Genomic DNA, 288,358 nt, shown 5'->3' with positions numbered 1-288,358 from the left:
GAGCATGCCACAGTGACCAACTAATTTTTCAAATTTTTTTGTAGGCACAGAGTCTTGGTTTGTTGCCCAGGCTGGTCTTGAACCCCTGGCTTCAAGCAATCCTTCCTCCTCATACTCCCAAAGTGCTGAGATTACAGGTGTGAGCCATGGCACCCAACCCCAATTAGTTGTCTTAAATATATATCAGAACATGCTTCTCCTCTACTTAAAAGTAGTAAAATAGGCCAGACACAGAAAGAAATATACTGCATAATCTTACTTACATGTGAAATATTTTTAAAAAGTTTGCATATATAAAAACAGAATAGAAAAGTGGTCACCAGGGGTGAGGAAGGGAGGAGAGATGCAGGTCAAAGGGTAGAAAGATGCATTTACGGAGGATGAATAAATCTAGACAACTAATGGATAGCATAAGAACTGTGGTTAGTAATAGAGTACAATATTGTGTACTAAAAATTTGCTGAGAAGGCTGGGTGTGGTGGCTCATGCCTGTAATCCCAGCACTTTGGGATGCCAAGGAGGTCAGATCACCTGAGGTCAGGAGTTTGAGACTAGCCTGGCCAACATGATGAAACCCTGTCTCTACTAAAATACAAAAATCAGGCGGGCGTGGTTGCGCATGCATCTAATCCCAGATACTCCGGAGGCTGAGGCAGGAGAATTGCTTGAACTCAGGAGGCGGAGGTTGCAGTGAGCTGAGATCACACCAGTGCACTCCAGCCTGAACGACAGCCAGCCAGACTCCATCTAAAAAAAAAAAAAAAAAATTGCTGAGAGTAGATTTTAGATACTCTTGACATTAAAAAAAAAAAAAGAAAAAGGTAACTGAGTGAAGTGATAGGCATGCTAATTTTGTTGACTGTAGTAACCATGTGTATGTATCAACACAATCTGTTGTGTACCTTAAATACATGCAATATACAAAAATCTTCAGTAATTTTGCCCTAGGAGAACATTGTTGCCTGCGTGAGATCCTGCCTGTCTCTGCGATCTCATTTCCTACGACTTTGTCTTGTGCTCACTCCATTTTTCTGTAGTTTCTGGCATGTGCCAAGCCCTTTGTCTGTCTCTAGGTTCTCACACACCTATTCCCACTCTCATGGGTACTTTCTGCCTCACAGAAGATTATCTTCTCAGCAGTTCAGTTTTAGCTTAAAAGTCAGGTAGACACAGAGAAGAAATTGTATGCTATAGATTACAACCATTAGTGAGCAGTGAAATCAACTTTAGTTGGTCCTAAAAGAGAACAGTTCTTAACTCAGAATAGAGAGGTGGTGATCACCAGGCATGGTTGTCAGGAGCCAGGTATTTCCAGTTCTCTTCAGGCCACATGACTGACGTGACCTCCTGACCACTTTAGGGTTGGGTAGAAGCACGTGACTAAAACTGGCTGAGGGATGAATAAAGAAATAATGTGATTAGTTTCCAGGCCAGAACATTCACATGCCAATATGACTTGGGAGAGGTTTCTCACATTCTACTATAACAACTGTCAATATGCTGGCTAAAGAATCCAGAATGATCCTGAAGCTTCTAGAAGGAGGACAATGCTAAGCAAAGCCCCAGCCACCTGTGGCAGACATCAGCACAAACAAGGAATAAACTTGTTGTTTACCTGATTGAGACACTAGGAGTGTTTATTAATACAGCATCATTTGGCTTATCTTGGTAATATAAGAATAGCATAAAATAAGGTGGGGGACAGTAGAATGGAAAAACAAAGCAGAAACCAATAAACTAGAGGAGTGAAGCCCTACGTAATAACTGTTAGCATGTTTCTGTATAACTTAATTTTATTCTAATATTAATTGAGTGTTAACTGATGGGCAATATAAAATACACTTCTTACTGTGTGTCAAACCTATTTGATAAATTGTATTGTAAAGGTCTTTCTGGAACACTGATCACATTATTTAAATGCAAATCTACTTTATACATTATGCAACATTTCTAGAGCAAACTTATGATGTGTCAGAGAACTTTCAAATATTGTAATATCTCTTCATGTAACCCTAGAGAAAGTGTAAAGATTGGTATGTTTGCCTCCACTTACACATAGAATATTAGAGCCAGTTTATGTGAATTTCCCAATACCACACAGCTGAGTTATTATAGTCCTGAATTTCCTGACTTCTAACCCCTGGATTATTTCCACTGCACCTGAGGACAAGGTTTCTCTGAGAGTCCATTTCCCTTGGCTTTGGGCTAACAGGCTGGAGTTCTGTAGAACTGTACATTTTCTTTTCTGATTTATGAGCCCACAGGCTATTGCTCTCATTTATTTTTGCCTTTTTATTATTGTTTTACCTTATATAGATTTGCGTCATTCTGGCTCCAAGATGAAAACTGTATCCATCAATGCCATGAGTATGGCTAATACATACAACTATTGTCATATAAAAGATTAAAGTGTGATAATGTGGCTTGGGTAAGTTGCCCCATTGAACTCTGGATTTCTGTAAAGTAAGATGTGTCTTGGATACACCCAATGGACCCTAGACTAGAGAGACATCAAACCTCACCCCACCCATTTCTTAATTGAGTGCAGGGCTGCAGGGATTCCAAGGGTCATTAACATGAATAAACTCACTCTGAGATTGGGGTGGATTTAAAAGACCGCCAAATATAGGCATTTGATTATATTTGCCCTTAATGAAATGTTCCTGATTTAGGAAAAATGGGAGTCTGGCAGGGTAGTGGGGTTGTAATAGTCAGGATTAGAGAGCTGAGGAGTTTGCAAGTGGTAGAGACCCAACTCAGGAAAGCTGAAGCGACAAGGACACTGAGCATTTTGGATAATTAAAAATGTCTAAAACAGTGCCAGCTTCAGGAACAGCTGGAGCCTGGAGCTCAAGTGTGGTCAGGGACATGTCATGCTTCCTCTCTCAAACCTCCTCTCCTTGGCTTGGCCTCCTTTCAGTCTGGATTGTCATAAATTAGGATATAATTTTCTTAACGAGTGTCTCCTGCTTTTCCTCCAGCATGTTTATTCCTCAACCTCCTCTGCTCAGAGGCAGACAATGGCCAAAGTGTCAGCTGGACCAGATGCCTTCCATCCAGTTTTCAGCAGCAGGCAGGCAGGATGATCGGTTTCCTAACTTGCCTTCCTCTGCCTTCAGCACAAGGAAACAGCCAGTGATGGAGTAACTGAGCTTGCGGCAGCTCGTGCTGGCAATGCACCTGCTAAGTATTAAAGTAGAAGCTGTTGTTTCCCCTACAGACATTTCTGTTTGGGTTTCTATAAATCACGTGCTACATACAGAAATCATGTTTAATTGAACACAATGAGCTGACTCAAAGCATATCAAAAAATTGTGGTGCACCATTTCCCATCCTTACCTGCCTTCCTGCTGGAACTTCCCAGGGAGGTACTGGCCAGGGCAAATCTTGCTCACCCTGCCCAAATATGCTGATAGATTTTTAGAATCCACAGGCTTTGTTTTTTCAGGATTGTTTTTTCTCTCTCACTCATCTATTCTTTCATAATTGAATCAAAAGTAAAACCTGCAAAAGGGATTCTAACACATGTCTTCAACCAGCAGCCTCATTAGATGGGAGGTCATTGCCTGGCCAAGACTTTTCAGCAATGATGCTCATTCCAGGATGAACATCAGGATAAAGCATCTACCCCAGAGGTCTGAAGAGCTGTTGACGGCACCTGGGCTCCTCAGGCCAGCAACACGGGCAGTGGAAACAGCAGAGTCTGGTGCCACAGAGGCAGGTCCAAAATATGTTTCTGCTACTTGTAACCTTGAAAAGTCATATATATTTGGATTCATATTTTATTTTTGTCTTAAGTGACATATCCTCCTATTATAATGTCTCATATTATCTTCTTTTTATTTCTTGATATTTTAGTTCTCGAAATGTAATGTATGTACATGCGAAAAAAATAAAAGCACTAACAATTATCCAATAAAAAATAGGCTCACATTGGTGATATCCTAGTTCTTAAGCTAGGTTGTAAGAAAACGGGCATTTATTTTGCTCTCATTTCTTTATGTATGTACATCCTTATATATGTTTGTATGCGGGTATGTAGGTATATATGCATGCATGTGTGTATGTATGAAAGTCTCATTATTACTCTTGAAGCCAGTATTATATTATTTATATAATAAATTTATATAATAGTTTAACTCCCCATTTGTTTACAGATAAGAGATTCACACATAAAATTGCACATGTATTAATATATCCTATTTTTTACATAAATACTTTTAAACTTTATAGCGTTCTACACTTACTTTTTATACTTAAACTTTCTTGGAAAATATCAGCACAAAAAATATGTATATATTGAAATTTTTAAATGATTCTTTGGTCCTCTGTTTTAGAACCAGTTCCTCCATATTTTACCCAGGCAACTCCAACTGGTGAACATTTACATTGTTTGCACTCTGTTCCTGCTACAAACAGTGAGGTAACGTGCATCCTTGAACAAAGGCTTGGGTGCACCATTTCCTATAGTATCTGCGGAATTAATGTAAACAGAGACATGCTGAGTCAAAGGATGTGACATTTAAAGCTTAATAGTCATTGTTGAGCTGGTGGAAGAAGCTTTTCCTTCAGCAAGTCTCAGGTGGCTCATCTGTAGAAAGCAGGCCATACCAGGTAACTCACAGGAGAAGGTACTTATGTGCCTCTCTCCAACAGGAAATCCCCATTGAGGACATGTTATCTTCTCCCTTTCTCTCCCCTTGAGCCAATAATCCTCTCTCTGTCCCTAAGACAAGTCAAGGTTATTTATGCCCTGGGACATTTGCCATTGCTTGCAGATGTCTTGGAGCAGCCCCCACCTCACACCCTACCCAGATGCACTCATAGCCAATCACTTTTCCCAAGTCTCAACTCCTGGAGTGGCCTTCCTTGACGCTCAACTTACAATTGTGCCCCCTACTCTATCCTCAACCACTCTCTATCACATGACTCTTTGATTTTCTTCATAGCACACACTATTAACTACAATCACTCTGTTGCTTCTGCATCCACTTGTTGATTTTCTGTCTTTCTCCAGAGTGTTAGCTCCATGAGTGCCAAGCCCTTGTCTTCCTTACTCACCATGCCTAACATAATGCCCAGTGCATGGAGCAGAGGGAATCATTACCAGCTGAATAAATAATTACTGAATGCATGAATGAATGAATGGTATAAGAAACTCGCCCATACCTGTTTTCCCTTTCAAGAGAGTTCAAAACTGAGAGAAACAGAGGCACCTAGAAAAACGAATGGCTTTCATAACTTCTCAATACCCAACCACAATTATTTATTGCTAATTATGAGGCATGTCTCTTCCATGCAACCTGAAAGACAAATACCAGGAAGCGTGTCCTGAATGATGGAGTAAAACCTTCCAAAAATCCACTCAACCAAAAAAGTAGTGAGAACACTGCCCAAAGTGGCCAAAATCACCCTTTTCAGGACTCTAGAAATTAATCAAAGTCTTGCAACAATCTGAGAAGAGTTTATTCAAGATAAATTGTAGAATGTGGTAAAACCAGTGAGTTGTGGGGCATTTTAATATTCTCTATCCCCATCATTCTCTCCCCAGTTCCACCAAATCCTTTGAAATAAGTAGTCTCACAAATACGGTAGCTTTAGAAACCACACCAGAGCAGCCACTGGAGGGGTAAACTGGGTTTAGAGCTCCCCAAAGTCTCAAATCTCAGATAACTGTCATCACTGGAACTGTCAGCTCCCTGAAAAAACTCCACTATAGATCTTATGTTTATTTGAACTGACTGAGCACTTGCTCAGAGAGAAAAGTCCTGTCCTCAGCAGGGGTGTGGGTGGAGGGAGATCTGGTTTTCATGGTTCTCATATTATATTATTTTAAATGTACAATTTTCAACAAAGAATAAGATATTGAAAAAAAGGTAAAGTATGACCCATGCACAGAGGTAAAACAAAACAGTCAATAGAAAGTCTCCTTGAGGAAGCCTAGAGGCTGAAATAAGTAGACTAAGGTTTTAAATCAAGAACTAGAAAAAGGTGACCAGGCCCACCACTTCTATTTAACATTTTGCTGGCAGTTCTACCAGCACAATTAGGGAAAAATAATAATAATTGAAAAGGTATTCAGATTTTAAAGAAAAAAATAATAAAACAATGTCTATTTGTAGATGACATGATGTTATATGTAAAAATCTTAACAGATTCATGGATGAATTACTCAAATTGATGAATGAGTTCTGTAAAATTTCAGGATACGAGATTAATATAAAAAATTCAAATGTATTTCTACAGGTTAGCAATGCATATTCCAAAATGAAGTGAAGAAAGCAATTCTATTCATTATAGCATCAAAAATAGAAGTGAATTTAATAAAAGATGAATACAATTATTGCACTGAAAACTAGGAAACATGGAAAGTAGTGAAAGATGGTATAAATAAGTGAAAAAGTACATGTGAGTGGATAAGAAGACCTTAATATTGTTGAGATAGTAACCCTCAAATTGATTCTCAAATTGACCTACAGATCAATGTGATCTTTATTAAAATTCCAGTGGGTTTGGTTGGAGAGACCGATGTTATAAAATTCATACAGAAATGCAAGAGACCCATGGTATGCATAATAATCATTAGGTGACATATCCACCAGAATCTCCTTTATCCACAAAGGATTAAAAGGAGACAAGATCATTTTCCAGAAAGTGATGGGCATAGGGTTTCCATCTAAAGCATCTTTCCACTATGAGAGAATTCTCATCACTAAAGCAGAGTTTAGATCCAAAGGCAGAGAGCAGCAGCTTTCCTATGATCTCCCATCTTGCCTGCTCCTGATTCTCTGTGTTGAGCATGTAAACACCATCTCCCTGAAAACTGAAGGTGGAATCATAACCCTATCTTTTATTAAAGTTTTCCTTTTAAAAAATATCCCATGCTTTTGTTTTCTGTACAGTGGGGTAGACTTGGCAGTACAAACGAGGGAGAAATATGTACCAACCAGTGCTAGTTTGATAGGGCTGCCATAACAAAATACTACAGATGGGGTGCCTAGAGCAGTAGAAATTTTTCTTCTCACAGCTCTCGAGGGTGGAAGTTCAAATTCAAGATGTCAGCAGATTTGGTTTCTCCTGAGGGCTCTCTCCTTGGAGAGCAGATTGTGGCCTTCTTGCTGTGTTCTCACATGGCCTTTCCTCTGTGCACTCACCCTTGGTGGCTCTCTGTGTATCCTGATCTGTTCTTGAAAGGTAACCAGTAAGACTGGATTATGGATGGACGTGGTGGCTCATGCCTGTAATCCCAACACTTTGGGAGGTTGGCACAGGAGGATTGCTTGAGCCCAGGAGTTGGAGACCAGCCTGTGCCACACAGCGAGACTCCTGTCTCTACTAAAAAATAAAAATAAATAGCTGGGTGTGTTGGTGCATAACTGTAGTCTCACTCAGGAGACTGAAATCACTTGAGCCTGGGAGTTCAAGGCTGCAGTGCGCTGTGATTGCACCACTGCACTCCACTTCAGCCTGTTTTGAGACAGAGCAAGATTCTATCTAAAATAAAAAGAAAAAAAAAAGAAAAGATGGATTGTAGCCCACCTTAATGGCCCCATTTTATTTACCTCTGCAAAGATCCTGTCTAAACACAGTCACTTTCTGAGATACTGGGTATTAGGGCTTCAATATATGAATTTTGAGGAGACACAATTCAGTCCATAACACTCCTCCTCTTTCTGTCTTGTGTTCAGAGGAAAATGGCCTCCCCATGGCACTCTGGCACAAATGCATGCTAGTCTGGGCCAAGCCATGGCAATAGATAAATAGTCCTTTCCATGTACCAATCCACACTGGAAGATAGATGGTGTGTCCTTCATTTCCTTGACCTGTGCTTCATATATTGCCTGCTGCATTCAGTTAGAAGAATGACATGGTGAATGGGGCAATGAGGAAACTGCAACTTGCTATTAATGATGCAGAAGTGCCAAGTCAGAGCAGTCGCAGTGATGTCAGCATGACATAAGGACCACTGTCATGCCCTGGCCATGTGAGCCATTTAACAGGATGGTCAACAGGGACAGCAGAGAGAAACACTGCCAGTGATGTCATCTGGAGGACCACTGGAGCGGGGCCGGCCCACAGGTGTCCAGGTGGCCTCAGGTCTATCTTTTGAAGACAGGTGCCTCTAGAGAGAGCATAGATCAGAAAAGAGTTGTCGAACATGGCTATAAGTCTTTGACTCATTCAAAAATATTTATTTAATACCTCTCATGTGTAAAGTCTAGAGATATAACAGTATATAAGACAAGAAATGATAATAATAATAAATCAGGCCAGGAAATTTAAATGTGGCATTCAATAGTGCAGAATTCAAAGAAAAACATGGGGATTGTTGTCCATAGAATGTCAGTAGCAGTGACCGTTGCAGAGAAGACTGCACTTAGAGCGACAAAGCCTTAGCACCGAGTGAGTGGGGAGGAAATGGTGGCCGCTATGGAACATTTATGAAGATGGGGAAGTGTGGTCAGAAACACTGAGAATCAGTAGGCAGGTAGAAATCTCATGAAGCCAGTGGATATTTCTGCTTCCATAAGGAGAAGTATATTATGCTCAAAATCAAAGTGATGCCTGCAAAGACTTGGTAACAGACAGATGATTGTCTGTGCTCTATCCCTTCCCAGGATCAATCCAATCCCCCTTTCTGGTAAGAGCATCAATATTTTCCTGTGTGCCTTTCACAGGCTCAGACCGTAGGGTCTGCATGAAGCTAGTCTCACCCTACGCCAGTTCCATGGGTGAAAAACTCCAGTGGTCCTCCAAATGGCATCACTGGCCATGTTTCTCTCTGCTCTCCCTCCTGACCGTCTTGTTAAATGGCCCACATGGCCAAGGCATAACGGTGGTCCTTATGTCATGCTGACGTCACTACGACTGCTCTGACCTGGCACTTCTGCATCATTAATAGCAAGCTGCAGTTTCCTCATTGCCCCATTCACCATGTCATTCTTCTAAGTGAATGCAGCAGGCAATATACGAAGCACAGGTCAAGGAAATTAAGGACAAGTATTCACTCAACTCTGGTGAATTAATTCTATAAGCTCTGACTAAGATCACTAATTGCAGAGTAACTGGAGTGGTCACAGAACACTGTGGGCATAGTAGCCCTTATAGAAACAGAACTTTGTCGGCCAGGCATGGTGGCTCATGCCTGTAATCCCAGCTCTTTGGGAGGCTGAGACGGGCAGATAATCTAAGGTCAGGAGTTCAAGATCAGCCTGGCCAACATGGTGAAATCCTGTCTCTACTAAAAATCCAAAAATTAGCCAGGCATGGTGGCGTGCACCTGTAATCCCAGCTACTTGGGAGGCTGAGGCAGGAGAATCACTTGAACCTGGGAGGCCAAGGTTTCAGTGAGCCAAGATCATGCCACTGCACTCCAGCCTGGGTGGCAGAGTGAGATTCTCTCTCAAAAAAAAAAAAAAAAAAGAAAAAAAAAGAAAAGAAAAAGATAAAAGAAAAGAAAAGAAAGAAATAGAAGTTTGTGAAAGCAGCAGTCTTGCAGGTCTGCACGGTTGAAAAGGTCATCGAGGTCCAGTGTCAGGGAACTTGCAGCCTCGTGACCCATCCAGCCCATCTTGGGTTGTGAAATTCCTCACTGGCTGTCCCACCCCTAAATCCTAGCTAACCTGGGCAAGCTGTTTACAGTAAGGTAGCTCATACTTTGTCTTCACCAATGAGCATTGGCTCCAAAAAATCATCCCAGACATCTTTGAGTTTCAGAGTCAAGTTTGTGCCTGTATTTAAGCTCAGGCAGCTCAGATACACTGTCCAGCTTCCATATCACAGGCAGTTTAGGTAAGTGTGTTAGAATAATGGTCCTCCAAAGACATCCAGGTTCTAATCCCCAGAATCTATGAATATGTTACCTTACAAAGCAAAAGACAATTATGTTTTCAGATGGAATTCAGATTTCTAATTAGTTGATATTGAAATGGGAAGATGCCCCTGGGTTGTCTGGGTGGGCCCAACACACCACAAGAGTCCTTACAAGGAGAAAGGGAGGTTGGAAGGTGAGATCTTGACCTCTGACACTGCTGGCTTTGAAAATAGAGGGACAAGACCATGATCCCATGAGTGCAGGTGTCCTCTGGACACCAGGAGTGGTCCTCAGTTTAAAGTTTACAGCAAACAACAACAGCAAATAGGAACCCTGATCCTACAATCACAAGGAACTGAATTCCACCAACAACCAGGAAGGGCAAGGAAACAGATTCTTCCTTAGAGTTTCCAGAAGGACACACAACCCTGCCCATGCCTGGATTGTAGCATGACGAGGCCCATTTTCAGTTTTCAGAATCAGACCTACAGAACAGTAGGCTGATACTTTTTTTGTTGTTTTTGTTTCTGTTTTTGTTTTGAGATAGAGTCTTGCTCTGTTGCCCAGGTTGAAGTGCAGTGGCACAATCTTGGCTCACCACAACCTCTGCCTCCCAGGTTCAAGTGATTCTCCTACCTCATCCTCCCAAGTAGCTGAGATTACAGGCGTCTGCCACCACACCCGGCTAACTTATATATATATATATATATATATATATATATATATATATATATATATTTTTTTTTTTTTTTTTTTTTTTTTTTTTTTTTTTTTGTGGAGACAGGGTTTCACCATGTTGGCCAGGCTGGTCTCAAACTTGTCACATACATTGGGAGCTTCATCAGCGTGTGACTATGGGCCTGCCCTCAGGTAGTTTACAGTACAGAAGGACAGAATGAAAACACAAGTGAACAACAGGGACCAGGCAGCCCACATGGTTCCCTATTTGTTCTTCTGTACCTCTGTGCTTTGAAGAATCAGATTGATGTCACTGTTTTTAGGAAATGATCCATTTTAGCTTTACCATTCCATTACACTCTGTAGCAGTCTGCCATTGCCTTGTAACAAAGAAGTATGCAGAGACAGCAATGTTGGAGAATGCTATTCCCTCACTCCTTGGCAGGTCTGCGGGGTAACAGTGTCCCTGACACACAGCTGGCAGACAGAAAGCAGGGCTGTCTCTTCTTACCAGAATGGACTCACGTCCCTGCAGAAGCTGGCCTGGTTTCTCCATAGCTGCCTCTCAACTGAGAGTTCTGAACCACCCACAAGGGATACTCATAGGAAAAGTTTGCTGTGGTTGTAAAATCACAGAGTGGCTGCACGCATCTCCCAGGGGTTAGATGGTGTTCTGTTCCATTAGGTTTCCAGCTGCTGAGCAGCTCACTGTGCTAAGTCACTTCCTCTCTCTCCAAGATTCCCTCCCCTGGAAGGAGAACATGATTTCATAATTGCTGTCTATAAATGAGCTGCCTCAATGGCCAAAGGTAAATATTTTTCAAAGGAAGACATGTTTTTGGGAAAATAAAAAGATTGGCAGATTAGCCCTAAAGTCCACAGCAACGCTTGTTATTTTAATTTTTTTCTAAATATCCTTTATCCCTTTTCTGCACTCTGGAAAGAACCCAGTGCTTCTACACCTGATTCTAAATAAATGAAGGCACCCTCTCTCCCCTTAAGGGCATCCGTGTTTCAAGCTCAGCCTTTAATTATGAGATAATCCTTCATTTCTCATTAAAGAAATTTCTGCCAGAAAGTGGAAGTCTGTTATCGTATACGAAACACTTCCCAGGGCCATAATGAGCTCAGTGATGCCAACAACTGGGTATTAAACCTTCGTCTAGGCCCAGCTTCAATCCCAGTGCCTGTCACACAGGGCCATCAATCAATGCTTATTGAACAGATGATGGATGGAAACCTCTTATAATTATATAGCACCTTACTTTTTATAAATATGTTGAGATTTTCAATCCAATACAGTAGATTGAACCCATGATTGGATCTCCTTTTCTCCCCCTAGGATCATAGTAAATGGTGTGAAGGAATAAAAAGATGAAAGTCCCATTTACTATGTATTTGAAGGGACTTGGTGAAGAATCTTAGCAGGCAAAATATACTTTTAAAATAACTTGGGGCTGGGCGTGGTGGTTAGTGCTTGTAATACCAGCACTTTGGGAGGCCGATGGGGGCGGATCACTTGAGGTTAGGAGTTTGACACTAGCCTGGCTAACATGGTGAAACCCCATGGTGGCAGGTGTCTGTAATCCCAGCTACATCAGAGGCTGAGGCAGGAGAATCTCTTGCACCTGGGAGGCGGAGGTCGCAGTGACAGAGATCATGCCACTGAGCTCCAGCCTGGGCAATGGAGCAAGACTCCATCTCAAAAATAAAATAAAATAAAATAAAATAAAATAAAATAAAATAAAATAAAATAAAACAAAACAAATACTTTGGAAGATGACAAGGAGATGAAGCAATGGCCAATGACGAAACAGGCAGGATAATCTTCATATAGAACTAAAATGTAATGAACATGGGAATTGGAAATTCACTACACCATATAAATGGTATAAACTCTTTAAAGTAATGTGAATAAAAATAATTAGTAATGGAGGCAGGGGAGGAAGGGAGAGGGTGGTAGTTCCTTCATCTTCCAAGCACGAAACTCAGCCGACTAGCTTAAATGACCTTGAAACATGTAAAACAACAACAGTAACAGCATTTTTAATGATGGTGCTAAACACTGCATTAATTTTATCTTAAGCCTTTTCCCCCCCAGTCTTAACAGAATGCCTTAAATACTAATACCTCTCAAGTTAGCTAACATTTAAGTCCAGCAGTCTCATGTTGGATCCCTTGTCTCTGCTATACATAAACACACATACATTTAGTACATTCTGATCAAGAATATTGTGCAGAGTATACTTTTTAGTAGAAGATTATGTCTTTTCTGTGGATTCACATCTACTTCCTTGTTTAGAAATGTTCTTAAAGGACTGAAATAATAGTCCACTAATCTACTAATAGGGGTTTTAGGGTCCTATGATTTGGGGGATTTTTGCTGTCATCTTTATACACGGTTTGGACTTTTTTAAAATAATAAGCATTATTTTAATTAAAATGCTAATACTGCCAATTCAAAATACAGATGCCTGCCGGGCATGGTGGCTCACGCCTGTAAGCCAAGCACTTTGAGAGGCCAAGGTGAGCAGATCAATTGAGGTCAGGAGCTCGATACCAGCCTGGCCAACATAGTGAAACCCTGTTTCTTCAAAAATACAAAAATTAGCCGAGAGTGGTGGTGAGTGCCTGTAATCCCAGCTACTCAGGAGGCTGAGGCACGAGAATTGTTTGAATCTGGGAGGTGGAGGTTGCATTGAGTTGGGATCACACCACTGCACTCCAGAATGAGACTTTGTCTCAAAAATCAAAAAATAAACAAAACACACACACACACACATACACACAACATATGCCTCCATCTATCCACAAGGCTAGAAGTGAATTGTTGGCTGAAGGAGGCCCATACATTCGCTAAGGTCCTATGTAGTGTTCATGATACTAGATACTGGATACAGCTCCAGGAAAGAGCCCTCATTTCTTCATACTCACGAGGAAACTGTAGTCCTGGGGAACTTGGGTAAAAAAGAGTAAAGGTAAAGAGTGTGGCCCAGCAGGTAATTTGAGAGAAGGATGAGCCAGAAGTTCCCATGAACAATATTAGAAAACAGGAATGATAACAACTAAAATGTGGGTTATATCATATATCTGTCAGCAAATTATCCAGCAAAATAATAAGATCAATAAAAATATAAATATATGGACTTGGCACAGGGGCTCACGCCTGTAATCCTAGCACTTTGGGAGGCCGAGGCAGGCAGATCACTTGAGCTCGGGAGTTCAAGATCAGCCTGGCCAATGGAAACCTTATCTCTACTAAAAATACAAAAAAAATTAGCCAGGCATGTGGCCTGTGCCTGTAATCCCAGGTACTCGGGAGGCTGAGACAGGAGAATCGCCTGAACCTGGGAGGCAGAGGTTGCAGTGAGCCTAGATGGTATCACTGCACTCTAGCTTTGGCGACAGAGTGAGACTCCATCTCAAAAACAAAAACAAATAAACAAACAAAAACAACAATATTTATACAAGGATAAAGCACGCACAATTGCAACTGAAACTGTCATCTTAACAATTTGTAAAATTAAAACTATGCATAGACTACACTATGCATGAACTGTGCGTAGACTACACTGTGAGTGAACTGTGTGTAGACTACACTGTGCGTGAACTGTGCGTAGACTACACTGTGTGTGAACTGTTTGTAGATTACACTATGCATGAGAGTGTGTTGCAATCGTCCCTCCCTCTCTCCCAGCAAGGCAGAGGCACAGCCAGAGCCATGGTCATAACTGTGCCATGAGCTTCCAGTTGGTGCCCATTCTAACTGGGAGGAGCTCTGACACCTTTGCTGAGAAATATTTTGACATTTACCCCTCTTTTATAAGCACACAGAATTAATGATGAAAGTAATTTCTAACTTTTATCAAATTCTTACTACATTATGATAAAAGCTAGCTATGCTTGTATTTCCATGTTTAATTCTCAATGTGCATGAATGAGGTGTTGCGGTAGGAATCATTTGACCTGTTTTGGAAACCAAGACTCCAAAATAGATGTAGCTTTCCTAAGGTCACAGAGCTAGCAAATGAGGGGTAAGAATTGAATCTAGGTAGTTGAACACACTCTATCAGGAATGAGCGAACTATTTCTGCAAAGGCCAGGGATTAAATATTTTAGACTTGTGACCCTACAGACTCTGTCTCAGCTACTCAACTCTGCTGTTGTAGGGCACAAGTCTCCACAGACAACACACAAATGTACAGCCATGGCTATGCTCCAGTAAAATGTCATTTACAAAAACAAGCCTTTAATGGCTATGCCACCAATAGCGGTTTTGTTTAAAACATATTATAAACATTAATGATATTGATTATAATCCTTAAAAATGTGTCATGTCCCATTCCTGACACAGAAATACTCAGAATCTATTACTGGCTGACATCATCTAACAACCACCAATTTCTTCCCTGAACTTGTTTAGCATGAGAAAATATATGTCAGCAAAGGTCTGTCTGAATGCAGGCAGGTCAATATGACTTGCCATCTTCATGGTTTTTGCCTGTCTTCATGTCCACTTAGCTGCCTCCAGTTCATTCTCCAGCTACTATCTTTCTGTGTTTTTATATTCCAATATGTGCTAAGAAATGACAGAACATCTAAACCCTATTAGGTGAACATTGGCATAATAGATTAACACCATGAATATGATCATTAGGTCTCATAAACTGTAGTAAATACTTTGCTGTAGGTAGTTGAATTCCACTGGGGACATTAGAAGTGTAGCTTTCCACTCCTGAGCAACTGCAGAAAGGAACATTTAGAAAGTACACAGTGTTTAACCTGCTCCGGCAAAGATGGTTATTTCTGGTCATTTGCAGGGTGTACCAGTGGGCATATATTCCCCTTGACATTTTACAATTACTCCTTTCAGCTGTGAAACCATTTGTATATAACCGAGCTAAGAACTGCTTGCAGAACACTTTGGTCATCCTGGTTTGTTTATAAGAGAACATAAAAGTGCCATCTGCCTGAAGTTTATTCAGGAAATCCACCACCAAGGGCAGGCAGACCGTGTGGTTTTATGTGCCTTCGAACAAATCACAAACACACTTGCTTTGGGGGAAAGAAAAACACAGCCCGTGTCTAAATGGTCTTATGGAGTAGAGGCCAAACAAAAATAATTTTAAAAATATTTTAACTTGTATCTGAGGTTCAGGGGCCCATGTGTAGGTTTGTTATATAGGTAAACTCATGACTTGAGGGTTTGGTACACAGATAATTTCATCATGCTGGTACCAAGCATAGTATATGATAGTTGTTGTTGTTGTTGTTGTTTTTTCTTTCCTAAACCTCTCCCTCCTCCCACTCTCCATCCTCAGTTAGGCCCCAGTGTCTGTTGTTCCCTTCTTTGTGTCCATGACTTCTCATCATTTAGCTCCCACTTATAAGTGAGAGCATGCAGTATTTGGTCTTCTGTTCCTGTATTAGTTTGCTAAGGGTAACAGCCTCCGGCTCCATCCATGTTCCTTCAAAGGACATGATCGCCATGATCTCATTCTTTTTGATGGTTGTACAATATTCCATCATGTATATATACCACATTTTCTTTATCCAGTCTACCATTGATGGGCATTTAGGTTGATTCCACCTCTTTGCTATTGTGAATAGTGCTGCAATTAACATACAGGTGCATGCATCTTTATGGTAGAATGACTTATATTCCCTTGGGTATATATCTAGTAGTAGGATTGCTGGGTCAAATGGTAGTTCTGCTTTTAGTTCTTTGAGGAATCACCACACTGCTTTCCATAACGGTTTAACTAATTTACACTCCCACCAACAGTGTATGAACATTCTTTTTCTCCACAACCTCACCAGCATGTGTTATTTTTTGACTTTAGTAATAGCCATTCTGACTTGTGTGCATAGTGTCCCATTGTGGTTTTGATTTGCATTTCTCTAATTATTACTGCTATTCAGCTTTTTTTCAAATAAATTTTAAATTCATAAGAACCTACTTATTGTCTTAATAAATGGAATACAGTCACAGTACTAGGTAAAGATTTGTTGAGGCTGCTGACCACGGGCTGCAGGTCTGACAACCTTTGGAGTCATGATTCTAAATGTCAGCCTCACTGGACACAGGGAGAATGGGAGGGGCTGCACTGATCCCACCACACAATGCAGAAACAGGATGTAGAGCAGGTGCTTGTTGTCAATAGTGCCATTCGCTTTTCCCTGCAGCAGAGACCCACATAGCTTATCAATCCTAGAGCTTCTTCCCATTGAACCCAGACTCTGCCTTAGAATCTTTGTAAGCCGTGTACTTCTAAGTGCCACCGATTGGCAAATGTCCCATTCCTACCAGATAGAGCTTAACAAGACTGTACTGTAGCAGCAAACAATGGATGAATTCAGGATGGAAACAACCTAAATGATCATCAACTAAAGAAATTTAAATATTAGTTGATACATGTGAATATAAAATACTATGCAGTGGTTAAAAAAATGTGAGTGCTATTTACACCGATAAGAAAAATGCTTCAAAAACATCTCATTGTACACAAAGAATAGCTCACAGAAAGTAATGTTTTTTGTTTTAATAAGTGTGTCAGACTTCTTTTTTTTTTTGAGACCAAATTTTGCTCTTATTGCCTAGGCTGGAGTGCAATGGCACAGTACCGGCTTACTGCAACCTCTGTCTCCTGGGCTCAAGCAATTCTCCTGCCTCAGCTTCCCAAGTAGCTAGGATTATAGGCACACACCACCATGCCTGGCTAATTTTTTGTATTTTTAGTAAAGACAAGGTTTTACCATGTTGGCCAGGCTGGTCTCGAACTCCTGACCTCAAGTGATCCGCCTGTCTCAGTCTCTCAAAGTGCTGAGATTACAGGCGTGAGCTACCACACCCGGCCAGTATGTCAGACTTACAACCACCAAAGCCAGAAGATAATAAATATGCGTTGTTTTAGAATACCAAATTTGAGATTTCTTTTTACACCAAGAAAATAACACTAACACACCTCCTTTCACATTTTCAGCAATGTCTAGTATTAAATCAAGCTTGTGCAAAGCTGTGACTAACTTCAGGGGCCGTCATCACACCATCTCCATCGTTCTCAGAAGAAAAGATTCTTTATTAAGTTTTGCACTGGAGAGAGGCTGTGTGGATAGAGGCCATAATGGGAACCAACAGGGTCAGGGTCAGGGATCAGATGTGGGAATGAGGTACGTGGGGACAGGCGTGGGGCTTTCGTGAGATGGAAGTGGCCTAGTGCTCTTTCTGGGTTATCCTAATCAGCTTAGAAGACAAAGAGCCTCCCTTGCAATAACAGGAGATTCAATCATAAAATGATAGCACTCATCCAATAGCCCAGCAGCCCCAAGCCCCACATCAAGTTGGTAGGCTTGGAAATGATATGCCAATACATTGAATAAAACCAGATTGTATCACGTGGAGCTGGCCCCTGTGTAGAGGAGTTTAGTTCTGCCCCTGCCCCCACCCACCAGCAAGAAGCAATCCTGTAGGAAAAAAGGGCAAAGAAAATGAGCCATTTACTAACTTACTCGCAAATTCCAAGCCACACTCAAAATGTTTTGTCCTGGTCCCTCCCTCATATGCTCTATCCATGCTTTTCATAAACGGATGAGGGTGACGTGTCTACATCACACCCGTGTCATACTGGAAGGAGCCTATTACCCGCTTCCTTCTTTTTGGTTGGGGTGACAGCAGCTAAATCCTGGGGTGTCTCCCTGCTCCTTGTTTGGCCTCCGAGGCGTTTGATCCCATGCAGCTACTTTCCTGCATTTAAAAATGAATCGGCCAAGGCGGGCAGATCATTTGAGGTCAAGAGTTTGAGATCAGCCTGGCCAACACAGTGAAACCTTGCCTCTACCAAAAATATATTTTAAAAAAATTAGCCAGGTGTGTGTGACTGTAATCCCAGCTACTCAGGAGGCTGAGGCAGGAGAATAGTTTGAACCTGGGAGGTGGAGGTTGCAATGAGCGACACAGCGAGATTCCGTCTAAAAAAAAAAATGCTCTAAATGCAAAAGTTTTTTTTTTTCTCCTGGTTAGACGTTAGAACTTAATACAATAATCAGCTAGTGTTGTTACTGTTGCCTTGGGTATTGTTTTCCTTAGCTTTCATTTGGTGGGCAAGCATTTTAAGCCATTACTTTATTTAGAACTAGTCTAGAATTAATTTTCAGGGATCTCTCCAAGTCTTGCTCCATAATGAAAATGTATGTGGGAGCCACTTAAAGAGACCATTTCGATCTTCCTCTAAAACAGGGAGCAGGAATTGCCTTCAAAGACTACTCTTCAGCATGTTTATGGAATTTGGAGACAACCAACACAAATGATGTTTCAAAAATCTTACCAAGCCTGGCTATTCTGAAGTTTAATAAGTAGCCTTAGTCTTTTGGCATCATTCCAGAGGCAATTCTCATAGTGAACCAAGAGGTCAGCAATAGCACAGGTCACCACCCAATCTAGCAACCTCCAGGCACTGTAATTAATCTTTCTGCACCTCAATGCTGTCGCGTGACACCTTTGTAGGACCCATTAACCCAACAGGGAGACTCTGAAAACACACAGTGATGCGTCATCCTCCCTCCACCCAAGAGACTTGACATCACCACGAGAAAGGGGGAGATGTGCGGGCACGGATGTAAGGTGGCCAATGAGGACTTCATTTGGGCGCAAAACCAGCCAGGAGCTCCTCCAGGGCAGGCTCAGTCCTTACGCCTGCCAGCCCCGGCTCCCAGAGCTTGGCTGGTCACATGCCACTTAAGGAAATTGAGGAGTGAGGGCCAGAAGTGCTCCTGACTGTGCAAAATGCTGGCTACAACAGGTAGACACACAGATGATCACACTGATTGGCATCCTGACCTCGCTGCAAATGCCACTGTCTCCTCCCATTCTGGAACACAGTGCCTGGGCCGCTCCATCTCCTGGGGATTGCAGGAACTTCCCCTTTCCTCCTCTGTGCTCCTCCTCCTCCATGCAACTCAATTCTTAGGAACCACAAACCAATAAGCCCCCAGAACACTAAGAACTCTGAATGAGAGCCCACCTCTGTGAATTAGATCATGGGATAGCATTGCAAAAACATATCATGACTATCACAGGAGGGTTGAGTGTTTGTGACAGAGGTCTCTTCCACAAGGAGTTTCTCCTGGGTCAAGTCCCCAGATACTCAACGCTAACTGAATAATAGCTCCCTCTAACTCTGTCCCCCATATACTGGACATTCTCCTGGCAATTTTACCTGCGTAAACAGAGGACAAAACTGCATTTGTGGCCAAGGGACCAATATACAATACCTGCTAAAGTCCAAACGATGTGCCGGACCACAAGGAGAGCCCCTACTCTGGTTGAGGGTACAAAATGATATGAGTTAGAAATTAGTAGGAAAGCTTGGGAAGGGGATGGACTACAGAGAATTCCAGGTGCCCTGTGCATTCCAGGCCCCAGGGTGGAGGGAAAGGGAAGTTTGTCTTCTCTCTCCTCAGCTCAGGAAAAAAGAATTTCAGGAGGACTACCTGGAAACCCCAATATGTGTTCCCTGCAGTGGGAGACACACTGAACCAGGGCCTGACTCACTCCGGGGGGATCTGACGGGTGAGGAGTTCAGCTCCTCTGAGAGCTGAGAGATGATAGTTGCTGCTGCACATGGAGAGACTAGAACATCAAACAATAAGTCAGTGGAGCCTGGCTGATGTCACGTGAAAAATTCCCAGAAAGGTGACCTCAAACAGAGACGATATTGGAAGTAGACTTTGGGGTGCCCAGCAGCTAAACAGGGAAGATGATGTGGTCACACAGTTTTGGGGTCACATGAATGGAAGATCATCAGTCATGGAAGGGGAATTGAGGTTTGCCAAGGAACCCATGAAAGCATCCCTTAAAAAAAAAAAAAAATGCCAGCTCGGTGGCTCACGCCTGTAATTCCAGCACTTTGGGAGGCTGAGGCAGACAGATCACTGAGGTCAGGAGTTTGAGACCAGCCTGGCCAACATAGTGAAACCCCATCTCTTCTAAAAATACAAAAATCAGCTGGACGTAGTGGCAGGTGGCTGTAATTCCAGCCACTCAGGAAGCTGAGACAGGAGAATTGCTTGAACCTGGGAGGCGGAGGTTTCAGTGAGCCGAGACTGCACCACTGCACTCTAGCCTGGGCAACAAAGAGCGAAACTCTGTCTAAATAAATAAAAAATAAATAAATAAAATAAAATAAAATAAAAATAAAAATAAAAAAGAAAGTACCCCACCCAGTGCCTCCCAGGCCAGGGAGCACACAGATGCCAGCTGACACCTGGGTTTGTGACCTCATCTTTCCTGTCCCTCCCAACATCTCTTCCCCTTCCTCTGTGTCTGCTCTGCAAACTCAGAACCCTCAGTCTCCAAGCCAGGAGAGAAAACTTTGAGGCCAATGGTGAGGGGCAAAAAGAAAGACTTACCATGCCTACTTCTACCAAAAGAGTTTCAGCTGGGAGAAGAGAAGAATGCTGTCCTTTGATTGTAGCTCAGAATTGGGATTAGTGAATCATTTTTAAATTGAGGCTGTGTTTTGTCATAAAAATTCATGGATCTGCCTATTTTCATCTACAGGCAAGAAAATATTATCCCAATTGAGCAAATTAAAGGGAAAATAGAAATCTAAGTAAATCTCGCTTTTGTGACTCCACCCTTGGGGCCCCCTCTGAAGCCTCTAAGGAAAGGTCCTTCCTTGCCTTGTCCAGCTGCTGGGGCTTCCAGGTGTTCCTTGGCTCCTGGAATCGTCACTCCCATCTCTGCCTCCATTGTCACTTGGACTTCTTTTTTCTGTGTGTCTTTTTTTTTTTTTTTGACAGAGTTTCGCTCTTGTTGCCCAGGCTGTAGTGCAATGGTGCGGTCTCGGCTCACCACAACCTCCGCCTCCCGGGTTCAAGTGATTCTCCTACCTCAGCCTCCCAAGTAGCTGGGATTGCAGGCATGTGCTACCACGCCCAGCTAATTTTGTATTTTTGGTAGAGACATGGTTTCTCCATGTTGGTCAAGCTGGTCTCGAACTCCTGACCTCAGGTGATCCACCCACCTCAGCCTCCCAAAGTGCTGTGATTACAAGCATGAGCCACCATACCCGGCCTTTTCTGTATGTCTCTATATGTTCTCTCCTCTTCTTATTAGGGTGCCAGTCACTGAATTTAGGAATCACCCTAAAGCCAGGATAATTTCATCTCAAGACCCTGAACTAATTACATTAGCAAAGAAGCTATTTCCAAAGAAAGTCATATTTGTATTTCCAGATTGATTTGAATTGGGGGAAGTTACCATTAACATCCTATGAATGAGTAACACATACTCTTAATGATCCCATTAGGGTAATTTAGGTTTGTACCCCATTCTTTCGATTCAGCTTTGGAAGACAAACCAAGACAGAGGAAATCTGAACATTTTCTAGGTGTGACGAAAGGAATTTAAGCACGAGACATCCCAAGGGTTTATCATTCCTGTGACTGACCAGCACCTACATTTTAGATGCTGGGGCCTGATCCATCACTCTGTTCTCAGATGTAGCTCCTAAGCCTGGTCGTGAACGAAGCTTCAGCCAAGCTCAAGGGAAGAAATGTGGTCATTTTCAGGCCCATGAAGCAGAGACACACGTGGTTATATGGACTCTGGGGCCCTTTCGCCCTCTGCTGGTGGGTGCCCAACGAAGCTATTTAACTGTATTTGCATTTGCAGCATTTCCAGTCCTCAAGAGGTCAAGAGATTCTCAGAGACAAGCTGATTGCCCAGAAGCAGTTTGCTCGGTTTAGGAAGTTGCTGCATCTGCCATATGCCACGATATATTCCGATGAACCCATCTTTACTAACTAGAGAATTCAGTCTTGATGTACAGGCAAATTGAGGACATAGAAAACAAGGGGTCTAGGGGAACCAGTTCAGTAACCCCTACAAAGAAAGAAGGATTTAAATAGAAGAACTTAATAGTTTCCAGGGAGCTCTCATGATGCAATCAGTAAATTGAGCATTACCGAAGTGTATTTTTCCTGTTTAAACAACTTGCATTAGGCACATGGGAAAGGGCAAAGTATAAAAATGTAATGTTCTTTTTAATAGTAAAAAATGAAAAAAAAATTGTTGTGAAAATGAAAAAAATATTGTAACATCTGCTTTTTAAAGCAAACACCTCTTACCATTTTAAAAAGGACAGTGCCCGCAGGTTGTCTGCCTGATGAAAATGCTAGAAAACCAGCTCACTCCCCAGGTTCGTCACCTGCCAGGTAACTTCCTGAGCCCAAATGAAGCCACTGCTGCTGTCAAGTCATAAGTCAACCAGCACCATCTCGTGGAATGAGCCAATTGCTCTGTAGAACAATGTCAGGGGCCCCTAAGACTACCCCTATGTTCAGAGATTCACTGGAAGCATGTATGAGACCCAATATAGAGAGGTTCTCCCAGCTAAGAAATATTACAGAGATGCAGGAAGGACGCACAGTGAGATCATAAGGAAACAAGATGCAGTCTGTAGGCAGCCACGTGAAGGCTTCCTATGCTCCTTCTCCCACGAGGGTCACATAGAAACATTGTTTCCTAGAAACAAAAGTGCTGAAATATGCATGTAATGGTTCTGCCCGGGGAAGCCCATTAGAGACTCAGAACAAGCTCGCTGGTTGCATCGGATTCTGGTCACAGCATCTGCCTCGAATGTACCAAAATTCCAGACTCCTAGAAGGAAAGCAGGTTTTCAGCGTAAACAACACTGTGCAGACATTTAGGCACAGAAAACCCCTCATATCAGTTAGGGAACCCTCTTAAAATCCTAGTTTCCAGATGATAGCCAAAGGTTTACCTTGCACACAAGGCTTTCTGAAGGTAGTGGTCTTAGGCCTGTGATGTGAATGTGGTTCTTCAAGACACAAACACGAACATGTTAAAGAGGCAATTTAAAACCCAGCATGAAACAGCATGAAATGCATTTCCACATTGCTGCATTCTACCAAGGATAATTATCAACAAAGTGCAGGAGAATGTAACTAAATCCTACTTCATGGGTTTCTCCTTCAGGGTGAGCTATTTAGTTCATAGTTTTGTGGAAAATAGACTCTGCTCTATTAAATGAGGGATTTACACAACATTTCGTGTTGGAGTCACAATGCACAGCTCTCTTCCCTGTTTCTGAACACACATATATACTAACACGCAAGAACCACACATGCCCTTGTGCTACGTTACGGAGTGTTGCCATCCGTTGAGTTTTCAGGTGTATCTTGGAATGTCGTTATGCTCCTTCTAACTAGTACATGGCATGGATTAATGATTTGACAACCTGCATTTTAGAATTTGGGGATAACAGTGATAACCTCATACAATCTTTGGTAACACAATAGAAAACAGAGTAAGAGAAAGGACATTAGAAACTACAAGGAGCTCTGCACAGAAAGTATCATTATTGAATTTTTTTTAATTTCATTAGCCTGAAACGAGCTTGTCTATAATGTGCAAAACCATTAGTCAACTTGTCTCAACCTTTAATCTTTTCCAGCTTTGAGAAGGGAGTACAGTGCTTATGGAGGGGGTGAATGGAGAGCATACACAGTGAACACCTATAAGCAACACTTTCCATTATGGGAAAAAGTATATGAAAGCATACATTTCATTATGGGAAACTTCTTATCACAGACACGACTTGTAGATTGACGACTGACTTTGACATTGATGGGTGATGACAATGAAGAGAGACAGGTATCCCCCCCCAAAAAAAGCCATTCATCAGTAGATTTTGAAAAATCCAGCAAGAGAAGAAGTAGAGCATAACTTTTTTTGACACTGGCCATTGAATCCTGCTAAAGCCACACTGCGGGCTCTTCCTCCTCCTCTCTGACTTTTAAGCTAAACCAACTGTAGGAACTCTGCCAAAGCACAGCGTAGAAGGACAATCCAATTAAGCTGGAATTACTTTTATGTATTCTTAAAGTTATATTCCAGGAGCCAGAGAAAAGAGACCTTATAAATGTTGGCAGCTGGCATGCTTGCTAAAAGTCCATTTCTATATAATTGAGTTCATAAATATTAATTTTATCTGCTCCTGATCTATTTTTGATAAGTCTTTTGAATTCAAAAAAGTGCTGCATAATGCTTACAATCTAGGAACTACCAGTACCCTTTGATAAGTCTAGTATGTTATTTCAGCCATAGATCTATTTCCTCTGGAGTAGGGAAGAGTGTGTGTGTATGTGTGTACACATACATGTCTGTGTGTTTTGGGACAGCTGACACTTGCAGTCGAGTGTTGACACAGGTTAGCTCCCTGTTTCTGTCCTCAAACTAAAGGATAGAGCTTGTTTTCAAAAAAATGTTGCTTTCCCAAGGCCACTTCCATGAAAATCATATCTTTAGTAAACACTGTACCTCTTCCCATCCCCTGAGTCATGACAGCCTCAGTGGTGGGGGGGCCCTTCAGGAAACACTGGCTGCCCAGCCTGGCTGCTCAGATACAGCAGCAAGAAGGAAGGAGGGGTGGAGAGGGAGAGTGTGCCTGAACTCCAGTCTCCAGACCTGCCCAGACATTGCTCAGTACAGAATTCATGTTGACAATAACGATTGTCTTCCAGGAGGAAAGAGAGACAGAGAGAGAGAGAGAGAGCACTGAGAGAAGTATAGCCAAGCTTTGCCCATTTAGAGGAAGTGTGTTTTGGGAGAACATGGGAAAGAGAGGTCACCTCTGCATGCTGAACCTCTGATTTCCCTGTAAGAGTATTTTCTCTGGTTGTTAATTTATGAGTTCCTCAAAATAGAAAGAACTTGTGTCAAAGAAAAAGAGCACTGGACTGAAGTTGAAGAAGCCTGGCTCCTAGTCCTATCTCGTTTATTTGCTTCAGTACGCAAAGAAGACACCTAGCTTCAAGTGATTCAGTTTTCCTCATTTATGGTACACTATAACAGTGACTTTCCACTATTGTTAACCTGCAGAACTCTTTCTTCAAATGAAGTCTTACAAGAAATTCTTACAAGAAAATGTGTATATACTATATACACACTTACCCTGAACATCACATGCACGTCAGCACTGAACATCGTATAACGTTTGTGCTGAAAAGCATATACAGGTTTACTCTGAGCATCATATATATTTATACTGAACAAAAGAAGAGAGAAAGACGGGGAGGAAAAAGGGAAGGAGGAAGAAAAGCGAGAGGAGAGGAAGAAGGAAGAGGACATAAAGGTAATCTAAATAGTGTAGGAAATTCAACCACGATTCCAGGAAAATTGTCCGTGTCCTGGAATTAGTAGGAGATAAAGCTAAGGGTCTGTTATTTCCTTAATAGCAGGTTCTGTTTTCAAATGTTTCTCATAATGTGAGAGTCTCACTGCACTGCTGTGACTACTGTTTGAAGGGTGTGTGTGTGTGTGTGTGTGTGTGTGTGTGTGTGTGTGTGTGTGTGTGTGTTGGAATATGATGCCCAAGCTCAAGTCCAGTACTTGCATTAACTCAACAACTGACCCAAATCCAGAGGGAAAACTGGCTGCTTGACTTCTTGAAAGATGAGGTGTCTGTCTCCAACCTGTGTCTTTCTAAGGGTTTCATGGAACTTTTGACTGCTCCTGGGCCATCTTCAGAGGCGACTGATTACCCCACTCCCATTAAGCTATAGAACCACTGCAGAACAGATATGACTGGTTGCGGGGGAGGCTGGATCTCTGTCTACAGAGCCTTCCCTTCAATTGCAGCCGATACTCCCAAGGCACCTATGTGCATTCAACAGTATTTTAAAAGCACAGAATGACCACTGTCTAAGTTGAATTTTGAGAGTTTTTTTTCTTATTCTGGACATTAGTTCATTGTCAGATGTAAGCTTTGCAAATATTTTCTTCCATTCTAGAGATTGCCTTTTCATTGTCTTAACAATGTCTTTGGCAGAGCAGAAGTTTTTAATTCTTTAAAAGCCAAATTTATCAATTTTCCTTTTTATGGATCATGTTTTTCATACAATATCTAAGTATTATTATTTGTCTAATTTGAGGTCATAAGTAGTTTCTTCTATGTTTTCTTGTAATTTTTGTAGTTTGATGTTTGCCTTTAGGTCTGTAATTCAATTTGTGTTAACTTATGTAAAGACTGTGTGGGGCACATATCAAGTGTTATTTGTGGCATATTTTATATTCATAATTGTTCTAGCACCATTTGTTGCAAATATTATCCATTGTCCATGGAGTTAACTTCCACCTATGTTGAAAGCCAATTAACTGTATACCTGTGTGTCCATTGTGGAGTACTCTTCCTTTCAATCATTGATTTACTATGTGTCTATTCTTTCACTAATGTCAGACTGGCTTGATTACTGAAACTTTATGCCTTTATACTAAGGTGTAAATTTAGATAGTTTTAAGACTTGAGACCTCCAATTTTGTTGTTCTTAAAAATTATCCGGGCTGTTCAAGATCCTTTGCATTTCTACAAATGTTTTAGAGTCAGCTTGCCAATATCAGCAAAAATCTTCTGAGATTGAGATGAATATTGTATTAAAACTATAGATCTGTCTGGAGAGAAATCACATACTAAAAATGTTGAGTCTTTTAATACCTGAACATGAGTATCATTCTCTAACTTATTTTATTGCTGTTTTATAGTTTTCAGTATATAGGTCCTACATATATGTTACTAGACATAAACTTAAATGATTCATAGTTTTGGGTATTATTGTAATAGCACTTTTATGTTTCCATTTCAATTTGTTCATTGATACTATATAGAAATACAATTGCATTTTTGATATGTTGACATTTTACACTATATTCTTGATAAATCACTAATTACTTTTACGCTTTTTTTCAAAATGTATTTGATTTTCTGTAAGACAATTTTGTTCCTCATGAATAGAGGAGGGTTTCTTTCTCCCTTTCTAATCCACATGCCTTTTATTTCATTTCTTTTTCTTCTCCTATTCATGGGCTAGGAATTTTAGTACAACGTTGAATAAGATGGGTGAGATGAACATCGTTGCCTTGTTTCTGTTCTTTTCAGGGAAAACTTTAATTATTTCAGCCTTTAATATGTTGTTAAACAAACGATTTTTATGGATGCTATTTATTAAGGTAAAATAGTTACATTCCTAGTTTGCTAAGATTTTTTGCCATAAATTGACGTTAGCTTTTGTCAAATGCTTTTACAGCATCAATTGAAAGGATCAGATGGCTTTTCTTCTTTAATCTGCTGATATTTTGAATTACATTAATTGATTAATGGATGTTGAAGTAGCCTTATAGTCCTGGAATTAGCCCTGTTTGGTTTGGGCATGTTATTTTTTTGTTTGTTTTACTGCTGGATTTGATTTGCTAATAGTTTGTTGATAATTTTTATTTATCTTCATAAGCAATTAATTGGTCTATAGTTTTCTGGTTTTGTAATTTCTGCATTTGTCTGATGTTGGTATCAGGACAATCTGGTCTCATCAAATGAGCTCTGAAGTGTTCTCTTCTGTTATCTAAAGAGTTTACGTAGGATTATTATTTTTTTCTTAAATGTATGATAGAATTCACTAGTGGAGCTACCTGGGTCTGAGTTTTTCTTTGTTTGGAAGGTTTGAAACTCTAAATTAAATTAAAATAAGTAACACTATTTACTTATTTCTTCTGAATGAGCTTTCATAGTTTGTGCCTTTCAAGGAATTTGTCCATCTCATCTAAGTTATCAAATATATGGATACAAAGTTGCTCATTGTATCTCATTATTATTATATTAGCATCTGTAGCATGTTAGGGATGTTACCTAGTTTATTTCTCATACTGGTAATGTATGTCTTTTATTAGTGTTCACTTAAGCTACAGGTTTATCGATGTTATTGATCTTTTCAAAGCAGTAGCTATGGTTTTCATTCATGTTCTCTATTTGTTATCTATTATAAATATTATTGATGTTTTTGCTCTTATCTTCATTATAATTTATTTATGTATGTTATGAGTTTAAATTTCATTACCCTTTTTACTTCCTTTAATGGTACCATGGAACACAACCCTTTGTACACACACTGGTGACTTTGAGCACAGGTTCTCTCTTATTCTTTTGGTTACCTCTGTTTTCAGTGGAGTACTTGGAACATGGTAGACACCCAGTAGAAGTCTGATGACTGAAATGATGAAGGGAATGGACAGACGCACACAGAATGAATGAATGAATGAATGAATGACTCTCCTAAATACCATTGTGTCCCCACCCACACTATAGCACATGTGCTAATCTCTTCCCTACATCCTGAACAACTAGGCCAATGTATCACTTATTTATTGAAATGTTTAAAGACATAGACTTGAGGACACAACAAGCTGGATTAAGTTCAGCACCATACTGACTGTTTCACCCTAGGAAATTGACTTGACTTTCTGATCTCAGAGTCTTCGTTGGTAAAGTGGAGATAATGACAATGCTTTGTTCACAAGGTTGATGTGAGCACTAAGATAATATACATCAAAGATTAGAGCTTACCAATTGTTGGATACATAGTGGCAATTATGCTTATATTTAAAAAATTCTTGCAAACCATAACTGAACAGCCAAATACATCACTCTATAGAATAAAAGACAAAAAATAAAAAATGCAGATTACAAAATATAAAAAGATATTCATAACTCACAAAACACAAGAGAACAGTATCCAGAATAGATAAAGAGTTTTAACAAGCAATAAGTAAAATACAAACAACCTAACAGAAAAATCAGTGAACATTATAAATGGATATTTTAGAGAAGAATTTCAAATAGGCAAAAGACATATATAGGTGGTGGTTCATTTTCACTATCAATTCCATGGACGCACATTAAAGCAAATGAACTACTACCGAGCATCCAAAATATGGGCAGACAATTTAGACACCTGACAGTACTAACCATTATAGAGAAGATATAAGGAGACCAGAATGTTCATACATTGCTTGTGGGAATGTATCTTAGCGCGAGAACTTTGGAAAATCAATTCCACAATATCTAGTAAAATTAAAGATATATATGCAATATCAAGCGGCAATTCCATTCTCAGGTGTATATGTAATTTTTAAATATACAGATGTTTGTGTGTATGTATGTGTATATACATGTGTGTGATGTGTATATGCATATGTATATACACATAAAGTATTTTATATAATACATGTATATTATATATACACATAGGCATGTACGTGGGTGTGTCTGTATATGTGCACAAGGAGATAGATATAAGAATATTTAACAGCATCATCTGTAATCACAGAAATGTAAAAAAAAAAAACTAATTGTCTGCCAACCAGATAATGGATAAAACAGTGTAATATATCAATAAATAAAATACCAAATAACTACTTGAAAATGGAGTCACTAGAACTACATCTTTCAACACAAATAAATCTGAAACTATATGACTAAGAAAACAAAAGCAAGTTGCACTATTTACATGAAGCTTGAAAGCATGCAAACAATTGTGTGTGTGTGTATGTGTGTGTGTGTGTGTATGTGCATAGAATCCCATCTTTCAACCTCATTGTGGATTCATTTTTAAAATAGTGATGCAGGATTTTTTGCTCCTTAGCACAGCTAAAACCTGGGTTCTTTTCTCACAACCAGGAAAATTAGGCACGTGGACACACTGAAATGTGAGGAAGGCAAAATGTATTAAAAGAAAGCTCTCAGCAAAAAAAAGGGCGTCCCTGCCAACAAGCTCCCACCTCACAGATTGAACACCAGGCCACCACACATGAGCTGAAGAGGCCAAGCTCCTCCCACTGCATAAGGCGTGAATTTACAGGGGCTCGCCTCGCTTCTCCCAGTGGGCAGGTGGGCCCTTAGTCTGAGACACTCCACATTGCTTTATTCCCTTACTGTGCATAGGTTCAGGGATGAAATTTTTCACTGTGGGCATCTTTAGGCAAGCTCCCTGTGCACAATGACCTGGGCCACATTTGGCTGTCTCCCACCTCTATCGATACGATCTTTCTTATGACTGGTAGAAGTGACTTTATATTTTTACATAGCCAGCATATCTGGGAGTGAACAATAATAATGATTGAAAATGAACAGATGCTTTCAGCACCTGTACTTTCTCAGTTGCCAAATCTACAACAGTTCCTCACAAAAACAACTCTCCCTCGTGTGCCGCTTATTTGATTTCATCAACATTATTATGGCACAACCAGAGACACTAAACACTTGCCAAACATCTTTTTTTTAGTTTGTTTGTTTTTTGCCCTGTCTGTCTGAAAACATCCCAGGATTGTCTCCAGCATAGGACAGCACACACGTCTTCTTACACTGCTCCTTAAATACAATTTTTTTTTTTTTTGAGTTGGAGTCTCGCTCTGTTGCCCAGGCTGGAGTGCAGTGGCATGATCTCAGCTCACTGCAACCTCCGCCTCCTGGATTCAAGCAATTGTCCTGCCTCAGCCTCCCGAGTAGCTGGGACTACAGGCATCTGGCACCATGTCTGGCTAATTTTTGTATTTTTAGTAGAGACGGGGTTTCACCATGTTCCAGGATGATCTTGATCTCTTGACCTCATGATTGCACCCACCTTGGCCTCCCAAAGTGCTGGGATTACAGGCATGAGCCACCGCACCTAGCCAATACAACTTTTAAGGATAGTCCATCTCCATTTATTCTTATTACCCACCACCCTGGATGAAAACTCTTACCTAGAATCACATGGACACATCATAAATGCAGGTTATTTCTATTTAAGTCTCCCCATAAAAAAGATGAGCTCATTCTGGTTGACTTAAGAAATACTGCAGCCAGGCACTTTGGGATGCCAAGGCAGGCGGATCACAAGGTCAGGAGTTCAAGACTAGATTGGCCAATATGGTGAAACCCCATCTCTACTAAAAATACAAAAATAATTAGCTGGGCATGGTGGAACGTGCCTGAAATCCCAGCTACTTGGGAGGCTGGGGCAGGATAATTACTTGAGCCTGGGAGGCGGAGCTTGCAGTGAGCCGAGATCGCACCACTGCACTCCAGCCTGGGCAGCAGAGCAAGACTCCATCTCGGAAAAAAAAAAAAAAAAAGAAATACTGCAACAACCTCTGTCAATATACACAGTGAGCAGGCAGTCACATCTGGGAAACTATTATTTGGGGCTCTAGAGGTAAATGTTTATGCGTTTATCTGGGACTGGCGTTGGGATATTTTGATCGAGATGTTACTGTTTATTATTGATTTTCCTTAGAATATCCTATATATCTACAAGCAATTACATGGTTATGCGCCCTTTTTTGCACCATTTTTACATAAGTAATACATACTATACATGCCATTCTAAATTTAGATTATTTGGTTTTGGACTTGAAGGGAAAGAAGAGCTCTGGAAGTTTTGACACTGGGATTTAAATGCTCAAGTCCAGAAGAGGGATGGTTGGCTTTTGCTAGCAAACCATTGGCCAGACATAGTCACAAGGTCATCTTTGGAATTAATGAGGCCAGCAAGTGAAAGTCTATCATGCCTACCGCTAGAAGAGGCAACTGGGGAGTAGGGAGGTCACAGAGGTGTGAAGTGGAGGCATCAGGTTTCACCAGCTGCTCAGTGAGACACTGGATCCCAGGTGGGGCACAGTCTACGTAGAACCCAGTCATTTATTCACTGACTTTCCATTCATTCATTCGGTGTCCCCAGCCTCGTGCATGACATAGTTGCACATCCAATGGGAACATAAAAGAAGCAGAGTTATATAAGGACCCTCAAATTACTTTCAAAAACAGATTATCAGAATGTGAAACATTCCCCCCTCTTGTCTTTACAAGTTTGCTCCACATGAGCCTTTTTAACTGAAGAATTTTAACTTTCTAGAAGACAAACTGGCCTATCCAAGAGAGAGCAATCACTACTGAGGTCATGGCCATATATTCATGCATTGGGGTTGCTGGTTGGCTGGGCTCTCAGGGGTGGTCAAGAGGTTCCCTTTATTCTGAACCCCCTGTAGGGCGTGCTAGTCTTCAATGGAGAAGTTGCAGCTGGGATCAGAGACCCTCCTGGCAATTGCATGATTCACATCTCAGCAATAACATCTTGATGCATAAAGAAGAACACTGTACTTACAATCCCCGGAGGCAGAGGAGTAGACACACAATTACATGGCAGGGGCTTAGTTCATGATTAGGATGGCAAAGATCAGGCCCGGGATGGGCTGGCTGTATAATGCTAAATCAAAGAGGGCTCAGATTTATGAAACCAATAAATAAATGAGGCCCCAGACATCTGTCCGGAGTTGCTTGGGGAAATTCATTGATTTCAGAAAAAGGTATATATTAATAGTTTAAAAGCATAAGAATAAAAATCACAGAGTTCATATCTTCAGCCTGAATATTTCTTCCTACTTCAAGATTCCTTCATCCAACTACCAATACCTGTCTCCAGTTAGATATCTAATATGCATCTTTAAATTAATATGTCTGAAACTAAACTCCTGTGTGCCACCACCACAATCTGCATGAATGAACAGATGAATGAATGAATGAATGAATGAATGAATGACTTATCTATGACCATCAGAATCAAGGCACCTTAGTATAATATCTCTTTCCTTCCTTACAGCTGAAAATTTAGCTCTTGTCTTTGAAGATTCACTTCTGCCTCTCTCTAGCCCTGAATTGGTCTCTCTAGCAGCATGTGTCTCCCCTCTGAATTCCTGTATGGATTTCAGACTCATGGCAGCCAAACCAGTGCCTGCACCCTTCCAGATTGCTTCTTCTAATTTAGTCCTCTGCTGGTGGTCTCAACACTCTCCTTTGCATATTCATCTGCAGGTCATCTTCACACATTCTTATCAGCCTAGGAGTCTTCTGTGCAGTGGTCTCTTCCTGCCACATCTCCCCTCTCCCCAGGAGATTAGAATGGCAAAGCCACACTCTATGGGATCTCAAGAACCCAAGTGTGAGATTTGCTTTCAGTATTTAACAGAATTGGTGTTTCTGGGGTGGCAATCTCCTCCTGGAGATGTGTTAACCATTTACAGAATAGCCTGGACTAGTGTATGGGAAAGAGCCAGGCCCTGCCCTTAGAGCCAATGCCACATTTATTTTTATTTTGCGAGATCTGCACTGACATGAAAACCGAAAAGTCTATTGACGTTTCCTGTTCAACCTAAAAGCTAAATCCAGTTCATCACTGAAATCCCACAATGCCCTGAGACAAATAGTGCTTTAAAATATGTGGTGATTTTTAGGCCAGGTGCGGTGTAATCCCACACCTGTAATCCCAGCACTTTGGGAGGCCGAGGCGGGTGGATCACGAGGTCAGGAGGTTGAGATCAGCCTGACCAACATGGTGAAACCCCATCTCTACTAAAAATACAAAAATTAGCCAGCGCCTGTAATCCCAGCTACTCAGGAGGCTGAGGCAGAAGAATGGCACGAACCCGGGAGGCAGAGGTTGCAATGAGCCAAGGTAGCGCCACTGCATTCCAACCTGGGCAACAGAACGAGACTCCGTCTCTAAGAAAAAAAAAAAAAAAAAAAAAAAAAAGGTGATTTTTTAAAAAAGGAGTGGTTCATTCAGTTAAATGGGAAGAGTTGTAATGAGGGACTAAGTGGCTAAGTTGGCTGGACTTCCTGGGTCAATACGGACTTCCCTAAGGGGACTTTCCCCTAAGCCAAAATGAGTCATAGCTGAAAGCTAAGGGATGGAAACTTCAACCAATCAAAGGGGGCTTTCCCCTAAGTCAAAAATGACTCATAGCTGCAAGCTAAGTGGTTGAAACTTGAACCAATCATATAGGGAGTTTAAGCTCTAGCTTCAGCCTGATGTTTTTAACCAACTAGGCCCGCCAACCCACAAGCAGATAGAAAATAAGCTGATTCTATAGGACAGAAAAAGGAAGAGGGCAGGGGTCATAAGGGGATGTAAGCATAAGATACCCAAGCCAGAAACAGCAACCCTTCCGGGTCCCCTTCCCCCACGTGGAAGCTTTCCTTTCACTTTCGCTTTAATAAATCTTGCCGCAGCACACTCCCTAATCGAGCTGTAACACTCGCCGCTTCATTCCTTGAAGCCCGTGAGACCACGAACCCTTCGATTGAGAAGAACCTTCGGTCGGAAGAAGACTTCTCGTCTCAGTAACAATAACAAGAAAAACAGCCTAGACTAGACGCACATCAGGAAGACAGGTAGTAACAAAATATTTTGTTGTTTGTACTTTCAGTGTTGTCTCTAAGACAGCTTTGCCTAACCCAGGCAACAAAAATTTAATCCTGTACTTTCATCTAAGAGTATTACAATTTTAACTCTTTAATTGAGGTCTGTGGATCATTTGGAGTTAATTTTTGTGTGTGGTGTAAGGAAGGGATCCAAAACATACTTGTCAGCAGCAGTTGTGGAAAAGACTATTTTTCCTATTTTTTTCCTCATTCAACTGTCTGGAATTTTTGTTGAATATCAATTGACTATAAATGTAACGGTACGTTTTACGGCTCTCAAGTCTATTCCACTGGTCTGTGTGTCATTTTTTTATACCAATACCACACTCTTTAATTATTGTGCCCGGGTAATGTCTGACATTGGAAAGTGTGAGTCCTCAAAATGTGTTATTTTTCACAACTGTTTTGGATGTTCTAAATCCCCTGTGTTTCAATATGAATTTTATGATAGGCTTCTCAATTTATACAACAAATCCAGCCAGAATTTTGATAGGGACCACACTGAATCTATAGATCAATTTGAGGAGTACTGCCATCTGAACAATATTGTCTTCCAATCCACAAACATGAATTTTTTTCCATTTATTTAAATCTTCTTTAATTCTTTTCAACAATGTTTTCTAGTGCTACATGCATAGGTTTTGCACTTCCTTTTAAGAATTTATTCCTAAATATCATATTATTTCTGAGTGCTATTATAAATAGAATTACATATTTTCTTAAAATCATTTTTGGATTGCTCACTTTTAGCATATAGAATTTCAATTTATTTTTGTATATTGATCTTGTATCTTGAAACTTTGTCCAACTAATTATTAGTTATAATAGGTTTTAAGTGGATTTCTTAAGATGTTCCATACACAAGGTCATATCATGTTTGAATATAAATAGACTTACTTCTTTATTTCCAAACTGGATGCTATTTATTTATTTTTCTGGCCTAATTATCTTGGATAATTTCAGGAAAATTTTGAATAGAAGTTATAAGAGTAGACATTCATGTCTTATTCCTGATCTTAAGAGAAAATCACTCAGTCTTTTACTATTAACTATAATGACAGCTGTGGAGTTTTTTGTAGATGTCCTTTACCTTCTATTTCCAATTTATTGAGTGTTTTTTTTTTAAATGTATATGAAAAGGTGTTGGATTTTGTTAAATGCTTTTTCTGGGTATACTGAGATGATTATGTGATTTTCGTTATTTATTCTAATAATGTGGTATTTAGATGGGGGTCTTTAACTGCTGGCTGAAGACTCTCCAAAGCTTGTTTTCCTTCTTCCAGAGTGATCTATAGTATTCAATACAGTGGTTTTCATTTGTCCTGTGCATCTGATCATAATGAACAGAACCTCTCTACTGATCACTGAAGAACCTATAGCATGAGTAAGAAATAAACCTTATTGTTTCAAACCACTGAGGTTCTGAGGTTGTTTGTTAGGTAGGTGCCTTTAAAATATGTCCACAAATTTTTCTTTAACAAACCCTCCCTTATCATGTTAAGTCTATTTCCCCTCTCAGTGAGTGAGAGTCCAAATGAGTTACTCACAGAAGTAATTTACAAACAGAAGTAATAATATATGGTGATATGGTTTGGCTGTGTTCCCATCCAAATCTCATCTTGAATTCCCATGTGTTGTGGGAGAGATGCAGTGGGAGATAATTGAATCATGGGGGGAAATTTTTCCCATGCTGTTCTCCTGATAGTGAGTAAGTGTCACGAGATCTGACCGTTTTATAAAGAGGAGTTCCCCTGAACAAGCTCTCTTTCTCTTTGCCTGCTGCCATGCAGGTAAGACGTGACTTGCTCCTCCTTGCCTTCTGCCATGATTGTGAGGCTTCCCCAGCCATGTGGAAATGTAAGTCCAATTAAACTTCTCTCTTTTGTAAATTAGCTGGTCTCAGGTATGTCTTTATTAGCAGTATGAAAACAAACTACTACATATGGCTTTTAGGCTAAGTCATGAAAATAAAAGGCGTTGTTCTCTCTCATCACTTACTCTAGGAAAATCTAGCCGTATTTCAGCAAGACACTCAAACCCATGTAGCCAAAACAAAACAAACAACAACAACAACAACAACAACAAATACATACTCCTATCAAAAGCCAGTTAAGAACTGAACCCTCCTGCCAAATGCCATGTGCAAAATCAGCTAGGAAGTGAACTCATCATTGATACTATTGAATAAGCATCCCAGACATAGTAAGGTTGTTTTTGTCCTGGTAGAGATACAAATTACTTCTATTTGATGGAACAGATAACACCCCCCAAAATATGTCACATTGAATATTAGCCAGTTTTTGTATATAACTCATACATCATATATTAATGTTGCTTTTATATATTAGGCTTTAAAAATGTTCTTTAAACCAGTCCTACCATGTTACTGGTTCTCTAAGTAGTAATTAAAAGAAAATTTATACAGGTTTAATTTTATATATTTTTAGAGTCATAATTTTATGATTTAGAAAATTATACTTCATGAGCTACTTGCATAAATTAAACAAAATTAATCCCTATCACTTATTTAAATATAAGACTAGGAGCTATTTCCCCTGTCAAGATTGTGTTTTTAAAGTAGTACTGTTTTGAGTAATTTACTTGATGCCAACCCTGTCCCTTGACAGTGTTATTCACTTCAACACAGCTGCAACTCTCTAAAAGAGACATCAGTATTGCCCAAGTTCCTATGATAAACTGGGCTCTGAAATGTTCAGTAACTCGCCCAAGTTCTCACACTTCGTTAAGTAGCAGAACCAGGATTAACCACTAGCTGTAACACCAAAGTCCATGTACTTTTCATTAAGCCATGATGCCTCTGAAAAATAGCCAGATCTGAGTTTTTGCTTTCATGGAAGAATAGAGAATCAGCCTGGCGTGGTGGCTTACGCCTATAATCCCAGCACTTTGGGAGGCCGAGGCAGGTGAATCACTTGAGGTGAGGAGTTCGAAACCAGCCTGCCCAACATGGTGAAACCCAGTGTCTACTAAGAATACAAATATACAAATAAGCCTGGCGTGGTGGTGCACGCCTGTAATACCAGCTATTCAGGAGGCTGAGGCAGGAGAATCACTTGAACCTAGGAGGTGGAGGTTGCAGTGAGCTGAGATTGTGCCATTGCCCTCTGGCCTGGGTGATGAAGCAAGACTCTGTCTCAAAAAAAAAAAAAAAAAAAGACAAAAAACAAACAAACAAAAAAGAATAGAGAATCAGCAGAGACTGACTTGGGTGGGATTCCACCATTTGCATTTTCTCACTGCCCTGAAGTGGTGAGAATTAACAGAGAACACATGCATCTCGTGTATGACCGATATCACTAAGCAATCTGACAGATTTCCTGTTTGTTAAAACTGTTCTCAACATGAAACCACGACCAATCAAAAGTGGATGAAAACAATTTTCTTCCTCACTCTAGAGTCTCAAAATTATTGCTGTTTCCTCTTGGGAACAAAATGACATTTCAGGTCTCTATAATTCTCCAGCTTAGGCTAAACTCTGATTTTCAGATTCAGGTTAAAAAAGAATATTCAGATTTTGAAGATTGTTTTTCAGATTGAAGTAGCCCTAAAATAATCTGTAATATTTTGACTTTGACATTTTCCCCTAGACCATTAAACTCTAACTCAAAAAATCATGTCCATTTTATCTGCCATGTGATTCTGAGTCACAGTATAATTCTGACAGATATTTCCCAAATTCAGGGCAAAGTAACTTAGATTTTATATTTACAGGGAGATCAGGAGCTCCAGACATTCTGCTTCTATGCAAAATTATTATTAGTTATGGCTCCTTGATAATTAGGGAGAGAGGCCAGGCATGGTGGCTCACACATGTAATCCTAGCACTTTGGGAGGCTGAGGTGGGCAGATCACTTGAGGTCAGGAGTTCAAGATCAGCCTGGCCAACATGGTGAAACCCTGTCTCTACTAAAAATATAAAAATTAGCCAGGCGTGTTGGTGCACGCTTGTAAACCCAGCTACATGGTAGGCTGAGGCAGGAGAATGACTTGAACCCAGGAGGCAGAGGTTGCGGTGAGCAGAGATCATGCCATTGCACTCCAGCCTGGGAGACAAGGGCGAAACTCTGTCTCAACCACAACAACAAAAAACAAACAAACAAAATAAATAAATAAATAAAAGCAAAACTCCATCTCACAGAAAGAAAAAAACAAAAAGAAAAAATAAATATATAATTAGGGAGAGAAAAATCTCAAGTCTGAACACAAGAAGCGAAGTGACTTAATCCTACTCTGAATACATTTGCCTTTACTCATGTTCTTGAATCCAAAGCTCACACTGCTTGCTGTACAATAGTCAATAAGTTGAGAGACAAGGTGTTGGTGATGCAGAATTGTTCTTGGCCCCTTTGCTGGACTCACAGCAAGGGGCGCCCTGTCTACTCCGCCAGCCACACTCAGCCCCTGGCAGGAGGGAGCACGTGTGTGAGTGAGTGCAGGGCCTGATCAGCCCCTTTGAGGGCTGACACAGGAGCAAACTCTGTGCGGGGCCTGCGGCCAGACCAGGCATGTCACCGCAAGGGGAATGCTGCAGGGCCCAAGCAGGGGTGCCAATGACCCTGAAGCCCCAGACGGGGTGTTACAGTGTGCTAATTAACTCTTTTAGTTCCACCATCCACAGCCCAATGGGCAGTAGTGTGTTAGCAGCTCAGCCAGCCTCTTGCCCCACTCCGGCCCATGACTCTGGGACTGGTGTGGCTCTGGGGCTGGCTTGGCCCTGCCGCTGCTTCTATCATGTGGGGTGACTGCTCTCCACCAGTGCCAGCAAGGGAAGAGGGCCAGTGTTACATCCTTCCTGGGTACCTGCCTTTGATGGCTCCCAGGCTCTTGTCCTGTGTCCAAGAAGAATGAGGTCATGCTGACAACTGAAGGGTGATGAGAGCAGAGAATTTTATTGGGCAACAAAACAGCTCTCAGCAGAGAGAGGATGGGAAGGTGGGATCATCTCTTTCCTGAAGTCAGGTGGTCTCTCTCAGTGTGGCTGAGTCTGGGGCTTTAATAGGCACAGGATAAGGAAGTGCATGCTGATTGATTTGTGAATATGCAAAAAAGATTAAAACAAAGGTAGCACTCAAAGGTGGGCACAGTGTAAAAGCAATTAGGGAAGGGTAGGTATATGTAAAATAGGTGAAGGGTGGGAATTAAAGGAAAGTGTGTCAAACAGGAAGACAGGTTCTCAACCCGGTGAGTGGATTTGATTTGTAGCTTGGCCTTCAGGCTTTAAACTGTCTTTTGCTTGAAGGTGGGGTTTTACCAGGGACCCACCCTTGTCTGCCTAGGATTTCTCTGCCTCCTGCCTCTATCACTGGGGCTAGAAAAGCTCGTTTATTTCAGAAAGCCAGCAAACTGAGAAGCTGGCATACTAATGTCCTGAAGGACCATCTTAAAAGGCATGACTTCCAAGCTTCTTTTTATTTGGGTGAAGGGGAATCAAGGAGAGGCCTGAGATCAGAGGGTAACAGGTGACCGCAGACATCAAGGCATTGGCAGGAGCCTAAGGGGGTTGTGAAGCTTCTTTGTCCTTGGTCAGGTCACAATGCTCCTATAAACATTTAACATACCATGGTTATTTATGTGTATGGCCCTCTTTATCTCCTCAGGGATGAGTTTTTGAAAGTGGCTATTATCATCCTTACTTTAAACTATAAACTAATTTCCTCCCATCATTAGCTTGTTTTACATATAGTAATGATCAAAGGCAGTTAGCTAGTGAGGTTAGAAACAAGATTGATTCAGCTGTGTTAGATTTCTCTCACTGTTACAGTGATGTGGGATACAAGAAGTTAGGTCCCCAAGTAATGAGGAGATTCAAGTTTCCAACATCGGCACACTCACAAGTGGGTTGTAAAGCTAATGGTGGCATGACCCTCCCCAAGAATTTGGGTCCTGTGTTAGCTACACATTTCCCCAGTATCCATTGAGCCAGATGCTAAAGCTGATCTTTTTGCATCAGGGATGGACTCAGAGATTTCAGAACCACACCCTTGAGTCAAGAGTCAAGAATGCTCCCAGTCACCAAATGTAATCATATTTTGAACCTTCAGTTGTACCTTGTGAGTTCCTCTACCACAAGGTTAGCCTGGTATGATTTTTAAAACCATAATGACAAGTACACTTCATAGTCACTGCCTAATTGCAGCCATTTCTTTGCCAGGAAGTCATATATTGTCTTCCTAAGGCATACTGATAAGCCCATTCACACAGGATTAAATACTTCCATCCCAAAATGGCTATTATGCTTGACAGACTGATTAGCAAGTGTAGGGAGATGAAAACTACAATCTGAGTAAATTGGATGCTTTAAAATTCACTAGAAGGATGCTGTTAATTACACTAGCAAGTCTATAGTCTACATATATTTTTCCTCAGTAAAATAGATTGCACACATATCCAGTGCAATTTCTGACTAATAATGCTTAATAGGGGAATATCAAGCCCTCAACTTGTAATATTCTTATTTATATTAAATCATCACTTAAATGTTTTTCTAACTGTTTGCCCAGCTTTATGGCCAGGAAGCTTTTCTACACCACAAGGGAACTGCTGTCCCCGCACTAGTTGAAAATATACTTGCCCTGGCTGGGTACGGTGGCTCATGCCTGTAATCCTAGCACTTTGGGAGGCTGAGGCAGATTGATCGCTTGAGCCTAGGAGTTTAAGATGAGCCTGGGCAACATGGGAAGACCCCCATCTCTACAAAACAAAAATACAAAAGAATAAGAAAAGAAAATAACTCTTAAAAACTCAAAATCATGAGGGTGGAGGAACCAGGAAAAACAGACTTTCTGCTAAGGCCAGGATTCTGTTGTTTACTGACGAAGACTGCTTTCTTGACCACACTTTAGTTTGATTTCTTTGATCTTTGTCCTTGACTAAGCTTTGACCTTGAAGACCTTCATGTCTTCAGCCTGCTAAATCAGCGTATTGAGAACCACCCATCAATTTTATTTATCATAAAATGTTTCTTTTTCTGCCCTTGACATCCAAATCTTTGGTCTGCCCTTAGCAAGAATCTTTCTAGGTCAGTTTATCAAACACCCCTTTCCACTTGATGCCTATTTTTCCATCCACTGATCTCCTTATTCAGCTAGTTTGCTAAACATCCTCCCTTGTCCTTGTTGTATTCAGAGTTGAGTTCAGTCTCTCTCCCTTATTGCAATAACCTTGAATAAAATACGACTTCCCTTTATCAACAAGTGTCTAGTGAACAACTTTTCTCTTTAACTAGACTATGAAAGCAAGTTTCAAGTTTGCAAGCATATCTTCTCAACCACATTTTTAAAGTGCAAATGCATCCTTGAAATGTCCAGCATGATTAGGAAGTTTGCTTTCCAAGGCATTGTCTTCTTTTTGAATAAAGCTTTTCCAGATATAGTACTAACAGAGCCCTTTTTTGTTTAGATGCACTGCATTTAGCAGTTTCTGACATTTACTGTGTGTCCAGCATGGTTACAGGGCCCTCACCTATGGCTCTCTTCCTGAAGAATGCTCATTTATGAACAGTGTGTGGTGCACCTGCATTGACACTGGGGATGTTTGCTGTTTTGCTGACCTGGAGTCCTTTTTTTTCTACTCCTATCATAGCTGCACTCACAGTCCTTCCAGATTCCACCACATGCTCAGGAAGGACACATAATCCAGGCCTGAACAATCAGAACATTCCATTTTCTGTCCACAGTGACTGATTCAGGGATGGTGTGTTAGTCGGTTCTTGAATTGCTATTAAGAAATACTTGAGACTAGGTTATTTATAAAGAAGAGAGGTTTAGTTTGGCTCACATTTCTGCAGGCTCTATGAGAAGCCTGCTGCTAACATCTGCTCCTGGTGGGGTTTCAGGAAGCTTAGAATCATGATGTAAGGCAAAGAGGGTGCTGGCATATCAGATGGCAAGAGCAGGAGCAAGAGACAGAGAGGGGAGGCGCCACACTCTTTTAAATGACCAGCTCTCATGTGAACTCATTAGCACTCATTACCATGGGGAAGACACAGACCTATTCATGAGACGTCTGCTCCCATGACCTAAACACCTTCCACAAGGCAAGAGTCACATTTCAACATGAGACTTAGAGGGGAGAGTTATTCAAACCATATCAGATGGATGCAAGACTCTATCTGGGCAGGAAGTCGGGTCCAGGACTTTCACTGAAACTGCTGGCAAGAGTAGAGAAGGGACATCTTCTGCCTTCTGCGAGGACAAGAGCATGTGTCTGTCAGGGGTTACCAGTTGAAGAGAGTCTGCCTGAAAGAAAAGCCAGCACAAGTGAAAGCAGAGCAGGGAGACAGAGAAAGCAGGTCTTGAGAAAAATGCTTCAGCTACTGGTTCCAGCTACACCTGGAACTCGTGTATTCCTGGACTTATCAACAAATTAATAAATTCCTTTCTCACTCAAGCCAGTTTGAGTGGTGATCAGAAAAGGACTGATGGGCACTGGGACTAACACAGGATGTACGTGATTTAGATAGTGACTTCCTGTGTAACCCCGGGTAAGCCCAACACCCTCATGAAACATTTCGTCTTTGAATAAACAGGTACCCAGCATAACCCCATTGCAGAGCTGTTCCCTGGGACCTGGAGAGGAACACAGCAGGCTGCCATGCCCACTGCACCTGCAGGTGAGGCAAGGCAGTAAAACAGAGAGGCTGTGACTATCCAGGCAAACAGTTGAGAGTTTGAATTTCTGCTCTGCTGCTCATGGGCTGTGTAACCCTAAGACAATTATTTGACCTCTCTGAGCCTCAATTTTCTCACGAGTAAATTGAGAAAAATAGTACCATCTGGTAAACTCTCAAGGAATGTTGGATGAAAGAACAAAAACATGAGTGAATGAACAAATAATGGAATACATGTTAAAGGACCAACAGATGTGTATACCTGCTGCATAGTAACTTATCAATACACTGAGACAGCAGGGTTTGCAGCAGAGAAAGAGTTTAATAATTGCAGGGCACCAAGTGAGGAGATGGAAGGATACTCTTTTTTCCATCTCTGCAAGGGTTTCTGGGCTGGAGCTGTTCATGGAGGTTGAGGGGCTGGAAGATTGGGGTCATTGATTGGTTAGGATAGGAGGGATAAACCATCAGGACATGGAAACTGCATTCTTTGGTAAGTCAGTTTCTTGCAGGGTCCTTCAGACCAGCTGAGTTAGTAGTTTCACTGGTATACCAGATTGAAAGGGTATCTGATATGATTTGGCTGTGTCCCCACCCAAATCTTATCTTGAATTCCCATGTATTGTGGGAGGGACCTGGTAGGAGGTAATTGAATAATGGGGGCAGGACTTTTCCATACTGTTCTCATGATAGCAAATAAGTCTCATGAGATCTGACAGTTTTAAAAATGGGAGTTTTCCTGCACGAGCTCTCTCTTTGCCTGCTGCCATCCATGGAAGATATGACTTGCTCCTCCTTGCCTTCTGCCATGATTGTGAGGCCTCCCCAGCCACATGGAACTGTAAGTCCATTAAACCCTTTTTCCTGTATAAATTACTCAGTCTCGGGTATGTCTTTATCAGCAGCATGAAAATGGACTAGCACAGTATCCCAAGTGGACAATATTTTCCAATGTTCAAGTTGTTAATTACAGAGCAGTTACATGGAACTCTAATCTTGGAACAGGTTCTGTGTGATTCTGAGGCAATCAGCACCAAACAGCTATGAGGAAGCAGGTCAGAGCAGGCTTCCCTCATGGTGAATGCTAAGCGTGCTGCAAGCTGGGTTCAGTTCCCTTTCCCCGCCTTCCTTCTTCCCTGGTTCATTTTCTAAAGTTTACAGGGACAGTTTCACAGGTGAACGATCAGCATTCAAATTCCTGCTTTGCTACGTATAGACTGTGTGACCCTGGGGCAATGATTTAATCCTTTTGAGCCTCAATGTTCTCACCAGTAAGATCAAGAAAAAGTAGTAACTATCTGGTAAACTCTCAAAGAAGATTGGATAAAAGAATGGCAATATGAATGAAAAAATTAATGAAACAATAAATGCTGTATTCTGGCTTGTTCCTGATATAGAGAATAAGAAATAAAATTAAGAGATTAAGTAACTTAGACACTAAGTATTGATTAGGTTAATTGACAGCAATAATGCATGGGGCTCAGAAGCAGCTACTTAGGAGGTGAAGATTTTGTTTAGAAATCCAGCTCCACCTTTTATTGATTTGGTGACCTTGAGAAAGTTACTTTAACTCCCTAATGATCAGTTTCCAAATCTAACATATGGGGAAACTTTAAATGGTTAAAGTAGAACTCAAAGTTTCCAGATTCAGTACTTTGGGGATAAATTATGTAGAAAATTGAACAAATGAGCTGGACAGATGTGGCCACTGTGTGTTCTCTTCTATCACTTTCTGTTTTACTCATATATGTCTCATTGTCTACTCAGAAGGTAAGTCACTGTTACCATATCCCTATCATGTATATCTCAGGGGTTTAGTGAAGAACCAAATATTCGGTGCTATAATGATTCTGACATTTCTATATACAAGTAACAGAAATTGCTAAATAATGGCTCACACAGTCAAGGCACCTAAGTATCTCCTAGTAGAGAAAACTGTGAGTAGGTGATTCTAGATTGATGCATTGGTTTAACAATGAAACCAAAAACAGGGGCCCTTTGTACAATCCATGTCTGCCACCCTCCAATGTTGATTTTTCATTCTCCTGCTTAGCAAATCATGTTCACAAGATGGCTGCACAGCTTTCGCCATCACAGCCTTTTCATGGCAGAAAGAAGAGGGAAGCTTCCTATCATATTTTTCCTTTTGTTAAGGAGGCAAGAGTTTTCCCAGAAATCTCAAATGACTGTCTAAGACCTCATCGGCCAGCACTGGGTCACATGGCCACCTCTTGTTAGAAGGAAGTTTGGTAAAGTGAGTGCCTGGCTTTGCAGGTATTTTAGTGGGAGAGGACAAAGGAGAAGGTGGTGAAAATGGCTGTTGTGTTAATTGAAACAGTGTCGGCCACAGCTGCAGAATAAACACGTGGAGGTCATTGATCACCTTGACTGAAGCACTGCAGACAAGATAAAGACAGCCTGATGCAGAGGAAGATTGAGGACTAAGGGGCTTCATCCACAGGTGAGCTCACATCTGAAAGCCGTGCTTACATGAATGTGAAAATATCTCACCCATGGGGTTGCCCACCTCTTGCATTTAAGAATCAAGCTTCACCCTTTCTGTCTCCAAAGCTTCATGTTTATATGGTAAAAAGAAAAAAAAAATCAGTGTAACTCAGATGCCTCCCAAGTTTCATCCCACTCTTCTCCAAAGATAGTGTTCTTCCTTGAGTAGTCTTCTCTTTTGTCTACTGTGCAACAAGATGTATAACCATCACCTTCCCCACCAGACAACATGCTAGGATGCTTTCTGTTAGGATACGAAGGAGAGTGGTACTGACATGCTAGTGATAATACTCTTGGAGCTGGGAAACTTGCAGGGTAACCAGGCGTCTACTGACCCACCACATTTTTACCTTATGACCAAAGACAAGGCCCTGTCATAATAGACTGTCATCATAGGAGGTAGCATGCATCCATTCATCCAACAGATATTTACACAGTGGGTCCTAAGTGCAGATATTGAAATGATCAGGGTTATAAGACACTAACAATGCCAACAGAGTGGGTTGATATAGAAATTTATTCTAAGCGCTTTATGTGCCTTTTCTTCTTGTTCTGAATGAAAAACATGTGAGGTATTTTCTGTTATGACTTCACTGTAGAAGTAAAGAAACAGAGGCCAAATGGTTGAGTAACACAGCTGTCAATAGTTAACAGTTAGTAAGGGGCAGAGCTGGAATTTTCCCCCAGCCTCCAGAACCCATGACTTTAGCCACTATATGTACTGCCTCTGTGGTGAGAAATAAAATAGACATGATCTCTGTTTCCATGGCTAGGAGAGAAAGAAGGACATGAAACCAATTCACACATAAATATGATTTTAAATTGTCATAAGGTCTGCAGAAAAATATAAACAAGCTACCAAGACAGCAAACACAAAGCAAAGTCATTATTTATACTGAGAGTTAAAGAAGCCCTCTCTTCCCCTCTCTCACCCCAAAAATGTGACATTTAAGCTAAAACCTAATAAACAGAGCACATTATCTTGTTGAATAATTTGGGGAGGGGAAGTGAGACTGGTGGGGAGGAGCAAAGTCCCTGGGCAATGGGAATGCCTCAGCCTGAGATAGAAATGGGTTTGGCAAAGGAGGAGAGAAACAAACAACGGTGTAACTGTGCTATTGCTGCAACAATGCTGAGTAACAGACAACCCTAGTCTCAAGTATAGGTCTGTTCCAGGTGTTTCTTCATTTTTCATGCAAGCAGTTACTGGGTACTGCATGTTCTTTACATGGAGAATGGCAACAGCATAAGAGGAACAGACAGAAGCTTTTCAGTAACCCTTAAGAATTTTTCTTGCAATCAGTCACTTCTGCTCACATTTCATTGACCAAAATACAAGGCCCAGCCAAGCTTCCGTGGGAGGAATTGCAAACTCACTTCACACAGGGTATAGATTCTAATGTAGAGAAGAATAAAAATTTAGGAGCAATAATCCCACCTACCTGTGGCCCAAGGTGTTCTGAAAAGATGGCTATTTTTGTGGCTTTGGGATATGTTCTTTGGGCCAGGAGGAAGAAGGAAGGAGTTAATCAATGAAAGAATTAATCTGGAGAAGTGTGGGAAAGGCCTCATGCTATGTCTAGGGGTTGGGTTTTATGCTATCGGCCCTGGAAAAGTACTTATGAAGCCTTCCTGAAGGGCTTCCTTAAAGAGAATGTTTGTTTGTTTGTTTTGTTTTGTGTTGTTTTGTTTTGCTGTGCTCTGGAAAGCCAAATCTTGAGCCATGATCATCCCAGCCCGGCTAAGCATTCCAGGAAACACGGCTGATTGTCCATCCCTATAATCATTTAGTGGAAATATATTTCTAAGGATGTTAGAATGGTATTTTAAAGAGCATCATTCACTTGAATTCAAAATCTTTCTAGATCTCTAGAATTCAAGTAATTTTTCTTGCTGTCAAAAAAATTTTTCTCAAACTTTTTATCTTAAGACAGACATAAATGTAACATTCTTATGGATACCAGATCTTATCAGATAAATGTCCTTGTTTTAACATTGTTTATAAACATCTAAAATGTTTAGGCCTAATTGTAATGAGACTGTAAAGAAAGATACATAGTAATTCTGATGTTTCACCACACCCCTTTATCAAAATTTTCAAAATGTCTCATGAAATCATAAGCTAAGTCAAATTTTATTTGATCTCATGTAAACATTCAACATATTAAAAATATCTGTTATCAGCTGCCCTCTTTGCTGGGTAATTTAGAAGATGAAAATTTTCTGACTACTTGGAGCTTAGAGTCTGCTTAGGGTAGTGAGATTGGCATTGAGAAAATTAATACACATATTAATATTTAATAATATTAAAATTAATAGTTTAATTAAAAGACATGTTATGATGGAGATGATTCCTCTTTTCAGTCAATCAATCAACTCTAGAAAGAGATTTCTGTAGCATTCTCCTTTTCTTGTGCCATCTGAAATTTTTGCAACTTCGCTAAGTCATGAATGGCAGCTGATTTAGGCAAAAGGGAGCTACGACCACCAGTGGGTATCTTGGAATTCCAGTCCCCAGTTTGGATAATTGATTTCTACATAAGTTTCAAAGGAGAGCCTAGCAAAGAAGAGCAGAAGGAGACAAAATGTCCCCAAGGGCTTGGGAACAGCTGTGCCATAAGGTGCTAATGTTTGCATTTTTCAGCATGAGGTTTCCATGTCAGAGAAAGCATGGACATCCAACCCTTGCAGGCCCATTTGTCCCTCTAAGTCACGTTTTTATCCAGACCTCTCCAGCAGCTCCCCTCCACCCCCTGCCCCTTCCCCCTTACCAGCCTAGAAGGTGAAAAATGGCCACAAGCTTTTAATCAAAGATCAAATACTGGAAGACAGCGGGCTGCATTTTTTTTTTTTTTTCCCCAGCCTTATCTGTATCTTAAAGCAATGAATATTAGTTACCAACAGAAAACAAACCTAGATTTCACACAACATGAAAGCTTTTCCAATATTCTGAGATTACAGGAAGATCCAACTGCACTGAGCACACATTCCAACATGGCAAGGATTGCCTTGTGCTGAGGCCCTGATCCTCCCTCTGGATGGGGCAGAGGCCTTCAGTCCCTTCGGGCTCCCATCACTCATGCATGTCCCAGCCTATTGCCTGCAGGGACAGCTGCAACAACTACTTAGCCCCATGAGATAACCTGCATTGGATAAATAATGTATGGTACTAACTGCATGCCAGGCACTGTGCTGGGAATTATGAATGCAAAGAAGCAGATGCCTGACTCTCTCCATCTTTGTAGAACTCACAGAAAAGCTGGAGAAACAAGCTCATTATTGAAACAGAATGTGGCAAGTGCTATAAGTGACATGTCCATCAAGAACCTTGGGAGGACGTAAGAGCAAGCTGCTGTAAATAATGTCCCATCTGCTGCAGGCAGTCCTCCCCTGTCATGCTCCCTTTGCTTATGTGTGTCACAAAACAGATGGATTCATTTCCCCATTAGGCTGTGAGTATCTCAGGAAATGACCATATCTAATTCACAAGAGCCTAAGATGTAGTGAACGCTGAAAACATATGAGTTGAATGCAATGTAGAAAGCGTGGAATGATAAACAAATTGATTCTGATCAGTTAGTATTTCAAGATAGAAGGATAGAGATACAGATAGAGTATAGATATAAAAATCCACATACAGGTATCTCCAGATTCACTCATTGAAGCACTTTCCAATTCGTGAGTCAATACATCCCTTCCTAGGATAATCTGAAGCTCTGTTGTTTGCAATGGAAAATGTTATATGCTACATGCGATACATAGAATAATGGGTCCCTAAAGAGGTCCGTGTTCAAATCCACAGAACCTGTAAATATGTTGCCTTCCGTACCAAAAGTAACTTTACAGGCATGATTACATTAAGGATCTTGAGCTGGGGAGAAGATTCTGGATAATCTTGCAGGCTCCATATAATCATAAAGGTTCTTATAAGTGAAAGAGTGAGACAGGGGGATGAAAGTCAGAGGGAAATTGAGATGCCATGCTGCTGCCTTTGATGATGGAGAAAGGAGTCACAGAACAGAGCACATGGGCAGCTTCTGGAAACTGGATAAAGAAAGCATTCTTCCCTGAAGCGTCCATTAGGAATGCAACCAACACCTAGACTTCAGTTTATCAAAATCTAATGTAAGCCCCTGACCTCCAGAATTGTAAGATAATGCATTTCTAGTGTTTTAAGCCACTAAAATTTTGATAATTTGTTATAGCAGCAATTGGAAATTAATACTACCAAATGACAGCCCAGCATTCTTAATGAGGCAGAGTCTCCATGTTTCTCTGTACACCAGCCTTTTGATTTACCTTATAATTTCAACCTATATTTAACTGTATTTCAAGGAATAAGCAAAAGGTGCAGTAGAAAAGTGTAAATTACCTTCAAAATCGAGGTTAGTCTATTTTCCTGAAGTTTACTACTTATTTCCTGGAACACTTAATCCTTCTAGGAAGTTGACATCTCACAACGATTCCCTGAAATGGCTAAATTACTAACAACAAATCTCATTCTCTTCTACCCAGTTCTATGTGTTTGCCAAATCAAACCAACATAGTCTCAGGGTCCATTTTCCGACTATTTCTGCTTTAAAAATTGGAGCTAAAGGTTGGCCATTTGCTGCTGCTCAACCCAGTGAGAAATTTGTAGTAGAGAAGGTAATATAATTCAGGAGGATATGGGATGCCAGGTTCTGTTGCAACTTAAATAAATCTCAATGAATTAAACTCCCTTAACAACCTTTCAACAATATTGCACATTGAATGTTCATAGAAATTCCTCGAAGCAACTGTACTGAAGTATTAAATGAATAAAAGGCCTTTCTACTAAAAGACCCAGACCTATTCATGAACTGCCACTGAAGGAATTCTCATGTTCTTCCAGATCCAACATAATTTAAAATGTTCCAAAGCCTCAGTATATGTGATATTGTAGGAGTTGCTCTATCCATTCTCCCAATGGCTACTGCAGGGAGGTAGGGCCAAGTAGTGATGACCAAATCCAGGCTTTCCTTATTTGTGCCTACTGCCCACAGAATTAAATTCAAGCACTCAAGAAGGGTGAATCAATAGTGGCCCTAGCAGGAAATAAGATTCCTCTCAAATGGGTTTATGGGATAAAATTTCATAAAGAAAGTATTCGTGGGTTTGAAGGGAATATTTACAGGGTTAAGAAGAGTAAGAAGGGTATTGAGGAACCCAGAAACTGGTATCACCAGAAAGCTGTTATCATCCTTGGATCTGAAGGACCAAGAGGAGGATATAGTGTTGCTGGGGCCCTTCGAAAGCTACTTCCATGGCAGAGGGGCTATGTGAGAGGGGCTGTGGCTCTGAATGGATGCCGCCGTTGCCAGAACCATGTTGCCAAAGCAGAAAACAAGTGGAAAGAAACCCTCCGGTCTTTTTCTTTCTACCTTCCAAACCCCTGCTGGTGCCTCCCACTGACCAACACTGACCACAGTCCTTTATCACGGCTGGTGGAGGAGCTGGGTGATGAGGTCTGGAGGAGTCAGTTCCTGGGCACAAGGTGTGGTGAACAGGAGTTGCAAGTGGATGGGGTGGAAACAGAGAATAACCAGCACACCTGGTATTCATGGGTGTCTTTGGTTGCATTCTGTATTCCCTTTACACATTTGTCTCCTGCAACCCCTACCAAATTTCACAGGGGACTGAGAAAACAGGTCCTGTCCATCGGAGTAAAAACCTAAAAACAATATGGCAATATAGACATTCAACTTCTGCCCTGGCAGAAGGACCTTAAGGACCTATTGCAAAAATGCAAAATATGTGTGCAATGATGTTCACTGAAGCATTGTTTGCATTCAGAAATACTACCTGCAAACCCTAATATGCATCAACAAGAAACTGGTTGATAGGTTGTGGCACGGTTATACAATGCTACATTATATAGATTACAGAATCTATATAGAATTGATGTGGTAGAATGTTTGTGTCAACATGGAAAGATGTCTAAAAATATTTTGAAGTGAAAACAGCAAGCTCAAAACTGTATTGATAGTATAATCCCTTTCATCAATTATAATATATTGTACATAAGGTGGAACATTTTCCTAAATTAATCACTGAGCTTTTCATTCTTAAAATTTCCCTTTTACATGTATTAAAACTAGACCATGACATCCTCTGCTCAAGTCAAGAAGGATCCAGCCAAAATGCAGATGATCAAATATAAATTCTTGTATTTCAAAAACCCTCAAATCAGATTTTGGAAGCTCATAGCATAGATAACATTTGAGATAAAAAAAAAAATCAGAGTAACAAAAATCACTGTCCTGAAGAAGACATGTTACCAATTGACAGAGCCAGACTATTATTTTTTAAAAAAACAAACAAACTGTTTTCTCTGTAAAAAATTATGCTTGCTTATTGTAAAAACTCAAGCAATAAGAAAATATACAAAATAGAGGTTAAAATTTTTGTCCCCCAAAATCTCAGTAATAATCTCTCCCTTCTGTGATAATGCTCAATGTGTATGCACAGGCATAGACGGATTTCATGTTTGTGTGTGTGTGTTTGTGTGTGTGTGTGATCAGTCATCTATTGCTGCATATCCGATACCCAAAAACATAGTGGCTGTGATGGCCATTTTATTTGCTCTGAATCTGGAGTTACACTTTGAGCTGTGCTTGGCATACTGGTTCTTCTACCTGGATTAGCTTGGGTCACTCATATGGTTGTAGTCATCCGGTAGCTCTGTTGTGAAGTTGATGCTGGCCAAGTCTCACTCTCCATGTGGCTTCTCAACCTCTAGAGCGTAAATATAGGGTTTGCCCCGCCTCTTCCCCCACCTCCTCAGGGTTTAGACATTCTAACAGGGAACAAACCGAAGTGGCAAGGGTTCTTGAAGCCTAGGCCCAGAAGTGGTCCAATGACTCTTCTGCCATATTCCACTGGCCAAAGCACACCTTGAGGCCAGCTTACATCACAAGGATAGAAAATTACACTGCACTTCTTGATGATAATCTTTACACATCACTTGTTGTCCATGTTAGTCTTTTACACATGCACTAGGAAAAACAAAGCTTAACATCGTAATATACTAAATCATACGAAAAACTAAACAACCAAATAGGAAAAAAATGTGTAATGAATATAAAGAGACAATTTACTAAAGTCAAAATGTAAATGGAAAACAGAATGTTTGTAGAAGATGCCTCAACTTACCAGCGGCTAAAGGAATGCGATTTTAAACTATGTTTACTGGATGGAAAATATTTTCAACATGAACATAGCTATTGTTTTGGGAGTTTATAGAATATCAGACACTGTACCAAGTGAAAACACATGAGATAAATATGGTTGAAAATCCCATTTCACAGATGAAGAAATACAATCTGGGAGGCTGCCACTGGCTCCAGTAATTGAGAGATGGGACCTTGGGCCGTGTAAAGGCAGTTGGATCCAGGGAGTGGTTAGGAGCCTCTCAAGCTATGATCCATCAGTCACTTCTCTTCAATGATCTTCTTTGCATTCATTATACTTACAGACATAGAAAAGATCTGGGTGCGTGGCTCATGCCTGTAATACAAACATTTTGGGAGGCTGAGGCGGGAAGAATCACTTGAGACCAGGAGTTCAAGACCATCCTGGGTAACATAATGTGACCCCATCTCTACAAAAAAAAAAAAAAAATTGACTGGGCATGATGGTATGCACCTGTAATCCCATTTTCTTGTGAGGCTGAGATGTAAGGATCACTTGAACCCAGGAGTTTGAGGCTGCAGTGAGCTATGATCACACCACTGCACTCCTGCCTGAGAGACAAAGCGAGACCCACGCTCTTCAAAAAATAAAACAAAAACTAAAACAAAACAAGACAAAACCCTCCTTAATTTGTCAAATAAACACAGAAAGCTTTAGCATAGTATAGATTTGGGGTTTCATTCACTCCAACCAACTAATTTTTACACAATAAAACTAAGGTCTAAATGGGAAGAAAGTTGCCAAAATCACATGCGTAAAGCTACTTACATATAAGGACTCAGACCAAGGGCTCCTACTCTGTCCCTGTATCCTTTCTTCTATGTCTTCCTGCTTCCTAGTCACTGTTCCTTAACAGATAGGACACATACCCCACATGACTTATCTAGGCACTTTTGTCCTGTTTCAAGACCTCTATGAAATGAGAGGTCCCTATGACTGCTTAGATGGCGGTGAGGAGACACTGAAGAGGGACAGATCCATGGAGCGACAGAAAGCTTCATGCTTCATTTGTCTTTCTTTGGTTCCCTTCCACATCTGTAAGCACACTAATAAAAGCAGAAGAAAACTGCTTTTCTCTTAAAATGCAAAATGAATAAATGCCACTGCAATCCATCAATTGCTGGAATAGAGCATTATTCTTATAACCATCTCTACCTTTCTGTATTCAACTTGGTGGGTTTGAAGTCACCAAGAGAAAATAACTTAGTCATTTTTTTTCAGATGGCATTTTCCAGACAGGGTGGCTCTCTCTGTTAGCGGGCAGGACCTTCTGTTACTTGGATCCTTCTATAACAACATTTAGAAGCAGTGGAATAAAATTGCAAAATGAAACCAAGTCCATTTATTCAGTGGAATCGAATTGCAAGATGAAACCACGTCTGGGAAGCATATTTTTTTACAGAAGAATCTGCAGTTTAGTTTTGTTTATTGCAACACAGGTGCAAAGGGTCAACCTCACCTCATTTATCTTTCAGGGCATGTTATTATTATTGGTCTGTGAAAGAATCCTTTTTTGTTCACTCATTATGTTGAACTATGTAAAATTACCACTTTTGTAAGATAAAAAAGCAATCAAATATCAATGATTTCAAGTGACTCGCCTAGTAGTTATTCCTTATCAAACCCACATCCAGGCTGGGTGTGGTGGCTCACTCCTGTAATCCCAGCACTTTGGGAGGCTGAGGCGGGTGGATCACCTGAGGTCAGGAGTTCAAGATCAGCCTGACCAACATGGTGTAACCCCAACTCTACTAAAAAGACAAAAATTAGCTGGGCGTGGTGGTGTGTGCCTGTAATCCCAGCTACTTGGGAGGCTAAGGGAGGAGAATCGCTTGAACCTGGGAGGTGGAGGTTGCAGTGAGCCGAGATCTTGCCACTGCACTCCAGCCTGGGCAACAGGAGTGAAACTCTGTCTAAGCAAACAAACAAACAATAACCCCCACATTCTACTACCATTTTCATTTCTTTATCGCCAGCCGCTTACATAAAATTCACATGTATTTTGTTACGGTCATGGAGATATTTATGTGTTCTGTCACAATATATATTGCTATTTGGGGTAAATAATATACTCATTCTGCCTCTTTCTTAATTCAGGACAATACCTTTTTAAAAACACCTACCTCTGTTTCTATTTTTAAATCCACTCTTTTGTTCCTAACTATGGCACAATGCTGGACAGTTTGCCAATAACACTTTTTTACCACTCCACTCTCCCATTGGTGGGTACCCAGGTTGCATTGAAGCACACATCTCCCAGATACAACACTGCAGTAAGCATTCTCACACATATATGCTGAGGGGTTCATCTTCTTCTCATTGATTTGTACAAGCTCCCTGGATATTTCATCTGTCAGTCTTTTGAAAAGTTTAGACTCTGCAGATACCCCTGGGAAGACATTCTTCTATCTCAAAGTGCTTCAGAAAATCCAGTAGTGATCTCAACAAAATGCTGTGACAACACAATCTTCCTTATTATGATAACATAGTCTCTTCAGTTGCAAGGTGAAATCAATTCCTGGGGTTTCTCACATTCTCATTTTCATTAAAACTAATTCTCTCCAAAACATGTCAAAATGTTATTCTTTTTATGTGTCTGTATAGTCTCCTTTACTTATAAAACTGTTTTAATTTTCAAAATTAAAATAGATGCTACTCATTATTCACAATCGCAAAGAATCAAACCAAATGCCCATCAATGATAGACTGGATAAAGAAAACGTGGTATGACTACACCATAGAATACTATGCAGCCATAAAAAGGAAAGAGATCTTGTCCTTTGCAGGAACATTAGTGGAGCTGAAAGCCATTATCCTCAGCAAACTAATGCAGGAACATAAAACTAAGCACTGCATGTTCTCACTTATAAGTGGGAGCTGAACGATGAGAACACCTAGACACATCGAGGGGAACAACACACACTGGGGCCTGTCGCAGGGTGGCGGGGGAGAGAGAGGATCAGGAAGAATAGCTAATGGATTCTGGGCTTCATACCTCGGTGATGGGTTTATCTGTGTAGCAAACCACCATGGCGCACGTTTACCTATGTAACAAACATGCACATCCTGCACATGTACCCCAGAATGTAAAATAAAAGTTGAAGAAAAAACAACAAATGCTACTAATTCACTTTAAGGAAAAAAAAATATTAAAATGTTCAATGGTCTAATTTGTGATAAATATGAACAACTACCAGAATCAAGATGTGAAGCAATATAGATGCACAAAACTAATCAAAAGAAAATTCTAGAGTGGGAAATTAAGAAACAGGCATTATCTTTGCTCTGCAGGTAAATTCACTCTGATTGCCTTTCTGGTAACTGTATCTTCTTTCCCGCTGAAGAACCATCCCTCTCCGACTCTCAGTTCTGCCCGTGTGGAACCCAACCTCTGCTAACAGAGGAAACTTAGACGATAACAGCTAAGCCAAGCAGTGTGTTCCTGCCTCTCTCCACAGTGACTGGCTCAGGCTTGGGCGTGGAGAGCTAAGGGAGAGCCAGGGAGAGCTAAGGAGCACTGACTGGGGAGAGCTAAGGAGCGCTGGGGAGACTCCCTTGGGTCATCTACAGATGAGATTCTCACCCTTTTGCGTGGAAGCTGACATCCAGAGGTTTTGAAGTCTGGGCTGGTGCATCTGTCTTTCACTGATTCATCCATTATCTTTTTTTTTTTGAGACCGAGTCTCACTCTGTCACCAGGCTGGAGTACAGTGGCATGATCTCGGCTCACCACAACCTCCGCTTCCCGGGTTCAAGCAATTCTCCTGCCTCAGCCTCCTGAGTAGCTGGGACTGCAGGTGCCCACCACCATGCCTGGCTAATTTTTTATATATTTTTTTGTAGAGACGGGGTTTCACTGTGTTGGCGAGGCTGGTCTCAAACTCCTGACCTCAAGTGATCCGCCCGTCTCAGCCTCCCAAAGTGCTGGGATTACAGGTGTGAGCCACCATGCCTGGCCTCATTATCCTTTTTACATATAAAAGAAAGTCTCTCTGAGAAGCCAAGAATACTCGTGGAGCAAGTAAAATGAGAAAGTTACCTGAAAGAAACGTACTTCAGACAGAGGGAAGACCCAGGGCAGAGATCCTGCTGCAGACACAGCCTTGGAGTATGGGTAAATAGGAGAGTAGGGAGCTAGAGTGGGGTGAACAGAGTAAATGATGGTAGGAGGCAAAGGAAAAGCCTATTTTTGAATGTCAACAGCATGGCATAAAAAAGAAGAGAGAGCAGGGGGAAGTCAAAGGAGTTTGGTGTGTTCTTGATAGCAAATGAAGGCTGAAGGCAGGCCTACACCTCAGGGCTATGTTATGACTTTGGGTGCTTCAGAAGCTTTTGCTTTGTGGATTCCTACTCTATTAAAATATTGTTATAGTGATTTTTCTTCTAATTTTAAAATAAATTAAAATTAAAATATTTTCATGAACCCTTTAATAGTACAGTGGGCCTCAGGCATGGTGTCTATTGAGACTACTGGATAAATTGGCCATGCTACCCCTGGCTTATTATTTATAGAAAGCATTAAATTACTTTTTTACTTAAGCCAGCTTTGGTATCGTTTTCTATTATCTGTAGTCAAAAATTGTTAACCAACACAAAACGTTTTCTTTTCCTTAAGCAACATTTAATAATGCACGCATCCTTCCCGCGAGAAACCATTAGTGTAAGCAAAACAGACGTTAATTACCAAATTTAAAACAAGCAAACTTTGGTGTTCTATTTCTTGAGTATTATCAGAGGAGGATCAAGTGCAGAGCTAGACAATAACTTTAGAGAAGTAATCATGGCATGCAGCTGTGCTTCTATTTTAATAGATCTGCTTCTCCTACATAACCTGCCATCAGTGGGTGACAGGCTGGATATCATTCCCCAACAGTGGGGAGGGGTTAGGCAGTGTCTTCACCCCCACACCCCATCCTCAATTCATTTTATGGCATTTAGCTGTTGTCAAGTTATGCTATTATAGAACAAATTACATCAACTAGCCCACTGTGGGCCTGAGTCTGGCATCTTTATACCATTAATACCTGCTCAAACAAGCATGTGCAGGTGTAACACTAAAAATAGCACAATAAAAGTGTTTCCAGCTGGACAGGAGAAAGCCCAGACTCCCAACACAGTCACTGTTACTAACAGCTAAGCTGGACATTTTTCAGTACTTGATGCTTTTCAAAGCATTTCGATGTGCATTATCTCCTGTGATCCTCAGAGACCACCCCCGTGCCCTCCACAGAAGCTATAATTCTCAATTTATCAAACAGGAAAATAAAGCTCCAACATTCAAGGAACTTGTCCATGATGTCTATGTCACAGGGTGGGGTCTCCAATACTGATCTTGAGTTCCGATTCGAATGTCTCTGGGCCATCTCCATCCCCTTCGTAGCTTTGGGAGGAGTGAGAGGCTCTCCTGTGTTTAAATCTTGAGAATCAATGATATTCTCTTTGCCCAAGACCATCATGTGAGATCCCACATTTGAACCATAGAAATTTTGGAGATTCACACCCTAAAACCATGTTTCTCTATCCCAGTTAATCCCTTCATGTATTGACCCGGAAACATAATCTCATTTGCCTATAAGACAGAGAGAGAGAGAATAATAGAAATGCTGGAAGAACGAGCCTTGGGGCGGTATCGCCCAGATCTGAATCCACACAGCAGCTGCTTCGGTCCCTGTAACTCAAGGCTTCCTCTTAATCCTCTGTCCTCCATCAACACCTGGCTGAGCAGGTACTTCACAAACATTAAAAATAGTATAATTTCTAGGATCTATTTGTTAACTTTGATCTCATTGGTCTATTAAAGCATCACACTGAGTTTCATGTAAATCATCTGTAGTATCCAGAAAGATTAGAGAAGAAGCTTTTGAAACAACCTCCACTTAACCTGCTTGCCAGGGGATCCCACACCCTCCCTTCCCCTCCATGGCCAGCAGGGGGCGCTCGCTCTAGGTGCTGGCTCTCTCTCCAGCTGCCAGGGCATGTCTGCTCCCATCAGGGGTGCTTTAAGCTTAGTACCAGCCTCTGTTATGGCATTATTACACTACCCTCCTTTAATCTATATTATATAAATCCGTGAGCAGATTGAGCCGCTTCTATGAAAAGGAGCGTAAATGCTGTGGAAAGATTCTACAAAACTACATGACTAAACCCATTTCTGACAAATTAGGTGTGGACAACAGAACTCTAAAACACAACGGAAAATTAAGCTCTGGAAGGGTCCCTTCCTCCAATTGATTCTGAAGTGTCTTTAAGTCATTTCCCCACATTCGAGAAAACACAACTGGATATTGCAGATGGCCCGTTAGGAAGGTTATGGTTTATGACTGAAACAGATCACACCAGCCCTGCAGACTTCTGCAAATAAAAATCTTGGCTCCACACAGCAAAAGACTGGGAAAGGAATATTTATTTATTTATTTATTTATTTGGAGACAGAGTTTCACTCTTGTTGCCCAGGCTGGAGTGCAATGGCGCGATCTCGGCTCACCACAACCTCTGCCTCCTGGGTTCAAGCGGTTCTCCTGCCTCAGCCTCCCGAGTAGCTGGGATTACAGGCATGCGCCACCACACCCAGCTAATTTTGTATTTTTAGTAGAGACGGAGTTTCTCCATGTTGGTCAGGCTGGTCTCTAACTCCCGACCTCAGGTTATCTGCTCACCTCGGCCTCCCAAAGTGCTGGGATTACAGGCGTCAGCCACCGCTCCCAGCCCATACTTTTAAATAAAAGAGTAATTATATAGAGATCACTGTTTAAACAATTTCTTAATCTGTATCTTTTTTTATGGAGCCAACTCATAAAGTCACTTTTTTATGAAGCCTTGTCCTAGAGGGCTGCCTCTTCAGTGTTAGGTGGGTCTGCAGAGCTCAGCTTCCCTCTGCTGCAGATGAGTGTTGCATCCTTGGACAAATCATTTCTGCTCTGAACCTTCGTTTTGCCTTCTGCATATGAGGTGTTTGATGAAAACAATTTCTGAGGTTCCTTCATTTCTGATTTGCTAGGATTCCACCAGCAAACCAATCTATGGGTGTGCACCTGGAGAGAGTTCTGTAGAGACGAAAAAGTTTTACCCTATGACAGAAGGACAAAATTCAGTAAAGAGTAGGGCTCCCATAATATAAGAAACCACCGCCAGCCCATGAGAACATTTTAGAGGGGAATGTCAAAAACATATTACCATATAAAATGTTAATATATATTAATATGTGAAAGTAATTAACAAAATGAGGAAGAACTCTCTTTTAAACTTTCTGATTAATTTCAGAAGGAAGTCTCAACTGAGGGGACTATGTCTTTGACCCTTTTGAACACTTGTCCGTCTCCCCTTTAATCAGGAACAACTACGACCTAGGACCAGGGCCTTCAGGAATCTTCACCCCTAACTTGAACTTCATAACACTGGAGAGGTAATTTTGGCATGATTATTATTGTTATCCTTTATTTAAAGCCAGAAAGTTTAATTTTTTCATTTACAGAAGTGATATCAAGTTTCTGTTTTAGGTAAATTCATGTAAATAAGCATATGAGTTGATTTAAGGGAAGATATGATTGAACAATGTTTCTCATGATGTGTACATGTGGAAGAAACAGTGGAATCAGATGAGAGAGAGGTTTGCAGCTGCTCAGTCCCTGAGGGCAGGAGTCCCCCGGGTTGGACACATCTGTTCCATCTTCACCACTAACAACTCATGGGACTTCCAGGAATGGAAGCCACAAACAAAACAGGCTTTCAAACAGATTAAAGGAAAATGTAAGATGTGTAAAATGAAAACGCACACACTTATACTTTCTAATCTCTGCCTCACACACAGACACGTACACTCACACACCTTTTCAAAGTGGAAATATGTCTGTAGTAAGGCCATGGGTGGTTCATCACTGAAACACATTATCCTGTTTCATGAACAATGTTACCCCAGTGAATTTAATGTGATTTCTTGTCATAACCATCCAGCAACCTCACATTGACATGGCAATGTGTAGTTTTCGAAGTCTCCTTCATTGGCTGGATCTCTACGGATCTGATGGTCTGGTTCCTGTTTGACAGATAAGAACCTAGAGCTCTGTGAGGCAAAAGGACTTCGCAAAAGTCACACAGATTTAGGACCAGGTCTCTGCATGCCCAACCCCGATGTGGCTTCTCTTTCCACTGTCCCATCTATAAATTGTAAGAAGATGGTAAGACTGTCTCTTGTTCCTGTTCTTGTCCATTGCTGCATTATCATTTCTCCTGGGAACATCACTCTAAATAAAAACAGGTATAAGGGAACATTCTATACTATCTTTGCAACTTCTCTTTAAATTTAAAATTATTCAGAAATAAAAAAGCTTACTGAAAATTAGAATGCAGGATTTTAATTCTAAGGGAAAGGAAAATTCTCCATGTATCTAATCTAAAAAAAACATGGAAGTCAGCATGAGTTTGTTTCTGGGGGATGATATCAGATGAAAATGGGCCCTTAGGTAGTAGGAGGTGGCAGGCCTCGGTTCAGTGTTTACACATGGCTCCACGCAGAGCTACAGACTGAGTTCCTTAGCAGCTTCTGTAGGAGGTCCTTTGAAGAAGGGCTGCTCTGCATTTGATGTGTAGAAACTTGTGGAGAAGATGAGGAAACTGAGGAAAACCACCAATGCAATCCACAATCCAATCCCTTGACTCTCTGCAACCGCACAAAAAAAGGAAAAGCAAAGAAATAGTAATTAACGCAATGCATACAAACCGAGGTCTACCCATCACTTCCAAAACCTGTTTTCCCCAACAGTGAAAATCCGTGTACAGAGTATTCCCCAGTGACTTCTCTCAGGCAATGTAGAAAGGGAGAAGTCGGATTCAGCATCGACTAGTTGGTACTGTGGCTCAACAGGCTCCATCTCTGAAAGTGTTGATTCTTCCTTTTCTTAAAGGAAAGAAAAACAGGTATCAATATCGTTTGTTTGCAAACCTTATGCACAGTAAGCTGCCCATCACCCAAAACTATTTTTGACATCCCGCCTGTGGAATGTGGCATGCTGATACTTGAGAACTTCTTGCTTATTTCCATCATCCCTTTATGTTGCATCTACTTGGGAAACCTGTTAAGGAGACATTCAGATATCTCCATCATTTCCGTTAAAATGTGAATAATGCTGTGGGAGAACATTTACACTTCTATAATCTTCCATTCTATAAAAATTAAAAGTCATGCCTCATAGATGCTACTGAGGGTGCCTAAAGATTGAAACTCAAGCATATTAACTGCAGTATCACTTATAACATCAAACCAAATAAACAGCAAATATGCTGTAGCCATGTTCCTGAATTGGAATCTGATATTTATAAGCGGAACAATCCTGGGCAAGCTGCTTCGTCTTCTTGTGATTCAAGGTTTCTCACATAGGACACGGGATGATAATAGATTCAGCCTTGCTGGGTGATTGTAAGCATCATATGAACTCCTATGCTAAAGCACTTAGAAGAGTTACTGGCATGTTTAAATCATAAATATCCCCTTGCTATTGTCTTTATTAATAATTAGCATTAAATGGTAATTAATAAGGGACTGCATAAAGAAATCAGGATACACTTTTTAAAGTGTATATTTCTAATTCATCATCTAAGAACTTATTCTATGGAAATAATCAAACATTTTGGAAAGAGATATATGTGCCAAGATGTTCATGGTAACCATTATTTATGACAGCAAGAAGCCTTTGAAAGCAACCTGAATATCCATCATTAAAATGATTAAATAAATGTGGTTCAGACATGCTATAAATAGGATATTAAATCTCCATCAGAACCATGACTTGAAGATAATGTAATCTCACGGGAAGCATTTGCAATGTGTTATATGAAGCAGCATATATAAAATACTATTTAACCAAAACTAATAATTCCTTACACAAGTGTACACGTGTATATGTAAAATACATAAAGCATATATAATTATGTCACACATATTTGTCATTTTGAGGGGATCTTCAGCAACATTCCTAATAAAAAATGTGACCCTATAGACAGGACAGGATCCAGATAAAAATGCAAAGAGGAAGACATGCCTTAGGAGATCATTCTCAGAAGAATTATCCGCTGTAACTTATACTTGAAAAGGTAAAGCGATGCAGAAGCACCATTAATAAAGAATCTGGGAAAAATCCAATGTCACGTTTAGTTGGTTTATTTCCCCTTGTACAAGTGGCCAGTTACCTTTCTGGTGAATTCATTCATAAAGCGATGGAGGTTGAGAAGCGGGGCTCCTGCAAGTCCAGCACTCTGTGCAGTGTGATCCTTCCGTATCCGGAAGATACGCAGCTGAACACATGCAGATTAGAGATTTTCAGGTTTTATCTTCTCCCCAAATCCAGGAGGAACCCAAGGCAAGATTAAAATTCCGATTGCTTTCCAGATATGGAAAAAAGAACTTGAAGTAAAAGCAAAACTGAAATAGGCTTTCTTCCCATCACGGGTGGGGTTTCTCCTCTCCTTTATCGTTTAGGTAGATATTTTTATACCTTTTGATTTATAAAAAATTTAAGAATGCAGTTTCTTTTTTCTTTCAGTTTTGTGGCAAAATCCTCTGCTTTGTGTGAAATAGCTGCAGTAAAATGCTGTGTAAATTTTATCTGAAAGGTTCTATGGAAAGCCATACACATCAGTTGCTAGGGCCTCAGTTTGTCCAAGGGCCAGATTGCAACAAAATATATTTGAATTTAGAAATATATATTGAATTTTATAAAGCCACAAAAATATGTCTTGAGGAATACATGGTAGTTTGACAAGCCAACACCTCTCTCCTTAATCCAAAATTCAAAAGGTAGTATAATTCTTTCTTTCCCAGCAGCAGAGGAAGTGACTATTGCAACCCACATTCTGAGTGTGAAATGAGGCCTCATTCAGTTTCCTAATTTCCAAGATTCTTTTTCAGCACCCAGCTGAATAAAGTATGTCCTGGGAAGAGAGAAGAAGAAAGTCTTAATGAGGCCCAGCTCAACAGGGCATCTCATTACTGGCCTGGTTATGAGCTACAGAGAGAATCAAGCATAGAGGTTCAGAGAAAGACAGAGTGAATCTGTGAGGCTTGCCAGACAAGCGCTATGGGAGAAGCTTCCTCCAGCCCGGCGGTGCCAAGAGAAGCTGGCTCCAGAGAAGCCTCAAAGAGCTTCGGGAGAAAGCTAATGGCCCATTGGAAGGAAGCCACTCCCAGGGTCTTGGGAACCCTGGCAGGAGACTGTGGCCCACAGTGCTTCCATGGACTTAACTGCCTCATTTGTAGCTGTGCTTGAAACACATACATCATCCCTGGAAATGTGCCTCTGTCAGGATTGAGGAAGCCCTGAATGCAAACACTCCGGCAGTGTGACAGGGCCCCTGATACAACCCGCAGACCTGAAGGCCTGCCATATCCTCCCCACATCTCTATAAAGCTAATTACCTGCTGCATGGCCAACGGGGAAGAGGATTCATGGCATTTCCACAGCTGAGGCAGTTCCTGTAGCATAGACAGCCAACGACTCAAGCACAGAGAACCAAGCTCAGGTCTCCTTCCAATGGGCCAGCTGGCCAGACTTTCAAAAATCTCCAGCAAGATCAATGCCTCATTAAATACCGAAATGTAGCCATGCGGAGTCGCTGACAATACACAGTTACATACCCTCTTGGGTCCATGGTCTTGCCTGCCAAGAGCTTGAAGGAGCCTCGGTAAGTAAACTGATATTCATCCGGGGTGATGGTGTTGATGTCACTGCTTAGGGTGAAGGAAAGGGCCAAAGGTTCCTCATACTTTTCTAACCAGGCTTGTCTGAAATATCGGTTTCTGATTTTTTGACACACCTTCCTCCGTGCTGTCTTCATGGCTGTTACTGGCTCCTTGCTCAGCCTGGAAACCTCTCCACCAGGATGTGTGCAGAGATGTCAGCCCCTGGTCAGGCATCCTCAGCCATCTGGCACCCCCTCAAAGAGGCCCTCTGTCATCTGCCAATCTACAGTCGATACCACCATGACTTTCCCATAGAGGGAATTCCCAGAAAACAGTTCTTCTTGTTCTTGCTTCTAGTCCAATTTTCCCCAGAAAAAGTCACATTTCTGACAAGACTTGTTTCTGAAAAGCCCCTACGCGGCTGTCAACTGCCGGTTTGTCCTGGGCCCCAGACACCTTCCTCTGTTGTGTATGCCTCTGAAATACATTTCCCAGGCTCTCTCCCACCGGCTTTCAGCAGGTTCAGCCAATTTGGAGGCACTGGTGCGAGGTTGGAGGAGAAGAAGAAGGAAGAACTCGAATATGTGTCTTTCTTCCTGCTTCTTGCAGCATTTTCTGCTAATGGCTTTGTCTCCTATGTGGTTCCAACTCCTTGAGAGCTCCCCTTACCATCTTCTCATATCCTCCAGCAACATCATCCAGGACAGCTACGACTATGGTTCTAACTTCCACCAAACAGTCCCCGTACTTGCGCACTAGCAATATCACCTCTTCCCTCTGTCCCTCCAACCATAGGAGTGGTAACAGTTTCTTGCAACTCTTAAACTCTGCGTTCTTTTCTCAAGAAATATTAAGCTTTTTTTAAGCTTTTCTACACCTGGGTAAATAATCCCTGTATTAAATCCCTCTGTTAAAATACCTAGAGTGTTTTTTGTTTTCCTAGCTGGAATGTGTCTTAGAGATTCAGTCATTTCATCCTATTCTGTTTCCTTAAAAACATTTATTGCTACCTAAAAATGTCCTATGTATACTTTTTGTTACTCTTCTATCAATCATCAATCCCCCCAAAATGTCCAGCTTCCTGAGAGGAAACGTTTTGCTATTTAGCTCACTGTTGCATCCCAAGTGCCTAGAGGGAGGTCTTATATATTTGCCAAATGAATAAAAATCTGTGCATCAAGTAAGATGACCTCCAATTAAAACATGAAATAAGATGGATTAAAGGGTGGACAGTGGACCAGATGGATAGATACGTGATGAGCAAACATTATAAAATATTAACTGTTGAATCTAGGAGCTGGTATATGGATGTTCACTGAGCAATCCTAGTAGCTCTGTCACTACATGAATAGGAGGCAGCTGATGCCCTGAGAAGCTGAGACACCTGAGCTGGAGCCCCAGGCCTGCATGAGCCCACTGTAGGTACTGAGAGAAACCACATAAGTCCTCTGAGGTTCAATTTGTTTTCTCTGTGCTAAGTGGGATTTTATAGTCTATCCACCCACCAAAAACACACCATGAGACAATTTAAATGTGCCCTTAACCTTTGACTTCATTTTGATGGGACCATCCACAGAGTCCATTTGCTTTGGACTTCTCACTAATTGAGACTGATCTTCCTCTTCTTTGGCCATTATGTATATCAGTAAGGATTCTTTTAAAAGAATTCTATAAAACATGCAGTCACTAGGAGTAGACTGGCTTCAGGCTCAGATGGATTCAGGTGCAACCAATGGCACCAACATGCTTTTTCATTCATTTCTCAGTCCTGCTTTCCATGGTGTGGCTTTTTGCTTAAGCTCCACATGGTGACAAGAACACCATCTCCTAAACGTTGTTCAGTCCATCAAGAACTGGTTAGGGTTCCTTTTCCACAAGTCACAGTAGAAGAAGGAATAAGCCATGCTGCATGTCATTGTCTCTAGTGGGTCATGTGTCATCCCTAACCCTATCACTGTGGCCTAGGAGGAGAATATATTGAGTAGCCCAGCCTATGCCAGGAGGCCCACTACTGAGGCCTAAAAAAAGGTCAGTTTTTCTGAAGTACAAAGCTGGAAGGTAGGGGACAGGTGGTGTTTTTCCATAGCATTCTTAGATACTTTTAGGACAGGAAGGGCAAAGGAATGCTAAGCAGAAAAAAATTAACAATTGTTCATTCCAAAACCCAAACAAAATAGTAAAATAATAACATAATCTGACTTATTCAACTCAGTAATCTTGTTAAAAAAGAGAAACCAAGAGTGCCCTCAGAGTGTACCAGATATTTAAGCAATTATTCTGGAGAAAAAAGTTACTGTTGGAATTGACTCTTTTTTTTTTTTTAGCATTGTAAGATTAGACTGTCTGAACCCAGTGCCATGAATGATCTAATAGAAATACTTTATGACACTGGGTCCTCAGTAATAAGCTCAGTAGCAATGAAAAAATCAGACATAAGTTAACCCCCCACCAATGTGATCTTGGCAGTTTTACCAATTTCCTCCAAAAGCTTAGGCTAGAGATCCAAAATAGATCCCCTGCTAGATGACATTTTTCTTTTAATCTAACACAATTTTTAACATCTAATTAGTTGTCAATCTTTTAAAAATCCAGCTCTCTAGCTTTTCTTTGAAAATATAAAAAGATCTGGAAAGTGGGACATACGTTTTTCCTGGCACCAGTCAGATGGCCCTCAGTGGCTGCTGAGCCCTTTACATGGGGCCTCTGTCCTAAGGTTCACTGCAGTCCCCACCATTCCCTCCTGCCCATGCCCAGACTGCTTGCCTCATTTGTGTCCCCTGCCTGGCCTTCCTGTCACCCCTTCAGGGAACTGTGTGAGAACAAGGCCGACATTGGGGAAAGCAGCACTGGAGATGGAGACAGAATCCCCATGATACATTTGAATACCAGGACCCAGGGTGAGTTTACAGCCCTGATCTAGGCATTGACTCCTCATCAATATGGTAATTTAATTTGTTTGTTAAAAAGGTAAAATACAAGTCATCCAGGATAACTTGGGGAAGCCAGTTTCTTGTATGGACTGATTTACAAAAACTAGAGAGATAGAACAATCATGTTGCTTTTTTCTTCTGGGAAGACCTCTGCTATGGACTGAACTATGTCCCCCAAAATTCGTATGTTGAAGCCCTAACATCCAATCTGTCTGAGGTTGGAGTAAGGAAGTAATTAAGGTTAAAGTAGGTGGTAGTCTGATAGGATCCTTATAAGGAGAGATAGCAGAACGCTCGCTATTTCTCTCTGCCACGTGAAGACACTGTGAGAAGGTGGTTGTCTGCAAGCTGGGAAGAAAGCCCTGGAACTAATCAGCAGGCACTTTGCTCTTGGGCTTCCAGTCTCCAGAATAGTGAGAAAATAAAATTTAAGCCACCCAGCCTATGGTATTTTATGGCAGTGCCAGAAGATTAACGCAACTACCTTAAGGAAATTAAGACTGTTTAAAAATGGCCATAACACTTGTTGATGTATTAATGGGTGCTTCTTAAGAGTTGAAACAGTGTCAGCTCGGGAGCTTAACTGTCACTCCTGCCGTCTTTTTCATGGTATTATATTACTGTTATATTATGTTTAACTTATGGTACAGAAAAAAACAGATGTAAGTATCATTTCTATCAGAACTAATTATGTAAAGGCCGCTGTTACACGTATGACACAGCCAATACATATCCAAAGTGGAAGACACAGTATTATCCCGGGAAACAAATAATTTAGTTGGGAAGAGAAGACATATGCTCACAATAAATACTGATGCATAAATGAAAATGCATTATGCACTGCTAAAAGTGCTTTATACAGTTTTAACTATTGTCAGAGTTTAGAAAAAGAAGAGATAAATGAGTTTGGAATAATCACAAATAGGTAATTAAATTAATCTTAACCATTAACTGCTAACTATACATCAAGCATGAGTTAAGTACTTTGCATCTACTGAGTCATATGAGGTTAAGAAGTTTGCCCACTGGCACAAAACTAACAAGGGGTGAGTTAGGATTTGAACTCAGGCTCCAGAGGCTGTGCTCAGATGAACCATTTCCTTCCTGATCCTTCAACCAGCTGCAGGCTATTTGCAAGTTTCCCTTTGAACTGATGGCTGGTAAAAGTCACAGGCTCTGTCATGTCCTTCTCTTGTGTCCCCTAGTAGACAGTCCTGTTAAGTACCCAAAGCAGGCCTCATCGTTGTTTTAATTAGTAATGTTTCAGGAAATGTCTGTGGAATAAAACCTATAAAGAGGAACTCAAGAAAAAAAATAGAAGATTTATTATCCCACAAGCCTTAGAAATCTCCAACCCAAAGTCTCAATAAGAACAGTTTACACAAGGGCCTTGGAGGAAACTGGGAGAATCGCTTGAACCCAGGAGGTTGCGGTGAGCTGAAATCGCGCCATTGCACTCCAGCCTGGGAAACAAGAGTGAGACACCATCTCGAAAAACAAACAAACAACAAAAAAACTATATCCCTTATTCCCCAAACCTAATCAAGCACTACTTCCTCTGTGCCAGGTCTTAACTACTTGTTGAGGATGTGGAAATGTAGATGGCATGATTTCTGGTCAGCTCATGTGGTGGAGAAGACAGACCCACAAATCAAATGCTGTGTGTAATGCATTACAGTGTCTACATGTGTACTTTGCATATGGAAAGTCAGCCTGGGAGGGAAGAACGTCAATCCTTTCTCTGGAAAAGCACATGTCTGAGCTGGTTTTGAAGGATAAGAAATGACTGGGAGGTGTGTGAGTGTCTGTTGGAGGTGGATAGATAAACTCCACGTGCAAGAGTATGAGGGCAAAAAGATTAGTATCAAGCAAAAGCAAATTACTTTTCATGGAGAACAGAGTTACAACAGTACCCGTATCTGGCATCTGTGGTTCTTCCTGTCCAGCATCCACACTTCTCTCTGAAAAACATCCTGATTGTCCCTTAGGCCTCACCCCTTTCTTATTTTCAGTCTCTGTGGTCTGGGTGGGATGAACCCCACCCCAATCCTAGTTCCAAGACTGGTCATAATGCTGGCAGTCATGACCTCACAACATTCTATGCACCTGGAGCCTGGATACAGTGATGCCATCAGGTGTGGTATGTGATCACAGGCAACTCAGGAACAGCTCTCCAGCCCCAGGACTTCTGCTGGAACCGCTGGGAGTTGGAAGCTTTCTTCCCACTGAGGGGCAAACCTTCTAGGTATCTGAAGATGTTGAAGACCATTTCCTGGAACAGCAGAGGTAAATGCCCAGAGGATGAGAACACATAGCCATTAGGAGAGCCTGAAAGTTCAGTGTGACTGAAAGATGAAGTTCAAGAGAAGGGACAAACTGCAAAACACAAGCTGGAGAGTTTTAGGTAAGAGTCATATCACAAAAAGCCATTAAGCATTTTAAAATGCTTAGCCTTTATCCAAAGACTAATGGAAAGGCACTGACATGACCTAATCATGAATGAGAAGATTTGATTAAATATATCTCTCTACAATGATGGAGAATGGACCAAAAGCAGGCGGGGACAAGGACAGTAAACTCTGCTAGGGACTGCTAGAATGACCCTGAAAGAATAGCCCTGAAGATAGAAAGAAGTAGATAGTTGCCAAAGATACCTGTGGAATACAAAAGTACCAGTGCCCCCCAGATCAAACTACACATGGATCTGAATCTCAGAAAAGGGCTCCGAGCTAGGGAAAGAGATTTAGAAGCCTTCAGCAGAGAGATGATGTTTTAAGCCTTAGGAGTGAATGAAATTACCCAGAGAACATGCATGATGAGAAGAGAACCTGGAACAGCAGGGGCCAAGATTTAGGATCTGTCAGACAACGAGGAGCCCAAGACTGAGACCTGTTAATCCAAAATGCACCATTTTGTAAGCTCCCTGCCAATATGCAGACCTTGGTCAAAGTGAAACATTCCACGAGGGTTCGGGCCATGAGAACCTGCCTGCCCAACCGCCTGACTTTAACACATTCTGCTGAGAAAAAGTCCAAGGAACATCATTATTACATTCTGCGGGAACAAGGCCCCAACTGCCTCATTGTGGGAACGTCTTATCAACATCTTCCCTGGCAGCACGCCATACTGCCCAGACCCCTCCCCGCCATACCTACAAGTATCCCAGCCTGTAAGCAGTGGTGGGCACTGGCATTAAGCTGGTCCTCCACCTTGGCAGGTTTACCTGGACATAAATACCTGCATTTGCTGTTGAGCCGCCCTCTCGCTCTATGTGTGTCTTTAACCCTCACCTTCCCTTGGAAACCTAACAAGAAGCAGGAGCTAGGAAGGTGGGAGGAAGACAGAAGCCCATGGTGTTAAAAACAGCCACAGGAATTGTGTAGAAGAGTGATTCTCAAAGTGAGGTCCACAAACTCTCGGGCCTCCCATGACCCTTGCAGGAGGTCCACACGAGCCAAAATATCTCTATATGGATACTAAGGTGTTATTTGTTGATTTCGTTCTCATGAGCACATGAATGCAGAATGGAGGTTTCTGGAGGCTACTGGAAAGGTGATATTGCAACAAACCGGAGAAACAACATCATGAAATTTCTCCATTTTAATTTCTAATAAATATCAATGTTTATAAGCAAAATGGTTTTTTTGGTGGGGTGGTTTTCAACAATGTAAGGATAAACAGATCCTGTGATCAAAGTGTGAGAAGCACAGCCGTAGAGAGCTTAACAAAGGGCATCAGTATTAATGTCAAATGTTACTGAGGCCTCGAGGGAACTAACCAGTCAGAAGCAACCATCGAATTTAGCAATGGACTTCACTCACTTGGTGAAAGCTGTTGCGTGTCATGGTGGCAGAGACACAGCACAGTGGCTGAGAGTGAGCAGGAGCTGTGGAAGTTGAATAATGCCTGAAGGGACCATTCTTTCTGTGAGTATCCAAACCAACTCATGGTAGCATGAACCCATTTCGTCTTCTACTACCCTTGGTAAAAAACGAATGGCTATCACTGAGGGCATTAACTGGATTTTTCGTGCACCACTGGGCGCTGAGTGCCACAAGGTCTTTAGTTCTATTTAGCCACCCCTTTTCCAAAGCCCAATACCTGAAGCATCTCAGCGAAATGCCATTAAGATGTTTGCCACACAGGTAGTCATGGCAACGGTATGTTAGCCTGTGCTCTGTTTTCAGCCTTCTGTTGTTAACAGGTCAACAAGGAGGGCAGGGGGTCTCTTCTGCGCAATCTTAAATGGGATTTGTCGAGCCAAAGTCCAAAACACAAGGAAACAGCTTAGTGATCCTGATTTGCTTAACGAAATTAACATTCTCTATATCGCCCTTTGGACTTAATCTTTGACTAGGTCAAGGGTGGTTACGTGTGCAGAAAAGGATGTAGGAGGCCTGAGACTGCTGTCCTTAGAAAGATCTGCTTATAAGGTTGTCCTTTGACTGCTCTCTGGAAACTTGGATTTTGTGAGAGTTTCCAGCATTCACTAACTAAGAAGAGTGGCACACTGTAATAAAACTCTTTGCACAAAGAACAGTCTATGATGAACACTTGCTTTCTTCCTTAGAGTTTTGGATTTGGGTACATGATAGGCAGAAAGTACCTAGGCAACCAGACCTCAGCAAAGACCTCGGGTGCTGCTTTTCTAATGAGCTTCCCTGATCTACATTTCACAATGCTGTTACCATAGGATGCAAAAGCTGGCACCCACCCTTGGACGACTGCAGTGGGAGGGGATTCCTGGAAGCTTGTGCCAGCGATCTATAGACTTTGCTCTGTGAGCCTGTTCTCTTTGCTGATTTTGCTTTACATCTTTTGTTATGATAATTCACAGCTGCAGGTAAGCCTGTGTGCTGAATCCCTTGAGTTCTTATAGAGAATAAGTGAATCTGGGGGTAGTTTTGAGGACCCTGCAACACAGTTTATCACTGAGTATAGGACAATGCAAGAAAGAGTGGCCTTCAGAATGTGTGCAGGAGCTACCAGAAGACTATTTCTTACACTCAATGGATTATGTAAGGATATAAGAACTGGGGATGTCAAAGCCCTGATGCCACCATCAGTGAGGAACTCAGAGGTGCCAGGTGTCTTTTTCTGAAGCTGGGAGAGGAAAGCAGCACCATAGGAACCACTGTGAAAGGACATTCCTGTACCTAGACAGCTCCCATTACATGGGGCATGTGGAAAAACAGTCCATGGAGGCCTGTGAAGTCTCAAGTCTTAGGTTTTTAAAAAAGAAGCATCTACCTTAAGAGAGGGAAGGATAAACCATAGAAAGTCCAATCCTTATAAACAAGAGAAAAAGGGAAGAAGAAAAGTGATGAACACATTCTGATTTTATAAAAATTGACCAACTACAGACGAGATAATGAAGACATCTATCTTTCTGGAATTCTTTTGTAAAGACTGAAATATCTAGTCAATAACTTTCCAGTGACAAAAGAGGTTACACCAGTAGTCCTTCCATTCAGTTCATACTTTTCATATGGATGAACATAATTTATAACTTCTCCATAAATTAGAACTTCTCCAATTTTGCCGGATATCCGGAATCCACTCAGTAACACCACTCTGAATTCCTTCCTGTACCTCAAAGACAGAAATGAAAGAACCTGGCTCATTAATTTGAAAAAATAACGAAACCTGTTCCTTTTCCTAGCTGAGTTTTCCATGAAAATCCTCAATAGAATCTGTCCTACACACTCTCCTACCCCAAAGGCTAAGACAAAACTAATAAGAGCTGTCTCTTTCAAGGACTCGGACAATCCTTATTACATTATTCTACTTCCTTATTGCAGATGACTACAACAATTTTTATGGTAGAAAACAGTTAAGTTTCCTCAGCCACAAAAAGATTGCATCTTATGGGACCATGCAAAGGCTATAAGTAGCTACTATCTAATCAATATAAATTTGAATTGGGCCAGCCACTTGTCACTCCTATATATGCATGTACACACACACACACACACACATGCACACATACAAAGTCAATTTTCATTATTGACATTCCGTATTTGCAAATTTGGCTCCTCACTAACCCTTATTTTTAACCCCCAAATCAATACCTGTGGAACATCTGAAGTCATTTTTGTACATGGGCAGAGCAGCAAAAAAATGTGAATCATCCAACCTGAGGTCAAAAAAGGCAGTGCCCTCACTTCCTGTCCAGCTCTGTAAGCAAGGGTCCTTCTGTGGTCTGCTCAGTTCCATGCTTTCCCTATTTTTGTTCATTTTGAGACTAACTTTGCTGTTTGTGTTAGATAAACTGTTTATTTTTGTGTTAACTTTGCTGTCTGTGTTAGATAAATTTTGCTCAGGCATGAGCTATGTAGTGCTGTTGGCTGTGAATTCAATGTTAATGAATCAATAATCTATATTAAATAGAGTATCTTTATACAGAAGTACACATAAAATAAATTATATATTGATCAGTTGATGAAAACTTTGCAGACAAAGACTAAGAGAAACTTATCTCTGAAGTTTCCCTAGGAGCAATGCTTCAGTATGTGTTAATTCATTGGAATATAACTGCCAGGAGTAATAGAAATTGTATGTATTATATAAACATACACACACGTGTTTGTGTGTGTGTGTGTGTGTATGTTTGCATGTTTGTGTGCAGATAGATTGGCAAGGAGAATTAGAACCATAATTTTGAGAGAAAGAAATTAACAAAATTCAGAATGTTTTTTACTCTGACTTTTTTTTTTCACAGAGAGACTGTGGAATGGAATGACTCTCCAGAGCTGCAGATTGAAGGTGTATTTTCATCTGACTTTGGTGATTATGTTTCTAATCTCTCTTGGAATAAGGTGTGTTTGGGGTGAGGATGGGCAGAGGTAGAACTGGCTAAACTACCCAGTCATACAGAGTTGCATCTTACCTAAAACTCAGCCATTGCCATTCCCCTCAGGGAATCTCTGACTTCAGTTTGAGTGTTCAGTGAAGCCTCATATAAAAAGGGCTCAATCTCTAATGTCTACATGGAAGCAGAATGCACCTAGCATCAAATTATTCCTAAAAAGTCTCTTTAAACCAAAACCTCCCTTAAAGATGGTAAAGTTCTGTATTGCAATATATTTGGCACAGCTGGCTTTTCCTTCAGCATTGCAACAGATTGCTGCTGTTTCTGCTGAGCCCCAGTCGAAGATCTTGAGTTTAAAGTACCAAGTTGTAAAACAGTTAAACAACTACACACACACACACACACGCAGAGCATCTTGTCTCTAAGGACAAGAATGAAAAGAGTCTCAAAGAAAGGGATCAACAGAGGGGCTCTGAGACTCACATGGCCTCTTGCTGGGCAGGGACACATTGAGTGGACAGATGAATTGAGGCATCTGTGTTTTCCCCATTGTACACACTGGTGTCTCCCACTCTGGGATGGATGCATACACACTGACTGTGAAAGCTAAATGTGCACAGTCCTAAATCAAGATCAGTTATGTGGAGGTGAGGATGATTATAAACTTCTCTATTTGTTGGCTATAAATATTTGAAGAAAAATATTAGAATGCCCCACATTTTAAGTAACCTGATGTGTGAGATGTCTTCTGGCCCGTCGAAAGGAAAGTCCGTGATAACAATGACTGTGAAGGCAACATCAAGAAAGGACTCAACTTCCTGAGCATGTGCGGCATGACTGACGTGGACATATGTGCTTTCCATTTCACATAAATCTCATCACAATGCTGTCCTGTTATCTATTACTAGCCCCATTTTACAGACAAGAAAAATGAGACACAGAAACAAGAAGCCACCCATCCCACAGCACACGGTGAGGGAGTGGTGAAGGCAGAATTTACAGGTGGGCTTTCTGGCCCCTGGGCCCATGCTTTTAATAACTACACTAAAACGAACATCGTGATAATGACATCATTTGAAGGAAGCATATGCTGATAATAAAGACAACAAAGGGGGAGAGTAAATAGAGTAAGGAATAAAAATAAAATTGTCAGACCCTCAACTTTGCTAAGAAACCTATATAAATGGAAAGCTTTGGGAAGCCTGCTGCCACATTTATTGCAGCTTTTATGGCCTGGAGAATGCTGCCTACTGCATTATTTTCTATGTAAATGATGCTTAACAGTTTGAGAGCTTTTCACCGTTTTGAAAATATAATTAAAACTGTGGACCCCATCCAGAGGGAAAAAATGCACACAACCACAACTTTTCAGAAAAAAAAAAAAAAAAAAGAGAAAATTGACTCCATAATGCTTATCAGTGAAACTGCAGAAGTCTCAGCCCACAGGGTAATTATTTCTGTTCTAAAACTGTTCATAATATTTTTCTTTCAGATCTCAATGGCGGGAACACCTTCATGGCCCCTTTATAGCTGGTATGTTTTCTTCTCATGGACAATGAGAAACATGTAATAAACTGTGTTTCCTTCTCGCTAGGAAACCCTGAGTTAAAGCTTTACTTCCCTCTCAGGAACCATGAAAGAGCCATAATCTGTACACCCTGGTGCAACATTTCCCCTGGATTTGATCCCCTTTCAATTGTATTAGCCTTATTTTACATTTCTTAAATCTATTTCTCTATGTTGCCATGTGTATTATCAAATGCTATTTCAGATGCCAACCATGAGCTAAAGCATATGTTGGAATTATTAAGAGAAACAGAGGGATATACTTATGTAAAATAACACATATAAATGCAACGCTGATTTTTTTTCCTTAAGAAGTCTTTAACAATTGCTTCGGAGTTATCTGCTTTTCACTGAAGCTTCAATATTTTCAGATCCTTTAATACCAGGTGTCAGACTTATTCACTGGGATGAATTATAGAAAGTTGCACCACTTTCTTCTGCCTCATTTATTCTCATTGTAAATATGAGAATTTTAAAAAGTCTTCCTAATTCTTGCTTTCTGATGGATTCTATACAAACAATTGAGGTGCTGTTCACTAAACTACTGGAAACACAGGGAAGTGAGCTAAGGAGATAGGAACTATGAAATGACCTGTTTTGAGAAAATATTATATGGGAAAATCAGATCTATGTCTCTAAGTCAAATGTATAATATATACATATATACATACACATATGCATGTGTGTATATATGTGTTTGTGACTTTTCTCCTCACCTCTATTAATCACATTCATCCTAATTCACATTAAAGATGATCATTTCCTGTTCTCTCCACCATGGCCACCTGGTCCAAGCTACCATCTTCTTGCACCTGGATACCTGCCATAACCTCAGCTGACCTTTCCTGTGTCCATTCTTGTTCCTTTGGGCCCAGTCTCCTCGCTCATAGCAGTAGAATGAGTCTATTAAAAAGTGAAACAATTTCTGTCACTTCCTGGCTCAAAAGTCTCCAATAGTTTCCCCATGGATCAGAATAAAATGTAGGTTCTAACCATGGGGTACCATGTAAGTTTAGGTTCACCTGTAAGTCACAGGAAAAAAAAATTAAACATATATGTATATATCACACACACACACACGTTAAACAAAATACAAGTTAATTTTTCTCTTGTGTTCATAAAGTCCAGAAGCCATCAGCCAAGGCTGGGGGGGCAGTGTAGCTGCAGTGGATACCCAGGCTTCACTTCTCTTGCTATTCCACTGTGCAGTTTACATTTCCAAGGAACACCTCATGGTCTAAAATGGCTGCTAGAGCTCCTGTCATTACTAATGGTTCGTTTTCCAGCCATGACATAGGGACAAAGAAAGGTGACTTCCTCCACTGAAGTTCACTTCCTGAAATTTGCAGGTGCCACCCCCTTTTACATACTAAATCTTAGAACCTAGCCGGGCGTGGTGGTGCGTGCCTGTAATCCCAGCACTTTGGGAGGCCAAGGCGGGCGGATCACAAGGTCAGGAGATCGAAACCATCCTGGCTAACACGGTGAAACCCCGTCTCTACTAAAATGCAAAAAATTAGCCAGACGTGGTGGCAGGTGTCTGTAGTCCCAGCTACTTGGGAGGATAAGGCAGGAGAATGGCGTGAACCCGGGAGGCGGAGCTTGCAGTGAGGCGAGATAGCGCCACTAAACTCCAGCCTGAGCGACAGAGTGAGACTCCGTCTCAAAAAAAAAAAAAAAAAAAAAAAAAAATCTTAGGACCCAGTCACAGAGCCACACCCTGCTGCAGAAGAGGCTGCCAAAGGCAGTCCTTATTCTGGGTGATCAAGTGCCCAGGAAAACATCAGGAGTTTGCTCCTGAGGGAGAGAAAGGAGAGTGGATACTGGGGCCAGCTCCAATCTGAGACACACCTGGCCTGCCTGGACCACATGGTCAGCTTCAAGACTCTGCCCACCTCCCTGATGCATCCCTGACCCCTTTCGCACCCTCACTCAGTTCCAGCCACATGGCCGTCTCGCCATTGTTCTTCTTTCCAGGCACCCAGCTAATTCCAGCCTCCGGGCTTTTGCACACTAGTTGTTCCCTTGCCTGGACAGCTCCTCCCCAGGTATTCTCTGGCCTCTTCCCTCACTTCACTCAAGTATCTGCTCCCAAGTAAACCTCCTTGGGGAAGCTTCTCTGCCCACTCCACCACCAATAGCCCCTGTCACTGTCTCCTCACCTAGTTTTATTCCGCACCCTCATACTGGAGATCTGTTTTGCAATTGAAATAAAAGGAATAAAAGAGAAGATATCTGCTACCCCCACCCTCACCTCTGCCTAACTGGAAGCCTTGAAAGAAAATGGCAGTATTTAAAAAACATGTTTTATAAGTTCCATCTGGCTCCTGAAGGAACCTGCAGGCTCAAGGTGAGTGGATATCCCAGGAGTTCAGGCTGCACATGACTTTTGAAAAGCAAAAACTTTCTTTTATCACTGAAATTGGCAGTATGTCCTTCCTAGTGATTTTCCAGCTGAGCTGAAAGAGCTTTAGGCAGGAGGCAGCTGGAGAAAAAGTGCTTAGAAGATCTGTCTGTAAGCGGGCTAAGGTAGAGCTCTCTGCACTGAGAGCAGAGACCTAAGAAGACCCCGCACCTTAGGGTAAGTTTAACCAACAGGCGGTCTCGCTACTGCGCTCAGAGCCCAGCCCTGCGGACACAGCTCAGGCGCGCGCGGGAAACAGGCAAATGACATTCTCCTAGCGCTCCTGCTCTCAGGCGCCCTGGAACCCTGGACAGAGGCGCAGCCGCCTTCCCAGCCTTAGGTGAGACTTGGCACGCCATCCACGCAACCACGCGTGCCAGTAACCGCGCAGAAGGGCGCGCGGGTCGCTCTCCCCGGACCTGGAAGCCTCCCCCTCCGCTACTCATGTGGGTCGGCTTGATTCTACCTGGGCCCCACGTGGGCATGATGATAATGGCAGTGGTTAACAGCTGCTAAGCTTTTCGTATGCTTCAGGCGCTGTGCTATGTGCCTAATGTACCCACTAAATTCCCTCTGAGATGAAGTAATTCGCGCTGTAGAGATGGGGGAGTGGGGTGAAAGGCCTTCTGGAAAGCCCAGTTCTGTTCTACATTCTTGTACCGACTCGCCAGAGACCCCCCAGCCCCTCCTTGCAATCCTCAAACCACATCGGACCGGATCTCAGGTGTCTGTTGAGATAATCGCACATTTCTGCCAACCTGGGGCCCCCTGCGAGCTTCGCTGTGAACACCTGCTCCCTCGTGGGCACAGCCTGGCTCTCAGGACCACAGGCTAGAAGGGAAACAGGTGCAGGGGGACTGGCTCCTCCCTGGGACCCTCCCAATCTTAGTTTAACTGAACTGGAGTGAGGAGGCATGGAGCTCCATTGTTGGGGAAAAAGGAGTGCAAAGAACCGGGCTCCCCCATCCTCCTAGTCCTGTCAGGTCCTAGGGAGGGGAAAAGCAAGGGACACGACCCCTCCACCACATCCCCCCTGGCGCCAGATCTGCACGTGGTCCGCGTGAGGTCCAGGTAGGCGATACAGTCCGCGGAGCCCCACAGTGTCCGCCTATCCAGCGCCGCCGCGGGATCCAAACCCCACGTTTACTGCGTCCCCTCACTCCGCACCCAGAGAGGCCACCCCACAGATGCCCTCTCCGCCCAGCCTCACCTGTGCCGGGGAAGGCGCCAAGCACCCGCCCCAGCGCGCCGCACCTGCCGCGGCCGCGTCCTCCCAGCTCATCGAGTCCCTCGCGCCCGTGGCCCTTTGTGCCAGGCGGGCTGCGTCCCCTCGGGTCGTCTCCACCGCGGCTCCAGCTCCCGCCACTGCCCGCGCTGGAGACCTGACAACTTTTCTGAACCGCCGTCTCCATCTCGCACCCTTCCCGGGCTCCAGGACCGTCCCCTGTGCGCCCTCATCTGCACCGTCGCCGCCCGGATCCGGAGCCGGAGACCGGCCTGGGCGCAGGAGGAGAGAGAGTGCGGGCGGCGGGGAGGGGAAATCTCTCCGGGACTGCTGCTGGCGGAGCCGGGGACGGAGAGGAGACGGGGCCGCACTTACCCAGAGCTGGAACTGCCTGTCCGCGTGGACCCGCTCCTCTGGCGCGGAAACTCCGTGTCTGCAGACTCCCTCAGCCCTGGAGACTTCTGCCGGGAACCCGGGACACCGAGAGGGGCCCAGCCCTTCCCCACCTCTCTCCTGACCGTTGCTCCAGACAGGTAGGGTCTGCGCTCCTCTTCCTCTCTAAATTGCGGGTCACATTTGCGGATGCCAGGGGAGCTCGTGCCTTCGGAAATTAAAAATCCTATCCAGTTGATTCGGAACCATCTTCCGGATACACTGAGAGGAAAGAGCAGCGTGCACGACCGTGTGAACAAGGGATACACAAGTGTTTGTATAAATGGACGTGTACCTGTGTTTATAAATGTGTAGGGGAAAACACTCAAACATGCGGAAACACACCAGAAACTCATCACTGAAGAAAGGGTAATCGCTCAGTTTACCCTTATTGCCTCATTGAGTTTTTAACACGATAAGCCTGTGCTAACTGTTTAGGTGGAAGTGCCCCCTTTTCCCCGCAGAATTGTTCCCGCAACGGCAGGTTTTTAGTTGGTTTGGTTTGGGCTTTGCACCATGGGGCAGGAGAAATCCAAACTTTCCGTCTTCCCCCAGCCTTTCCCGCTGATTTGCACCCAGTGCGCTCTCTCTTCTTTCATGGAAGTTGCCTCTACCAGGGCCCAACCAGATGATTTCAGTTCTGGCCTGATCTGCAGGGGGTGGGAGTCAGAGCCTGACCGCTCTCCTGACCCTGCCTGCAGTGAATGAACAGCATTCAGACACCAGCCTCTTCCCTCCCCAAACCCCAGGGCAGCACCCTCTGCGTCTGCCCACCCTGGAGGCAGGGCCCAGTCCCCCCCCACACACACCTAGGGCTGGCTCGGTGCAACCTCAGAAAGGAAGCCTGCTTGCTCGCAAGGTGTCACAGTAGTCTCCTTCAGTGGAGCACCCCAGGGCGTCCTGAGCCAGGAAAGAATTTCAAAAGAAATAGAATAAGGAAAAACTCCTGTGATTAAATGACAATGAAAGAGATAGATGCTAGCAATGAAGAATCAATTTTTGTCTCCAAAATTGGGCACAGGAAGATAACCCTCAACAGGACTAGGAGAGGAGGGGTGGGCTTGGACAACCCACTCATCCTGGGAGTGTGCCCCTGATACAGCATATTGGAGAGTTCTAGTCCCAGGAGGAGCTTGACACCAGCTCACTGTTTTTTTTTTTTTTTTTTCCTTAAGAGCTATTTTTTTTATTATACTTTAAGTTTTAGGGTACATGTGCACAACGTGCAGGTTATATATGTATACATGTGCCATATTGGTGTGCTGCACCCATTAACTCGCCATTCTAAGTTCCATTTGCCTGCAGTGGGGAGAAGGCAGCTGTGGTAACATCTCAGCCAGGCCAAGGTGGGATAGGAATAGCACTGGGTAGTCACAGGGTGGAAAGACCCAAACAACAGCTGAAACAAGAACTATACAAAGAAACCCAGGATAACTGAAAACCCAAAATACGGAGCAAAAACAGCCAAAACCCCAGTCAGGGTGACAGGCCCATGACTCTTCCAGGCAAACCCAATTAAGGGAGAAAGGGGGCATTCATGGGGAGTCCCTGAAATCCCCTCTGTATTAGTCTGATCTCATACTGCTAATAAAGACATTCCTGAAGCTGGGAAATTTGTAAAGCAAAGATGTTTAATGAACTCAAAGTTCCACATGGCTGTGGGGGCCTCACAATCATGGCAAAAGGCAAGGAGGAGCAAAGGCATGTCTTACATGGTTGCAGGCAAGAGTGCACGTGCAGGGGAACTCCCGTTTATAAAACCATCAGATCTCATGAGACTTATTCACTACCATGAAAACAGTGTGGGGGAAACTACCTCCATGATTCAATTATGTCCACCTGGCCCCACCCTTGACATGTGGGGATAATTACAATTCAAGGTGAGATTTGGGTGGGACACAGCCAAACCATATAATTCTCTTTTTCTGGAGCACCTAATGATTGTTCTATCCCCTAATTAAAGAAACACCCATTAAATCGGAATGCTGGGTGGTCACAGGAGAAGAGGGAAAATATGAAGCAGCAATTTCACATAACTGCAGGAAAGGAGCTGTTAGAATTAGTGACAAGGACAAAGACAAGCCTGGGCTGATAAGACCCCAACAAACAAGGTGGGGGGCAAAGCTGGTTGAGACCAGCTGGATCTGATATGGTGATGGACTTGACTTATGCCCTACCCGACCTAACTGTACTCTCGTCACCATCCAAAATCACACACCCACCAGCACCAATGTATATTTAGTACAAAAATGGGTGGCATCCCAATTCTAAGATATCCCTACTTGTTTTCTCAGAAAATATCATGATTATTCCCCTAATTAGAAGAGCCTATAAAATTAGACACCCAAATTCTTCCGCGTTCTTCTCACTCTCCCAAGCACGCCTGCACTTCTCTCTTCTGTGTGTACTTTTGCTTGACAGTAAAAGCTTCTTGCCTTTTGCTTTATTCTGATTTGTTATCGAATTCTTTCTCTCCATGGTGTCAAGAACCTGGACACTGCTGGGGCTAGGGTCCCACTGGCATCCAGATACCCTCCTGAGCCCTCTGGCAACAAAAGGGTAACTGCAAAATGAGGGTTTCAACAGGTCTGCATAGAAAAAAAAAACACTGCTGAGAATTTCCCAAGACTCCTTTGCTTTGCGTAGCCTACACATGACCTTAGGAAGCAGCTGCAGTTACAAAGCAGATGGAGACTCTCTGGTCTTCCTAAAGCAGCAGAAATATGTTATTTTCTCTCTCTCCTTCCCTCCCTTTCTCTGACACACACACACAAACACATACACACACTTACCCACTTAAATGTTGCTCTCCTTCTCAGTACACTGAGAAATAAAACATAGCCCATTTTTTCCAACCGATGGACTGGGGCCTCATCCACCCTTCCTTTCTCCTAGAAAAGAATATGAACCACGAAGCTGTAAAGTTGTGCCCAGAGTTCCCCAGCTCTCCTTCCTCTGCATTTACTTGCTGATTATCACTTGATCTTAGCCAAAAGGCCAAGAAGCGATACATGCCGATTAGCTATCTCTTAGGTCCCCCTGCCCAGCCCCCATGTGAGTTCCCTGGAGTGTGACTAGATGGAGTGGTGCTTTCACAGTCTCTCCAGTGGGGCCGGGCACAGTGTGCATCAGAGGACCATTTGTTGCACGAATGACTCCTGTGAAGCCTCACAGTGTTAGCCTCATTTTAACAATGGAGGCACCGAAAGGCAGACATGTCAAATTAAAGTCACCTACCTTGCAGTATTAGTAGTATCTTTAGACCTGCAGATGCTCTTCTAGGCATAATACTTGAAGTAACTTATTTAATCCTTATGAAAACCCTAAAAGTACGTACTCTCGTAATACCAATTTTACACACGAGAAAACAAATGCTTAAAGCAAATGCTTAAAGAAGTCCAGTTAGGCCGGGCACGGTGGCTCACGCCTGTCATCCCTGCACTTTGGGAGGCTGAGGCAGGCGGATCACGAGGTCAGGAGATCGAGACCATCCTGGCTAACACAGTGAAAACCCATCTGTACTAAAAATCCAAAAAAAAATATTAGCCGGACTTGGTGGCGGGCGCCTGTAGCCCCAGCTACTCGGGAGGCTGAGGCAGGAGAATGGCATGAACCCAGGAGGCGGAGCTTGCAGTGAGCCGAGATGGCGCCACTGCACTCCAGCCTGGGCGACAGAGCGAGACTCCGTCTCAAAAAAAAAAAAAAAAAAAGAAGTCCAGTTACTTACTTGCTCAAGGCCATACAGCTGGTAGGTGATGGAGCTGAGACTTGAACTCAGATAGTCTAGTTTCAGAACTCACATTTACTAGATGATTGATTGATTGATTGATTTTACTTACTTATTTGAGATGAGGCCTCACTCTGTTGCCCCAGCTGGAGTGCAGTGGCAGATCATAGCTCACTGAAGCCCTGATCTGGGCTCAAGTGATCCTCCCACCCAACCCTCTCAAAGTAGCTGGAACTACAGGTGGGCACCGCCTTGCCTAGCTACTGTTTTATTTTTTATTTTTAGCAGAGATGAGTGTGGGAGAGAATGTTGTCCAGGCTGGACAATTTTTTTCCCCTCAGCTTTATTGAGGTAAAATTGAAAAATAAAAATTGTATATATTTATGGTATACAGCAGAATGTTTTGATAGAGGTATACATTGTGAAATGATTACCACAATCAAGCCAATTAACATATCCATCTCCTAGCCTAGTTACCATTGGAGAGGGCTTTGGTAACATTTAAGATCTACTGTCTTAGCAAATTTTACCTACACAGTCCACGATTGTTAACTATAGTCACCATGATGTCTAACAGAGCTCCAGAGCCTATGCATCCTAACTGAGACTTTCACCCTTTGACCCACATCCCCTGTGACTTCTGCCCCAATAGGCAGCTTGGAGCTCAGGTATTTCTGGAAGTTGGCTCCTACCTGGACTGCAGGACACGTCACTGGTCTCTGTCGACTCCCACTTGTTAGTACATTTCAGTCAAGTTTCACTTGCTTCAATTTTCTACTTAAACAAAGATAAATTAGTTTTTGTAACTTTTACTTAACAAGACAGAAAAGTCCCAGACCCCTGTGCTGTTCTGGGGTCAATGCTTTCCAGGAAACCAGCCTCTGTGGAAATTGATCTCCCATGAAGGGTAGCAGGAGCCAATGCAGATGCCTCTTACCTTGTGAGATCAACTTGAAGATTGATACCCAAATGCCCATTCTTACCACTTATCCTGGCTCCATCCTGGTCTCTTCATGAACCGTCATGCAATCATCATCAATATAATTTCTTAGCCCATTCTCTCAGTTTCAAGGTCAGCAAATTGTCCATTTAGATGCATTGTGGCTTAATATGGCTTAATAAGATTTGTATTAGATTACAAGTAGAATGAACTCAAATTATGTTACAAAGGGAATTCATTCACCACACTGCTAGTCCCTTTATTCAATTTGTATACCTAACCATAATAGCTAGCACGTATAAGTGCTTATAAACAATGGACACTGTTTCAAGTGGTTTTTACGTGTATTAACTCATTTATTATTATTATTTTTATTTATTTATTTATTTTTGAGATGGAGTCTCACTCTGTCACCCAGGCTGGAGTGCAGTGGCGCAATCTTGGCCTACTACAATGTCTGTCTCCTGGGTTCAAGCAATTTTCTGGCCTCAGCATCCCAGGTAGCTGGGATTACAGGCATGCACCACCACATCCAACTAATTTTTGTATTTTTAGTAGGGACAGGGTTTCACCATGTTGGCCAGGCTGGTCTCGAACTCCTGACCTCAAGTGATCCAGCCACCTTGGCCTCCCAAAGTACTGGGATTACAGGCGTGAGCCACTGTTCCTGGCCAGCTCATTTATTATTTGCAACAACCTTATAGCGTTACTATATTTTCTATTTTCTTTAAAGGTAAGGAAATTGAGGCATAGAGGATTAAACAAACTACCTACAAATAAGTCCCAAGACGTTGCCAAAATTGACCCTGTTGAAAACAACTAAGTTAGAATAATCTCTGTTAGAGAACATTGAAATTTAGAGGAAAATTTTCAATTAGTGTATTATTTTGATACTTGGAATGATGCAACGGTCATTCCTTCATTTTTATAAGAAAATATTCTGACGTATTTTCTTCTATAGATTATTTATTTCTTCTACGCCAAAGCTCAGCCTACATACAGTTGCTAGTGTCCCCTGGGAACACCGGCTGGTGTGTGTGGCTGGCAGGGAAAGAAAAAGGAAGAAAAAAAAAAATCAAATTTCCTTGTCTGGACCTTGAGTCCTAGGTTAAGGGAGTGAGCAGATTCTAAATCCTTGTGTGGCAGCAAATTGAGTATATGTTACACCCCTTCATGTCTTCAACAGGAGAGGCAGTATTTAGCCCCCAAGAGGCACTTGATGTCTGATTTATGAGTAAAGGTTGTGGCAGCCTCCAAGGGTGATCTGTGTTCAATAAAGAGTCCATAAATAGTGCTGTCATTTAAAGTAGCAGCCTTAATGGAGCCCAAGAATCTGACCTTTGATCTTTGTGTCATATATGGGTTAGCTGTTAGACTGAAGAGTCCAAGAGAGGGAAGCTCAGGCCAGCTGAAACTAGAACAGCATAGAGGCAAAAAGGAAAGAGATTCTTTTGCTCACCTTCCCTGTGTAATTTATGTTGACCGTAAATCATTAGGTTTGACATGATGTTTATTAAATGGTAATAAAACACTCCATGTGTCAGTCAGGGTTTAATCAGAGAAGCAGCACTTCTATTCGTATTATGAAATCAGCGATATATTTAGAATGAGGGCTTGTAATACTTGGGGGAGAAGGGCAAGTGTTGGAAGGCCCGAGGAAAACCACCACTCAGCCCTCCTCGAACACTAGAGCAAATTGAGGTTAGGTGGATGAGTGGGAGCTTTCAGGGTGTATGGCGAGTAGGCAGGTCCAGCTGCAGAGTGGGCTATGAAGGGCAGTGCAGGGAAAGTCTGTGGAATGCTGTCCTTTTGAGTTGCTGCTCCTTCTGCAGGTCTGCATTCAGACTTGTGGCAGTCGGCCTGGGCCCTTTGTTGGTCAGGAAATCTGGCAATTGACAAGAAGAGCAGGATAAAGAATAAAGAAAAGACTTGTAAATCCCACTGATACCTTGCTAGCTCTTAGCTGCCACCTGTACCCACAATGATCTTCAGTGGTCAGTGACTGTGGCTTCATTTTTACTATCCAAATCACGTCTAAATTTATTTTGTTGGCCAATCATCACCTGGAAACAAACAGGAAGAGATTTAGGGAAATATGATTCTAGCTTAACCAGTTTGACTGAGTGCAAAGCTCCTCATCCATTGACAAGGCAATGTTCAGAAATGGGACCATCCTCTTCTTGTGAAGCCCATTTAAAGGATATGTGGAGGATAGCATTCATCCTTTGATAGCATAAGGTAAGTGTGTCACATATTTTTGTAACAATAGAAATGATAGCTTTGCATGTAGCTATCTTTTTGCAGAATTCCCATAATGTTCTTGAAAAGTAAGACAGGACCTACCAAAGACTATTCAACTTCAACATAATGGAGAAACTAGGAAGTGAAAATGCTATTAAGTATTTTTTTTTAAAAAAAAGATAAAGGACATGCTCAGGTGCTGCAAGTCATCTGAGAACAACTGGTTTTGCTTACCTTCCTCTCCCCTGACACATACATATGCACAAACACTTTACCTGAGAACAGAACATCATTCCCACTTCCGTATGTCTCAGGCTATCCTTGTGAGAAAGCTGGCGTTTTGAGAAAGGGAGGCTCAGGGAATTGCAGGAGGCACTGGGAATTAATTCTGCTGCCTACTGCCACATGTTGAGACCTGGGGGAGAAAAAGTGATTGACATTACTTCTGTGTATTGACACTGGGCAGTGGGAAAACATAATAGCTTTTTAAGTGACTACCTCTATTTAGCTTGTAATGAGTGTATCAGTTGAGCTATCATGTAAAAACCATCAAGGATATTTGTAGTTATACTATTAAGACTCTTAAATATTCTAAGGAAAAAAGAATGCATTGGCTCATAAAACTGAGGTTTAGGGATGATGATAGCTTCAGGTATTGTTTCATCTAGGAGTCAAATCAAAGGATCTCTTCTCTATCTTGGTTGTTCTCTTCCCCCATCTACAAATTTTGTTTCTCTTTGCATATTGATTTATTTTCTTCTGTAAGTATTTAGTCCCTCTAATCCTTCCCTTTCTCGCCTTTAAAATGGAAATGTTAAAAATGCATACCTCACAAAATGATTGTGGGGATTCAGTAGATCATGTATGTACAATGCTTAGTAAAGTGGCTAGAATATAGTAAGTGGTCAAAAATATTAGCTATCATCATCAATATCATCATCATGATCATCATCATCACCATTACCATTATCATTACCTTCATCATCATCATCATCATCATCATGATCATCATCACCATTATCATCGGGAGCATCATCACCATCATTGTCACTATCATCATCATCACATCATCACCATCATCATTATCACCATACAATACCATCATCATCATCACCATTATCATCACCATCATTATCACCCAATAAAGGCAAGGCCAATAAGATAAAACATATTACTGTAACACCAAATTAAATATTTATTTTGAGTTTCTAAATGATCTGTTGAAGGCCAAGGAACCATCACAGTTAAAAAGGAAGGGAAAAATGTTAATTCAGATCAGAGCAAGAAGAGTGTCACTGGAATGAGCAGATGAGCATCTTCAAATACCTGGAGGGCAGTGATTAACCTTAATAGTAAGCTCTGTGTCTGTTGCTCTCAGGAGAAGAGCCCAGGGACGCTGATAAGATGTCTGGTTGCAGATCACAGAAATTAGTCAGTGATATGGTTTGGCTCTGCCTCCCCACCCCACCCAAATCTCAGGTTGAATTGTGAGCCCGAGTGTTGGAGGTGGGGCCTGGTGGAAGTTGATTGGATCATGGTGATTGTTTCTAACAGTTTATCACCATCCCCCTAGTGCTATCTTGTGATAGAGTTCTCATAAGATCTCATTGGAAAGTGTGTAGCACTTCTCTCTTTGCTCTCTTTCTCTCTCCTGCTGGCCATGTGAAGATGTGCTTACTTCCCCTTTGCCTTCTGCCATAATTGTAAGTTTCCTGAGGCCTCCCCAGAAGCAGAAGCCTGTACAACCCCCAGAACTATGATCTGATTAAACCTCTTTTCTTTATAAATTACCGAGTTTCAGGTATATCTTTATAGCAATGTGAGAATAGACTAAGACAGTCACTAAAAATAATCAGCACTAACAGTAGAAAAGAGAGAGATTAAAAAAAAAAAAAGAAAAAGAAGGCCAGGTGCAGTGGCTCACACCTGTAATCCCAGCACTTTAGGAGGCCAAGGTGGGTGGATCACGAGGTCAGGAGATCGAGACCAGCCTGGCCAATATAGTGAAACCCCATCTTTACTGAAAATACAAAAAATTAGCTGGGTATGGTCGTGGGCACCTGTAATCCCAGCTACTCGGAAGGCTGAGGCAGGAGAATCTCTTCAACCCAGGAGGCAGAGGTGACAGTGAGCCAAGATCGTGCCACTGCACTCCAGCCTTGGTAACAAGAGTGAAATTCTGTCTATAAAAAAAAAAAAAAAAAAAAAAAAAAAAAAAAAAAAGAACACACAATAGCTGAAAGTTTCATGGGTTTCAGATAAGGCTAACACTAGAGTCAGAAGTCAGGTCAACACAACATTCTCCCATTTATTCTATCAAGATGGGGACCAGAAACTACTCCATCTCTGTATTTTATGAGGGTTCTCTGTTCTTGGGGGATAAATGCCCAATTCAAAATCCTCTTTCCTTAAGAGAAAAATATTTAATGCCAACTGAACAAAAGGAATCCTCTCTCTCTCCATCTTGCTATCTGTTGTCTACTGATCTTAATGAGGGTGCTAGAAAATATTGCCTGTATTTTATTTTGTGAATTATAGATATAAAAATATTTATCCAATATTATGTACTGTCATCAGAATTTCATGTGACAGAGGATATTTTTTCTTATGAAAGATATGAACTACAAAATAGCAGAATAGAGAAAATTTCCAGGCAAGAAAGGACTCATAGCAACCTCAGTATACTCATCATCATACACATTTTTGTTATCTTCTTCAAAACCTATGGAAGTTTCCAGATGTCCATTGCAGATCAGTGAATAGAGAAAAACAGACAACTTGTATTAAGAAAAAGTGGGTTTTGGTCTAGGTACTGCCACTTTCTGACTTAACTTGTTTAACTTGTTTCTCAAATTTCCTTAGTTGCCCTTTATTGAAACTCTTCCTTACCCATCTTCTAGCGTGCGCGTGCACACACACACACACACACACACACACATATGCAAGAATGCACCCAAGGCTGCCAGCTCATTTCAGGGAGAGAGGCGGATACATACTCTATATCTATGCAGTTTGTCAAGTACAGAAGAGTTTGAACTCTACAATCTAACTTTGGCCATGGGTGAGATAGAAATTGGGGGAAGATAGTGGTGATTCATTGATTTCATCTGATTCTCTGAAATAGAAAAGGAAAAACTACCAGAATTGCCAACATGATTTTCAGGAAGAAGCACAGAAGTCAGAGTTGAGGAGATTTGTCCCCGAGATGCCAAAATAAAAACTAGAGTTAAAGTAACAAAAACATATTTATTGTCTTAGTACAGAAACAGGCAGGTTGATGGAAAAGAAATGAATTACCTCTATGAAGAAATTTATTATGATGTGTTGATGTTATTGTTGTTTTCACTAAATGGGTCCTGCGTTACTGACTAAATCATTCCGTAAATGATGGAGAGAATAGAACAGAAGACACCTGGCTTTGTGTGCAGAGCTTGGCATCAAGGAGGACCAGGCAATTGACGTGGCTTCTGATTTGTGGTTGCAAATGGGTTTCCTTTCCTCTGTTAGAGTTTGCACAAGTTGTTCCCTCTTCATATAGCAGAGAGGAGGTTTTCATTCTAAAGCCAGCCAGATCAGAGCAATGACTGCACTCCCAGTGGAGAACAGTGTTGGGTTCACACATGAGAGGATGTTTCTAGGATTTGCATCCATTTTCTCTCTGAAAGATTATGATCTAGCTTTCCAATCCTCTATAGAGTTTGCAAAATGTTCTAAAGAAACTTTCCTTCCTTCCTCCCTCCCCTCCCCTCCCCTCTCTTTTCTTCTTTCCTCCATCTCCCTGCAAAATGTTCACAGGGTCAAAAGTGCTCAATAATGGTTTACAGGGCAGACTTTTAAGAGAGAGACATCCATATTGGTTAAACTAACAGTACCAACTCTGTGCTGAGCACTGCTTTAAGAGTCGTACTTTCATCATCTTATTTAACTACAACAACCTCTCATTCTTATTTAACAACAACGACCTTCCTCATTCCCGTTTTAGAGATGAGGAAAGTGAAGCTTGGTGCTCAAGAACTTGTTCGATGTATACTTAGAGAGATAGTGGTGGGGCTGGGATCTAAATCAGACAGTTCCGGCTCCAGGTCCCAAGTGCCTGAGACACCATAGCATGAGACGCAGTGCTAAGATCACTTCAAGCGTGATGCAGGGAGGGATTGGAGGAAAGTGATGTGAGTTACATTTGCACCACAGATGACTGGCCTGTGGTGGATTACTGTGCCAGGGAGATTGTTTTCCTCTGTGCTGCCTCACTACCAGGTGGTTATTAGAGTTCCAAATGATAAAGAGAAAGAAATCATTCTAGCAGCCAATCACGCACATTCATATGGAAACATTCCCTGTGATTCAGTGGTGCATTAGTAATGCCTGTAAACCAGAGGAAATAAAACTCAAAAAGTCTCACATGGCATGGAGCATTAGGAGTTTCAATATCAAGAAGCATTATGGGGCCAGGCACGGTGACTCACGCCTGTAATCCCAGCACTTTGGGAGGCCAATGTGGGTGGATCATTTGAGGTCAGGAGTTCAAGACCCGCCTGGCCAACATGGTGAAACTCTGTCTCTACTAAAAATACAAAAATTAGCCAGGCAGTAGTGGCATGAATGTAATCCCAGCACTTTGGGAGGCCGAGACGGGGGGGGGGGCAGGGGTGGTCATTTGAGGTCAGGTGTTCGAGACCAGCCTGGCCAACATGGTGAAACCCTGTCTCTACTAAAAATACAAAAATTATCCAGGCAGTAGTGGCGTGACTGTAATCCCAGCTACTCGGGAGGCTGACGCAGGAGAATCACTTAAGCCTGGGAGGTGGAGGTTGTCGTGAGCTGAGATCGGACCGCTGCACTCCAGTCTGGGTGACAGAGTGAGACCGTGTCTACAAAAATAAAAAAAGTAAAAATAAGAAGTATCACAGTAGGGCAGTTTGAAAACAGGCTAATTTATAACAGCTCAAAAGTGTCAAATTGGTTCAGATTCTTTCTGTGCTTTTGCTTTGCTGTCTTCATCTTATTGACTAGTTCCTTAGGCTGGATCCCTTACAGTCAGCAGAATGGTTGCTCATGTTCTGGGGATTTTGTCAAAACTGGACAGGCGTTCTAAGTGTCTCCTTTTATCAGTAAGAGAACTTTTTTAAAGGAAATTCCCAACAGATGTTCCTTTGCATCTGATTGTCCAGAACCAGGTCTCATGCCCAACAATCACTGGCAAGGGTAGAATCTGGGTTCTACCTTTTCTGGGTTTACCCCTGGGCCAAGGATGGAGTCACCTTCCATGAAGGGTGAATGGACTTTGGTTAAGAAGCCAATTGTCCTGCCTTGTGAGTTAAATAACTTTCAAGCAAAGTGTAGAACTATTCGGGAGTTCACCTTCGGCTGTCTTTCCCTTGTCTCTGTGACATGGTCTGCGGTCCCTAAAACACACAGCTGAGGCACATTTTACACACCAGCAGAACCTGCCCAGTGAGCTGCTGCTAGCAGCCCAAGTGAGTTCTCAAAAGGCTGAATTATTTCTTTTACCCAGACCAGATCCACCTGGGACAGTGAAAAATTTACTTATCACTCAAGTTGCCACAGCTGTTTTTTAAAAAGACCTACTGGGAACACTTCAAAATCCTTTTCTGTTGGTGTCTATTGAGAAACCCGGTGATTACTCCTCAATTTCGGTAGTTCTGCCTGGATTTACACTACAGATAATTGGGAAGAACATGTTTTTATTGAGTGGAATTTTGGTGCCAATCTACTCTGTAGGCGCTCACCTGGGACCTCTCTGCTTGTGTGTGGTGCATGTTATGTCTCCGGCAGAACATCTTTGGGTTTTGGATTGTAATCAAGGAATGTCTAGGCACACGTGTTTTGTTCTTCTGTAAAAGTTTTTCATCTTTATTTCCTTTTTTGGTGGAGAAAAGGAGCTTGCTAGGTTGCTGAGACCACATGTGCTTTTTGTTTTTTTGTTGCTTATTTTTTTATTTTTATTTATTTATTTACTTTTGAGACGAAGTCTTACTCTGATGCCCAGGCTGGAGTGCAGTGGCATGCTCTTGATTCATTGCAACCTCTGTCTTCTGGGTTCAAGTGATTCTCCTGCCTCAGCCTCCCAAGTAGCTGGGATTACTGGCGTGCATGACCATGCCTGGCTAATTTTTGTATTTTTAGTAGACACAGGGTTTCACCATGTTGTCCAGGTCTCGAACTCCTGACCTCAGGTGATCTGGCTGCCTCGTGAGTGGAATTCTGGTGCCAATCTACTCCGTAGACGCTCACCTGGGACCTCTCTGCTTGTGTGTGGTACATGTTATGTCTCCGGCGGAACATCTTTGGGTTTTGGATTGTAATCAAGGAATGTCTAGGCACACGTGTTTTGTTCTTCTGTAAAAGTTTTTCATCTTTATTTCCTTTTTTGGTGGAGAAAAGGAGCTTGCTATGTTGCTGAGACCACATGTGCTTTTTCTTTTTTTGTTGTTTATTTTTTTATTTTTATTTATTTATTTTTGAGACAAAGTCTTACTCTGATGCCCAGGCTGGAGTGCAGTGGCATGATCTTGACTCAGGGCAACCTCTGGCTTCTGGGTTCAAGCAATTCTCCTGCCTCAGCCTCCCGATTAGCTGGGATTACTGGCGTACACACCTGGCTAATTTTTGTATTTTTAGTAGACACAGGGTTTCACCATGTTGTCCAGGTCTCGAACTCCTGACCTCAGGTGATCCACTGGCCTCGGCCACCGTGCCCAACCCACATGTGTTTTTTCTATCAACAACTTTTAAAAAGGGAGAGAAGGTTGTAACAGGATCGCTAAGTACTGGATCTGCTTGTGCCTTGTGACTACAGCCCTTCAGTGAAAAGGGCTGATGCATTTGATTATGGAATCATCAGGCGTTGTGCTGGAGAAACTAGTTTAAAAACCTAAACATGTGAGTTTTGCAAACGTAGCCCTTAGAATTTAAATCAGTACCATCTTTCCTACCTTTTCCCCAGGAAAATATACCGTGCATTCACAAAGTCCTCCAGGCCATGAGTCTGCCTGCTTTCCAATTGCATATTTACTGCCTATCAACAAATTGGTTGCCAGTGTCCAGCCGTAATTATCCTTGGATCTTGGTTATAATTTTAGCCTGAGGTGAGGTTCACTGCAATATCATGAATAACTCTTGGGCTCTCGGGTTCTTACGGAAGATTCTAAGTTAGAAAGCTTTTATTTGGGGAATTAAATACAGTGCTGGATATTCATGCTTTTTAAAAAAGATTTTTTTCTTTCTCTAAACGTCAGCTTTTCTAGTGCATGACTTCATATTTGTTTATAGGTCATGGGCTATACAATTTCAGCCTATATAGCTCATAAAAATTGGTCAAATCAATTTAAAATAGTGCGTTGGGTGAGCATAAGAATTTAAACTCAAATGTAAATTTTCTTTTACATTTGGAAGTAGAGAGGAAGGGTTTTTTTTTGGTATGACATATTAATGTATGCTAACAGAGTAAAAATGTTATAATGCTAGACAAAATGTGAGCTATATCTTGTGACTCAAATAATCTTTGACTTCTTTTTGAGAATAAGGTCAAGCATCAAAGAGAGGCCAGACAAGAGGTACCATTTCTTCGATTAGTCTGACCTCATGAGGAAAAACAGGTGTTGGTGAAGGGGTAGAGGAGTCCCCCACTAGGACAGAGTCGGAGAAAGAGCCCTAGGTTGCCACTTGACACATTTCTCAGCCCTCCATCCCTCCCTTCTCCCTTGCTTCCTTTCTGGCCTTCACCCTACATGGCTTTGTCCTCTGTCAGTATGTCCAATGTGCATCTAATCCCACACTCCTTACATAGATCATTGTTTAGAGGAAACTTCCAAAGTGAAAGCAGCCTTGAGCCAAGAAGCCAAGAGCTGTCTTTGTTATTTAAGTTAGTCTTTCATTTCCTCGACCATGGATAAGCCACCCGACCTCTGGGTGTCAGTTGGCCCAACCACTGAATAAAGTGATTGCTGCTGGCTCTAACATGCTGTGATCTATTTTTGTAAGTAAATGATTTAAATACCTCCTAAGATGAAGGGAATGCACGTTTGTGCCTCAGATAGAATTATAACCTTCAAATATAATTAGATTGATTATAGCAGTCTAATTTAACACTTGAATTCCTCAATCCTTCATATTCTACATTATTTTAAAGCTCCCACTTCCACCCTGGAAATCTTTTACCAACTGTGACTCGGGATGGTGCAGAGGGAATGAAACATAGTCGTCTCAAATATATATATTTGCATGTAAATTGGAGTTCTTTCCTTCACTTTCTGTGTTCAGTGTGCAAGATGCAGTGAGCGAGTTAGGCTTGCGTTATTTGGTTCATGCTGTGGCTTGGAGAGGACACCCAAACCATGTACCTAGAGTTGAGAAAGTTTAGAATCTAAAAAGCAAATCCAGAGATGTTATTTGAATGGAGGGGGTGGGGACAGGGATAAGGCCTGAGATGAGTAATGTCCCATTTCACTGTCTTCATTTCAATCCTGTCTTCCTTGCATGTAGCAGTGTCTAAGGGGCAAGGCAGGGAATGTGTCTGCTCATACCCCCATAAGGTTCTAATCATCACTGCCTGAATAGAACCTCACCAAATCTCTAGGCAAAATAGCTTTCTGGGCTCTGGGCTTCACCTGTGCCTAGGAACTCTAACCTGATTCAAGGGCTGGATAGAGAACAACCCCACATCATCCATTCTATCCTCTGGATACCTCCTCCTCAATTCACTCCCTTGCCAACAGTCCTTTCACCTCCTGTATTGAGCATTCATGCACAAAATTTGGCTTAGAAGTTTTATATCCTCAAGTTATGTTTCCCAGAGTCATTGCTGTTTTTTAAAAAAAGATGTTTAGAAACTGCCCAAATCAACAGAAAACCACATACCACACGTTCTCACTTATAAGTAGGAGTGAAGTGATGGGAACACATGGACACAGAGAGGGGAACAACACACACTGGGGCCTACTGGAGGGTGGATAATGGGAAGAGGGAGAATGTCAGGAAAAATAACTAGTGGGTCCTAACCTTAATACCTGGGTGATGAAATAATCTATACAACAAACCCCCATGACACAAGATTACCTATAAAACAAACCTTCACATGTACTCCTGAACTTGAAAGTTTTTTAAAAAGACTGTAGAAAGGAAAAGAAACTGTCCAAATTGGACAATTTGGAAAGCAGCTGGTCTTTGAGGTATTTCTGAGGAGCAACAGTAACACATAGGGTGGGGTCAATGGTCCCCCAACTTGAATTCACACCAAAGTTAAACAGAGTCACTTTGCCTTCCCAATTTCTGTTCTGAAAAAGTTCTTTACATCACTCAGGTCCTTTAAAATTAGAAGATGTGAGAGCATTTCATGGTTAAAATTCACTTTGACATAGATTTATTTTTCTTTTTATATCCAGGAATAGTCTAGGCCAGGTAGAATTTATTTTAGGTTGTTGAACAAAATACCACTTTGGGCTACCTGGTTCTATATATTCTATATTTATAGAAATTTACATTTACATTTGCTATAGTTGATAATTTGGCAATAAATGTTCAATGACAGATAGAATAATTATCATATGTCTACAGTGTGTCAATTTGCCTCCTAGTCTGCAAAAGGTACAGTCTTGTTCTACATCTAGAAGAGATGTAAGACAAAACACAAACACACAACACAAAACTATTTTGTTTTCTAACTGTTGAAATGATTTCTAGTCTTGGCATTGGCTGAGAAGAGTGTGTTTAGAATATTTTTACATAAAGTGATTTTTTTGTTGTTGTTATTATGTTTAGTTTCATAAAGAAACTGAAAATGTTGTTTTGCAGATTGTTTAATTAAAGTAAAGCATTATACACATGGCTTGTAAACATTTTAAAATTATGATATAAGAAAAGGAACTGGCCAGGTGCAGTGGCTCACGTCAGTAATCTCAGCAATTTGGGAGGCCAAAGTGGGCAGATCACTTGAGGTCAGGAGTTTGAGATCAGCCTGGCCAACATGGTGAAACCCTGTCTCTACCAAAAATATAAAAACATAAAAATTAGCCAGGTATGGTGGCACATGCCTGTAGTCCCAGCTACTTAGGAGACTAAGGTGCCAGTATCACTTGAACCTGGGAAGCAAAGGTTGCAGTGAGCTGAGATTGCACCACTGCACTCCAACCTGGGTGACAGAGTGAGACTCTGCCAAAAAAAAAAAAAAAAAAAAGAGAGAAGTGGAGCTAACATGTCCAGTGAAATTGAATATGGAGATATGAAAGAGTTTTATAATTTCCCATGCTCTATTGTGTCACCTGGAACAAACAACAAATTACGGTAGGAACTAATGAGTCTAACTATCTACAGTCATCTTTGGAAAGAATGAGGCTTCTTTCTGTCCAGCCACCTAGTAGCTGTGGCTGGGCCAGTGATGGGGCTTGGAGGGTTTGCAGAATAATGTTAACATAGCCAGAAACTGCTCTTCTTAGAAAGATCTGCTTGCTGGCCATTGGCTGGTGTCTGGGTACTTTGCATTTGAGCTATTCCCTAAGTGATAATAATGACTCACTGTTTTTAGAATGTTTGTGCCAATCATGTGGCTTTTGCTGAACATCTGGTTTCTTTCTGTGAATCTGAAATTTTGAAACGTGATTGGCAGACTGCCTATGTGAGCAGGTCCAGATAAAAATCTTGGGCTTCCCCGGGCAGAAACCTTCTGAACATTTTGCAGAAAAGCTCACTCTGTGTAACTCTCATATAGGAGGAAGAAAGCATGAGAAAGGCTGCCTATGAATTCCTCCAGACTCCCCCTGTGTCTTTGTCCCTTACAATCTGACTGTGTTGCCTCATTTTGCTGCTGTAATAAATCTTAGCCAGGAGTACAACTCTATGCTGAACCCCTTGAGTATTTCTAGTGACTCTCTGAACATAAGGGTGGTATCAGGGTCCCCAACACAGAGGGGACCAAACCAGAAAGTAAGCATGGTTACCTTTCAGAACCCCACATACATCAACTTCAGGGGATGGTAGGACATCAAGATCTGGGCAGAGGAGAAGAGTCTTTGGGAATCATATGCCTGTGATTTGCATCCTGTACTGGCAATGGAAAGATCGTAGAATTCAATGAGGCATGAAATGGAAATGCTATAGGAATAAAGTAATAGATGAATGTAAAATGGTGTGATTTTGATGGATAAGGTTATGGTTTTGATGGATTCTAATGGAAAACAGAGTAAAACATATATGAGAGGTCTGAGTATATATAAAATATTTCATTTGAACTTTTGTCTTCTGAGGAGAAAAACTGCTAAAATATGCAAAATATTCCTTTTTTAAAAAAAATATAAGTTTAGAAATGTGTAGAAATTTTAAAGGGAAAGTTGTTTGTTTGTTTGTTTTTGAGATGGAATCTCGCTCTGTTGCCAGGCTAGAGTGCAGTGGCGCAATCTCGGCTCACTGCAACCTCCACCTCCTAGATTCAAGTGATTCTCCTGCCTCAGCCTCCCAAGTAGCTGGAATTATAGGCATGTGCCACCACGCCCAGCTAATTTTTGTATTTTTAGTAGAGACGTGTTTCGCCCTGTTGACCAGTCTGGTCTCGAACTCCTGACTTCAGGTGATCCGCCCGCCTCAGCCTCCCAAAGTGCTGGGATTACAGGCATGAGCCACCGCTCCTGGCCTCTTTTTATCCCAAATTCCATTAATTATTAATACTTCTGAATATGGGATACATTATTGTCATGTTAGTTTTATTCCACTGCAAAAATATCCATATTGAAAATGTATAGTATTCGACTCCCCAGGCAGCTACCTGTCCATGTGGTACCTTTGTAAAGTTAGAAAAGGCACCCCTTCCTCAAAGAGTTTGACTGCCGTCTTTCTGACAATGGTTATAATAAATACTGTACCATATTTCATTGATGTAAGATGCTAGCATTGGTCAGACTTACTCTTATTTTATATACCACTAAGAAAAACAAACGCTGCCTACAAGATGAATTAGTTGTAAGATGCCCCCTCATTGCAGATAATTGATGAAATATAAATAAATGAAGCTACAATAGAGGATGTGAATTTTGTCTTGTTAAGACATACCCCTCTGCATGTGTGTGCCCTGCTAACTTCTCAGATCTTGTCTTCAATACCGTGTGCCTTTCAGAATCCTGACATTCCTTCATTTACCAAACACCTGAGCACAGGCTGTAGGTGCCAGCATCCCAAATCCTACTAAAACTCATAAGTATAACAAAACCCAGTTCACAGAGTCAAGCCTATGTTCTGTAGCAGTCAGTACCAGGAGTGAGAACATATTCTTTGACTTGGAAAGGGGCAGTCCTGGGTCTGGGTCTGCAACTCCTTAGTTGTGTAGCATTGGGCTGGTCATGCCACCTGCTGAGCTCAGCTTCTTTCCCCTGAGAAAGGAGATCATAACATACACAGCTCAGAGCTGATTGAGAACTTTCTGGGTTCATTAAGGAGCTATCTGTGCTTAGTAAATGCCTGTTCTATTTTACTTATTGAGAATTCTTTCTAAACCATCCAGAAGTGTGTTTTATTTGTTTGTCTCTAAGACATGCGGAAGAAGAAAAAAACATATATAAAATGTGACATTTTGAGGGTGGAACTGTTTATGCTGGCTTTAAGCTACGACCTCAGCTCCAGACCTGCCCTTTCACACCCTGATGTCAGGGCTGGAGCTCTGCAAACCACACCTCTGCTTTGCCGGCTGCTTTCTGTTGGGCTCTGTCATTAGGGACACTAGAGGGAGACCTTGGGGGTAGAAAGGGAAAAGGATCTTGCTCTTTATGTCTTTCCTGCCGTTCCCCTATGCCATCCAGTAAATGGCCCTGCATGCTGGCAGCAGTCATTGATTCTAGCTTCCAGCTTCTTCCTACTGTCTGAGGCCAGCTTCAGCACAAGCTCCAAAGACATCAGCATCTCCTGGGCATTTTCATCTTTTCAGAGTCTGGGTCTCAGCTCCCTGGGGACCTTCTTCCCAGCTCTCAGGCATCGCCAGCAACTGGGTGGTAGTCTTTCTTCTGAATGGTGGGTCTTTGCTTTGCACAGTCCTCCAAGCTTCTAGGTTCCAATATAACTACATGTGTGGTTTTTTCTTGAAAGTTAAATAAAATATTTCATTTAAAGAGGCCTCTGTGTGCAGCAAATGCCAGTTTCATTTCACTCATTCATGGCACTTTAAGGACAAGTTGCAAGTATTTTATTTGCTAGTGTTCCAGGCATATCAGAACATAAAACATTCTTATTTAATGTGGAATATTTGTAGGAAGATCTGAGTGATTTTTACAGTGGATTCATTGAAAGTGATATTTAAAAGGTTTTATAGAGGAAATACATTATTATGCCCATGCAGATACATCATAATCTAGATTGGAATGTAGCAGGAAACTGTTTGAAATATAAAATAGTGGTCCATTAGCTCTGAGAAACGTAAAAATCACATAACTAAAAGAAATATATTGGCTTAAGTAAATACTGGTTCAAAGCAGACAAAAAAATGCCAAGAAAAATACTGCTAAGTAGATTCTTATCCCTTATTTGTGGTCTATAAAAGCAAATGGCAGCACTGCAGTTCAGGAAATATTGGTGACTAAAAAGCAAGTCTCAACGTAAAATCGTATGAAATAAGAACAAATGCCTTTACTTGAAAGCAAAGGAAATCAAGCAACAACAACAACAAAAACCTATAAATTTGACTGAATTCCCACACAGGCTGTGTTGCATATTGACAAGCCAATATTTTTGTATAAATCAGTACAAAACCTGTAAAAAAAAATTGAAGGTACCCCAAGGTCATTCTCATGTATGTAGTAAAAGCCAGTATTTGCTTGGCTATGAGCACATGAACAAGCAGCAAAGGGGAAAATAATTCTGACAGAAACCAGCCTAAACCATGCCTTCAAGAGCTTCCCAGAAATTCCATTCCTATTTGAGCCATGGTTTATGGCAGTGATCAATTTAAATCTAGTCAGAAAATAGTCCATAATTTACCCCCTGATTATCTAGGTGGCTAATACCTTATTTCTCAAGTAAAGAAAAGCAGCCGGATGCGGTGGCTCACGCCTGTAATCCCAGCATTTTAGGAGGCTGAGGTGGGTGGATCACCTGAGATCAGGAGTTTGAGACCAGCTTGGCCAACATGGCGAAACCCTGTCTCCACTAAAAATACAAAAAATTAGCTGGGCCTGGTGGTGGGCGCCTGTAATCCCAGCTACTTGGAAGGCTGAGACAGGAGAATCGCTTGAGCCCGTGAGACTGAGGTTGCAGTGAGCCAATATCATGCCATTGCACTGCAGCCTGGGTGACAGAGTGAAACTCCACCTCAAAAGAAAAAAACAAAAAATGAAAAAGAAAAGCATGCAAGGATAGAAATCACCAATCTTTTCTGTGATGTTTGTGTTTCCGTTTTCTGCCACCAGGGGCTAATGATATTACCATGATCTATAAATCCACTATTCCTCTTTCCTTCCCTGTTGGGCTTTCAATAGGCTTAGTTCACTAGACATGGGGTAAATATATTGCTTTTGGTAAAGATGAGTTTTGCTTGCTGACAAATACAGTAGCTCCTTACAAAATGAGCAGTGATCAGAGACAGTGTAAGCTAGTAGAGCAATACATTGCTGTAAGCTACTCCAAATTTATTTGATTTAGCTTGGGTTAAAATACAAGCTAATGTATTTTAGGACTCAACATTTTGTTTTACGTTTGTTGGACAGAACATTTGAGAACAAATTTAAGAAGTTACCGACACAAGTGTTTTCAAGGATTTTCTTCACTGATATTTAGCCTTTGTTTACATAGGGAAGAGAGAAGATTACCAGATAGTTTACATTCTTATTATAATGACATATATGCCATACTTAACTGATCCATATCATGGCATTATAGCTTTTGAATTTTTCTCTGTTTAGATAGGAAAATAAATTTTTCATTATATTGAAAGTTCATTTTAACTGCTTCAAGAACTATTGGCTTTATTACTGAGACTATGAATGTTTATTACAGGAAACTTTATTCGGAAAACTTTGTTCACTGTAATTGGAAACCGAATTTGCCACCAAAGGCTGATTAAACCCAACAACTATTCCATTAAACTGCTGACTCTTCCTTTAGTTTACACAGCCAAGATAAAAGAGATTTAACAGAATCTTTTCCTTGACCTCGAGAAATGAATGACTTTCACAGGTGAAAAGGATGGACCATGTCTGACAATTTAAACAGTCAATTCACCTTCTCCATGAGCCTCAGTGAATTAACAATATTTTCAACCCCTTTATGACTCTTCAAGAAGAAATAGGGCGGTTAACCTGCATTTTACATAGGCTTTCTGCTGTTTATCTTTTCAGCCCTTTATATATGGCCTTCTATTGTTTCTCTTTTCTGCCACTGAGAAGCTTCCTCTGATACCTCTCACTGGAAGATTTGATTGTATTGGAAGAGGGAAGGAATCTCACAGGAGATCAGTATGGTTTTACCTTGTATCTGTGCTATCCATGCCTCATTTCCCTTTCTGTATTCTGTTGTGGGCAGAATCCAGGGACAAGTTGTCTTGGCATTGTCATCTTGCACAGAACAGCACCCTGAACATAGTAAGTAGTTGGAAATAGTAACTTGAGTGCATGGCTATCCTACTACAAATTATTTCTTAATGCCCATCTTTCACGGGTATCATGGAAAATCAGGATTATGCATCACCTATAATGGAACTCATCACATTCCCCGTGCTCATTTTCTGGGTCTCCTGAATCAATGGATGGCTCTGCCTTGTATTCAGTGCTAAAAAATGGAATTCTCCAGTGAGAGCTCTCTCATCTCATGACCAAGTCCAGCCATGGTCTGCTGCCTCTACCCCATAAATGTCCTTCAATTCCAGCCTTTTGCACAATTTCCAGTTCAAACTAACCAGTGTATCTCAATTCATCTTTTGTTCCCTACTGGGTTTCTCTTACAGCAACCAAATCTGATTATAGTATTTCCTTACTTAATGTCTTTCTGTGGCTCACAACTTACTTCTCTAAAACGATCTTGATTCTTCCAATAGCTGAAAAGATTTAATATGTCCCAGCCTCTGCTGACCTCTCTGGCCTCATCTCACCTTACCCTCATTCTTGAGAATCTTTGTTTTATTTTGTTTTTGCAGAGCGGCCATTGTGATTTATTTGTCAGTTCGTGAAAAGCACTGGACTTCTCATCCGGGGCATGTGTCATTCCTTCTTTCTGATTCCCTTTTTATAGAATGTTCTGATTACTCACTCATCCAGTTGATTTCACTTATTTAAAAAAATTTCAGAGCAAATGTCACTTCCTGAATGGATTTTCCTGATTACACAAATTTGTTTTGGCTCTCCTGTCATATGTTCATTCCCCTAGGTTTGATCTTGTATATATACTAAATCTGTGATTAAATAACTAATTTTTATTTAGTTGCCTATTATGTATTTTCATGGCTAGAATGTTATTCTTTGTCCTAGATCCTAAGAGTAGGATACATACCCTACTACGTAGATGGATAGGTAGGTAGGTAGATAGATAGATAGATAGATAGATAGATAGATAGATAGATAGATAGATATGTATGATACTATATATATATATAATCCTTTATATATAGTAGGACACACACACACATAAAAGAACAGCACACACATAAATATAAGAACAAATTATTTTTAATCCAGGTTCTTAATACCATAGATCATGATTTTTTATAATGCATATTCATTTTCTGCCACTCTCTGACCCCCAAAACATGTGGGAGATTGTTCTTGGCCATAGGTTTTGGGTGGTAAGGAGATAAATGTTGTCCTTAGCCTCAAGGGGCTCATAATTGTTCAACTAAATTTGCTTAAAATGAACCTTGTCTGTCAATATGTATAGATGAAGTATACCTAAAGCATGTTGTGGCTCATTAGGAATGGTCTTAGGAAGTGTTGGGTTGAGAGGCTGAAATAGTAGGTCAGCTAAAGTGCATTGAGAAGTGAGCCTACTGGATCCCAGTCTCTGCCACCCCAAAAAGAGACTGATCAGCCTGCATGTTATTGAAGGCAGAACCATTACAGAACCTCGAGGGGCAAGGTGCTGAGGTGGAATAGGGGACAGAGGAACTGGGTCTCCTCTTTCATTCTGCACAAAGCATCTGTGGGCATGTGGGTGAGTTAGGTCACACCCCTGGCCATTATAAGGTGTTTGGGATAAAAATGCAGTGGCATTTGTGAAGTGTCTAGCACACTGCCTTTGCTCTTAGTCAACAAATGAACGCTTGTTTCTTTCCCTGCCCTTTTTCCTCATCATCAGACCCATCATTCTAAAATACTTTTATATTCCCTTCCTGCTAACTAGGGAATCAAACTGATGCCTAGGTGTGTCCTTGTGTTCTCTGCTTGTACAGAATTTTTAAAAAACTCATATATAGTGATATAAGCTATATACATAGATTTATAATTTATCCCACATGAGCTTTGAGATTATTTTTATATGTCCTCCAGCTATAACAAATATTTCATAAATAAACAACCCCTTTTTATAGTTTTTTATGTTACCCCAAAATGCTGTGTTAGTGCTTTGTGGACAATAGTTTCTGGTCACCTGCCTATGGAAAGAGTAGGTGTCCATGAATGCTGAAATGGCCTCAAGAAAGAAGAAGGAGAACTCAAAGCCAAGGACCTGATGATCTACAGAATGTCTGGTACAAATGTTTTAAGCACAGGAGCGACCTGGCTGATGTAACTGCATGACGTTTGCTAAATGGCCTGTCAGTTTACAGATCCCATCATCATTTTCTAACTCCTTCACTTCCACTGACTCTTTCAGCAGAATGAAGGTATCTTCTGACATAATGTTGACTGGCACCAAAAAATTACACATGAAATTATGAAATCTTTTAATTAACTAGTTACTAGTTAACAACACGTATAAAGTATCTGCTATTTTATTCTATGCTAAGCATTCCAGATTCAGTGGTGAGCAAAAATGCATGGCCCCTCCGTCTATCCTGTTTATACAGAAAGGATCTTATTCCCTCTCCAGTGTCCCAGTTTACCCATACAATATGCTCTTGAAATATACATCACAGGATGCATTGTTGAATGTTACACAATGTTGAATGTTATACAACATAATGTAGTTAATTTCCACAGGAATAGTTTTATGAGTTCCTCAATGCCACAGTTATTATTATGCATTCCTAAATAACATCAAATCTTACAAAAACTGAAATAATTATTCCAGGAGTTAGCAGTTGACAGGAAGTTTTTTCTCGATAATGACTATAATCTGATTGTCCATATTTTCTCTTTAAGCACTATATTAGTCTGTTCTCATGCTGCCAATAAAGACATAACCTGAGACTGGGTGATTTACAAAGGAAAGAGAGTTAATTGACTCATAGTTCAGCAAGGCTGGGGAGGCCTCACAAACATGATGGAAGATGAAGGAGGAGCAAAGACATATCTTACATGGTGGCAGGCAGGGAAGTGTGTGCAGGGGAACTGTCCTTTATAAAACCGTCAGATCTTGTGAGACTTATTCATTATCATGAGAACAGCACAGGAAAAACCTGCCCCCATGATTCAATTCTCTCCCACCAGGTCCCTCCCATGACACATGGGGATTATGGGAGTTACAATTCTAGATGAGATTTGGGTGGGGACACAGCCAAACCATATCAAGCACTTTAGAGTAATCATTTAAGCCAACTCACAATGAAAACATAACATGATACATGATATTCATGTAATTCAAGCTGTAAGGCCACCTCTTTCCCTAAACAGAAACAAAGGAAACCCAATGAAATATTAACAATAACTAATCAGAAAGCAGCAAAGCACATGAGAGCCCTGCACACAGCAAGTGCTCCTGGCCCTGCCATGAGTCAGCCAACTTCCAGAGCCCTAAAAGGAAAACTTCTGTAACTTCAAGCCAACTGCACAGTGGCACAGAGCCCTTGTCTTGGAGCCTCAGCTGCTTCAGGGTTAGAAATGGATCCTGAGAATAGGTCTTGTGAGCAGAGAGTGGGGGAATTAAATGAATTCTTCTTGCTGAAACTGAATGTGCAAATCTGGTACTTAGACTGTATGTATGTGTGAAAAAGGAGGATGAGGTGTGATTAACAAAAGATAAGTCATCTGTCTATAAGCACTACATTTTCTGGTGATTTTTTAAAGATTGTTTTTCACCATATATCTATATCTATATCTATATCTATCTATATATATATATATGTAATCCCATCACTTTGGGAGGCCGAGGCGGGTAGATCACCTGAGGTCGGGAGTTTGAGACCAACCTGACCAATATGGAGAAACCCTGTCTCTACTAAAAATACGAGAAATTAGCCTGGCGTGGTGGTGTATGCCTGTAAACCCAGCTACTCGGGAGGCTGAGGCAGGAGAATCGCTTGAACCTGGGAGGCAGAGGTTGCCATGAGCTGAGATCGCTCTATTGCACCCCAGCCTGAGCAACAAGAGAGAAACTTCATCTCAAAAAAAAATAATAATTTTATAATAAAAAGTCATTTGAATTAATAGAAGAGGACACCACAAACTAAGTGAAAATTGAGCAATGAGCCAATGGGTTAGTGATTCTCAGGTCACCATCTTTGGCCTGAAAATGATTTTCACTCAAATCCCAAGCCAATATGACTGCTATAATCCCCAAGAACATGTAAGGATAAGGGAAAAAGGGAACAAACTGCATCACCACTTTTAAATGTGGTATGTCCTGGGGCTGTTGCTCTGATAAGGAAAAGCTGCAGCGTCTGGCATCAGGCATCCATCCTACCTCATTCCTTGCCATCTCTTGGGCCACATGTCCTAGTGATGCCCCCAGCCAGCCTTCCACATAAGGGGTCCTACCAGCTGCTACCTGGAATGGAACTGAGAGGACAGATTCATTTTCCAGGAGGAGGCCCCAGTGAGCTTAGACAACATTCACCGAAATGACGGTTCTCTCTGCCTGGAAAACAGCATCCCAGCTCGGGCTTATGTTATACCCCAGGGTTTGGTGTGTAATGACAGAGGCCATCCATCCATTCTGGGGACACTCTGGGATCATAGATCCCCTCTCCCACTTTTCCCTGGTGATAATCTTGCCCGTAAAGGGAAATAGATAGACCACGCTTTGAGGATTCTGTGGCAATTATAAAGCCTTGGAATCTTGCAGGCAGGAGACTAGACTTCTCAGTGTCCAGCACTAGAGAGAGGGCTGTGGGGAGAGAGGTGCTCCTTTCACAACCAAGGGTTCAGGGTCAGTGGAGGTCGGCAACCCTCTCCCCTCCCCGTGACCCCCTCCACACACTCTACCAGTGGTCTGACCTTGGGCAAGTTACCTACCCTCAGTTTTTCTCATCCATAAAATGGGATACTTAACATGACATACATCACAGGGGAGATGTGAGGATTAAATTAGCCAGTGTGTGGAGAATGACTGGGACAGTGGCTGTCATGCAGAAAGCACTCAGTAAATTCAGTTGGCAGCCAGTGTCGTCGCTGTCCCTCCTCACCTGTGTCCTATGTGTGCTCATATGTGGACAGTGCCCTGGTTGCTGTTGCAGTGAGAACTAGCAACGAAGGATTTAGCTTCTAAGAGTTCAAGTTCAGCATTTCCCAGGAAAATTAGAATTTTAAAGGAGCCTTCTCCTGTGGACTCAAAATGAATGGAATTTTAATTCTGCCAGATTTGTGTTAGACCTTGACTGTTACCAAGATATTTAACTTTCAAATGATTAAGTTTGCTAATCTACAAAATAAGAGTATTGATTGATATTAACCTGTGGGGTCTGTAAAGCTTCAAAAAAGGAAGGGTGAAAGTCTGACGGGGTTCAGAAGACAGTCTGTGCAGTTAGAGGCAAATGCATGCAAATTCCAGCTCAGCCAATGAGAACTTATCTCCTCTAGCTTCATGTTCCTTATCTATAAAACAAAGATAATAGTAGTCCCATAGTTTAAATAATTATGAGGATTAAATAACCTATGTAAAATGCTTAGTGTCTGCTAAGAATTTTAGATTTGGTTCTTATCATTACATGAAATTCTATTGTATTAATCAGGCAGGATCCATTCAGCTGCAAGTGACAGAACACTTACTTCAGCAAAATGAGCTAACTTACTGCCTCACGCCCAGGAATTGATCTGAGGGTTCAGTCAGGAAGGGATCCAGGAATTGAAACACTTCGGTCAGCAATTGTTTTCTTCTTTGTATCCTTGCTCTTTTGTTCTGTTCTTTCTTTATAATTTGCCTCAATCCCAAGAAGGTTTTGTCTTGGTGATATTGGACATATTCTATGAGTTTGGTTATCTCTGCAGGAGATACCGTTTCTTAATTCCAACATTTAAAACATGAAGTCTTCCATGCAGTGCTCACCAGTTCTTATTAACTTGGATGTCATTGCTGGCTCATTCCCAAAGCACTCATTGTTGACAGTAGGGTGGAAGGCTCTGATTGGCCATCCTGGATCATTAGCTCACCCCATAGCCAGGGTGGGAGTCAGCTCCACCTGATGGCATAGGCTGAATATGGTGTGGTGCTTCTCCAAAAGGAAAGGGAAAAAATGGTGCTGTATTAGTTTGTTAGTGCTGTCATAACAAAAGAACACAGACTGGGTGTCTAAAAAAATAGAAATTTATTTTCTCATAACATGGAAGCTTCCATAATATGGAAATCCAAGATCAGGATGCAGACAGGGTTGGTTTCTTTGGCGGCCTCTCCCTTTGGTTCCCAGATGGCTGTCTTCTCTCTGCATCTTCCCATGGTCTTTCCTCTGTGTGCACAGGTATTTCTGTCCAAATTTCCTCTTCTTACGAGGGATTATGACCCACCCTGAAGACTTCATTTTAATTTAATTATTTCTTTAAAGACTGTGTCTTCTGATAGGATTACCTTCTAGGCACTGCAGGCTGGAATTTCAATATATACATTTCAGCGAGGGAGGGGGACACAATTCCTCACATAATTGCTGCTATTAGAGGAGAGGTACTGTTCAGGAGTGGAAGGTCATGCTGGAATTGCCAACACTCCAAACTATCACTGGTTTATCTTATCACAGGTTGAGTTCTGTTTTGCAAAATAAGATGTGAGCTCAGCATCGGCAATTGGGGCTGGTTCCATTTTGTGGCTCCTCCCTCTTGACTGTGGCTTCTGCTTTTCTGCCACTGGGAAGAGAAGCTGGAAGTTCAGGAGTCGGCCTTTCCATGCTTGAGCCCAGCAGAGATCTCACTTCTGCTCAACCCACTAGCAAAAGGAGTCACAAAGCCCCACCTAACTTCAAGGAGGTTGGACAATCATGGAGAGAAGATGGATACTCAGTGTGCCATCTCCAAAGGAAAAATTGAGTCACTTCAGGAAACTGCAGCAATTATTTCATCTTTTCTTCCAAGTTTCCATGCTGATATTGGTTACTGCATCATCCTATCACTGTAGAGGCATGTGTTTTTCTTCCTTCCTGCCTCTGCAGTTCAGCAGGCTCTATACTCCATCAGCATCTATACTATACTCCATCAGTTATGTCTATCACATCCTTCTCTTCATGTTTAGTTTAGTGCCATTATCTTTGTTCAAGTCTCTATAGCAACATATATAGACTATTGCAAGAAGAAGATCTAGAATATAAAAAAGCTCAGAGTTGGAAACTCTAATGGGTACTGGAAAAGGAGGAATGATTCTTCTTCTTTACAGCATAAAATTCAGGACTAGAATGAGGCAAAAGACAGGAGATGAGGCTGGCTGGGCAGGTGAGCAGGAGACTAACCAATACCAGCCTTGATCAAGTCAGTCCAGAAAACTGAGAACTTGCATCCAGTGAGTGATTGGGAGCTATTGGGTAACTTTGAGAAGGGAAGGTGAAGGGTGAGGGGGACTGGGGAAATATGAAGCTGGAAGCCAGAGTCGGTGTTGGTGGAGTCAGATTTTTAGCCTGTAAGGAGATCACAGAGGTGCACAGGACTTTTGACGAGTTACTAGAGTTCTCTGTCCCTCTCAAGTTCCTTATTTATAACAAAGCAATAATTCTAACAAACATTTCCTGTAGAAGTGGACTTAGGGAACTAATGTACACAAGATAGCTCTCACTGTTCCTGAGTATAGGAAGTACTCAGTGAAAACTGGTTATAATTCAGAAGGGGAGAATCAGATGGAGCAGGCTGCCTCGAGAGAAGTTATGAGATCTGTGACAAAACACGCCCAGGCAGTTGGCAACCCTGCTTGGAGAACGCTGAAGAAATAAACACATGACTTTATTCTCCCTCGCTCTTTTATCGTCTTCTATCATTGGCCAGAGCCAACTGGAAACCAAAGCAGAAAGGAAAAAAGAACCAATAAGGGTAGACAGCAAGACAGGGAAGGCAGAGAGTGAGTTCATGGGGCAAACAGGAAACATCCAGCACCTCATTGTGGATAAAATTCAAGAACAAGTATTCTCTCAGCTGCAAGTGATGGAAACTCAAGTTACACTTGCTTTTGCAAAAATGAGATGATTTACCAACTCATGCCATTGGAAAGTCCAGCAGTAGATTGCGTAAGGTTCAGTCGAGGTGGGATCCAGATGTGGAAGAACTGTGGGTAGAAGCACAGAGAGAATTATTAGGGTTCTTGTACTTACATTTGAGTAGTAAAGTGGCCCTCATTAATAGGATATGATGATCTATGCTTTGATGCAATTCATGAACAATAGAGATGGCTTTACTGTCACACACTTGCGTGTCCTTGGCCATCACTATATCACTACAGGTAAACTGAGCCAACCTGGGTCATCTGTACGCTGGTTCACCTGCCCTGAAGAGTGTCATTGTCAGCAACTGATTATCTTCCAGTTTTAACCTTCTTGATCATCTCTGGTTACTGAGTGAATTATCTAACAAAAGAAATACACATTTGAGTTGATGACCAAATGCACTTTCTGCATGTGAAACTAGAACCACGCAAGCCTCATTGAAGACCCCTCCAAAGTGGCAAACCAGGCAAGGGGAAGTGTGATCAGAGAGCTATTAGCAAAGCCAAAACCTATGAAACTCTCCACCCACCACTAGCGGATCCCTGAAAGGAATCACGTGGACAACGTGTGATTTGGAAGTCCAGTGTCCCACATGTCGTAAACTCAGAATATTTTAAAGGAGTTAGATTGGAGTTAGCAAGGAGGTGAGACATGATGATAATTTTATCTCTTAGCATGCTCTTTGACGTCTGCCAGTCAAGAGTTTTTCGTTGTGCACATTTGTCAGGATTTGTTACCTATTTGAAAGGAGCACAAGTATTGTCTCCCACCATGATTCTTTCATCAGGGATCTGAAGTGGAAAAAACTGATGTGGCAAAGCCCTTCTGTCTAGGGATGAATATCGGGACTCTGTATCCAGGGGATAGGTGACTTTGGTGGGCATAACTTGCCTAACATGTGACCTTCTCCCACTACAAAAATAATCAACATCAATCTCTCTCCTGTCTAGCCTAAGCTGTGCCGTATAAGAATGAATGGTTTCTTGTGGATGTGAAATAGATGTTTCCTCAGGCACACTCAATACATTTGTCACTGAATTCTTCTTGCTCTTGAGTCTGTAAGAACTGATTATGCATGTCAGATTTTTTCCTCAATTCAATGGAGTTTAGCAAAACATTCAAAGGCAGTTTTCTTAGACTTGGTGTCTCCATCATGCAGCAAATGACTAAGGTCTCCTAATGACTGTCTGCGACCATGGTTATTAATCACTTCAGGGACAGGTTTTATGCACAGGGACTTCTGCCCCTGGGCTGCTGAGTGGCTGGTGCTTATGGGGGCCCCGAAGGAACATGATGCTTCACTGTTGTATCTAAATACACCACTTGTCTCAATGACCACAGACACTGGGTTGAAGTGTAGTGCTTTCTGTATTCTCTCATGGTTTTAACATTTTCAAGTAAGAAAAAATGCACAAAAGATTTATAATTGCTTAATCCAGTCTATCATTGTTGGACATTTGGGTTAGTTCCAAGTCTTTGCTATTGTGAATAGTGCCACAATAAACCTACATGTGCATGTGTCTTTATAGCAGCATGATTTATAATCCTTTGGGTATATACCCAGTAACGGGATGGCTGGGTCAAATGGTATTTCTAGTTCTAGATCCCTGAGGAATCGCCACACTGACTTCCACAATGGTTGAACTAGTTTACAGTTCCACAAAAAGTGTAAAAGTGTTCCTATTTCTCCACATCCTCTCCAGCACCTGTTGTTTCCTGACTTTTGAATGATCTCCATTCTAACTGGTTGAGATGGTATCTCATTGTGGTTTTGATTTGCATTTCTCTGATGGCCAGTGATGATGAGCATTTTTTCATGTGTCTTTTGGCTGCATAAATGTCTTCTTTTGAGAAGTGTCTGTTCATATCCTTCGCCCAATTGTTGATTGGGTTGTTTGTTTTTCTTCTTGTAAATTTGTTTGAGTTCTTTGTAGATTCTGGATATTAGCCCTGTGTCAGATGAGTAGATTGCAAAAATTTTCTCCCATTTTGTAGGTTGCCTGTTCACTCTGATGGTAGTTTCTTTTGCTGTGCAGAAGCTCTTTAGTTTAATTAGATCCCATTTGTCAATTTTGGTTTATGTTGCCATTGCTTTTGGTGTTTTAGACGTGAAGTCCTTGCCCATGCCTATGTCCTGAATGGTATTGCCTAGGTTTTCTTCTAGAGTTTTTATGGTTTTAGGTCTAACATTTAAGTCTTTAATCCACCTTGAATTAATTTTTGTATAAGGTATAAGGAAGGGATCCAGTTTCAGCTTTCTACATATGGCTAGCCAGTTTTCCCAGCACCATTTATTAAATAGGGAATCCTTTCCCCATTTCTTGTTTTTGTCAGGTTTGTCAAAGATCAGATAGTTGTAGATATGTGGCATTATTTCTGAGGGCTCTGTTCTGTTCCATTGGTCTATATGTCTGTTTTGCTATAAAAAATGATGAGTTCATGTCCTTCGTAGGGACATGGATGAAGCTGGAAACCACCATTCTCAGCAAACTATCGCAAGAACAAAAAACCAAACACCGCATGTTCTCACTTACAGGTGAGAATTGAACAATGAGAACACATGGACACAGGAAGGGGAACATCACACACCGGGGCCTGTTGTGGGGTGGGGGGAGGGGGGAGGGATAGCATTAGGAGATATACCTAATGTAAATGACGAGTTAATGGGTGCAGTACACCAACATGGCACATGTATACATATGTAACAAGCCTGCACGTTGTGCACATGTACCCTAAAACTTGTATAATTTTTTAAAAAAAGATTTATAATTGCTGTTTGTGGTTGACTGTTATATGCCACAGTATTTTTTTCCCGTATTGGGTACGTTCTTTGAAAAATAAAATCATGAGTTGGACAAGAAATGTCAGTACAGGAGACAAACTGTGTAAGGAAATTACCTGCTGTCTTCAAGGACACAATTGTCCCTTCTGACTCAAAAACCTGAAAACTTTCCTCAGGTGAAAAGGGTTGATTAGAGTGTGATAGTTAATGGATATGCCAATTCGACTGGGCCCTGAGGTGCTCGTATCGAACATCATTTCTGAGTGTATCTTTCAGGATATTTGCTGATGAGATTAGCATTTGAATTGGTGGACTCAGTGAAGTCTAATATTTCCCCTTCCCCAAAGTCTGTGGGCACCAACCAATCCATTGAGGGCCCGAATAGAACAAAAGGCAGAGAAATGAGAATTCTCCCCCCTTGTTTGTTTATTTTTTTCTGCCTCATTGCTTGACCTCAGACTTCTCATCTTATCCTGCCATGAGACTGGGATTTGTATTATCAGCCCCCACTGGTTCTCAGGCCTTTGAGCTCAGACTGAATTACACCACTGGCTTTCCTGGGTCTTCAGATGGTGGGGGGCACATCGTGGGAAGTCTCATCTCCATAACCGTGTGAGCCAGGTCCTCGTCGCCACAGCAGAAAACCCAAAACCTTCCGTCTCCCTGTGCATCTGTCAGAGGACGCCTGATATGACTAATAAAAGGAAGAGACTGGCCACTCAATGCCAGAAGATGAGAAGAGACAATGGGAAATTCTACCTGACATTAGTCAATGGCAAACCGTCCAGGCCTCACTGGTGAAATATGGGCATTGTCAGTGGATAGGACACAGGGAGTCATGCCCACTTCAGGAAGGCTATGAGCGGCTTTTCTGCTGCTGACCTTTCTGGGGGAAACAGCCGTCACTGCAGGCCAAGATGCACTGCGCTAGACTTGACTGGGGCTGCTAGCTCCTCCCTTCTCCTCAGGCTCCTGCAGGCTACAGGCCATTTCCACACCTGCAAAGAGGTGTCATCATCAGTCAGGAGAGGAGGTGGTCAGACAGCAGTGGGACCACAGGGGAACACAGAGCTGTCAGCCCAGGGACAAGGGATTGACCGATGGGCCAGGCCTCTGCAGTGACAAATGTCACAGCTGGGCTGTTTCTTTCTGAATTAAGGTGCCCCCATTTTTCTGACTGATTCACCAGGGGAAAATACAATAGACAAGTTCTCAGGGCTCAATCTAGTTGAAGAAGCCTGAACTATACCATTGAGAACAGAATTTATAGCCACAACAGGGGCTTTCTTTATCCAAACTTTAGTTCTGGTTTTCCTTTTGTTGATGAGTTAATTTACGTTCAAATTTAGAAAATGAAACGTGTTTTAAAACTCCAAGTGCAGCTCATATAGGAATTTTCAAGCCCTGTAACCTATCAGAATAACAAATGTGAAAGCCCACAGGGGTTAAGCAGGCAGCGTGGAAGTGTGTCTTGGCCTGTTGGCACTGGAACAAAGTTACCAGCCAAAACTCTGCTTCTTGGGGACACTCAGCCTCAGCCACCTGCTGCCCACGGCAGCCAGAGCCACCTGTCCCAAAGGTCACTGCCCCTAGGTGCTGACAGGAAGGGCTTCAGAGCCACACTGCAGCTGCTAATCCCAGCGGGGCCACCAACTAGCTGTGGGACCTTGGCCCAGTCAGCTAACTTACCAGGGTCTGTTTTCTGATTAGTAAAATAGGAAAACTAACAGTGTCAGCCTCATGATGAGTGTTGAGTCCAGGATTAAATACATAAATGCAGAGAAATCATTTAAAACACGGGTAGCACACTGGAAATGCTACATAGATGTTACCTACTTCTATGGTACATTGATTTTCGTTTTAAAAGATACCTTAAAACATGAATTCTTACGTGAAGTCTCTTTAGATATGGACATCTAATTGAAATATATTGAATTCATATATTCATATTTATGTAGTATACATTAATATATAATAAATTCATATATGCAATAGAGCTTGAAATACATATATATAATATAAACATATATGAAAATATATTCAATACTTTTAAGTATAGTATATGAATATAAATACAGTATTTATGTCAATACACTCACATATTTGCATATATTTATTTGAACTTAATATGCCCTGTATTTGCTATGGGCTGTGGGACACCTGTGAAAAATCTCTGAAGGAAAACGCTCTTCTGTAACATGTGCTGAACCTGTGAGTGGGAGAGAACTAGCATCCACATTGTCCATAGTAGAAAATGATGGTCTTCTTTGGAGATGAGCTCCGTTTCCAGAAGGAGAAGCCGTGGCTTGCCCATCCTCTTCAACTCCTTCAGCACTGATTGTTCCAACAGTGATAGCCTGCTCCAAAGTTTGCCCCACCATTGGCTGGCCAGTGGCCAATCAGATACTCTCAATGGCGTGATCCGAGATTGGGCTGTGGGCCCTGAACTGTGATGTCACAGAACCTGGGACCTGCACCCATGCTGGGCTAAGACAAGGGGCAGAGGCAGAGAGAGAGAGAGGAGCCACCCTGAGAAGGAAGAGACCAGGTGGACTCTGAGACAGGGAGACCCTTTCTACGTCAGTGCCTTGACGTGTGACTTTTTTGTCACTTCGTGCTCCAGGATCACCCCCGGATGAACTATCACTTTCAAATGACCTTGTCTTTTCTCGGGCCTTCCGAACTGATCATCTCTTCCTTCTGATACAAGAGGATCTTCCCTGGAAGACCACTGCACACCTTCTAGTAACACTGGGACCCTGGGTGAGTCACTTAACTTTTCTGGGCCTCAGTTTCGTCATCTGTAAAATGTCCAGAACACCTCCCCAATTCGACAGAGCTGTTCTCAGGATCAAAAGAGCAAACTCAGTTCATACGTGAGACACTTGCCTTTTGCGTGGCCCTCAGTAGAAATCATATATCTTCTTATCAGCCACTTGATTTTTCTGAACCTTTGCCAAGTAAAAGTCTGCGTCAGAACTCACAGTCTCCACACTTGTGTCCCATCAGAGTCTCTGACCAGGGAGAGTAACCTTCAAAGTGCAAACAGGAAATTAGCCTCCAGCCACTGCTGTTCCTCCAAGTGCCATGCGGCACTCAGGCTCAGGTAGGCAGTGGGGCTACAGATCCTTGTTTTTACACTTGACTCAGTTTCCTTATCTGTAAGTGGGGATAACAATAGTAACCATGTGAGAGAGATACATATGATATATACCTCTCCCTATATTTGCTATGGGCTGTGGGACACCTGAGAGTATATATATATTATACTCACAGTATAATATATATATAATCATGTGAGATATTTATCTATCTATCTTCTATCTATCTATATACACATACTACAAGATGAATATGAGATATGGAGATGAGACATCCCCAATGTGCCCCCCACCATATATACTTGTAAATATACAACAAGCATAATCATGTGAGAGATATATACTATGTAACAATAGTAATAGTTAACATATATGATTGCTAACAATAGTTATGTGAGAGATGTATATAATATATATCATATATATCTCTCCTGTAATTACTAAAAATATATATGGTTTATCTCTCTCACATAATTACTATTGTTAGTAATCATATATATTAACTACTACTATTGTTAATATATATATTAGCAAAACATATGGATTAAGTAATCTAATGTTCTAATGCCTATAAAGTGCCTAGAGTCTGTCACATAGTGTTGTATAAATATTAGCTATTACTATTCTCTTATTGTATCCAGCCAGCAATTCAACAGTACTCACTGTGATTATTCTAAATTACAGATCTAATTTTCTGTTAAAAATTCTTCCATGGCTCTCCATTGCTCTTGGTTGGGCTGACCCCTGCCCACCTCTCCATCCTCATCTTATGTTAGATGCTCCTTCCCCGGCAGCCACACTGGCATGTTCTGTCTCTCTTTCAACCCTGGACAGGTGGTCTGAGGCCCCTACCTCCTACCTGATGGAGATGACTCTTGCTTATCCTATGTTTCACAGCTCAGGGCTTACCTCCTCTGGGAAGGCTTCCTTGACCCCCTAAGTTTGAATTAGATGTCCCCCATCATCTTAGACTTACTGCTGTCAGAGCACTTTCTGCCTGTGCAGTAATTATTAGTTTGCCCGCTGCCTCCTCACTAATCAGTGAGTCCATCTGCTTGTGTGCTATACCCGAGTGGATGCAGCCTAATCACCAGGAAACTTCTCACCCAACAAGCAACAGGTGTTTCTAGGATTGGTTCATTGACTCGGGTCAGAGCTCTGGAAAGGCCTCTGCAATTCTTTTGGTCTTTCCTCATTGGCACAAGGTGGCTGCCAAGGCTCCAAATATTTGCTTCTCACAAAATCACCTGAAAGTGGAGCAAAGGGAGGGGCTTTCTTCACACTTCTCCAGCTTAAAAGAGCTGGAGGGAGAGGAAGGGAAGCAGGGTGTGGAACTTCTGGAGACTGCTCAGTTCTCAAGAGTCTAGAACTTCCTGAAAAACAATGCTGTAAGTACTCTCCAAAACCTCTTCCAGGATTCAGTGGCTTTACCCCCAGTGAAATTCATATGCTTCTAAATCTATAAATGCTTTACTATTTTATATAAAGTTAGTGGGGAAGGCAGATATCTATATACTGAAGATAAAAGTACCAGGCATAGTTATCAAAAACCTTTGTTGTGTAATAGATAAATAAGGGGAACCAAGAGATTGTGCAGTTCTTTTTGGCTCTGGATCCCACCTGAGCTTTCTCCAGCACTGGGAGTGTCTCTTCTGGATTTTTAGCTATCATAGGTGTCACTGGCCTAGCTCCTATCATTGCCAGGTAGGGCTGGGGCTGAGATTTCTGCCTGTAGTGTTTTCTGGACACCTTCTTGCTTCCTGAAGGGACCAGAGGGTTCAGTCATGGCAGAGACACTTTCTGGCCTGACAGATCAGGGTGAGGACTAAAACTGCAGAAAAGAACAAAGCCACCCTATTGCCTCCTGCCACTCACAATCTTATATTTTTTTAAAAAAAATTATTTCCATAGGTTTTTGGGGAACAGGTGGTATTTGGTACATGAGTAAGCTCTTTAGTGGTGATTTGTGAGATTTTGGTGCACCCATCTCCCGAGCACTATACATGAACCCAATTTGTCATCTTTTATCCCTCACCCCCTTCCCACCCTTTCCCTCTGAGTCCCCAGAGTCCATCATGTCATTCTTATCCTTTTGCATACTCCTAGCTTAGCTACCAATTTTAAGTGAGAACAAATGATGTTTGGTTTTACATTTTTGAGTTACTTCACTTAGAATGATAGTCTCCAATCTCATCCAGGTTGCTGCAAATGCCATTAATTCATTTTTTTTTTGTGGCTGAGTAGTATTCCATCATATATATGTATATATGTATATGTATATGTGTGTGTGTGTATATATATATATATATATATATATATATATATATATATACATATATGACAGTTTCTTTATCCACTTGTTGACTGATGGGCATTTGGGTTGGGTTCACATTTTTGCAATTGTGAATTGTGCTGCTATAAACATTCATGAGCAAGTATCTTTTTCATAGGATAACTTCTGAACAGCAAGTCTTCTAATTTTGGATTAATAGGTTTCAGTTTCTCACAGAAAGAGGATGCACCCTGCTTTGCTTGTGAGAATGGGGAGATAGATAACAAAGCTTAGTTTCTGTTCCACCAAATTCTACCCTTTTTCCTAAATGACCAGGAGAGTGAAGCAAATGACCTGCTAATAACCTCCACTTTGGTGGAAAAAAAAATTATGTGGCTGAAGACTAATAATGATAGTAAATTAATAATTGAATAAAATGTCACATGTGCTCTATGAGAAAAAATATCTGTGGTCACATGTTGAACTAATTTTATGCATGGCTGCTCACCCTATATAATTGTATCTATTTATTATGAAAAATTTCAAATATGCAGAAAAATTGAAAGACGTTTTTAGTGAAGAACCATATACCTACCAGCACCTAAATTCTACTGTTAACATTTTATTCTTCTTGCTTTATTCTATATCTTTTCATTTCTGTCAAAGGATGATGACTCGATACCTGAGATTATGTGGTCAATCCTATCAATCTTTTCTCCTTTATGGTTTGAGACTTTTGTGTCTTTTTTTTTTTTTTTTGGAGTCTCTCTTTGTCACCTGGCTGGAGTGCAATGGTGTGATCTTGGCTCACTGCAACCTCCGCCTCCTGGGTTCAAGCGATTCTCCTGCCTCAGCCTCCCGAGTTGCTGAGACTACAGGAGCCTGCCACCACGCCCAGCTAATTTTTGTATTTTTAGTAGGGACAGCGTTTCACCATATTGGCCAAGATTGTCTCGATCTCTTGACCTTGTGATCTGCCCACCTCAGCCTCCCAAAGTGCTGGGATCACAGGCGTGAGCCATCACGCCCGGCCTTTGTGTGATTTTTACAATGACTTTTGGCTAAATCTGTCCCTATTCTCCTCTTGTACTTTTATCATTTTGCATTTTACATTTAATTTTTAATCCAGTGGAAATTATATAAGGAATGAGAAAAATCTCCAATTTTTATTTGTTTGTTTTTCTTCCCAAATTGCTAACTAGTCATTCTGCTTCCAGTTCCAATTTAGGGCTTTGGACTTGCCCTAGAATTTCTTTATGTCCATTCCTTCTTGGCCCCTGTCTCCTCCATGTGTCTCCATAGATGGATGCCCTAGGTCCATGTGCTCAAATGAAAGACACATCACAGCTCTGCAAAAGGCACTGGAGGGGACCAGATGCAAAACTACAGAACTAATGCTGGAGGCAGGAGCATCTGCTGAGAAAATTAAATCTCTCTTTTGGGATGCAGAAGGGAGAGGGAGAGGCCCAGGATGGGAGAACAATAAAAGCTGTTCACGCAGCTCAGGGGCTTCTCAGATCCCACCCCACCTGTGGTGCTTAGCTTGTATTCAGCTTCAGCCCTGGCCATGCTCCAGGGCTCCTGGGCAGCCACATCCCTGGTACTATTCCAGGCCTCACTGGGCTGAGTTGCCTGCTTCCTTCTCATCTGTTAAAACCACAGGCTTGGAATTTAGGATAGCACTGGGGGAGGGGAACTAACCTCTCTTAGGAGAAAAAAATAGGGTCCAGAACACAGTTTTTCAGGGAGAGAACCTGGCCATAATGAACAAGGAAGAAAGAGAGGAAGGGAGGGGGAGAGAATACAGTGGTGTCCATGAGAATCTGGGTTTTGAACCATGACAATGTTCATAAGTATTATAGGATCTAGGGTGTGATAACTTCTCTGAATTTTGGGTCCCCACCTATAAATGATCACATAATTGTTCTTACTGCTAAGGGTTTTGAAGGATTGAAACAATCTATGCAAACTGCTTCACTCAATAGCTAGCAATAGTCGTCACTAAAAAATTAATATTTACACACACACATACACATGTACACACAGGCACATGTACAAGGAAAACATAAGGAACTTCTGGCTACTGCAGGACCCTGACAGGGATCCTTCATTCTCCTCATAGACAGATTCAAACTTGAACATGCCAAAATACTGAGCCCCATCAAATGACTTTCCCAGGCACTGACTTGAGCTGTCAGGGTATTTTGTGGTTCAGAAACTAAAGGAACACAGTGGGGAAGGCAGAGGAACATGGCTGAGTGAGTCTGACACTTTTGTCCCTCCACCCTGGGAGTCTAAAAAAATCAAGGCCTCTTTGGTCTTTGTATCACAAGATATCAACAATGAAGATGACAGGCCTGGTGACAGTGAAGAGAAAATGGGTGAGCAGAGCCCCCGGGTCAGAAAGACCTTGGAGGGCAGTCTCTCTAATGAGGACTGATATGGTTTTGCTCTGTCTCTCCAACCAAATCTCATCTCAAATTGTAATCTCTATGTGTCAAGAGAGGAACCTGGTGGGAGGTGATTAGATCATGGGGGTGGTTTCCCCATGTGGTTCTCATGATAGTGAATGAATTCTCACAAATCTGATGGTTTTGTAAGTGTTTGGTAATTCCTCTTTTGCTCTCTCTCTCTCTCCTGCCACCTTGTGAAGAAGGTAATTGCTTCCACTTTGCCTTCTGCCATGATTGTAACTTTCCTGAGGCCTTCCCAGCAATGCAGAATTGTGAGTCAGTTAAAACTCTTTCCTTTATAAATTACCCAGTTTCGGGTGTTTCTTTATAGCAGTGTGAAAACGAACTAATATAATGGGTATCAAGAGTGTGGTACTGCTATAAAGATAATCTGAAAATGTGAAGGCCACTTTGGAACAAGCAGATGTTGGAACAGTTTGGAGGGCTCAGAAAAAGACAGGAGGATGTGGGAAAGTTTGGAACTTCTTGGAGACTTGTTAAATGGTTTTGACCAAAATGCTGTTAGTGATATGAACAGTGAAGTCCAGGCTGAGGTGGTATCAGATGGAGATGAGGAACTTATCTTTAAAAGGGAAGCAGAGCATAAAAGTTTGGAAAATTTGCAGCCTGATGATGCAGTAGAAAAGAAAACCCCATTTTCTGGGGAGAAATTGAAGCCAGCTGCAAAAATTTGCATAAGTAATAAGGAGCTGAATGTTAATCACCAAGACATGGAGGAAAATGTCTCCAAGGCATGTCAGAGATCTTCAAGGCAACCCCTCCCATCACAGGCCTGGAGGCCTAGGAGGGAAAAATGCTTTCATGGGCCAGCCTCAGGGCCCTGCTTCTCTGTGCAGCCTTGGGACATGGTTGCTCCCCAGTCACGCCAGTGCAAGCAGTGACTAAAAAGGGCCAAGGTACAGCTTGGGCCATTGCTTCAGAGGATGCAAGCCCCAAGCCTTGGCAGCTTCCACCTGGTGTTGGGCCTGTGGGTGCACAGAAGACAAGGGGTGCGCTTTAGAAACCTTTGCCTAGATTTCAGAGGATGTATGGAAATGCCTGGATGTCCAGGCAGAAGTCTGCTTCAGAGGTGGAGTCCTCATGGAGAACCTCTGCTAAGGCAGTACAAAAGGGAAATGTGGGGTTGGAGCCCCAACACAGAATCCTCACTGGGGCACTGCCTAATGGAGCTGTGAGAAGACAGCCACTGTCCTCCAGACCCCAGAATGGTAGATGCACTGACAGATTGCACTGTGCACCTGGAAAAGTCATTCAATACCAGCCTGTGAAGGAGCTGCCCAAAGCTATGGGAGCCACCCCTTGCGTCAGTGTGCTCCGGGTGTGAGACATGGAGTCAAAGGATATCATTTTGGAGCTTTAAGATTGAATGACTGCCCTGCTGGGTTTCTGACTTTCATGGGGCCTGTAGCCCTTTTGTTTTGGCCAATTTCTCCCATTTGGAATGGGAGCATTTATCCAATGCCTGTACCCCCATTGTATCTTGGAAGTAACTAACTCGGTTTTGATTTTACAGGCATATAGGCAGAAGGGTCATGCCTTGTCTCAGATGAGACTTTGGACTTTGACTTTTGATTTAATGCTGAAATGAATTAAGACTTTCAGGGACTGTTGGGAAGGCATGATTGGTTTTGAAATGTAAAAAGGACAGGAGATTTGGGAGGGGCCAGGGGCAGAATGATATGGTTTGGCTCTGTGTCCCTACCCAAGTCTCATCTCAAATTGTAATCCCCATGTGTCAAAGGAGGGACCTGATGGGAGGTAATTGGATCATGGGGGTGGTTTCCCCCATGCAGTTCTCATGATAGTGAGTGAGTTCTCACGAGACCTGATGGTTCTATAAGTGTTTGGAAGTTCCTCCTTCACCCTCTCTCTTTCCTGCTGCCTTGTGAAGAAGGCGCCTGCTTCCCCTTTGCCTTCTGCCATGATTGCAAGTTTCCTGAGGCATCCTCAGCAACGTGGAACTGTGAGTCAATTAAACCTCTTTCCTTTATAAATTATGAAGTTGGGGTATTCCTTTATAGCAGTGTGAAAATGGACTAATACAAGCCTCCCACCCAGCCCCACTCAGATCCACTGTATTTTCAAAGAGCAGGGGACACTGGGGCCAATCCTTCTTATCCCACAACTTTAGAAATGTTTAATTGGTAGGACCCAGAGCTGAGCACTAATAATGAGAATCTGGTGAGATTATTCTTCTTAACAAGCAGAGCTGCATTTCTGGTGTAGCTTCTGCCTGATACAGATTGGGGAAGTTCATTTGTGAAGCTCTTTCATAAGTGGATAGCAACAGACCCACATTTCTTTTGGTACCAATTAAATAACTTCATTCAAACAGCAAACATGGTAATAGAAATGAATTCAATGATTCTTTGACTTACAAGAAAGATAAATTTAAAAGGAACCAAGCAAAACAAGAACTCAACATTGAACAAATGCCATAATTTAAATTTTTTTATGTTATCAAAGACAGTATGGCCATAGAAATGTAAAGAGTCATTGGAAAGGAAAAAATTAAAATGTCTCTGCTACAGAATGACTCCAAATTACTGCAACAATACTGCTGGAAATTTGAAAATTAAGTGGGAAGGCTTGTATTTCAGTCTCCCTTTCAGCAGAGGACCATCAGTTCTTTCCTGTTTGCATGCTTGTATTGAAGAAGATTTTCCCCAAAAGTTCCAGTGCCACTGCTTTAGCCCTGATAGAATAGCCACCTCAGGAGACAGAGCTGGTACATCCAAAGGTTAGGAGAGAGAAAGAGTTTAGGGTGGTGGATGAGAGTCTGGGGATTAAGCCAGAGAACCTGTGTCAAGTCCAGGACCTGCCTCTTAATAGCTGTGTGAGAATGCAATTGGCTGATACTTATATAGAGCTTATTGCTCAAAAGGTACTCATACATTCTGTCCTCACTGCAGTCCTAGAGAGGTCAGGACCCCTGCCTGTCCTCTTGTAGTTCCCTGTGCATTTTATCTATGGTGCATGTTTCAGTGTGTAATTTAATAGGTTTGTGCTTGTTTGGTTAACGTGTTTCTTCTCTGGTAGGATGTAACCACCATGACTGGATGTTCTAGGTTTGGTATAGTTCTCCACTGGATATTCAGCACCTAGGACAGTACCTAACATATCATTAGGGGTTCAGCTATTTAGTAAAGGGAGGCTCAGGGCTTTACATTGGAGAGATTGCTGAGCTGCAAAAGGTAGGAACTCAATGAATGTTTGACTCTTAAATTCACAAATGAAGAGGGGGGTCTGGCTCGATGAAAATTTAAAATCCAAATGTCCTGTAATGTGTTTGGTGCTTAATAAGCAGCAGCTATAATAGAGTGCATAACCAAAGACAGAATGTTCATAAGCCTAGACTGAAATAATGCTGGCGGGAAGAGGGCATTTAAACATTCCTGAGCAGGTTGAGAATAATCGACTCACAGTGGTTGAGTGAACTCAAGATGACGCACTTTTGTTCTCAGGAGAATCCCCAAATGGGGTCTGAAACCTGGGCAGAGTTGTGTGGTATTTCCTCTTTCCTCTAAGAAAAAATTGTTCAGAAGAAAGAAATTCCAAAGATTCTTCCACCTTTAATGAGAAATAATTGAGAAAGTGGGAACTGTGTCCTACTTTATATTCCAAATAAAGACAAGCACTTGTGATATGATTAACTGCAGGCAGAGGCTGAACTAGATTTCACCAGGCATGGAGGGTAATTGAATTTCACTTTGTGCTCACTATTTTTCCCTGGATAAATAATAAGAATATATCCTCCAATATTTCTTGGCTATTGGCTCCTATGAAAATTTTTCTATCACCTGATCCCAAATGCTGAATGAGAAACACCAGCTCTTGAACTCAAACCACTCAGATCAGGAAAGAATCACCCTCAGTCTTCAGGAAGAAGGGGAAGAATTGTAGAAAATAGCTCAGCAATTTCTGGGCTTTATATTTGAGAAAGCAAAAATAATTGTGGCCCGTGGACCAATTTGCAGTTACTTCCTCAGTCCCTAGGTGTCTAATTTGGATGGACATGTTCCACAGTTAGAATTACCTGCACATGGGATATTTGTCCTGTGAGGTCAGAACTGTCATAATGGGAAAGGCTAAATACAAGTCACTTTAACTACCCCCACCCAGTCAAAGTCGTAAAACCAAAACAATATTACATCCTGAGGAGAGGGCTAGCAGAGATTCACTCCACAATTAAAGATCAATCAGTGCGGGGATGATGGCCACAATCATATTTTTGTTTATTTCACCAGTTTAGCCCCTCCAAAAAGCAGATGAAGCTTGGCCTGTGACTTTACACTATCTCAACTTCCGTCAAGCAGTAGCCCTGTTCACAGTCGCTATCTCAGATGGGCTATTGTTATTAGAACAAATTATTAAAGCCTCAGGTCCATAGTATGTGTCTACTTATTTGGCCAACAATTTATATTTTAATCCCAGGAGAGTCAGACACAATTCATATACAAATGGCATGCATTTCTTTACATCTTTGCTCCAGTATTATGCTAATGTTCCCATCCTTACTCATGATGTATTCTAAAGATATACGGACCACCCAGACATCCTGAAAAATAGCATGTTGTTTCATTATGCTGATGACATCATGCTTATTGGTCAGGGCAAGCAACAGGTGATTAGTTTGCAGAAGTCTTTAATAAGACACATACGTGAAAAAAATAAGAAATTCTGGGACTTGCCATTTCAGTATGTTTTCAGGTGTCCAGTATTCAGGGTATACAGGAACTCCACATTAAAAGACAAATTGCTGCACCTTGCATCCCCTGCAACAATGAAGTAAACATAATATCCGGTGGGACGCTCCAGGTTCTGGAGGCAGCACATTCCACACACAAAAATACTGCTGAGAACCATATATTTTAAGACACAGAAGCTGACTTGCTTTGGTCAGGAAAAAGCTCTGCAGCAGATGCAAGCTCTATTGTAGACAGCCTTGCCACTTGGGCCATATGATCCATCAGTCACTACAGTCACTACGATGTTAGAGATGTCAGGGGTGTATACACACACACACACACACACACACACACACACACATACACATATGCATTGTGGAGTTTATGGCAAATCACAGTGGGAGTTTTAAAGCAAAGCCATGAAGTTCTACAGCCAGGCCATATCATCTGTAGCAGAAATGTATGTGCTTTTCTTGTGTGAGTCCAATCCTGGCATATTACTCTGCTCCAGTAGAGATGAAACAGAGATGGACCAAGAGGGCACCAAAAGACCATGCATCTGGAACTGTTAGTTATGAGCTATGTTCTATTAGACCCTCTTTTCCTGGGGTCAGGCAGGACCACAGAATCCATTATAAAATGGAAATGCCATATATGAGATTACGCCAGAACAACACCAGAGGGACTGAGTACACTGTATGATCAAGTAACCTAGCCATGCATGTCACCTGCCATGGTTACACAAGAATCATTCCATCAGCTCACTCCCAGATCTTGGTTTTCAGCTAGGTATGTGGGTACAACTAAAAAATGGATGGGGGCTGCATTACACATATACTCAGTGGTGGGGCTGAAAGGCAGTGGTGAGGGGAAATCTTCATTGTTAGAACTGGAATAAGTGTACCTGGCCATCCTCTTTGTATGAAAGTAGAATCCTGAGATGAGAATAGTTATAGATTCCTGAGCAGTGGTCAAAGACCTAGGTGGCTGGTCAGAATCCTGTAAGGAAAAGACTGGAAAGTCTGAGACAAAAACATCTGGGAAAGAGGCACATGGATGGGCATAACGGAGTTGGCATAAACCATGAAGCTGTTTCATACATTTATGTCACTATAAGTAACCTATGATTGAAGAAGAAATCAACAATCCAGGAGACAAAATGATCCTGCCAGTTCACATGAGCCAACCTTTGTCATTATCTACTCCAGAACTAGCATGGTGGACACACTGATGTAGCCTTCATGGTGGCAAAGGTAGAATGTATAGATGGGCCCAATAACATGGACTTTAACTCATAAAGTTCATTCTCATTGCATCTCTAAATACCCAATCTGCTTGCAAGAGAGATCAAAATTGAGTTTCAATTATGACACTAGTCCCAAGGAGAACAGCCACTTTTTTCTAAGCCAATTAAATTGGATCCCTTCCATCCTGGAAAACCCAGTGATTAATCACAGCCTTAGATATATATTTCATAGACAGATTTGCTTTCCTGCTGGGGGAGCCTCAGCCAGTACCATTATCTGTGTGCTTATAGGTGGCTTGATCCACAAGCATGAAATTTCATACAGCATAGCATCCAACAGGAACCCACTTCATAACAAGGAGGTTCATGAAAGGGCCCATAAACGTAAGATCTATCAGCAATACAACACATTGCATTGCCTGGAAGGAGCTAGCTTGAGAGGATTGGAATTACTTACTAATGGCGTGGTTGAAATACCAGGTTGGGGTAATACTCTGTGAGGATAGATTACCATTTTTTAGAATGTAGTATACGCATTAAATCAGAGACCTCTATATGGTGTTGTGTAGCTAAGGGAAGACTAAATTGATCCATAAAATCAGAGTAATAAAACAATGGCTCTATTTACCATCTTCCCAATGGGCCATTGGGAGAATGTTTGTCTCTCATTCCTGCCATTCTGAGTTCTGCACGGCTAGGGGTCCTGTCCCCGAACGTGGGGTCCTGTCCCTGAATGTATGCACTCTGTCCATGGGAAAAGCAAGGTTCCCCTTGAGCTACAGGTTATGGCAGGCACCTGGGCACTTTGGATCCCTTGTGAAGATGTCAACAGATAAGGGGTCACCATGATGGCAGGCATAACTGACCCTGATTGAAAGGAGCTGAAAATGCTCTTACACAATGGGGGCAAGAGAAGAATGAGAAGAATATGCATGGAACTCAAGTGATCCACTTTGGTACCTTCTTATATTCCTTTGTCTAATTATAACTGTGAGTGAACTTGTATAGCAACTCCTGACTGAGAAGAGTATGATTACCAGCAGGTCAGACCCATCAGGGATGAAGGTTAGGCTGCAGTATCAAGTCTGCCAGCAAGATCTTCACGGAAAATCCATGAGAGTGGAAGAATTTGTCATTTATACTGGAGGAGAGAGATGGTAGGAACCTCACGTGGTGCTAAGATCAACTGCAGCAACCAAGTCTGTAGTGTGTTCCATATACTCGCTCTTCTAATCTTCCCTTCAGTGAATAAGGCCCATGGGGCACATTGAGTAACTGCTTCCTGATCGTGTGTAGAAGACCTGTGCAGCCGAAGGGGTGGATGCTGGCAGCCTTAGATTCCAGTGCTCACATCTCCCTTCACAAAAACCTGCTTCAAGTACCATAGATCTCCATCTTCCCACACAAGGTATTTCCAAACACTAACCAAAATTGGCAGTGGGGTAGTAGAGCCAGGACATTTCTGCCCAACGTGCACCTCCCACTGGGCATTTTTGCTTGTGGACTCCTTATGTGCCTCGCTGGATTTCTTAGAGATCTGCAACAGTGTGAGTGTGAGTCTTTCTTCCCTCTCTCCACTTGCTGGCATCAAACCTGCCTCATGTTCTAAAGGCTCTCCTTGCATGTCCCTGTCTACTCTTCTCTTCATCCTTCACAAGCATTTCTCCTAATAGACCTTTCATGTGTATAATGTCATCTTGGCATCTGCTTCTCAGTGGACATGAATTGGCAGAAATATTTATCAAATGGAGAATACATAGATAAATAAATGAACAGACCAGTGTTTAAATCCTTATTTTGCAACATTATCAAATATTTGTACAGTATATTTTGTCTCTTGTATTTTTGTTCTCCTCCTCTTTCTCCACTTGCTCCCCTTTTTTTAAAATAAAGTCTCTGTTTGAGGATTTCCTATTTTCCACTAAATTTATGGGCTTTGAGAGTGGCCCAACCCTCAAGTCTCTCAACCCTATCCCCAAACCTAGGTGAACACATGTCTCACAGTCCAGGACTCAAAACTACACTCTTGTCCTGACCCCCTCAACCACATAGAGTAGCTACCTTGGGTACCCCTTCCCTCTCTATTGCTGCTTTCTCCTTTGGCCCCTCACCCTCTGAAACTAAGGGGAAAAAAATAGGATAAATAAAGGTAAAAAGGGAAGACTAGGAAATTTTGCTTAGTATTGAGCTAGTTTACAGGGCTCTTCTTGTCTTTACAGGAAAGATAGCTTCTAAAACTCCTTCATGTTGTTTATAAGGTCCCTGCCTCTTCTAAATACAGCAGCAGCAGCAGACCCAGTATGGGTAACAAGTAGGGCTCAGTGTGTCATTTGCTATTTTGCACCATGACAAGCCTGAACAGCTGTTCAGTGTGAAGAGCATCTCCACCAAACAAGGAGGTTTTCCAAAGGACAAAGGGAATTGTTCTGGCCTTGTGACTCATAGAGAGTAAATAGAGAGTAAGTGTCCAATTATGGCCAATTCAATATTACATTCTGGGACACTTTGTTATGTTTGAGTGTGTCCCTCTTTCTCAGAGAAAACAAGGGATGCACAGAGAAATTGCAGCCTAAATGGGAAGGTACTTAGGAAGGAAAGAGGAAGAAACCTCTTTTGCTCTTTGAGAAGGACATAAAATAAGTGAACCAGTGGTGCTTTTTTTCTGTTGTTTTATCTCAGGTCTGCCTTTGAGCTGCACTCATTCCTGTTTAGCTTTTATTGTCAAGAATGTAGAATTACATTAGGAAGAACACCATTTCTTGAGCTCGAGATTTCCTGAAGGAGGATCTGCATTTCACGTGGATGGTCAGGATACTAAGGTCTCTGAGCATCTCAGTTCCTTCGTCTGTATGATGGGTAATGGTAGCACCAACCTCACAGGGTGCTCATGGGGATCACCTAAAAAGATGGTTAGGAAACTAACTGGCATAGCTAAGTAATCAAAAGATGAAAGGCAGTGAGACGTGGTGGAGAGAGTGGGAACTAGAGGATGGTGGTCTGGTCCAAATGACAAAGGTCTGTTGACAAAGGTCTGTTGACAAAGTTCTAATGACAAAGGTCCAAATGACAAAGGTCAACTGTCATTAACCACTTGCGTGACACTGGCCTGCCTCTCTTGCTTTCGTTGCTTTATCAGAAAAATGGGATCAGAAAAATATATATATATTTGTTGTACATATATGTGTGATATGCATATACACACATATACAGACATATATTTACAAGCCTATATATATGCATGTGTGTGTGTGTGTGTGTGTGTGTAGAGAGAGAAAGGGAGAGACAGAGACAGGGAAAGAGGGTTGCTGTATTATATAATTTAACTCATGCAAAGCACTTAGGAGAGTGCCTACATGTTGCTGCTGCTGAACACAATGTAGATCTTCTGGTCATTATAATTATGTAAGCACATAATCTAGACTTGAAGTTGGATACCCAGGGAAGTCTCAGCTGACAGCAAGATTGGCCCCCAGATTTTCCTCAGGCAAAAGGAAAAGAATGAAAGACAATAAGTGCCTTCCTCAAAAAAGTAGAAAAACTTCAAATAAACAACAGAATGATGCATCTCAAAGAATTAGAAAAACAAGGGCAAACCAAACCCAAAATTAGTTGGAGAAACAAAAAATAAAGATCAGGGATGAGACAAATGGAGTTGAGACTAAAAAAATACAAAAGATCAATGAAACAAAAAGTCGGCTTTTTGAAAAGATAAACAAAATTGACAAACCTTCAGCCAGACTAAGGAAAAAGGAGAGAATACCCAAATAAATAAAATTAGGATGAAAAAGAGAACATTATAACTAACACCACATAAATCCAAAGGATCATTAGAACCTATTATTAGCAACTATACACCAACAAACTGGAAAATGTAGAAGAAATGGATAAAGTCCTAGACACATACAACCTACCAAGACAGAACCATGAAGAAATCCAAAACCTGAATAGACCAATAACAAGATAGAGGCAGTAGTAAAAAGTCTCCCATCAAACAGCACCTGCTGAATTCTACCAAACATTTAAAGAGGAATGGATGTCAATCCTACTTAAATTATTCCAAAAAAAATATCAAAGAGTAGTGAATACTTTCAAGCAAATTCTATGAGGCCAGTATTACCCTGATACCAAAACCATACAAAGACACCAAAAGAAAATTACAGGCCAAAATCCGTAATGAACACAGATGCAAAAATCCTCAAAGAAATACTAACAAACTTAATTTAATAACATATTAAAGAGGTCATTCATCATGATTAAATGGGATTCATGCAAGAATGTTTTAACATATAAAAATCAATAAATGTGATACATCATAACAGTAACATACAAAAAACACAAGTTTATTTCAATAAATACAGAAAAAGCATTTGATAAAATATAACATCTCTTCATGATAAAAACTCTCACAACACTGGGAATAAAGGGAACCTACCTCAATATTATAAAAGTCGTATACAACAAAACCACCGCTAGTATCATAATAAACAGGGAAAATCTGACAGCTCTTTCACTAAGATATGGAAAATGACAAGGATGCCCACTTTCACCACTTGTTTTCAACATAGTCCTAGGAGTCCTAACCAGAGCAACTAAACAAGAGAAAGAAATAAAGGGCATCCAATTTGGGAAGGAAGAAGTCAAACTGTCTATGTTTGCAGATGATACAATCTTATATTTTAAAAAATCTAAAGACTCCACCAAAAAAACTGTTAGTACTGATAAACCAACTCAGTAAAGAATTAGAATATAAAATCAACATACAACAAATCAGTAGCATTTCTATATGCCCACAGTGAACAATCTGAAAAAGAAATCAAGAAAGGAATCCCATTTACAATAGCTACAAATATAAAAAATATTTAGCAATAAATGTGACCAGAGAACTAAACAATCTCTACAATGAAAACTATACAACATTGATGAAAGTAATTGAAGAAGACATTAAAAAAAAATTTCATGTTCATGGATTGGAAAAAGTAATATTGTTAAAATATCTGTACTACCCAAAACAATCTACAGATTCAATGCAATCTCTATCAAAATACCAAAATTTTAAAGAAATTTTTTATTTAAAATCTTAAAATTTTAATGGATCTACAAAATACCCAGAATAACCAAAGCACACATGAGCAAAAAGAATAAAGGAGAAGGCATCACATTTCTTCACTTCAAATTATACCACAAAGCTGGCCAGGTACGGTGTCTTGTGCCTGTAATCCCAGCACTTTGGGAGGCCAAGGTGGGTGGATAGCTTGAGCCCAGCAGTTCAATACCAGCCTGGGCAACATGGCAAAACCCCATCTCTACAAAAAACACAAAAATTAGCCAGGTGTAGTGGAGCATGCCTGTAATCCCAGCTACTGGGGAGGCTGAAGCACAAGAATCACTGTAATCCAGGAGGTGGATGTTGCAGTGAGTTGAGATCATGCCACTGCACTCCAGTCTAGGTGACAGAGTCAAACTCCGTCTCAAAAAAAATTAAAAAATAAAAAAATTTATGTATCTATCTATCTATACTATAAAGCTATAGTAACTAAAACAGCATGGTACTGCCATAAAAACAGATACATAGACTAATAGAACAGAATAATAGAGATCCCAGAAATAAATACACACATTTACAGTGAACTTATTTTTGACAAAGGTGCTAAGAACATACTTTGGGAAAAGGACAGTCTCTTTGATAAATAGTGCTGGGAAAACTGGACATCCATATGCAGAAGAATGAAACTAGACCCCTATCTCTGGCCATATACAAAAATAAATTTAAAATGGAGTAAAAGAATTAAATCTAAGACCTGGATCTATGAAACTACTACAAGAAAATATTGGGAAACTCTCTAGGACATTGGTCTTGGCAAGGATTTCTTGAATAATAGCCCCCACACACAGGCAACTAAAGCAAAAATGAACAAATGGAATTAAATTAAGCTAAAAACCTTCTGCACAGCAAAACAAACAAACAAACAAAAACAAAAAAAGACAATAACAAAGTGAAGAGACAACCCACAGAATGAGAGAAAAATATTTGTGACCCACTCATCTGACAAGATATTAATAAACAGATTATCGAAAGTGCTCAAACAACTCTATAGGAAAAACTCTAATAATCCAACTAAAAATGGGCAAAAGAGCTGAAGAGACTTCTCCAAGAAGACGTACAAATGGCCAACAGGTATATAAAAAAATCCTCATCACTTATCATCGAGAAATGCAAATCACTGCTGTAGTGAGATATCATCTCACTCCAGTTGAAATGGCTTTTATCCAAAAGGTAATAAGTTCTGGTGAGGATATATAGTGTTGTTGAGAATGGAAATTAGTACAACCACTATGGAGAACAGTATGAAGGTTCCTCAAAAAACTAATAATAGAACTACTACATGATCCAGGAATCCCACTCCTGGGTATATCTATAAAAGAAAGGAAATTCATATATTCCAGAGATAGCTGCACTTCCATGTTTATTTTAGCGCTATTCACAGTATTTACACTATTCTAAGATTTGGAATCAACCTAAGTGTCTATCAGTGGATGAATAAATAAAGAAAATGTGGTACATTACACAATGGAGTATTATTCAACCTCTGAAAAGGATGAAATCCTTCTATTTGCAACAACATGGATGGAACTAGAGGAAATTAAGTAAAATAAGTTGGGGACAGAAAGACAAATATTGCATGTTCTCACTCATACGTTGGAGCAAAGAAAAGTTGCTTTTATGGAGGTGGAGAGTGGAATGCTGGTAACCAGAGGCTGGGAAGGGTTTTTGGGGGGACATTAACATGCAGTTAGAAGGAATAAGTTCTAATGTTTGGTAGCAGAATAAGGTGACAATATTTAACAACACTATATTGCATATTTTAAAATAGCTAGAAAAGAAAACTTGAAATGTTCCCAACACATAGAAACAATAAATATTTGAAATGATGGAGACCCCAGATATCCTGACTTGATCATTACGTTTAACAAAATATCACATGTACCCCATAAATATGAACACATATTATGTCTATAAAACACTAAGAAATAATTTCCCAGTAAACTAATATCAAACAGAGCCACTCTGTGATTCCGATAGACTAAGATGATAACTAGACCACTTTAAAATCATGTCTGAATTCTCAAAAATATAAGGATAGTAAAGAACCTACAAAAACAACCAAACATCCCTTTATTTTCCTGAATGATATGAGTGAATACAGTTTTTTCTTAATTATAGGCTTACCTTTGATCTGGTATTTCTGCCTTTTAGATAGACATATGAACATGTCCAGTTGTAGAATTAACCTTGCTTTCAGAAAGCATTTTATTCAAAGCCTCACTTCACGGAAGCTACCCAAAAATCATCTGAAAGAAGAAAGCCCAAATCCTAGAATGACCTGTTTCTAACACAGTCTTCTTGAGTCACCTAATGGTTCCCATGGTGCTCACCCTGTCTTGTTGCCTCAAGGCAATTAACCCAACTTTGCTAAGCTACAAGTTTGTCCCTGCATATCTTTGATTGAAGGGTATTGGTGCCATTCTCACTAGAGTGGGCCCTGCTCTGTGCTGACCCTCTCCTCAGTGTGAGACCCTGCACCCCTTTAGCATCAGCCACTGACTCCCACTGGATGGGAAGCTCCACATGAGCAGGCCTATTAGCATCTGAAATTGATAGAAGAGAAAACTAGACCCAGAGAGGTAAAGTAACTGCCCACACCCATGCAGCTGTAGGTGGCTGGGAGTCCAACCCAGCCTCCTGCCTTCCCAGCTCCAGGACCTGAATTCTTTCATTGCATTCTTTTTAACCAGAAAGTTTGCCTTTTTTTTTTTTTTACCCCAGGGTCTTCTCCATCACCCAGGCTAAATAGAGCACAGTGGTACAATTAAGGGTCACTGCACCCTGACCTCCCAGGGTTCATGCCTACCTCCCACTTCAGCCTTCCACCTAGCTAGGACCACAGGAATGCACCATCACACCCGGCTAATTTTTGTATTTTTTATAGAGACAGAGTCTCCCCGTGTTGTCCAGGATGGTCTCCAACTCCTGGGCTCAAGCGTTCCTCCCAAAGTGCTGGGATTGCAGGCATGAGCCATCATGCCTAGCCAAAAATTTGCTTTTACCCAAATTGCTCAAACCTACCTGGTTTTCTGAGTCACATTGGGCACTTATTAAAAGTACTTATTCCTGGGTACCACCCTGGACTTATATGACTCTCCCAGTGAGAAGCCTGGCATCTTTACATTTACCAACATCATCAGGTCATTATTTTTTACCAGTCAGGTTTAGAAAGCTTTATTTGGATAACACAACATGTGTAGAGGTAAGACACCTGCCAAATTAAGTTCACCAGGCTTTATTGAAGATAAAATCTAATCAGCCATCTCCTCAGTGAGAAGTAAACTTTTATTGAAAGATACTTTCTTGTTTTTTCTGCTTCTCACTAATTCTTCCATAAAAATTATAAGGAAATAAGAATAAAAAGCTGAGAGGCAGAAGTAGTTACCACTTACCATTCATTCAGGGCAATAGGCACTTTCAAAGAGGACAGGAAAGAAGAAAACAAAATTCCGTCCAACATAAAGCTTTCCCTGCTGTGAAAGGCAGCACAGTGGCAAATCTGATTGGTTTGGATCTGGTCACATTTCAAGGGCTGCATTCATAAAATACTACATTGACAAACATAATGAACTTTAATGGTGTCTCCCTTCACTAAAGGAAATCAAGGACATGCAGAGAAAAATCAGGAAACTTCCTTGCAATGAATGATTGGGTTCTAGGTGGAGATAAAGTGGACTTGGTTATATGTTCAAGAATATTGAAGATTTCTCCATCTTTCCACTCTCTGGACTGAGGGCAGGCTGAAACATTATAAAATAGGTTATTTTGGCTGTGTGCAGTGGTTTATGCCTATAATCCAAGCACCATGCGAAGCCGAGGCAAGTGGATAACTTGAGGCTTGGAGTGACCAGCCTGGCCAACATGTCAAAACCCCATCTCTACTAAAAATACAAAAATTAGCCAGGCATAGTGGCATGTGCCTGTAATCCCAGCTACTCAGGAGGCAGAGACAGGAGAATTGCTTGAACTTAGGAGGCAGAGGTTACAGTGAGCCAAGATCATGTCACTGCACTCCAGCCTAGGAGACAGAGTGGAAGTCTGTCTCAAAAAAAAAAAAAATTACTACTAATAAAAAAAAAAAGCTAACCCAGCTACCTATATGTTAAAGAAACCTGATGAGGGCTGCTTAGCAGATACTCTGACTTTATACAAAAGTGGTTAGGCGATGTCAAACCACTTTGCTTTCAGAAAGTATTTTATTCAAAGCCTCACTTCACGGAACCTACCCAAAAATCATCTGAAAGAAGAAGGCCCAAATCCTAGAACAACTTGTTTCTAATACACCCTTCTTGAGACACGTAATGGTTCCCATGGTGCTCATCCTCTCTTGTTGCCACAAGGCAATTAACCCAACTTTGCTAAGCTACAAGTGTGTCCTGGCATGTCTTTGATTGAAGGGCATTGGTGCCATTCTCACCGGAGTGGGTTCACGGATCCAAAGACCTGGATTTCCTCTCCTCTCATTCTCTGATTTCTTGCAATTAACTCTCACTTTCCAATCTAACCGGATGTTGGAGGGCAAAGACTCTAATTAATGGTGCCAAACCATATTGTTAGCCCTCAAGGGTACAGAGTGGGAGGGAAAATGGTAAAGAGTATTGAAGTGTTGCCAGTGGAGAATATCTGGCACACAACTCGAGGGTCACTGTCTTTGTTTTAGAAAAAGTACTGTGAGCTGTAAAACATTTTCAGTTTTTCCATGACCCCATGACTGGCAACAGAAGGTATCTGGAATAAGAGTGATTCATACTCTAAAGAATACAATAATAAAAATTCCTATAGACCAGCATAGCACAAAACAAACTCTTGTAGCCTTGGGAGGTACTAAGATGAAGAAGGATAATTTCTGGGCATGAGGAGCCTCTCAGAAGGGAACAAGAGTTGATACAGCAGCAACCTGTGTGACCCAGTTACCTAGTACAAGATAGGATAAAGGATGTCTCTGCAGAGGGCTGCATAGTCCAAAGATACCATGTGGGCCATGATACTGTCTAAGTCATTTGAACAGAGATACAACTTTGGAGAGACGCAGTGGCAACCCTAAATCATTATGACAATGGCAATCACAAGTACTAGGCACTCTTGCAAATGCTTTGTATTGACTCATTCACCCATTGCATCAACTCTAGGGTGTGCATTACTGTAACCCCCACCACAGGGAAGTTAATCTTGCTCAAGCCCTCATAAATTGAGTAAGGTCAACATTCCTGAGAGATGAGAGGAGGTTAAAAATAAAACTTAAGTAGAATTACAGAATAAAGCAAGATAAAATTATATGTCTTGATTATCTGAATTTGTGGATGGAGTTGTGTGCCTTCCACATACAGACGGTTTTTCCTAGTCTTGATTGCTGCTGGAAGAGATTTCAGGAGGCATCCTAGGCACAATGATGGTTGAGTTTTTGTTTCTGGGTAGCCACCAGTCTGCCTGATCATATAAATACAACATCCTCATGGCAGGTGAGCAGTCTGAGGTCTGAAGGAAAGTAAACTCAGTCCCAATAGATAGGAAATGCTAAGAAGGGCCTAGAATTCAGACACAGAGCTCCTGTGGGGTAGTCCCTGCTTGGTAGATACAGGAAACGACAACCTCTGAAAGTCTTCAACTTCAGCTGAGATCCAACCTTGTGCCTTTTAAGGAGAAGCACCTTAAAGCAGAGATTCCAAAACCTTGCTTTGAAACATTTCAAGGTGTCTCTCATTAAAGGAATGCAATACATATGTAAGTGCTTAATAATTTAAATATATACATTAAATATATATTAAGTATACATGTATATTTAAATATATACTTTAATATACAAATACATATTTTAATGTATATTAATATATATATTTGAATTCGTATTAAGTACTTTTTGAATCACTTTAAATGTCACGAATGAGTGGACAGGATGTCACAAAATTGTCACAGATTGTAGTCAATTCAAATGCTTAGGAATCATGTGTTGCATGATCAAATTTCCTATGACACCAGCACTTTTTTCTATAGTAAGAGAGCCTCAATATAGCACATGTGACGTGTTTCTTGTGCACAGACATGGGCTGATTCTTTATTAGCTACACAGGTCAGTGACAGGACCAAGCAACATCAAATCTGTTGACAAACTGAGTGATAAAACAATCATGTCTACTCCTGTTTATTGTATTCTTTAGACATTTAGTAGATCTGTGGTGGGGATCAACGCTGTGTTTTTCCCCCAACCTCAGAGGTGGCATTGAAGCTCCTGGTCCTTAAAAAGCACTCTGAGCATCGTGGTTCCAGAAGATCCCCTTAGGCCTCATAAGCCAGGATTGCATCACTGTTCACCTTTGGTTCTAAGGGAGGCAGGAAAAGCATTTGGCAAAGAGGAATGGGAAGTCAGGGCTGTAGCAGACCAACCATGACTCAGTCTCTGGGGCTGGGCAAATTACTGTCTGGACAAAAGCAATTTAGCCATAAAGAAAAAACAATGACTATCCGGAAGAAAATTGTTGCTGCCAAGGCAAATGTTCCAGAGAAGCTCGTGTAGCAAAGAAAATGGACTTTCCGAGCATGTTTCATCTCTTAGGAGAGCTCCTTTTGTTTGTCTACTCCCAGTATCCAATATATGAGTTGCAGTTGCCCTTTTATTAACTCCGCTGATTTTTAAAAAATACTTTCAAACATACAGAGAAATTTAAAGGAAACTATAACAAAACTGCATGCACTGCCCAAATTCAATGAAGATTCAGACTTTGCCATATTTCCTTTATTTATTTTGGAACCATTTCAAGAAAGATTACAAACAGCATGATACTTCTACTCTAAATACCTTATCACACATCTCCAAAAAATAAGGAATCTCCTGTATCAGCTGACACTGTTTTGATGTTTAACAAAGTTAGCAAATTATTCATTTCACCTGGTCCACATTTAAATTTCTCCAATAGTCCCCTAATTGTTTGGTGTAGCAGCTTTTAATGGATCCAGGATCCAGCCAAGAATTAACTGATTTCACCTTAACTGTTCTCGTCTCTTCCAGTCTCCTTGCTCCTTATACTTTAGACTATCACTGGGTCCTCTGACCCCCTTCCTTTACTATTCAAACCCCAGATGGATTATTCTCTCAAAATTTATGCTACTTATTTTTCTCTCTTCAAGGGAGTGTCTCACCTTACCACTCAAGGGCACCACTCCAGTGCTACTGAATCTGGAACACCTACCATGTCTTGGATTTGACCTGTGGTTTATCATCTACATTTCCTGTCATTATTCCCTTTGCATGCTCCATTTTACCCATCATTTCTTTCTTCCAAATTTCTATCCATCCTTCAAAGCCTGAATTCCATGTCTAATGTTTATTTGATTAGCTCAGATCAGAGAAAACCCCCATTTTTAAAATGTAACAACAATCAGTCCCATAAAGTCTTGAATTGAAGTTGTTTCTATGTACATTTGCTCCATCCATTGGCATTCTAAGACCTAGAGGCAGGGTTCCTGTCGAATTAGCTCTATGTTCCTAGTGATTTGGGTAGTCCCTGCTCCATGGTACTTACTGGGTAAATGTTTGGTGAGTGAATGAAGGTGTGAAAATGGTTAAAGACATGCTGATTCCATCTATTAAAGATACTCAAAGTGGCCACTATCCTGAGTACAAGAAAGCTCCTGTGGATGCAAATTCTTCAGGTTGTCTAAATATTTGAGTGTCATAGAAAATATAATTCCAAACAGCTTAGGTACACAAGATAATTTGTTGATGTAACTCTTTATTGGAAGAAATGAATTCCGGCAAGGCTGGGATTGGGGCTCACACAAGGATACCAGGATTTGGTCTCCATCTCCTAGGTCTTCCCTTATCCATGTTAACTTCATTGTCAGGCTCCACATGGGATTGAGATGGGATCTGGGAGGGCTGTATCCTCTCAGGTTCAAGTCCTATTAAAAATATGTTTTTCCTCTACACAATAGCCCCAAAAAGTCTTATCTCTCATTTACTCATTAGGTCAGTAACTATTCCTAAAGTACTGTGGTCATGTCAATGAGATGCTTTGGTTACCCTGATATGAGGTACATATTTAATTCCAGAAAAGAATGACAGCATTCTATGGAAGAAAAATGCTATCACCTTTTTTTCCCCCACTGTGTGATAAAGTAAAAGATATCTATTGAAATTAATGAACATTTTAAAACTTACTAAATCTAGAATAATAGAGCAGATATGGATAAATTTGGTTCATTTGGGAACCAACTATGGTTTAGTACAGGAAGAGCAATTAAGTAGCTCTTATTACACCATAACCACTCAGTCTTCCTGACCTGCAGCAGACATTCCTAGTCAATCTTGTCACTTTTCCTTCTAATCCTAGATGCATATTTAGAAAAATCTCAGCACATCTCTGGGCAATTAAATCATTCTTTTGGGACCTGACACATGAACTGAAGTGTAATTGGCATTCTTTATGGAAGGGGCATGGATTTAAATTGTCATGAGTTCAAATACCAACCCCACCTATCACTTACTATACAGGCGAATGTAGGTAAGTGATATAACTCTTATAAGTTTTTATTTTTTTGTCATTTTGGAAAGTGGGAAAATTAAATATATATCCATATATTAAGTGAGTATAGCTAAGTTCATAACCCAGGCAGTGTTAAATACGTGCTATTTTGCCTTCTCCTTCCCAAAAGAGATCCTCTCTGCACTGAGTGGAGCTTGTGGGGTCCTCTCTTTGAGGAATTGAAGGCAAAGAAACCTCAGCCTGTAATCAAGTAGTTATAACTCTCCCTATGAAATTCAAGATTGAGGGTTTCAACTCATCCAAATCACCTTGCACCACCTATCTTTGGACAAATGATAGTCTTGGAAGAACAAATGTGTTTCAGGACACTGAAAAGACTTAATCTATGATTGAAAAAATACTAGCCCACTCAGTACAAAACCTTTGTAAGATTTCACTGGAAAATTTTAACAATGTAATTTGTGACAGAGGGTTGCTGCCTTTAGAGGAGAGGGCATCCTGCATGGGGCTGCTTGGCTTAGGGACCAGCCCTGCCCCCAGGACACTTAAGGCAAATCAATAGCTCCTGGATAAGTTTCTCCTTTAGAGCCTGTTTACACTTATTTTTTTTTTCTTTACTCTGAAGACACACAATCAATGAAACATGAGTGATTACCTAGCCTGAACTGAGTATTTGTTTCTTATGCATCAAAAGTTTGGAGAAAGCATTTCGATTCCAAAAATTACCTTTTCTCCTTGTCCACTGGGAAGGTGCCCTTGCCTTTGAGCTTACATGTGACTGCACTGGAATTTGGTAATAATGCTCAATCTTTAATAGAAGTGTGAAATGGCATTACTTTGTTGCATCCAGCTTTTAACTGACAAATAATTTTGAGTATCAACTATTTTGTCAGACCCTCCATTATGTATTAGGGGGTGTACCTGAGAGACTTGGTTCCTGCCTGCTTGTGAAATTTGCTATTAAGAGGCAGATGTTAAACCATTTATTTCAAAATCCATCCTTTAATTGCATTTAAGACAATACTTATCAAGTAAAAGTGTACAATGCAATCTAAAGGTATAACTGGGTAAGCTTTTCTTAAATATATATTTTAAAGTTTTTTAATAAAATAATTATGTTAAAATGTATAGTATTTTTATTTTAGTAATGAAGAAAAATTGTACTTTGGGGAATATTTTGTGCTAAAATGACAGAAATCCCAAATAATAATAATTTAAATTAATAACTGTGGAGATGAGCAGTGCTAAGGTCATTTATCAGTGCTGTAATATCAGGTCATGGCATCACCGTGAGCCAGTCCTCTAAACTTTCAGGTTCAGGTATCATGGCCTTACAAGATATTCATCTGAAGCAGGATGAGACAGAGCAGGCAGAAAAGGAAACATTTCTGACAATGTTCTGTTATGAAGAATCCACCTTTCCTAGAAGCCCCAGCGAACCTCCCATCGGACTCATAGGTGCAAACTGGCTGAAAGGCTCATTCCAAGACCAAGCACAGGTACAAGGGCCAAAACTGGCTTAGAACAGGCATGACTCACCTTTTCAGCTTCTCAGTCATCTCCTCTCAAGGGCACAGGTCTGTCCGGTTGGTTTGTGAATAAAACTGGGGGACTGTTATTATGGAAGAAGCAGTGATAAGACCCTTTCCATAAAGAGGAGAGACATGAACTGGCATATATCACCAGGACCACCTCCAAGTAATTGACTAATAAATAAAAGCTCTATTAGTAAGAATTATGGAATTTCTGTTTCATTTTTATCTCATGAAAAATCGTTCAAGATCCATTGGTTTCAATCTATAGTTCAAAAGAAGGAATCCAGTCTCTCTTAAACAGCAAGGAGAAAATAAATAAATAAATCTCATGGACAACAGGGGTATTGCTTCACATGGCCTCACGGTGGCACTGTTGAAGAGTCATTCTGTGCAGATCCGTGGGCTGCGTTGTTCAGGACTGCCTAGATCCCTGTGCTCAGGCACAGTTGGGTGCCAAATTATTGTTCTTTCAGAGTCATATACATCTTTAGCCATTTTCTTCGAATCACCACCTCTGTTCCATGAAGAATCCTGCAATCAGCTGCATATTTTTTTGAAGCCAACTCTTTGAAATGAACTCTTACCACCTTTAACTGAGCCAGGTCACTGACTTCTTCCCACAAAGCAATTTTATTTCATAGAAATGCAACTGAAGTTAGAGGAAATGCAGCATCCACTTCCACCCTACTGGGAGATCCTGGATTCTCTATGAAAATTAAGATTTCTACCTTCCAGAGTCAATTTTGTATGCCAAAAAGGGTAGGCCACTGAATACCCTTTTTGGCATACTCTGAATACCATAATTTTGCATGCCACTGAAATAACTGTAGGAGAAGAGGAATTTCTCTGCCCTTTTCTATCTCCGTTTACTGGATAGAGTTCAATCTTTTGAGGAAATGAAGGCATGAATGAGTGTGGCTACTCAGATATTTGTCATATGAAAATTTTAAGAAAATAAATGTTTCTATAACTAAGAGGGATGGTTCAAGTGACTTTCCTAGAGAAAACTTCAGCTGTGTCATTGTTTTCCTGCCTAGAAGAAGGTAAGACAGACGCAATTTTATACACACTGTCAATGACAACCTCGTGTACTCTAAGTCTTAGGAGGCATCCTAAAAGTCTCTTAAGAGATGCCACCTGTTCTTATCAGAGAGGAGAATAATATGAGGAAAAAAACCCAAACTTTCAAATTCTTAAATACAAAAATATTGTTAAATAAAAAAACTACATCTCAGCCTGTGATGTTGCAATGCAGATTGGCTCACTACTGTAACAACGCTCAAGTCTGTGCCTTCTGCACATTTTTCTAATACATTCTAGGCAATCTCCAAACTCCTTGGGCCCTTCATTTCCAAACTTAAATAACTTTCTTATAACAGCCCTAGTGAACAAATATACCTATTTTTATTTGCTCCTCTGTTTGTTTTTTTTTCTGTTTGGGGAATTCCCCAACTGAAGATTCTTTGTAGGAAGCAAAGATTACCACCCACTCCATAATATGAAATTGCCAGGGCCTTCTCCAACTCCCGTGCAGCTAGTGTGTAAGAGCCCAGCCTCGCCAAGAGAAGAACCTGAGCTGGCTTTTGTTTCAGGACATGTAAATGCAGCAAAGTCTTATGAAGACGTGATGGTAAATTTTAGGTGTCAACTTGACTGTATTAAGGGATATCCAGATAGCTCATAAAGCATTATTTCTGGGTGTATTAGTCCAGTCTCATGTTGCTAATAAAGACATATTCGAGACTGGGTAATAGTTTCACATGGCTGGGGAGGCTTCACAATCGTGATGGAAGATGAAGGAAGAGCAAAGCCATGTCTTACATGGTGGCAGACAGGAGAGAGCTTGTCCAAGGGGACTCCCATTTATGAAACCATCAGATCTTGTGAGACTTATTCACTACTACAAGAACAGTATGGGGGAAACTGCCCCCATGATTCAATTATCTCTACCTGTCCCTGCCCTTGAAATGTGGGGATTATTACAATTCAAGGTGAGATTTGGGTGGGGACACAGCCAAACCCTATCAGTGGGTATGCCTGTGAGGGTATTTCTGGAAGAGATTGGCGTTTGAGTAAGTGAGCTAAGTAAGGAAGATCCACTTCACCCATTGTGGGCAGCACCATCCAATCGGCTGAGGACCAGATTAGAACAAAAAGAGGAAAGAGGAATTAGTTATCCCTACCTCTCTCTTTCTCCCTCTCTCTCCTGGAGCTGAGACACCCACCCTCTCCTGGCCCGAGAGATCAAAATTTCACATTTTCCAGACTTCAGACTCCAAGGCTTGCACCAGTGGCCTTTGGGTTCTCAGGTCTTGACCTCAGACTGAGAGCTACACCATTTGCTCCCCCTAGTTCTGAGGCCTTCAGATGTGGACTGAGCCATGCTGGCAGCTTTCCTGGTTCTCCAGCTTGCAGACAGCATATTGTGAGATTTCTCAACATCCTAATTGTACCTAGTTCTCCCCCCCAAAATCCCCTCTTATCTATCTATCTCTATTTAGTCTATCCATTTACCCATCCATCCACCCATCCATGTATCTATGTATCAATGTATTTATGTATCTATTTCTATCTAATCTATCCATCCACCCATTCATCCATCCATCCATTCATCCATCCATCTATCCATCCATCCATCCATATATCTATGTATCTATGTAATGTATGTATGAATCTATTTATCCACCTATCCATCTATTTATCTAACTAGCTGTCTATCTGTCAGTCTGCCCATCTGTCCATCTGTCCATTCATCCATCCATCCATCTATCTGCCTATCTATCTATCTCCTATTGGTTCTATTTCTCTGGGGAACTGTAATGCAGAGGGGCATAATTTCTGGAAGGATGGTGCATCTGCAGTGTTTACACCATTTTTCCCAGGGTATCAGTGGGAGTGGTTTCAGCTGCAGTGCTCACAGCCTTCTGTTAATGGTCTTCCCCCAGCGCTTGCCTTCCTGGTCCCTTGACAGGACTAATACTTGGCATCACTTGGGGCATTTTCCTTCCTTGGGTATCCTCTAAGCCTTTCCTTACTATCCTCCTGTGATTACATGAGCCTACCCAGTATCACATTAGTGCATCTCCATTCTCTGTAAAATAACCAGAGGTGCTTTCCCTTGCTTACAACTCAGAAACCTGGCTGATTCAAATAAGATTTACAATAACTTCAGGTTTCTTCCATGGACAGCAAGTCTCTTTTCCTGAAGCCACACAGAGTTCAACATGACATAGCCTGGTCGTTGTCTTTGTTTGTGGGACACAGAACCACCACCACACCACCCAGTGTTCAATGCTCTGCCCCATCCACAAGGAAATGTGGCGTAATTTCAGATTTCAGAGAGGAAGAAAGAACACTAGAATAAAACAGAACAAAACAGAATAGTTTAGCCTGATTTGGGCTCTACTACCTACAAGTCATATGATAATTTCACTGGTCTTATAATTTCTCCATCCATGGACAGAATCAGCAATCTGCAGTCGGTGGGTCCAACCATGGTATCATGTGTTTTTTTGTAAATGAAGTTATTTTAGATCATACCCACGGATATTTGCTTACAAATTGTCTATGGCTGCTTCTGCTAGACAATGGAAGAGCTCAATAGTTGTGGCACATACTGTCCTGAAAAGTGTAAAGCATTTACTCTCTTTTCCTTTATGTAGACAGTGTGCTAACTCCACCTATGGAATGCAGATAACTGAAGCCTGCTTCTCAGTCTCTTGTGGGGCTCTTCCCCTACCCTCCTCCAACTGCTGTCCTTACAGTGCTGGACCAATTTCTTGCCTTTCTCAGAAAGTGGGGACACATTTTTCATCTCTATGCATGTGCACCTTGCTCTTCCTTCCACGTGAGATATCCTTAGACTTTCTTTCCTTGTCCCGTTTCCCCTTGGCCTTCACGATACAACTGAAAATGATTTTGTGTCATGCCAGCTTTTCAGGTCCCTTCTCTAAGGTCTGTGGCATCCTGTCCTTGCCTCTATCCGCTTGTATAATTTCTTTGAGCCACTAATATGAAAACACCCAGCAAAGGATCACATCCTTCCTTTTCCCCTTTCTTGCATGTATCCCAACCAAAATCCTGGGTCACGTGTACGGGCTTCGGCTACACAGAAACCCTGAAAACTGTGGCAGTGGCAGTAACCGTGGGAAAACTTACATTGCCCATAGTTGCCAGGTGGGTCCACTCACAATCTCCAAAACTTTATTAACAACCATGATATAACCTAAGGAAAGAGTTTAAATTAATGACAAGAAAAGTTAACAATGTAACCCCTGTGTTTTGTCCTTGACAAAAGTTCCTACGAGCTGCATCTATAGGATTCTCTGGGGACTGGTGCACTCTGATGATCACAGCTATATTGTATTTTCAACGTGTCCTTTCTCTCTCTCTCTCAGAAATTTTCTTGTGTTGATTAGACTAAATTAAAATGAGGGGTATAATGAATACATTGCAGGTACAAACAAGGATTTTATAGGCAAATCATTGAATATGGAAGCCTTGATATCATTCATGCTGATGGGATTCTCCTTTTACTGATAATCTTGTAGGAAGAAATGAGGCTAATGAGGGATGGGGCTGAAGAGGAGGAAATAAAGTGAAATTAACAACAAGTTTTGTAGAGTGTATGTAACAGTCCTAAAGGCCAACTGGGTCAAAGAACCGTGGGGCCAGCAGAACTTCTGGTTGCATTTGACTGGCCAGAGCACATGGATAGGATCATGCACTGAAGTCGCATAACAATCTCCAATTTTCCAAGTTTATTTGTAAATCTGAATGCCAACAAGAAATCCAGGCAAAGGCTGACAGTCATTGTTTTCCTTGGTTCACAGCCATATTCCTAGACCATGTAAATATATTGTGTTCATTTGAGCTTTGGTCTGCATTACACAGGTTAAAAATAGAGAAATCTTTCCCCAAATGGCAACTATTCTACTATCTAAGATCTCCCTGCATGCACCAAATTGTCTCATAATCTCTCATTAAGCAGCAGTGAAATAAAAATGCACAATTAGGAATAATTTTAATTATAAACTGCCCTCCCAGAGAGAACTTAAATTACAGTTAAAACATAGAAAATCAAATAAAATCCAAGAAAATATCAAAGAGCAAATAGAAGTCTCAAATAAAAGGTCCTTGCGCAGAAAGCAGATTGCAAATAATTAGAAATAAAGCTGGAGATTCAATTACTTGGCTTTTCTTCTAAGAAGCTAATATTTATTTTTTACAATATGTCTGATTTTTAAAAAATCAATAAGTCACAATAATGGGAAAATATTGAAATAATTCACTATACTTAAATATTGAAATACAAATAATAGCATCATGCCATTTAAAATAATATATGATAGCAGCATTTACATTCAGGAATGAATGTTCCACAAACTTGCTTTCAAAAAGCCTTACTATCTTAACTGGGCTTCGTGAATTTTAACTTTATGAAACAGGCACAATTATAAGATTGTTAAAAAAAAAAGTAAGCAAAGGAATCCAACATTCACATATAGATGGAATAGAACTCAGAATACAAATACTGGTGAAAATTACTACTTTTTAATATTTGTATATGTTCTTTTTAACTTTTCATATAAGCAATAAAAATAAAATATTGTATCAAAAAATAGCTACAATATGATTGAGCCCTATGAGAATTGCTGTAGTTTACCAAGTTTTAGACAAAGCAAGACAAATATCTATAAAATAAGTAATTTTTCTTCATTCACTTTACTACTTTTGACAGGAATTCATAGATTTCTATTTTCATCTCCATCAAAACATAACCATAAAAGGCTCGAATGACTTACATGATTCTCTTCATGAGATCTTAGTCTGTTTGGGATGCTATCACAAGATGCCATAAACTCAGTAGTTTAAAAAGCATGAATTTACTTCTCACAGCTCTGGAGGCTGAGTATTTAAGATAGAAAGCTGATGGATTCCACACGTGGTGAGGTCTCACTACCTCATTCACAAAGATAGCCTTCTCCCTGTGTCCTCGCATGGTGGAAGGGAAAGGTTCTGGTCTTTCCAGCCCCCTTTAAAGGCACTCATTCCATTGTGAGGCTCTACATTCATGGCCTAATCACCTTCCAATGGCCTCATCTCCTAACAGCATCACCTTCAAGACAGGCTTGGACATACGAATTTTGGTGAGGCGCAAGCATTCAGACCATAGCATAGAGCGATCATCATCAGTGGTGTTTTAAAAGCTCTCGGGAGGCCAGACTGTCTCCTATATCCCAGTGTTTAAAGAATTTTGAAATCAAGACATTACACATCTTTATCTCTGTCTATCATGCATTTCCTTTGAACAATTTACTCCTTCCTCCTTCTTTTCCATCCTCTGTGGAGTAGTGGAGCTTGAGCACTCCCACATCCTCAAATCCATCATAGCATAAGTAAAGGTCATGAGTGCAACATGCTCTCAAGGTAAAATAGATAGCACATCCCTTTGTATTCTTAAATAGGCTTCAGTCTGGCTAAGCCTCCACCCATCAGGGATGGTAGAAAATGCAGTTGAGTAACTTTGAGGGAGATCTTCCCTCACTGTCTGTGATTGTCAGGAATGTAGAGACTTGTGCAAGCTGGAAGAATTGAAGAAACCCCTGGTCCTCAGTTCACCCGGGCTACTGCTCCTGGGGTCTCCTGTTTGACATCCATAGTTTCTGCTCAGAGAGAGCCAGCTCCCTTCCTTCAAGCTGAGCTGGAGATGAAGAGCCTCTGCAGAGGAAACAGATGCCCAGCTGCCTGCGCAGGCTCGGAGCTCCACCCGCTTGATGTTCTAGGGTACTCAGGATGCTGGGTCCACACGGGGGAAATCCACAACCCATCTTCCACATCATCTGGGTCAATCCCCTTAGTTACTCCACCTCAATCTGCCCACTCTCCATAATTGCAACCCTCCTCTCTCTGGGAAACACCAGCCACTTAGAATCAAGAGTCTAGACATTCAGAGGCTGGGTGTGGTGGCTGGCGCCTGTAATCCCAGCATTTTGGGAGGCCAAGGTGGGAGGATCCCTTGAGGCCAGGAGTTCAAGACCCACCTGGGCAACATGACAAAAACCTATCTCTAAAAAAATAGGAAAATTTGCCGGGCATGGCAGCATGTGCCTGTAGTCGCAGCTCCCTGAGAGGCTGAGGTAGGAGAATTTCCTGAGCCCAGGAGTTTGAGGCTGCACCATGAGCTGTGATGGGGCCACTGCCCTCCAGCTTGGGAAACAGAGCAAGACTTTGGGAAAAAACAAACAAAAAAAAGAGTCTACACAATCTGAAATTAAGCTCTCCTAATAATTTACTTTGCTGTCAAAGACAAGCTTTTCCCTTCAGGAAAGAAAACTCCAGCTCGGGTTTCGGGTTTCTTTCTTCAGAGGGGTGTGGACCACCCTTATTCATCCATGATAATTCTTCTAATAAGAAATGAAGGAACAATCATTTTTTTCCTTGAAGCCATCTGAATCCATAGAACTTTCTCTTTCTAAGATGATTACCAATTTTGGGCACACGTTTAAATCACCCGGAGACTTTTAAAACTCCCAGGCCCCCAGTCCAGGCCGCCCCAATCAGAACTTCTGTAGGTGGGTCTTGGGCATCACGAAAGGGCAGGTAAGCCATCCTCAGGTGATTCTCTTGTGCAGTAAGCACTGAGAACTGCTGTTCTACAGCATGAGTTTCCATTACTCGAACAGAATCGTTGGTAACTGGTTCATGAGGATAGAGGCTTTGTGTTGTGTTAACTGTTCTGCAAGGATCGCGTGCATCCAGATGATGTTCTAGGAACTGTAAATATTAAGGGAAAAAACAGAAAACATGACTGGGCATTGCCCACAAAGTACAACAGTTTTATGCTTTGTTTATCATAATATAGGCAAAAAGGAAAAATAAAGATTTATAAAATTAATATTTATAAAACAATATAAACCTTATAAATTATAAATATTTTATTTATTTATAAAATAAATCAATGAGCAGGTACAAGAGATTGTCCTTAGAGATAAAAGCTAATATTAATTGACTACATATGGCAGAAAGCATGTTGGTATTGCTAAAATTGGTGGTGATGGACAGAGAATATCAGCTTATGAGGGTTGCCTATTGTGCAGAGAAGGAAGGATTAATGCAGGAACAGGGCTCTCAAGATTTGATTCACTGTCTGTCTGTCAATGGCTCAAGCATACAGTGATCAGGTACAAGAGATTGCTCTTAGAGATAGAAACTAACATGAATTAACTACATATAGTGAAAAGCGTACTGGTACTGATAAAACTGGTGGTGATACACAGAAAATATCAGCTTATGAGGAAGAAGAGGGGATGCTGACTCCCCAGAAGCCATTCAATCCCCAGCCTCCCTTCACCCCTCCCACCTGCATGAGGCTGCTGCAGCTCTGTGGCACCAAAAACCATTGGCTCCCAGGATTCTACAGTCCAGACCGAAGTTCTGACTTCCTGCTCACAAGCTGTGTAAACCTGGATAAGTTACTTAACTCCTCTGTGCTTCTTACTGTCGCCTCAATTGTAAGACTGGTTTAATGATAGTGATTTGTTACCATGAGGGTTATAAAAGTAAACATTAACAGAGTGCTTAGATCAGTGCTTGGAAGGGCAAAAAAAATGGTCCAAGATTTATTATGTGATACATTTATTCTAGTTGGGATCAAAGGCAGAGGTTGGTCAAAAATCTTAGAGGTTTACCAATACTACAATAACTTTCGTTACTAAAATTGGTTTTGGAAAAAAATATGCCTTTGTGGTTTTGAGAATGAAGCTCTCTGCCCCATCCCTGCAGCATTGTCCAGAGCTCTGGATTTTATGCAGGTGAGGCTCCACAGGTATAGAAGCCTCTGCTCATCTGTAGCAGTGAGCTCGGTCCATGCGCTCTTTATTCCTCCTGGGCTGGATGGGATGTTGGAACCTTTGCAGGATAGTGCTGTGGGTGGACCTTGATTGATCCTGCTGCACATCCTGTCTGTGCTACTAACACTTGAGTTAATATCACAGTGATATTGCTTGCCACTTATACATATGTGCAAATGGGAAGCCATCAGAATTAATGAACAGTGCTGGGCCTGGGAGATTAGATATAGATGCTCTTATCACTTACCAGTATATTTCCATATCTCTTCCTTTACAATGATTATGTATTACTTGTATTAAAATTTGGAAAACAAAAATCCTGTTTTCAAAGATTTTAATGGTTCCAAAAATGCTTAAGACATAATACTAAGTGGAAAAGCAATACAAATTATCTTAATAGTATCTTCTTTAAAATATACATATAGAAAAACTACTGGAAGTTAATACTGTTTATTTCAGGGATACAGGGGTTTGGGTACTTATATTTCCTTCTTTAGTTGTAATGAAAATTTTAAATTTAAATGACAAAACAGCTCCTTTACAATGGGAATTTGTATGTCCTAATCAAAAGACATATTTAACTTACAAAAGAAATGGCATCATCAATTTTATCTGTTGTACAAACTTTTAAAGAGTTCCTGTCGCTAATGCTTAGGATTGTGTTGCTTGAACCTTCCGAAAACTACATATGCAGGAGAACTGTTGGCTCCTTTTTTCCTTCAATTACTGAATTCTCTATTCTTGACATTCTGCTGAGGCTCTGTTAGATGATGGGAAAAAGCATATAGAATGTCTGGTACTTTTTGCTCAAGAGAGAAGGCATTAAATGTGATACTGGGTATTTTTCCAAATGTCTTAAATTGGGCTGCTAAGGTGTATGGGTTTGGCAGTCTTGACTTTGCTATAGGAGTCTTTTGGGAATGTACTGAGTATGTCACGCAGTGTTGGAGGAAACTTTTTGACCTAGAGTCTTGCTTAATATTCACGTGACTGACTCTGCACAGAAGGTTGAAGCTGGCTGCTTCAAAGGGTCACCTATTGTGTGGGGAAGGAAGGATTAATGCAGAAACAGAGCTCTGAAGACTCAATTCCCTGTCTGTCAATGGCTCAAGCACACAATGATCAGGTACAGGAGATTGTCCTTAGAAATAGAAACTAATATTAATTACTGAAAACCTTTTATGCCATGATTAGCATAGAACTCACAGTACTTATGAAATTAGCCATGGTCCACAGTTCATCCTTTCTGACTTCGAATAAGGTTAAGATATGAGACTGGGCCGGGCGCGGTGGCTCACGCCTGTAATCCCAGCACTTTGGGAGGCCGAGGTGGGTGGATCACAAGGTGATGAGTTCAAGACCAGCCTGGCCAACATGGTGAAACGCTGTCTCTACTAAAAACTACAAAAATTAGCCGGGCATGGTGGCACACGCCTGTGGTCCTGTCTACTTGCGAGGCTGAGGCAGAAGAATTGCTTGAACCTGGGAGGCAGAAGTTGCAGGGAACCGTGATTGCTTCACTGCACTCCAGCCTGGGTGACAGGGCGAGACTCTGTCTCAAAAAAAAAAAAAAAAATTAGACTGAACTTTACCAAGCAATGCAATTCAAAACAACGAAACTAGCATTTCAATACAATGAGAAAAACACATATTTGGAAACCAATGAAACTGCTAAAATAAAATATTCGATTGAGCATGACTGTGGACACAAATCCACCTCCCTAGGACAACGTGCATGTGGGATGTGTTGTGTATATTGGAAGCAGTTCCAGGAGTGAATGAACTAAATTTGTTTCCCTTGAGCTGATGACTTTTGTTCTATATTAAGCAATTCTTATAATGCACTAAATCTCAAAATAAAATTAATTAAATGTCCTCTCTAACCCTTCCTCAGATAATATTCTACTTTGAAGAACACCAGTAGACAGAAGCAAGATGATTAATTTTTAATGCTAAAGTATGCAAAACCTGCCACTTCACTGGCAATCCATGAATTATTCATAAATATAGACTTCGTTAATATCTTTAAAAATGCAGCATAGTTTGCCTTGTGATTTCTAGCTTCGATAACAGTTTTGGAATCATGACATATGAACCAAATTACAGCAAGCCCCCATATTTATTTTCTGTAGATTAGGGAAATACGTTTACTGACTCAGTAAGAGATCATCAATAGATACCCGAAATAAGGAAATTAAACTCATCTTTTGCACAGCAGTTTTGGCAGTATTTGTGCTAGGAACACTGAAATAAAGAATGTATCATTTTAGGGAAATGTTTATTATATGTTTTAACAGCTGAAGAATATTATTCAGTGGTTTCTCACTAGCTTTGCCTAAAAATTTTGATTAAATTGTGGGCCTCTCCACTGAGCAGGAGACACTAATATCAAATGTGTGTGCATAAACTGGAATGACAAATCCTTTAGTCTCAGAATCATTGAGCTGGAAGGGGTACCCCACCACCATCTCTCCCTATAGCTAGTTTAGACTTAAGTTTTCAAAATGCTTTTATTTTTTTAATTCACTGACCTACCTCAATCTCTTGTTTCTCAAATAATGCTGTTCTTTATAAGGGGTTTTTCAGATTGAATTTGACTTCCTCAGCTCCAGGCCACACAGAGTATTGTGCATACTTAATCACAAATTAATGCTTTTACGACTGCTCTAAAGAGATTACTATGGATTCCATCTCCAATGCCTCACAGTTACATTATTTTCGCATACTTATAATTACCTGGAAAGGTTTTTAGATGGGATGCACTTTTTATAGGCCATAAATACTTGATGTAATCTATATTTTGTTGGTCACATTTTGTTTATTTCTGTTGTGGATGCAAAATATCAGAACAATTTAAGATCTTACTGAATGAGAAACTTGAACAGAAATAATGACCTAGTATCTGCCATTTTTATTCTAACTAAATAAAATCAAAATATCATTTAAAACATGCAATAAGAAATAAACACTACATGAGAAAGTTACAAGAACACATGTTATTAAAACCAAAGTAGGTGAGTAAGAATATTAACAAGGCTATGTTGAGCTGAGTCTTTTAAACCCGACTGCTAATGAGATCAGGCATTAGGAGGTGAGTCTTCAGTTAGAAACACTGTATTTGACTTTCGTCTTCTGGATGAGAGTGGCTTCAGCTTAGACAGTGGGTAAGAGAATGGGAGGGCCCCCAGCTTGGGAAGCTCAGCCTGTCTGGCTCCTGCCTTCCTCCTTCAGCCCTAGAACAAAGAAGAAGGTAATTTAGGTGATTTCTGGCTTTTTGCTACACTCCCTCAAGGCGAAGGAAAGGAAACTGGTCTTGTGCTCTGACTTTGAATATTCACAAGAACATTATCAAATAGTTGTTGCTATCATTCCCCAGCGAACATATGCGGAGGTGAACATGACCTGTGATTTCAGAGCTGGGAAGAGACCTTGGGCTTTCATTCAGGAGGAGTCCAAGGAAATGAGGAGTTTGCTGTCAGGGCTGACAAAGAAACACTGGGAGAAGCTTCGCCTAAATTTTCTGCCTCACTGAAGGTTTTTGCGACCAGCAAAAACGAGGACATAAGAATAAGAGTCTTCTTGGTTTTAATCTCACCTCTCTGCCTCTTAGCGGTGTGACCTTGGTCAAGTTGTTCTGTTTCTTGCTGAAATAGTAAAAGCTCCTGTGTATAGGGGTGTGTGTGTATGTATTAATGATATAACATACGTGAAGGGTCTGGTTCATGGACAGCCTCCAACACCTGGTGTGCAGCAAAGAAAGAGCAGCTGGGCTGAAATTGTCATCTGTAGAAAGGCCTGTTGTCAAGGTTGGCCCTTTTCATCTGGAAACTTGTCTCTCAATGTCAATAATTCACTGATAAGAGCGCCCAGTGTGCCTAAACTGCTTGTGCAAATGATATTGTTTATGTGAACACCTGCTTTTCCTCTGGGGAGTCTGGAATTTGGGGACTTCTCAAAAGAAAGAAGCAGGTGTTCACATAAACCATACCCTCTGCTAGACAGAGGGTGTCTACATGACCAGCCCACGGTAAAACTCCTGGGCACTGAGTCTTTAACAGATTTCCCTTTGTTGAAACACAGTATTCATGTTTCAGCACTTTTACTGTTGGGGGAAGAGTGTGCTTTGTGTGACCTTTGTGGGAGAGAGATTATGAGAATCCTGCACATGGATTCTACTGACTCCACCAGTATAACCCTCGTGGTTTGACTGAATACCTGACCAATATTGCAGTAATAAAACTTAGCTGTATAAACAATATGTGCAGAGCCCTGTGAATCTTTCTGAACAGGCAGGTGGTCCTAGGAACCCCAGAAACTAGCAGGGCTTATTACTATCACACCGTGAACTTCCCTATGGCGCATCCTTATTTTACCCCTTTCTGAATCTCTTACAGGTCAAGGAAAAAGGCTCAATAAAACACTTTCGTAATTGAGCTAAATTTTCATTTTTGGCCTGTGGGTTATACTTTAAAATTAGGCCCAAATTTACTGAAGGACATACATTTTTTTTGTATGAAAAGACTTCCACTACCCTAGTCCTGTCTAAGACATTGCATTAAAAGAGTACATTCCTCTAGGAGAACTTTATTAGGATTGTTATAGCTCAATCTGGTAAGGTATCATTTGCAGCAGACTTAAGGATCTTGGAGTACAAGACTCTGGCAGATTTTTAGGGCCATGCAGTGTTCCAGGATGGGTGTCACTCCCAATTATGGCGCTGTCACAGTGTTCTTGGCCCTATGCTCAGCATTTTACAAGCTTCACCTCACTTAATTCTGATGACAATCCAAGGAGGAAGGTTCTACCATTATACCCGTTTTATATAGAAGGGAACTGAGAGAATTTAAATAGCTTGAGGCTAAGTAATGTTTTCAAGTCCACACAACTGTTAAGTGTCAGAGCTGGTATCCAACCTAACTTCATCTGACCCCAGACCCTAAGGCCTCTACATCCTGCCTTTCACAAGATACTGTTTGATAGTTTCAGGGAAATCGTTGAAAACCAGAGACAAAAATACAATCCTTGAAGGCTTTGTGGAAAATCACATCTATTCCTAAAGTATGCACTTTCACAAAATTTTGTTCCTCCTATTTGATCTTGTTTTTAGTGTGTCAGTTTTAAATACAACCCATGTCTTCCCCACAGGTGCAGGGACCTCTTTCTTTCTTTCTTTCCTTCCTTCCTTCCTTCCTCCCTCCCTCCTACCCTCCCTCCTTCCTTCCTTCCTCTCTCTCTCTTTCTCTCTTTCTCTCTCTCTTTCTCTTTCTTTCTCTCTTTCTTTTCTTTCTTTCTTTCTTTCTTTCTTTCTTTCTTTCTTTCTTTCTTTCTTTCCTTCCTTCCTTCCTTCCTTCCTTCCTTCCTTCCTTCTTTTCTTTCTTTCCTTCTTTTCTTTCTTTTCTTTCTTTCTTTCTTAGACTGAGTCTCACTCTGTCGCCCAGGCTGGAGTGCAGTGGCGCAATCTCAGCTCACTGCAAGCTCTGCCCCTCGGATTCACGCCATTCTCCTGCCTCAGTCTCCTGAGTAGCTGGGACTACAGGCGCCCACCACCATGCCTGGCTAATGTTTTGCATTTTTCATACAGACGGGGTTTCACCGTGTTAGCCAGGATGGTCTCGATCTGCTGAGCTCGTGATCCGCCCGCCTCGGCCTCCCAGAGTGCTGGGATTACAGGCGTGAGCCACCACGCCCGGCCCAGGGAGCTCTTTCTTTCTCACTTGTCATCCGGGTCAACAAATGCAGCAGTGCAGGTTGAATATCCATAATCCAAAAATCCAAAATCCCAAATTCTCCAAAATCTGGAACTTTTTCAGCACTGGTGCTCAAAGGAAACGTTCACTGAAGGGTTCTGGATTTCAGATTTTCAGATGAGGGATGTTCAATGATAAGTATAATACAAGTATTCTAAAACTGAAAAAAATCAGTTTCCAAATATGATAAATATAATACAAATATTCCAAAACTGAAAAAATGCTTGGGACTGAAATGCTTCCAGTCCCCAGCATTTTGGATAAGGGGTACTCAACTGTATCTGCTCTACTGAGATCTGTTACCATATGGGAGGTGGGGATGCAACACTTATTCTAACACTTTGAAATACGGATACCGCCTGCCTGCAACCTTTGTCCACATTTCCAATCTTAGCTTCTAGCTATTAATATAAAGATAATTATATTTATGAAAAAACAGTAATAAAAATATTAATAATTTTCCAAAAACATTGATTAGGTGCTGGGAATTGTGCTGAGGGCTTTACACATATGAGTTTATTTAATCTTCCCAAGAACCACCATATGATCGGCATTTTTAATCCTTATTTTTCAGACAAAGGAACCAGGGTACAGAGGTATTAATAATTCAGCTCAAATCTCTCAGCTGGAATGTGGAAAAGCCAACACTCACTCACAGCTCTTGGTTTGACCCAAAACTGCCTGCAATTCCCTACTATGTGATCTACAAATACAAAGACTGCAGACAGCATAACGTTCTCCTGTTTGAGAAATATAGCAGCAGCCTGGGCCTTCTTACACGTTGCAGACATATGCAGCATGAAAGGAGAACAGCTTTCATAACCAACAACAAGTGTTCCAAAATACACACCTTGGAGCAGCTGCCTCCTATAGTTACAGGAAGTGGCTGGTTGGGCGTGAGCAGGGCAGGAGAGGGCTCCCTTGACCATACACACGCCGGGAGTGTTGGGTGACCACAGGTGATGGTCAGGCTGTTGCTAATCCTTTCTCAAAAGTAATGATTAGCCACAGCCAGCACCAGGAAAAGGCTGTTTCCTAATAGATAGAAAATAAACGAAACTGATCAGCAGCTTTCCAATAAGATCACAGATTTATGCCAGTGTAGAAAAGCCCCAAGTCAAGCCAGGCGCGGTAGCTCACGCCTGTAATCCCAGCACTTTTGAAGGCCAAGGTAGGTGGATCACGAGGTCAAGAGATCGAGACCATCCTGTCCAACATGGTGAAATCCCGTCTCTACTAAAAATACTAAAATTAGCTGGGCGTGGTGGCACGCGCCTGTAGTCCTGGTTACTCGGGAGGCTGAGGCAGAAGAATCACTTGAAACCAGGAGGCGGAGGTTGCAGTGAGCCGAGATCGTGCCACTGCACTCCAGCCTGGCAACAGAGTGAGGCTCCATGTCAAAAAAAAAAAAAAAAAGCCCCAAGTCAGGAGGTCGAGCTGTGTACTTGGTTTCTCAAGTCGCCCCCTTAGCCCTCTCCCAAGCTGTACTTTCCTTCTCTTGCCTTTCTTTCCTTTCCTTACTGTTCTAAAGCTTTTTAATAAACTTTCACTCCTGCTCTGAAATTTGCCTCGGTCTCTCCTTCAGTCTTATGCCCCTTAGTAAAATTCTTTCTTCTCAAGAGGCAAGAATTAAAGTTGCTGCAGACGCATAGGGATTTGCCACTGGTAACACAGTGTAACTCTGGATACCTGTCACCGGTGACACTATGACATATTATGGCCCTTATACTAGACTTGGAGGTAACGTGCTGAATCAGTCTACTTTCTGTAAGACCTTCTCTGAGACAGAACTATGACCTGTTGGATTCAGATCAGGTAAAGAGAGATAAATTATGTTTATCCTTACACACTGAGTGTGCTTTTGAAACTCAATATATATGGTGGTGATTTTTCCCTTATCACGACTGTGTATATATGAACAGGTCTGGTAAAACACAGGTCATTCTTTTTTTCCCTATAGGTCTTTGTTATAAATGTCTTAGCATTTTCATACAACATATTTCCTGTAATTTTTCCAAGTGAGTTTAAATTAATTTCTTTAAATAAAACATTTTATTATTATAAAGTACACATAAGATTTGTCATCTTAACCATTTGTAAGTATACACACCAGTGGTATTCAGTCCATTCATATTGTTGTGCTGCGGACTGTGTATTTTGACATTAGGCACTGACCATTCCTGGGCAAAACTGAGGAAAAAAATGTGAAAACTTTCTTTTCCCCATATATCCTGAACTGTGGTCTCCAGGCATTGCAGGGACTTGGCAGAATTCGCTAGGGCATTGGAGTAACAACATTCTAATTTAAGTGCTTTAGCTCCTGAACAACTCTAAGATATAGTTAAGCTAACATTGAATGTTAGTTAGAATGTTAGATATACTTAACCTAACATTGAACAAAGCTAGTAAATACATCAAGCAATGAGCTACTTTGAGAGGCATGCAGTCTAATGGTGAAGATGATAGAGTTTTGTGCAACAAAATGAATGTCCCATAGTTTCTTTTTTTAAAAAGGTAAAGTGGACCTTATCAAAATACAAAATGCTTGCACTTCAAAAAATGTGAAGAAAATGAAAAAAAAAGAACAGACAGAGAGAAAATATTCGTAAAATACAAATCTGATGAAGGACTTTTATCTAGAATTTACAATGAACACTTAAAAATTCAATAATAAAAAGACAAATGACTCAATCCAAAATAGGCAAATGATATGAATAGATATTTCACCAAGGAAGGCATATTAGTGGTTAATAAACATATGGAAAGATGTTCACCATCATTAGTCATTAGGAAAATGTAGGTTAAAACCACAAGCAATACTATTTCACACTTACTAGAATGACAATGGTAAATGAGAAAATGAATACAAGTGGTACTTGTACAAGTGTACTTGGTAATATTAACAGAAATGTAAAATGGCACTGCCACTTTGAAAAACCATTCCTCACACAGTTAAACGTAAAACTGCCATATGATCCAGCAATTTCACTTCTGGAAAAAGAGGTAAGATGAAAACACATGTCCATGTGAAAACTTGTGCACAAATTGTTCATAATAGAATTATTCGTAATAGGAAAAAGTAGAAACAACTGAAATTTCCATCATTAGGTACATAGATAAGATACAATATATTCATAAGTGGAATAGTATTCAGCAATAAGAATGAATGGACTACTGACACACACAATGTCATGGGTGGACCTACGATTACGATGTTAAGTGAAAGAAGCCAGACACAGGAGAACACATATTGTATGTTTCCATTTATGTAAAATGTTCAGACAAGGCATATTTATAGAGATGGAAAAGTAGATTAGTAGTTGCCTGGAGCTGGAGATGGGACCAGGGATATATTGTAAATGGGATCTTATGGGAATATATATTTTTTTGAAATGGAGTCTCGCTTTGTTGCCCAGGTTGGAGTGCAGTGGCGTGATCTCGGCTCACTGCAACCTCCACCTCCCAGGTTCAAGTGATTCTCCTGCCTCAGCCTCCTGAGTAGCTGGGATTATAGGCACCCACCACCACACCCAGCTAATTTTTGTGTTTTTAGTAGAGATGGGGTTTCACCATGTTGGCCAGGCTTGTCTCAAGCTCCTGACCTCAGGTGATCCACCCACCTCGGCCTCCCAAAGTGCTGGGATTACAGGCATAAGCCACCATGACCAGCCGCATATGGGAGTATTTTAAAGCTGACTTATAGTAATGCTTTCAGGACTTAGTAAAGTGACTAAAAGTCATGGAACTGTGCACCTGAAATGGATGAACTTCAAATGGTCAAATATACCTCAACAAAGTTGTTTTTAAAAAAACAATGATAAGATGTCTTAATTTTCTATTGCTGCTGTAACATGCTTAGCTTAAAACAGCAAAACTTTATAGTCTTACTGTTCTACAGGTCATACATCTGAGTTTTTCTGCCTTAAACCAAGATGTGGACAAGGCTGCATTCTTTTCTGGAGACTGTAGAGAAAAATTGGTTTTCTTGCTCTTTCTAGCTTCTAGAAGCTGCCCATGATTCTTGGCTCATTGCTGCCTTTATCTATAAAGCCAGCAATGATGGTGAGTCCTTCCCACATTGACTCACTTCGATGTGTGCTTCTCTGACCCTCCTTGGCATCCATCATCCACTTTGAAAAACCCTTGTTATTATTGAGCCTACCCAACAATTTAGGATAATTTCTCCCACTTTAAGGTCCACTTGATCACACCTCCAAATCTGTTTTGCCATATAAGGTGACACTGTCAAAGATTAGAGAAACTAGGACATCTTTGGGGGAGGGGACATTATCTGCTTAGCACACAGAGGGTCTCAGTTCAGACTTCCTGGTGAGACTGCCAGTTGCTTAGTGGTGTGACTTGGGCACATTGCCCATCCTTGCTGTGTTTCAGTGTCTTCATCTGTGTGATGACCATGATATTAGTATCTGATGCATGAATTGCTTTGAGAGATATAAATGGGTTAATGAATATAAAATGCTTAAAAATTTAACCTGTTTAATATTCATAAAGGTGCAATATATATTAGCTATTATTATTATTATATTATTGTTTAGTCCAGTTCATTAATCATTTACTTTTCTTTTTGGAGATATAAATAAGAAGGGCCCTCTATCCTGCAGAACAAAGGAGAAAGGCCCACGTTTCCTTGGCAAAAGTAACCAAGGCCTGTGTTATGCATTCAGCTGTGTTAAATCAATCTCAGTACAACTGATGGCCTGGAGGAGTCTGCTGCTATCAAATGCAGACCCAAGGAATGTAGTGGGAGAGCCTATGACTAGGAAATGTCAAAAGCACTGGGAGACCAGGCTGCTAACCCACCACAGTAGAAACAACAAACTCTGCTCATTCATTTGGAATACAAGAGCTCTTTTAGGGGAGTGGGAAGACCAGAAAGAACTTTTTTGACTGACAGTGATAGAAATCCCATCTGAAATTGGCAACAATATGAAGTTTATTCATGTTTATCATAACTGAAATATACAGGAAGGAGACTCCTTCAGGTATGGCTTGAACCAGTGGTATGATTTTGCTGTGTCCCCACCCAAATCTAATCTTGAACTGTAGCTCCCATAATCCCCAAGTGTTGTGGGAGGCACCCAGTGGGAAATAGGGGAATCATGGGGGTGCATTTTTCTCATGCTGTTCTCATGATAGTGAATAAGTCTCATGAGATCTGACGGTTTTATAAAGAGGAGTTCCCCTGCACACATTCTCTCTTGCCTGCCACCATGTGAGATGTGACTTTGGTCCTCATTCGCCTTCCACCATGATTGTGAGGCCTCCCCAGCCATGTGGAACTGTGAGTCAAACTTCCTTCCTTTATAAATTACCGAGTCTCAGGCATGTATTATTAGCAGCATAAGAACAGACTAATACAATCAGGGATTTCTTTAATGTCACCAGCATCTGGCTACTTTCTTTTCTTCTCTTTGCATTGTTTCCCCCTACTGGTTTAATTCTTAGACAGAATCTCCCTTTCTGAAGGCACAATGGCTGTATTATCTCCAACTTTACATTCTACCTGACTCCAGTTCCCTTAAAAAGAACAGATCCGTCTTCCAACACTCCCAGACAGGGACCCATCATTACTCATTAGCTCTGATTAGCTCTGAAATGGGCATCTATGAACCAACCACTGGGACCAGAGAAACTGAACAATCCAATTGATCAGGCCTGAGTCTCAGTCAATACCCTTCCACGTAATAAGACAGAGGAGGCTTCCCAAACCCATGATCTGAGAGTGGGGGAGACCTGCCTACAGCAAACTAAGATGTTATTACTGGGAAAAGGGAAGGGCTCAGGGACTGCTGATAAAGAGCAAATGTGCACCACGAAGCAGCCAGAAGGCCCCATACCTTGAGAACAGATTTGCATATCCCACAGTGTCTTTAGCTTTGATTCATGCAGTCAGGTCATTTCAAGCCAAGCCCTATGAAAAAAAGGGTCTGTGGGGAAGAAAAGATCAGATTTCTTAGGGGAAAAAGGAGGTAACATAATTAGGTCAGTTCCACAGGGTCTGCTTACACAGAGGAGCAAGGTTATGGCTCGGCATAGTGAGAAGAGCCTATTTCAAAGTGGGATGAGACTCTTCCAGAGTAGGGAGTGGATGGCTGCTAAAGGGAGTTTATCAGTTTGGATCCAAGCAGGAAAAATGAAGTTATGGTGGTTACTTTAACAGAAATAGAGTTGGTTAAATAGATACTGATGGACTGAATGGGCAAAAGGGAGACTTAGGTAACAGTTCTAGTAAATGACAGAAGCAGTTCCCTAGTGATATTATTTGGATCTGTGTCCCTACCCAAACCTTTGTCTAATTGTAATATCCAGTGTTGGAAGTGCAGTCTGGTAGGAGGTGATAGGATTATGGTGGTGGAGTTCTCATTAATGATGTAACACCTTCCCCCCTCGGTATAATGAGTGAGTTCTCATTAGATCTGGTTGTTTAAAAACGTGCAGCACCAGCCCATGGAGGGTGAAGCAAAGCAGGGCGGGGCATCACCTCACTTGGGAAGCACAAGAGGTCGGGGAATTTTCCTTTCTAGCCAAGGGAAGCCATGACAGACTGTACCTGGAAAATTGGTACACTCTGCCCAAATACTGTGCTTTTCCAATGGTCTTAGGAACCGGCAAACCAGGAAATTCTCTCCCGTGCCTGGCTCGGTGGGTCCCACGCCCACAGAGCCTTGCTCACTGCTAGCGCAGCAGTCTGAGATCACCTGTGAGGCTGCAGCCTGGCACGGGGAGGGGCTTCCACCATTGCTGAGGCTTGAGTAGGTAAACAAAGAGGCTAGGAAGCTTGAACTGGGCAGAGCCCACTATAGCTCAACAGGGCCTACTGCCTTTGTAGACTCCATGACTGTGGGCAGGCCATAGCTGAACAAAAGGCAGCAGAAACTTCTGCAGACTTAAACGCCCCTGTCTGATAGCCCTGAAGAGAGCGGTGGTTCTCCCAAGATGGTGTTTGAGCTCTGAAAACGGATATACTGCCTCCTCAAGTGGGTCCCTGACCCCCATGTAGCCTAACTGGGAGGCAACTCCCAGTAGGGGCCAACAGACACCTCATACAGGTTGGTGCCCCTCTGGGACAAAGCTTCTAGAGGAAGGATCAGGCAGCAATATTTGCTGTTCTGCAATATTTGCTGTTCTGCAGCCTCTGCTGATGATACCCAGGCAAACAGGGTCTGGAATGGACCTCCAGCAAACTCCAACAGACCTGCAGCTCAGGGACCTGACTGTTAGAAGGAAAACTAACAAACAGAAAGGAATGGCACCAACATCAACAAAAAGGACATCCACACTAAAACCTCATCTGTAGGTCACCAACATCAAAGACCAAAGGTACATAAAACCGCAAAGATAGGGAGAAACCAGAGCAGAAAACCTGAAAATTCTAAAAACCAGAGCACCTCTTCTCTTCCAAATGATCGCAGCTCCTCGCCAGCAGCAGAACAAAGCTGGACAGAGAATGACTTTGATGAGTTGACAGAAGTAGGCTTCAGAAGGTCGGTAATAAGAAACTTCTCTGAGCTAAACGAGCATGTTCTAACCCATCACAAGGAAGCTACAAACATTGAAAAAAGGTTAGACGAATGGCTAACTAGAATAAACAGTGTAGAGAAGACCTGATGGAGCTGAAAACCATGACATGAGAACTTCATGATGCATGCACAAGCTTCAATAGCCGATTAGATCAAGTGGAAGAAAGAATATCAGTGATTGAAGATCAAATTAATGAAATAAAGTGAGAAGACAAGCTTAGAGAAAAAAGAGTAAAAAGAAATGAACAAAGCCTCCAAGAAACATGGAACTATGTGAAAAGACCAAATCTACATTTGATTGGTGTACTTGAAAGTGACGGGGAGAATGGAACCAAGCTGGAAAACACTCTTCAGGGTATTATCCAGGAGAACTTCCCCAACCTAGCAAGGCAGGCCAACATTCAAATTCGGGAAATACAAAGAACACCACAAAGATACTCCTCGAGAAGAGCAACCCCAAGACACATAATTGTCAGATTCATCAAGGTTGAAATGAAGGAAAAAATGTCAAGGGCAGCTAGAGAGAAAGGTCGGGTTACCCACAAAGGGAAGCCCATTAGACTAAAAGTGGATCTCTCGGCAGAAAGCCTACAAGACATAAGAGAGTGGAGGCCAATATTCAACATTCTTAAAGAAAAGAATTTTCAACCCAGAATTTCATATCCAGCTAAACTAAGCTTCATAAGTGAAGGAGAAATAAAATCCTTTACAGACAAGCAAATGCTGAGAGATTTTGTTACCACCAGGCTGGCCTTACAAGAGCTCCTGAAGGAAGCACTAAACATAGAAAGGAATAAACGGTTCCAGCCACTGTAAAAACATGCCAAATTGTAAAGACCATCGGTGCTATAAAGAAACTGCATCAATTAATGAGCAAAATAACCAGCTAACATCATAATGACAGGATCAATTTCACACATAATGATATTAACCTTAAATGTAAATGGGCTTAATGCCCCAATTAAAAGACACAGACTGGCAAATTGGATAAAGAGTCAACACCCATCAATGTGCTGTATTCAGGAGACCCATCTCATGTGCGGAGACACACATTCCCTTTGAAAACTGGCACAAGACTAGGATGCCCTCTCTCACCACTCCTATTCAACATAGTGTTGGAAGTTCTGGCCAGGGCAATCAGACAAGAAAAAGAAATAAAGTGTATTCAATTAGGAAAAGAGGAAGTCAAGTTGTCCCTGTTTGCAGATGACAGGATTATATATTTAGAGAACCCCCTCATCTCAGCCCAAAATCTCCTTAAGCTGATAAGCAACTTCAGCAAAGTCTCAGGATACAAAATCAATGTGCAAAAATCACAAGCATTCCTATATACCAATAACAGACAGAGAGCCAAATCATGAGTGAACTCCCATTACAATTGCTACACAGAGAATAAAATACCTAGGAATCCAACTTACAAGGGATGTGAAGGACCTCTTCAAGGAGAACTACAAACCACTGCTCAACGAAATAAAAGAGGATACAAACAAATGGAAGAACATTCCATGCTCATGGATAGGAAGACTCAATATTGTGAAAATGGCCATACTGCCCAAGGTAATTTACAGATTCAATGCCATCCCCATCAAGCTACCAATGACTTTCTTCACAGAATTGGAAAAAACTACTTTAAACTTCATATGGAACCAAAAAAGAGCCCACATAGCAAAGACGATCCTAAGCAAAAAACAAAAAACAAAAAAGCTGGAGGCATCATGCTACCTGACTTCAAACTATACTACAAGGCTACAGTAACCAAAACAGCATGGTACTGGTACCAAAATAGACATATAAACCAATGGAACAGAACAGAGGCCTCAGAAATAACACCACACATCTACAACCATCTGATCTTTGACAAACCTGACAAAAAGAAATGGGGAAAGGATTCCCTATTTAATAAATGGTGCTGGGAAAACTGGCTAACCATATGTAGAAAGCTGAAACTGTATCCCTTCCTTATACCTTATACAAAAATTAATTCAAGATGGATTAAAGACTTAAATGTAAGACTTAAAACCATAAAAACCCTAGAAGAAAACCTAGGCAATACCATTCAGGACATAGGCATTGGCTAAGACTTCATGACTAAAACACCAAAAGCAATGGCAACAACAGCCAAAACAGACAAATGGGATCTAATTAAACTTAAGAGCTTCTGCACAGCAAAAGAAACTATCATCAAGGTGAACAGGCAACCTACAGAATGGGAGAAAATCTTTGCAATCTACCCATCTGTCAAAGGGCTAATATCCAGAATCTACAAATAACTTAAACAAATTTACAAGTAAAAACAAACAACGCCTTCAAAAACTGGGCAAAGGATATGAACAGACACTTCTCAAGAGAAGGCATTTGTGCAGCCAACAAACATATGAAAAAAATGCTTATCATCACTGGTCATCAGAGAAATGCAAATCAAAACCACAATGAGATACCATCTCACTTGAGTTAGAATGGCAATCATTAAAAAGTCAGGAAACAACAGATGCTGGAGAGGATGTGGAGAAATAGGAATGCTTTTACACTGCTGGTGGGAGTGTAAATTAGTTCAACCATTGTGGAAGGCAGTGTGGTGATTCCTCAAGGATCTAGAAGTAGAAATACTATTTGACCCAGCGATCAGCGATCCCATTACTGGGTATATACCCAAAGGATTATAAATATGCTACTGTAAAGACACATGCACAAGTATGTTTATTGTGGCACTATTCACAATAGCAAAGTCTTGGAAAAAACAAATGTCCATCAATGATAGACTGGTTTAAGAAAATGTGGCACATATACACCATGGAATACTATGCAGCCATAAAAAAGGATGAGTTTATGTCCTTTGCAGGGACAAGGATAAAGCTGGAAACCATCATTCTCAGCAAACTGTCACAAGGACAGAAAACCAAACACCACATGTTCTCACTCACAGGTGGGAGTTGAACAAGAGCACATGGGCACAGGGTGGAGAACATCACACACTGGTGCTCGGGGGGTGGGGGGCTGGGGGAGGGATAGCTTTAGGAGAAATACCTAATGTAAACTACGAGTTTATGGGTGCAGCAAACCAACATGGCACATGTACACCTATGCAACAAACCTGCACGTTGTGCACATGTACCCTAGAACTTAAAGTATAATTTAAAAAATCAAATAAGTAAAAATTAAAAACAAACAAAAAATGTGCAGCACCTCCCTGCCGCCCTTCTTCCTGCTCTGGCCTTGAGATGTCTGGCTATCCCTTTACCTTCCACCATGATTGGAAGTTTCCTGAGGCCTCACCAGAAACAGAAACCGCTATGCTTCCTATACAGCCCGCAGAACCATGAGCCTGTTAAGTCTTTTTTCTTTATATATTACCCAGTCTCAGGTGTTTATTGCAGTGCAAGAACTGACTAATACACCTAGGCCCAGGGAAAAACAAATGGAAGAGGATGGGTTTATCAGAATCTGGAAATATGGAGGAAGAGTCACACAGATTGAAACCCAGACTCCTCGTGGGGCAGGGGAATTCTGGCTGTCTGCTGCTGGTATCTCTGAGGAGGAGAGTTGAGGTTGGTTCTGATTATGTGAGAAGAAAAATGAACAAAGACAAAAATGAACAAAAGAACACCCGGGTTTTCCCTATCTTGGTTATTGTGAATAATGAATTGTAGAAATCTGCTGTACAAGGTAGTACCCATAGTTAGCAACACAGTGTTGCGCAGATAAAAGCTTGTTAAGAGGGTAGACCTCATGATAAGTATTTTTATAAAACAATAAAGAGCAGAGCAAAGGGACACAGGAAACCTTTATAGGTGATGGATATGTTTATTACCTTGATTGTGTTCATGCTATTATGGGTGCCTGTGTGTGTCCACAATAATATAAAGGGACATATAATATACATGCATTTTTTTCATATCAACGGTACCTTAATAAAGCTGTAAGAATGAAAAAAGAAAAAAAAGCAAACTGGAACCAACAGCTGCTCATAGGATGAACAGCCATCGCTAGGGTCTTGCTGGCAGAACAGAAAGCAACACACGAAGGTGCGAGTTCCTTTGCCCTCCGTTTTCTGGTCTCCCTCCAGTCCCTGCTATTGGCAGAACCTGGAGTTAGCAGTGGACAAATCTGTTCTTCACAGTCCTGGCTCTATGCAGGTGAGGGTAGAGGGTGGCTTGGAGCCAGGAGATGATGGCCAGAGGGAGAACAGCCCCGAATGGACCAGAGTTGATGGTGGAGATGGAAGGTCATTCTTACCTGTCATTCATGGGCTTTGCTGTTGTCCTTAACCTTCTCTTTGGATATTGGAATTTCTTCTTCTGCTCTTCTAATGGAGAAACCCAAAGGAAAGCAGAGTGGAATTGACTCAAAAACAATCAAACTCCATTAACAGCCCAATGTCCAATTTAGAGTAATTTAGCAGCTTCATATTCCACACATCCAGGAGAAAGAAAAGTCTGTAAAAAGGACAAAAATAGACCTGGCTGCAAAAATCTGTTGGTTTTTGCCTACTCGGCACTCATTCTGGCAAAGGCTGTTCATTTCCATTTGTGGAGTCAGCCTGTGCTTGTATGTGTGCATGTGTGTGTCAGTGTGTGAGTGTGCATGTGTGTGCATGTGCACGAGATTGTGTGTGCATGCTTATGTGTGTGCATGTGTTTGCGAGTATGTGTGCATGTGTGCATGGTGCATGAGTGTTTATGGGTGTGTACATGTGTGTGTGAGAGAGAGCACGTGTTTGGGGATGAAGAAGCCAAACCCAGCCTTCTGTTAGCTCTAGAATTGTTCCCATCATCTAAACCTTTCTTTTAAGTCTGTTTCATCATAGTGATGAGTGCAGGATACATAAAGGAGCTTTAAAAAATAGAGAAACCCAAAAAGCACAACATATGGAAATGCTGTTTAGTTTATGTATGGACAATCTCAACTACCTGAAACGTCCCCAAATGATCACCTGCATATTTGTAAAGATGCCGCTGGTGCTGGGTAGAGAAGAGACCTTGGAACACGCTGCTGACTGCATCATCTGAAACAGGAGGAATCAAGCCAGGGGCTGGAATAACAATCCCAGGATTCCAGTGGACAGACTCTCAGGAAAGGGACCCTTAACACCCTTCTCTCCCCGAACTCCTGTCTTCCCTCATGCTTAGTAGGCTAAACCCCACCAATTTTATGTAAGCCTTACATCCCCTCAAGTGACTCAGTTACATCCTGATCATTCTAAGAGTATAATTCTCAAAGTGTAGTCCTCAGACCCATCAGCATCAGCATCAACTGGGAAGGAAACTGTTAGAAATGTAAATTATCAGTTCCCACCTCAGTTCTACTATATCAGAAACTCTGGGGCAGGGGCACAGTAATCTGCTTTAATAAATTCTCCAGGTAATTCTGATACAACAAAAATTGGGAACCTTTGGTCTAAATCTTGGTAGCCCCATTGATCTAGTCACTGCTTAGTTTGCAATATTTAAAAAGTCAATATAGTAACATATATTAACATATAAATGAATATATAAATAAGAAATTTGAAGTTTATACTCTAGTATTTATTATTTTTTAAAAAGTATGTGTATTCCAAAACTGTTCACCAAGTGGTATAAGTTATAGTGTGACTGATTCATCAAAAAATTTTGATAATTTCCCCTATTTTTAAATTTAAAGAGCAGTTGCTGGATAGGCATACTTCTGAAGACAAAAGAAGAAAAAAGTAGTTGGTGTGTGATCTTTTGTTTGGCATGGTTTTCATTTGTTCAATGATGCTCACGTCTGAGCTAATCAGGGAATTGAATCAAATTCTTCAAATGACCTCCTTCATTAACTTGGTCATTGCATGGTTTGCAAAGTAAACAGTATTTCTGTTAAAACAGTGGCATTGTCAAGGATTTCTATGAATATGGTTCAATTGCACTCTGCAGCCCCAAAGGTCATGTTCTAGAGCAGAGGATATCAAAGGAAGCTCCCCGTGAAAACCACATCCATCAGTAGTTTTCCTGGCCACAGCAACATAAGCAGTGATCCCATGTCATGAAGTGGGAAGACCTAGAGACCTCAGCCACCTCCCCACTCATGGGATTGGGTAAGAAGATGCCCTGTGCCCATCCTAAAGACCTCAGCCACCTCCTCACCCATAAGGCTGGGTAAAAAGATGCCCTGTGCCTGCCCTGGAGACCTCAGCCACCTCCCACCCATGGGGCTGGGTAAAAAGATGCCCTGTGCCTGCCCTGGAGACTTCAGCCACCTCCCACCCATGGGGCTGGGTAAGAAGATGCCCTGTGCCTGTGCTTGGCCTCACTGCTCTGCCCTGCCTCCATTCTCTGAGATCCTTGGGGCTTTCTTGTATTCTTCTGGTTTGTGAAGTTGCACATTGGAATTGAGAGTTTTGGAGAAATTCTGATGGTTTTCCCTGAGAAATTATGTAATCACCCAGGTGAGGGTGTCTCATGAACGGCTTGCCTCAGATTTTTCCAACTGAAGGGGAAAGTTTGGAAACAGAGTCCTGCAGAAGAGCTGTCTGTGCTGAAAGTGAAAGGAACCAGTTGTACTTAGTTTATGAACAGACAAGGATTACACTGGCCTTCCAGACATGTTAATTGGGAGGATTGACTAGCATTTTTCATGAGAATTCCTGTATTGGTCAAAAAGATCTCTTGGGTTGAGTCACGGAAGCCATGTCAAGGGGGCTTGAGCTAAAGGGACTGTTCGAGAAAGACACTGGGCAGGCACGCAGCTGGCTCTGGGCCCTGGCCTTTGCTGCCTTACTGGACATGGAGTGGAGGCATCAGGATCACAGGTGCTCCCTGACTACACATCTTTCAGTTACTGTAAGAGCAGAGGCCAGCTGGCTGACTCTGAATCCTGATTCTAGCTTCTGGGAGAAAGAAGGGGATCATCCCACCCATGGCCAAAGAGGCTGGCGGGGACAGAAAATGAATAAGATAAATTATAAAGTCCATGGCATGTCAGCAAGCAGCGAGTGCTAGAGAGGACACAGGAGGCAGGGAAGGGAATAGGGGCTCCAGTCGAGGAAAAGGAATTCCCTTTTAAATAGGCAGCTCAGTGAAAGCCTCACTAAGAAATGAGATTTGAGTGGATGCCACAAGTTACGGAGTGATCAGTGTCCCTGTCTTGGGGAAGAGCTCTCTAGGAAAAGCAAGTGGCAAATTTGGAGAGGAACAGCTGGGAGCCCAGTGGGTCTGGGCAGGGAGTGCGGGGTCAGTCCTGGGGCTGATGTCAGAGAGGTAACTGGGGACCACAGGGTCGGGTAGGGTGGAGATGAGGGGCATTGGCTTTTCCTCTCGAGGGACTGGACCAGCAGAGGGTATGAGCAAATTTTCCTTCAGGTAGCAACTATATATTTGGAAGAGGGATTTTAAGAAGCTGCTTGTTATTGTCTCCTTTCCCCCAAAATCAAACTGAGATCAAAAAATTGTAAACTATGCATGAAACAGTTAAACAAAGAAACTTGAAGTTGACAAGGTCTTTTTAAATAGGACACATCATCTAGAGGCCACTAAGTAAAACATTAGAAGACCTGACTATAGGCCGGGCGCGGTGGCTCACGCCTGTAATCCCAGCACTTTGGGAGGCCGAGGCGGGCAGATCACAAGGTCAGGAGATGGAGACAATCCTGGCCAACATGGTGAAATCCTGTCTCTACTGAAAATACAAAAAAGAGCTGGGCGTGATGGCGCACGCCTGTAGTCCCAGCTACTCAGGAGGCTGAGGCACAAAAATCACTTGAACCCAGGAGGCGGAGGTTGCAGTGAGCAGAGATCATGCCACTGCACTCCAGCCTGGCAACAGAGCGAGACTCTGTCTCAAAAAAAGAAAAAAAAAAAAAAGAAGACCTGACTCTATAAAATACAAAACCTTTATATGGCAAAAACAACTTGAAAATCAAAATGTAATTCATAAACAGAAATCAAGCTGAGAATACAGTGGCAAAGCATAAAATGAAGAGCTAATATTCACATCCAAAAAACACAATACAGTTAAACAAATCAATACAAAAGTAATGACCTAGATAATTTACATAAAATATCAAGGATATGAATACTCAGCCTCATTAATAATTATAGAAATGCACATTTGATCAAAATACAACTTTTTTATCAGAATGGAACAGATGAAATTGTTTAGTGTCATTAAATGGTTGAGAAAGAAGGCCTTTCCCTAGGGTGCTGATGGGACTATGAGTAATTATAGTTATTTGAAGGCCAAAATGGTATGATTGCTTAAAAATAAAAACGTTACATTCTTTGACCCCAAAATTATGCTTCCAGAAACATATCCCACAGAAATATTTGCACAAAAGTCTAAAAAGATATAGATGCATATACGTACATATGAGTGTATATGCGTGTTTATTATAAAACTGTATTTTTCTTCATTGGTAATGGAGAAAAAACATGCTGGAATTGCACAAATATCTGTTTTCAGAAAATGAGTTAAATGAACTATGTGATGTCTTTTAAATAGGATTCAATGCAGTCTTTCAAAGAGGTATTTTACATACTCTAGTATAAAAAGTTGTTGTCCAAGGCCAGGCGCAGTGGCTCACGCCCATAATCCCAGCACTTTGGGAGGCCGCGGCGGGTACATCACAAGGTCAGGAGTTCAAGGCCAGTCTGGCCAACATAGTGAAACCCTTTTCTACTAAAAAAATACAAAAGATTAGCCAGGTATGGTGGCAGACTCCTGTATTCCAGCTACTCAGGAGGCTGAGGCAGGAGAATCGCTTGAACCCAGGGAGGCCGAGGTTACAATGAGCCCAAATCATGCCACTGCACTCCAGCCTGAGTGACAGAGTAAGACTCCGTCTCAAAAAAAAAATTGTCAAAAAGACTGATAACTGATTAAAAGCAAATTACAGAAAAATACGTGAAGAGTGATTTGATTTTTATGTTAAAAATATGAGTATATATTCCCCCCAACTCCACCACACACACACCTGTGTGTATCCTCAAGAAACTCTAAAGAAACATACATCAACTGCAAATATTATGTCTATCTGGGAATAAAATTAATAGACATGCTTCCTTTTTTAGTGTATAATTTTAAATCCTAAGAACTCATAATATCTAAATAACAGAAAAGAGAAATATAAATAACAGAAAAGAGAAATATTTTAGTAATTTAAAAATTTCAAAAGGATTCTTAAATCTAAAAGTTTTAACAATTTGCACTTCGATACTGACTTTGTGTTAATCTTGGGGGGAGCAGGGGGCCTGCAGAACATCCCTGGCACCCCACAGAATGGCTGCATAATCCAGAAAAGGAGGGGCTGCACTAGTCCAGCCATCCCCCCAACCCCCACCCAGCCTCTTAACTGCCCCCTGGAGGTCTCCGCACCAAGCTAAGCCGAAGAAGAGATGCCTTGGCTGGTTCCCCAGATTCTTTGCTGCCTGGTGACCACCTGGTGGTCAGCAGCCAGACCTGTCTCGGTGGCCAGTAGGAAACAGCATCTACCCAGATGGTCCAACCAGGGGTACTTCCATGAAAGGACTATTTACACAGATGTGAGCAGGGGTAAGGGAAGACACCGGAAGCAGAAAACCTTCCAGAGGTTGGGGACAGGAGGATGCTGTTATGACCTCTAGGTCTGAAGAGCGAAAGGAAGGATCAGGGTCATCAGATGCCAGGGCTGGAGCCCCAGAGGAGGGACACTCTGAAAGCTGGAATCCTGCAGCAGCAGATTGTCAGAGACTTGGCACCAAACCACAGAAGGGACAGGGAAGAAATACCCTGCTCTCTCTCTCCTCCTGCCCTCCTGGATCTGGTTGGTGCCGTTCATTGATTAATTCCAATTGGAAGTCAGAAGATAAGGATATTCTGGGAGGGGGCAACCTTTCCTAGCTCAGAACAGAGCTGAAAGGGGCAGGAAATAAACCAAGTAGGAAATGTTTGGCAAAGGGAGATTGACCATGGCACTAAGTGAGTCTCCCACTTTGTTGGGGCAGTGAGGCTGGACTGGATCCCTTCTGTCATCACCTCTGCTTTCTGCTACTTGCTGGCTGAATGTCCCAACAGTTGTTAAAATCTCTGAGTCTTACTCGGCCACCTTAATAATGGAGCTGAGCACCCCTGCTTTGTTCGCCAAGTTAATGGATGTGAACGTGCCTTGTACAACTGTAAAGGGCTGTCTGTTCTAGGGAAAGGGAACACTACACTCCCACACACCATTTCCCCCTAGGTTCAAGTCAGTCAGACAAAGAAATTAACAAGTTGCTCTCAGCACTGATTTTACATTTCTGATCTCTTAAATGTGCTTTAATGAGTTGATTTAATTTTAATGCAAAATTCATTAAAATGTATTTGCTCAAAGTAAATATTTAAATGAATATTACACACGCCAGGGAAGGAAGAGGCTTGTTTAATTACACGTCTTCTCTCTGGGAGTGATCCTGGTTTTGTCTATATAGGATGATTCCTCTAAGAACCACAGCATCTCCTGCCCGGGGGAGGGCCCATTGAAATCAACCAAGCCCCACACAGACTAAGAGCAGTGCGTTTAGGTTTGTGGAATATTGTGGTTGGAACTGGCTGCTTCCCAAAAGTTTACGGTCCTGCAGCCACAGAAGCACGCCTATATTGGGATGGTATGAGATAATAAACAACGCATGATGTATTTTCCCCCAAATTTCCTTGTACTTTTACGCACAACTAAGCAGCTGAGCCATTTCTGGCTTCTTTTCCAAATGACAACACGTAAAGAAAAAAAATGCTCATAAGAAACAAACTAGTCTATGGCCAGGTTTTGAGATTCAGAATAGAATTGAAAGTTAATACAAAACTAGTGCTTTCAAGTTATAAGGTTTTGGTTCCCTTGAATTTAAGATTTTAGGTTCTGATCTAAACAGCAGGCAAATAAAACAGTGTTACTGGTGAGAGTTTCTCCTGTTCACCCGGAATAAGGATTCCACATGCTTTAGGGCAGATAAGAGAGAGCTGATGAGAAAAGCAAGCAGGGCTATGCAGTACTGTAAGCTGATGGTGGTTAGGTGATGAGTCCTTGCAAAAGCTTGGGAATCTGAAAGTAGAAGCACCCTACCATTGAGTTCCTTCTTCCTTCTTGGCATCAAAGAGTTGAGTAGAGATAGATGCACGTAGGTCCTAGGCAGAGGGGTTGCGGTAACTCCCAAAGTCCTCCTGTTTACCGACCAGATAAAGAAAAGAACTGACATCATGCTCCCGGGTGACTGACGTTAGCCCAGGCACACTATGGAGAGCTAGAGGACAAGGCTTGGCCTCTACACTGGGACTGGCCCCAGCAGAGAAATACTTGATTTAGGCCATCTGACACCTGCCCTCAACCCAGTGGTGGGTAACAGTTTTCTCATCTATGAAATGGGATAATTAAGAGATCCTGTCTCATGGATTTGAAGAGGATATGACATGAGATTAGCCATGTAAAAACACTTAACACAGTGCCTAACACCTGTGCACTTTTTAGTAAATGTATTGGTCATTGGAAGTTCAAGAGTAGAGGGCTTAAGAGAGGAATGACATTGACAAAATCAAGAGAACATTTTTGGTGTGGATGGGGGCTTGAGTGTATTTGTACAGTGAGGTAAAAAGAAAGATGGCACATAAAGACAGAAATGCAACCAAAGGAAGAGCAAAGGCCAAGAGGAGAGGCCATGAGAAAGCATGCTCACAATCAACCATCCCTTCTCTTACTAATCAAAAGAATGAGGAATGTAGTGAGAGTGCACAAGAGCAGAAAACAAAACTCAAATGGTCAGTGAACATATAAAATATAATCTGTAGGCCAGGTGCGGTGGCTCACTCCAGTAATTCCAGCAGGCTGAGGGCGGATCACAAGGTCAGGAGTTTGAGACAAGCCTGGCCAACCTGGTGAAACAAAACTTAGCTGGGTGTGTTGGCGGGCACCTATAATCCCAGCTACTCTGGGGGCTGAGGGAGGAGAATGGCTTGAACCCAGGAGGTGGAGGTTGTGGTGAGCCAAGATCATGCCACTGTACTCCAACCTGGGCAACAGAGTGAGACTTCATCTCAAAAAAATAATAATAATCGTCATCATCTGTACAGCTAGTAATGAAATACATATTAATAAAATAGTGAGATATGTTTATCTTATTAGGTGGACAGATACTTAATAATTCTCAATGCTGTGAAGATGAGGTGAGATGGACAGTTATATTCCCTTTAAAAATCAGCATGCTATTTTAGAAAAATTATTCAACACCTTCTGCCATGTTATAAAATTATTTGACTTAATAATTTTGCTGATAGAATTTTACTTTAAGGAAATACAAGTTGGAGTCAAAGGTTTTTGTATACAGCTGTCTTTGCTTATTAATCATGTTAGGAAAATACTGATTACAATTTTAAAGTGTATCATCATTAGGATAGAATAATCAATCAATTTTGTTTAGTCATTAAAATGACTAAAATAATCAATATTGTTTAGTCATTAAAATGTTTTTAAAATTTATATGGAAATGTTTACGATAGGCTATTTTTTAAAAGCATGATATTAAATTTTATATAGAGTAAGATCCCAAGTGTGTGAGATTGTGTGTATGTGTTTATACATTGCACTCCTGTGAGTCAGGTATGGAGACAGATTAATTTTGGAGAATGTGTTCCAGAGCCCCCCAAAGATGCTCATACACAAATACCCCCAAATTGTGAATATGTTGTGTTACATATCAGAAAATCCTTTGCAGATGGAATTAAGGTTACAGACCTTAAATAGAGACATTACCCTGGATTATCTGGTTGGTCCAGCGTAACTATATGGGCCCTTAAAAGTAGAAGAGGAAGGGGAAATAGTCAAAGAGAAATGCCACAACAGAAGAGAGGGGAGAGATTGGAAGCAGGAGAAGGGAGTAGCTCCATTTGCTCTTACTGGCTTTGAAGATGGAGAAAAGCACCTATGAGCTAAGGTATGTGGGCATCTCGAGAAGTGGAAAACAGCTCTCAGGCAACAGCCAGCAAGGGACATCATTCCTACAGCCGCAAGCAGATTAATTGTCCCCATAATCTAATGAGCAATGAAATTGGTTTCCCCATAGAGCCTCCAGGCAGGAATGCAACCCAGCAGACATCTTGATTTCGGCCTTGCAAGGCTCTAAGCAGAAGAACCAACCGAACTACCCTGGATCCAGATTTCTGGCTTTCAGAACTGTCCATAATATATCTGTGTAGTTTGAAGCTGTGAAATTTCTATCTATACCAACAATAGAAAAGTGATGCAACATACATTAATGTGATATAGATCTTGTGAGCCGTTTTGTGTTCACTCCACTCACTCATTCAACAGATGAATTTTACAGTCACAGTTAGAAATTTCAAGGTAAAGGAGAACTCAGTACTCACTAGTCATTGTTTTCATGTTATTTATTCCCTTCCCCACCCCTAACCCCTCCATTTCTGACTTTGATGTTCAGACATTCTGGAGAACATAAAATGCTCCAGGGACTTTTGTGGCTGATCACGAGGTACACTTTAAAGTTTTATTTACTTTCTAACTTGTGGTAAAATACACATCATATAAAGCTTTTTTTTTTTTCTGTGCACGTTTCTTTTGTTTTGCTAATGTTTTTACTTATAATTGACCCATAATTGTACATAATTATGGTGTACAATGTGATGTTTCATGACATGTATAAATAGCATAACGATCAAATCACGGTAATTACCATGTCCCTCATTTTAAACATTTATCATTTCTTTGTGGTTATGACATTCAAAATCTCCTCATCTAGCTATCTTGAAATATATAATACAGTACTATTTGCTGTAGTCACCCTACTGTGTGATTGAGCAACAAAACCCTTTCTTGGCGTCCAACTGTGACTTTGTCCCCATGACAAACCCATCCCCGTTCCCCTCTCCTCCCTACCCTCCTCAGCCTGTGGTAACTATCTTAACCATTTTTAAGTGTATAGGTCAGTAGTGCTAAATACATTCACATCATTGTGCAACCAATCTCCAGAAGGTTTTCATATTGCAAAACAAGAGCACTACCCATTAAAAAACAACTCCCCACTCCTCCTCCCCTTACCTTAGGCACTGACACCCATCATTCTACTTTCTGAGACTACAAATTTGATTACGCTTGGCACCTTATGTAAGTGGAATGGTACAATATTTATACTTTTTTTTTTTGAGATGGAGTTTCGGTCTGTCACCCAGGCTGGAGTGCAGTAGCGCAATCTTGGCTCACTGAAACATCCGCTTCCCGGGTTCAAGTGAGTCTCCTGTCTCGGCCTCCTGAGTAGTCGGGATTACAGGCATGCACCATCACACCTGGCTAATTTTTTGTATCTTTAGTAGAGACGGGGTTTCACCATGTTGGCCAGGCTGGTCTCGAACCCCTGACCTCGTGATCTGCCCGCCTCGGGCTCCCAAAGTGCTGGGATTACAGGTGTGAGCCACTGCGCCCAGCCAATATTTATAATTTTGTTCTAGCCTCTTTCACTCAGCACAGTGTCTTCAAGGTTCAGCCATTTTGCAGTATGTTTTAGAGTTTCCGTCTATTTTAAAGACTAAATAATGTTCTATTGTATGGATGAACCACATTTCATTTATCCCTTAATTCATGGGGATTAGGTTGCTTCCATTTCTTTGGTATTGAAAAAAATGCTGCTATGAATATGGGTTTACAAATATCTCTTTGTGACTCTGCTTTCAATTGGTTAAAATATATACACAAATGGTATTGCTAGGTCATATGTAATTCTATTGTTAATTTTTTTAGGAATCATTATAGTAACCGCACCATTTGAAATTCTCATCAAAAGTGCACAATGGTTCCATTTTCCCCACATCCTTGACAACAGTTTTGATTTTCTGTTTTATGTTTTGGTTTTGTTTATCTATTCTGCTTTTTTTTTTTTTTTTTGGTTAGTAGCCATTTTCATGGGTATGAGGTGAAGGATGAGCAATTTAAAGTATCAAATCACTGAGGGGAAGGGAAGGAGATGGTAACTCTTTGTGTGTCTAGGATTGTCTCAATACATGCTACATAGAAAATGAGTTAAAGAGAATAGTTATTAAACTTGAATCACAGCATCATACAAAGGGAGACAGGCAAAGACCAAGATGACCAGCAATCAAGACCAAAGTAGGTTAGTGTGCAAACACTAAACCCATCCCCCAAATCACAGCAAAAGTCTTGGAAGGGACTCACTGGGTCAGAGATTTCTGGAGAAAATATCACTACCAAAAACACTTTGTGTTTCTTTATAAATCTGCCAATCTAGAGAAACTTTAGAAATAATTTAATCTATTATTTCCCCAATCAGAAGTACCCAGGTTTTACCCACAAAGATAATAATGGTGCCAGGTGTGGATTTTTAGTAATGTCCATGTTAAACTAAATGCTTAACATTATACCATGCTTGCTCAGTTTAGGATCTTTATTTGCAAATAAAAATAACTTGGGCTCCTTTAAGACATAAGTTCATCTTATTTGGGAAAATTCTCAAAACTGAAGGGAAAATATATGGAAATAGGAAAGACATAATAAACACAGTGAATGAAGAAATTTTTAATTTTTTAAAAACTGAAATGTACTGAGCTATTTTGTTTTATTAAATATTCATTTATATCTGTATTTAATGAATAAGTAGGGAAACAATGTTTCTTAAAACTGCACCTGAATATAGAAAATCCAATGTGCTTTTGCTGTAGAAAGCTGAAGAATTGCCAGTTCTCCTACTAATGAGAATAAGATGGGAATTTACAAAGTCATAATTTTCTCTGAGAACAGCAGACAGCTCATAAAGTTGAATTCATAAGGCAACTGAGTAAATTCCGAAGAGCAACAGTCCCACTGGTGTGGTGGAAAATGTTTAGCTAACCCCTTCCTGATGGAGAACAGCCCTGATATTTAGTCTTTGCAAATTTCCATGGGATAAATATTCCCACTGTGGCCAATTTCAAGCTAGTGATGTGGTCAATGAGATTAGAGTTAGGAAGAGATTTGCATAAATTGGCCATTGGGAGCTGGAAGGATCTGGCTGTAGCACACCTAGATAGGACACTCCTAGGAAACAAAAGATTAAACACAACAACAACCATAATAAACTCTTTCACCTTTGGCAGAACATGGAAGAATAAGTGGCTTTCATAAAAACAGATACAAATCAGGTAAAAATTTTACATATTCCTAATGAGACCTATCACCCATTTCAAAACAACTGGAAGCTCCAAATGCAAGAGAAGTTTGTGGTCACTCAGAAGCTCCTTACCGCGGGACTACAGGGAATGCTTACCCATAAGGAGCACAGCACAAGACCGTAGACAGCTTTCTGTAGTGCCGATGTGCAGGCTGTGATTGTGTGCCCTTAGTGTGGGACTTGCAGGTCCCTGCCTGGCCCCTTCTCTCCTATTAAGCAATAACCTCTTCTGCTGGGAGGGAGGCAGCAACTCCTCTCACCTCTAGGGCTCAAGAAAAAAGTCATTTCTTCTGGGAGAGGGATGGAAGCAAAGCTCATCTGCTTCTGGGAAACAATAAGCTTCCCCCCACCCGCCCTGCTTCTATGGTTATAATACACAGATTTAGCCCATCTTGCCTCAGGATGATGAAGAAGATGCATAATATCAATATAAGGAATGAAAGCAGAACAATTGCTATAGCCCTGCAGCCATTGGGAAGATAATAAGGTAACATTATAACGGCTTTATGCCAATATATTTCATGAGCTATGTGAAATGCACAAATTGCTTGAAACATCAAAGCTATTAAAGTTCACTCAAGAAGGAACAGACAACCCAAATATCCTATATCTATTAATGAAATTGAATTAGTAGTAAAGAGCCTTAGCAGAAAGAGAACTCCAAATCAAATGACTTCACTGGAGAATTCAACCAAATATTTGATGACTAAATAATATCAAATATAGATAACTTCATCCAGAAAAGAATTTAAGAAGGCTCAACACATAACAGTTAATTTTGTGAGACACCCAAACCAAACCAAACAGCCAGTGGAATATTACAAGGAAAGGATTCTACAGACCAGTGTATCTCATAAGCATAGGTCCAAAAATAACAAAATATAAGCAAATTGAAAATAGAAGTACATAAAAATTTTAGTACGTTCTTATCAAGTAAGGTTTATTGCAGGAATGTAACAATTTAACATTAAGAAATACAATATAGATATGTATATTTTACCATATTAAAAACAGGAAAACAAAACATGGTAATTTCAATAGATGCAAACAGAATGATGTGATGACAGTCAAGATTCATCATGATAAAAATTCTCAGCAAATGAAGAATAGAACAGAATTTCTCCAACCTGATTAAAGAACATCTTCATCAAACCTATAGCTAATACTATACTCACTGTTCAAAACTGAAATTTTTCCCACAAAATACTGGGATAAAACAAAAGTACCCAATGTCATCACTTTTATGAAACATTGTGTTGAAGGTCTTAGAAAGTGCAGTAAGGCCAGAAGATCGTATTAAAGTAATACGAGTTATTACAAATAATTTAAAATTGTCTTTTTGTGTAGATTTCATGACTGTCTACATAGATTTCCAAAGAACATTCAAAAATACCAATAGAACTAATAAATTTAGTAAGTTCACATGATGCAAAATCAATACATACATATAATCTGCAATTAGTGGTTGGATATTATTTTAAGAACATGTACATTAGCATAAAATTTTGGAAGGTATATGAAGTTATAAATTTAACAAAAATATATACAAGATTAATATGCTAAATGCTATAAAATATTGACCAGAGAAATCAGAGAAGATCTAAATAAATATAGCTTACCATACTCAAGATACTATACCCATGAGTTGGAAGATTCAATATTTTTAGAAATAATCTCTCTCCAAATTGCTCTATAGAGTTAAAGATATCTCAAATCAAAATTCTACTCAGCTATTTGTTTAAATTAGCAAGTTTTGCACTCAACATTTATCTTTAAAAAAAGCAAAAGGTTTATATTGGCCAACACAATTTTGATAAAGAACAATGAGCTGTCACCACCCTATTTCAAGACTTACTATATTGCTACATTAAGACAGTGTTGTATTGACATAAGGACAGAAATGTAGATCACTGTAACAGAACAAAGAGTCCATGAGTAACCCATCCATTTGTGGCCGATTGATTTTTGAGAAAGATGCCAAAGTAATTCACTTGGAAAACTACAGCGTTTCAATAAATAATGCTGGAATAATTTCACATATATACAGTCATGTGCCACATAAGGACATCAGTCGATAATTGACTGCATATACAATGGTGGTCCCATAAGATTATAATGGAGTTGAAAATTCCCATCACCTAGTGATGACATATCCTTGGTAACATCATGGCACAGCACATTATTTAACTGTTTATAGTGATGCTGGTGTAAACAAGCCTACTGTGCTGACAGCTCATATAGAATATAGCACACACAATTAGGGACAGTACATACAACTTGATAATGATAATAAATGACCATGCTGCTGGTTTATGTATTTACAATACTATATGTTTAATCATTATTTTAGAGTGTACTCCTTCCACTTATTTAAAAAAAAAAGTTAACTGTGAAACAGCCTGGGACAGATCCTTAGGAGGTATCCAGAGGAAGGCATTGTTATCCTGGGAAATGACAGCTCCGTGTGTGTTACTGCCTGTGAAGCCCTTCCCATGGGGAAGGTGAGCAGGGGTAGACAGTAATGTGGATGGTCCTGACCCTGTGTAGACGTAGACTGTGTTTATGTCTTGGTTTTTCACAAAATGTTCAAAAAGTATAAAAAGGCCACAAACAGTGGCTCATGCCTGTAATCCCAGCACTTTGGGAGGCAGAGGTGGGAGGATCAGTTGAGCCCAGGAGTTCAAGAACAGCCTGGGCAACATGTCTCTACAAAAAAAAAATTAAAAATACATAAATAAATAAAATAGAAAAATAGAAAAAAGAGTATCGGATAAGGATATAAAAAATAAAATATTTTGTATAGCTTTACAATGTGTTCATGTTTTAAGCTGTTATTACTGAAGAGTCAAAAAAGTTTAAAAAATAAAAACACATATGAAGTAAAAAAGTTACAGTAAGCTAAGGTTAATTTATTATTGAAGAAGAAAAATTTTTTAATAAATTCAGTGCACCCTAAGTGTGGAGTGTTTATGAAGTCTACAGTAGTGTACTGTAATGTTCTAGTCTTTTACACTCACTCACTGACTCACCCAGAGCAACTTCTATTCCTGCAAGCTCCATTCATGGCAAATGCCCTATATACATGTGCCATTTTTTACCTTTTTATGGAATTTTTACTATATTTTCCTATGTTTAGATATGTTTAAACACACAGATACTTACAATTGTGTTATAATTGTCTACAGTATTTAGTACAATAGCATGCTGTACAGGTTTATAGCCTAAGAGCAGTAGGCCATATCATACAGTATAGATGTGTACACTAAACTCTACCATCTTTGTACATCTTTGTGTCAGCTCACTCCATTATGTTTGCACAATAAGGAAATCGCCAAATAATACAGTTCTCAGAATGTATCCCATCATTAAGTGACACATGACAGTAAAGGAGAGAGAAAACAAAAACTAACCTCAACCCATACCTCACACCATATTAAAAATCAACTTGAATTGGATTAAAGGCCTAAATGTGAAGCCTATAACTATGCGACTTCTGGAAACAATATTGGAGAAAATGTTCATGACCTTGGGTCAAGTCAAGGTTTCTGATGATGCACATCCAACAAAATTTCAGCACTACCAGGAAGCTCTGTCTATGGCCTTGTGCCCTGCCCATCAGCTTCCTCATGAGCTTGAATGTGGGGTTTCCAGCTGTTCTAAAAGGAGGTGATAGTCCACACTTTGAATTTGTAAAGTACTTCTCTAATACTAAACCAGTACCCATAATATATAAAGAACTCATGTAACATCATCATTCGTAATTAATGTGAAAGTATTTGAACATGGAAACGGATGGAAGGTAAGTATATGAAGAGGCATTCAACATCATTACTCATTAATAAAATGCAAATGATGTGATGCATCACATATCTGCTAGAATGGCTCCAAACAAACAACCACAACAACAAAACAGACAACACCAAGTCCTGAAGAAGATGTGGAACAATGAAACTTTCATCTAATTCTAGTGGGAAGGCAAAAAGTAATAGCCACTTTGGGAACCCATGAGTGTTTATTATGAGGTTAAACATACACTTATCATATGATCAAGAATTCTTCTCCCAGATATTTACCCGTGTCATAAAGACATATCTACACACAAAATCCTATCAGCCAAAGTGTATAGTAGCTTCAGTCATTATAATTCCTCCAACTTCAGGGCTTCTCTTGAACTTTATCAATTGATGTGATTTCTTCTCTAAGCACCAAAAGTATTTGTGGTAAAGAGCGTGCAATGAGTAAAGAATGTAAGAAGGGACAGTAAGAATGCTATCAGGAGAGAGCATCTTATATCTGCATCTGAATGGGACCCCCACCTCTGTATTTTCATCGTGCTCACTTCTACCCCCAGCCCTCAACATATCTGAAGGCAAAAACTTCAGGGCCCTTTTTCATTATGTTACTCAAGAATTATTTTCTCTATTTCAATATCTGATATGCACTGAGGGCATAAAAGCAATCTGTCATTTTTAAAGGAAGAAGCCATTTAGGGAAATCTATATATTTTTTTAACATTTTAGCAGTACCCTGAGCATTGCCAGAAAAATAAAATTATGACAGCAAAAGAATTCTTAAAGAGATGCTCTTCTCATTAGCCCTCCAAATAACTGAGAAGACAAATTCTGCCTTCTTTGCTTATATGGAGCAGACCACATTTGTAACATTTTATATTATAATAGCTATTAAGAGATAACAATATACGTATCTAAGTGTGAATGTCTTCAGGCTAACTTTGCTTATTTATGGTTAAAAATAGTGTGAGATAGTAACCTTTATTCACCTTCTCACATTACAAGTTGGCTGTCTACTCACTGCTTCAGGAGAGTTACAGGGGCAGGAAGTGAGACACAGGAGTACCCTAGAAGTCTTTGGCTGTTTTCTAAAAGACTTGAGCAGCAACGATCTCATCAGTTAACACTGAAGGAGTGCTGTCCTTATGCCCCTTGCTGTTCTCAACCTTCCACATTTGTCAACTCATTTAATCCTTACATACACCCTATGAGAGTGAGGACTAAGCTCTGATTTTTTTTATCTTGCCCAAATTCCTATCTAAGGGGTCTGGGGAGTCATGCCCTACAAACCATAAATTCTCATCAGATGGGTTTTATTTAACCCTACATATCATGACTTACTTTCCAAACTGACTCAGCAGAACCTATGAGACAAGGAAGAAAATCAAGATATTTTGCCCCAAAACAGGTTTCTTTGCCATATCTTGAAACGGCCCTGCAAAGCTGTCCTTTGTGGGGTAAAATATGCATCCGTAAGGAATCTCTATTAACATAGCTAGGTCTTTTTCTCCCAGAAAATGTTCAAATTTACCTATAGCCTGGAAGCTCCCCCTCACCCCCACACCCACTTGGAGTTGTCCTGCCTTTCTGAACCAAACCAATGTATTTCTTAAATGTATTTGATTGATGTTTCATGCCTCCCTAAAATGTTTAAAGTCAAGTGTGCCCCAACCACCTTGGGCACATGTTCTCAGGCCCTCCTGAGGGCTGTGTCACAAGCCATGGTCACTCATATTTGGCTCAGAATAAATTTCTTGTAACATTTTACAGAGTTTGACTCTTTTTGTCGACAAGAGCAATACTATTATCATCATTTCTATTTTGCAGAAGATAGAACTGAGGCACAGAGATGTTAAATAAGTCACTCAGGTTTGCACAGCTATTGTGACCAAGATGAGATTTGGACACAAGCCATCAGAATTCACTTTCCATGCATTTCAGGATCAGACTACAAGGCATCTCAAGCTTTCATGCCTCCCAACACTGAACTGTCTTTCCAAAATCCTTAAGTAATTATATTAAGAAGTAAAAGCAAGAGAGTTCTCAGCAATATTTAAGGTCTTTCATCTACACACGTGAAGGTAGAGAGGTTATTCGAACTGAAAAAATATCTTCTCTTTGTGGCTGGTGTGGTAGGGAATAGAGATGGATGGATTTCTAGAATAGAGGAGCTAGAGACAAGAGATCAGAGCAGAAATGTCCTTGAGGGGCTTCCTTCCACGAGTGGCTCCATCTGCTAGATAGAGCTAGATTTACTCTGAAACAAATGGAGCTCAAGCTTCAGGGGCCTCACTGCAGGAGCCCTTCCAAGCCCCTGTGCATGGCTCCACAAATGTGTTTACATAGTCACATGATTTTGCAAATTTTGTAAAAGTAACATATTTGAACTTCAATCCGTTAAGATGGCTGCCACATCATCATAATTTCCCTTATGTGGGCTGGTGATGAGTGGCTGCAGGCACATTTTTTGGATCTGGCTCAAGGTAAGTTGAGCCGAAGATGCATTTCAATGGGGATTAGTGGGTCATGGTTATGTGGTTAGCAGTTGCATCTGTGTAATACTAAGCTATTGATAGAAATACTTTCCCTCCCACTGCACCAACACACTTGGTAGAAGAAACAACACAATATTTGATGTGCCTGGAGTCATATTCTCATTTACGCAAAATTCTCCCAACTATCAGGCAAGTAATATCATAAGGGGAGGATTCAGTTTTCACTGATATCTAATCAAAATGGAAATCCTCTCCTACAGGAATATAACTGACCCTGCAGCATATACAACTATACCTGCATCACGTGCTATTTTCCACTTTGATGAGGACTGCATGAAATAGACTTTACCAGAAAACATGAAGCAGTTCAACAAACTGCAGTTACATTACAGGCATTAGGCACCACAAATATCAATCATAAAAAAGAGAAATGTTTGGCTTTTTTATATCATAGTAAAATGATATTTTAAAATCATTCGAATAAAGAGGTTCTCAAGGAGTATCCAAAAACATATATTTCTTATCAATAGTGTAGAATAGGGGTGCCAGGCAGTTCATTATTACCAATATTGTGTTCATTTCCTAAAATCTTGTGATATTTTTGGTATTTGTCAGCTTTTTAAAATGTGTAAACTGTTGTGATTCGTTTTCATATGCTAAATAATTATTCACATTTTATATGATATAATGAATTTCTCTGAGTTTCTCTTTAAAGATTTAGCCTGTTCACCTCCTTATCTTTTGTTCTTAAATTTAAATTTCCTTGCCCTTTGTTACTGTAAAACAGCCTACCCCCTTCCCAGCAGCTCTAATTAATAACTCACATCTGTTCCCTTGGTTACCTGCACCCATTGTTCCCCCAAAACTGCACCTCTTACATGCTTCACCACTGTACCTCACATCCGCCTTCTCTTCCATATTCAGAAAAATATTTGCAAGTACCTAATTGGGTCAGCTCAGATTGTGCAGTCCAACCCCAGCCTATGGGGGAGTGACTCAAAGGTAGGGACTACCATCAGAGGTAAAAGCTCACTGCTTTCCTTTGTTCCTTCTGCTCTCGTGATCTTGATTGACAGGAGTGGCACCCTTCTGCAGAAGTAAATTGCGTAGTTAGAGAACTTCTGCCTGAGTGCTGGTTTCACTTTGCTGCACCAAGTATTTATTCCTAGAACATTTTTATATTCAACAATTCTGGGGGCTCATCCAGGATCCCCATTCTCCTTCAAGGAGAGGTCTTCAGTCACCCTACCCAGGGGAGATGTGTCCCACTGCCCCATTGTGGTGGCCTCAGGGAGGGGAGATCAAGACCCACCCGTTGTTATGAATAAACTTGGACTCTCAGCAACACGGGGAGGAGAGGCTTGCAGTATCGTGGCGACCAGCTAAACTCTGTGCACAGACCAAGGTAAGAAATGTTGCAGGGGCAACAAAGTACTTCCTTGGTGGTCGGGGGTGGGGGGCTCGGGGCATTCTGGTGGTTGAAAGTGCATGAATGGTAACAAGCACTACTGCTGTGCAGAGTGAGTGAGTCCAGTCTTTGGTTCCGTGGTCACCTCATACGGCTTAGGGTGGCCCTTCAGGGATCTCATCAGGGGTTTATATTGACCCACCATCAATGCTAAGAGGGACCTAAAATATTCCTGCAAGGGAAGCGGCCAGAGCGGACAAAGCAGAAGGATGCAAGGAGTCTCCAGCAGGTGGGGCTAAAGGGTAGGTGAATTGGGCCTTAGCAAAGCTTCCAGTGAAAAATAAAGGAGACCCCCTAATATAGGGGGTTGAACCACAAGGGACCCCCCAAATAGGCAAGAAATCCCCCAGATAGGCTTGCCTAGTGGGTTGAGCCACAGCAAGCCCCCACTAGGCAAGAAATTCCTAATACGAGGGATTGCGCCTAGCCATCACCCAATATGGGAAATATTACAAGCAAAAAGGATAAGAATAGTAACAGAGATATACCACCTGATAGTCCCCTAGGTCTCATAAAAAAGATAAGAATAATAACAAAAATATGCCACCTGATAGCCCCCTAGGTCTCATGCTAAAATGTTGGGAAGATACTAAAAGAACTAAACATTAAAAAAGCAACAAATAATAAAATATTGCTGTTCTATTTGGACTCAAAGACCTATCCTCAATCCCTCAATCTTCTGGCCAAAGTTTGGGTCGACTGAGGATATACTATGTCAACTTTTAATTCAACATGTAAATAATAAAAGCCCAATTTCTCAAGAAAAACTGGACTACGCTCTTTGTTGGAAGCAAAAACCTGTCCTCCCTTTTCCCTTATGCACCTGCCCCTACTGTAGAGCCAGTGAAGGAAGGGCCTCAGGGGATCGTGGCAAAGAGAACAGCACACAGGATCCCCTAGACCATCTTCCACCTGATACGACTAGTCCCCCACCTAATACCCTCAACCCATCTCCTCAGGCCCAGCCTAAGTCTCACTCTCCAAAAGGACTCCAAGCTCCTAATTCGCCAGGTGGCTTTTGCCGGGCTAGCAACATCAAGGATCCACCGCAACATGTTGTCAGTGCCGTCCCGCCCATAGTGCGCCCCCACGGCAGGCAAAGCCCATGCTCCTGCCCCCGGGCTGGTCCAGGGTCCCGGCACCATATCGACGACGGGCCGCACCCTATGCCCTGAGCAAATTACGTTACGGGACACCTGCCTTCCTTTTGCGGAGGCCAAGTAATAGGGGGTTTCAGCTGCGGCTCCATGCAGCTAGGCATCCCTGCAGCTAAGTTTCCTGAGCAAGTAGTAGATAATCTTTCAGCCAGTATATCCACTAACATTTATTATGGTCAGGTGAGTGTTAAAAGTAAAAATATCCACCAAAAAAGAACTTTCATTCTTTAAGGTCACTTATATTAAAATGTACCACCAGAAGAGTATTACATGTGTATAAATATAAGGCTATTCTATTCAAAAAATAGTTTAACATTAACTACTAATAATTCACTTCACCTGGCAAGTTTCTTAACGAGAGATCCAAAGCTAAAAAGAAAGCACAGCTGTTTAGATTTAACTAATTACAAACGTCCGGCCAAACTCAGGAAAAACCCTCTTCAGAAATGATTGAGAAAAAAAGAACGCAACAGGTATTCAGTAATTAATTAAAAAGTTCCTAAAAAACTAAAGTCAAAATGTTTAGTAATTAGTCTATTCAAATTTATAAGCTGTCTGCACTTAGTCAAGCTTTAAGGTACTTGCAGGACCAGGAAAGAACCATCTATACTAATTCCAAATACACCGTTATGGTGGCTCATACGTTTACAAAATTTCAGATTAGATTCATAGGAAAAGTCAAAGCCTTGTTCACGAGAAGTTAATCACCCAAGTATCTATCGTCTATGTCCCCGAGCACCAGAAAAGCCTGTCTTTTAAAATAACCTAGCAAATCAGATAAGCGGAACACGTTACAGGTTTCTCCTGTGAGAGCTAAAGGGAACTCAAAAAAATATTACCCATTAAAGAACCCAAGTATTACATAGTCAAAGTTTATACATGCATAGGAATTTATACCCTTAGCCAAACAAGTCTAGAGACTTGGTTGCCATAGATCAAATGTCTTCTGTCTTCCTATTACCCTAGTAAGAATCCAAACTACCTCTCAAAACAATCCACTGCCAACATTCCTACAGACTTGGTTTATATTCCACTTACTCTTCCCTCAGAACTCAAAAATTTCCAGTACAGGCATCACCCCTAGAGTTCTCAGTACATCAACACCAGCCTGAGGAGCCTGCCTAGTGCTTCTAAACACTGAAACTACAGTCCAAACATCAAGAAAAGATGGGCGCATCAAACCTGAGTCAAAAAAGCACTGCCGTCTCCGAGGTCGTGGGCCATTATCCAAACGAAAAACCCCTCAAACTAAGGTTAAGAAAAGCTTAACTCTCTTTTATCTCTTCTATTGCCCTTTCTTCTTTCCTCATTCTATTACTAATCTTGTTATCAATTTAACTAAGTCAGACTCATCCCAAATCATTGCCTTTAATACTTGCCTTGTTATGCCTTGTGAAGAGAATGAACAATGGCAAAGGTATGTCTCTACTTTAGAAAAATACCTCTGCCCCTTCAGAGAAGCCACTGACCCCACGCCTTGCTCATTGCGGGGGTATCAAGGCACCCCAAGTTGGGAGATATGTTCTCAATGGGCAGATGTCATCCTGACTACCAGTGAACACGGCGGGACCTCCGCAGAAGGCTGTACCGACCTAAAATCTCACCGCTGCCTTACCAAAGGAGCCACCCCCTCTAATTGTCAATTTGACCGTTGTAACCCAGTAACTATCTCTATTAACACCCTTACCTCCACCACCCCTGCACCCCTTTTAGAATGCTTTTATGTCTTAGGAGCAGAGGCCAATCGATAAGACCCTAAAGCCTTCTTTAAAATATGCTTTATTGACCCTCGTTCTCCTTCTAAACCTTCTACCCTGCACAACAACAATGCCAAGGTAAATATTGTAAAAGTGAAGAATCTAAGACAAACTCTAGCAATTGAAACAGGATATCAAGATATAAATGCCTGGTTGGAATGGATGCAATATTCCATCCGCACTTGGAACAAAAACAATTGTTACGCTTGTGCGCATGGCAGACCAGAGGCCCAGATTGTCCCCTTTCCACTAGGATGGTCCTTCAATCGACCAGGCATGGGCTGTATGGCAGCTCTTTTCCAGGATTCCACAACCTGGGGCAACAAATCATGCCAAGCTCTCTCTCTCTCTGCTATATCCCGAAGTCCAACACCCTGCAGGTCAGCCCCTGAGGGCCATTCAGCTTCCGTCTCCCGATGTCAATTTCACCTCATATCTCTCACGATGTGGGGGGAACTTGGCATTCCTTGGAAGCTTAATGGGATGCTGTGAGCTTAGGCCCTTCCAAGAGCTTACCCATCAGTCTGCCCTTAGTCATCCTCAAGCAGATGTATGGTGGTATTTCAGTGGACCCTTACTGGACACTCTGCCATGTAACTGGAGTGGCACTTGTGCTCTTGTCCAGTTGGCCATATTCCTTTCACCCTGGCATTTCATCAACCAGAAAAAGAAAAACCACAACACCAAAAAATAAGAGAAGCCCCTTATGGGTCTTTTGACTTGCAAGTTTACATAGATGCCATTGGAGTCTCATGAGGAGTGCCTGACAGGTTCAAAGTCCAAGACCAAATAGCTGCAGGATTTGAATCCATATTTCCACGGGTAACTATGAATAAAAATGTAGCTTGGATAAATTACATCTATTATAATCAGCAGTGATATATTAATTACACCAGGGATGCTATCAAAGGAATAGCCAACCAATTAGGACCCACTAGCCAAATGGCTTGGGAAAACAGGATAGCTCTGGAGCCAAAAAATGTGAGGTTTGTGCTATGATTAAAACCCAATGTTGTACCTTCATCCCAAACAACACTGCCCCCAAAGGGAGCATAACAAAGGCCTTACAAGGACTTACTGCTTTATCCAATGAATTAGGTAAAAATTCTGGAGTAAATTACCCTATTTCAGGATGGCTAGGAATGTGGTTCAGTAAATGGGAAGGAATCATAGCCTCAATTCTTATTTCTTTTGCAATTGCAATAGGTGGACTCATTCTTGTTGGCTGCTGTGTTATACCATGCATCCATGGGCTAATACAAAGGATTGTACAACCAGCACTTAGTTCTCCTCCACCTTATTCAAGTAAGCTTTTCTTTTTGGAAGATCAAGTTGAATGGCAAAGCCAAGACATGTTTAAAAAGTTTGAAGAGAAAGAATTGTAAGAAAATTAAAAGGGAGGAATTGTAAGATACAATGAATTTCTCTGAGTTTCTCTTCAAAGATTTAGCCTGCTAACATCCTTGTTCTTTGTTCTCAAACTCATTTCCTGTTCTCCCTTGCCCCTAGTTACTGTAAAACAGCCTACCCCCTTCCCAGCCGCTCTAATCAATAACTCACATCTGTTCCCTTGGTTACCTGCACCCATTGTTCCCCCAAAACTGCATGTCTCACATGTTTTACCACTGTACCTCACGTCCCATTTCCCTTCCTTATTTAGAAAAATATTTGCAAGTAGCCAATCGGGTCAGCTCAGATTGTGCAGTCCAACCCCAGCCCATTGGGGAGTGACACAAAGGTAGGGACTACCGTCAGAGATAAAAGCTTGCTGCTCTCCTTTGTTCCCTGTGCTCTTGTGATCTTGACTGACGTGAGTGGCACACTTCTGCAGAAGTAAATTGCCTTGCTAAGAAAACTTTTGCCTGAGTGCTGGTTTCACTTTGTGGCACCGAGCATTTATTCCTAGAACATTTTTATATTCAACCATTTGTACCTAATTTTTATTTGTAAATTTTGTATTATATTTCTTAAAGGGGGTTTCTAAAATTGTATAATCTTCAGGCCACGTAAAACCTGGAGGCTCTGGCTCTGTCTATACATTAGAATAATCAGGGGAGCCATCACAAAGTGGAGACACAGACCCAATACAGCCCTTAGATAGACTGATTCAATTGGTCTGGCATGAGGTACAGGCATCGAGAGAGACAGAGATGATAGATAGATAGATAGATAGATAGATAGATAGATAGATAGATAGATATAATAGAATGATACATAGAATAATAGATATTCAATAGATAGAAAGGATATATGATAGATAGATAGATAGATAGATAGATAGATAGATAGATAGATACACAAAGTTTTCTGTGGGATTCTAAAGTCCAGGCATAGTTTAAAACAATTGATCTGGGTGAAGAAACCCTGGATCAATGGTGGTTTATCACCTCATACAACATATTTGTTTCATAAGCATTGCCCCATACCAAGAGAAGTATGAAAATGCAATAAGAACCTCGGTGAAATGAGAAGGAAGAAGCAGCAGCCCCACTCATAAGACCCCAGGACCTTTCTGGACTCTGGATTTTCTAGTACTCTGGCCCAGGGCAGGGCTCAGGATGTCTGCCAACCTGGTATCATGAAGACTGAACTACAAAAGTCAATTGAACTATATAATGTAAGGAAGATTTCATTTCTATATATTGTTGTCCTTGCATTCATATTTGTATCCTTCCTCCCCAAAGTGACATCCTCCTCATCATTGCAAGAATCTTACAGTTTCATATGAAGAGTCTGGAGATGACTTTTGAAAGAGACTGCGCTCTGAAATATCTGGCCATTGTTACTGATGTGTTCACTTCTTGTGTCCTGATAATCAACATCAGACTTGGGATTAGTTACAGGGACACCTACAAGACGTGGTGACAGCCCTTTCCAGTGTATGTTAGGCCATTGTGACTTAGGGGTTATTTATTACTTCTGTTTAAGTTTGCCTTTGGTGACTGCTGCACTCCCCAAACTCACATAACCATATAAAGGTAGCATAATTGACCACTGTAGCTACTTAAATTTAAACAATTCCTCAGCTATAATATACAGGAATACTTTTTTTTGCTTAGAATGTACAGAAATAAATATAAATAGAGCTATGTTACTTAAAGTAATAAACTAATTGCTTAGATCACAAGGATGATTTGTTTTGAAGAGAGTGAGAAACTGATTTTTCAACTTTGATTGCCACTGCCCCAATATCATGTAGAGATAAAGAAAATTCTACTATTAACATAGGTGCATCCTGGTCAAATGTGCTTCTTTCCATTCTAACTGCATCAATACTCTATAGGGGCATTAAAAACATAAGTAGCATCCATCCTTATGGAGCACAGATTTGCATACTTAAAAATCCAACAACTCACATACAAACACATTTTTGAAAACCTCACAATAGTACCCTTCAAGCTTTTGTCAAGCTCAGCCCCATTTTTATAATAGTGCCTGAAAATAAAGGGTTGCATGGCTTATTTTAGCCTTGTGTTTATAAATGGTTGACATTAAAAGAAGTCTTAAAGTCAATGTATGTATTTTTTCACTCTAGGTTATTTATCTCCTTTTAAACTCAAGTATTCAAAATTCAAATAATATTCAAAATTTATATATTCAGTGAATATGTAAACTTTCTGAAAGACCACTTAATTACCACCCTCATTGACTTGCAATTACTCCCTTATCAGCACCAAGGCTGCTCCCTTTGGCCAGAGGAGTCACTCAAAGAGATTTACCTTGTTCATCAATTGCTATTCAGAACCAAATCTTAGTGCATGCTGATTTTAGGTTTCTGAAGATTTGTCTGTCATTGTGACTAGATTATTTCACTGTTAGAATGTGGCTGCCTCAGGATGCCAATCCTCCAAAGTGACTTGAGCCTGAAAGAAAGCAAACAAGTGACTTTCTGTAAGTGTAAATAAGCAGGTTTTAGCTTCTCACCTAAGAAAGATCAGCAGCATTCCAATATGCTTCCTATTCATCCTGAGAGCAGTTCCTGGGTGCCTTTCCAATGCCAAGAGCAGCAGGAGCATGGCACCTTACAGAAGGGCATTCATTGAAAGAAGGATTTTAAAGCTAAGGCTTTGCATATACTTAAAGGTACAGTTGTTCTCATTTGAAATTTGAAGGATCAAAGGAAAGGCTGAGGGGAGACACTGAATTCAATGTGTGCTCCTTGCTTTGGTCCTGAGAAATGGAATTAGAGATGAGGATTAAAAACCCAGACAGCCAAGTAATTGTAAGCTTACAGGTGATTCTTTTTTCTAGTTTTTTATTTTTCTAAAACTTTTAAGAATGAGAGTGTTTTACTTCCATGGTTAAGACAAAAGCAAACGAAAAACAAAAAAACACACTTATTATTTAGGATGTTTCAACCATAATCATAGAAACTCAAAGCAATTTTGGCTCAGCCATAAGAACAAGAACTGTTCCCTCACAGGGAGTCTGGAGGTGGTGGTTTGGTGGTAATTTTAGCCTCTCTGTGATGTCGCGTTTTTTGCTTTTTTTCTCTGTGATGTCTATTTCCCTCTTTTCTCTCTGTCTTTACAGTCTCCATCACTCTCTGCTGCCTGGTAACTGGTATTGGACACCTGGACAGCTGCATCCCCGAGCCTTGAGAACACAACACGTGTTCTGGAATGACTGGCAGTAGCACCCCACCACTCAACCCCCATATGAGAAGGAAAAGGCCTCCTGCCTCCTCTTCTTTCACCAGACACTGTGGGCCCCCAATTCCCATGTGCACCCCAAAGATCCAAGCCACTAGCTCTTTCTCCACCTCTTGCAGGGTAGACCTTCTCCTTTTTTTTTGGCGGGGGCGGACAGAATCCCACTCTGTCACCCAGGCTAAAGTGCAGTGGCGCGATCTCGGCTTTTGTGTTATACAAGGCTCTTTATATCATGATTAACACAATAAGGTGCTTAATCATGAGTCTTAATGTGGCTGCATCCCATTCCCTAGGCTTCAAGAAGGACAGAAATTGCATATTTTTGAAAAGGTTATTCTAATGTACAGCTGGGTTTGTGATCCACTTATAAGCCCTCAAAACCCCTAATCTGTTCTCCATAATTTTGTCAGTTCTGGAATACCACATAAATGAAAACATACAGTATGTAACTCTATGGGATTGGCTTTATTTTTTCACTCAGCATAATTTATCCAGGTTTTTTGTGTTTACCAATGGTATATTCTTTGTTATTGCCAAGCAGGATTCCTACCTATGAATGTATCCTAGTTTGTATAGCCATTAACTTATTGAACCACATTTCAGTTGTTTTGGCTCACTGCAACCTCTACCTCTTAGGCTCAAGCAATTCTCCCTGCCTCAGCCTCCTGAGTAGCTGGGACTGCAGGTGCGTACCAACACACTCGGCTAATTTTTGTATTTTTAGTAGAAATGGGGTTTCACCATGTTGGCCAGGCTGGTCTCAAACTCCTGAACTCAAGCAATCCACCCACCTCGGCCTCCCAAAGTGTTGGGATTACAGGCGTGAGCCACCTCGACCAGCCAGGGTAGACCTTCTTAAGCCAGATTCCCATGACAGCCATAGGCCAGGATAAAACAGCCTTTACACCCAGCCTCCACAGTGAAACCTGTGTCTGTAGAGCAGACATGGGGAACCCAGATGCCGGGGGTGTCAGGCCTTTGGGCCTGCTCATCACCACGGCTCCAAAAAACAGTGTGAGGCCTGCTGGCCAGAACTGTGTGCTTCCTGCAGAAAGAGAGGAAACAAAGTGTGTGTGTGTGTATTACTATCCTAGGAGACAGTAAGGACAAATCACACAGGATGCCCTAGCATACACCAGTGGGTTGAGGTTAGACATGTTTCCTTCCTCTGTAAGATACAGATAGAAACAACATCCTGGACAAGGTGGAAGGACTGATGAAAGGACACCTTATTCCAGGTTTGGGATTGAAAGAGAATGTGAAAATGAAAACAACATCTAGTTAACATTACTCAATAGACCCAGTGGAACCCAGTTTCCCTGTAGGGTGTAAATGGATTGCTATGTGCTGTTTGCATAACTGCGACGTTATTTTTAGGAACCATGTCATATGACAAACATAGGTCAAAAATATGCTCAACACAGAGAGATGCTAGGGAGGAGAGGCTGCAGAACTAAGAAAAAGTTAATTCTTAGTTTTCATGAAGAAGCAAGTATTTATTCATATCTCCTGTCTCATCCCAGAGGCTCTCCCTGAAGACAATTCTAATGGAACAAAATATGGCAAAATTCCAAGGTTTATAAAGAATTGCTCTCCTTCTCTCTCTCTCTCTCTCTCTCTCAATCTCTCTCTCTCTCCCCAGAATGCACATCTTTGAATTTTTAAATTTATCTTAATTTCAATAGTGAATGATCTCCCTCCTCTGGACTGACCTGGAGAAGGAAGTAGTTTAATGCAAAAATCATAGGATGGGAAGCAGGGGAAGCAAATGACGATTTCTTTGGCCCAGAGAAAGCCTGGGGTGCCTCTTGTTCAGCCTCCCTCTCTGAACGTCCATGCTGCCTCCTTCTTTTCATTTTAAAAAAGATTTTTCAAAATGGGTAAACCTCAAGTACTGAGAAAATTACTGGAAATCACTCCCTGTTCGTGGAAAAGGAGGGTTGATTGTGTTCCTTACACAACTTTCAAAAGCTGCTGTTATCATAACCTTGGCATTTTGTTTGCTTGTTCGATGATTGTTTTGGAAAAGAGTTGACTTGGGTGCCTTGGCATTTTATTTGCTTGTTCAATTACTGTTTTGGAAGAGTTTACTTTAGATGAGAGGCTGAGAGGGAGGGGGAGAGGAAAATAAGATCTAAGAATATAGTTGGAAAGCACTGCAGTACTCTTTACTGCTGCCCACAGCAACCCACAGGCTCTGGGGTGCTATCCTCAGAAACATGCAGTCAATGATAATGCCTTATTTCTGCTAAGAAGAAAAGTACATTATTCAGAAGAGAGAGACAGTCATGTTTCCTGATATAAAAGAGTATTTTGTATTGTACAATGTAAAGAATTGTACGCAACTGAACACACTTGCTGACAGATCCAGTTTCTGAGAAATAACCTTTCTTCCCTAGCAAGTCACCTCATTGGGAATTGAGAAACCAACAGCCATTCCTCTTTAAAACCTGAGAGTCAAACCACAAAACTGATCCACCTCATTTAGTCTTTATCACACCCATAAATAAGTATAAATAATAATACTCTCATCTTGGAGTCTTTAAAAATATTCCACCAGTGTATATTTGTTTTTATTTCCTTTTGTGTCTTTCTCACTCAACTCCCTGTTTTGTTCCATTGGTTTATAATTAAAGCCCCAGACTGAGGTCAGAAGGGAAAATGTAGTTACTGAGTGTCCTGATCTGAAGACTAGCAAAGGATTTTCTCCCTGGGGGTGAGGGTTGAGGATGGGCAGTGGAAAGAGTGCTAGGAGAGAGCAGAACAGAAAGGTGGGTAGATCATGAGCCTGGAGAGATTCTGCTACAGGATCCAAAATAAATATGTTTCCTCTTGCTTAATTACCAGATCAGCAAGACTCTGGTAGGGAAGGCCCCTCTATCCCAAGTGTTGGGTGAATGCTGCTTATTGTTGCTCTTTTTTTTAACTATTTGATTTCATAACATCATTTTAAGTAATGCTTAATTTGGATCTGTCTTTGGTCTCCCCAAGAGTAATCATATTCTAGATTATGATAATTATATGCTAATATAATGATCAATTTTCACTTATCTATACACGCCATAATACATATAATTATATCCTTTAATAGCATCATGTTTCTAAGAGGTGTACAAAGTACAACCATTCACAACTGTTCCTTAATATTTTCAATCACTGCATTACATAATACTCAGTTGATTCTTTTTTTGTTAGTTTGTCTGCTTGATTGGTTGATTTTTTCTATTTATAATTGAAAATAAAGTAATCACAAGTTTGGTTCACCTGAAAGAGAACGGCAAATGACCAAAGCATGGTGTCACCAGGTGGCAATCAATGCCCTCATCACATGCCTTGAATAACCAAGTGTAGGTCCTCACTGTTGGTATTTCTGTTATTAATACTAATAGTAACATCAATAATGATAGGCATATTTTACTCAGTGTTTTGTTAGAGATTCTTTATGTGGATTTTCTCACTTAATCTCCAAAAGTCTCGGCTTCTTTTTATACCTAAACACACAACTACCATGTGATCTAGCCATTGTATATTTGGACTTTTATCCCAGAGAAATGAAGATGGATGTTCACACAACAACTTGTACACAAATGTTTGTAGAAGCTTTATTCATAATAGCCAAATTGTGGAAACAACTCACATGTCCTTCAATGAGTTAATGGCTATACAATCTATGATACATTCATATGTAGAAATACTGCCTGGCAATAACAAAGAATGTACTATTGGTAAACACAAAAAACCTGGATGAATTATGCCGAGACAAAAAAAGAGCCAATCCCATAGAGTTACATACTGTATGATGTTACTTATGTGACATTCCAGAAATGACAAAATTATGGAGAACAGGTTAGTGGTTTCCAGGGGTTATAAGTGGATCACAAACCCAGCTGTACATTAGAATAACCTTTTCAAAAATATGCAATTTCTGTCCTTCTTCTTGAAGCCTAGGGAGTGGGATGCAGACACGTTAAGTTTCATAATTAAGCATCTTATTGTGTTAATCATGATATAAAAAGCCTTGTATAACACATCACTGAGGATGAACTTTACTCAGAGAAACAAACAGGGTTTCACAGAGTGATTCAAAATAATCATAAGAGTGAAATGAATATACTAATGTTTTAGAAATAAAACTGTGGCTGAAATGTTGAGAGTGATTAGGAGAGAGGCTTGACTTGAAGTGATCTTGAAGCAAGATCACTTAGGGGTCTACTGCACTAGTCCGGGTAATGATCCATGAGGATCTGAGCTGTAGTAGTGGTGATAGAAAAAGGAAAAAGGCATTTAAGTTTAAACAATATTAGCATGTTTAACAGAACCTGAGATCACTCTATTTCAAAGTTTAATATATTACATACTAGGATTATTTAAGGGCTATGGAAGAAATACTTTGGAGATGCAAAATGAGAAGGCTGGTTTTAGGGTTGGATAGAGATGAGGGATGACATTAAGAACTCTATCTTAGATGACTTGAGATGGTAGCATCTTTGACTAAGAGAGAAAAGACATGATGACAAGACCAAAGAGGAACACATTTTAGAAGATAATGGGATCCTTTGGGTGTCTGTGGAAATCCAAGTGGAGTTACTTGATTGGTAGGTGGTGATGTGAGTCTGAATCTCTGGTATGAGTTCTGAGGGTAAAGACTTGGCAGTTAACAACTTACAGTCAGTACTTCAAGCCATGAGGGCAGGTACAACCACTATGGGGAGTAGTCCACTGGGAAAACAATGGGCTGTAGAAAGAAAATCAAAATATTAGGAAGCCTCATAACATAAATAGCCAACCCAGGGAGTATACCCAGTGAGGAGTCAAAGAGTCAATAACACAGAAGAAAGTCCTAGAGGTTAAGAAAACTTGGCATCTTGAGAAGCATTAATGATAGCAACATAATACGTTACATTTGAAACTGCAAGTTAAATTCATGACCATAAAAATATATGTAGTTTCTCCAGGTCAGAATCTAAAAATGAGCCAAGAATAGAAGAAACCGCTTGCCAGCCATCACTACCCATATTGTCCAGATTTTCACCTTCAACACCAATTCCATACTAAAGAAATCCAGGAGGTAGGCAGGGGTTGGATGTTGATTCTCAATCCTGAGACAACAAACAGACAACAAAGTAAATCAGAAGAGGTTGTAATTTTTGACTGTTGCCAGAAAGCAAGCAAGGATGCTTAAAAAAAACCATGTTTAAAAACTCAGCATGACATTCAAAAGGCAGAAAACAGTTTAACACTTAGTTAACATGATTTAATTGGATGTATTTTAATGATCTTGAGTACCAAAAACAGCAGCAAAAAAAATAATGATTATTATAGATAATTACAATAAGTTCGTGAAAAGCATTGAGTTAGTACTATTACTGACATTATTATAATATGTAATATTATGATTACCAGTATGAAATGCAACATTGAAGACTATAATAGGATATGTATTTTAATTATTTTTAATATGTAGGGGATATTTATTACACATAGATATTTCATATTCTGTTAAAATCTAGTTTTTTATTAATCATAATCATTGACAGTTTTAAATTATGTATATGTGTGTATTTATAGTAACAAATTAGTAAAATCATAAAAAAATGAAGTCTGTTGTGTTGATTTTTTAGAATATATTAAGAAGAAAGTATAGTAGTAAGATATTTTACAATAATTGAATTTGTATGCATTATTTTTGTCATATCTGGTACTTTAACATTAAAAAGAGCCAGACATACTAAATTTTAAAGTCTGCTATTTAAATCAATAAACTTAACAAAGCTAGTAACAGATGATCAAAGCTTAAAAATTATTTTCTAAGTTGCTATTTTTAGGAATAACAATTGCTGGGGTCATCTTCATGAAGTGCCTCAGATGCTATAAATTATTGAACTAGAAGAAAACAACTAGAAGGACTAGAACACAACAGATATGCAGGCTTCAACCACAGGTCTTCATAGACAGGCAAGTTGGAAAAATAATGCAAGACAGAAGCAAGGCTTAAATACATTTGGTGATACCAATTATGGGGAGGCATCCTGGATGGGAGAGTTCATTATAAAATTACCTTTGGCTACTGTGTGACTTGAATCTAGATGTCTGCTTCCTGGAGGGCATGGACTGAGATCCCAGCTTGATATAAAGATGCTGGAAAAACCTCAAGGAGTCCCTCTGGGTGGTGAGAATAACCTCTGTGATATTTGCAGTTCCAGATTGTTTCTCAATTGAACATTTCTGGTCAACAAGTAATCACGCCCCACCGAGGAAAGACCCTTGATCACTGTGGGACAAAAACTCCCCACTCGCTTGGGCAATTGGTCCCGATTGCTGGAGAGAGTAAAGCTGTTTCCTCAGTGGGCATTTCATACTAGGAAGGTTTAGAAATAAGAATCAAGATATTGAAGTGAATCAAGCCTCTAGTAATATTTTAGTGTTAAGCTATAGATGGAATTGTAATATATTTTGTATTCAAATATTTGAAATATTTAAATTTGGCACACTGGGGTGACAGATTAGCCTTGTGGTCTAAATTAAAACATACAACTTAGACAATAATATAGGCTTGTGATATTAATTGAACAATGAGAACACTTGGACACAGGAAGGGGAACATCACAGGAAGGAAAGCAATAGGAGATATATCTAATGTAAATGACGAGTTAATGGGTGCAGCACACCAACATGGCACATGTATACATATGTAACAAACCTGCACGTTGTGCACATGTACCCTAGAACTTAAAGTATAATAAAAAATATATATATAAAATTAAGTTGAAAGACTTAAAAAGGCATTTAAGTTTAAACAATATTAGCATGTTTAACAGAACGTCAGATCACTCTATTTCAAAGTTTAATATATTACATTTATTAGTATTATTTAATCACTTACATAGTTTTTGTAATGTAGCATCTCAATAGCTTTAAAATAAATCAAAACATTAAATTTATAATGCAGTTTAAAATATTTGAAAAAGTTTAATTTAGCTTAAATTGTAAAATGTATTAGCTTTATAAATATAATATTGAGGTTTGTAAGTTAAACGCCTAGGAAAATATGGATCCTGAATGTTTCATTTCAATTAAATTGAAATATTAGTTAAAAATAAGTGGGCAAATGGAGTGTTTATCTCTACTAAGGCCACATTTCGGGCAATGGAAATTTATCTTAACCCAGTGGACTGAGAAATTACTTGAATTTGGTGGACACAGACTATTCTCATGATGTGTATTTACGAATGGGAGCAGGAAGATAGAGCTCTATCAGTTACAACTCACAGTGGCAATGAACTAGAGAAACCAACAGCACCCTTGAGAGCTCTCCAAAGCATAGTGCTGAATGAAGAAAACCAAGAAACAAACTCTACAGCACAATAGGATGTGAATTTAAGATGCATGTGTACACAAACCTTTACCATATATTTTTCAAAGATGTCACCCAAGGACATGAATCAATCAATTAGATGGGGTCGGGGAGGCAGTGCAGGAGAATTTAGTGGAGACAGAGATAAGGATAGAAATGGGAAAAGTTTAAGAGACAGCCATGCATGAACCAATATTTATGTGCCATTGACTGGGGATTAGACAGAATTCTTTGCTACCTAAGTTTTAGAGAAGAAAACTCAAGAACATAAAACTCTCATCAGCATACACTTTACTTCTGATTTTATTTATAGAAGGACTGTAGATTAAGTTTGTGTGTTGGAGGTGTGAAAATAGTTGGCATCAAATTCACTCAGAATCATCCAGCTCAGAGGAGAATTACTTTTCCGGGTAACTGTGCTTCTAAATATAACTTTCTCTTGTGCCTGTGCTGTTATTAGTATCTGATAATTATGAGAAACGTGATGGAAGTTTGCACTTCCATAAGTGTGGCTGAAGATTAGATTTTGTTTACAAAATGCTGCGCTTTAGTCCATTGGTAGGACTAACTTTGGAAGAAAGGATCAGCTCTCTGCACATGAAATTCAGCAATTAATTTTTAGGCCTCATTTCTCCTGTTTGTCAAAGTATGAAGCAATGTTAGGGTTTGATAAGGCTGAATTCCTGCAGAAAGATCTTTTATTTTCATATCCTCATACTTGTAACTTTTCTCCAAGGCCAGCTGCAACTGAGCAAACAGAGGTCAGACCTCCCTGGCCTTTGGAATAGGCAATGTTGACAGACTGAGGGAACATTTCTGCCATTTCCCTGAATGACAATGCTCAGCAGGGACATGGAAAGCATAGGAACTCGTGGCTGAGAAAGCAGAACTAACAAGCTCAAGACCGTTAGTCCAGGTAATGGCAAGGATCATACAATGCACTCACCGACCCACTTAATGTTCTTTCTAGGGCTCTGCCTTAGACTAATTTTCCTATCCTCTCTTGAGTTTGGGTTGGGGTCATGTGATTCAGTTCTGGCCAATAAAATGATGTGAATCTGGGGTCATGTGACTGAGTTCTGATCAATGAAAATTATGTGAGTAGGGGGTCATGTGACTGAGTTCTGGCAAATGAAAATAATTTTACTATGGGGTTATGTGACTGAGTTCTTACCAATCAAAATTATGAGTCCAACCATAAATATCATAAAGGGGATTCCATGATGTATTGTTTTCATTGTGGAGTGACCTCAGTCTTTAACTTAAATGTGGAAAGAATCTGGGTCTCTTTAAAAAGTGCAGAACAGAGCCCCTCCACCACTCAATACAATTTGTACTAGAATTTGAAGAAGAAATACATCTGTGTTTTGGAAAACTGCTGATGCCACTAAAATTTGGGGATTGCCTGTACAGCCATTAGGAAACCTTTACTACTAACCAGCGAATGATACAGAGAGAGAGAAAGTTGGGTTAACCCTGGGCTGGCCAAAATACACCAGGTAAGAAATTCACCATGTGGGACATTCACCCCTCTCACTGAGGGGATCTCAGTTCTCAGAGTAAAATGAATATTTTTGCAAAATATGTGTGAAGAAAGAAAAATAATAATGGTAGAAAATAATAAGCAAGTATTACTGCTTTCCACACTGAATGTAGGAAGATTAGGTAAAGACAATTTGAGATATACGAAATGTGCTTTTTTATGAAACCTTGATGGTCTGCTTTAATGTTTTCATACTATCTGAAGCTCTAGGGGAAATGTTATTGTGAAATTGTAATTTCTCCGATGCTGAGTTGCTTTTCAGCAGGCAGACTGCCTGAATTTAAATCCTGGATCTGTCACTGCCTGGTCTTATGCACAGTATTTTACCTCCCTTTCCCAGCTTCCACTTCTACTAAATGGGGATAATAAAGAACATATCACCTCGGAGATATTTAGTGAGGGTTGCATAGAAATTTTGGTATATTTACGATAATACCAGACATACAGTGATTCTCAGAAAATATAAACAATTATGTAAGAAGATTGGGAAATGATATGTTAGGCAATTTAATTTGGTTTTAATTGAATTTTCTTTTTTTTCTTTCTTTTCTTTTTTTTTTTTTTTTGGAGACGGGGTCTTACTCTGTTGCCCAGGCTGGAGTGCAGTGGCGCGATCTCAGCTCACTGCAACCTCTGCCTCCCGGGTTCAAATGATCTTCCTGCCTCAGCACCCCCTAGTAGCTGGGATTACAGGTGCACGCCACCATGCTCGGCTAATTTTTGTATTTTTAGTAGAGATGCGGTTTCATCATGTTGGCCAGGCTGGTCTTGAACTCCTGACCTCAGGTGATCCACCTACCTCGGCCTCCCAAAGTGCTGGGATTACAGGTGTGAGCCACCACGCCTGGCCGTAATTGAATTTTCACATAAAGCAAATTAAAATTCCAATTTTGCTCCATCGTGTTGTAAAAGCGTGTGCACACACAGCATCTGCTAAGCATGTAGCCTTTTTGCCAGGACTTTACTGTTGTCTCATTGAGTACTTGTTGTATCCTACATGCTTATCTATGCATTTACTTATCTTTTTCTCACGGAGACACTTGGTCACCCATCTTTTAAAGGTGAAGGTTAAGCCTTCAGTGGTCAAAGAACCGGCCCAAAGACACACCACTATTGAACTCAGACCCTGCGAACTTTCCACCCTGCCTGGGAGTTGCTGAGCTGTCAGGCCAGGGGCTGTGCACGTGAGTGCAAGTAGACCTTGTCATCAAGGTGGTATTCAATTGTGCTTTTAAAAAATGCAATAAACCCATTATTGTGAAGTTGAACATTTTTCTCCATATCATGCCAAGCCCTAAACTGCTCAGAGATCTAAACATACTTTCTTTTAAGTACCAGTGGGACAGTTTTTAATCCTTGCCAGGGGACATATAACACCATCTTGCAAGCTGGTGGCTATACCTCGAAGGCCCTGTATGAAATGATAGTGACGTAGGGGTAGCTCAAGGAGGGGATGGGAATCCAAGTGAGACTGTACAGATGAGCCCCTTCAAACCACATGGCTCAGCACAGGCAGCAAGAGGACCCACAGTCTACTGCGAGCACAGTGAGAAGGCAATCAAGTGTTTCTCACAGAAAACGATATCCGGCATCTACATAACACCCACTGCATAGCAGTTACCATTCTAAATTCTCTACTTGCCTTGAGATATTTAATCCTCACCTCTTCCCCAAGAAGTAAGTACTATTGTTATCTCCATTCTTACAGATGAGGAGACAGAAACTAAAAAGATCAGGTGGGCTGAGCAAAGTCATACAGGTATTAGACGCTGGAGCCATATCAGCTCTAGAGTTCATCCTGGAAATCAGTATGCTACCAGGACTCTTTGAACATTTGTAGTGTACTAATGCATATAATCCTAGCAATAATCCTAGAATGTGTCATCATTGCTATTTAAAGAAGGGGAAACTGAGGCCTAGAAATTTTCAAAAGGAAAGCATTTTAGCTGATCTTGACATTATCAACCATAGTAATAGCTATCATTGTAATCAACATTCACTGAGCATTTTCTTTTTTTTTTTTTTTTTTTGAGACAGAGTCTCCCTTTGTCACCCAGGCTGGAGTGCAGTGGCGCTATCTCGGCTCACTGCAAGCTCCGCCTCCCACGTTCATGCTATTCTCCTGCCTCAGCCTCCCGAGTAGCTGGGACTATAGGCGCCCACCACAAGGCCTGGCTAATTTTTTGTATTTTTTAGTAGAGACGGGGTTTCACTGTGTTAGCCAGGATAGTCTCGATCTCCTGACCTCGTAATCTGCCCACCTCGGCCTCCCAAAATGCTGGGATTACAGGCGTGAGCCACCGCGCCCAGCTCACTGAGCATTTTCTATGGGCCAGGCACTTATTAGATTCCCATCATAACTTTATGATATAAATCCTCTTATTATCTCTGTTCCGCAAATAAGGCAACTGAGGCACAAAGAGCTTAAGTAGCTGCCCTAGATTAGTAAGTGCAAAACAGATACTTGACCCCACAAGTCAGGTCTAAATTTCCACTCATAACACGGGTGAACACACATACTTGCTCACACACACATACAAAGCACACTGTTACATACCATTCTATTTTTACCTTCTATTCAGTGTGTTCCGTGTTGCACATAAAATCCTAAGTACTCCCATGTGTAGGTGTTCAGGGGTCTCCCTCTCTACTGTTGCCAGATGCAGGGGCCTTAAATTACTCCTGGAGCTGTTTTATCATCTTCATTTCAAGGCAAACCCTAAGCTATCCACAGAGACAATTGTAGGACACTGAGCAGTTGTGGAAGATGGAAAGATGAATTTGCCGTTTGCTTTCTCTTTTTTTTTGAGATGGAATCTCACTGTGTCACTCAGGCTGGAGTGCAGTGGTGCAATCTCGGCTCACTGCAACCTCCACCTCCCGGGATCAAGCAATTCTCCTGTCTCAGCCTCCTGAGTAGCTAGGACTACAGGCGCCTGCCACCACGCCCAGCTAATTTTTGTAGTTTTAGTAGAGACGGGGTTTCACCTTGTTGGTCAGGGTGGGCTCGAACTCCTGACCTCAGGTGATCCACCCGCCTTGGCCTCCCAAAGTGTTGGGATTATAGGCGTGAGCCACCGTGTCTGGCTGTCATTTGCTTTCTTAAGGAAATAAACTTACCAGCCACTACAATAGCAAGAGACGCAGAGTGTGATGAGCTTTTAACACTGGGCCTGGGGACTGAAATCTCAACCCAGAGGTATATGTAGGCTCTGCCCCATTGTTTGCTCCTGTGGTGGAAGCTAAGGAAGATAAGGCCAGGATTCCCTACAAGTGGTAAAGGATTTCGAAATACCTGCTGTCTTCCGCTGGCCCTCATAAAGCTGCCTTCTTCTGCTGCCATTTAAAGGGGGAAAAAAACCTACAGAAACGAATGGTTGCAGAGAAAATGTGTGCGTGGAGAAATGTGGCGAGGCCCACCTGCCCCAGCAGAGAACTTGATTTGTGCATAAGTTAATTGGTTAGAAAAAATATCTCCGAACTGGGGGAATTACCAGGCCTTAGAGTCCCCTGCACTTCAGCCTCCAAACCCAATTCTTTATAAAAAGAGTAATGTATTCATGAAACAGATCATATCTGGGGGAGTAAATGAGTCCTAATGTAATAATTACAGCTTAACAACAATTGCAAATGCAATTCCTATGACCCATCCTTCATTTAATTGTGAGGACAGGACTACAACATTTTTTAAAAAGGATGCGATCATTTAAAAACAGAAAGTTTGAACCACTCTGTAACCAAGTTTTCAGAGTAAAGTTTACTTCAACAAACTGACCTAAATATTTCTTTTTGAAATATTTTGCTCAGCAAAAATTTGGGAAGACCTAGTAGCATTAAAACTCTGAGTGCGTTTAGTAAGACAGGCAGCAAACAGAGCAGCTAGATTTATTCAACTCACTGAACACGGGTGATATTAAGCGGTGCTCACAGAATACATCTTGGGATCAAAATAAAGCCTTTCTTTTAAACTCACCTGATCTAATGAAATTCATGTTATAAATTAAAGGTTAGTGTATGTATTAGTTTTGACTCAAAATACAAGATGATGGCAAATGGATTAACTTGACAGATGTACAGGGAAATTGTATTAGGTTCACCCAGGTAACAGAAACGAAGTTGGTTTAAGAAAAGTGATACGATTTTAGGTAACAGGGTTTCAAAAACGCATTGATCCAATAGAATATTTTCAAGAAGGAAATGTGTAGAGAGCATTCGAAACGGGACCACAGAGAGAAGCTGGCTCTTCACCTGCTGTTGCCCCACAAACTTGGGCTGAGAAATACAAAAGCCTCAAGAATTTGTAATTGTCAGTAACTGGCAATTTCATACCTTCCTTTTTCTCAAACTGAAATGCGGCCAGGTGCGGTGGCTTACGCCTGTAATCCCAGCACTTTGGGAGGCCCAGGCGGGCAGATCACAATGTCAAGAGATGGAGACAATCCTGGCCGACATAGTGAAACCCCATCTCCACTAAAAATACAAAAATTAACTGAGTGTGGTGGCACACGCCTGTAATCCCAGCTATTCAGGAGGTTGAGGCAGGAGAATCACTTGAACCCAGGAGGCGGAGGTTGCAGTGAACCGAGATCACGCCACTGCACTCCAGCCTGGGCAACAGAGCGAGACTCCATCTCAAAAAAAAAGAAAAAAAGATGTGGTGATTTTTTTGAAAAGGAGTGGTTCATTCAGTTAAATGGGAAGAGTTGTAATCCCAGCTACTCAGGAGGCTGAGGCAGGAGAATCTCTTGAACCCGGGAGGGAGAGATTGCAGTGAGCCAAGATCGTGCCACTGCACTCCAGCCTGCTGACAGAGCAAGCCCTGTCTCTATGAGGAATACAAAGATTAGCTGGGCGTGGTGGTGTGTGCCTGTGGTCCCGGCTACTCCAGAGGCTGAGGTGGGAGGATCGCTTGAGTCTGGGAGGCAGAGGCTGCACTGAGCTATGATCATGGCACTGCACTCCAGCCTGGGTGGCAGTGCAAGACCTTGTCTCAGAATAAATAAATAAAGTATGCGATGAAGATGTGCATATGTTACATGCAAATACTATTTTTTTAAAAATTTTATTATTATTATACTTTAAGTTTTAGGGTACATGTGCACAACGTGCAGGTTTGTTACATATGTATTTTTTTTCTAACAGAATCTCGCTCTGTTGCCCAGGATGGAGTGCAGTGGCGCCATCTCGGCTCACTGCAGCCTCCGCCTCCTGGGTTCAGGAGGTTCTCAGGCCTCAGCTGCCTGAGTGGCTGGGATTGCAGGCACTCGCCACCAGGCCCAGCTAATTTTTGTATTTCTTAGTGGAGACTGGTTTTGTGGTGTTGGCCAGGCTGGTCTCGAACTCCTGATATCGGGTGATCTGCCTGCCTCGGCCTCACAAAGTGCTAGGATTACAGGCGTGAACCACTGCACCCAGCCTTATGTCATTTTATCTAAGGGACTTAAGCATCCTCAGGTCCTAGGGCGTCGTGAAACCAAAACCCCATGGATAGCAAGTGACAATTATATCTTCAAATTAGACAAATGGCACCGGGCACAGTGGCTCACGCCTGTAATCTCAGCACTTTGGGAGGCTGAGGCAGGCGGATTGCCTGGGCTTAGGAGTTGAAGGCCAGCCTGGCCAACATGCTGAAATCCTGACTCTGCAGAAATGCAAGGATGGCTGGACGTGGTGGCCCATGCCTGTGGTTCCAGCTGCTTGTGTGGCTTGATGGGGAGAGTCACTTGAGCCTGGGAGGCGGGGGTTGTGGTGGGCTGGGATGTTGCCGCTGTGCTCCAGCCTGGGTGATGGAGTGAGACTCCATCTCAAAAACAAAACAAAACAAAATTAGACAAATGCTACATTAATGTTTGGGTGGTCAGATTCTACTTTGAAGTCTGAAGTTTGCAGATATGCCTGTAGATTTTTGGAGTTTACCACTTTCTTATTCTGTATCATTAATGTAATATTTTAAATTACTATATATCTTACCATTTTTCTGTATTTGGTAAGAAATTTGCATTTTTGATTTGATGAACAAAGGTTTTAATGTAATTTATGTTAGATTTTGCATTTTTTTCATTACTGTTATACTTTAACCTGACTGAATGACTGATCTAATTGTATTAATACTGTGAATAGTCATGTGGAATGTTTTGAGACAGAGTATTATATTTGTGAATATAATGTTATGGCTTTTTTCACTTAGTAGGAACCTTTCTATCAGTGTGGAAAGCTAAGAAAATTGCTTTCTGCTGTATAATCTGGCATTCATTGTAGATTAAAGCTTATTTTTCTGTGAACAAAACTTATTCAATAAAATACTATTCTTTAAAAAACAAAAAACCAAAAAACTGAAATGCAAGGAGGGTCCAGTCAGTGTGGGTGTGTCTCTCTCTCTTTTCTAGCTGAATATAAACGCTACCATGTTGTGAGTCTATCAAGTCGAGAGCATTTGCCATCTAAGGGGAAAGTGGAGGATTCATACCTGTCCTAGCCGATTGTCATGTCAGAATCTAGACTCAAATTTTGTGACTTTGAGAAGTCTGGAAATCTAGATTTTTATGTAAAATCTCCCATTTTTAAATTTTCATAACTAATTTAAAAACATTTCAGCCTGCAAACTACGGGTACCCTCTACATTATCTTATGGCAGAAACTTTTTTCTTAAGAGTTGAAAAAGAGAGACTGTTCTTGCAGTTTCGCGAGGAGGTGGAGGATAAGGAGTATCATAATTTTCCCCATTTTCTGGGGTTTGACACAGATGACTCATATTAAGAGTGCTATTTTTGCCCACACATTATCTTTGAATTATCTTCTATGAGCAGACAAAATTCTTGGTTGCTTTTCTTATCGCCTGAGGCTACTCTAACTTCTGATTTTTGCCTTATATTTCTGTGAAGTGTGACTTTGGGCTGGCTGCCTACTTTCCGTGTCTCCTTGAGTGCACCTGGGAAATAGAACATATATTTGCCCTGGGTGGAAATGTCTGATATTAGTCTATCTGGGAATACAGTAGATATTTGTTCATACCATCCAAGACAACTGGACTCCATTCAGCTTTGAAAAGCTGCGTATATTAAGGTTCCATAAACACCTCCAGTGCCGATTTGTAGAATTTACTATCCCTTGTTTGGTGATAATGTCTGCGTGTTCAGCCCATATCATTAATGCTGGGATTAGGCCATGTGGTATGATAAAGGCAACCATGGCCAGACAATTATGCAGATGTGAGTTCCAGCTATGGCTTTGACATACAACCGTTTATTTTCATGGTGACCTTGAGCACATCCCTTCCCCTCTCCAGTTCAGTTAAATGTAAAATCACAAACTAAAACACCAACCAATAAAAAAAAACCAAGGCTGGACAAATACAGTCAGCCACAAATCATCTTCATAACTTTCTAGCATATTTCAGTATCACTTGAATTGTTATCTAATATTGAAAGTGGATTGACTGGGTGCAGTGGCTCATACCTGTAATCCCAGCATTTTGGGAGGCCTAGGTGGGAGGATCACTTGATCTCAGGAGTTTGAGACCAGCCTGGACAATACAGGGAGACCCTATGGCTCCAAAAAAATTAATAATTAGCTGTGCGTGGTAGTACATGCCTGCAGCCTCAGCTACTTGAGGGGCTGAAGGCAGAGGATGACTTGAGCTCGAGATGTTGAAGCCGCAGCAAAGAGTGTTCGCACCGCTGCACTCCAGTCTGGGTGACAGAGTGAGACCCTGTCTCAAAACAGAAAGTGGATCACTCTGAAAACTTAAATGTTTATTTTAAAAGGAACATTTCTGTCATGGCTGTTCATAGGTAAGTGGCATAAATCAACATAAATAGAGGTTGTGCTATTTAGGTTTCAACGGGAGCCTAGGTGGGTGCATTTACAGGTCATACGGATTTGGATGGGGTTTAGGGAATACTTCCTTAGGTGTACAAGGGTGAGGGGGTGGGAAAGGTTACTAGAAATGGGAAGAAGAGGAAGTCATGTAGATCGGCACCCAAGGGACAGAGCCAGCTTGTGGTGACCTGCAATGGAGAAAGTCAAGAGGAAAATTGCTTTGACCTCACTTTCTTCCCTCCCTCCAGTCTTCCCCTGGGGGTTCAGCTAGCCCAGTGGGGAGCCAGAGAGCCTGAAACCCCAGTGGTGTTGTCCATTCAGGACAGCCTCCCAGGACAGAGGGCAGGATGCAGAAGAGTGGAGAGTTTGGGGAAGAGCAAACCCTGAATAGAAGGTAGCTGGGAAGATACAAAAACAAGCCAAAGTTAATAAACGTCTTATGGATGCTGTGTCTGCTGAGGGCTGTGAGCTGGAGATCAGAATTCTCTTTGCAAAAAAGGAGATAAGCCCGTGTTAAAACATGGCTGTACAAAACTGAGATTTTTCACAGAGTATAATCAAAATAATTTTAAAAAGGGATTGAAAAGGCAGTGGCATTGTCACTATTTAATTCAAGATATTTAATGCCTTGTTCATACTCATGTTGCCAGAGCTTTTCAATATTCCTCAACTTTGGAAATGCTAGGCTACATGATTTCTAAGTTATCTTGTCTTCTTCATCCTCTGCTAAGGCAGATAAAAATACTGTAGTGAAATCGCCCTTTTCACATCAACTCTTTATCATAAATTGGTATGTCTCAGTTATCCAAATATCTGGCCAAAGATGTAAAGAATTCCAAATATATTTTAATATTTTTCAGAGAATTGTACCTTATAAAAAGGTGGTATGATTCAACAATATCTATTGCTTCCTTTATATATGAGGTATTTCTCTGCAAACTATATTCAATCTATTTTACTATTATAATCCAGAAAGAAATTTAGGCATTTGTGCATTGCCTTAGAGACATGGAAGATAATTACATGGTTGATGTTTAGAAGGGCTGGACTACATTTGATGGAATGCACAATAAAACAGCTTTGAATGTATTAATAATTAATTCCATGGATATCAATGAGTGTTGGTGCTAGGACAAGTAAGTTAAAAAACATATAGAATTGTGTGTACATTAGAACTGATTTCAGTATAACTTCTCTCCCATTTAGTTGCCAAAATCTAAGGGACAGATGAGCACGGTCTCTCATATCCTAATCTCCTCTGATTTTATTCTTGATAAAGAATGAAATCTTTCTTTCTTTCTTTCACTTAAACTTACAAATTTTTTTCTGCCTCAGGGATCTTCACCTTTTGATTTCTTTATCTGGATGACTCTTCCCCTAAGTTAAGGGTTGGCAAACTTTGGCCCATGAGCCGTATATGCCCAGCTGACCGTTTTTGTAAATAAAGCTTTACTGGAACAAATCCAGACTCAATCAACTAAGTATTGTCTATGACAGTTTTTGCACTGCAAAGTCATTATGCCAAAGACTGTGTGCCTGGCAAAGCCAAGCATTTGCACTGCCTAGCTCTTTACAGATGAGTTTGCTCACCTCCGCCCTGGATCTTCACATGACTGACTTTTTAAATCACAGGGTTTACATTGTATGCTACTTCTTAGGAGATGACTTCCTGGATACTCCATCTCCCTTTGAAATCCTATGCGAGCACTCTGTTGCCAGATTATCTGAGTTGTGAAGAGAAGCCATAAATCTGACTTGAAAAAAAAAGTGTCAAATTCCCCTTCTTTCACACACACAGAGAAAAAGAAAACCTTTGTAGGGCAAAATTTATTATATCTTTCAATCATATTTAGCCAAAAACACTCCAGCCTACAATCACTAATGTAAAGTATCCAGGACTGGCAACACTGAACTGAGTAAACACCCATGGTGTTCTTGGACTTATTTATGTAAAGAAGGCCAGGGGAGGATAGAAAATGTTGGAAAGAGCACTGATTATTATGAGAAGATGTTGGAAAAATGTGTTTATATCTAATTCTTACTTCTCAGAAACAAAGAATAGTGATGTGGTTGAGTCTGAGCTGCTAAATTTGGGGCAGGATACAGCCCTTCCAGCCAACTCACAGGTATTGGTTGGTAGTAGATATCAATAATCAAGAGTACCTCTGCCCCAGGCCCACAGCCCAGCCTCACAGACATTCCCAACACAACACTTCAGACTCCGAGATCTGGGACCCAGGATTAAATCCATTTGCCATCGCAGGGTGCAAACCCAGCTCAAATGTCACTTCTTCCATGTCCTCTCTTGCTGGACAAGGTTAGTCACTCCTCATCTCTGCTCCTATAATACTTTGCAGATAACTCCAGCATTATTCTTGTCAATGTTTTGCTTGTTGGTTTTTTCCTGGTCTTGTGAATACCCTCCATGCTACATGGCTATTACCCAACAAATATTTCTTGAATACATGAGCAGCAAATGGAGGCAGGTAAAAGCCATCTCCCGCAGAGACCCAGAGACTACACTTGAAGGAGTCTTTGAGAAACACAAGCACCATTTCTTTCTCCTGCCTAGTGGATGGCTGGATGACAGAATCAGAAGGAAACCATTTTCCTCTCAGCACCACTTGTCACTTTTGGCTTGCAGGTACTTTTCCATCACCACTCAGTGTTGGAGATTCTGCCTTCATCTATTTTAAGAATAGTGCATTTAAGAAAGTGCAGTTTTTGCTAAGCTCTGACCATGACTACAAGGATGACCTTCTTGAAATCAGCATTTGTGCCATTTTTGTAATTGTGTGACCCATGTAATGTGTTCTACTGATTAAAAGTGATATTGCAACCAGCTTTCAATTTTGAACACATGGAAAGAAGTTAACCACAGGGTCTAGTAGAAGTTTGTTAGCTGCTTTATTTTGCTAATAGATTTTTGTCCCCCAACACTAGTACTTGTAAGTCAGCCTGCTCTTAATTGAGGGGAGGGATGATTGGGCAATAACACCTTTCTCCAGGAGCAGTCTTGGTTAGAGGCTCAGCTCATCCATGGATTGTAGTATTTCCAGACTAACCCTCTGTATACCTAAAAGGACAGAAAAAATAAATAGCTGAAACCCTAAGGAAGCTGAGTTGGCCTCAGAAAACTGTAGTGAAGTAAAGCATTCAAGGAGGCCACCCAGAGGACTATGAGGAGGGGTCAGGAGGGTTGGAAAATGCCACACTTTCTGCTTTTGATAACAAGTGGCCTGAATTCTCTCAATAGTATGGGCACAAACAACATTATTTTTTAAACACTTTCAGGTAAAAGAACTCCCTTTAATATGCAAATCTGCATTTGTATTGGTAGAATCCATAAGGGTTTTATGGTTTTAGAAAAAAAGGTTACAATATGCATGAGGTTACTGAAAACAGTTGCCAAAATTATTGTAGCATCACACGAAACACACTTTTCTGCTAACTTGCACAGATGGTCTAATTTTCTCAACACCGTGCAAAAGATACAGTTATGATCTAGAGCTTAGAGATGAGGAAACGGAGGATCCATGATGTTAGCTTACCCAGGGCCTCCCAGCTGGTAAGACTTAAGGTGAAGATCTGAATCGAGAGCTGTACAGCTTGCATAATCCAGCCCTACATCCGATATCTCTTAGACTTTACCACCTTCCCAGAACTTGTGGAAATCAATATCCCTTCTACTTCAGTGTATTTCAGGTGGGATCTGTCCAACAGGCTTATGGATGAAGGAACTGCACAATGTCTGGATCTCCATCTCAAAACCACAGCTTAATGGTTTCCAAGAGGTTGCTAAAAATAATTACAACCTCAACTCCTTTTTTGTGTGACATTTGTTAGTGAGTTTATTTACATTGCTCTTCATTTTATGTTGCTCCAAAAATTATAATGCAATTTGACCATAACCAGAGAATAAATATTTAACAATTACATCATATTCTTACATTGAGCTCTTCATTTTCCACAAGTATATAGTAATTCAAAATTGGAAGTCGATTCGCCCTTTGATGCAACAAACTTCAGAATTCTGTCTTGTTCAAATAAATGTTATTTTTATTGTCAGATGACAATAAAAATAAATGCTAATAGACTGAGGTGAGAATAAAACCATGGATGGATGGATAAGAAAGTCACAGGAGCTGGACTGTGCTTGAAGTAGTGGAGAAGATGTATCATATCCACTTTGCAGAAATCAAAGTTAAGACTATAAATAACCAACATGAGCAACGTGTGGTTTCTACACTAGAGTTTTCTGATGTACATCCAAGTACCTTTATTTAGTTTCTGGCTTTTTGTTCCCTGTTACTGTACTTGCAGTCATTTCTGTAAGTACTCTCCAGGAGGTTAAGTTAGCACTGACTAATAAAGGAGTGCTGAAACTTCTCAAGTACGTTCTTGACAAAATCACGCCTGCAACAACGCACGAGCATCCAGAAATGAAAACGATCTTTAAACACAAACTCCACTCCCTGGGGACTAGCGACTTTGTGTAAAATTACAGGAGAAGGCCCATAGTCTCAAGAGCTTCTGCCTCTTGCCATTATCTTGTTTTAGATCTGATTATGCTTCTCACATTGGGTCAGAATGCTTCCAGGGCTTTTAACGTCTTCCACCTTCCTTTTGTAACCGCAAGTGCTTACTCCTCCCGCCCACCTCCCTTTTCTGCTTCCTTCCTTCTACTCAGGTAATATCTATTCAGAACATCCTAAGTGACATGTTTATTTACTGCGCTGAGCACCGTAAATAAAGAGCTGGGCAAAAACACAGAGTGGCACTACCTGATGGCCTTCACAGTTCAGGAGCAGAAACAGGAGGCAGCTAATCAACAACCCAGGCAGGACAAAGGAGAAACAGGCACAGGTCCTTGAGAGCCTCTGATAGGTGGACTTCATCCAGCAGGGGAGATGAACGAAGCCTTCGCAGAGGACATGAGGCATGAGCTGAGCTCTGGGAGGGTAGAGGCGGCCAACCATTTGAATGGGAGACGGAAGAACTTCCAAGACAAGGGTCAGCATGCTCCAAGGCATGCTGGAGAGAGACAGCCTAATTTGCTTTTTTCTTTTGTTTGTTTTAATTTAAAATAAAGTCTTTATTTTGCCCTTGCTCTTAAAAGATTACACATTTTCGGCTGACAGTTATTTTCTCTGAGAAATTAGAACATGTCTTCCCCTGTCTTCTGGCTTCCAAATGTTGCTGTCGAGAAATCTGCTTTTAGTCCAGCTGTGATTCTTCCATAGATAATCTGCCTTTCTCTCTGTGTTTAATGTTCTACAGGTTCACTACATTATGGGAGGTTGCAATTTTTAAAGTTATTTATCCTAGTTGGTATATATTGTGTTCTTCCTGAATCTTTGGATTTGGGTCTGTCATTAGTCCTCGAAAATTTATCTCCCATCATCTCATCAAATGCTGCCTCTCTTTCTACATATATATTCTCTCCTTTGGGACTCAAATTGGCTACATTAAACTTCATTTATCATTTGTGTCTCCTAACTTTCCTTTAATATTTTCCATCTTGTTGAGGGAGCCTAATTTGTGTGAGGAGTAAAAATAAGTCTGTGCACCTGGGTGTGGTGGCTCACGCTTATAATTCTAGCACTTTGGGAGGCTGAGACAGGGTCTCACTTGCTAATGAGACCCTGTCTCTATAGAAAATGTAAAATAGCCAGATGTGGAGGTGCATGCCTATAATCCCAGCTACTCGAGAGGGTGAGGTGGGAGGCTCACTTGAGTCCAGGATGCTGAGGCTTCAGTGAGCCATGATCACACCACTGCACTCCAGCCTGGGCAACAGAGCGAGACCCCATCTCAAAACAGACATTCATACAGATGCAGCACGAAAGTTCAAGGGTGGAATCATCTGGAAGCTGATAAAATGCCCCCAACCCCTTGCTTAGAATATTTTGAGACTATCTTGGTGGATGATCACCACAATATACTTTTTTATTATTAATTTTATTTGTGGCAAAATACATGCAACATAAAAATGTACCATCTTAACCATTTTTAAGTGTGTAGATCGGTGACATTAAATAGATTTTCATTGCTATGCAGCCATTACCACCATGCACCTCCAGATCTTTTTGAATTTGCAAAACAAATTCTGTCCCCATTAAACAATAACTCTCCATTTGACCTCCCCCAGCACCTGGCAACCACCATTCTACTTCTGTCTCTATGAATTTGCCCATCCTAGCTACCTCATATTAGTGAAATCATCTAATATTTGTCTTTGTGTGTATGGTTTATTTTACTTACCATAATATCCTCAAAGTTCACCCATGTTGTAGCACGTGTCAGAATCTCTTTCCTTTTTAGGACTGAATAATATTCCATTGTGTGTGGAATATTATATATAATATATATAAGATATGTACATATATAGTTACATACACACACACACACACACACACACACCACGTCTTAAAAATCTATTTTTAATCCCTTGGCAAATACTTGGGACTCTTTTCTGAATGTGTAACCTTGAACCCTTTTCCTTAAAGAAGCCCTGATACTGTATGTGCTTTAGGCCCCATGAACCTGGACCACTTCTGCAAAAGGGAAAGGAAGATCCAGGTGAGCATGGCAGCACCAGAGCATTTGGTGTCGTTGCACCGCTTGATGTCTTGAAAAATGTGGGAAGACATTGAAAGGGTTGATGCAAGGGGACAATGGGGATCATATTTGCACTTTGAAAAGCACTTACATCCTCTCCACATTTAGAACCAGTGAGAATAAAGTAAAACTCTTCCAAAATTTTCAGCAAAATTATGATTGCGTCTCTGGCTGAATCTTGTGTCCCTCTCAGAACCATTCACTCATTGGCCAGAAAATTGTTCTGTCTCGATTGGATCAGGCCTGGACCATGTGACCCACACTGCACCGACTTAGAGATGGAGTCAGTTTTACTCGAATAACAAAGGCTGAGATTGGGGGAAAAGCAGGCGTGCTTATGGGCAAGTGGGATGCAGTTACCAGAAGTAAAGTGAAGAATGATAAGCAACAAAACCAGCAACTCTTGCTTACCCCATGAAAGTTCAGTGAATATATACAAAATGAATGAGTAACCTGTAGCTTATACTGTTACTATTTCCAATGATCAGACTAGGGAACTTGGACTAGGGAGGTTAAGACATTCCATGAGTATGACACAATTAATAGTGGTAGACCTGAGGTTACACTCAGGATCCTCTGCTTACTCTACACTGTTGCCCTCTGTCTCTACCTCATACTGCCTCCCATCACACCATGCTCCTCAGACTGCTTCCCACCTCCCAACTTCCAGTGCATCAAGAGTTTACAAAATACACTGCACTGGATTACCTTTCATTTTTTTCTTGGTTGCAGTAAAGCATCTTTTCATAGAGGGGAAAAATAAATAAAAATAAGTAAACCGGGCATGATGGCTCACACATGTAGTCCCAGCACTTTGGGAGGCCAAGGCAGGCAGATCCCTTGGGCCCAGGAATTTGAGACCAGCCTGGCCAACATGGTGAAACCCCATATCTACAAATATATATATATATATATATACACGTATATATATGTGTGTATATATATGTGTGTGTGTGTGTGTGTATATATATATATATATATATATATATATATATATATATATATATGCCAGGCATGATGGTTCACGCCTGTAGTCCCAGCTACTCAGGAGGCTGAGGTGGGAGGATCACTTGAGCCCAAGAGGTAGAGGCTACAGTGAGCCCAGATCAAGCCACTGTACTCCTAGCCTGAGTGACAGAGCAAGACCCTATAGCAACAACAAACCAATCAAGCAAACAACCAAATACACAAACATTTTATTACTGAAGCCTCTGAATATCTAGGGCTGTATTGGGAATGCAGTGGTAGCTTAATGAGTATTTATGGAATTACCTTCCCTTTTAATGTTTCCTGCCTGTGCACTTGGATTGTATCTTTATTCGAAATAAGGAATTAATAAAATGGACTTTCTGCATTATGTAGTTTCTCAGCTATTGATGTTTTTCTGTTGATTCTAGCTCCGCAAATTTGGAAAAGGTCAGTGGAAAGTATGCAAAAACACTGTCATAGTTATGGAGAAATAAACTATCACAAACAGACTCTCCAATTAGTCTGATCATTATTAAATTGCAGCAGGCACACTAAAATGATTTTTATTCTTCTATAAAAGCAGACATCAATATGTTTTTGTGGGACTTTCGATTGGCACAAAGAGGTATGAAAGGGCCAGAGAAAGCTCTCTGGTCTGCATTTTCATTTTGTAAACAAATAATCACAGATCTTTTTTTTCAGTAACATTGTTCAATATCCTCAGTATGGCGGAATTGCTTAAATTATGGCATGTGTTCCATAGGGTTATGAACCCAACCACTGATGACAGTGGGCCATGGTAGATTTTCATTTAATGATACTTGACAAAATAACTAGTTATTCTGAAACTGTTGCAGGCCACTCTGACAGCAGTTTGCACTGTTCATCAAGTAAGGCTTATCCATCTTTGTATCCCATACCTCCAGCAACTAGCAGGCTCTTGCAGCCTTGTATTTGTTGACTAAATATACAAAATGGTTGCATGTGTTTACTTTTTAATCTTTCTCCTGATCTGCACATAACAAATTGGAACATATCTGTAGTCTTCATCATAATATTCCAAGTGCCTAGTTCAGTACTAGGGACATAAGAGGAACCCTTTTTAAATGTATTCATTCATTCAACACAAATTGTTTTCATCCCCTTCCATGTGATATCAAAACAGTCACAACCTGTTTTGCAGCAGTGTACAAAACTCACTGAGACCTGCCTTGCACAGACTTTATAGTCTAACGCAGGACCTTCCCATCTGCAGTTTGAAGTCCATTGACCGTAAAATTAATTCAGTGGCTGGAGATATTTTTTTTGAGACAGAATCTCACCGGAGTGAAGTGGCGAATACAACATTTTTTTAAAAAGGAAATACGATACACTATTTCCGAGTCAGACTGCATATGGTAGAGGTGAATATTGATGAATGAAACATTTGTGTGCATATAGAGTCATGAGATTGTTTTTCTTTTTCGTTTGTTCATTTGTTTGTTTATTGTTTTTTGCTACCTATTACACCACGTCCTAAAGTAAGGTCGGCTAAATAAGCTATCGAGCCCATACCCCGAAAATGTTGGTTACATCCTTCCCATACTAATTAATCCATTAGTCCAACGTATTAGTTCCCTTACTATTTTCACAGGAACTCTTACCACAATGCTGAGTCGTGAACAAAAACATTTGGAAGCAGTTGGTATAGGGAGTTGAACATAAACAAAAGAAAAAAATAGATGCCATATAACATCAAGTAATGGTGAAAGATAACAATTTAAAGTAGACCAAGGGGTTAAAGGATGACAAATAGTATTGTTCCATACATGAAGTTCAAGATGGCCTCTCTGAAAGGGTGGAATTTGAACAGAGACTGAGCAAAGTGAGGAAAATACCTGGGGAATTGAGTTCCAGGAAGAAAGAAGAGCAGGTGTGTAGTTGGGGGTATTTGAGGCAAAGCAAAGAGGACAATATGGCAAGAATCCAATGAATAGTATCTGCGAACAACATGGTCAAGACATCCAGAAGCAATGTAGGACCTTGAAGATCCTAATATGGATTTTGGACTTTATTCTAAGCAGGACAGGAAGCCACTTGGAATCACATCCAATGTTTAGTTTTAATATTGAGCCAAAAAAATGACATTATCCAATTTGTTTATTTGCTGGACAAGTGAAGGAAACCTTGCTGTTTATTCATCATATAAGCAGGAGATTCCTAGCTCATAGAGGGAAATATCATAATCTACTTTATTTCTTTCTGTCCATTAATATGTAACCAGTGAAATAACACTATTTTCTTCATTGTTGACATATGTTCCTTGCTCCAAATATTTTTTCAATAGTTTTATCAGGTTATTAAGAGTCTACAAAACTGATACTGATTCATGTGTTTACATGCAACAATAAAGAGTAGGAAATCCTGGTCGGTACCATTCCCCTGAATGAGATCAGAAACAGTCCAGGAGTAAAGCGCTTTGCAGTTGCCCTGTAAACAGGCTGATCTGAGATGCCACTTCTATGACTCATGAACAAAGCACAGACCTGTGCTGAAGCCCTGTCCAACTGCCTCTGCAGGGTCACACAAGACTTCATTCTACCCCAGTTCTCGAATTTTCTGTTTTCATTAGAATAGGCAACTGAGTCCCCTAAAGACAGACTGGTCCTTCTCAACGGTATCAGAGGGACAGGCAGACTTCTGTGTGCTCTGCTTCCGAGTGAGCACTTCCTTAATATCAGCAGGTGCTACATTCTCTGAAATTCACCTACTCAAATAAAGAAAGACATTACAAAGAAAAGGCCCCTACACTTACAAATAAATTACAGAAATAGAAAAAAAAATTGAAAATTCATATGGAAACACAGAAGACCCCACAATCTTGAGCAAAAATAATAAAACTGCAGGTATCACACTGCTTAACTTCAAAATATATCACAAAGCTATTGTAAACAAAATAACATGGTACTGGCATAAAAACAGACACATTAACCAATGGAACTGAATAGAAAGCCCAGAAGTAAACCCACACATTTACAGCCAAGTGGTTTTTCACAGAGGTGCCAAGAACACACTGTGGGGAAAGAACAATCTTTTCAACACATGGTACTGAGGAAAACTAGACAGTCACACGCAGAGGAATGAAATTAGATTCTTATCTCACATCATATACAAAAACAAACTCAAAATATCCAAAATACATAGGGATCTGAAACAACTCAATAGTGAGAAAACAAATAACCTTATTTTAAAAAAATAGGTAAGGGACCTAAACAGACATTTTTCAAAAGAAGATATACAAATGTTCAACAGATTAACATGCAAGCTCCTTTGGTAGAAAGCAACCCTGAATAAATCAGGGAAGGACATGTCCTTTTGTGTCTCCAATGATGCAAAAGAAAGTTTGTGATTGGTTACAATGCCCCTTCTGCCTGCCATGCCCAGTATGAACAAGGCCAGTTTAGAATTCCAAGACCATCCTGAATACTGGAATTTTCTACTTCCATGGAAAAGTTGACAGTCCGTGTCATGAGATATCAAATTAGTGGCAAGTAAAGTTATTAGACCAGATTCTGTCCCCACACTCTTCTGAAACTTTCATTTCATAGTGAACAAACCAAGTTATTCAGGGCAGGCATTCTCAACTTTGCTATTTCTTCAAATTAAACCAAATATTGCGCTCTTCCATACCCTTTTAGGTCCTAAGGCCTCTTACACCCTCAACCTCCTTTCCCAGAGCAGCTTTAAAGTTCACAGGGAAGTCTGTACGTCTGAATTGATTTGTTTTGTATGTTTATTATCTACATAGTATAATAGATTCAATGCTTCTCATTTTTTGCGACACAATTAAAATATTTGCATTTTGGCACAGTTTTGTAAAACTGTCCTCTCTCTCAGATGGCTGGGATGAAATTCGTGAAAGAAGTCCAATGGCTCCCTTCAAAACTGGTGGAACCATTTAATAAAGTTGGTTCTTTTCTTGATGTATCTTTTGAAAAGGAAACAATGTAGCTGACAGCCTTTTCCTCCTGTTTGGAAGCTGTTTCCTAAATCTATTTTTTTTAATAGAGGGAAAGTTTCATTTTGATTTCGTTTATGTATGAGATATGCGAGCAAGAATTAACATTGTATATATACCAAGGGAAATCTTTTAAAAATGATTTTTCAAAGTACAAAATGTCTCAGGTAATAAGGAACATTGAACTCATCCTGCTGTGCTCCCTGGTTAACTCTGGAGTCTGACTGATATGGTTTGGCTCTGTGTTCCCACCCAAATCTCATTTCGAATTATAAACCCCATGTGCTGAGGAGGAACCCTGGTGGGAGGTGATGGGATCATGGGCCGGTTTCTCCCATGATGTTCCCCTGATAGTGAGTTCTCAAGAGATCTGATAGTTTTAAAGTGGCACCTCCCATTTCTCTGTCTCTCTCTCCTGCTGTCATGTATGACATGCCTTGCTGCCCCTTCCGCCATGATTATAAGTTTGCTGAGGCCTCCCCAGCCATGCGGAACTGTAAGCCAATTAAACCTCTTTCTTTTTAAATTACCCAGTCTCAGGTATTTTGTATAGCAGTGTGAAAATGGACTAATACACCGATTTAAAGGCAAATTATCTATTTTGTGTATGTGTATAGGAAGACTACCTAAAATCTACTCTTTTTGCAACTTACTAGTCTGTAATAGAATATTTACAACTATAGTCCTCATGTTGCACAGCAGGTCTCTAGACTTTCTTATGCCCCGTGAATGCAGCTGTGCCCACTCTGATTTCCATCTTCCCCTTTCCTGCCTTCACCCCCTGCCCTTGGTAAATATTTAGTCTCCATTGTATGTATTCTTTTTTTTTTTTTTAAGATTCCACATATAAGTGTGATCATACAGTGTTTTTTTTTTTTTTTTTTTTTCTGCGTCTGGCTTATTTTACTTAACATAATGTCCCCTAGGCTCATCCAGTTTACTATTGTGAAAGGCAAGATCTCCTTCTTTTGTTGCTGTTGTTGTCATTAACTATAGTAATCACTTCACTATATCACCATATATGTATATTAAGATAAGGATATCAAAACATTATATTATACATCTTAAATATATGCAATTTTTTAACAGCAAAAACAATGTAAATAAGTGGTCCCTTAAAGAAAGATTCAGGAGTTTGGTAAATGTTTTTTGACTCCTCCACAAATGTGGCTTTGAGCTGCACATATGGAGGTAGGAGTGAGTCAGAGCAGCCCTCTTTGCATTTTTGAGTTAAAGATAAAACAATTTGTTTTCATCCTTTTGGTCTCAGAGACAGTTTTTTATGGGTCTGGGGAGAAAACTGCAATATTTGGCAATCACATACAGGCAGGAAACCCCTATAATTTGGCTGGATAGAAGCTAACGTAAGCTGAGCCTGTATTTGACATATGTAGCCTAATAAAAGGAGTGTGCATAGCTTCTGTGGATATGAGAAATGGGTCATCTTCCTTATTAAATGCAGCTTCATTTAGTCTATTGCCCACCCCTAAAAAAACTTGCAAACTAATGGGATTCAACCTTGCCCCATTCAACACCTGGATGCTTCAAGGTGATGAGAAAAGGTAACACCTTCTTGGTGCATGTGGACCAGAGGCCTCATGCACCTCATTATATTGAGCAGTTTCCTTTTTAACTTTCTTCAGAAACAAGGTCTTACTATTGTGCCCAGGCTGGTCTTGAACTCCTGAGCTCAAGAAATCCTCCTGCCTCAGCCACACAAAGTGCTGGGATTCTACTCCATGCCTGGCCCAGCAGCTTCCATTCAGCTATGCAGAGACAAGTGATAGCAAATCTGTGGCAGGGTCTAAACATGTTTTAAAATGTCCTGCAGCGTCTGCACCTGCAGGGTGATCCTGCTTCTAAGACAGTGATGCCACTTCAGGCCCCCAACAGGCCCTCATTCTGAAACACTTAGACTTTTTTGTGTGTTTTCAATTATAATTGTACTTTTAAGGTTTGCTGCATTTTTTTTCTTTTTATAATTACAAAAGTAGTAGAGTATCTCTACATAAATGCATAATGAGAAAGTGACCCAAGGCTCACCTCCCACAGAGCCCATGCTCAAGTTGGAAGCAGGGTTAACAACACCCAACCATTTTCAGTAAGACCTCTCCTTCCCTAAAATATTTATATAAATTTAAATTGAGTCCTCCCATGACAAATGATTGTCAGCTCCAAACATCAGTATGTCCAGGTTCACAAATCCCATTTATTCACTTTACTGAGGACATCCACGGTCTCAGGAAAGGGTTCCAGCTGCCTCATCTCACCGCTCCCCATCCCCATCTCTCTCCATCCTCCTCTCTCACCACTCTGTGACCTCCACTCCCCTTGATCCCAGGAGAGCCGGGTTCCTAGCTGTTACCTTGCCACGGACCCTCATCTCTCCCTTCCTGAAGCAGTGTTGCCTATTAGTCAGAGATATTCCCAACCCAAGCACCTTTGCAAAGACTTTTCCCAGCAAGAGTAACTTTTCCAAAAGAGAAGGTCTCGTGTAAATCAGTAAGTGAGCAGAGATTTTTTTTCCATTTCTGTAAATACAGATTGAAGTTATATTTCATTCAAATTGAAGACACGCCAGTTTAACCATTATGTGACATGAAATGCTAATGCAATAGTACTTGATTTGAATAACTGGAAATAATAGATACCACCCAAATTAGTAATAAAGCATCAAGAATCACATTATTTCACAGCTGGTTTGCTGAATAGATTGTAAACTTAGTTAATGATATTGCTCCATTATGGTGCCAATTTATTTAGCCAAGAAAGCAAAAATACCAGTGATTTTTCAGCTGATTTTTCCTGACATCAGAACTTGGGATCTAAATGAAAGAGAGAGGGGGCATTGCATATGGTCTAAATTCATCCTTATTGTGTTTCTTTGATACGGGCATTATTATGATTCTTAATTTACAGCAATTTAACACAGGCTCAGACTAGCAAAATCACAGTTTATATAGCAGCTTTTATGAAATATTTAAAGTATATAAACATGTAGGGAGAATATATTTCACATGAGAGATTCATTCCTGAAGAAACAACGTAATTCAGATTGGATAATTCCTAAGTAATCCTGGAATGACTGGTATTTTTTTTTTTTTTTTTTTACTGGCTACATGGGCTCTCCCCTGACACATTTTAATAATCCCTCTGAAGACTGTCAGAGGAAGACAGTGAAGTCCTTGCTTTATACAAGATGTTGGGTTGAATTCAGCAGCCTCGTCCCAGCCTGGTGTGCTCATGAGTGGCTTACAGAAGGATACTGGCTGCATTTCAGCAGGCTTTTCCCATGGTCTACACTTGAACCCTGCACCACCTGTGCGGTCTCCTATTGAAATGTGGGTGAACCCCCCATCTTGAGTCACACCTTCCATAGGCAAAGGTTCTCTTGCATCGTCCTTCTTAATACCTGCCCTTAGACCTCACTTAGCCCCATTCTTTTTCAACCCCTTCATGTTTCTTTTAGTCAATTAGATTCCTTTTGATGAACTTCCTATCCAGTGTAGATTTTGCAGGACCTCCTCTTAATTATCCTGTAAAAAGATCATCAACATCTAGCTCTCTTATCTTCCCACTGTGCCTACCCAGCCAATTATAAACTCTTGACAAATTCCAACACCCACATAGATGATATCTGCACCTCGGTTGTCAAAGGCTATTGGAAGAATATCCCAGGGACAGTGGACTTGGTTTCTCTGCCAGTTCATGGTCTCCAGCCCTGAGCTGACCTCATGGCCACCCAAGTCTTCTAAGACATAAATCCAGGCATCTTCCTAACTGGGTCTTTCCCCCAACTGCCAAACTAATCCCCACCCTCTGTGCTATCGGAAAGCACCTGCTTCTCAATTCCTAGAGGGACAGGGAACTCCGGTAGGATTCCCCTGCCTCTGCTGTCCCACCTGTTGCCCTCATCTGCTATAGCATGTCTGTCATTGTCTCCTCTCTGTCTCAATGGACCATACCTCATCTCAGCATCCTGTCTCCTCGTTCAGTCCTCATTTTGCTACAGTCATGCTTCTCACCCAAATATTCTGAATTTGCCCTGTGTAATATTGTTAATGATTCTCTAATGGCCAACAGAGTTTCTCTCTTTTTTTTCTTTCTCACCTTTCTTCTTTCTGCTTTATTTTCCCTACTTTCTACATCCCCTCTTGGCACTTCGTTCTTGGGAATTTGGGGCTTAGACCCTGAAGTCAGACTGCCTGGGTTCAAGTTCCAGATCTGCCTTCTTACTATGTGTCTTTGGAGAAGTTATTTATCCTTCCTATGCCATAGTTAGGTTATCTAGTAAATAGTTGTTAATAAGTGGTACTTCCACACATCGTGAGGTTAATGTGAATATTGAATGCTTGGCCTTTGATGATTTCAGCCATTATTTATTTAACAAACACTGAATGCATGCCTACACTGTACCAAATATTGGGGATACAGACGTGGACAGCAGTCTCCAGAATCAAAAGAAGTTCCTGACATTGGTTTGTTTAAAAACCCAATGATTAAAAATTTCCTAATGTTTCTCTTTTTCAAGCAAACAGACATCATAACCCCTTTATAGAATTTCAAAGTCACGCTCTCTTTTGTTCTTTTGAACAAATACTGAGACCCCCTCTTGTTTTCAAAGGTATATTTCATCTCTTTTTAAAAAATATATTGATCTCTTTTTAAGTGCATATTAAATATTATTTCAAAGCTATATTCCTAACGAATAAAAAGTCCCTTCTCTCTTGAAGATCACAAAGAATGCTTAGAATGATTCAGGGAACTGGAGAAATGTTGGATAAATTCAGGCATAAAAGAAAGCTTGCAATTTTGGTGTCTTAGGAACTAGAATGTTTTGGTCTCAGTCTCTGGAAGGCTTCTCTCTTCTTGCAGTCCAATCTTTATAAATGATAAAGAAGGTCATGGCTTTCAGTTCCGTACCTTGGCATTTATTTCCCCACAAGAATATAAATACAGTCATTAAATTATTTAATGTCTCACAATGTGAGAGTTATGTCCACATCTCCTTGGTTGCCACTTTTTTTAATCTATGGCTGGGCGTGGTGGCTCATGCCTGTAATCCCAGCACTTTTGGAGGCTGAGGAGTGAGGATCACTTGAGGCTAGGAGTTCAAGACCGGCCTGGCCAACACGACGAACCCTCATCTTTACAAAAATATAAAAATTAGCCAGGCATGGTGGTGCACACCTATAATCCCAGCTACTCAGGAGTCTGAGGCACGAGAATCACTTGAAACCCAGAGGCAGAGTTTGCAGTGAGCCTAGGTCACACCACTGCACTCTAGTCTAGGTGACAGAGTGAGACCCTATCTCAAAAAAAAAAAAAAAAAATCTGCTCACCACAAGGATGTGTCATAGCCAGCATATGAATCTGCAAAACCTGGTCCTGGCTTCTGTGTTCAGTCACCACCCCAAGCTGCCTCTCACCAATTTTCATTAGAAACATTTGATTTCTCATGTTGTTTGGCTGTTGCCCCTGGTGTGAACAACTTCTAGTTCCTCTAAAATATTCATGACAGAAAAGAAAGGGATGAACAAAAATATCCCATGTCCCCATCTAACGTCTAACTTCTAAGTCTGGAAGGAATTTTCAAGGCTATTGGGGCCTCACTGAGAAAAATGTATCTGTTCTTCACCCCTTTGCTTCTTTATCTTATAAAATATTGACTCCTGGGGCAAAACCAAAAGATGCTCAGATTTTCTATTGTGATGTGTCAAACTACCTTAAAATATATAGGCTTTAAATAATCATTTAGCTTATTTAAAAATCTGCAAATTGTGCAATGCTTGAAAAGGATAATTCATCTCTGTTCCTTACAGCATCAGCTGAGGAGCCTCAACTAGAAGCTGCAGGGCTTGCTTTTAACATGGCTCATCATATCTCTGGCAAACGTGTTGGCTCTCATCCGGAAACTCAATTAGGGCTGTGACACTGACGAGGCCTCACTGTCTCCCTCTGTGGATCTCTCCACAGGATGCTTGAGCTTCCTCACGGCATGGTGCCTTGGTTCCCAGAGAGATAAGGCTTCAAGAATCAGGAGGGAGCCTATTATGAGCTAGTCAACGAGCTCACATAGCAAGATTTCTGCTATAAATCCCAAAAATAAAACCCAGATTCAAGGAGAAGGAGCACAGACCCCACATCTCAATGGGAAGAGTATTAAAACCTGATTGTAGGCTGGGCATGGTGGCTCACACCTGTAATCCCACCACTTTAGGAGGTCGAGGTAGGTGGATCACTTGAGGTCAGGAGTTCGAAACTAGCCTGGCCAACATAGTGAAACCCCATCTCTACTAAAAATACAAAAATTAGCCAGGTGTGGTGGTCCACGACTGTAGTCCCAGGTACTCGGGAGGCTGAGACAGGAGAATTGCTTGGATCGGGAAGGCAGAGATTGCAGAGAGCCGAAATCATGCCACTGCACTCCAGCCTGGGCAACAGTGAGGCTCCATCTCAAAAAACAAACAAATGAAAACAAAGCAAAACAAAACTAAAAACCCCTGATTGTAACAAGTGCATGAGGGGTGGGAGAAACTGCAGTGGCCATTTTGGAAAATGCAATTTTCCAAAGGTAGTAAGAACCTCATCCTGGGAGGTCACCTGTGTAACTCAGAAGCCCAGAATGTCTACAAGTAGAAGAACTATTCTGTAGGCCCAGCTTCTGCCCATCAGAAACCCTGGTTTGTATAGATGTTTGTTTGAAAAAAAAGGGGGAGAAAAAGAAGAGTTTTCAGTGGACTAGAAACCAACTCCTCTTGAGATAAATAAGGTGAAAGGGCTGTTTGATAAATAAGAAATAAGGAGAGAACACCAAAAACTCTTTAACTATGAAGGGAAAGGGAGTGAAAAGAGGCCATTAAGTCATGGTGGGAGAGTAACAATCTCAAATACACGAAGGTTCCAGGAAGCTGGAATAAACAGGTAAAGACACAAAAGTATAAAGAACACAAAAGGTCTGGCTGAGTGACTCCCACCTGTGCTTTGTAAGGCTGAAGTGGGAGGATAACTTGAGGTCAGAAGTTTAAGACCAGCCTGGGCAACATAGCAAGATTCCCAGTCTCTGCAAAAAATAAAAAATTAGCCGGGTGTGGTGGAGCATGCCTGTAGTCCCAGCTACTATGGAGGTTGAGACGGGAGAATCGCTTTAGCTTGGGAGTGCAAGGTTACAGTGAGCCATGATTGTGCCACCGCACTCCAGCCTGCACAACAGAGCAAGAAAGACCCTGTCTCAAAAAAAGAAAAAATAAAAACAGAAAAGAAAAAGGAAACAATAAGAGTAAAATGACCAATAAATACTTTCATTTGCAATAACCTAGACATGTTAGATTAGAGATCTCTGGTCAATTGCTTACCTCCTCTTCCTCCAAATCAAAGCAATGCCCCCTACCGCAGACCATTTACGACTGAGCCTTGGCCTGCCCATTTGCTCCACTTAGAGTCCATAGTCATAACCTTGCACGTAGACACCCTTGCCTATCTTTGATCTGGAATATAATTACGATGACAAAAATCCAGGGCCTCATACAGCATACAAGTCAGTTCTTCATTAGTTAGAGGGTTTCTCTACAACTGTGATGGAGAAAGTTATATTATTTAAGGTCAGGAAGTGAGTGACAGACTTTAAACTAGATTCCAACTCCCTAGTGTTATTCAGTACATTGGCCTTCTCATTTGCACCCTATTTATTTATCATTTCATCTGGATAATTAGTTACTTCAATGAACATTAAGCATTATGTCTATGCTATGTACTAAAGATATCCAGATATGCAAGACACAGTTGCATTTGTAGGAACGTCTGCTTCTAGTACCTGGCTGCCATTTGAATATGCATTATTTTTTAAAATTGCAACCCAGTCTTCATGTTCATAGTTGATACGTACCAAACAAGCAGAGCATGCCAGATGTCATGGGAAGGCAGACTCCAGACCAATCTGAAGTTGATCTAGATTTAGGTTTTTCTGGTTGCTTTCTCTTTGATCTGAATGATAGCTGATCACTTAAACTTGTGTGTAGAACAGATGCTTGATTTCCAGCATTTGGCAAAATATAAACTATCTTCTTGCCCTTGATGACAATTTATCTCTAATTACAGGAGGTAGGATTCTTTTCAAAGGACAGTGGGAATGTGTGTACATAAAAGTATAAAATGATAGGAAGTAGAGTGGTCCAGGCACAGCTGTTTCACATTGTGTAGGAATTTTATTTTTAAACTTTGTATTTCATCTGTGGGACTTTGAAATTGGGTTAAGTATCATGTATGGCAACAAATACATAGAAAGGTTGAGTGACTGACATCCTTTGATCAGAGAGAGACAGTGAATTTGCTTTGTGTTACAGCATCTCTTGGTATGAATCACCTGTAAGATCAACATTAGGAAAGGCCTGTCAGCCAGTGATCTCAAATTGAGTCAAAGACAATGCAGAAAACCCTTATGAATTCCATATCCTTACTTTGCTCCTGCTTCCAACTTTGGATCTGTCTGCCCCTACAATACCTGACAAGTATATTAAAAAAAAAAAATCCCCACCTGATCCTAACTAGAGTCACCCAGTTAGAATTCACTCTGTTCACACTGGACTCACTTTTATCTGGGGCCATCTTAAGCTTCAAACCATGGTTGTGGTTAATGCAGGTTTTAGATTTTACCTGTGGAGTTCCTGAAGGTGAAGTCCATTTTCTCTAGAAGGATACTTCCTTAGACCATTTCTTGTTTCATATTGCAGTGATGCGACTAAGAAGTTGGCACTGTGTTTTATCACAAGGGAAATCTCCCACAGCATTCCTGTTGAACTTGGAGCCATTTCCCACGTTGAACAGGTTGGATTTTTCCACCTATTCATGGACAGGCATGAACACATGGCTGGATAGGTTTTTAGGAGGGCGTTGCTACAAAACAATGATCATGGTGACCACTGCACTGAAAAACATACCTGGAAGCTCTGCAACAGTATTCAGGTAACTTGTTTTATATCTTCTAGAATTCAGTATAAAGGGACAGATTTTGGAGGTGAAGTGGCAAGAGGAGGAAGAAATCACAGTGATGTCTGCTTTGTGTCAAGCAATAATTATCATATTTTGACACCCAGGCTGGAGCAATAATTTAAGCAAATCATGATGCATATCAAATTGACACTCTGTCCATAGCAGCCCCAAGTATATGTAATTAAAATTGTATCTGTAACCGTTTACCATTCACGGGGTAAGAGAATGTTTGAGAGGTGGCAGAAAGAAAAATATAAACAAAATACAAATGTAACATTGTATTCACATTGTAGTAGGGAATCTGACAGATGATGTATACCACCTTGCATTTCAAGAAAAAGTGAATTTAAAAAGTTCCCCAGAAATCACAGATTTTGTTACACCCTTTTTTTAAATTCACAATTCAAATATTCCTTCTGAAGTACCTCCCTTCCCACAATAAATTAACCTAGTGCTTATGTACATTTCACAATAATTTCAATAAGAAGCACTAACAGGTGGGCAAAATTCTGTTTAAACTAGAGGTAAACTTGTGGACAATTACGACTTTCTCTCAGCCCAAGTGCTCAACTCCTAACGTTGCATTTTTTGTTGTCTAAGGCCTGAAAACTCATCTGAAATAATTTTACTCTTTAAAAATTGCTTAAGACTAAAGGGTATATTAGGTCCCAGTTACTCCACAAGTCCAGAAATGAAAATATTGAATTTGAATCATTTAATTGGCAAATCAGACATCTGTGCTAAGATCCCATCAAGATAAGAATCTATGAACTTTCTTTCATTCACCTATTTCCTATTTTAAATAATTTGGACTGCAGGTTCGGAGTGGATTCAATTATAGTATTTCACAAATATGCTATTGTTGTCAGCTTATGTGAGGTGCCTGCTTTTTGCTTCTTGCTCATTTTTTTCCTTCCTTTCACTTCTATTTCCTTTCTGCCCAGAGATATTAATGTGTTTTGCAATTGTCCCAAAACATGCATAGAACATAAGTTGCAAATTTTGGGTTTGTTTTTAGTATGAATAATGGTGCCTGGACTCTTGTCCTGTTTCTAGAATGTTTCATTTAACGCCAATTTTGAGATGTATCCATGCAGCATATGTTCATATATGTGATTCTTCAGGTTGTTCAGGGGTCCAGAAAATCAACATGAAGTCTTAATTACTCTGGGACCATCATCACCTATTGTTTTATAAACCCGAGGAAGTGACAGTCAATGGTAAAACATGAGGCAGTACCCCTGGTTTTGGGGAAAGACTAGACCCTTGCTTTTCATTTATCACATATGCAGCCATCTTTGGCCACTGGGTTCAGTTCAGAAAATACTTCCTCCCTCCCTCACTGAAGAGAACACTTTTACCCATCATATTCTGTCTTCTAAAATGTAAATATTCCAAATGGAACATATCTTACATCTCTGAAGCAGTGCTCCTCAGCTTTCTTTCATTATTGTTACCCTAAGCAATCATCCCACATGCTATTCTAATACCCAAATATGTTGCATATCTTTTTACTGCTGTATGTATATTTGTGCTTTATACCTAAAAAGTGTAATGTTCTTTACCTCCCAGTTGAGATAGCCCCATTAAATGTGCATTCTATAAAGCGACTTCTGTGTTTGTTGTGTATCCATCAACAGCAGTAGCTTTCCTCCTTCTTGGCATGAACATCTTTCAAGCCCAATTCAAAATTCACTTCCTTCAAACACCAAATTCCCTTCATACTCCATGGAAAACCCAAGGCTCCCACCCCTGGCCCACTAGGACATTTGAGCTGCATCTCATCCATTTCCTTACTTCTCTCTACCTTGGATAGCAGCTTTTTCTATGCCGCCGCGTCCTCCTAGAACAAAAAGAGTTTCAATTAACTGTATCATAGTCCTTCTCTGAGTCTCTTTGCCTAACAAAGGCTTATCTGAACATTTTCAGATAAATTTTGCTAAAATAAATAATGCTCATCAGATAAGAAACATGGGAGAATTTACACTCATCTCCTAAAGTTTTCCTAACTCGTAATTATGAAGTCTTTTGTGTAATTTAAGTAAATATACACAAACGCATGAACCTGAGAATGTCTTTACTGGCAAACACATCTGCTAACAAAATATGTGTTTGATCACTGCAACAGTCAAATCACTGTAGCTTAAATAAAAGTCAGAGAATATTTTCTCTTTGTAAGGGGATTATGAATGAAAAATAAGTTAAACCAGCAGTAAACCCTGAGAATGACAACGTGGACTGAATCCTGATCCTCAAAGCATGCTGCGTTACCATTGAGAGCCCCAGGTTTATCTGTGGATAAGAATACAAAAGTGGGACAAGATATAGGAAATTAATTTTGAATCGGCTGAAGCTACAGGAAGAATATTTTCTGAAATTTCTTCAGATGTGAGATAATATGTGTTTCTGCTGTGGTCTTTTAATAAGAAAAGAAAGAAGGTGACCAAATCAATATGTCAATATTAGAAACAGCTGAAGTTATTTATATTAAAAACTATAGAACAGAGTTACGACTTTCTCTTACGATAGAATGCCTTAACGCATATAAAACAACTTGAGAATGGTACACGATTCGTCAGTTTACATGGGAAAGTAATTTTGTTTTCAATTAAGAGCACGTTACTAGATCTTTTAATATGTAAAATGTAACTCTGCTGTAAGATAATTGGGAGGTCGGATTAATAAATATAAGTAGTATAGCCTCCCTTCAGAATACTCATTGGATATAAGAATACCTTCCCCATTTTCCACATCAGGGAAAAGAAGCCAATCAAATCTAGCCAGGATCTCTTATAGGTACAGACAGACTAGACCCCTTTCATTTTTAGGTCCCCCCAGTATGTCAAAAATGAAGTATCAAAACATATGACAAAAGTATGTTTTAAATATTTATATTTTAATAATTCACGCTTCCTAATATATTAATAATATAAGTCAATTTATGTATGCTCTTCATGATTTACAAGTTACATATTAGCCAAATGCACACGCCCTACAACACCCTTCCACATTCTGACTTTGAGGCTGTCCAGGTGAAGGTTGAGATCTGGGCTCCCTCCTGTTGGGGGTTGACCTCAGATGCAGGCCAGGCCTGTGTCTTCCTTTTATTCCTGATCTCTGGACTGGAGGTCAGAGAATGCAGGTGGTATGGTTTGGCAGTGTCCCCACCCAAATTTCATCTTGAATTGCAGTACTCCTAATTCCCGTGTGTCATGGGAGTGACCTGGTGGTGTGTCCAGAATTGGTGTGTTCTTGGTCTCACTGACTTCAAGAATGAAGCCGCAGACCCTCGCCCTAAGTGTTACAGTTTCTTAAAGATGGTGTGTCCAGAGTTTGTTTCTGCTCATGTTCGGACGTGTTCAGAGTTTCTTCCTTCTGGTGGGTTCGTGGTCTCACTGGCTTCAGGAGTGAAGCTGCAGACCTTTGCAGTGAGTGTTACAGCTCTTAAGGCGGCGCATCTGGAGTTGTTGGTTACTCCCATCTGGAGTTGTTCATTCCTCCAAGGGGGTTCATGGTCTCGCTGGCCTCAAGAGTGAAGCTACAGACCTTCGCAGTGAGTGTTACAGCTCATAAAGGCAGTGCGGACCCGAAGAGTGAGCAGCAGTAAGATTTATTGCAAATAGCAAAAGAATAAAGTTTCCACCGTGTGGAAGGGGACCAGAGCAGGTTGTAGCAGCCAGCTTGGGCAGCCTGCTTTTATCCCCTTATCTGACCCCCCCCCCCCCACCCACATCCTGCTGATTGGCCCATTTTACAGAGAGCTGATTGGTCCATTTTACAGAGAGCTGATTGGTCTGTTTTACAGAGAGCTGATTGGTCTGTTTTGACAGGGTGCTGATTGGTGCATTTACAATTCCTGAGCTAGACACAGAGTGCTGATTGGCTTATTTACAATCCTCTAGCTAGACATAAAAGTTCTCCAAGTCCCTGCTAGATTAACTAGACACAGAGCACTGATTGGTGCGTTTACAAATCTTGAGCTAGACACAGGGTGCTGATTGGTGCATTTACAAACCTTGACCTAGACACAGAGTGCTGATTGGTGTATTTACAATCTTTTAGCTAGACATAAAGGTTCTCCGAGTCCCCACCAGATTAGCTAGACACAGAGTGCTGATGGGTGCATCCATGAACCCCAAGCTAGACACAGAGCACTGACTGGTGCATATAAAATCCTCTGGCTAGACGTAAAAGTTCTCCAAGTCCCCACCCAACTCAGGAGCCCAGCTGGCTTCGCCTAGTGGATCACGTGCCAGGGCCGTGGGCGGAGCTGCCTACCAGTCCCACGCTGCCTACTTGCACTCCTCAGCCCTTGGGTGGTTGATGGGAGCGGGTGCAGGGGAGAAGGGACGGCTCCCTTCGGGAAGGCTCAGGCCGTGCAGGAGCCCACTGCGGGGTAGGGAGTGGGTGGGGCATGGCAGGCTGCAGGTCTCGAGCCCTGCCCCACAGGGAGGTGGCTGAGGCCCAGTGAGAATTTGAGCGTGGCTCGGGCGGGTTGGCACTGCTGGGGGACTTGGTGCATCCTCTGCAGCTGCTGGCCGGCGTGCTAAGCCCCTCACTGCCTGGGGCCGGCTGCTCCGAGTGCAGGAGCTCATGCCCACCCGGAACTTGAGCTGTCCCACGAGCACCGCGTGCAGCCCGGTTCCCACCCATGCCTATCCCTCCACGCCTTCCCGCAAGCAGAGGGAGCTGACTCCAGCCTTGGCCAGCCCAGAGAGGGTCTCCCACAGTGCAGCTGCAGACTGAAGGGCTCCTCAAGTATAGCCAGAGCAGACGCCGAGGCCAGGGAGGCGCTGAGAGAGAGCGAGGGCTGCCAGCACATTGTCACCTCTCAGTGGGAGGTAATTGAGTCACGGAAGTGGTTCTTTCTGGTGCCGTTCTTGTGGTAGTGAATACGTCTCATGAGATCTGATGGTTTTATAGAGGGGAGTCCCCCTGCACATGCTCTCTTGCTTGCTACCATGTAAAATGTGACTTTGCTCCTCCTTCACCTTCTGCCATGATTGTGAGGCCTCCCCAGCCATGTGAAACTGTGAGTCCATTAAACCTCTTTCCTTTATAAATTACCCAGTCTGGGACATGTCTTTATAAGCAGTGTGAGAACAGACTCATACAGTGGGCTTCTGTTCATGCCTGGACTGTTGTTCACAATTGACCTTGAGAAGACTTTTCTCCATCTTTGGGCTTCAGTCTTCCAATCTCTATCAAAAATACACAAAATAATCCCTGTCCTGTGAATTTAGAAAAATGATAAAAATTTATCAAACTGTTGGACTATATTTGGTCTGCAGATGTGTAATGCATTTTGTTTGGCCGACCTAGGATTTTTGTAATATGTAAGCCAATATTTAAAAATAACGATATTTAATACAGCAATCTGCATTCATAGAGTTTCTTTTATGATCTAAGGCTTGCCACACTTGTGTCTGCCCTCTACATATGGGGCGCCTTTGGAGGGAGCTGAGCTCAGCCTCCTCCTTTCAACAGACACGAGCTGCTCTGTCCTCAGTAGACAAATTACTGACATGCACTGTTTCTCCCCCTCACTGGGAACTCATGTCTGATGCCATTAATCCTCACAGTTCGACTGTGGTTTCCTCCATAGAAAAAATAAAGAGAAATATGTATTGTACCTATGTCTCTATTAAAGTGAGACTTTATTTAAAAATATTGAGTGAGAGAGCTGCTAATTTCCAGAACAGTGGCCCTGGTGACATTTGACTTTCCAAAATTTTATCTAAGAATATTATAATAGTCACCTCAGTCCAAGTATTTTATCTACAGGCTAAAAACCCCACATCACCAATTCCCATAGTCTGGACTCATGGGGTCTCTTCTCTTTCTTCAGCAGTCTTTGTAATTCTTACCAAAATGAGTTCTTCTCACTCAATGACAATTAAATATGCAAATGTCTTTTCTGAGAGCTACAGAATGAGAGGGAGAAAGGAGATTAACACATCTGTTTTTCTCATAAGACTTAGACTTTATTTTGGAAGTCCCAATGAAAATACGAATAATCCTAAAGCATCTGATAATTATAATTTCAGACATTTACTAAGATTCGTTATTTGGCAAATCCTGTGTTAGAAATTTTTACATGTTATTTCGTTTAATTCTCAACACAATCCTGAGTGGTGGGTATTATTATTCCTCTTTGCAGATGAGGAAACAGCCTCAGAAATGTGCCCAAGATCACATAGAAAGTAGGTGGTAAGATGAGGTTTGAACACTAGATTAATTATTAGGTTTAGGGTTAGGGCTGGGGTTAGGGCTAGGGTTAGGGTTCAGGTAGGGTTAGGGTTAGGGTCAGGGTTAATACTACAAGTGTTTTCATTCCTATGTCAGAACAAGATTTGCTAAGAGATTCACAGTCTCTCTCCAGAGGGTTGAAGAGTTTTCGGCAAAGATGTTTTTAATTTTTCTTTTCTTTTTTTCTTTTCTTTTCTTTCCTTTCTTTTCTCTTCTCTTCTCTTCTTTTTTAAGAGTCTTTTTTTATCCTGCCGCCACCCCTTTTATTAACCTCCAATGCAGAGATTTGATTTTTCACGCTTCTCACTTCAAGGCACATCCCATTGCCCTAGGCAGGATGTTGCATTTGTTTTATTTCATTTTCTTTCTTCATTTCAGATTCCTACTTGCATCTCATTCTCTGTCATATAGACATAGACATATGTCTTGTTTAGGAGTTGTAGCTTTGTACAATATGTATTGTTGTGGTGGTGGTTTTTGAATTTGTGTGTGTTACTTAACATGAATAGGATTAATCTGGAGATTTCTAAATACACATGGTTTGCTTTCTTTCAGTTTTACCTAAGCCATATTTTCACATAGGACCAGATAATTCTAAAAGGCTTGTCAGTCAGCCATCCCTTTACAGTCCTCCTCTTTCTCTCCTAATGGAAAGCACTTCTAGCTGATTCCTTTGGGATTTACTTCCAATTCTCTCTGTAACATACTTACAGTGGCACTTGAATATTTTTTTCACTGTTAGTCATTGTTTCTGCTTTCCCCCTCTAGAAGACACATATTAATCTCTCACATAGGCCTGCCGTCTTCCGGTATCCATCCTTTCCATTCCCCCACTGTAGTAATATGTTGTGGCTAAATCAATATTCTGTTGTGGAAATAAATGAAGACCACCAAAATGAGAACCAACACAAGCTATTCACTCAGAGCTTTCTGTGGCCAAAATGGGAACCAACACAAGCTATTTACTCAGCGCTTGCTGTGGCTAGGGCGTCAGGGACCATCCCTTGCATTTGGCAGAGACTAGATCACAGGTGGAGGAGTGAGAGAGCTTAGAGTGGGAAAAATAAGGCTTCAGGTGTGCTCAGGTCCCAGGTTACTGGCCCAGGGAAGCTGTAGGTGAATTAACTAGAAGAAGGCATCTCATGTAATGGGCTTGGGAGCAGCTTTGGCTTTCTCTAGTTGGTCTTGAATTGGAGGGAAACGAAGTCACTCACCAAGTTCTGACCATTCTGGGCAAATGGCTGTGGAGGCTGCGATTGGGCTTTCCAGTGCTGGTTGTTGCAGAGCCTGAGCTTTGTGAGGGAGTTCTACTGCCACAAAAGTTCCAGCTCTCTGTCTGCATATTCAAGCTCATTGTGTAGCCCTATGCAAATCTTATTCAAGCCGAGCCTTGTGTAGTTTCCTGTACACACTTCATTTTCCTGAATACTTACTGTTTTGTCTTGAGTTAATAATTATCTCTTTTGTGTGCAGGTATGTGTGCATGGTTTTCTATACATTGATTATTAACTCCAAACTCTTTGCCATTTGTCAAACTCTCTTTTTTTTCTGTTTAGTAAAATTAGTTATTTCATTCACGTGGCCTTCCTGAAAGATCCAGTTTTGCAGTCTTCTGACACATGCCTGTTGGACACACTTGCCATTTTGGGGACCTTTTTCACCATCCTATGGGGACTCCCTTTGCCCTTCTCCTGTGTAAGCTCCACTTTTTAACAATTTCCATGAATGTCTCCTGCTGCGTTTATGTCCTCATTTTGGTAGAGCACTTTATCCAACAACCTCCTGAAAGGGGGTGCATGGTAAGTAATTTTTGAGACCTTACATATGTGGAAAATACCTATTCTATCCTATTCTTATCTGCTCCATATTAAACTTTAACATAAAATCAATTTCCTTAACAACTTAGAAGACATTGCTCCATTGTTTTTGACGTTCTGATGTTGCTATTGAGAAGACCGAAGATGATGTAATTCTTGTTGTTGTTGTTTGGTAATAGAAATAAAGACTCGGAATTTTAAAATTCAACTTTTCTATGCGCTGATCACTGGCAGGTGAGAAGAAAAAAATGGGACAGACACGGTAATGACTTGAAGGGCTTTTTTTTTCTTTTTTCTTAGCTTATGTGAAACTTGTTTAGGAAGCTTGGCAAAGAAGAATTTCTTAGCAGGAGTGGGGATGGGGGTAGGAGTGGGGTTGATGTATCTGCCTCTTTTTACAGAAGCCAATCTTTTTCCCTTTGATCACACATCGTGTGTAACATCTGAGATCCTATGGGTAGGGGTATTTGAGGACCAGAGGAGCTTTGGGCATGACAGGAATATGCTGAGGCAAAGAGAAATTTGGGGAAAGGCATCAGGGCACTGAATTGTCCTGGTGGGGAAGGGTGGATGGGCTCATCAGAACTTAGCATGTTCTTAGTCTTTGGAAGTTCACAGATCTCTGACTGTCTCCAGTGTTCTGAAATCGCTCTGCTCTGTTGTTCTCAATTGTGCTGTGCCTGTTGTAGAATCTTCCAATCAGGAAGGCCACATCCTTCAATCCGTTTATCAGATTAATATAATTCCTCTCTTTCCAGGTTTTGTGGTTTTTTTTGTTGTTGCGGATAACAGCATGTTTTGCCAAAAGCTTTTTCTACATTTATGTAAATAGCTATACTTTTATCCTTAGTGCATATAATTTTGTATCACTTATTTCCTTTAATATGACAGTAAGTACATTTATGAATATTATGTACTAGCCATAAGTATATTTTTATATTTCTTTACATCATAATAAAATTTAGTGAAGACGCAAAAGCTGCCTTTCTCTCACAATTCTCTCCTCAGTCACAGCCTTCCTGACTTTTTCCTATAGGGGCCTGATTATAAGATGACCATATAAATTATATGATCTATCCCATAGACAGAATTTTTTCTTAGAGACACATGCTTTCCTATGTAAACTTATATTTGATTACCTGGTTGCAGAAGCATTTTTTCCTTAGGTTATGAGAATCTATGCTAAGTGCAAAAGAAAGATACATGGTTATCAGGCAAAGAGAAAGGAGTACATGAACAAGTACATTCAATCAGTTAAATCTGGGATGCTCAATGGCATATTTTAGGGTCTATGTTAAAAATAATTTAACAGAAAGGTTAATATCAGATATTGTTACTGGATTGGCCAGAGGCAACTGTAGGGAAAAGGAAAGACCGGGAATCTTGGGATAATTTATGAATCATTCACTCACATGGGTATCTTGGAAACATGAAATATACAGGCATCATCCCAGGTGCTGGAGATACAGAAGAAGGTAGATGCCATCTGTATCTTCACAGAGCTTATTCTGGAGTGGCAAAAGCAGATGGTACAAATACTAAATAAAATATGCCCAGTGTTATGTGAGGAGGATCTAGAGGTACACAACAAGGGACCTGAAGCATACAAGGCTTAGGAGAGGTGGCCCCAAAATAGAGGGTTTTAAGCTGAGACCAGAGTCTGAGGAGGAAGGGGAGAATGTTACTGTCAGTGGGAGTCACCTGTGCAAAGTCTCAGAATTCAGGGAAACTGGCTTAAGATGAATCTGAGGATGTAGACAGGAGAGAGATCATGAAAAGTCACACTAAGAAGTTTGGATTTTACCCTACAAGCAATGGAAATCATTACAAAGTACTTATCAGGGTGATGAAATGATAAAAATCTTGCTTTAGAAAAATCATTCTGGTTGTTGTGTAGAGAATACATGAGAGTGAACAGGAGTAGAGGGGCAGAGACTTTTGACTATCTTAATAATTCAGGTAAGAGATGATGGTCACCTGGATTTTTGTTAGGGTGCTGGGCATGGAGATAAATTAATGGGGTCAAGAGATATCTGGGAGATGGAATTAATTGTACTAGACATTTGGCAAGGAAGGAAAAGAGGGAGAGAGAAAAATAAAGGATAGTTCCCACATTATTCTCAGTGCCCAGTAGATAAAAAGTTTCCATTGGTTTCCCATAGAGACTGCTGTTGGAGAACCAACTTTGGAGAAAGATGATGATCGATGTTCTGAGTTATTTGCCTTTGAGTTCTCTGATGACGTCCAAGTGTGAATATTTGCCCGGGTGGTGGATGTGTGGATCTGAAGCCAAGAAAAGAGGTTTTGGGTGGAGGCACACAAATGAAAGCTGTCAAAATTAGACAGCAATGGAAGCCCTGGACTCAATCAGCCCAGCAGGTAGAAAGAATTTCTTGACATGTGTATTTAAAAATGTTTTTTCTAGGGCTTAGTCAAAACTGATGCCCTGTTTCTTGGGTAAGTCCAAAGAACATGCATTTGAATACGTTTCCAGGTGGTGCTTCTAGACACTAATGTGTGCAAGCTATTCATCTTGAAGAGAAGAAAATAAATCCAGAGACTGTGTGCCAAGGAGTCAGGCATTAAAGGGTATGTGGAGAATGAGGATCCATCAAACAGATTAGGATGGAGCAGGAAAGATGCATGGGAAGAAATTCTATAAATGTGTGAAACAAAAATAGGACAGTGTTTAAAGAAAGATGGCATTACTAACAATGTCAAATTCTTTCATGGGTTCAATTAAAATGAAAACTGAAAATGTCCTGGACTCAACAAGATGGAGATTTCACTGATTTTTGTTTTCTTTTCTCACTCTGTCGCACAGGCTGGAGTGCAGTGGTATGATCTCAGCTCACTGCATCCTCCATCTCCTGGGTTTAAGTGATTCTCCTGCCTCAGTCTCCTTAGTAGCTGGGACTACAGGCACACACCACTATGCCCAGCTAATTTTTGTATTTTTAGTAGAGATGGGGTTTCACCATGTTGGCCAGGCTGGTCTCGAACTCCTGACCTCATGTGGTACACCTGCCTTGGCCTCCCAAAGTGCTGGGATTTCAGGTGTGAGCCACTGTACCTGGCCCAATTTTACTAATCTTAAAGAACAGTTTCAGTGGGGTGATTGGAACCAAAAGAGACTGCAGTGGATTGAGGAGTGCATTTGGGATGATCAGGGAAAAAGGGGTTTAAAAAGTTAGGCTGAGAAGGGGAAGAGGGAGAGGGGATGGCTAATAGAGAGCCAGAGAGTTTGATTCTCCTTCATGTGGAATTGGCTTTCAGTTTATTAAAATCTTAATGAGAAAGAGCCATTAGGAAAGGAGAAACTGGAGAGAAAGTAACAATATGAACAGAACAGGTCTCAGGGAGTCCGGAGGAGATGGACCAGAGCATCTGTGGATGCACTCGTGTGAGACAAACTACTTTCTGCTATCAATATTGATACAAGCCCTTTCCTTCAAATGTTCTATGGGAAGTAATACCCAGTTATAGCTATTCATGTTGTTGGTGGCTACATAAATATGTCTATTTCTTTCACAGTAAACTTAAAGCATTATTTTACATTATTTCAAAACAAATCCTTGATGACCCCAACTACTTGGATTTCTGTATTAGAAAACAGAGAGAATCAAGATATACTTATAGGTATCTTTTACATTGAATATTTTACTTTATCTGCCTAATTTAAGTTGTGAAATATAATGTCTAAAGACCTAATTTTGACGTGTTTAAGGCTATCAACAAACACCAACCAGAATTGTGTAGCAACAAATAAAAATTGAATGAATGTCGGACTTGATTCTTTCCTTGGTGAATATTTGTCTTGTTAACACATATTTGCTGAATTCACAGAGACAGGGTTGTTAAAGTGTATTTCCTTCCCTGCCACTTTCGGCACCTCTTTTCCTCCTCAGCAATAATAATTTGCAGTTCAAGGTTTGCCAGGGCAAAATATTCCCCACGTAAAACTTCAAGTGCCTGTGTTTTGAATTTGGTTTTTGGCAAGAGTGGTAGTTATTTGGGGTGGTGAAGGAGATTTGAGTGAGGACATGAAGCTCTTATTTCTGTCCTCTGCGGTTACTCCAGATTGAGAAGCCCCAAGTTACCTGCAATTTATCAGTTGCCAAAAGAACATATTCCACTCCCTGACAAATTAATGTGCCCCATTTGTCAGTACTTGGTTTATAGATGGTTTGTCTTTTTTTATTTTTTATCTCATGTGAATGTGAGTTGAAGTCAGAAACTACTTTTTTCATCTCTATTTTGCATCAACATTTGAAAAAGGTCCCAAACACACACATCTTCACTATCCAGGCTGGTAATCAAATGCATAAGGCAGGTTGGATTAAACCAATAATGACAAATTTTGCTTGCTCTGATTCCAAGTCAAATAAGTGCCAATTATGAGACCCTTTAAATGCTCTCTAGGGGTAAGCCAGTTGGCATTGCTAAAAATGAATGACGGGTACACAGGGATTCATTACACTCTTCTTTTTGCTTTTGTGTATGTTTGCAATTTTCCATAATAGAAATTTGTTTTAAAAAGTGCTCTAGAGCCAGATTAAACAGTCACACACCATCTGCACCCTGGCTACTCAAACCGTTTTGCAATTCCCAGAAGGAACTCTGAGATTGAGACACTTTATCACATGCACCTTTTTCTGCAATGTTATATGTGTGAGTGTCATGGGCTGGGCACCCTGGATCTTTGACTGTTGAGGAGATAACAGGATAGAAAGGGAAGACCACAGGCTTAGGAATGGAAAGATTGTCCATAGGTGTGAGTGCTCCTCCTCTCGCTACTGGCCATGCAGCTTTGAGACGGTTACTTTTCTCCTGACCCAGGTGTTCTTATCGGCTAGCCGAATGTGCAGGGGATATATTGACAAAATAACCTAATGTTTGCAAATATAACTCACAAACTCTGTTTGGCTTCATAAAACCTGGTTATTATTATTCAATAATGGTAATGATAAGTGGTATTAGTATATGCCAGCTAACCACTGTAAAGGCACAATGATGGTTCACCTGTACAGTGGCATTGGGTAGAGGAATTGCTGTACCAACAAGTTTTTGTTTATAAATGAGAAAACTGGGGGTCAGAGGGGTGAAGCACATTGAACAAAGACACTAAATAGTGCTTGCCAAGGCCAAGTTTGAACCAAACCTGTCCCACACCTGCTTGTAACCTGATTCTGCACAAGCCATCAGGGACAGATGGGAGCTCTGTTGTGCATTTTCAACCAATCTTTGACCCAAAAGCATGTTACCTGTACAGAATGCAAATTCCATTTCATCCAAGTTGAGAGAAAGGAAACTTCACCACGTCTTTCAGCCTAGAGAACCCAGGCCTATAGGATTTCTACTTCATCAAAATGACTGAGAGGCCTGTGGGTTAATGGCAAAGTTGGCCACAGCCTTCCTTTCTTCCCAAGTCCTCTGCCCCCAGCTCCCACCTCTGTGGGCCGCAGGAGGTGCCAGTGCTGGAGGGTGGGCTCTGGAAACAGAACTCACATGGAACACAGTGACAAAGTAAGTAACCAGAACTGCACTATTCATCCCAAACCTGGGATCAACAACTTTCCATTTTTTAAGATTCCTTTATATACTTTTTGCGTTTTTTATTTTGTTAATTCTCTTATGCATTCTCTTATATTTTCAAGATTTGCCTTAGTTGTTATGACCCTAATTTTGTGGGCTTTTGCAAATAAGTTTATCTACATAGACAAACATTACTCCTTTTTTTCACGAAGGTCAGTATAGCCTGGAAGAGAATGATTTACAGGGACGTTGAAAACAAACGGGAACTTTTAATACAGTTTTCAGTGAATTCCGATACAATATGTCTGAATTTACGCCATTTGAATATATTAGATACAAAAAGAAAATCACATTGCTTTGAAAGAACATACCTTTTATTTCTGGATTTTAGTTGAAAGCCTAATAGAAAATAAATTGTCAAATGTGGGGAGCTGGTAAATCTCATTAAATTGAATTGGGAAGTTATAGATGGCATTAAATAATTCACTTTCATCAAGAGGAGAGGAGAGAAGAGCAGAAAACATCAGAAAAGAAGCTATGCATCTTTCTACTTTTAAAAAGCTTGTGTTTGATTGTTTTCTCCAGATAAATATTCATATTAAATGCTTTTCTTCATCACTTCTGGAAATCACTCCTCAAAAGCCTTCTATTTTCTTTCACTGTTTTGAAGTGAGCTGATACATCATAAAAAGTGATGAAAACCTCTGCAGCCTTCTCAGATGGCGACTGGCTCTCCTGTGAGCTGCAAGTGATATCAATAACTTCTGCCAGGCTTAATTATAGTCTTCTTACAGTGTTATTTATTTATTTATTTTACTTTTTTAATATTTTTTTTCTTTTTTTGAGACGGAGTCTCATTCGGTCACCATGGCTGGAGTGCAGTGGCACTAACTCGGCTCACCGCAGCCTCTGCCTCCCAGGTTCAAGTGATTCTCCTGCCTCTGCCTCCCAAGTAGCTGGAATTACAGGCCCATGCCACGATGCCCGACTAATTTTTTTTTTTTTTTTTTTTTTGAGATGGAGTCTCACTCTGTCACCAGGCTGGAGGGCAGTGGTGCAATCTTGGCTCACTGCAACCTCTGCCTCCTGGGTTCAAGTGATTCTCCTGCCTCAGCCTCCTGAGTAGCTGGGACTACAGGCACGCACCACCATGCCCAGCTAATTTTTTTGTATTTTTAGTAGAGATGGATTTCACCATTTTGGCCAGGATGGTCTCTGTCTCTTGACTTCATGATCTGCCTGTCTCGGCCTCCCAAAGTGCTGGGATTACAGGCATGAGCCACCACACCCGGCCTAATTTTTGTATTTTTTAATAGAGATGGGGTTTCACCATGTCGGCCAGGCTGGTCTCAAACTCCTGGCCTCAAGTGATCTGCCTGCCTCAGCCTCCTGAAGTGCTGGGATTACAGGCATGAACCACTGAGCCCAAAGTATTTTTCATTTATATGATTCTCACCATTGGAAATATTGTTCAGATTGTTTGCAAAAATGATAAGTCAACAATTCCCCTAGATAGAGTGCCTAAATAGCTAATTAAGGGTAGGCTTGTTGTGGAACTAATGTCTGAGTCAGAATATGCGGCTTTGGTGATTTTGGAATCAAGTCTTAGGATACAATTTCTACCATGCATAAGGGGTTAATTTGAGGCAAACAGGACCAGTTGTCCAGGGCTCTAAAGAAGCAATGTCTAATAAGCCCCTTGGAGATCCAGGAAGAGGAGTTGCTAATGCCGTCAGGTCCGACCAAGGGCTAACATCAGCTGAAATATTTGAAATCTCTATTAGTATGTTTCTGGGAATGGAGTAACTGGCCCATTGCACAATGGAGGTTGTTGAATTCAAATGTAGAATTACATAGGTCTGAACAATAGATTGTGATAATTCATTCTTTTTCTTGAAGAGATGAATGCAAGAAGGGTCAGAGGTTGATTTGTTTAGGGATATTATTTTCCAGGTAGGTGAAAGTTGAAAGGCCGTTGGCTATAATTCCCAAAGGTCTCATGCAATGAGACCAAAATGGCTCAGAAATTTTTGTCATGGGAGTCTGGTGATGATGACACGTCCAGCCGTCAGTAAGGGGAGGGGCAGGGGCTACTGTTTGGAATAACCTAAGGGTAACATTAGAATGAGTATAACAATTATAACATAGAGGAAAGAAAAGAGTAAAAGGACCATTATGAGTTGATGCCAGAGATATATAGACATTGAGGGGAAGAATGATTATAGTAAAGCAGGTGAAAACAAAATAGGAATTAGACAAGGGTCTTGGGAGGCGGAGCTTGCAGTGAGCTGAGATCGCACCACTGCCCTCCAGCCTGGGCGACAGAGCGAGACTCCGTCTTGAAAAAAAAAAAAAGCAAAGAAATAGAAGAATGGCTACTCCATAGGCAGAGCGGCGGCATGGGCTGCTAGACTGAGTGTACTTAGCATTGCTTCTCGATTATATGCTAAACAAGAGGTGGATTACTCATGAGTTTTCTGGGAAAAGACTGGGCAATTTCTGGAACTGAGGGAGGTTTCATCCCCTTCCTAGATCATAGAAGGTGACTTCCTGATGTTGCCAAGGCATCTGTAAGCTGTCATGGCACTGGTGGGAATGTCTTTTAGCATGAGATGATTTTGTCAGAGGCGTTTGAACCACAGTGACTCTATCTGGAACAGGGACTGGATAAAATAAAGCTGAGACCTATGGGCTGCATTCCCAGGAGGTTAGGTATGCTTAGTCACAGGATGAGATAGGAGCTGGGCACAAGATACAGGTCATAAAGACCCTGCTGATAAAACAGGTTGCGATAAAGAAGACAGCCACATCCCGCCATGAAAGTGACTCCGGTCATTCTCGCTGCTCATTGTAATGCGTTAGCATGCTAAAAGACACTTTCCTTCCTATCTTTGTTTGCTCTGAGAACGCATTTGCTAGATCCCCCAAACACGTTCATTTCTTTCCATTTTTAGGAAAGAGGAGGATATTTCTGATGAACAATATTGGTGAAAGGCCTTAATGTATTCTCCTCTCCAAAATAAACGACCAGTATCATATAAAAAGTGGGAGAGAAAGAGACGGAGGAAATAATTCTACCAGCTTGTATTTTCTAGGCCAGGTCATTTCTCTATCGCCTCCCTACTGAGTGTTTTACTTTTTCAAGTTGTATTAAAATAGATGACTGAATGTTCACTCAGAATTTTTCCAAAGGGATCCGCTGACAAGGACATTGAACTCCCGTTGCATATTCAGCTGCCCACAGCTACCCAGTGCTCCCTGGCTCCTTTAATCTGCATATGAAAGAGACCAAGGCAGGAGTAGGGAGAGAAGGGATGGGCCTCTTGCTCTTCGTCTAAGCACTGAATGTGCTCCTCTGAGGGCAAGGGCATCTGGGGCTTGGGCACCGATCACAATATTTTGACTTTGTGTGAACTCCTCTTTCCTGGCCCAGACAAGGGCTTCACAAGGTGAGGACCGTGCTGTCAGCCTTGGCCACTACTGAATCCACCTTTGAAAAAATCATAACAGAAAATTATGATGGTGAAAGAGATCTGACCTAACTCACTCCATCTTGCATCTAACTTCCAAGCTGTCATTGTTCATTCCTGGGCAGATGCCAAATTAAATTTAGGAGAAATTTAGTTTATAGCTTAACTTTAAAACAGAGACCACAGCAGCCCTTTCCCATAACAAACTCCCTTCCTGCCTGGGCACTAGGCTGCCTTTGCAGGACTAACAAATTAGCCACAGGATTCAAAATTATGATTTAGGGGTTATGCAGCTAGAGGCTACAAGATTCTGACCCTTTCCAAATTGCTCCTGGGGATCACATCACTATTGTAAAACCTAAGATGAGTGCTTGAGATATTTTTCAGGCCTTGTTCTTGATGGATCCGCTGGTAAGACCCAGATCTATAAACTGGCTGGTCTGGTCTTCTGGCCCTCACCCGGAAACTGACTCAGCACAGGAGGACAGCTTCAATTCCTTAAGATTTCATCTCAGCCCAACCAACCAGTACTCACCACTTTCCAACCCCCTACCCACCAAAATATCCTTAAAAACTCTGACCCCCGGATTTTCTGGGAGACTGATTTGGTCATAATAAAACTCCAGTATTCCCATACAGCTGGCTATGCATGAATTAAACTCTTTCTCTATTGCAATTCATCTGTCTTGGTAAATTGGCTCTGTCTAAGCTATGGACAACAACCCGTCAGACAGTAAGTTACACTATGGGATGTAGAATGCAAGATGGTGGGCTCCGGTCCCTGCTCAGCTACTCACTCAAGTGTGTGAGGATCTCAGTTTCCACAGGAACCTGGAGTTTTAGTGGAGCATTCATTGACTAAAATTGTGTTTGTTGAGCATGTACTGAGTACTCACAGAGCCTCTCCTCCAGGACCCCTTAGCGTAGTAGCAAAGAGAGACGTGAACAAGAGCAACAGTTGTCATGATTATCAATATGGGAACAGTCATAGCCTCCTCACTTTCTCAGAATAACAAGACAAGTCTTTCTTGCAAAGCCAGCTCCAGAGGGGACACTGCTCCTCTTCTGTGGCTTCCATTTCTGCTGCCCCCAACTCAGAATCTGGGCCCCTCAGCCTTTGCATGGATGCAGGGAGTTGCAGCCAGAAATAAAGATCACTGTAGGCCCCACACTCTCCTGGGGCTTCTATCAGTGCCCTGATGAGGCCATTATTAGTCATGGGAAAGGCCCCCTCACAGGTGTTGATGACATTTGTGTTCAAATTTTAGTACTGTTGCAACAATTACTTAAAAGAGGGGAAAAAAACAAGAGAAAAAGAAAAGAAGAGAGAGCTGAAAATGAAGATGTCTATTTTTAAAAAATCTCAATTTTTATTCAACCAGAAAAAAATGAAATTTTGTAATAGCAAAAAGTAAGCTGAAAATGTAAGGTCCGGGCACTTTATTTCCCAGTACTTTACAGCCAAAAGATATTCATTTTCTGAAATATGCCTATGCCTGTTACTTCCACTCATAAGCCAACTCTAAGAATTTAGGGATTATAACAGAGAGCAAGATAATTTCTATTATGGAAAAGCAAAGAAAAATCCAAAATCATGACTTGCAAGCTTGTTTGTGATAGTAAAGATTATTCAGTCATCCCAAATTCCACATAATGTAATAAAAATGGCTGTGAGTTGACACTCGATGGAAACGTATATGTTTAATTAGATTCATTAAATTCAGATCTGGATTCCAGTAACACAGGTCTAAGGGAAACATGCTTATTTTCCCAATCTTATTCTTTAAACCAGCTTCATTTGAATGCAAACTCTTTTTAAAAAATCTCAGTCATTTTAATATTGAAATTAATATGAAAAACAAGTAATTTTATATAACGATTTCCAGAAAGCCCTTCATACCTCATGTGCTTGTAGCTATGAATGTAAAATAGCATTTTACAATTTCATCAGCTCAATGAGCAGAACAGATTTAAATGCATGCATAATTATTATACATAGTACACCTGGTAGCTCTGATTTCTCACACTGGGGTTACTTAATTTTCTTTCCTTTTTTTTCAATTTAGGATGGGTTTATTAGGATGTAATCTCATCATAAATCGAGGAGCATCTGTATATCACTTTGGGTTTCTAATGTAGATTGCATTTCCCTATATAATCCTAAGTCTAGCCATATAAGCATTTTTAAAAGTTAAGTGTAAAGTATGTTGGAAACATTATACCAATGAAAGAGGAGACTTCAATCTGATGATGTCATATATTCTCAAAGACACCATGGCTTTTTAATGAATTACCAAATGTAGTTCAGAGATTGCAAACGGGCAATTTTCAGATAAAATCCACCCTATATTTTTCTCTTAAAATGCTCTGTGTTTAAATTTAATTTTAATTAATTACCAACAGTTTGTAATAGTGGGGTCTCAGGTAAACATTAATATTTTAGCCTCCTCTGCTTTCATTAGAAGATTTGCTCACCCTCGGCCTGAGTTCCTATTGGGCAACAATCAGCACAGCTGAGAGTGCACCTTTCTACCCTGCAGGGGCTTCTGGTTTCAGCACGGTTCCTGTGGTTTCCCATACCTCACGCTTCATCACTTGCTTTTCACTCCAGTATTGGAGTTTATCACCCTAAGATTTTAAAACTTATTGTGCTAGGCTATAATCTGGGCTCATTCAGGACCAAACCCAATGCACAATGTGCCTATATGCTGATTCCTACAGTAATTTATAGCATAGAATGTTTGAAGAATGTGGAAGTGTTGTGAATTTTCTTTTCCTTTGATACCAATAAACCAAAAGCAGAAGCTGCTGCCCAGTTTCTTTCTTTCTTTCTTTTTTTTTTTTTTTTTTTGAGACAGAGTCTCACTCTGTCCCCCAGGCTGGAGTACGGTGATGTGATCTCTGCTCACTGCAACCTCTGTCTCCTGGGCTCAGGTGATTCTCCTGCCTCAACCTCCTGAGTACCTGGGATTACAGGGATGCACCACAACACTCTGCTATTTTTGTATTTTAAGTAGAGAGGGGGTTTCATCATGTTGGTCAGGCTGGTCTCAAACTCCTGACCTCAGGTGATCCACCCACATTGGCCTCTCAAAGTGCTGGGATTACAGGTGTGAGCCACCGCAGGATCAACTGAGGTCAGAAGTTCAAGACCAGCCTGGCCAACATGGGAAAATCCCACCTCTATAAAAAATGTAGGTGGCACCAGCCTGTAATCCCAGCTATTCGGGAGACTGAGGCATGAGGATCCTGGGAGGTGGAGGTTGCAGTGAGGCAAGATCATGCCACTGCACTCCAGCCTGGGTGACAGAGAAAGACTCTGTATCCAAAAAAAAGGAATTGAACTCAAGTGCCTGGAAGCGAGTGTTATCTAAAGGGAAAGGACATTGAAACATTGGGAGTCTTGTGAAACATTATTAAAGTCTCACTCTGATTGATATTTGCCCAGAGTGTTATTTTAAAACACAAACTGATGTGCCTACCTGGCATTCTATCTAACACAGTTACTGTGTACGATGCATATTTGTCCTACTGTGGGGGCACTCAGTATATTTTGAATACTGTTCCTGTGTCTCAGTAATTTCCTACTTCATGGACATCTACATACATTTATTCTGCACCTTTAATATACTCAGCATAGTGTTAAATCCTTAATGAGCTCAATGCCAGTCAAGAACCAGTCCCTAGCAGGAAAGCCTCGACCAGGTAACGACTTCTAGATATTGCTTTATGCCATCAAATTAGCCACAAATACTGCTCCCATCATAAGCAGCTGCTTCTGAAAACAAAAATTATACCTGGTATAATGGTTAAGAATGCAAACTCTGGAGTTAGACTGCCTTGGCTTACATTTCAACTTTAATGGCTTAATGACTCAATCTCTGTGTCTCAGTTTCTTCTTCTGTAAAATGGGATGACATTAAAACTTACTTCACAGGCTTGGTGGGAGGGTTGGGTCTAATAATGCTTGGACATCACTGTTTCTGTAACTGGAGCAATAACAAAGAAGCAGTAACAAGCTCCACAGTATTGTCAGTAAAGGGCTGGGAGCATGTGTCTTGTCCGTTTACAGAATGAAATGCAACCAGGGCGAGTACAGAATGAGGGAATATTGGAAAACGTGCATGCATGTGCGTGTAAAACCAAAATGAGCTGCAGAAAGATCTCAGGAGTGGGCCAGTGTGGACAGGGAGGAGCTGCAGGGAAACCTTTAGCAACAGTCTTTACTGGCTGTAATTTCTCTTTGTGTTTTCAATTATGATAGACACAGGCTTCCTTCTGGACCAGAGGTGAAAAAAATGGGACTGGAATACAGGCAGGATACCAGTGCAGATTTAACATGTCCTTGGATCTGAGAGCATTTGCTCATCTTTAAAGCCTCCTTTGGGAGAAGTTCTACTTCCAGAAACAAAGGAATTAAAGGGAATGTGCCATTTTTGTTGAGGCAGAGAAGAACAGAGTTTACCGAGGTCTTTGTGTCCTTTCAAGAGTAAACATGACTTACTGTGTGTGAAACCTGATCTCTGCAGATGGACTGAAATCGCCAGATAAGGACACATTGGTCTTTCTTAGGGATGCCATCCTCATGTTAAATAGAAAAAGAAGTGAGATTAATTGAGGCAAAAATATGTATATGAGCCTTTATATTTTATATTTAGTGTTCTGACCAAAATGAATATAAAATGACATCTTCTTCCTTGGCAATATCTGAGCATTTGGATCATTTCCTTCTAACCTGTGTCTCCTCTTTATTCCAGAGCCGGGTCTGCACTTCTGTTTGAAGATCCTCAACAGTGGAAGTTGGGAGGGAGGGATTTCTAGCCAGAAGAAATAACATGAGCGAAGGTATGGCTACACAGACCACCAAGAAGTAAGGAGAAAAACCATCGTGGAAGTTACAGCCTTCATCTCTAACATGTTCCAAAGTTACATCTCTTTTTCGATAGAAATAAAACAACAGTGACGAAAGCGTCAAAGGAATCCTTCAAAATGGCTTGATGTGTTGGGATTGAAAACATGCCACTTGAGGTTGCAACCCAGGTGACCCTAATTTCCTGCCAAGTTGAATACAAGATCTTCTTTTAGCATTGGAAGTATCAGTTTTTGGGACTTCCTACTACAGGATTTATACCAGTGGCCCAGTTCTCAGTCCGTTGGACTTAAACGGAGAGTAACACCCTGCCCTGCTTCTCAGGCCTTCAGACTCAGACTAAATCTTACCACTGATTTCCTGGTTTTTCAGCTTGCAGATGACGCGTCTAGGATTTCTCAACCTCTATAATTGCGTAAGTGAATTCCCATAATAAATATCCTCTTAAATCTATACATCTATATCTATATCACCTATCTATCTATCTATCCATCCATCTATCATATTGGTTCTGTTTCCCTGAAGAATCATTAATATTTTATTTACTATAAGACTCAGTACCTTATGATGAACACTTGCTTATGTCTTATGTATCTTAAGTGTCTTATGATGGACCCTTATGATGGACACTTTCTCTAACACCATCCTTCTGCTTCTCCTTCTTCATCTTTCTTTACCACACAGACTGAGAGTAAAAATACTTTGCAGATCCTCTTGCAACTAAGCATCATATGACCCAGTTAAAGCCATTTATGAACATTTTTAGGGAAAGCAGCTCTATTCAAACTAAAAGCAAAGGTTTCTGAGAATAAGCCTGTTGGTAGTATCCTCTATTACCTCCTTGGAATATAAATGTAAAGTGTGGTGATAGAGCAGCTATTTCATGCTGGTACCACAGGAGTCACCTGCTGAAGCTGGTGAAGGCAGAGAGAAGGAACCTGGGCTCTTCAATGCAACATGAACCACCACGCCAACGGCCAATAGCTAGAATTCTTTCTTCGTAAAACCACAACTCTTTTATATATTTATAGTATTTAATCAGGATTTATGTTAGCTGGAGTTGAAAACAATATCATGTTACCTCCTCCTTATTGAAAGCCTTGTACTTAATTCTCTCAATAAAGCACTTTCTAGGCCGGGCGCGGTGGCTCACGCCTGTAATCCCAGCACTTCGTGAGGTCGAGGCAGGTGCATCACCCGAAACCGGGAATCTGAGACCAGCCTGACCAACATGAAGAAACCCCGTCTCTACTAAAAAGAAAATATAAAATTAGCCGGGTGTGGTGGCACACGCCTGTAGTCCCAGCTACTCAGGAGGCTGAGGCAGGAGAATCACCTGAACCCGGGAGGCGGAGGTGGCGGCGAGCCGAGTTCGCGCCATTGCACTCCAGCCTGGGCAACAAGAGGAAAACTCTGTCTCAAAAAAAAGGATTTTCTAAAATCGACACTTTCCTAATTACGCCTCTCTATGGCACCTAGAAAACTCCACTTCCCACCCATAAACACAGATACAGCAGTGTATGGTGGAGAGATAATGAGCTTGAGTCTGGTTATCATAGGTTGAATCTTGATTCAGCTGCTCTGAGTTAAAGCCAGATGCAGCGCTTCTCAGAATGCAGATACGGCTTCCTGCCAAGATGGTGTGAGTTGCTTTCTTTCTCTGTCGTTCTGTGTCTGTGAAGTCATATGCCACGGAGAGATCAAGGATAATTTAAAAACTCCAGTCCACTGAGCACTCAGTCTTGCTCTTCTAATCTTCAGGCGGGAAGTTTTTCTTCCTGCGATTTAGCTCAGAAGGTATGAGCTCATGTGGGAAGACATTCCTGGGGAAACTAGCTGGATAGTGCCCACAGCTGTGGCTCTTTGTTTTGATTTTGTTTTTTTTTCCTACTCAGAGCATTGTACTGGAAATTAGGGATTATTATACCAGAGCTAATAACACTCTACAGCCGCATGTGAACTGCTAGCCTGTTGGAACTACCTTGCAAATAGTCTATGATTAAGAAATTACGAAAATACCCATGTGAGTTTAGCTAATCTAAGCCTATGCCAGATGATAGTTTTGAAAAACAGCATTAAATTGTCATGGGCCAATTGTTTCCACAATTTTGTCAAATAACGGTTTTCGATTAGCCTGAGCCAGTAAAAATAACCTCCTTATAAAAAATGTATGTGATTAATAAAAGATGAGCATTTTAAATTTAGTTCCCCTTGCTCTTCCGAATCCTCATTACAATTATTTCTAGTAATCATGCAAAAATTTTATTTTCAAAAAAGTAATCAAAAAGTAAACAAACCAATCTTGTTTAACAATAATACTGACAATATTTTTTTTTCCAGTTGCGGTTTGCAAACATTTAATTTAGATAAACTTTATCCAAGCTTTTACCAATAATTGAATTTGTAAAACAGAATGATATGCCACCTCCTTATCACCTATTTTAAAGAGTCTCTGCATATTACCTATCACTTTTTCTGGAAAATATCATGGTTTCCTCACTGATGAGTTAGGAGGTTTGGATGATGGTGAACAGATACCACCCCAGGAACAAAAGCACACATCTTTTGTGTCATCTTTTAAAATTTCTTATTTGTACTAAAAAACATAAAGAAAGCCATTAGTATGTATAGAGTAAATAGTTTGAGTTTAGTAAACTGCCTTCTAAATTATTATTTGATAATTTTTTAAACATTGCAATTGTTTGGCTAGATGCAATGGTACCATTGTATCTTTTGATTGTGATGTTATTCACATTATACAATTCACCCACTTCAAGTATACAACTCAGTATTTTCACAGAGCTATACAACCATCATCACAAGCAATTTTCAAACATTTTCATTAACCCCAAGAGATTTTATACACATTAACCGTCACTCCTCCACCCCAAACTCTAGGAAATTTACCTTCTGTATTAGTGCATTTTCACACTGCTGATAAAGACATACCTGAGACTGGGCATTTTACAAAAGAAAGAGGTTTATTGGACTTATAGTTCCACATGGCTGGGGAGGGTCCACAATCATGGCAGAAGGCAAGGAGCAGCAAGTCAAGTCTTACATGGATGGCAGCAGGCAAAAAGAGGAAGCTTGTGCAGGGAAACTCCCCCTTCTAGAACCATCAGATCTTCTGAGACCCACCCACTACCATGAGAACAGCATAGGAAGGACCTGCCCCCATGATTCAATCACCTCCCACCAGGTCCCTCCCTCAATACGTGGGAATTCAAGATGAGATTTGGGTGGGGACACAGTCAAACCTTACCACCTCCCAACCCCATAAAGCTCTAGGAAATGACTAATCTACTTTCTGTCTCTACATGTTTACCTGTTCTGAACATTTTATGTAAATTGAATGTATGTAAGTTAACTTTTGTGACTAGCTTCTTTTAATTGGCATAATATTTTTAAGGTTCATCCATGTTGAATCAAAACTTTATTCCTTTCAATGGCTGAATATTATTCTATTATATGGATAAACTACTTTCAAATTATCCACTTATCATTGACATTTGGGTGATTTCCATTTGGGGCTATTGTTAGTAATGGTGTCATGAACATTAATTTCACAGGTTGTTGTGTGGGTGTCCTCATTTCTCTTGGGTGGAATTGCTTGGAGTGGAATTGCTAAGACATATTGTACCTGTATCCTAAATATTTTGAGAAATTGCCAAGCTGTTTCCAAGGTGACTGCACCACCACTTTACATTTCCACCAGCGATGAATGAGTGCTGAAATGTTTCCACTTCCTCACTAAGCACTTGGCATTATTTGTGGACTTCATTTCTTTTCCATTAGTCTACATGTCCAATCTTATGAAAGTACTATACTGTCTTGATTACTGTAGCTTTGTAGTAAGCTTTGGAATCAAGAAGTCTTTGATTCCAAACTTTGTTTTTTTCTGTAATTTTTTTGTATTGTTTTTGTCTGTATTTTTTTTTCTGTATTGTTTTTGTCTATTCTGGTTCCTTGCATTTCCGTATACAATCATGCACTGTGTAAAAGACATGTGAGTCATCAGACTGTGTATATAAAGGTGGTCCCATAACATTACAATGGAACTGAAAAATTCCTATCACCTAGTCACATTGTAGCCGTTGTGAGTCATAGTACAATGTGCTACTCACATGGTGTTTGTGGTGATTCTAGTGTAAACAAACCTACTGTGCTGCCAGTCACATAAAAGTATATAGTATAGCATAGTGCAGGAATGTCGTAGGCCTTCATGTTCACCCACCACTCACTCACTCACTCACCCAGAGCAACTTCCTGTCCTGCAAGCTTCATTCATGCTTTCATTCATGCTAAGTGGCCTAGACATTCATTCATGCTAAGTGGTCTAGACCTAGACATTTTAAAAATCTTTTATGCCGTGTTTTTACTGAAGATTTTCTAGTTTAGATACACAAATAATTACCATCGTGTTCTAATTGCTACAGTATTCAATACTATTACTATCCAATAGTAACATGCTGTACAGGTTTGTAGCCTGAGAGCTATAGGATATACTATATAGCCTAGGTGTGTAGTAGGCTCTGCCATCCAGGTTTGCGTAAGTACACTCTATCATGTTCACACAATAACAAAATTGCCTAAGGGAGCAATTGTCAGAACATATCTACTTCTTTAAGTGATGCCTGGCTGTACATATAAGCATTAGCTTGTTAATTTCTGCAGAGAAATCACCTGGGTTTTGATAGCGATTGTCTTCAGTCTGTAGATCCATCTAGGAAGTACTGCCATCTTACCATATCAAGTATCTTGATCCATGAGCATGGGATATCTTTGTATTGATTTATGTCTTCTATAATTTCCTTTTTTCTATTTTAATATTTATTAGTATTTGAAAAAGTAAATTTTGAATTTGAAAAAGTAAAAATTGCTATTATAAATTATAGAAAAAAGATTATAGCATATCTGTCATATAGTGACTTCGTGATGCTCATCTGTAAACCCAGAAAATGTATATATCTGATTTTAGAAAATAGTATTTAGATCACTTACAGGGGTTTATAATTAAAGAAAATTAGTTTTTAATATTGCAAAATAAACACTTTGTCAGAAAAGGTAGATTTGACTTGGTGTGCTGAGTGGTTTTACGTCTGCAAAGGTAACTTTATTGTTCCTACAAGTGGCTGCTCTTGTGCCCATGTTGGGGGTGTAGGGATGGATGCTGCCCAGGGTACCAGTGGGCTGACTTTATTACTGGCCAACACAGGTGCCCTGTTCTATTGCCTTGGCTCTCCAGCTCTGAGGGCTTCCTTCTTCTTTCCAAAGGAGTTAGTGGAACTAGCCATAGCTGCTTACGAAAAAGCAGAACTAGATCTATAAATAGTTATCCTTCTGCATGAAAATGTCAGTATTCAGTTAAGAACAAAACAAAATGACAAATCATGCATTTCAAATAAAGGATATCTTCAAGTTACTAATATAAATGTTGGGAGGGACTGGATGAGGAGGATGAGAAAATAATAAGTGGTAGAATTAATATTTATCAAATGCTTACAATAAGCCAAGCACCATGCTTAGGCTCATAGACATTATTTTAATTAATTGTCTTATCTATCTTATTGCGGTTTAATTATTTACTCCATTTAATCATCTCAATAACGTATCTTTTAAGTAGATTTATTGGAATGTAATTCATATACAATAAGAATTCACACTCTTAGTGTGCAATTCAGTGGCTACTAGTATATTCAGAGTTGTGCATCCATCACTGCGGAACAAGTGGCACCTGCTGCCTAAATTACCAGGAGCAGAAGTCCAAGCCTTCCTGCCCACTGCATCTTGGTATCAGAGTCACCAAGGAAAATACAAGTCAGTCAAGCACTGAGTACACTGTCTTATTCACATAGAAAAGACAGAACAAGATCACCTTTGTTGGTGGTCGTTGGCCTTCTACGACCAGAGATTCCCTCCCAGCAGCTGGGGCAGGGCAGTCAGCCTGCAGGCACCCCTCTGGAGTTGCTGCACCAGAACCCCAACACCTCCTTTCAAGCACAGACATGGTAGTGGGGCTGGTTAGGTGCCAGACGATCTCATGCAGAACCAAGAAATCCACATTGAATTTGAAACTGGGAAAGATTTTCCTGTACAAAGTGTTAAGTCCAGCTTTCGGTACTGGATTTAAGAAATCATTGCCCAATCCAAAGTCGAGCATATTTATATCTGATTTTCTTCTAGACGTTTTATAGTTTTGGATCCTACATGCAGGTCTTTGATCTATTTTGAATTAATTTATGTACATGTATGAAGGAGCAGTCCTACTTTTTTTTTTTTTTTAATGGGACTAGTATCCCAGGGCCATTTGTTGAAAACATTACATTTTTTTTTTCCACTGAATGGTCTCGAGACCCTTGTTGAAAGTCAATTGATCATAAACTTGAGGATTTATTTCTGGATTTTTAACTTCTGTTTCTTTGATCCAAAAGTTGATTCCTATACCAATATTCACTCCCCCCATTTTTTAAATAATTGCTTTGTAGTAAGTATTGAAATTGAGGATTGTGAATCTTCTAACATCGTTCTTTCTTACCAAAATTGTTTTGGCTACTATAGGTTTCTTAAATTTCCATATGAATTTTACAGTCTGCTTATCAGTTACCCAAGAGAAGTCAGCTAGAATTTTGACAGGAATTGAGTCTTGCCTTTAGATTAATCTGAGAGGTATTATCATGTTAATGTTATTAAGCCTTTCAGTTGCATAGAATCTTTTTCACTATTTTAGATTTTTAAATTTCTTTCACCAATGTTTTTAATTTTCAGAGTATAAGTTTGTACTTCTTTTTAAAATTTATTCGTGATTCATTCTTTTTACTGCTATTGTAAATAGAATGTTTTTCTTAATTTTATTCTCAGATTGCTCATTGCCACAATCTAGAATTACAATTGATTTTTTTGTTTTGTTTTGTTTGTTTGTGACAAGAGTCTTGCTCTGTTGTGCAGGCTGGAGTGCAGTGGCACAATGTCGGCTCACTGCAACGTCCACCTCCCAGGTTCAAGCGATTCTCCTTCCTCGGCCTCCTGAGTAGTTGGGACTACAGGTACGTGGCACTATACCAGGCTAATTTTTTTGTATTTTTAGTAGAGACGGGGTTTCACCATGTTGGCCAGGCTGGTCTCAAATTCCTGGCCTCAAGTGATCTGCCCGCCTTCACCTCCCAAGGTGCTGGGATTACAGGCGTGAGCCACAGCACCCAGCCGCTTTAACGAAAGTTTGAAAATTTATAACTCAATCTACTTAATGAATGTGGACGTGTTTAGAACACTGTTCTCCTCCTCCCTGACCGGTCCTTTCTTCTCAATTTATGTCTCTTGGTGAGTTGCCATTCTCTCTGTGCCCACTCATTGCCTTTTTACAGTGTAGAGTAGAAAGAACATTGTTTTTCACAGTTGTTTTAGCCCTAACAGAGTCTATTCTCATGACACATCACTGGGGCCCCGAGTAAACTGGCTGTGTAGCTTGTCGTCTCCCGAACTTACCATTATGTGAAAAGAGCAATTTTCTTGTTCTTTAAGGCAGTTTGATTTCAAGATTCTATAACTTCTAACTTTTTTGTATTTGAAATAACCCCAAACATATAAAAGCTGGTATTATTATATTTTCTCATTTGTAGAAAATAAAGGTAAGTGACTTGCAAAATACCACAAAGTCTGAAAGTAGCAGAACTAGGAACTGAATTTAGTTCTACAGATGAAATCAGAAAGGACATGCTTATGTAAAATGATTGACCATAGCGGAGTCAAAAGTGGATTATATGCTGATAGAATTATCAGGAAAACAAAACAAAACAAAAAAAAAACAGCAACATAATGCTCAGATTCCTCCATGACAACAGCTGCTTGGAGCTCAGCCCTGCATTGCATCCGGAAGAAGCATGATGTCTTTAGTTCAACATATTCACTGTTTGTGTACAGTAATCCCATTGTCCTTCCTTATCTTGCATTGATCCTACTGGCATTTGAGTTTACCCCAATTGTGAGCTATTTCATGGCAGCACCTTATGTTTTTATCCCGCATAGTGGGGTTTCCAAACTTAGCTACCCTACAGTGGCTTTCCATTATTCTAGGTATGGAGACGGCCAGCAAGCCAGACAAGACCAGGCCAAGGCCAAGGCTTGACCAATTCCACCGATAGAAAACACAACAAGCTGCCTCTTTTCTTTTCATTTCTTTTTTATTATACTTTAAGTTCTAGGGTACATGTGCACAATGTGCAGATTTGATACATAGGTATACATGTGCCATGTTGGTTTGCTGCACCCATCAACTCGTCATTTACATTAGGTATTTCTCCTAATGCTATCCCTCCCCCAGTCTCCCACCCCCTGACCGGCCCCGGTGTGTGAGGTTCCCCGCCCTGTGTCCAAGTGTTCTCATTGTTCAATTCCCACCTATGAGTGAGAACATGTGGTGTTTGGTTTTCTGTCCTTGTGATAGTTTGCTGAGAATGATGGTTTCCAGCTTCATCCATGTCCCTGCAAGGGACATGAACTCATCCTTTTTTATGGCTGCATAGTATTCCATGGTGTATATGTGCCACATTTTCTTCATCCAGTCTATCACTGATGGACATTTGGGTTGGTTCCAAGTCTTTGCTATTGTGAATAGTGCTGCAAAACATGCACATGGTGTTTATAATAAGCTGCTTTTAAATGCAGACACTTGATTGCACCCTCAGTTCCTTGTTCCACACACCAAAAAGACAACACTAATAGAGTCAATGCAGCTAAGTGGTTTTGTAGTCTGCTGCTCCGTTCCAAAGGAGGAAAGGCAAAATGCCTCATGCCACATCAGAGTCCAGGAGCTCATGCTTCATGGTAGCCTCCCAGGAGAGAGAGGGAGGAGAGCAAGGGAGGGTCTCAGAGCAGCTCCAGAGGCCTCCCCTCCTGTCATGTTCAAAAGCATCCCAAGGGGTTCTTCCCAGACTTAGATCAGGTGTGGTTCACGCTTTGCCTGGGTGGCCATTGTAGATACACACAATGGCAGAGTTCCTCTACAGGGGCCTGTTTGCAAACATGGTCTACATTTTGTGAATGTGAAACTGTAATAGAGAAAGTCAGAATTTTTCTTTCATTTTTTCACTCTAATAGAAAATTCAAAGGATATATAATTTTATATGCAGTATAAAATTAATAGTTGTCTATCACTTCTATGAACTAACGTTTTTCCATACAATTATCTTATGGTAAAAATATTGATATTTAGGTAGTAATATACAGATTTTCTGATGATATATAATCATTTTTAGCTTTTTCTGAAAACACGTTATACTAATGATGCAAAGCTTTTGCTTCTTAAGAGTTGAATATGAATGATGCAAGATTTTTCAAGGGTCAAAAATAATGAATTTTCCCCTTAATTATTAATTTATGAAAGCCGAGAACAAAGAACATTGATTCGCAATTTAGAGCCATTAGTGTAAGCTGTCAATTATTGAGCCCTATCCAGTCTTAACCCCTTCTGCACTGTAATTTGGAGGCTTTGATTGCAGTTCACTGCAGGTCCTGTGCCTCGCCACTAATCCCCACTGCCTAGAGGTGCTCAGAATTTAAACTACAATATTTGCTAACAAATAGAAATTTGATTTATCTCCTGGGAATCACCCCAGGACGTGGAGCAGTGAGGGTCACTCACAAGAACGTGTTTTTACCACGTTTGAAAACAGTTCCTTTTTAATTCTCACAAGGTCGCATTTCCCTTCCCTGTAAAATCCTTCTAAATTTCAAACCATTTTACTTAAATCAGGGTTTCTCAACCTGAGCATTAGTGACGCTGAGTTGGATCACTGTTCTGTGTGTGTGCTGTCCTGTGAAGTGCTGAGGTCTATCAGCATCCCTGGTCTTCACCCACTCGCTGCCAGGAGCAAGTCCTTCCCCAGCCCTGAGTGCTTCTAACCAAAAATGTCTTCACATTTCCAGATTTTCCCAAGAATAAACTTACCCCCATTTGAGAACCACTGGTTCAGATGATTAGTGACACACGATACTCCTGATTCTTTTTTTAATTAGGTAACAGAAGATACAGATGTGGGGTACAGAGAGTGGCAATTTTAAAGATATCGCAAAGTTTAGGGACAGAAAATGAACAATCCTCATTTTTTAAAAAAAATTAAAGCAACAATCCCCTTTGGCTTAGCAATTGGATTATCAAAGAAAAGCTGTCAAGGTTTTCATGGAAATAAATAGTATTATCACTGAATTGTAAAAAAAAAAGAAAAGGAAAATAAAAGCTATCAACATTACTTACTCAAATTGGGTGGTTCAAAGGTGAAGTGAAAAGGTGGAAATATAGTAATGGTAAATGGATTCATATACTTTAAATTTGGAAACAGAGGTTTGAGGCCATGTTTTTCAAACACAAAAAGGATAAGAATTAGAAGTGAATATATTTCCAGTAAAGTAGAACCGGAAATACCTCAAAGAGGCTGGACTTTTCTTTTTCTTGTACCACTGTATAATTTTGTGATGGGTAGTCCAGAGATAGTTCAGAGAAACTTAATTGCCATCATTTTTTCTAAGGCTCAGTCTACCTTTAAGCTTCAGTCATTTTCGTCACCCACTGTCATCCTTACATTGTCTTACTGCAAGTGGCTTCTGTAACACCAGCCATTGCGTCAACATCCCCAGGAACGGGAAAACTAGAAAGGATTAAATGCAACTGAGTCAGCATCTTTTTAAAGAGCTTCCCTGAAAGTTCTGTTCGACAACATCCACTTATACCTGGTTATCCAAAACTATGACCCTTGGCCATCTCTATCTCTAAAAAAGATTGTGAAAAGTAATCTTTATTTTTACCCAGACTTATGGTTACCTCCACATGTCAGAGGGCTGTTTCTGTGACATACAACTGCAATGGATATTGTTCAAGCAATACAGGAGTACCTATCATAAAAAGATTGAATGTTAAGGATGCAGGAGGGATGTCAGGATTAATTTTAATGTTTCACAAGCGTGTTATTTATGAACTAGTTAAAGGTTTTGACATTTGCTCAATATGTATTTTTAAATATGCTTATTTGTTTAACTTCCTTTTATTTGCTTACAAAATAAACTTTATGATACATGATAATGGAAAAATTCTTTTCCCTGATATATGCAATGTATGTGGATATAAACTGTCACTAAGCTGGTGATGTTGCCGTTTCATTGCATGGAATCTCTTTTTCTGCATCGAAGATAAAAGTTGTTGAAAGAAAAATTCAAGGGAGGTTTGGAAAACAGAAATGGAGCAGTAGCCACTATGCTCAGAAGGTTGTCATACAATGAGAAACAGACCCAGAGATGCTGGCAGCTTCCAGAACATTCTCTCTCTCCTTGCTCTGCCTCCAGCTCCTGTTGCAACCTCTGCCCCTGATGAACAACAACGACCCCAGGCCCACCCCCAGCCCAGAGGCACAGCTCTCTACAGACTTCTTTATACTGTGCCAGCTCCCCTCGCAATTGGTAAGGCAGGGCTTTTCAACCTCGGCACTATGGACATATTGAGCCAGACAGTCCTTTGTTGTGGTGATCTGTCCTGGACACTGCTGGATGTTTAGCAGCATCCTTGTCTTGTGTGTACTAAATGCCATCAGCACATCCCTAGTTTTGACCACCAAAAATGTCCCCTGGAAGGCAGGGAGAACAAAACCATCCCCTGCTGAGAACCACTGCAATGATGTTATGCCTATAACACATTCTCTATTCTACAACACTCGTTTCAGTTCTGCTTCCTTGGCTAAATTCTGGTTAATATAGAAGATAACTATAGAAGTACAGTCAGATGATTCAATAATGTAGAATTTTTGCTGAAGACTTTTATTTTTTTTTACTTTTATTTTAAGTTCAGGGGTATAAGTGAAAGTTTGTTACATAGGTAAACTTATGTCATGGGGGTTTGTTGTATAGATTATTTCATCACCCAGGTATTAAGCCTAGTACCCATTGGTTATTTTTCCCGATCCTCTCCTTCCTTCTACCTTCCACCCTCCAATAAGCCCCATCATGCATTGTTCCCCTCTATGTGTCCACGTGCTCTCATCATTTAGCTCTCAGTTATAAGTGAGAACATGTGGTATTTGGTTTTCTGTTCCTGCATAGTTTGCTAAGGATGATGGTCTCCAGCTCCATCCGTGTCTCTGCAAAGGACATGATCTTGTTCTTTTTATGGCTGCGTAGTATTCCATGGTGTATATTTACCACGTTTTCTTTATCCAATCTATCATTGATGGGCATTTAGATTGACTCCATCTCTTTGTTATTGTGAATAGTGCTGCAATGAATATACCTGTTTGTGTTATAGTTTATATTCCTTTGGGCATATACCCAGTAATAGGATGTCCAGGTTGAACGGTACTCTTACACACTAAAGAATTCCAAGACTGAGGCTGGGTCTCTATTTTCCAGACAGAAAAATTAGAAATTGTAAAAATCTTGTTAGACTCTTCCTTGATGTAACAGGAAGTAAAAGAAAATTAAAATAGAAATAATTTCTCACCAAATGATGTAATGTTTTCCGCTGTTGTGCCTAGTGTTGGCTAAAATCAGCTTGTGTTCTCACAGAGCCACAACTCTCTGCTTGGGAAACACTCATGTATGCTAACTAAAGGATAGGAAGACCAGTTAGAGGATGTGAGTTATCCAAGATTTGGGCAGAGAAAGAACACATGTTATTGATTTTTACGTTTTCTAAATTTCTGATATATCTATATTCATGATCATCCCAATATACGTCATCCTCTTTCAAGAATGCCCAGGCATTCAGGCATCCACAATTCTTAGACCCTAGAATACAAGCTATGTGGCCGTATGCAGCTAGAGTACCTGTGTTTGGAAATCAGATATGTTCCCAGTACTCTGCAAGGTAATAGATTGATGTTGGCTTATCAAATAGTTATGGTACCCACCCTTGTGCAGTATAACATCTAATAGCTGATTTGCTTAAAGGGTCAAACACAACCACAACAAATCTAAGAAAACTTATTCTTCATCAAATAAAAAGTATGTATGGAGCTTACTTCAAATACAAAATATATGCACTTTGCCTTTTTTTTCTGTGTGTTTTTATTAATTGCATTTATCCACTAAGATGACCCTGATTCTCAATCTGACTCTGTCTTTCTGCTAAGATATAGCATCATTTCTATTCTTTGGGCCTATAATTGGAACTGATGAAAAACATAGTTCTTTGAGTTCAAAAACCAGTACATTGTTTTATTTCTGTCCATAGAGAAGTCAATACATTTTCCAGTCCAACTTGATTTTCTTTTCATTTTGTTGCTAAACAGATTTCCATGATTCTATTTGGAGTTACAAGGAAGCACAGGAAACATTAAATGGAAACATGCCGAGATCACGTAGCCAGATACCCCGGCAGTCTTGGACTTTGTGGACCTCATTTGCATGTGCAACTCAGATTAGTTTAATGAGAAATAATGTTCACACAGCAGCAAGTGAACATGGCCTCAAGTCGAACTCAGGAAGTTGTACACTAACTTATATTTACTTTTCCCCTATTATTGCTCTTCTTTGATTTGTAATTCAAGGCTCTGGTTTAGATTCCTTACAGGGGCTGATACTTCAGTGGTGAGTGGAAAGACATCAATCTGTCTTAGATGAATAATGCCCTTAATATGCCTGGAGGCTTTGCTCTTTGTGCCTCATGATTGATTAAGCAAGTTCATTCTTCCATGCCTCTAAGCTCAGACGTGAAGTCTATGTCAAATGTATCAAGAGCTGGTCTCTACGGCCTTGAGGTAGGAGGATTGCTAAAAACACCCAGAACCAACAGCCAGTGGCCTGCTGGGCTGAGCTTGCAGCATACAGACCAATCATCTGAAGCAATTCCATGCAGCTCAAATCCCAAATCGAAAGCCAAATCTAAAAGTTTGAACTGACCTCTGCAGGCGGCATTTTATCTAATGGCCTATTGCTTCTCTGCTTTGCCCATTTAGTGCTGACCTGGGCAATGTTAACAACAAAAATAGTTGCTTATGTGAATTCAAAACCTGGAAGCATTCACATTCAATGCCATATACCTGGTATCTCTTGGAAAAACTATGATATCTGGCAGTTCTCAGACCATGCATCTGCCTAGCGACAAACAGGGAGGAAAAAAAAGACAGCTTCTGCATCTATAGGGTGTGAAATCTGTAGTTCCCACAGTCCTTCCCACTGTCTTGGTCTGGCCAGCTTATTTTTACCAATATGGACCTAGTAAGCATGTGAGTTTATGACTGTTAATTCTGTCTATATCTCATAAGTGCATAGTTTTATCCTTACCTACTTTATTTGAGCCCAATTATATATTCAATGGCATCTTACACAAACCTCTCTTTCAAAAAATGACTTGAGGATGTCCATACCTGTTTGAGCAACTGTTCTTCGTGGTTAAGGTCAGGCACTGTGAAGCCAGACTGTCTGGTTGTGTGTCCTACCACTGATGCTTACAAGCTGAATGACTGGGACAAGCCTCTATTTCTCTGAGCCTCAGTGTTCCTCTTCTGTATAATAGAGATACTAACGTTTCTCTCCTGTTAGGAATAAATTAGACTGTGACTGTTAGGAATAAATTAGAGAGTGCAGGCAAAGCACTTAGCATGCTGCTTTGCATAAAGGAACTCTCAGTGTTTGCTGTTACTGGTGCTGCTGTCATCACTGCTGATGCTGTTAATTATTTTGCTCGGCAGTGATGTATACAGCAGGCGTTATGTCAGGCACTGCCAACTACTTCTTTTATTCTAACCTAATCTCCCTCCTACAGCCAAAGTGATGTTTTAACCACAAATCAGATGGTGCTGCCTCCCTCTTTAGAAGAAATTTTGGTGTCTTCCTCCAAAGTATGGCATCCTCAGGCATCTACTTCTCTGTCCAGCCTCCTCCTTCTGTGTGATATCTCATCTTCCAGCTCCAACTGAAGTAGGAGACTGGCAGGACTTCTTTTCTGGTCACAACCCTGCTGACCAAAACAGGATCTGGTCCAGATGGGATGAAGTGAAGAAACTGGCTGAAACCAGCAGATGGTGCTGAAAACAATCCCTAGCTGCCATCACTGTGACTTAGCATAAGACATTCCCACCAGTGTTATGACAGTTTACAATTGTCATGACAACAACCAGGAAGTCACCACCCCTTTCCATGACAGTGACCTGGAAGTTACCACCCCTTTTCTAGAAAGTTTGAAATAACCCACCTTCAATTTGCATTAACCACTCCATAATTTGCATATAATTGAAAGTAGGTATAAGTGGGTATGAATACCGTTGCCAATAGCCCATAGGCTGCTGACTCTGGACACACTGACTATGAGTTAGCCCTGCTCCACAAGGAACAGTACCATTCAATAAACAATTGCTGTCTAACACCATTAGCTCACCCTTGAATTATTTCCTGGACAAAGCCAAGAACCCTCCCAGGCTAAGCCCCAATTTTGGGGCCCACGTGTCCTGCATCACTGCCACAATGATTTTCTTCAGTTCCTTGTCTTCCCCATGGTCTTTCTTGCTGCAGGCCCTTTAGATGTGCTTTCCCCTCTTTCTGGAACTCCTGTCTCTCCCATCTGCACCTTCTTATCTTCCACTTGTTGATTCACCATAGTGAGATCAATAGTCAGTTTCTCATGGAGGAATTCTCCAACCTCCTTAACAGGGACACATTCTTTCATCATGAACTTTTAAGAATTTTTTTTTAATTTTAAATATTTATGGGTACATAGTAGGCATATGTATTTATGGGATAAATACCTCATATTTTGATACAGGCATGCAATGTATAATAATCACATCAGGGTAAATGGAGTCTCCATCCCCTCAAGCATTTATCATTTCTTTGTGTTAGGAAAATTCTAATTATACTTTTACTTGCTTTAAAATGAGCTTTTAAGACTTGTTCTTTCATGATTTACATTTGTTAGTGTCATTATTTAGTATCCTCCAATGCATTGCATGCCCTAGGAGAAAATGCTTTGCTGTCTAGCCCAGAATTTGGAACCCCACCAGTGAGCAATAAATATTTCAATGAATAATTAATAATGAATTAATAAGACTACAGCAGACTCACATTTAAATACTCTACTCAAACTCACTGTAAATACAATTCTGTAATAAATCCTACATGAAGCAAATCACCTACCTTGAAATTCAAGGGTAACACTGATTTCAGAACACCAGATTTAGTGATAATGAGGTCCATTCGAAATGCCAATATTTGGGGAAACATAAAAAGTGATCCTTGTGATAGCTGGGGTCCTTTGGCTGAAAATAACTTTCTATTTCTTGGGCTACTGAGGAGGGCTTAAATGTCAGGAGTTATCTTTGTTGTGTCCAGAAGATGAACAAACTTATTCAACATAAAAGTCTCTGAGAAAAATAAAGAGATTTCTGTTTTCTCCTTCCCCCTGCATAATGTATTTTAGTATTTGGAAGTCTAAATGAAACACTGAAACCCCAGAGAGGTGAAGAGACTCTGCAACTCACATTAGGAACTCCTTGTCAATTGATCCTACTCAGATGTAACTGATTCTTCCCTTACTTACAAGATTTTTACAGCACACATTTCAACAGGCATATGATAAACTCTGTTAACATTCTACGGTATATTCATTCTTCTTTTCTTTATTAAGGTGAGTGACTCATATTCTATTAAAAAGCAGGAATCTGGCGGGGTGTGGTAGCTGTCGCCTGTAATCCCTGCACTTTGAGAGGCTGAGACAAGGCAGATAACTTGAAGCCAGGAGTTCAAGATCAGTTTGGGCTCCATGGTGAAACCCTGTCTCTATAAAAAACACAAAAATTAGCTGGGCGCGATGGTGCAAACCTGTAGTCCCAGCTACTCAAGAGGCTCAGATGGAAGGACTGCTTGAGCCTCAGAGGTCAAAGCTGCAGTGAGCTGAGATCCTGACACTACACTCCAGCCTGGGTGACAGAGTGAGACCCTGTCCCCGCCCAACCCCCCCCCCAAAAAAGCAGGAATCTTTCTTTTCCCCCTTAGCTTTCTTTGCAGTAGTAGGTGTCCATTTGACGCAATTTTAACTAATAATTACTAAGTATACATCTCCAGTGGAGATGGGGCTTCCTGGAAAGCTTTTGTGACACTGATACCTGGGAGACCTAATTGATATTACCCTTCCATATTACCTTTGTCTTGCATGGAATTAGGTTGTAATGGCTGGAGAGGCAACACACATCTTAAAAACCATGAGGGAAAAATGAAAAGACTTGCATAGACATCTTCTTTGACTCCATTGAGCTTCTGAATGAATGCCAGAATTCTCTAGAGTTTTGTATAAGAGAACTATCACCTCTCTTTATGGAATCCTTATGGATTTTTTCCCATTACTTGCAATAAAAACAACCCCAATCAATAGAAAATCAGAAAACTCATCACAGTTTGCCGTAGATGATAGTGATGCACATTCCCATTTGTTCTTCCAGATTGAGAGTTCTTCAGGGATAAAAACTGTGATTTGTTCACCTGTATATCCTGATGGTGTCTTGCTTACAGTACACTATTTTATTTTGAAAGCTAACCCCTGAGGTGATGGGATTAAGAGGTAGGTCAGCCTTTGGGAGGTGATTGGGTCACAAGGACTCTGTCCTCATGAACTGAATTAGTGACCTTATTAAAGAAGCTGAGGGAACTTGAGGGGTGTTGGTCTCACCCCTTCTGCTGTGTGAGGACACAGAACAATTGCGCCGTCTTTGAAGCAGAAGGGGAACCCTCACCAGACACTGAGTCTGTTGGTGCCTTGATCTTGAACTTCCCAGTTTCCAGAACTGTAAGCAGTAAATCCATGCTGTTTATAAATCACACAGTCTAAGGTATTTTGTTATAACATCCCAGACTGACTAAGGTACCCAATTATGCCATTTTTGTCATTTTTACATCTGGTTCTATCGATTTATTAGCATCCTGGATAGGAGCTATTTTTTCCTGCTTCTTTTCATGACTGGTAATTTTGAATTGGATGATAGAAATTCTAAATCTTATACTGTGGGATGTTGGATATTTTTATATCCCCATAAATATTCTCTAGTGTGTTCTGAAACACAGTTTTGTTACTTAGACTTAGTTTGGTTTCTCAAGCCTTGCTTTTAAAGTTTGTTAATGTGAGTTTAAATTATATTTTAGGCTGATGAAAATTCATCCTCCTACAGGGTAAGCATCCCTAATCTGAAAATCTGAAAACCTAAATGCTCCAAATCTGAAAATTTTTGAGTGCCACATGACACTACAAGTCACATTATTTATTTTCACTGTATGAATGGTATGTCATATTTTTTAATTGTTAAGTACTTGTATGTGAATAAGTATAAGAAAATATTTGGGCCAGGCTTGGTGGCATATGCCTGTAATTCTAGCAGTTTGGGAGGCCGAGGGAGCTCAGGAGTTCAAGACCAGCTCGGGCAACATAGCGAGATCTTATTCTACTAAAAATGAAAAAAAAAGTAATAACCAGGCATGGTGGTGCATGCATGTAGTCCTGGATACTCAAGAGGCTGAGGCAGGAGGGTTGCTTGAGCCTGGGAAATCGAAGCTTCAGTGAGAAAGGATTGTACCACTCCATTCCAGCCTGGGTAAGTGAGGAAGACCCTGACTCCCAAAGAGAGAAGGCAGGGGTGTGGGGGTGGGGGTGAGGGAGGGAGGGAGAAAGAGAGAATAATTGCGTATCAGTAGCATACAAATTCAGAATCAGGAATGATAGCTTTGGCAAACCTTTGCAGATTGTCCACATAGGTTGCTGAAATAGTGACACCTTGGCTTTCTGACAGTTAAATGTACACAAACTTTTTTCATGCACAGAATTATTAAAATATTGTATAAAATTACCTCAGGCTATGTGTATAAGGAATATATGAGACATAAATAAATTTTTTGTTTAGACTTTGATCTCGTCCCTAGGATAGCTCATTTTATATATAAATGCAAACATAAAATTTGAAAAAATACCCAAAATCCAAATCACTGTGGTCTCAAGTGTTTCAGATAAGGTATACTCAACCTGTACCAAGGGAATAGCTTTCTGAGGACTCTATTTGATTTCCCAATTATTAAAAGGTGCTCACATGTTTGTCTAGCTGGAGCAAAATCTAATCCGAAGCCTGTATGACTGCAGGCCTTCTGAGTATAATTCCACATACTTCTCTCTAGGCACCCCTCCCTGGCCTCAGACGGTTTGCAGATTGGAACTCAGACAAAGACTCCAGGGGGCTCCTCTTCAGGTGTCCACAAAATTCTTCCATGTAGCTCCCTCCACTCTATTGTTTTTTCTCACAGCTAATGGCTATCTTGGCTTATCTAAGCTGTGTCCCCTCAACTCAGTGAAACCATAAGCCATTCTGTTTTATGCTGCAGCCTACATAATCTCCTAATAGCTGGGGTAATTACAGGGTTTACTAGTTCCTCTCTCTGGGATCAGTGTCTTGCACTACCCATTACCAATGCCTGGAAATCAGTTTTTCATTTGTTTGTTTTTGTTTTTCTTGTTGTTTTGAGTCAGAAGGTTAAATTCAGTCACAATTACTCCTTTGCGACCAAAAGAAATGTACCTTTTGCAATTATTTTAGAGAACTACTTGTAGTGATCAGTATTCTGATATCCACAAGAATACTAAAAATTATTCCAATAATTTAACTTGGCAAGTATTTAGAAACAAACATTGTGTGCCAGTCACTATACCTGACTCTGATCTTTAACAAATGAATAAAATCCTTTCTCTACCCTCATGGCAGTCACAGTCTTCCTAAAGAGAAAACAAACATCTCAAATGCAAAGTGATAAGTGTCATAAAAGAGACATATGAAGAACATAGTAAGAACAGATCTATTTGCACAAATACAGAATTTACGCAGCAGCTACCAAAACAAAACAAAACAAAACAAAAACACACACACAAAAACTTGACTCACTGGATTTATGCCAGAAGGAGGCTTGCTTATTACTGTCCTGGTTAGCCCAACATTTATGGAGATTCTAAATATATGGGCACCTCAAATACTATAACACTTTTTTATTTTTATTTTTTTTCATGTGAGACAGAATCTCATTCTGTTGCCTGGGCTGGAGTGCCGTGGTGCGATCTCAGCTCACTGCAGCCTCTGCCTGCTGGGTTCAAGTGATTCTTCTGCCTCAGCCTCCCAAGTAGCTGGGATTACAAACACCCGCCACATAGCCCGGCTAATTTTTGTATTTTTAGTAGAGACAGGGTTTCACCACGTTGGCCAGGCTGGTCTTGAACCCCTGACCTCAAATGATCTGCCTGCCTAGACCTCCAAAGTGCTGGGATTACAGGCATGAGCTGCCACGCTCAGCCTATTATAATTATTATTTATTATAAATATTCACTGGTACTCGGGAACTTTCTAATACTGATTTTTTTCATGTGAAGAAAGATGAGTGAAAATTTTAAAATTTTTATTTTCTTTCCCCCAAACTGCTGCAACCTGAAACAAGAAGTATTTCAGGAAAATCCAATCCCCTCTTGGAGGACAATGAAGATCTTTCCACAAAATTTAGTCAATAAATATTTACTGAGTTCTCACTGTGTTCTTGGCATAATCATCACTGGAAAATAAAACACACAGAAAATGATCATTTTGTCATTTTGATCATTTGTCCACATAGACAGTCAGGAAATTTATGCCAACTTATAACACTATTCTCAGAGCAACATCTATTTACTGCATCCCTTCAGTAAGTCACATATGCCCAGAAACCTTGAAAATATGACAAATTTTAGTATGCATACATATAAAAGATAACTTGTATTAGCTGAGATACGTGGGTTTATTACCAATAAGGATCAAGTTTTTGAATATTAATTGAAACGTAAAACTACAAAGATTTACTATTCTGAAAATTGAGTACTATAAATTGGTCCCACAGAATTAAAAGGGCATTTGAAATCAACATCTGACTCACATAAAAATATAAAAGTTGGGAATATTACAGCACCAATATTAAAAGACAAACTATCATTCCAGACTCTTTACCCTGATGTTTTTAATCTTCAAAGTAGTTTATAGCCTCATCAAATATAACTGGACTGATCTAACTCCACAAAGCCTGTATTCTTCTGTTTGTGCTGCTGTAACAAAGTATCTTAGACTAGGTAACTTATGAAGAAGAGAAATGTATTTCTTGTGGTACTGGAGGCTGGCAAATCCAAGATCCAGTTGCTGGTATTGGTGTCTGGTGAGCATTGCTCTCTGCTTCCAAAATGGCACCCTGTGGCTGGATCCTCAAGTAGCAGAAGGTGCAAAGGCAAGAAAGTACTCCCTTCAGAGTTGAACCCTTTTATAAGGATGCTAATTCCCTTTATGAGGATGGAACTCTCATGACTTAATCACTCCCCAAAAGCCACAGCTCCTAATACTGTTGCATTGGGGATTAAGTTTCAACATGAACTTTAGAGAGAACACCATCATTCAACCCATAGCAGGGTACAATATTATTAATACCCCTGGAATTGCACAGAAAAGAGACACTGGCCTTTCCCTTCAAACATACATACACTGAAGGCTCTAGGTTAACAGGCCAACACCAGGAGTGATAAAGGAGGCTGGATCCCATCACCCAGAAGACTTACCTCTTCAGAATTTCAGATGGCCCTAGCCTGAATTTTTATGGGCATCCCAGTGAGTGGACTCCAAGATGAAGACCCTTCTCTGGGCCTCAGTTTCTCTCTTCTCTTTTGTGCTTTGATCTCTATTCTAAAATCCAGCCTTTTATAGGGACAGCTGGAGCATGTGGGGAGATGGTGGTTCAAATATTTCCTGTAGATTGTCCATTTCAACTCCAACTGAGCCACCGTTCTCAACAGAGCACCCGGAGAGGCGGCAAGCAGCTGTGCCCCTGAAATGTTCAAGGGCAGCCAAAAATGTTTTGGAATCTTGATCAAGACATCTGGTGAAGTCATCTCTAACATAAAATCTAATTTGGGATGAAATATAGCTGTATGTAAATAAATACATCCTATGTATGCACAGCAAAGTCCACTAACTATAATTTAATGACCTATATGTCTTAAATGTTTGAACTAAAAGATGATTTACAATTACATAAACTGAAATATTAACTTAAAAATAATTTTGTATTTAGGAAACCTAGATATAAAGAATAATAAAAATAATAAACAAGTAGAATTAAAAAAATAAAATGTAGATGAATACAAATTAGTTATACAAAAATCAGTAACACAACAATATCATAATAATTATAAAAAGGACCTAAAATGCAAATGGGAAAAAATCTCTAAAGTGACAATTATGTAATGTCTAGGAAAAATGAACAAAAACTTCAGTTTTTCCTTTTCAATGTAGCTGTCCATAGAGATGCAGTCTCAGACCTGAATTCTCTCTCTTAAGATAAGTCTCTATTTCCTGATGCTCGCTACCATATCTCCTTCTTGCCCTGGATTAGCAGAGAATGTAAAGAAAACACCTCTCTATAAAATTACAAAATGATTAAAATTGGGTATATAAACTCTGAAATGATTAGTAAGGGATATTTGCAATATTATGTACTGTCAAAACTTTGGCAGTTCACACAATCGGAAGTAAATGGCATATTGATCATATTTTCTCATTTAATTTGGATTTTTAATTCTAGTTTTAACTCCAATTCAATTTCTATATGAAATTTAAAATATTATAAAAATCAGAAGGTTTTCTGCAATTTTTTAATATTATAAAGGAGATATAAAATCATAATAGAAACTAAAAAATTGAGAACAAAAGAAAATATCAAGTGATAGAGAATTTTTATGTGTGCCTCCTGTGTGTCCATGTGTTTTTATGCACATCAATGTAACACAATTTTAAAAAAGAAAAGGAAACATTTATTGACTCTGATAAAATGAGCACATTGACTGATTGTGCCCCATTGCTTTGTGGCATATGTCACCACCAGGAGATAAGCTCTGAAGATTTATTATTTCATCGTGGGTCTTTGAGGTTGGGGAATCATTTATTTTGTTTTCCTCTCATTTGAACTGACCTTGATTTCGTAATTCTGAAGATGGTAAAAATCATCTTATGTCTTACAAGATATGTGACTGCTACACACTTTCATCATTTTTAGGCTGTATTATGAAAACATAAAGTACTAAATCAAGTACATTTTGCCTGAACACCCATTTTGTGTTAAATGCAGCAACATTGCCACATCTATCCATCATTAGCCATCTCTAGGTAACCATTCATTCGGTATCAGACAGCTTGGAGGTTGTGCTGCAGTAACAATTGTAAAATTTGGTGGCTTGACAAAATAAAACTTTTTTTTTCCTTGCTCCTGCCAGTCTGATGTAATTGAGTGTTTTTTGTCTAGGCACAACCTTTTAATTTGGGCTGCATGTTTTTTACAAAAAGCTGGTACACTATATTACAGTCATCTACTTTCACCAATCCACATGAATGAAAAAGGAGAACTATTACATTTTGTTATTAAACAGTCTTTTATGAAAAACATGCAAAAGTATTATCACATACTCTCACTTCAGTGCAAGAAAGACTTGGAAATACAATTTCCTGTGAACCCAGAAAGAGGAGAATAAATAGGATACAGAAAGCTCACTGCAGTGTCCAAGTGATGGGTTTGCCCTACAGATACACACATTGTTTCCCAATAGGTCTGTCATATTTTTAACATCTCCTCAAGGTTGATAATGTTGGTCTGTAACCAATACCATAGGGATTTGTTGAAATTAAAATTATTTTAATATGCTCTTTTCCTTTGGCATAATAAGCTGTAGAGATAAAGCTGGAAGTCCCTGAAGCTGTCTTTACTAACAAGCTTTAGAAACTTTATAAATATGAAGCTCCCAGACAGAAGGCAGATCTGACGATCTCCCCAAACTAACTTTGCCTGAAGGCTATCTTACCCCTGGATTTTCCAGTTATATGAGACAATTTACATTTTAGGATTTTAAACCTTAAAAATATATGGGTCTTTTAATAATATTATAGATTCAATCCATATCATGGGTGTTTGTCAGTGCTTACAACAGTGATCTACAGATTTAATGCAATCTCAAAATTCCCATGCATTTTTTACATGTAAAGTACTTTTATTTTTGTTTAACCTTCAGCTTGCCAGCTTCTTTCCTTGCGCAGCATTTGTCTTGTTTGGATACTTACCTAAACCCATATGAGAAATGTAGTGCAAATTACTTAGTGATTCCACTTTGAATCTGTAGCCACATGACTAAGATGTTTTGAATATAGGCCCATCTGTATGCCAGATAAAACTTTAGGAACTCTTACTGTCTCTTCTTTCACAGAAATTCTACCTCTATCCTGATGTAGTTGGGTTGATTAAGAAAATTAAAGGCCATAGGCCATGGGCTTTCATAAATACAACAAAAGGAAAAATTTTTCCAACTACCTCTAGGAAATAAGAAGTCTTTCTTTCAAGTACCAAATCAATTTCTTCAACCGTACAATGTGTTCTATATGTGTTCTATCTAATTTGATAGTTTTCAAATATAATCCATTAACAACAAAATATCATAAAATTATGACTATGAAAACAGAGTAAATGGAATAATTCAAATAATGAGTAAAATAAAAAGACATTTATTACGGAATTTGTAATCAGTATATAATTATATATTTAAATTTTTCTATATATACATAAGATCACAGACAAAAAAGTTAACTATAATTTCAAATTTTCAGTGACTTGGGCTATTTAATCACATTTGAAAATATTCACTTTATTATTTACTTCAACAGTGATCTATATGTTTGTTTAGACAATAATATTTAAGGGCCTTTTCTTCTTCAGGATAACAAAAAAGTTAAATGATGCATTGAAGATTCTACTAAAGAAAATTTACTTTTTGAAAATGGCTTCTGCACGGAAGATTTGTAAGAATGTTTCTAGTTAATTTCAAATCTTCCCAGGACCTCTCTGTTCAAAGACATATCATCTTTGTAATAATTTATGTGAATACTTTACAAATAAAAAATTAATCCACGAGACTGTGTTACCATAATCACTAACCTTAACAAGCCCCCCAAATATTTTCTATATCAGTTTTCTTGATTATAAAATGTCAATAACATGGGCACACTCTTAATATAACAGTCTATTTAATTACATCAGTTTCCCATCAAGCCACTAAAGTCATTTAATAATTATATTGGCCATCTCCACTGACTTGGGGGAGGCTCTTCCACTAAGAGCTCCCATGGATTCCTCGGCTCATTTTTCTCGCCAGACTTAGTTCATCTGCAGTGTGAAGAATCACCTCTTGTACTTGACCATCTTGAAGTTGATCTTCTAATTTCTCAACAGCTGGTTCCACTTTACCCATAGCCAGCTTCTCCTTTATAATCTGTTCTGTATACTTTCTATATGCTGCAGTTTTAGGGATTTGCTCAAGAACATCAATAATCTTTCTGTACCATACTCTTAGCCTCTTACATTTTAGCAGACTGGCTCTAGTTGTTTTGCTCCTGTGGACTCCCACATACAGCCAGTCCCACAAGGCCCAGTGGTCTTCTTCAGCACACCCAACGTGACAGTGCCCCAATGCATTTTTTACAGAATCAATTAAAAAAATTCCTAAAATTCAAATGAGACCACAAAAGATTCAGATAGCCAAAGCAATCTCGAGTAAGAAGAACAAAGCTGGAGGCATCACACTTTCTGATTTTACAATATGTTAAAATGCTAGAGCAATTAAAGTGGTTAGTAATGACCTAAAAACAGACAGGCCAGTGGTGCAGAACACGGAGCCCAGGAATAAATCCGCACATTTACTGACAACCAATCTTCACCAAAGTTTCCACGAACACACAGTGGGAAAAGGATAGTCTTTTCAATAAATGGTGTCAGGAAAATCGGATATCCACATGCAGAAAAATGAAATTGGACCATTATTAAACATCCTGTTCAAAAATAAATTCAAAGTGGATTAAATATTACATGTAAGACTGAAACAAAATAACTGTAAGAAAACGGAGAGGAAAGTCTTGTTGATTTTGGTCTCAGTAAAGATGTTTTGGATGTCACACCAAAAGCACAGACTGAAAAAGTAAAACAGCACGGACTGAAAAGGTAAACAGAAAAAGTAAAAAGAAAACAAGTAAAAAGAAAAACAGCACAGACTGAAAAAGTAAAACGGCACAGACTGAAAAGGTAAACAGAAAAAGTAAAAAGAAAAAAAGTAAAAAGGAAAACAGCACAGACTGAAAAAGTAAAACAGCATAGACTGTAAAAAAAAAACAGCACAGAAAAGTAAAAAAGTAAAAAAAGTTAAAAAGTAAAAAAGTTAAAAAAAGTAAAAAAGTAAAAAAAGTAAAACAGCACAGACTGAAAAAGTAAACAGAAAAAGTAAAAAGAAAAAAAGCAAAAAGAAAAACAGCACAGACTGCAAAAGTAAAAACACAGACTGAAAAAGTAAAACAGACAAAAGTAAAACAGACAAGTAGGATTGCATCAAACTAAAATGCTTCAATACAGCAAAAGGAACAATCAACTGATTGAGAAGGCAATCTATGCAGAGGAAAAAATATTTGCAAACTATACATCTGGTAAAGAGTTAATATCCAAAATATATAAGAAACTCAAACAACAGCAAAAAAAAAAAAAAACCCAAATTTAAAAATGAACAAAGGACCTAAATAAACATTTCTGAAAAGATATATATAAACGACCAAGAGGCATATGGAAAGGAGCTCAACATCACTCGTCATCGGGGACATGCACATAAACCACAATGAGATACCACCCACAATTGTTAAAATGGCTAATATCAAAAAGACAGAAGATAATTGCGGGCAAGGATATGGAGAAAAGGAAATTCATGTATGCTGTTCACAGGAATGTAAATTGGTACAGCCAGTATGGAAAACAGCATGAATCTTCTCCTCCTTAAAAACAGGAGTACTAGATGACTCAGCAATGTCTCTGCTGGATGGATATCCAGTGAAATTGAAATCGGTATCTTGAAGATATGTCCGTATTTCCATGTTCATATTTCCATGTTCATTCCAGCATTATTCACAAAATCCAAGATGTAGAAAACAATATCTGTCAACAGCAGAACAGATGAAGAAAATGTGACAAACACAAACACACACACGTGTGTGTATCTATCAATGTGTATACATACACATACACACACACACGCAGACACCATACACATATACAATCATGCTCCACATAATGCCATTTCAGTCAGTGACTAACTCTAACTGCATATACAGTGGTGCTCCCATAAGATTATAATGGAGCTAAAAAATTTGTTATCACCTAGTGATGTAGCTGTGGTAACATCATAGCACACATTTTTTTTTTTTTATAAATTTAGCATAGCCTGGCAGGGCACGGTGGCTCAGGCCTGTAACCCTAGCACTTTGGGAGGCCGAGGTGGGCAGATCACTTGAGGGCAGGAGTTCGAGACCAGCCTGGCCAACATGGTGAAACCCTGTCTCTACTAAAAAACACAAAAATTAGCTAGGCATGGTGGTGCATGCCTGTAATCCCAGCTACTCAGGAGGCTGAGGCAGGAGAATGGCTTGAACCCAGGAGGTGGAGGTTGCAGTGAGCTGAGACTGCATTGCACTCCAGCCTGGGCAACGAAAGAAACTCCATCTCAAAAAAAAAAAAATAGCATAGCCAAAGAGTACAGTGTTTATAAACTCTGCAGTAGTGTACACACTCACTGACACACCCAGAGCAACTTATAGTCCTGCAAGATCCGTTAATGGAAAGTGCCCTAAGGGTACCATTTTAAAATCTTTTATAGTATATTTTTACTGTATTTTTTAAATGCTTAGATATGTTCAAATACACAAATATTTACCATTGTGTTAGAATTGCCTACAGTATTCAGTAAAGCAACATGCTGTACAGATTTGTAGCCTAAGTGTATAGTGGGCTATACCATGTAGGTTTGTGTGAGTGCACTCTGTGATGTTTGCACAAGGATAAAATTGCCTAAGGACACAATTCTCAAAATGATCCCCATCAGTAATGATGCATGACTGTATATGTGTGTATATACATACACGTAACATGTGAATTCATACATATATATGTGATGAAATATGTATACGTATGTGTGTGTGTATATATATATAATGGAATATTATGTAACCTTTAAAAAGAAGAGAATCTTGTCATTTTCAACAATATGCATAAACCTGGACAACAATGTTAACAACACAATGTTTCTGAAACCATCTATAAAATTTCTGCTCTCCCCTCCAGTAAAATAAGCCAGACATGAAATGACAAACACCGTGTGACCTCACTTTTACATGGAATCTGAAATAGTCAAACTTATAAAAGCAGACAGTAGAAGGGTGGTTGCCAGGGTCTGACGATGGATGAAATAGGAAATGTTGGTCAAAGGGGACAGACGTGAAGTTATAAGATGAACACGTTCCGGAGATCTGTTGTATGGCAATGTAACTAGAGTTAATGGTAGTATATTGCATACTTGAAATTTGCAAGAAGGTAGGTCTTAAGTGTTCTCACAACACACACACACACACACACAAAAGTTCATTATAAATAAAATGATAGATGTGTTAATTATGGTGATTATTTCATAATGTATTTGTACATCAAAACATCAAGTTGCAAAATTTACACTACATTTGTTTGTATCAAGTGGCCCACTTTAATTATATATTTAAATATATATATATATATACACAAATTTTTGAGACAGATTCTCACTCGGTCACCCAGGCTGGAGTGCAGTGGCACAATCTCAGCTCATTGAAACCTCCACTTCCTGGGTTCAAGCAATTCTCCTGCCTCAGCCTCCCAAGTAGCTGAGATTACAGGTGCCTGCCACCACATTCAGCTAATCTAAATATATAATTTTTATTTGACAGTTATATCTTAATAAAGCTGGAAAAACTCTGCACAATAGAGGCCCGTAGTCAATGTAATTATAAATCTTTGTAATAAAGCACAATAATATAGATATTATTATACATATATAACACAACTATATATATCACAACTATATATATCACAGCTATACATATATCACAGCTATATATATCACAGCTATATATAATCTATAATATAATCTATATTATAGATTATATATAATCTATAATATAATCTATATTATAGATTATATATAATCTATAATATAATCTATATTATAGATTATATATAATCTATAATATAATCTATATTATAGATTATATTATAGATTATATATAATCTATAATATAATCTATAATATAGATTATATATAATCTATAATATAATCTATAATATAGATTATATATAATCTATAATATAATCTATAATATAGATTATATATAATCTATAATATAATCTATAATATAATCTATAATATAGATTATATATAATCCATATATTTTATATAAATATATATAAATATATATACAATTTTATATAAAATATAAAATTTTATATAAAATATATAATATACTTTATATATATATAGTTTCAGTACAGCAAAAGACTTTAGAAGCTCGAATTTCCTGTGTAGAGAAACCGAGGTCCAGCAATGTGAACTGGCCTGACAAGAAACTCACACATCCTACCCCCTGAATTGCAATCTAATATTATCGCTAGTACTTCAGGATAGTCTTGAACTATCCGGAGCAGATAATGGGAGTAATTCAGGGAGAGTGAATTTAGCACTCCCTGTATTCATAGTATTTGACACTCCACTTAACATGCATTTGAGATTTGTAGCCTCTGACAGTGACTGCTTCCCACAGTAAGTGAGCTGTGCTGAAGGGGAGGAAGTTGAAATTTTCTAGGTATTTTCAGAAGCATACTGCATTAGTAACATTGTCATATTCTGCCTCCACTTCCAATGGTAAATTTCAGCAAGCTTAGATGTCACTCTGTTTTAACCTAGAGTCTTTCTGGAACAAAGGAACTATATGATGCATATGGGGTTTAGAGAAGAGAGTAATGAGGCAAAAATAACTGACTTAAGCCATTTAGCTGAAAGTGAAAATATATTATTTCAGACATTAAGTCTCTAGATCTGTCCCTGGTGCCCAGAATTCATGTTTTCACAGTTGGAAAGAGCAAAAAAAAAAAAAGAAGAAATAGGACATTTATCTTAAGATTTTCCAGAACAGACACAAACTAGGCAAATATTGTGGTTGTCTCAATTTACTTTGCTAAAATATTCATCCAAATTTAATGAGTTTGTCTCCTGTGTGTCTTTGAATATAGCTGTATCACCATGAGGGCTTGGGCATTCTTATTAGAAAATTAATCATCCCAGATTTAAACCTGGCCCTTTTAAAAGCTCCTCATCCCACCAGCCTAAATCACCACTCTAATAGTCACACTACTTTCTAGCATTTCCTTTGATGCCAGATTTAAATGTATTCTCATCTTTATAATAATTATGTGCTTCATGCAAAGTTTCCAGAACTGAAGTATTTTTATTTTTCCACTTCAGCCCCTGACTGCATCCTCAACATGAGTTCTGCCTTTGAACATGTATTTAAAATATTCCGGCTGGGCATGGTGGCTCCTGCCTGGATTCCCAGCAGTTTGGAAGGCCGAAGCAGGAGCATTGCTTGAGCCTAGGAGTTCAAGACCAGCCTGGGCAACAGCATGAGATCACTGTCTCTAAAAAACTAAAACTTAGCCAGGCATGGTGGCTTGTGCTTGTAGTCCCAGCTACTGGAGAGGCTGAGATGGGAGGATCACTTGACGCCATGAGGTTGAGGCTGCAGGGAAGTGAGCCATGATCACACCACAGCGGCACTCCAGCCTGGGTGACCACGTCTCTAAAAAAAACAACAACCACAAAATTATTTTCATTGCTATTCATTTCAGTTGTTTATGTGGAACTTGAATATTTTCTAGACTTCAAGTAACAAATCATGTGTGTGTGTGTGTACAAATAAATACAAATATACGTATACATACACGTGCACACAAACACATAAATAGGAGAAGCTTGGAGAGGCAGAAACACACAGTGGAAAGGCTTAAACATGTTTATACTGTCTTTCCTGCATTCTTCAGCCATGAATGGGCATTGGTTGCAGGCATATGAAAGGGCTCCAACTCTCAGTATCTCCCAGTCCTGTTTATCCACCCAATAGGCCTTCAAATATAAAGGAGGCTTCATCTATTGCTTAATTTTTCAAAAAGATTACTACGATAACATGGTACAATTGAAAAAATACAGTCTTTCTATAAATATGCTGCTATAAGCATGCAGTTTAGAGGTCTAAAAATATTATAGATGTCCCCAAAGTAAAACTCTATGGCTGATTACTTCATTTCAAAAAATTATTTAAAATAATGTGCTTTTAAAAGTGTTTTTAGGGGCTTCCAGTCTACACAGCAGTAGCTGAGAAGTTGCTGATATCCTACTTTCCCTAACTATGAGAATAATGAGAATAAGCCAATATGATAATGATTTAAATATATGGAGTGTTTAATTTGTGACAAACTATTCACATGAATTATCTAATTAAATAAATACTGAAAATAGTCCTGAAAGATACTTTATCCCTATTTTAAAAATTAGAAAACTGAGGCAACCCGTTAAGTGTCATAAATGCTGTCTTATGTTATAATACCCTGATATCGACTCAGATGATCTGAGATTGGCAGGAGTAATTGCCCCTCTGATGTCTCCAGCTGGACACTTTCTACTCCATTGGTGTGTACCATGTTTTACAAGCATATATTATGTCAACATTATACAACCTCATCAAGTGTGGTAGAAAACCCCAGTAGGACAGCATATTAAGTTTACACAAGAAGTTTAAAATATACCTTATTTACCCTATCTTAGATCTACACAGTATCTATTCCCCTCCATCAACAAACTAGAAATTTCAAGGGAGAATTGAGAAAGTACTTATTTACCTGGGGGGTTATGTTTTTTGCTCATGTAGGCAATTCGGTATATTTTGTTTCTATACAGTTGTCCTTGTAGTAATCCTAGACATGGTTACTGTTGGCAAAAAGCAATACTCACAGCTCCTTCCTTATTTTGAAATTTCTGGAATTCACTGCTAAAGTCAGAACCACCAATTCGTTTATACAGCTAATTTGTCTTCTTCTCTGAGTGCACTTCTTTTGGTAACACTTCACATTCACATTATCAAATCAACAGCAGATATAAAGAACTGGTTTGATGATGTGGTCTTGATCTAGGTAACTAAGCAAGAGAGAAAATAAATAGGAAATATAGCCATTGCCTTTGATGAGACAACAACTATGGAAACGAAAGTCACTAATTCCTCAAGAATAATAATCACACACAACTACTGAGTTTTTTAGAGGATGAGTTTTTTTCTTTGTATTTGAGATACATCAAAATTGTTTTTATAAAATAACCAGTCATTGTAGCCATAACGCCAGATATAATATGAGAAAAAAAACTTTATTGTGTTATACTCCTATACTTTTGAAGATTGTTTATTATAGAAGCTAATCTTACTTACCTTGACCAAATAAATTGTATACACTGTCTAAAGTATATTCACACGTGTGTCATGTTATTGTCCTTACTCTGAGAGATCTTGAAGCTTACCCCTTTTCGCATGCTTTTCTTTCAGTTGGGTTCAACAAACTTTTTTACTATCATGTATCTGGAAACTTACGGGTAGAAACCAAAAAATGGTCATCACATACTTAATGTTAGAAATTACACACTTTAATATGTAGATGTTTGTCACAGGGTACAAAGTTTCAGTAAGAATGAATATATTTTGGAGCCCTAATTATAGCATGGTGACTATAATTAACAATACTGTATGGTATTGTATATTTGAAGGTTGCTAAGAGAGAAGAGCTTCAATGTTTTCAACACACACACACACACACACACATAAGTAACTATGTGAGGTCTATATGTTAATTAGCTTGACTATTGTAATCATTTCACAATGATCATTGTATATCGAAACACCACATTGTATGCCTTAAACATTTGTATTTGTTAATTATACCTCAATAAATCTTGGAACAATAAATGAAAGAAATCTTATTTGGTTACAAAAATCAACCATGTAAAATAGGTACCATTAGAACTTTTTGTTAAAAGTAAACTTGATACTAATGAATAGCATATACACCCCAAAGTGCTCAAAACATAAGTATTCAGATGCATTTGATGTAAAGGACTAAGCTAAATATGTCAGACTGGATTTTAAAACTATAAGCTGCTTACAAGATGTATACGTTTCAAATTAGAACCCAGAAAATATGAAAGTCAAAGGATGAAAAAAGATATAACACAAAATTCAAATATATAGCTATATTAATATCTGATCAAGTAGCAAATTAAGAAATATTATTACAATTAGAAAGTCATGTTTCATAATGAGAAAGCACCAATTCACCAGAAAAAAATAATTATTCTCAACTTCTATGTGCTTAGTTGTGTAGCCTCAACATATATAAGGCAAAAAATTAACATAAATGAAAGGAGAAATAGGCAACAGAGTTCAATGCACTGGAAGATATAACAATTCAAAACTTATATGCATCTATTAACATAACCTCAAAATACATAAAGCAAAAATTACCAGAAATAAAATAT

At 40.5% G+C, this 288,358-nt stretch overlaps 1 protein-coding gene, 2 long non-coding RNA genes and 1 pseudogene across 3 annotated transcripts; 2 read left to right on the top strand and 2 right to left on the bottom strand.

Annotated features, from left to right (window-relative positions):
• Window positions 1-76,899: 76,899 nt before the first annotated feature.
• LOC129136624 (uncharacterized) lies at window positions 76,900-255,250 on the top strand. The gene is made up of 3 exons (XM_054664112.2): window positions 76,900-76,911; window positions 79,385-80,067; window positions 254,729-255,250. The coding sequence occupies exons 1-3, from the start codon at window positions 76,900-76,902 to the stop codon at window positions 254,790-254,792; spliced, it is 759 nt and encodes a 252-aa protein (XP_054520087.1). The 3' UTR covers window positions 254,793-255,250.
• Window positions 108,454-117,544, bottom strand: LOC107967682 (uncharacterized). Its single transcript, XR_001708385.2, has 4 exons — window positions 117,331-117,544; window positions 115,223-116,155; window positions 110,593-110,701; window positions 108,454-110,403 (listed from the first exon to the last, which is right to left on the bottom strand). It is a non-coding gene; the product is annotated as an uncharacterized LOC107967682 (long non-coding RNA).
• Window positions 115,574-142,223, top strand: LOC101056798 (uncharacterized). Its single transcript, XR_001708384.3, has 3 exons — window positions 115,574-115,886; window positions 140,336-140,506; window positions 141,803-142,223. It is a non-coding gene; the product is annotated as an uncharacterized LOC101056798 (long non-coding RNA).
• A 24,346-nt stretch (window positions 255,251-279,596) lies between the features above and the next one.
• Window positions 279,597-281,522, bottom strand: LOC104001737 (NADH dehydrogenase [ubiquinone] 1 alpha subcomplex subunit 5-like; annotated as a pseudogene).
• Between the last annotated feature and the right edge of the window lie 6,836 nt (window positions 281,523-288,358).

This window comes from Pan troglodytes, chromosome 10 (assembly GCF_028858775.2).
Source record: "Pan troglodytes isolate AG18354 chromosome 10, NHGRI_mPanTro3-v2.0_pri, whole genome shotgun sequence".
Taxonomy (NCBI): domain Eukaryota; kingdom Metazoa; phylum Chordata; class Mammalia; order Primates; family Hominidae; genus Pan; species Pan troglodytes.
Note: the sequence above shows the minus strand (reverse complement) of the source record. Positions and strands in the feature narration are given on the sequence as shown.

Coding starts and splice junctions, on each gene's coding strand:
- LOC129136624 (XM_054664112.2), top strand. Junction 80,068..254,728: donor CTGACCGTTGCTCCAGACAG/GTAGGGTCTGCG, acceptor TCTTTATTCCAG/AGCCGGGTCTGCACTTCTGT.